Source organism: Kogia breviceps, chromosome 4, assembly GCF_026419965.1.
Source record: "Kogia breviceps isolate mKogBre1 chromosome 4, mKogBre1 haplotype 1, whole genome shotgun sequence".
NCBI classification, from domain to species: domain Eukaryota; kingdom Metazoa; phylum Chordata; class Mammalia; order Artiodactyla; family Physeteridae; genus Kogia; species Kogia breviceps.
In genome coordinates, this window is record NC_081313.1 from 28,013,154 (window position 1) to 28,242,212 (window position 229,059).

The 229,059-nt window shown below is 43.1% G+C and overlaps 3 protein-coding genes across 10 annotated transcripts; 2 read left to right on the forward strand and 1 right to left on the reverse strand.

Moving 5' to 3' along the window:
- Positions 1-4,994: 4,994 nt before the first annotated feature.
- Positions 4,995-156,994, forward strand: RAI14 (retinoic acid induced 14). Of its 8 annotated transcripts, none has more exons than XM_059063226.2 (18): positions 4,995-5,164; positions 36,630-36,712; positions 100,954-101,084; positions 121,936-122,024; positions 131,469-131,533; positions 135,273-135,330; positions 136,041-136,111; positions 137,910-138,016; positions 138,676-138,854; positions 139,102-139,130; positions 140,351-140,437; positions 141,347-141,433; positions 143,798-143,855; positions 146,967-147,085; positions 147,750-149,285; positions 150,932-151,081; positions 154,024-154,089; positions 154,892-156,994. In XM_059063226.2, the coding sequence occupies exons 2-18, from the start codon at positions 36,677-36,679 to the stop codon at positions 154,967-154,969; spliced, it is 2,946 nt and encodes a 981-aa protein (XP_058919209.1). In that variant the 5' UTR covers positions 4,995-5,164; positions 36,630-36,676; the 3' UTR covers positions 154,970-156,994. The 8 variants fall into 8 exon arrangements, with proteins under 8 accessions (XP_058919209.1, XP_058919210.1, XP_058919212.1 ...); XM_059063227.2 differs by having other exon boundaries at positions 143,801-143,855; positions 154,892-156,993; XM_059063229.2 differs by lacking the exon at positions 140,351-140,437 and having other exon boundaries at positions 143,801-143,855; positions 154,892-156,740.
- Positions 156,995-159,417: 2,423 nt separating this feature from the next.
- On the reverse strand, positions 159,418-159,789 carry LOC131756263 (large ribosomal subunit protein eL37). The gene has a single exon (XM_059063237.2). It carries the CDS (start codon positions 159,763-159,765, stop codon positions 159,472-159,474), a length of 294 nt encoding a protein of 97 aa, XP_058919220.1. The 5' UTR covers positions 159,766-159,789; the 3' UTR covers positions 159,418-159,471.
- A 6,805-nt stretch (positions 159,790-166,594) lies between these two features.
- On the forward strand, positions 166,595-199,834 carry TTC23L (tetratricopeptide repeat domain 23 like). Its single transcript, XM_067030866.1, is given in 9 exon segments — positions 166,595-166,662; positions 170,542-170,723; positions 175,416-175,541; positions 183,271-183,427; positions 184,800-184,854; positions 184,856-184,926; positions 196,315-196,492; positions 198,438-198,546; positions 199,614-199,834. Coding segments are annotated over 9 exon segments (1,008 nt in total). The 3' UTR covers positions 199,676-199,834.
- Positions 199,835-229,059: the final 29,225 nt, after the last annotated feature.

The following is a 229,059-nucleotide window of genomic DNA, read 5'->3' on the forward strand; positions in this document are numbered from 1 at the left end:
GTGGCACATGGATGGCTCTTTGGATTATCTTAAAATGCTCTTCCAAGAAAGGAGAGGCCAAGAAGATTGAGCTTTTGGTATTTGTTCCAAGGTGATGACAGCTGGGTTCTCATCTCCTCTTATCCAGTCCTCTGCCAGAACCGGGAGAAGTAGCGAGATCAATATGAGAGTCGTTTATAAACAGAGGTGGCCTGAAAGCAATATGACACGGCAGTTAAGAAGACCTGTCTGGAGTCGGGCATCCCAAACCTCGACTCTTGGCTCCATTCTTTCTGGTTCTAGGATTTGGACAAGTTACTGGATCTATTTAAAGCTCAGTTTCTGCACTATAAAAACAGGATAATACTCTGTCCAAGTTGCTGTGAGAATTAAGGAAAACGGCATCTACTAAATCCTCTGTCCATATTTAGCTCTTGAGCAGACAGTGGTGTACAGCGGTTAAGAGTGAAGGCTCGAGAGCTGGACTGCCCTGGTTTGAATTCCAACACTACTACTTCCCAGCTGTGTGACTTTGGGCAAATTACTTAATCTCTCTGTGCCCCAGTTCCCTCATATGCCCAAGAGGATGATAATGGTACTTATAGGTTTGACGTAAGGATTAATTTGACCTAACATTAGGTGGGCCTGACATCTCAGTTTGCTCAGGACAGTTCCAGTTTATGCCTTTTGTCCGGTATCCTGGCTGGTTCAGCATTTGCCTCCCCTACTTCACTCTCAGAAGTGTCACAGATTGTATAATTAAGTATATGACCACCGTAGTTAATGTATATATCACTTAGAAGAGTGCCTGGTACACAGTAGATGCTAAATGTGTGTTAGCTGCTAATATTAGCCCTCATAGCAGTGCTATCCAGTAGAAATACAACGTAAGCCAGATAGGAATTTTAAAATGTTCTACTTAGCTACATTTTAAAAAGCAAAAAGAAATAACTGAAATTAGTGTCTATAATATATTTAACCTAATACATCCAAAATATCAGCATTTCAACATGTAATCAATATAAAAATTATTAGTGAGATATTTTTCTTTTTTAGTCTTTGAAATTTGGTGTGTATTTTGCATTTATTGCACATCTCAGTTTGGACTAGTGACATTTCACATGCTCAGTAGCCTAGTAGAGTAGTGACATTTCAGGTGTTCACATGTGGCTAGTGGCTGCCATACTGGACAGCACAGTTCTGCAGACTTTCCATTCCTCATTGGAGATGATGGGCCAGACAGTCTTAAGACCTTCTCAGGTCTGTAGTGTCAAGGTTCAGATGCTTAGCTTCTCTGCTATACTCCTACAATCGGGGCTCTGATGCAGGGCTGCGGAATGTATTTTTACCAAACATCTTAGCCTCCCCTCCCCATCAGGTGCCCAAGGTCACTGAGAAGGAAAGGGTAGTAACCTACCCTTGGAGAAATTTCTGCTGGCTTCCTGGCAAGTGGAGAAGCCATGGGCTAATCAGTATTTGCACACTACTTTATTACTATGGTCTTACTAAATTATGAAAAGCAATGCCAGACGTATTAATTTCTCCCATGTCACAGTTTCCTCCTATTTGGAAACATCGTCAAGAAAACACAAAAGGTGGCTTTGCTATGAATATTTGGCCTCTTCCCCACAGATGATCTCTCTCCAAACTTCTGATTGTGTTTTTGTTCCATTCTCTGGACTGGGTCCAATATCACCACATTCCTCTAAATTATGCTGCCTCTAACTAGACCCAGAAATGCAGTCAGTTCCTGACCAAACACCAAAGAGAGGAGGGGTACTTTTGGACTCTGGTACTTTTTGGCTATCTCTATCGCCTCCTTCAGGGACAGTTTCTTTTTATCCCAACAAGTCTTAGCTTTGGTTTCTCAAAGTTAAGTTTTTAATCTGGGGAGAACTGATATTGGTGAGAGATGGAGCAAGAAAGAAGGAATGTAATATTATTTAATTTCAAAAATAAAAAAAAATTGAGCCCTACCAATCGATGAATTTCATTTGTGGATCCTGCTAAGTACTGGATAGCAACACTAGCAACTGCTAGAACAGACCCTTTGCCATAACATGTGGGGACAACGTTGCTTGTGAAGGCTCTTCAAACTAAGAGAATGGTCTTAGGATGTTAGAGGCCATGTAATTCAACATTCTCTTTTACTGATTGGGAAAGTGGGCCTGGTGAGATTCAAACACTTGATGCAGTTCCAATGGCAAGTTGGTCAAACACAGGGGTCGGGAAACCTGGTCCCCTGGCTCTTATTACTCCTAGTATTGCAAATCACACCACAGTTGCTTTGATTTGGGGGTACTTCTCCTATTGAAATTCAACATGCTGTTCATCCCCCAAAGTTTCTACCAACTTTATGCAGTTTATATGGTCATTTTATCCTCGTTTCCATCTCTCAAACCCTTTCACGTGGGTCAGCTCTGCATCCAAGGGTGGTGTTCAATGTATCCTGAACCCAATTAGCACCACTCTACTAGTCTACTGAGCCTGTGAAATGTCACTAGTCCAAATTGAGATGTGCAATAAGTGCAAAATACACACCAAATTTCAAACACTAAAGGCCTGGGCAATAAAACCACTTGGTGGTCAAGTGTGGGTGTTCAATCCCATACTTGACCACCAATCTCCCTGCAGGTGGCAGAATGTCAGCTGTGGTCTGAAGCAGGTGGTTTGAGTTTCAACGGAGGGCGGGAGCTGGTAAAGGGTCTTGGCACAAAGATTAACTGTGAGTCCTTCCCTCCACCACAATCTCTCACCCAGACTAATGTAGATGGTGGGCTTATAAATTAAGGAGAATAGTGACGGGGTGGTGGTGGTGGTGGGATGAATTGGGAGATTGGGATTGACATGTATACACTAATATGTATAAAATGGGTAACTAATAAGAACCTGCTGTATAAAAAAAATAAATAAAATGCTAAAATTAAAAAAATAAACAAATTAATTAATTAATTAAGGAGACTAAGTACATAAGCTACCTATGGGAGCCACGGGGCTGACAGGGGCCTACCGGCCCCCAAGCAGGTAGCTGGGACAGGGCCTGGCCATGTAGAAGAGAAAAAAAAAAAAAAGAAGAAGGACAGGGGTCCTATGAATAAAAGGCTGATGACCCTGCCTTACACAGTTTTGTTTGATATTTTAACTCCTTCAGCTACAGAATACACACATGTTAACTTTCCAAAGCAGCACAGTACACCCTGTACCCCGTTGCAATGCCCACCTTGCCAGCTGCCACCACTTGAATGAGACTGACCTGCTGAAAGGAGAACAGAAAACTCACACGTGGCAGTATTGTTCCTGATAAATACCCTACGCTACACCATTCATATGAACTGCAATGGAAAACTGTATTGTGGAAATTGCCAGCACTAAACCAAAAAGAAGTTTACCAGTTCACGTGTCTTTTAGAAGGTGATTTGAGAGGGATAAAAGACAGGAAGAGGGGTGTACATCTTGCTTTAAACCTGCTCTTCACCCCTTCTCTAAGGCATCTCTGACCTCTGATTTAGGAAGGGAAGACCATGCAACTAGTTACACAGCGTTTGCTCTCTGTTTGATAAGTCACCTGTTAAAGCTAAGACAGGCTGTTCCCTTGACTTGGCCGTGGGTGGGGGAGACAGGGGTACAGACGAAGTCTGACCTGGGGGTAGTGGAGATCTGACCAAGACATTATAAACTGAACTCAGGTTAATTTCAGTTTTGTTGGAATTAAAAGAAAATTCAATAGATTGAGTCGATCTCACCAAAAAAAGGACGCATACCACTCGTTTATTCTAGAAAACTTCCTGCCCTGTGCAAAGGACGTAGAGTTAACAGGGCGAACACAGGGGCTTTGGTGAATAAAGACTTTTCTTTTTTTAACATCTTGATTGGAGTATAGTTGCTTTACAATGGTGTGTTAGTTTCTGCTTTATAACAAAGTGAATCATCTGTACATATACATATATCCCCATATCTCCTCCCTCTTGCATCTCCCTCCCACCCTCCCTATCCCACCCCTCTAGGTGGACACAAAGCACCGAGCTGATCTCCCTGTGCTATGCGGCTACTTCCCACTAGCTATCTATTTTACATTTGGTAGTGTATATATGTCCATGTCACTCTCTCACTTCGTCCCAGCTTACCCTTCCCCCTCCCCGTGTCCTCAAGTCCATTCTCTAAGTCTACGTCTTTATTCCTGTCCTGCCCCTAGGTTCATCAGAAGACTTTTTAAGTCACAGCTGGTTAACATGATCAAAATGAGTGGCAAAGCCGTCCCAAATTTAATGGGAGGCGGAGAGCTTTGAAATCCTTGGACCTACAGAAGGAGCCCATCACGATTCAAACGCCGGGCTCCGCGGGCTGGGGAAGGGAGAGGAGCTGTCGGCGCCTCCTTTGCATCCCCGATCCTGCAGGGAGGGCGTTCCCCATGGTGCCTCAGTTCAGAAAGTAGGTTTCTCCTTCCTAACTCTCCGAGCAATACTGAACGCTGGTAGTTTTCTCCTGCCACCTGATGAGCGTTACCGAACATATTCCAACCAACTGGTTCAGTCCAGAAACTACGAGCATGTTCTAGTTTACTTTCTGTTCAGTAATTTTGGAAAATATGACCGATTTGATTCTGGTGAGAAAGCGCTTGGATCAGCGACTTTAAAACACCCCACGACCGCAAACGACTTTGGACGTTAACCAGAAATGCATTACTATTCAGGATCTCATCCGTCCTAAGCCCTGGGGTCAGAGCACCGGTGGTTTCCATTAAACTTCAGGTGATGATGATGAAAGATCCACAGGGGAGAATCCCACGATCCGTGGAAAACTAAAAGCAAGCCGCGGGCGCCCAGGGCGCGCGGGCCGGGAGTACCTCCCGCAGGTCCGGATCACCTGACTCGCGGAATTTGGGGCCGCGCGGGGTGGAAGGGGAGGGGAATGGTTAGCACCTCCCTTCCCGCTCCCGCGGGATCCGGGTCGGCGGGGGCCGGCGCCGGGAGGCCACGTGGTGGTGCTGCCCCCGCCCCGCCCCGCCGGCCCAGCCCGGGAGCCGCGGCGCCCACTGACCCCCGCAGCGGGGGAGGAGGAGGGACCGAGGCGCAGGAAGCTGAGCAGGAAGCGAGCCCGGCGGCCGCCTTTTCCTGGGGAAGCGGCGGGCGGGGTGGCGCAGCCAGCGGGGCCCGGGAGCCGCCGCCGCCGCCGCCGCCTCGATGGGGTGAGTGCGCGGCGCCGAGAGTCGGGAGGCTCCCCGGAGCGGGCGCGCGGGCTCCGGTCCCCGCCTTTGTGTCTGCGGTTCGGACGAGGGAGGCGGCCGGGAGGCGCGGACTGCGCGCCGGCGGAGTGGCTCGGCGGGGAGGCTGCGAGCGTCCCGCCACCAGTCCCTTGTCCCCGCCGGCCGCCCGCTGTCTGCAGAGGGCAGACTGAGAAACACAGAAAGAGGAGGAATGGTGGGCGTCAGAGCAGAAAGGGAGGACGAGCCAAGTTCGGAGCGGGGTTTTCTCCTACCGGCCCCCGCGGCTCGCAGGCCGGCTGGGGCAGGGGTGGGTGCGCAGGGAGCGCGGGTGGGAATGAATGACCAGTCCCCGGCAGGGCGTTCCGGGTGCCCCGAGTCTGCTCCCTGTCCCACCTGCGTGGCCCGCCTGCGCCTGGCTCCCCCCGATCCCCGCTTCAGGGCTCGACCCGCCTCCGCGCTGAACTTGGAGGAGCCGGGGAGGAAGGCGCGAGCGGGAGACTCGGGGGGCTCGGCGGCCGAGGGTCCGCTATTGTTCTTTTTCTGACTCCGGGAGCCCTCCGCCGGCCCAAGGGTGCTGGCAGGGCCACTCCGGGCCTGCGACTGACCCCGCACCCCGTCCTTCCTGTCCTTTTCCCTCGACCGCAGCTCCGAGGAGGGCCGGGAGGAGAGATGCTGGAGTTCGGGCAGCTGGGGCTTTGGGAGGAGGGAGGATGTGGAGCCGCGCGCGCGAGGGGCGCCCGCCCGCCATCGACCCCAACCTCTGACTAGGAGGGTGGGTACCCTCCCTAACCCACCCTCGCTTCGCTGCTGGCTCGGGCAGGTTTTTGGGCCCGCGGTTTAGTTTCTGCAGTTTGCAGAGTACATCTGCTAACCCCGGGCTCACTCTCTCGTTTGCGTTTGGACCTCGTCCCCCGCTTTTGTGGAGGGGGGTGGGCCTCAGAGCCGGGAGAGACAGCAGACGCGGCCGACGGAGCCCAGGGGAAAGTGGAGGCGCTGCAAGTGATCTCCCAGCCCCTAGGCGCGGTAGCCAGGCTTGGGCTTCTCCAAGGAGCCCAGCTCAGCGCAACTTTGTTTCCAGTGATTGGGGCAAATCTGCGGACTCAAGGCCGCTCACCTGAACCAGCGGCTTCCCTTGGCCACAGGCTCCCAGGTGACTTAGATGTGTTTCTCTTTTCCTTCCGCGGGAGGAGACTACCGAGCGCCCTGCCAGTTCTCTGGAGAATGTCATCTCGAGACCGTCAGGGCCTGGCAGAGTGAGGAATTGGTTTTACTGATCAGTGAGACTTAAAAGAAGCTCATCTTAGCGAGGAGAGTCTCGCCTCCTTGAGGTCTGAGCAAAGTTGGAAAAGAGAGTGTATCACAAGGAGGCTGGATTTTGATTGCTCTGTCCCCAGCCTGCAGAGTCGTTGTGTACAGGTGTGGCTGGGAATATTATTACTGATGGATGTAATCAGATCATCCTTTCTTAATGATGCTTACTTAACCAGTGTCATATTTTTTCCCTTCTGCTTGTAAGATAACAGATTTTATGTGAGGAAATTTATCCAGTTCTTGTAATTTTTAACCAGCGCTTGCAGAACTTGGATTGGGAGAGGTGCTCCCATTCTGGGCTGTCTCCATTCATTGAAATGCTTCAGTAATGAATGTATTGTATCATTTACACTCCTTAGATGTGTTTTTATGGCTTTTTGGGGGGGAGGGAGGGAGGGAGGGTTATAACCTTGTTGAAAAATCTTATTACTATTATCTGTGAAATTGAAATAAAGTAATGGGTGCTGGGCCCTGGAGATTCAATGGGGACGTGATGTAGTACCCCTGTCTGCTAGTCGTGTATCTGACAATGAACCTCTGTCTCCAGGCTGCCACTTCCATAGCATCTTTGAGGCAGGCACACCTAGTACCACTCACCTTTTAAAGGTGAAGAACCTGAGCTTTGCAAGTTAGGGGAACTCGGCCTTGGAGTCACTGGAATGTGATGAAGGAGCTTTGTCTGTCTCTCTGTTCCTTCCTTCTAGCCTTCCTTTTTTTCCAAATAAAAGTATGAAAAATTTCAAACGTACCTAAAGAGAACATAGTAAGCCTTCCATTTTTCCACGACTTATGTTTGAGTTGCTAATCTTTCCATATTTGCTTCATACCGCCCCTTAAAAATAAACTGTAACTGAAATATTTTATCCATCCTTCTTCCTCTGTCTCCGTCCTCAGGTAACCACTAATGTGAAGTCAGTCTACAGAGTGCCCAAAGGTGTTTGGTACTTCGGTATTACATATCTGCAAACTGTATCCGCGAGCTTGTGTGTTTAACATTTTACTTAAATGGCATAATTCTATATACACATGGCTTGCATTTTAAAATTTGTCATTATGTGTTTGAGGTACATGTAGATCTTATTTACTTTAGCTGCTACAGAGAATTCTAGTGTATGAATAAATGATAGCATATTCTTTTCCGCACCAAGAGAAAATTTGAGTTTCCAGTTTTTCACTGTTACACTTTTTCTGCAGAGGACAGTTGATCTTCCCCACTTTTTTACTGTAACAGTGCTGCAGTCAACATCTGAGACATGTCTCCTTGAGTAGTCTCTTTGTTACACACCTATACATTCGATTGCTGGGTAGTGAGATCTAGGTAATGATGCATTTATTATTTCTTCCTCAGCAATATGTAGGGTGTATGTAGGGTCTCTCTTGGTTATTTGCTGAATGAAAAATGAAATTGATCAATTTTTAGCTCTAAGAGTGTGAGTTGGCTGGATTCTTTAGTTTTTTCAATTAAAAAAAAAAATAAGAGTGCCTCTTAATTATAAAGTTGGAGCATGAGACAAAAGTGTGGTGTTGAGTTTGGGATACTTGTGCTGAAGCCTTTTCTTGGCCAGTGACTGGTGGTGTAACCCTGGATTACCCACTCTACCTTCTCTTCCTCATTTCTTCAGACTTGGAAAGATTAAGGGGCTTGAGTATGCATTTACAAAGGCACATTCCTGCTCTAAGTGTGTATGAAAATATGGCTGTATTCATGACATTTGGCCCCGAATTTGTAACCTCTTAATCTGGAAGCAGTTTCAAGGCATTTAAACCCATTGGTTTCCTCATTATTCCTTCAAATTGCCAGGCACACTGCGGTCTCAGAGCCATTGCATTTACCGTTCACACTCTCTGGACTGCTCTTCCCCTAGACGTCTCCAGGGCTGTGCCCCTGAACCCCTCAGCTCTTCACTTAGACATCACCTTCTCAGCCCATCTTCCCTGGTCGCCGCCTTCCAGCATGTCCTGCTGCTCTTTTCTCCTTTATGTGTTTATTTATTCAGCCATTTATTTATTTTATTATTACTTTTAACCGGGGCTCGAACTCGGGCCCCCAACGGTGAAAGCACCAGTTCCTAACCACTGGACACAGAGAATTCCGTTTTCTCCTTTCTTTTCTTCCATGGCACTTAATTGCCTTCAAACTTGCCAGAAGTTTGTATTAGTTTGGTTCATATTAGTAGTATGTCCATCCTTACTAGAATATGTGCTCCAGGAAGACAGGGGTTTTGTCTCTTTTTGTTTACTGTTGAATCCCTAGTGTCTAGAACATTGTTGATGTTACTGTAAGTACTCACATGTTTGTTGAATGAAATAATTTCATGCTTTTTTGTTGTGACTTTTCTACTTAGAATTTCTCTTAGCACCTATTGGATATCCAAATGGTGCTGGCTGTTCTCCCAGCTGTAACTGAGTGCCCCAGATGTCATATTTACAGGTTCCATCAGGATAAAAACACAGGTTCTTATACAGAAAGCACTTTGTTTAAATCTGTGTGATCTCTCCCACAAAGCACTTGTGTCGTCATATTTTTCTGCAACATTTACCTAAACCTGAATTCGGAAGAAAACGTAAGTAACACGCTGCTCAGGAGCGCACCCACCTTTCCTTTGCTTGGTACCTTAGCTTTCCCACAGTTTAAATGTGGACGTTGTATAACCAAGTGATGTTCACTCTCCATCCCGTACAGGATCCAAACAGACTAGAAATGGTCTCGAGTAACATCCACCACACTGAATTTCTAAGAATAGAAAGTGCATTTCTTAGAATTGTTGCAGAAGGTTTACTCATCATTGCTCTGATTTTGTGCATTCATCCTGAGGTGGTGGTTTCTTTTTTTCGGTGGTTGGGAGGAATGGTGACCTTCATCTGAAGATCCAGGAGAAACCGGTATATATAGTAGTGTACCCAGAAATACTTAAAAAACTGTCACATCATAAAATCCTTAACTCATGGTACTGAAGACATTCACTGTTAGTGCCATGCATTATTTTGCTAAAAGCCAACTGGATTTCCTGTATGTAGGAGAAATGATGAATACAGGAGTTGACATAACAAAGCTAAATAAATCAGAGGCCTCTTGGGTATGTTTTAAGTAGGTGGTAGGGAAAAGGATTCTAGATTTTTTTTCCCCATTATTTATTTATATAGGTATACGATACTGATGGTATCCTTTTAAAAAAAATCATTAAGATGCTGCATGATTTAGAGATTATTTCTTTTTGTTTTATTGCTACCCACGAGCTGAAAAGTGTTGGTTTAATGAAAGAGAAATGTTGTTAATCAAACCTCAGTTTCCCATCTCTAGCCTAGACTGCTCTAGCCTTTGATATCAGACTCACTGGTTATTAGTCAATTTAGTCAATACTTTAATAAGTAAATGTAACTGTACAGACTTAGCCATGTGTTTTAAAACAAAGCATTTTTCTCTTTGAAGTGTGCCTCATTCTTCAATCTTATATTGTGTCCAGTAGAGTATCTGTCACATAAGGCCGAGGAGTAGAGGTAGTTAGCAAAATGCTAAGGTTGAAGTTCAGAAGATGTAGTTCTCCTTTCTCGGGCAAGTCACATCACCTCTATAAGCCTTGGTTCTCTTACCTATAGTTAAGAAACCCCTTTCTGCCCTATCTACCCTTTGGAGCAGTTACTGTGTCTGAACTGCTTCACCAGCTGGTTTTGTGTGATGGGTCTTACCTCATTTAACCTGACCTGGGATCTAGTCCAGTTCTTTCTGTAGTAAATGGAATTCACTGGAAATAGTGTCTTGCCTTATAAATTCCACAACCATTGGTCACCCCTGGGTAAGGGGCAACCTTTGGGAGTTCATGACTTATCCATCCCTCCTTCTAAATGAACGGAATCCAGTTGTGAGAAAAGTTCGTTGTAGTCCAAGAAGTTTATTCTACAGTAGAAGAAAATATATACCTTTTTCCTTTATTTTTTTCTTAAATTGACATTTGGTGAACACCAAAGTTTATCATCAAGTAACCAAACATAAGCAATGCATCCTCTACTATATCAATTTCCCTCAAAATCAATGACTACCTTTTAAACCTCGACTCAACTTTTCTTATCCCTGTTAAGTATTGCAGTTGGTAAGAGCAGTATCAGTCTTTTTTGTTTTTCCTTTGCTTACTAGATGAATTCAGTTTGCTTAATCCAGAATGTTTTCTTTTTAAAGAGCTACATGACTCTAGAATTAACAGCCCAGCAGCATCTCTCTCTCTTCACTTTCACTACGTCTGTCCAGTTCCCTTTGCTGGCTGAAGTGACAGAAACCCAGCCAGGAAAAAAAGCTCTGGCAGAGCTCACTGGTGGGGAGTAAAGGGCTGAGCGGCTTCCTTTGCTCTGGGGCAGCACTGAGTCGAGTGTTTTCCTCCAAGAGGAGTTCAGTTTGCAGACTGAGGCAGGCCATCTAGCAGTGATTCTTAAATCTTTTTGAGTCAAAGGTGGACACCTTTGCAAATTGGATGCACGTGTTGGACCACTTTTCCTAGGGGGAAATTCACTTATATGAAATGATGCTGTACCTTTGTAATCTTTGGCAGTTTCAAGAGGTTCATGGAAGTCCCTGTGCGAAGCCCAGTTATGAACCTCTTTGGAATCCCCAGGTTAAGCCAAGATCTATTGAATATACCTAGAAAATCTTGTTGCCTTTGTCGGGCTTACCTTTAACAAACACCTCATAAGGATCAGGAGTACAATGACAGGGGGTCTGTTTTCTATCATGTGCCACTGTTCCCCAGACCTGATAACCTATCATACACGAGTGAAAAGTAATAATTGTGGGTTTTATACCCTCAGTAGGAAAACCAGTCTCTAGTTGCTTTACTAACCAGTCTACATACCACTGACCATTTTTAGGAACTATTGCTATTGGATGCAGTAAGATGCTATTTAGAAGTAATAAAAAGTGAACCTGTCGTATGACTATTTCGCAGAGATGCGATGGATTCTAAGGCTGGGTCTTGAGTTCCTCACCCCAGAGACAACGTTTCTTGGTCTAGCATTGGACCTGTACCGTTTTCTGCTTTCCAGATGGCAGCAGTTTCCTCCCTTTGCTGTTGCAGGAGGGAACTGAGATGTCCCTGGGTCCAGCCCATGACACTTCTAAGCTCACGGGGGTCGATCTCTGACTGCTCAGCCAGGTGGGGGTAATATCCTGGCTGTCTGTCTGTTCTGTGCTCATCTAGGTCTCCTAGCCTATGGGGCTGCCTCCAAAGGGACTCGAGGAGGACAGGGCCACGTTTCCTAGTTGGGGAGCTGGCCCTCAGCTGGAAGCCTGCTCTTCCAGAGGAACTCCCCCTTCTGTGGGAGGCAGCAGGTGCTGGGAGAAGGTACTGCCACACTCAGGAGCTTGATCTGTCCCTCCCATCTTAGGCGACATTCTCCATCTCTTCAGCCAATAATTGGGCCAAGAGGGATGCGGGCCTACCTGTAACAGGGTGAATGATGCAGGTTCTTTCAACGAGTTGGTTTAATTGAATTGAGCGCCATCTTTGCTCCAGTCACTTTGCTCCTAGGCTGGCAGCTTCCGGAGGTGCGGGCCGTCTTACGCAGTGTCCGATGCCCTTTGAGCAGCACGTGTTGGTAGAGTCGTCGGGCAGTATAGATAGAAGATCCAGGGATGAGCAGCAATGCCTGCCTTCATGGAGCTTCAAGTTTTCAAGAGGTTAACACATTTTCAATCCATTGGACCACAAGGCTCCAGTGGTTGGAATGGGATGGTGGCGGGAACTCATTTGACAGCAGAGACTGAGGTCTAGGGAAGAGAAATGACCCCTTGGAAAGTGGCACAGTCAGTAAGAGGCACAGCTAGATGTGAACCTTAGTTCTGGCTGCTCTTGGCACAAGCCTTCTAGATGTTGTCCATTTCTGTTTCTCTCGGATGTAGACAGTGACCTTGGGAGCCCCACACGGAGCTAATTATAATTGTTACCAGTGAAGAAGACTGGTGTAGACTTGGACAAGCTAGTGGGGAGTCCTGGGTAGGGCAGATGACCTTGAGCAGTGACGTGAAGGTTGGAAAAGGAACTGGAACCCAGGCCCCTAGCATCCTGCTGGGCGAGAACCACATAAACAAATCTATGTGTCAAGCTTTGTCAGTGAGTTAACAGGTTTTGTGCTGAGCCTCCTAGTTTGATGAGAATGCTCACATAACTTGACCATCACCTCCCACGAGAGTTGACCTGCTGGTGACTGATCGCTTTTCAAAAGTGAAAGGGAGTGCTAACTTTCAGTGGATGTTTTGACCCGTAGTCATTTCACTGGTGGGAGAAGCAGCCTGTTCACAGTCGCCTCCTCCCAGCTACCCCAGAGGACGTGGGAACTGGTGAGCCACAAGGTTCATGGACTTGTGGGTTGCTTTTTCTTTCTTCCTTGCCAAAGGCAGCCAGAAGGAAAACACAGTTGACCCCTGACCGGGGAGGGGGGTTAGGGGGATTCCCGCTCCCACCAAGTTGAAAATCCATGTATCACTTCTGACTCCCCCAGAACTTAACTTCTAATAGCCTACTGTTGACCAGAAGCCTTACTGATAAGGTAAACAGTCGATTAGCACGTATTTTGTACGTTATGTATATTATGTATTATAGTCTTACAATAAAGTAAGCTAGAAAAAAGAAATGTTAAGGAAATAGTGTAAGGAAAATACACTTACAATACTGTACTGTATGTATTGATACTGTAAGTTTACGTTGTCTGTTTATATGATGAATTGTCTGTCAGTATCTACAACGGTATTGTCTTATGATACAAAACCCTGTAGATGTTATACGTGTTACTAACACTAGACATCAAAAATGAAAAGATGTGGACTTCCCTGGTGGCACAGTGGTTGAGAATCCGCCTGCCAATGCAGGGGACACGGGTTCGTGCCCCGGTCCGGGAAGATCCCATATGCCGTGGAGCGGCTGGGCCCGTGAGCCATGGCCATGGAGCCTGTGCTCCGCAACGGGAGAGGCCGCAACAGTGAGAGGCCCACATACCGCAAAAAAAAAAAAAAAAAAAAAGATGTGAAAAAATTCATATTTATAGGAAGAAGCAGCAATGTGATTGCTTTATGGTAGCCTAGTATAGTCGATACGATTGCTTCATGGTAGTGTAGCCTATATGCTAATGAATGAATCTTGATAAAATTTTATGACATATGGTATTACAGTCATGTTAATAATACAGTATTGGAAACATCGTTCCATTTTTTAAAAAACCACTTACCTGTGATGATAGGCTGATATGCAGTTTCTCCAGTTATGAGAGACAGAGGCATACTCTACAGTAATATCATTCTTTGACAGCAAAGTTACAAAACAGTAAGAAAACTAACACATTTATTTTATATTAAATATCACTCACGTTATGCCTATGTAAGGATGGACTGGTATCTACACATTTTATGCATTCGTGATGTACCATTTAAAATTTTTTTTATATTTCTAGGCTACACGGTTCATTGGTGGGTTTTTTCAAACTGTTGCAAATCTCCCAAAATTTTTCCAATCTATTTATTGAAAAAATTTCACATATGAGCGGACTTGCACAGTTCAGACCTGTGTTGTTCAAGGGCCACAGACATATGTAGGGCCCTGAGGTCCCGCATTGAACCATGTTAGGAAGGCCTCGCCTAGGGCTGGGTGGGGAGTAGTCTACCATTCTCTCTCAAGCTGAATCTTATTTCAGGCCCAATCCACATTCCTCATGGATGCAAGCTGCTTCGAATACTCTCAGAACCTTCTTGAATCTTTGTTTAAAAAAAAAATCCTTAATTTTCTTTGGGGCTGTATCATTGTTCTCTTTTGAGAAAATGTTTCACATTTCTTTCCTATGAGCTGTTTATAAATTGGGAAAAACTTGAAAATATAGGCATGGAAACCAACCAATATCTGTATAACATCCAGGATTTCCTAGGAGGTTTTTTTTTTTTTTTAAAAGAAAAAACTCATTTCTGCCACTAACCTTCTGTATACATCCAGTCAGCAATCTTGATCAACTCCTCAGTAATTAGATTCTTTCTGTGCTATAGAACTTTACTCCATGTTGGTGTGCTGTTTGTTGACTTTTTCTATTGTTTTTCCTCTGGAGTCTCAAAGCTAGAACAAGATTTCTTCAGAATGACTCCTGTCCCAGCCTGTCTCCTGGCCAATCTGTTGACGGCTGCTACTGTTTGTGCCTTGTTTGGCAACAAGCTTGCTTTCTTCTCCTTTAAAACAATCCCTGATTATTTTAAGTGCATACTGCTTGGAACAAAGCACATTTGATTCTCATTACATTGCAAGTGGGTGTTTATATCCACCGTGGCAAAAGAAACAGAAAGAGTAGCTCACCCTATCCTGGTGATATCTGAGGTGGCAGCCTGCCGGCTGTGGGCGCTTCTATGTGTGGCTTCCAGAACAAATGTCACCTGCCCCCCGCCCCATTACTGGCTCGCTGGTGATTGTTCTAAGATACACTTTTATTATGACATTGGTGCTTTTAATTGTCGTAAAGCATTGTAGTATTTCATTGTTTTATGGTTTGGAGAGAGGTGTTATACAGGACATTAGAATAATTTATTAAGGAGCAGAAATGTCCTAATGATGGGGAAGCATCTAAATATCTCGAAGTTCTGCTCTTCCGTATTGTTGCTAAACTATGGAAACCTCTGCCATATTCTGTAGTTTGCCAGCTCAGCTGAGTATAAAAGTAGCCCCTTCACTTGTCTGTAATTATCTACATTTTCTGTGACCGACTCGGTATCTTTAGCAAAGCTATATGGAAAAGGATTTTTCTGACTGGTGAAAAATTCATTAGATAAATTCATTAGATTCATTCATTATATGCATGCTCCACATGTTAAAAGGACAAAGAAATAAAAATGCCACCTTTCCCTGGAATGTTGTGAAGACAGACAGCCAGAAGGAATGCCTTTTTTCATATTGGTCCATTCAGACTTCCTAGGGGGAGCTCTGTATGTGTTCCACCTTTAAAGGCAACTAAATTTTTTTGAAGTTGTAAAACGGTTGGTTTGTTGGCCAGACTTTTTTTTTTTTTTTTTTTTTAATTACTAGTGTTGTCTAATACGCAGCCCAGTGTTGTATTTTGGGCTTGGGAGCTGAATCTGAATCCAGCCTTCTCCATTTTTAAATTGTGCCACTTTGGCTAAGTAAACTTTCTTGGCTGCAATTTCCTAATCTTGAAATTGAGAATAAAAACAATAGCATCTAAGTTCAAAGTGGTGTGAGCATTAAATGAGATAATACTCACTTTATAATCAAATAGTAAAAAAATAAAATAAAATTTTGCAAAATAAAATTTTGCAAAGTAATCATTTAAATAAACGATAGCTATTGTGGCTGTTATTACTATTGCTAATGTTAACATGTTCCTTATCATCCTACCTCTGAAGAACTGCTGATAGATTGGCCAATATGATTGTACCTGCCATTATAATTTATAGCTATAAAGACGGCTTGCCCCCGTATGTCACTGAAACACATCTGCTGGGCATCTTCTGTGTAGTTCAGAACTATGTTACCCTGTGTTACCATTCTTCCATATAAGTCCTTCTTTATATCCTTGGGTAACGTGGACAATGTAAAGACACATTTCCTTTAATCGTGACCAGTCCTCTTCCCAACTGTATTAACAAATTCCTCAGTCTCACCAGACAACTTGCCTTGTTTCAGTCATCATCTAGGCACAGAGCAGTCACATTGTGGTTAAGATGAAGATGGTGATACTTAGAATGAAGGAGAAGTTAAATTCCCTGTTGAGTCCTTTGGAAAATTGTCCAACTGTTGATAGAGAAAAAGATACGTTTTCTGAACCATATATAACAGAGTAATAGTTTGCATAGAAGTCTGTCAGTTTTGAAATAAAATTGTTGATTAATCATTCCTTCATGTGGCAGAGTGAATCTTTTAAACTAACTTTCAACAGTTATCAGCTTGCAGGATTTACTAGATCTAAGTTTTATGATTTGGTAGTAAGTGAATATTAAACATGATAACATGTACCTTTTTTCTTAATTTTGTGCCTGCCTTGTAAGTAATAAGAAAATGCTGTTATTGTTGATTGGATGCTGTCATCAGTCTTTGAAAGGAAGATCTAAATCATCACTGTCTAATAGAATATAAGCAAGCCACAAATACAAGCCACCGTAAGTCATGTAAAAGTTTCTAGGGCTTCCCTGGTGGTGCAGTGGTTAAGAATCCACCTGCCAATGCAGGGGACAGGGGTTTGAGCCCTGGTCAGGGAAGATCCCACATGCCACAGAGCAACTAAGCCTGTGCGCCACAACTACTGAGCCTGTGCTCTGGAGCCCTTGAGCCACAACTTTTGAGCCCACGTGCCACGACTTCTGGAGCCTTGCGCCTAGAGCCCGTGTTCTGCAACAAGAGAAGCCACCGCAATGAGAAGCCGGCGCACTGCAACGGAGAGTAGCCCCTGCTCACCGCGACTAGAGAAAGCCTGTGCGCAGCAATGAAGACCCAGCACAGCCAAAAATAAATAAATAAAATAAATAAATTTCTATAAAAAAGAAATTTCTGGTAGGCACAAAAAAGGAAAGTGAAGCAAATGAAATTAGTCGTAATAATTTATTTTATCTAGGCTATCCAAAATACTATCAACATATATTCAGTCAACCTATTAATGATATAGTTGATATTCTTTTTTTGTAGTAAGTCTTTGAAATCCGTTGTGTATTTTCCATTTACAGTGCATGTTAGCTTGCAGTAGCCACGTTCTAAATGCTCAGTGGCCACGTGTGATTAATGACTACGGTATTAGACAGCACTGGTCTAAGTAATATGTCATTTTGTAGGTCCCGTAACCCCAGTAACCACCTGACACCTAGAATGCCCTCAATAGATGCATGCTTGATTTAGCTTCCCTGCATGTCTACCCAGTTATCTGGAATTTTGCCCTTAGCTTTCAGTGTTTCCTTAGAGAAGTACGGTAGCTCAAAAGCTGCATCACAAACTGATTACACGTAGAATAATGGATATTTGTGTTCTTGGTTTACAAGTCTGTCACTCTCTGCCTTCATGCAAATGCATTCATCTACATGGACCTTTCCTTCTTTCTTGTAGGCAGGGATTGTGTTTGGGCCACATTTCTGCATCCCCTACGTACTTGGCCCAGAGTTGGTATTCAGTGCATATGAGTAAATAAAACAGTATAGGTTTCTTATTTTTCCTCTTAAATTACAAGTTCTTGAGTAGGCATGATATTTTTACTCTGTAGACCCTCAGGATCAGGTGCAAGCTGTGTGAGTCTGTGGATATGCGTGGCGCTCAGGGTGGAGGGGAGTGTGTTTTAAATCTTTTTTGCAGTGGATAGAAGCATTCCCCATCCTTTACGTTAATGCTGTTTTCTTCTTATCCCTAAACACAGCAAAGCGTTGAACATTGAAAGGTACAAGGTCCAGGGTGTCAAATTCAGTCAACAGGAGTTCACGTTCGCTGGGCAGACGGTTCTAGGCACCCCACAGAGCACAGGCATGGAGCAGTCTGGAGCTTCTAATGGAAGGGATCTGGAAGGCTTTTCCATTTGCGCTGCCAGGCCAGTAGTGTGGCAAATCCAGGTTGGCATAGCCCTTGGGGAGTGATGCCGTGGAGACTGAGCCACTGCGTTGGGCTTCTCTTCCAGGTGTCTTGTTTGGAATAAATTAAGGTGGGTGAGAGGGATGGTCAAGGATTAACTGCTCCAAGAATTATCCTTGGGCCCCTAGGTCTCCTGGTCCAGCTGAACCCCAGCGTTGCAACCCCTACTCCAGGGCAGCTTCCCCGCTGTCTGCCCCTCTCTCCTTGTCCCCAGCTGTCCTGAAGTTTCCTTCTTCATCGTTAGGGACAGCACTGGGTCCCTCCAGGACCCAGCTGTTTGGATGGCTTTTTATTTCGTGAGGGTTTTTAAAAGTCGAACGCTATTCATTTCCAGTTACTCATGATTGTTTTCCTTGTTGGCTGGTTCCTGTCGGAGAGCCAAAGAGCTATTCATATTTTCAGGATGGAAGTAGCCCAGAAGGTGGGGCTTGCTGGCCAGGTCTTCTGTGGTGAAGAAAGAACGGAGTGCTTGGAGGTGGAGGTGGTGAGGCGTTGCTGCCAGATCAAGGAGCACCCAACAGCCAAACAAATGAGTGATCAATATGCCCTCCCTAACCTGTGGGTTCCGAGGGGACCTCATAGGTCCCCCCATCGTATTCAGCCCAGTTAAACTCTGGAGCGTGTGTATTTCAGTTCTGTAGGTTCACGAAGTGAATTGAGCTACTGATTTCAGAAATGAGCTGAACAGACAGAAATGCAAGCTGCAGCAGTGCTGCTGAGGTTCTAGGCCCCTCTTTTATGGTGGCATCTGAGGTGACAGCCTGAGCAAGATAGACTAGGTGAGAAGGCACCAAAGGATTTGTCAATACTCTTAGATTGCAAGTGACGGAAACTCAACTTGAACTAGCTTAGGAAAGAAGGGGGAGTGCCTTGGCTCGTGTGATGCCAAATCCTGTGCTAAAAGGGTGTAAGGCCCTCTGGGATCCCTGGAATCAGGGGCCTTCCTGGTTCTGTCCCTCAGACCAGCTGTCTGTGCTGGGTTAGGATTGAGTCTTGGGCAGCCGCCAGGCTCACATTTTTTTTCCAGTTCCTCTGCCAGAGAGGAAGGTCTTGTCTTCCCTTTTTCTTTCCCCTTCCACTCCCTTCTCTTTTTTTTCCCTTCCTCTTCTACTTCCCCCTCCTCTTTCCCCCTCCTCTTCCTGCCCCACCCCCAGAAATCCCTGGGAGGGTGTCTGAATAGCCTTGCTAAGGACACATTCCCATCTCTAGGGAACAGCTACAGTCATATAACCTGGTTGGAGTGGTGATGGGGAGGCAGGGGTAGGAGGACAGTTTTCTAGAAGAGGAGTGCAGTTATCAGAAGAAGACGGGCACTGAGGATCACAGGTCAGACAGCGTGCACGGTAACACGTTATGGTAGAGAAAATGCGGAGACCTGCCTTCAAGTGAGCAGAGACCCCATCCCTGTTGGACTGGAGATGAGACTGTATGATTTATGAATACATGATGTTCGAATGACGTCCAAACATGGTAGCTGGGGCAGCAGAAAAATCGCTGTGCTCTCCACCTACTCCCTCACTCCTGCTCTTAGGGTATCAGAATTCACAGGATCCATGTTATTAACTTATTTATCCCTTATTCTCAAAAGTATGTGAGGCACTGGATGACTGGGGAGGGATTCATCAGAGCCACCGTGATCATCGTAAATGACATTTCCTACATTCTAGAGTGTGGAGAGTCCAAGTTATTCCATTTTTAAACCGAGTCAAAGAACTGATGCCATCACGGTAAGCCAACATTTGGGAATCAAATAGAACCATCCAGGGAGCTACCCTTTCACTCTAAAGATGTTTCTCATATCTAACAACTTTGCATATGGACCTCCTTTTGTATTTCTTCTTTTTAAAAACAGCTTCATTGAGGTATGATTTACATTCCACAAAATTCACCATTTTTAGTATACAGTACTTTTCAATTTTTAGTAAATTTATAGAGTTGTGGAATCATCACCACCATTGAGGTTTTTTTTTCACACACATGCACTGTATTTTATTTTTACAAGAGATAAATAAACTGACACCAGGCATTGTAAACGGATGACCACAACAAAAGCAACAATGATTGCAATTACCAAACACGGAACACACTCACACTATGTCATAATATTGACATTCAGTCCAGTAATCCTCCACTGTAACAGCTCCTTTACTTTGCAGTGAAAATTGATTTGTATATTTTTTGCCTTTGAGTCCTTGTGGGATTTATTTTTTATTATTCAAACAGAAAGTCACAAAAATTATAATCATCCTCATCAATTCACTCAGTCCCATGTAATTAATTTTTTTTCCATCTTGATCTTTTGTTAGCACTTTTATGAATTCATCAGTTTCCCTTTAGAGTTCAGAAAATGCTTATTCATTCAGTTCAGCAGTATTGTCAGTTACCAGAAACCTGTACTTGTCTGAGTCTTTTTCATGAATTCCTTGAAGATGAAACTCTTTTATAAGAACATTTTTGCAAAAGCATCAGAGTACACCCAGAACTCTCTGTAAATGACAAAAGACTTAAAAATGACCATGGTTAAAGATTTGATGAAAGTGCATAATAATGCAATTGATAAGGAAATTTAGTTATTTCTGAGACATACATTTTAAAGTAATGACTAGAATTATGACTTATAACATTATACCAGAACATATAAGATTTTTAGAGATTTCATGTAATATCTGAAACATTTATATTAACATATATCCATACAAATAACCCAAAGAAAGTTTAGTATTAGTTTTTTGTTTGTTTTTTTATACTGCAGGTTCTTATTAGTCATCAATTTTATACACATCAGTGTATACGTGTCAATCCCAATCGCCCAATTCAGCACACCACCATCCCCACCCACTGCGGTTTTACCCCTTGGTGTCCGTACGTTTGTTCTCTACGTCTGTGTCTCAACTTCTGCCCTGCAAACCGGTTCATCTGTACCATTTTTCTAGGTTCCACATACATGCGTTAATATATGATATTTGTTTTTCTCTTTCTGACTTACTTCACTCTGTATGACAGTCTCTAGATCCATCCACGTCTCAACAAATGACTCAATTTCGTTCCTTTTTATGGCTGAGTAATAGTCCATTGTATATATGTACCGCATCTTCTTTATCCATTTGTCTGTCGATGGGCATTTAGGTTGCTTCCACGACCTGGCTATTGTAAATAGTGCTGCAATGAACATTGGGGTGCATGTGTCATTTTGAATTATGGTTTTCTCTGGGTATGTGCCCAGTAGTGGGATTGCTGTATCATGGTAATTCTATTTTTAGGTTTTTTTTTCCCCTGAACATTTGTTACTTTTTAATTAATTAATTAATTAATTAATTTTTGGCTGTGTTGGGTCTTAGTTTCGGTGCAAGGGCTTTCTCTAGTTGTGGCAAGTGGGGGGCCACTCTTCATTGCGGTGTGCGGACCTCTCACTGTCACGGCCTCTCGTTGCGGAGCACAGGCTCCAGATGCGCAGGCTCAGTAGTTGTGGCTCGTGAGCCTAGTTGCTCCGCGGCATGTGGGATCTTCCCAGACCAGGGCTCAAACCCGTGTCCCCTGCATTAGCAGGCAGATTCTCAACCACTGCGTCACCAGGGAAGCCCTATTTTTAGTTTTTTAAGGAACCTCCATACTGTTCTCCATAGTGGCTGTATCAATTACATTCCCACCAACAGTGCAAGAGGGTTCCCTATTCTCCACACCCTCTCCAGCATTTGTTGTTTGTAGATTTTCTGATGATGCCCATTCTGACTGGTGTGAGGTGATACCTCATTGTAGTTTTGATTTGCATTTCTCTAATCATTAGTGATGTTGAGCAGCTTTTCATGTGCTTATTGGCCATCTGTATGTCTTCTTTGGAGAAATGTCTATTTAGGTCTTCTGCCCATTTTTGGATTGGGTTGTTTGTTTCTTTACTATTGAGCTGCATGAGCTGTTTATATATTTTGGAGATTAATCCTTTGTCCGTTGATTCGTTTGCAAATACTTTCTCCCATTGTGAGGGTTGTCTTTTCATCTTGTTTATGGTTTCCTTTTCTGTGCAAAAGCTTTTAAGTTTCATTAGGTCCCATTTATTTATATTATTTTATTTTACTTTTTGGTTTTTTGATTTTTTGTGTGGTATGCGGGCCTCTCACTACCGTGACCTCTCCCGTTGCGGAGCATAGGCTCTGGATGCACAGGCTCAGCGGCCATGGCTCACGGGCCCAGCCACTCCGTGGCACGCGGGATCCTCCCGGACCGGGGCACGAACCCACGTCCCCCGCACCGGCAGGTGGACTCTCAACCACTGCGCCACCAGGGAAGCCCCCGTTTGTTTATTTTTGTTTTTATTTCCATTATTCTAGGAGGTGAATCAAAAAAGATCTTGCTGTGATTTATGTCAAAGAGTGTTCTTATGTTTTCCTCTAAGAGTTTTATGGTGACCGGTCTTACATTTAGGTCTCGAATCCATTTTGAGTTTATTTTTGTGTATGGTGTTAGGGAGTGTTCTAATTGCATTCTTTTACGTGTAGCTGTCTAGTTTTCCCAGCACCACTTATTGAAGAGACTATCTTTTCTGCATTGTATATTCTTGTCTCCTTTGTCATAGATTAGTTGACCATAGGTGCGTGGGTTTATCTCTGGGCTTTCTATCTTGTTCCATGGATCTATGTTTCTGTGCCAGTACCATATTGTCTTCATTACTCTAGCTTTGTAGTATAGTCTAAAGTCAGGGGGTCTGATTCCTCCAGCTCCTTTTTTTTCCGCTCAAGCCTGCTTTGGCTATTCGGGGTCTTTTGTGTCTCCATACAAATTTTAAGATGGTTTGTTCTAGTTCTGTAAAAAAAATACCATTGGTAATTTGATAGGGATTGCATTGAATCTGTAGATTGCTTGGGGTAGTATAGTCATTTTCACAATATTGATTCTTCCAATCCAAGAACATGGTGTATCTCTCCATTTGTTGGTATCATCTTTAATTTCTTTCATCAGTGTCTTATAGTTTTCTGCATAGAGGTCTTTTGTCTCTCTAGGTAGGTTTATTCCTAGGTATTTTATTCTTTTTGTTGCAGTGGTAAATGGGAGTGTTTCCATAATTTCTCTTGCAGATTTTTCATCATTAGTGTATAGGAATGCAAGAGATTTCTGTGCATTAATTTTGTATCCTGCAACTTTACCAAGTTCATTGATTAGCTCTAGTAGTTTTCTGGTGGCATTTTTAGGATTCTCTATGTATAGTATCATGTCATCTGCAAACAGTTACAGTTTCACTTCTTCTTTTCCAATTTGTATTCCTTTTATTTCTTTTTCTTCTCTGATTGCCGTGGCTAGGACTTCCAAAACTATGTTGAATAATAGTGGTGAGAGTGGACATCCTTGTCTCATTCTTTTTTTTTTTTTTTTTTTTTTTTTTTGTGGTACGCGGGCCTCTCACTGTTGTGGCCTCTCCCATTGCGGAGCGCAGGCTCCCAGCGGCCATGGCTCACAGGCCCAGCCGCTCCGCAGCATGTGGGATCTTCCTGGACCAGGGCACGAACCCGCATCCCCTGCGTCGGCAGGCGGATTCTCAACCACTGCGCCACCAGGGAAGCCCCTTGTCTCATTCTTGATCTGAGAGGAAATGCTTTCAGTTTTTCACCATTGAGAATGATGTTTGCTGTGGGTTTGTCGTATATGGCCTTTATTATGTTGAGGCAGGTTCCCTCTATGCCCACTTTCTGGAGAGTTTTTTATCATAAATTGCTGTTGAATTTTGTCAAAAGCTTTTTCAGCATATATTGAGATGATCATATGGTTTTTATTCTTCAATTTGTTAATATTAATTAATTATTTAATTAAATTATTTAATTTGTTAACAAATTATTTAATTTGTTAACATTGATTTATTTTCATATATTGAAGAATCCTTGCATCCCTGGGATAAATCCCACTTGATCGTGGTGTATGATCCTTTTAATATGTTGTTGGATTCTGTTTGCTAGTATTTTGTTGAGGAATTTTGCATCTATATTCATCAGTGATATTGCTCTGTAATTTTCTTTTTTTGTAGTATCTTTGTCTGGTTTTGGTATCAGGGTGATGGTGGCCACATAGAATGAATTTGGGAGTGTTCCTTCCGCAATTTTTTGGAAGAGTTTGAGACGGATGGATGTTAGCTCTTCTCTAAATGTTTGATAGAATTCACCTGTGAAGCCATCTGGCCCTGGACTTTTGTTTGTTGGAAGATTTTTAATCACAGTTTCAATTTCATTACTTGGGATTGGTCTGTTCACATTTTCTGTTTCTTCCTGGTTCAGTCTTGGAAGGTTATACCTTTCTAAGAATTTGTCCATTTCTTCCAGGTTGTGCATTTTATTGAATTTTGTTTATCTTCTCAAAGAACCAGCTTTTAGTTTTATTGATCTTTGCTATTGTTTACTTTGTTTCTATTTCACTTATTTCTTCTCTGATCTGTATGATTTCTTTCTTTCTGCTAACTTTGGGTTTTGTTTGCTCTTTTTTCTCTAGTTCTTTAGGTGTAAGGTTAGATTGTTTACTTGAGATTTTTCTTGTTTCTTGAGGTAAGCTTGTATAGCTATAAACTTTCCTCTTAGAACTACTTTTGCTGCATCCCGTAGGTTTTGGATCGTCGTGTTTTCATCGTCATTTGTCTCTAGGTATTTTTTGATTTCCTCTTTGATTTCTTCAGTGATCTCTTGATTATTTAGTAACGTATTGTTTAACCTCCATGTGCTTGTGTTTTTTATGTTTTTTTCCCTGTAATTAATTTCTAGTCTCATAGTGTTGTGGTCAGAAAAGATGCTTGATATGATTTCAATTTTCTTGAATTTACTGAGGCTTGATTTGTGACCCAAGATGTGATCTATCCTGGAGAATGTTCCATGCACACTTGAGAAGAAAGTGTAATCTGCTGTTTTTGGATGGAATGTCCTATGAATATCAGTTAAATCTATCTGGTCTGTTGTGTCATTTGAAGCTTCTGTTTCCTTATTTATTTTCATTTTGGATGATCTGTCCATTGGTGTAAGTGAGGTGTTAAAGCCCCCCACTATTACTGTGTTACTGTAGATTTCCTCCTTTGTAGCTGTTAGCAGTTGCCTTACGTATTGAGGTGCTCCTATTTTGGGTGCATATATTTTTACAATTGTTATATCTTCTTCTTGGATTGATCCCTTGATCATTATGTAGTGTCCTTCCTTGTCTCTTGTAACATTCTTTATTTTAAAGTCTATTTTATCTGATATGAGTATTGCTACCCCAGCTTTCTTTTGATTTCCATTTGCATGGAATATCTTTTTCCATCCCCTCACTTTCAGTCTGTATGTGTCCCTAGGTCTGAAGTGGGTCTCTTGTAGACAGCATATATATGGGTCTTGTGTTTGTATCAATTCAGCAAGCCTGTGTCTTTTGGTTGGAGCATTTAATCCATTTACGTTTAAGGTAATTATCAATATGTGTGTTCCTATGACCATTTTCTTAGTTGTTTTGGGTTTGTTTTGTAGGTCCTTTTCTTCTCTTGTGTTTCCCACTTAGAGAAGTTCCTTTAGCATTTGTTGTAGAGCTGGTTTGGTGGTGCTGAATTCTCTTAGCTTTTGCTTGTCTGTAAAGCTTTTGATTTCTCCATCGAATCTGAATGAGATCCTTGCCGGGTAGAGTAATCTTGGTTGTAGGTTCTTACCTTTCATCACTTTAAGTATATCTTGCTACTCCCTTCTGGCTTGTAGAGTTTCTGTTGAGAAATCATCTGTTAACCTTATGGGAGTTCCCTTGTATGTTATTAGTCGTTTTTCCCTTGCTGCTTTCAATAATTTTTCTTTGTCTTTAATTTTTGTCAATTTTGATTACTATGTGTCTCGGCGTGTTTTTCCTTGGGTTTATCTTGTATTGGACTTGCTGCGCTTCCTTGACTGTGTGGCTATTTCCTTTCCCATGTTAGGGAAGTTTTCGACTATAATCTCTTCAAATATTTTCTCTGGTCCTTTCTCTCTGTCTTCTCCTTCTGGGACCCCTATAATGCAAATGTTGGTGCATTTAATGTTGTCCCAGGGGTCTCTTAGGCTGTCCTCATTTCTTTTCATTCTTTTTTCTTTAGTCTGTTCTGCAGCAGTTAATTCCACCATTCTCTCTTCCAGGTCACTTATCTGTTCTTCTGCCTCAGTTATTCTGCTATTGATTCCTTCTAGTGTAGTTTTCATTTCAGTTATTGTATTGTTCATCTCTGTTTGTTTGTTCTTTAATTCTTCTAGGTCTTTGTTAAACATTTCTTGCATCTTCTTGATCTTTGTCTCCATTCTTTTTCCGAGGTCCTGAGTAGTGTTCAGTATCATTATTTTGAATTCTTTTTCTGGAAGGTTGCCTATCTCCACTTCATTTAGTTGTTTTTCTGGGGTTTTATCTTGTTTCTTCATCTGGTATATAGCCCTCTGCCTTTTCATCTTGTCTCTCTTTCTGTGAATGTGGTTTTTGTTCCACAGGCTGCAGGATTGTAGTTCTTCTTGCTTCTGCTGTCTGCCCTCTGGTGAATGAGGCTATCTAAGAGGCTTGATGGGAGGGACTGGTGGTGGGTAGAGCTGACTGTTGCTCTGGTGGGCAGAGCTCAGTAAAACTTTAATCCACTTGACTGTTGATGGGTGGGGCTGGGTTCCCTCCCTGTTGGTTGTTTGGCCTGAGGCAACCCAACACTGGAGCCTACCTGGGCTCTTTGGTGGGGCTAATGGCAGACTCTGGGAGGGCTCACACCAAGGAGTACTTCCTAGAACTTCTGCTGCCAGTGTCCTTGTCCCCAGGGTGAAACAGAGCCACCCCCCGCCTCTGCAGGAGACCCTCCAACACTAGCAGGTAGGTCTGGTTGAGTCTTCTATGGGGTCACTGCCCCTCCCCCTGGGTCCTGATGCACACTCTACTTTGTGTGTGCCCTCTAAGAGTGGAGTCTCTGTTTCCCCCAGTCCTGTCGAAGTCCTGCAATCAATTCCCACTAGGCTTCAAAGTCTGATTCTCTAGGAATTCCTTCTCCCATTGCTGGACCCTCAGGTTGGGAACTCTGATGTGGGGCTCAGAACCTTCACTCCAGTGGGTGGACTTCTGTGGTATAAGTGTTTGCCAGTCTGTGAGTCACCCACCCACCAGTTATGGGATTTGATTTTACTGTGATTGCGCCCCTCCTACCATCTCACTGGCTTCTCCTTTGTCTTTGGATTTGGGGTATCTATTTTGGTGAGTTCCAGTGTCTTCCTGTCATTGATTGTCCAGCAGCTAGTTGTGATTCTGGTGTTATTGCAAGAGGGAGTGAGAGCATGTCCTTCTACTCCGCCATCTTGGTTCCTCCTCTCCCACCATTGAGGTTTTTTTTTAATTTTTTTATTTTATTTTTTTATTTTTTATTAAAAAAAAAATTTTTTTTTTATCACCATTGAGTTTTAAAACACCTCTCTCACCCCCAAAAAGAGCCCTCAGGCTCATTTGCAGTCCCTCCTTATTACCATTCCCAGCCCTAGACAACTGCTAATCTACTTCCTGTCTGTAAATTTGCCAGTTCCGGACATATCATACAGATGGAATCTTACACTATGTGGCCTCTGTATCTGACCTTCACTTAGCACAATGGTTTTGCACCGCATGTATCAACACTTTGTTCCTTTTTGGTGCTGGATAGTACTGCATTCCACTGTGTGGAAATGCCACATTTTGTGTACCTAATTGATGGATATTTCAGTTGTCTCCACTTTTTCACAATTATGAATACTGCTGCTCTACATTCATGTACACATCTCTGTGTGAATGTGTGTTTTCATTTCCCTTGGCAAGATACATAGGAGTGTAATTGCCAGGTTGCATGGTAAATTTATATTTAACTTAAGAATCTGCCAAACTGCTTGCTACAGTAACTGTTTGCTTTCCACATTTTGTATTTTAACTAGTAACATTTGTGGGATGGCTCTGTCTTTTTTTTTAAATATAAATTTATTTATTAATTTTTGGCTGTGTTGGGTCTGCGTTGCTGCGTGCGGCTTTCTCTAGTTGCAGTGAGCAGGGGCTACCGTTCGTTGTGGTGCGCGGGCTTCTCGTTGCGGAGCACAGGCTCTAGGCACGTGGGGCTTCACCAGGGAAGTCCCATGCCCTGTCTTTTTAAACTTGATTGGTTCTTTTGGATCTTAAGATGGGGGAAAGCCAAGGAATGGACTTGAGATGAAGAAGGTAAGGTGCTTATTAGCACATATGCTTGCTGTTTCAGGTTGATTACTAGGTGTGTGCAGGGCAGCTTTCTTGCTTGAGAGATGGACAGGTGGTGTGTTTCGACAGAGCTGTTGACACCAGCATTAAAGATTTGGAAACGTATGCTAGGAACGGCATTTTTAGAGATCACTCTAAAAAATAACCTCAGGGACTTTCCTGGTGGCACAGTGGTTAAGAATCTGTCTGCCAGTGCAGGGGACACGGGTTCGAGGTTTGGTTCTGAAAGATCCCACATACTGTGGAGCAACTAAGCCCGTGGGCCACAACTACTGAAACTGCGCTCTAGAATCCGTGCTCCGTAACAAGAGAAGCCACTGCACCGAAGAGTAGCCCCTGCTCGCCTCAGCTAGAGAAAGCCCGTGTGCAGCAACGAAGACCCAGTGCAGCCAAAAAACAAATAAATGAATTTAAAAAAAATAACTCTAACATGAGGGATAATCACATGGAATTTCTTAGTCCTAGAGTGATTTTTATATTCCAGAGGTAGCTTGTTTTGATTAAGCCCATGCTTTTTAAATTGGATGGATTTAGGGCTCAAGGTAACCTTCGGGCTTTCCTTTGGTAGGCTTATGAGAGCATGTGAGCAGCCGATTTGACGGCACAGATAGTAGTGTTACCAGAGCCCCGGCCAATTTCGTACCAGTGCTGATGGCTCTGACTGATTCATGGACCAAGAGCGGTCCTGGTTGATGGCAGGTTTTATTTTTAAAGAAGAATGATGTATTTGTTTCTCAAAAGAAATGTCATCCCCGGATAAAGGCAAGTTGTGAATATAGGGAGGGGGATTAATGTTCTTAAGAGTTTTACTTCATGATTATTATGATACAATATCTGAATGGCATTTACAGTGTTAAAAGAACATGATCAGTTTTTGGAGGGAGGAAGTAAGATATTGGAATATTTTAGAAAAGATTCATTGCCAAAATGAAACAATTGCTTATGTCTTTTTTCACCCTTACCTTTCCCCCTTCCTTATCATCTGGGCAATCTTTTAACCCACCTGCACCTTAGCGAATTCATAGAAGAGATGACATGTGAAAGCATGTAGCCCATAATTAATGCTTAGTAAAGTTTGCATGTGTGTTGACTCATTCATTCATTTATTTATATGTATCTTTGCTGAATAAATAAGATACCTAAGATGTGATCATAAAGCAGCTTTGTTTGTGTCCCACTGACACTTTAAAATTTACTCAGTGAAATGAGTCTATCTCTTGCTTCTCGATGAAATCTATAACTTTTCTGATTAGATTTAAAAAAAATTCTACAGTCAGTTTCAATTGCTAAATACCCTTAGTTTAGAACTTGGAATGCCCGATTTCAAATAAAAATTAAAATTTCAAATTTGATTTAAAAGAAAATATCTTTCCTTTTCTCTCTTTCCCTGCTTTCTCCTGCTCTTCTACTGCCTGCATCTAATGGTCATATTTTGTTCCCACCACGCGCCCCCCGCCCCAGGGTTGCAATGGTAAACCGGGGGTTGGAGTGGGGAGATGTGAAGTAAGAGGGATAAGAAAGTTCTTACTTGATGGTACATAGCGAGATAGTGCTGTGCTCTCTGAACCTGATAGATGTTTTGAGCTGACTCTCGCTCTTGGGATCTTTTGCGGGGAATTATGGTTTGGATTGGGTCCTCCTGAAATTCATATGTTGAAGCCCTAACTCCTAGTACTGCGAAATGTGACTGTATTTGGAGATAGGGTCTTTAAAGATGTGATTAAGGCAAATAGGGGTATATGGGTGTGACTGGTGTCCTCATAAGAAGACATTAGGACACAGACACACAGAGGGAAGACCATGTGAAAACAATAGGAGAAGAAAACCATCTACAATGAGGGAGCGAGTCTTCAGAATAAAATAAAAATCAGCCTTGCTTTTACCCTGATTTTGGATTTCTGGCCTCCAGAACTGTGAGGATATAGATTTCTGTTGCGTAAGCCACCAGATCGTCATACTTTGTTATGGCAGCCCTAGCAAACCAGTAGAGGAGGGCTTTGGAGATTGCTCTCCCCTTCCTTGTTCCACCCCTGGACCATCACTGGGGACCCCTCTGATTCCCTCGATGCAGGTGATGTACTCACCTCTGCTTTGTTGCTTCTCTGTCTGGGAATCGGCTTCTCCCTGCTCTCTTCACCCTCTAATCTACTCTGTTAGACAGGATCCACGACAGCTTACTACCGTCTCTCATGAATTGTCTACATCTGGTCTACCAGGAGGCGTACATCTGTGCTCAGATAAACTCCAGCGTTCACGCTGATCACAGCCCAGCAGCCGCCACTCCGTTTTTTCCCATCCTCACAGCTTAGGCCAGTTTCTCTCCCACCTTTTAGATTTTCCAGGCAAGGATCAGACCCCTGTCCAGTCTCTTCAAGGGTTCCTGTAGGCCTTTCTCATGAGGTTGAGTAGGTGTGATGGGAATCATTGCATAGTTCTCTCTGAAGAAAGATCCTGCCCCATTCCCCACGAACTCTGATCCTTTTAAACCCCAGACGTGAATGAAGGTTGAGAGTCCTGTTAGCAGTTTTCAGCTAAATCCTTTGAAAATATATGTCCTGGACTGGCTGCTTCCTTTGGAATGAAACGTCTGTTCTATCTTTGTGCTTCCAATTTGACACTCAGTGCTTGGGTCACTCGTCCTTTCTCTCAGCTTCAGGGAACTTCTGCTGAGTATGGACCACGCAGAGAGTCCTGCTGAGGTTAGTGGTGAAGACTTGGGCGTGGCCAGGATGGACTTTTTCCTTGTTGAGAAGCTCCCTGACTGGAAGTGGTAGAATCTCATGCGGTAATAATAATAATAATAGACCAGGCATGTAGATTTGGGGGAGTCCTTGGCCTGCTTTGTATCAGCCTGATAAAATCTCTATCCTAAGCGCTTGCCCCCAGGATTCTAGTGGATGGTCCTTGCTCTCTGTTGACTCTTACATTCCATTACTGAAATGGTCAGCTCCCTTGGCTGAGCTCAGCATGTGGTTAGGGAGATGCTGCAGGAGGACCACAGCCAGGAGAGAGGAGAGGCGGGCAGGAGGGGAAAAAATGGGTAACCTGGTAAGATTCATAGGCCAAATGAGTTGGTGGTTTTGGTTGGTTGGTTTGTTTTTAACTTCCTAATGTTTTCACATGTAGATGTGAAAACCGATCACAGAGTTTACTCAAACCCCAGTACAGCTAACCCAGTCCATCTGGGACCAAAGAGAGCCTTGCTGAGGTCAAAGGCAAAGTCTAAAGGCTACCCAGGCACCTGACCCGTATCTTTGTCCTACACATTCCTTCAGGAAACACTTACCGATTTTATGCCAATGGCTAGCACCTGAGTAATAAGCAAAATGAAAACTGAAAATCCTCCATTCCAATGTAAACAGCTTGAGATGTACATTTTCAGATTTGCCAAAAATTGGTATTGGGACTCTTGAACCCCTCGCTCACATCCAAGGTCTAAAAGGGTCAGGGTGGGTGGAGATTGGGGGAGGATCTTTGGAGAGAACTTTGCAATGATTCCCACCATACCTACACAGCCTTCTGAGAGAAGCTTCTAGGACTGCTGGCAGAGCTTGGACAGGTGTCTGACCCTTGCCTGGGAAACCTCAGATGGGTGCGCCCGATCTTGCGGGAAAGGCCTGGCAAGGTGCCCTTTTCTCATCAGCTTACCCAAATCCTGTGTTTCCTTTATAGCCACATAGACCCTCCCCCTATGGTGAAGACGTCTCTGCTGCTGTGAAAAGTCTCTCCAGATAAAGATGTCCCTGACGAGAGAGCCTGTCATGCCATCCAAACTGCTCCTTGGGTAGTTACCTTTTATAGTGTTTGTCTTGCTAGATTGAGAGCAGTGAGTGTTCATAGCTTTTGGCTCAAATTCCATGTTTGTGGGAGAGAGATGATTGTCTGAGAAAATAGGTACTTGAGGGAGAATAGGTAGTAGATGCTGGCAAGGAGAGAAGTCTTTTAATTTTAGTTTCTTGCATTGGTTCCGTGTCCTCTTCAGTGCTTTGGATTTTAAGTCTGATGTTCTTTTCACTTGGAAGAAAAAATCCTGAAGCCTGTCCGGGGTACACGTTAGTGTCCTGGTGTCACTGACGATTCCGTGGAGTGATCTCCACAATTCCACGACTGACGGATTAGTTAGAGTGAGGACGCTGTTACTCACCCTGCTCCTGTAATGCTGTGGTGATTCACGGGGAATTGTTTTAAACCACTGCCCTTGAATCCTGGGGTATGGCATCTTGGATGCTAATACATTCCTGTGAGTCAGAAAAATGTACATGCGTGTGTACCACTGCCATCTGCCTTTGCGAGTTCGTATCGTTTCTTAGTGGCCGTGGGTAACCTGCTAGTTTCTCTCCTAGATTTTAGTGTAGAGGGCTCCCCTCTCACCCCACACAATATTTTGAAAGGTTCAGTCAATGCTCGAAAATGTTGGTCTATTATATCTACTTATACAATATCTCTAGATTATCTTTAATGAAGGTGTCAATTAGAGGTATGGTACCACTGAGTCTAGAACAGTGGTTCCCAATCTAATTGAGCATCCAAATCACCTCTGATTACAGAATCCAAATACCTGGCTGGAGCTCCAAGAGGACCCTTATGTGCTGACATAATTGCCAGCATTGTCTTATGAAATAATCTTTGCGTCATATGTTGGGGTGGAAGCGGGGGCGGGTGGGAGAAGGAGTGGTTGGAAGATAGAAGACAGGAGCGTTTTTTTCTAACCGTTTCAGCTGGGGGTGGCTTATGGTAGAGAAATGGCTAAATAAAGAGACTCTAGGAGCAACCACATGTTAGCACTAAGGGCACTGCTTGTTTGCCTTTGTTCCTTCGAAGTTCATTTTCAGTCAGTCCAGACGTTTCTAACCTGGAATTTTTTTAACTCTAAGGATTGGAGAGGTAATGGAGATTATTAAACTTAAAAAAAAAAAAAAAAAAAAACAGCTTTGTTCAGTCGCATCCTCCTCAACTTGCCCATTTGAATTATACAATTGAATGGCTTTTGGTACATTCACATGTCGTACAGCTATCATGGCAGTAAATGAGGAACATTTTCATCACCCCAAAAGGAAACTCTGTATCTATTATAAGTCATTTTTAATGCTCAAAGAAGTCTAACTTACTGTTCATACTGTAACCCTATAGGCTAATATCAAGCTTCTTTGATTCAGGCTAGAATTATATCAGACAAGGTAGCTCATGTTAAGCTTTGATTGAGAGTTACATTATCTTTAAAGGGAAAATGGATTAGCAAACCCCGTTTGTTGGATCTAGTGTTTCAGGTGAGAGGGCAGCACGTTTGTGCATCCCTGCCCTACTCCATCCTCAGCGATGGAGTGACATCGCATGATGACGGGTGGCGAAGCTGTGTTTCAGTGACTCATTCTGGGTTTGTGCAGGGAGGAAACTGACTAACATTTCTGCTCAGTGGGTAGACATGCTTGAAAGGGGAGAATGTGATTCAAACACCCTTTCCCATATATGTGAAACATTTCATCCTCTTTTTGAACCATTCAGATGAGACTCCCGTGCAATTAATTTGGCTTCACCGCAGCTCTTTTGATCTAAGCATCTTCATTAAGTGACTTTTCCAAGGACTGCTATTAGCGTAGCCTGGCTAAATTGATAGATGTCACTTTATCCAGTCTGGCCTTTGGAAGTTTGAATTTGGGAATTAGAGCTGTAAGATTCCAGCTGACCAAAGGAAGGCAAATCACTGATTGACTCGTGGGTCCTCTTGGGGAAGAGGAGGAGGTATTGAGGCGGAGGGAGCCAGCATCATTTCAGGGGCAGGTGACTTCCCCCTCGTCCTAGTCCTGGCTTCCAGGGGTTAGGTTCTTTTACCAGTACTGGGAAAGCTGTGATCTGTTACTAACTTGAATTACCCCCAGCTACAGTTCTTGTTTCTGAAGTTACTATTCTGTGGGTTTCCAGAACTTCTTTACCCTTGACCCCTATCTCTGTCATCCTGGAGTTATACTCTTGGACCACCCAGCTCTCACACACCCAGAGCCTTGATTCCAGGAAAACATTCACTTCACAGCTAATACCTCCCCCTGGGAATTTTTGGAATTACTTGCTTTATGTACTTAATCCTCTTAATTGTTTGTTTGCATACTTCTCACTGCCATGCTGGGGGTGGGTTGGGGGGCGGTGGACACAAACACCCAAAAAAACTAGCACCACAGCCAAAAAACACCCCCCCACCCCAACTTCGCCTAAGACATTGTGTTATTGCGTGAAGGAATGCTTTGGGTGGTTCCACCTTGGTGGGCTACACAGTTTGTGGATTATCTAAGCCTGGGTTTCTCTTTGCTTCTTTTCCTGCTGCATGGATTTGGCCTCTTTTCTTGGTTATTAGCACTTCACCCAGAGGGTGGAAGGAATTGAACTGAAAGGGCGATTTCCATTTTCTAGCTACATTTGATGTAGAACCATGAGCCAGTGACGGGTTGGGAACATCTGATTATCATTATTTCTACTTGGATTCATCAAAGGTGGTTTGCTTTGACGTGAAGAAGGGCTGTTTTATAAACCAGCACAACTTTGATAAGGATAGTTCCTGTTTCATGTACCTTATTTCTAGGTTCTCAAACTTGTATGCCAAGTAAATATTCAACCAAGGAGGTTCCTGAGCCCTGCTCCTGAGATTCAATTTCCATTGACTTTTGCATTTAGCAAACTGTCCCCAGGTCCTTCTGATTCAGATTAAGGAGGGGGCCAACTTCCAGAAACACCGTCTCAGAGTTTGTACTTTGCTGTTCAGGTCCCAGCCCAGCCTTCTCTGTGGTTAAATACGTGGCAATTAACAAGGTGTAATTACAGTGTGTGTGGTTTCCAAGGCAACACACATTCTGTCACCCCTGCTGAGGCTGGGAGGATTGAAAGGGACCACAGGGAGGCCACCTAATGGTGTGCTCTCCAGATTAATGTCATCTGAGGTGCTTTATGATGACCATTTGCCCAAGGGCCCTGCTTAAGGGCAGCAGCAATAATGAAAGTAAACAAATTAGAAGCCAGGGAGCTGCTGGACCACTTCTGGAGGTGGCGGTGAAGGTCTGAGGTGGGATGTGTCGAGCCTTTCAGTTGCTAGTATTTCCCCTGCTCTATTTCCTCAAATCGGTTTAGTCCAGAATGATAAGGATGGCGGAGAAAGGCTTTTGAAAAATGATGGTCGACTGTGGTCAACATCCGACCACCCTTCTTTAGTCCTCAAATGGACGGGACTGTTGATGTCCTCTGTTCTCACTTTGTCAACTGAGGCTTGAAGTTACATTTCTGGAGCACTTACTAGGTGATGGGAACTTGCACATAGATTTTTCTGGCCTTTTTGACCTAAACGGGAGGGTTCCACACTGTACCTTTTCCAGGTTTAAAGATGGAAAAGATCAAGTTCATACCATATTCTAGCACAGGAGTTTACTTTTGGGTTTTAGTTGCAAAGCTGTAGGGCAGTGGAAAAGGCATTCAACCATCAGTCTGACTTTGGGGTCTGGTTTTGACTTTTATCATACAGAGGTTTTGGGAATGCAGACAGGTTTCTTCACTTCTCTCAGGAGGCTCTGCCTCGACCTCTGGAAAATGAGGGGCTTAGACTAGATCAATAGTCTTACCTTTTGAAGGGTGACAACCCCCTTGCAGAATCTGATGAAAACAGGAACTTTCTTCTCTTAAAAAAAGTACATCTATACTGTCATTCCAAAAATTACCTTCACTTTCTGAAGGGACCACAGACCCCCCTCCTAAATGAGGTGGTTTCTTAAAACTTTTCCAGCTCTGGCTCTGAATCACTGGGTCCCACGAGGACCTGGGGGGAGTCTTTCACTGTTTTGAGTGGCTTCCTGAGGAATGAGGTATTCATCGAGGGAGGTTTTGTTGTTCCTTGCATTTTTCATTCATTGCCCTGTGCACCTCGGAGGGGGAAGGAAAGAAGCCACACTGAGAAAAATAAATAGGGAATGAATGGTATCTGGAACGTGAGCTGTTTTCCTTATCAGGCTTCACTACGGTGGCCCTTCCAGAGGAGGTTGAGGGTATAACTATAATGTGAAGGGTGTGGAGAGGAGTGAGTTAGGCACACGGATACTGTATTTTGTGCAGTGACAGGTTAGCAGTTAGTTAAGCTTTTTCTACTTTGAATGGGAAGCTGGGATAAAATGTAAAGTTTCGGTTAACTTGAAAATGGCAGAAGCTTCCAGGTAGTATCACGAATGGGAATAACGTATGTTCTTTACCACTTCCCAGCCCTTAACCCTGACCGCCTTCCTGACTCAACCCCAGTCGCCCACCCATGGCCCGAAGCCCTAATCCATTCAGGAGGGAGTGTCTGTAGTGTTTGTTTGGGAACCTAGATGCTTAATTTCTTCTTTGCTTCCTCTGGTTAGGTGCTGAAAGTCTCCTCTAGAGCTCTGGAAGGCTGAATGGACTAAACATGAAGAGCTTGAAAGCCAAGTTCAGGAAGAGTGACGTAAGTAGTCTGGCTGCTCCCCCCATGTTCCTGGGGCTGCAGCAACACCCTCACTCGGACCTTGATAAGGTACTGGGTTAATCAACTGCAGAAGCCAGAAGCGCTCTGGGGCCCAGCTCAGGGGGGCTTTTTGTGAACGGCGTGTTCTAGGTTCCTTGCTCTTTGTGTGTATAGCTTCCGAAAATGACTTTTTTTTTTTTTTTTTTACTTGACTTTTTTTTTTTTTTTTTTTTTTACTTCTGGCATCTGTGCCTTGGAGAGAAAGGAACAGTCAAATTAAATATCTTTTTCCCCCCCTTGATTCTCCATAAAGTGCCAGAGTATTCCTTTTAAAATTCTAATGAGACTACTGCTCAAACCCTCCCCCTTCCACCTGCCGCCTCTGCATCTCACTTGGAATAAAAGCTAAAGTCCTCCAGACAGCCTACCAGTCCTTATACCGGCTGAAATTAAACATCTTAACGAAAAGAATCAGTCAAATGCCTCAGCCCCCCGGATCTGATTCAGAATGTCATTCTTAGAGGAAGCCAGTCTCACGAAAGTGGTTAGGAATTACGTGTTAGCAAGGTTTGTCTTGGCGTTTAGAAAACTTTTAAATTCTGTTACACTCTTGTGATGAAACAGCAGTATCTATTGCTGCCTGCACCTTTATTCCCCCAGCATTCCTGGGGTTCTTTCTCATTTGTTATTCATCATAAAGGGCTGGATTGGAGGAACCAGTTATGATGTCAGAATTGCGAGACAAAGTCTCCCAGAGGAGAAAACGGAGAAAGACAACACAGCAGCGGGATTATACGTGATGCTCTTGTAACAAAAGGTCACCTCATAAACGCTGCTGAGGTTCCAGTCTTGTACTAGCTGCGCTCCGGATGCTTGGAGCACAATGGTTGAATGGGAGAAATTCATGGCAGGGTGTGAGATGGAAGCTCAGATGTGTCACCCTCCTCCTGGGTTTGCTTGGCTGTCATTTTACATTAGGTAGTTCAAGGTGAACCTGGATTTTATTTCTGTGCCATGAATTGTATGACAGCTTGGTACAGCCTCATTTTTTGCAATAAGTGGAGGCCGTGTCTTTTATGGCTAACATCACGCACACCCACACACACCTCCTTTTGGCTGAAGCTTATCTCCTGAGGCTGCATCATGACATGTAACTTACTGCCCTGATAAGGCCCAGACCAGATGAGATACTTGTGGGATGACTGCAGAATCATGTCGTGCTGAAAGGAAGTTAGAGCTAGAAAGGTTTTTTTAGGAAAAAGTGGGCCTCACCTTCTCATTCTTCGGGTAAGTTAACTACAACTCAGAGAATGTGAAGAGACTTGGCTGAAGTCGTCCACCCAGCCTTTGGCCAGAGTGAGAGCCTTGGTCATCTGACTTCCTTAACCCCTTGCCCCTGCTACGCCCCGGAGAAACCCCCTTCAACCTCCTCATTTGCTGGCCCAGTGATGCTACAACCTGCAGACCTCATTGGACTTACAGTTAAGAAGGGACAGGCAATTAAATGGAAAACGTTGCCCAGTCGAGCAGATACGGGTTTGTAAATTGTGTGACCAGGTTAACAAATACCTTTTCCATTCCAAGGGAATTTGGGCAGCTTCCATTTGCACAAGTTGAGATTGTTTTACCAAAATTTAATCAGTCTAGAATTCCATGATATATGAACAGGGGCAGGGGGAAATGATAAGAGCGTCCACTTTGGGTTTAAAAATTAAAAACTGGTGGCCTTAGAGAGGGTGTTGCTGGAATCTAGTTTTTTAAATAAAAACTGAAATATTTCCATGATTTAGGGAAAAAAGTCACAGTAATAACACTATTTAAAGTGTCTGGGATTTGGCCGCAGAAAGGCTGTGGTTTTGGCAGTTAGTACAAAGGGAAAAAAAGTTAGAGGAACACGCTTGGGAGGGGGGAGAGCGAAAGAAATTGGTATTATGGGGCCAGACAGTATCAGATGGCACCCCAATTTCTTCTCAGAGTGCCATCACTGTGCTGTGAGATGGAGGGAATAAAAGCAAAAAAGAAAACCGTTTCAAACCCCAGCTTGAAGAGCTAACCCTTATGAAGTATTTACTATATGGCAGGCACTGTGCCAGGCTCATTACGTGAACTTCATTTAATCTTGCCACAGACGTGATGTGGTAGGTATTATTGTCAGGCTTATTTTCCAGATGAAGAAACTGAGACCCAGGGAGCTCCAGTCCCTTGCCTGGGCCTGGGTTCTTCTAGCTCAAAGTTGTATAGCCAAGTTTTTTGCCAAAGTAGCCTGATTCCAGAGCCCAGGTTTCCTGAAAGAGGAAATTTGGATGGAGGTTTGATTTTATGAAACAGAGCAGTCCAGGCAGTAGCTTGGAAAAGTGACTTTGGACCTAGGTCTGTGGCCTTGGGCAAGTCTCTCCCCTTCCCTGAACCCCCAGGTTTCTCACCTGAAAAGCAGAGAAAATAGTATTAGCCTCACGAAGTTGCTGTGAAAGTTAAATATGCTGATGCCTGTAAGTGACACATCTTAGGCCTGGCACTCAAGAGATGCTTGGTAAATCTTTCTTCCCTTTTTTTTTTTGTGGTACGCGGTCCTCTCACTGTTGTGGCCTCTCCCGTTGCGGAGCACAGGCTCCGGACGCGCAGGCCCAGCGGCCATGGCTCACGGGCCCAGCCGTTCCACGGCATGTGGGATCTTCCCGGACCGGGGCACGAACCCGTGTCCCCTGCATCGGCAGGCGGACTCTCAACCCCTGTGCCGCCAGGGAAGCCCCTTCCTCTTTCTTAATCAGAAACCCACGATATAGTTCGGAGGACTTCAGCGCTGTGGTTGGCAGGCAGGTTCAGACTCACTACAAGCTTTCCTTGGGAGGGTCCCTGCCTCCTGCTTGGGTATCATGAGGGGTCTTCAGAGTTCAAGCCTGGGCAGTGAGGGCCTCCTCTCTCTTACAACACGTATTTCTCCGTTTAAGCAGTAGATTTGAGATGAGAACGATACCAGAGTGATTGTAACACGAAAGAAACAACTAGAGTTCTCTCAATTATGTTATTCTACGTGACCGTTGGGAATTCTTATTTGTGTCTAAAATTTAAAATAGTCAAATAGGGCAGACTGCACAGTAATATTTTTGTTGGTGCCAACTTTATTTCATGTGTGAAATATTTTACTGACTTCGAGTATTTTTAAAATTGAAAATTATTTTTAAATTGCTAATTTAATTGCTAATTAAAAGTAAACAATGAGTCAATAGTATAACTATGGTTTTAAAAACAGAAATCCATGATGAAAAAATAGGCTGAAAAATGTATGTGGTCTGGAGGGCAGAATAATCTGCTAACACTTGCTGCCTCTGAGGAGGGATTCAGAGCTAGGAGTGGGTGCGGGAGGGCATTTTGCTTTTCACTGGGTGCCTTGGGGGTTGCTTTTTTGGGTATATGCGTATGCACCCACATGTGCCACTTATGACAAGAAAAACAAGTTTGAAACTGTTTATATTCAGTTCAATGAGCCAAACTATAATCTTCTCTACTTGAAGTGAGTGGTCTCTCTCAAAGAACAACCCTAAACCCTCAGCCATCAAATTTTCCTGCTTGTCTTTGTGTGAGGCTGAAAGGAGAATGGGAAAGAAAGGGCCCTTTGTGTTTCTGGGGGGTAGGAAGAAGAGGGACAGCAGATCATGTTCGAGCTCTCATAAAGAGAAGGCAGGTGACCCGCGGGCATGATCGTGTTTCAGCCAGCCTGTGTCTGGGAGGTCTGCAGCCAGATGAGTTTGTGGCCGTTGAGAGCAAATCCCAGGAGTGAGGAAGGACAAGTGTGGCCCAAAGGAGCCCCCGGTGGATGGCCTGAAGGTCATTGTGCACCAAGACCATCGTGCGGGTAGAGATTTCCTCCGAGTGTCCTTTCTGGAACACTTGACTCAAGACAGCTAAGTCAAGGGTGGGTTTATGTGTGTGACCTTGAGGAATGAGCCTGATTCCCTGGGCTGTGCTTAGATCCTGTCTCCTTGCTTTAAACCCTAAACATGATTGTGAGCCTGCAGATAATCCGCAGAGGCCAAAGAAATCCTGATGTGGATGACATTTTCCAGTTCCCATTTCTAACTTGATTTTGGGCATCCTTGAACTTGGGTTAGATACTGGAAAGGATACAGGAGAAACGTGAGGGATGGTTCTTGTCTTGAAGAAGCTCATAAGCCGAGGTGGGAGGAGAAAAACTACACACAGGAAATAACTAAGGCAAAATACAGATCATGTATAATATAGATATTAAAAGGATCTCCAGGATGATATAACCACTTGTTGAATTGTGAGACCTGGATGATAAATGCTATCGATTTTCAGAGAGGGGTAAATCACTGGAAATGGGAAAATTGGGGGGAGCTTTATGGAGGTGAAGCTTCTTCCAGGCCTCAGGGTTGCATAGGATTTGGAACGATGGTTAGGAGAGGAGGAGAGGAAAGGGTGATGCAGGGGAGCCGGCCGTGAAGCGCAGTGGGTGGACTCAGTTTCCAAAAATTGCCCTTGATACGCCGAACAGTGAAGCTTCAAGAGCCCAGGAAAGTGCCCATGGCATGGCTCTGAGTCTTTTACTAAGAACGCTATAAATTTTTCATTCTAGTTTTAAAAATGGATGTACTTGACTTTTTACGCTTATAAAGTAAGCACAGAGTACTAAATCATCATTATTTATTTCTTTTATGACTAGTTTGAAAGTAGCTTCTTTACCTCTTTAAATATTTGCAGCAACTAGTACGTGGTTCCACATGGAAAAATGAGCTGTCATCATGAGAAACGAGGCCAAGAAGGTTGGGATTTCCCTTTGCTAATAAAATGCTCAGGCTTCTGGAATTTCTTTGTAAATGCCAATTTTTAGTGCCTTGAGTGAAATGGGTGGAGGCTGAGGGATGGGAAAAAGGGTTGAAAGATCTTCGTAACAAATCTAGAGAACTGCCTCTCAAACATGATCGAGGCCTTCAGAGTTTACTTTATGGGTGTGTGTTTCATTTTATGAAAGATTTGTTCCCAATTCTGTTTTCCATTATAATAGGGAAGCAGCGGACGTTCCATTTAGGGAAACAAACCAAAAAAAAAAGGCAGCCAGTTGCAAATGGCTGGCTCCATGAGAGATTAAATTGATGGTATTTCTTTCTGTAGCAGCTACTAACGATTGCAGCTTTCAGCCAAAGAATGCACATACCCTGTGAATCTTGAGGAACCAGACACATCCTGCTCAGACAGGAGCTTGAATTTGTTGCCTGTTGAGAGAATAGCTCTCGTGGAGGTCAATAATCAACATCTCTGCCAAGGTATTTTTTCAAGGAGTTTGTCGTCATTCATAATAAGTTTTTACAGATCCCCAAGACTCCCTCCCCCACCATACATGCAAAAAAAAAAGAGTATTTAAAATCTGAGCCTCTTGACGGAGGAGCCTTGGCCAGATCTATTGTAAAGCTGAGCCTCTTTGTTTTCATCGACATAATTTAAAAATACATCAGAGGTGACCTTTTGGGATGGAGGTCTGAGACTCTTGGAAACTTCTGCAGAGAATTTGGTCAGGTTCGTGTCATGCTACATGGTTTCTCCAGGTCTTGTCAGCCCGTCTTAAGTGGGGAATCTGCTTGCTCTGCCTGATTTCACCTTGTGTAAGTTTCCTAGCGCTGCCTTAAACACGAATTGAGTGGCTTAAACAGCCGTAGTGTATTGTTTCACAGTTCTGGGAACTAGAAGTTTGAGATCAAGGTGTTGGCAGGGCTGCTTCCTCGTGAGGGCTGTGAAGGTGAAGGTGATCCGTGCCTGTCCCAGCTTTGTCTGGTGGTTTGCCGGCAGTCATTGGCTTGGAGATGCGTCACCCCGATCTCTGCCTTCATCTTCACATGGGGATCTCTGTGTGTGTGTCTATCTCTCTTCAAATTTCTCCTTTTTTGTTAATAAGGGCACCAATCATATTGGATTAGGGCCCACCCCGATGACGTCAGTTTGATTTGATTATCTTTGTAAAGACCTGCATGTCCAGATCAGGCCATATTCCGAGGTACTTAAGACTCCAACTTATCCATTTTGCAGGGTGTGTGTCAGGATGGGGCACACCGTTCAACCCAAAACATACCTCTCCATCCTTTTCTATCTAGAGCAGTTTCTCAGGAGCCCTGGTACTCCCCCACTGAGCTTGCGTGCTCGTAAATGTTAGCTCCACAGTTTCTTCATCTTTGGACTGTTTTCAGTGTCTAATAGGGTGAGGCTAGAGTATCACATTTTTTTAGTGGGTGTCAGTGCCTAATACATAATATTAATCACAAGAGTAAACATGTATTGATCGCTGACCTACTGCAACAGAAATTAGGAGAAAAGTCCTCATTGACTGAATGCTCACTGTGTGCCAGGCACTGCAGCAAACCCTTTACGTGTAATGCCTACAAAATTGTATCCAGTAGAGACCATTACTATACTAGCAATTTACAGAGGGAGAAATTAAGGTTGAGGGAAGTTAAGTAACTTGGACAGAGTCACACATTCGATAAATGGCAGTGAGATCTGAACCCCGGTTTATCATGATGCCAGAGCTTGTACTGGCAACAGCTATACACGCTTGTTAGCACAGGGCACTCCCTTTCCTAAGTTCCAAAGCTGCAAACTGCAGGAAGTGAATTCTGCTCTATTGCCCTAAGCAATAAAGACCCATAGAATGACCTTATATTATATCAGTGCTCTGCACAGTGGCAAAGCTCCCTAACACTGGTGTCGTTACCCTGGGCAGGGGAGGATCTGGGAAAATCTTGGGTTGCTTCCTGAGAGGCAAATGCACTTCAGACTGAACTTTTAAAGCAAGAGAGGACAGATGCTGCTACTTTCTGCTCTTCTACTGCAGTTAAGAAAACTTAACTCTAATTCTAAATGGAGCCCTATTACTGGCTAACTGGACCACAGCCTCATTCTATTGTGTTGGCCAAAAAGTTCATTTGGGCTTTTCCGTAAGATGTTATGGAAAAAAACACGAACAAACTTTTTGGCCAACCCAAATAGTTACCCCAGACCATAATTGCAGGAATTCTTGGTTAAACCTGATACCATTCCAGCTGCAGCTGGAGACCAATATGAAACTCAGAACCTGGCCCCTAAACGGGGGGGGGAAATCTGATCGTCTACATAAGCAGTGAATCATCTAGGTTATTACCTATTATCTCTTTATTCTGAATTAATTATGTAATCATTTCGAACTATTGCTGACCTCGATGTTTTTTGCTTGATAACTTGTATGTAACTTTTCCTTTGGAATGAAATAGGAATTGCTTCTGAATTCATTCCGTGGAGATTTTCAGTTGTGTTTCTATCAGATCTTTGCTGTAAGAGGTGGTTATTTTCATTTCTATGGCAGCAGGGGTTAGCATGAGTCGAAGGCCCAGTACCTATAAAGATGACATTATTGGGACATCCCCCAGTGGTCCAGCGGTTAAGAATCTGCCTTCCAATGCAAGGGACTCGGGTTCCTTCCCTGGTCAGGAAACTAAGATCCCACGTGCTGCAACTAAGACCCGACTGCAGCCAAAAACAAATTAAAAAGTAAAAATAAATCTTAAAAAAAAGATGACATTAGTGATGAGCCTTGACTTTCCTTTTGAGTCCCCACCTCCTTTTAAACGAGGAAAGTCAGTGTTCTGATTGACTTGGTTATCCAATTATTAGGTGTTATCATGTGAAAATGTTTTCACTTTTTGAAAAGCACTGTCTGAAGGATCTCATTTTTGGGTTTCTCAGGAGGCTGAATGATACAGTCTCTCCCTCCCTCCTTCCTCCTGGGGTGTCCATGGGCTGACTGACCAGGAGGTGTAGAGATTTATAATGTGGGAAAAGAACAAAAAGTCGGAGGAACCACATGTTCTCCTGGGATGGGTTTATTTTGAAATGTATTTCTCAACGCTGAGCATGTTTCCTTGGTAATTTTTCAAACTTGGGCTACAGTTTTGGAGGGCCTTTTTTCCCCCATGGGAGTCGGTGTCCATTCTTTGCAGGGTTGTGTCATAACTGAGAAGCTGCAGGGTCCTTCAGTGAGACCCCAGAGAACGTATTTATTATGATACGGGGTGAGCTGTGGTAACCAAATACCCTGAAATCGAATAAGATAGAACTGTTTCCTTAAGTAAAGGTTTCAAGCACTCCAGAGCCAGCAGGGCAGATCTGCTCCGTGGGCTCATCCAGGGGCCCAGGTTCTTTCACGATGCCCTTCTGCTACCCTCCAGAGCTGCACTGCATTGCAGTAGCCAGTTGCCACGCGTGGCTCTTGAGCATTTGAAATGTGGCTAGTCCAAACTGAGATGTTCCCTAAGTGGGAAATACATACCCGTTTCAAGCACTTAGTACCAAATAAAGAATGTAAAATACCTCATTAATAATTTTTTATAATTACACATGGAAGTGCTAATGTTCTGGACATGATGGACCAAATAAATTTAAAATTCACTCCACCCGTTCCTTCTTATTTGATGTGGCTACTAGAAACTTTTAAATGACTTAGGTCTTGAATTGTAATTCTGCTTTCAAGTCTTACGGAATCAGAAACAGGGAGAATGAACCCCAAGCATCTTCCTTTTTTAAAGGTTGTAACCAGGGCTTCCCTGGTGGCGCAGTGGTTGAGAATCCGCCTGCCGATGCAGGAGACACGGGTTCGTGCCCCGGTCCGGGAAGATCCCACGTGCCGCGGAGCAACTAAGCCCGTGAGCCATGGCCGGTAGGCCTGCGCGTCCGGAGCCTGTGCTCCGCAACGGGAGAGGCCACAACAGTGAGAGGCCCGCATACCGCAAAAAATAAAAAAAAAAAAAATTAAAAATAAAGGTTGTAACCCTGAAGGTGCACAAATCATTGTTCCCTTGCGTGGAACTGACTGGAGCTTAGTCACATGCCCCTACCTAGCTGTAAGGGAAGCAGGAAGACACTTTCTCTAGATGGCAGCCACGAAACCAGCTAAACCTCAAGGGGCAGGAGGAATGGGTCCTGGAGGAGATTAACTCAATGTTATGGGTTGAATTGCTACCCATTCCCCAAAAGATATATTGAAGTCCTAGCCCCTACGACCTCAGCATGTGATGGTATTTGGTAGTTGAGTCTTTATAGAGGTAATCAAGTTAGAATGAGGTCATTACGGTGAGCCCTAATCCAGTATGACTGGTGTCCTCATGAAAAGTGGAAACTTGGACGCAGACCTACGCAGAGGAAAGGCTCTGTGAAGAGACACAGGGAGAAGAACACCACGGGAAGATGAAGACAGAGACCCGGGTGACGCACCTATAAGCCGAGGAAACACCAAAGACTGTCTTCAAACCACCAGAAGAGAGGAGAGAGGTGTGTGTGGGGGGGGCAGATTCACCCTCACAGCCCTCCGAAGGAACCAACCCCGCTAACACATTGATCTTGAGCATCTAGCTGCCAGAACTGTGAAACAATACATTTCTGTTGTTTTAAGCCAGTTAGTGGTACCTTTAGGGTGGCAGCCCCGGGAAACAAATACACGTGGCCACAGGCAGTTTCCACAGTGAGTCTCAGCTGAAAGAGTCAGGTGATCAAGGTGTGCCAGATGTTCTACGTTTTGATTAGTTTCACCCCAGAAGTGAACACTGGTTGCCATTTGCCCCATTTCCCATTGTTCTGATGGTGTCCTGCCGTTCCCGTGAAGTTCAATGCCTTTTCCGTGTTTGAAATGGAAACTGCTCTTGAGTGTTGCCAGCTGGTGAGATTAGGTTATCAATCAGGCTTTTCCTTTTAGTCCAGTAATATGTTGGGTTTGATAAGAAGTGTAATTAACAGGGTCTGTGTTAAGTATACCGTGTACGGTCATCAATTGGGGATTGCTTACATACATGGGAACGGTGGCGACCTGATCCCACACCTTCACAGAAAAGTTTGGGAGTGATGTCAGCCCACCATTATACATTATAAACTTAGTTTTAGGTTACGCTAAAGTGCATACGTTCATTCGGTCAGCATGCGATCTATGAAACCGTGAACTGTGAGGATTCTTAATTCTATCAATTTCAGTTGAACATATATACCAGTTTGACTTACTTTCAAACCGGGACTTAGAATTCTGAGCAAAACATTAGATTTGTTGCAAAAGAACTTGAAATAGTGGCATTTCCATTTCCCAGATGTAGCTTTATTACTATAACCTGACATAATATTAATTTTTTTAACCCACATTCCCCTCTTTATTCATACTCAGTGTACTGGTTTTTTTTTTTTCTTAATTTATTTTATTTGTTTATTTATTTTTGGCTGCACTGGGTCTTCGTTGCCGCACACGGGTTTTCTCTAGTTGCTGCGAGCAGGGGCTACTCTTCGTTGCGGTGCACGGGCTTCTCATTGCGGTGCGTGGGCTTCGCATTGCGGTGGCTTCCCTTGTTGCGGAGCACGGGCTCTAAGCGCGCGGACTTCAGTAGTTGTAGCACGTGGGCTCGGTAGTTGTGCCTCGCGGGCTCTCGAGCGTAGGCTCGGTAGTTGTGGCACACGGGCTTAGTTGCTCTGCGGCATGTGGGAATCTTCCCGGACCAGGGCTTGAACCCATATCCCCTGCATTGGCAGGCGGATTCTTAACCACTGCACCCCCATACTCAGTTTACTGTTGATTCGTTTCTACCACTGTTGCTTGCAAAACCCTGTCCTTCTCTTTGTGTGCTTGCACTGTTGGATATTCGAACCCAAATGCAGGACACTGTGTTTATCCCAGTTAAATTTTATTTTCTTAGTTAAATTTGTTCAATAAATCTGTTGCTCTGATTCTTGCGTTAAATTCTGACTCATCATAATCTCATTGAGTCATCCACAAACTTAGTAGGGGCATGCCTATTTAATCTAAGTCACTAATGAATGTAATATACAGCTCTGTCTTCAGATACAGATATAAAACCAGACTCCAAAGAATGAATTAAGGCATTGCCCATTTGGAAGGATGTCAGTGGTTATTTCATATATATATATATATACACACACACACGTATATATGGCATTGTCATATAATATATATATCATATACAGGCATACCTCATTTTATTGTGCTTTGCAGATATTGCTTTTTTTTTTTTTTTTTTTTGTGGTACACAGGCCTCTCACTGTTGTGGCTTCTCCCATTGCGGAGCACAGGCTCCGGACGCGCAGGCTCAGTGGCCATGGCTCACGGGCCCAGCCGATCCGCGGCACGCGGGATCTTCCCGGACCAGGGCACGAACCTGCGTCCCCTGCATCGGCAGGCGGAGTCTCAACCACTGCGCCACCAGGGAAGCCCCATGATATTGCAGTTTTAAAAAATTGAAGGTTTGTGGTAACGCCGTGTCGAGCAAGTCTTTTGGCACCATTTTTCCAACAGCATTTGCTCACTTTGTTGTGTCTCTGTGTCACATTTTGGCATTTCTCACAATATTTCAAACTTTTTCATTATTGTTATATTTGTTGTCATGATTTGTGAACAGTGATCTTTTATGATACTATTGTAATTTTTTTTGTTTTATAATTTTTCATTGTTATATACATTGTTTTTTTAGACATAATGTTATATACTTAATAGACTACAGTATAGTGTAAACATGACTTTTATATGTACTGGGAAAGCAAAAAGTTCTTGACTTCGCTTTATTGCAGTATTTGCTTTATTTGCAGGTCTGGAACTGACCCCATAATATCTCTGACATATGCCTGTACGTGATAATTATTGACATCCTTCCAAATGGGCGATGCCTTAATCCACATTCTTTGGGGTCTGGTTACAGCTGACCCGTTATACTATTTCTCAGCCCTGTTTCTCCCAGTTTTATCTATTACTGACTATGCAATACTGGACAAGTTACATAATCTCTCATCTTTGGCTTTCTCATCTGTAAACCAGGGTGATGCCGGCACCTTCCAGCATCATCGTGAGGATTAGGATAAAATCTGGCACACGGTACATTCTTGATAAGTGGTGACTAATGATACCCATTACCCCGATGCCTTGCCTGGTGCCTCACATTAGTAGGTCTTTAGTAGTGTGTGGTGAATGAATGGCCTCTAAGTTTACTGTCTAGTTGAGATACTGTGCTTGACATGCATGAAACAGGTACAGCAGCACAAGGCTTGTGTCATTCAAAACAAAATCAGGGGTCCAGGCGATAAATACTATAGGAGTTTCGGAAGGGCTTCACTGAAAAGGTGAATTTGAGGCTGGGCCTTCTTGACTCGTAGGTTAAGACTAACAGAGGAAACCAGTACTGGTGAGGGAACGTCCAGAGTCAGGTGGGGGTGAGGAGAGACCAACAGAAGAGGGAGATAGATGCACAGAGTAATCAAGTTAGGTGGGAGGGATGGACTTCTGCACAGCATCGGAAGCTGGGGGTGGGTGGTGTGGGTAAAACAGAAGAATGAGGTTTGAAGATGATTGAGCCTGTGGCGCTAGGACGATTCGGGGGTTTTGAGAGACTAACCGGAGGAAAGGGCCAGGACTAGGGCCCAGGCTCAGGTGGTGGCCTCCGGGGGAGGGAAAGAATGAGGTGCCTTGAGTGGGTGTGGGGTGAAGAGCAGGGAGGAAATCGAGATTCCTGTTGCTCCACAAAGGCCACACCCTGCCCTGGGCGCCCTGGGCGCGCCAGCCAAGCGAGAGAGCTTTTCATCTCCTGAGAAATCTGGCGTGGGCTGTTATCACACTCGCCTTTTAACTAAGCATCTTGGTGGGAAGAGACATTAGGAAACTTCAAGAGGTTAAAAAAAAGAGTGAGAATCTTCTTGATTAAAAAAGAACGTTTGGAGAATATTAACATTCAGATGCGCTTCTCTGCCAGGCATGATTCTGAACACCAAATTGTAATCTGTTTACTCTCTCTGTTAGAGGAGTACCCTTCTTATCCCCATCTTACAGATGAGAAAACTGTGACGTAGTAACTGGCTGTGTTAGTTTGCTCACAAAGTGGTCTAAGTGGAGTGGTTTAAACAGCAGAAATTTATCCTTTCATATCCTGGAGTATGGGAGTCCGAGATCAACGTGTCAGCACGTTGGAGGGCTGGGAGGGAGAATCTGTTCCCTGCCCCACCTCCTCGCTTCTGGTGGTTTGCTGGCAGTCTTTGGCGTTTTCTTGTTTTATACGTGCATCTCCCAGATTTCTGCCTTCATCTTCACACGCGTTCTCTGTGTGTGGGTCTCTGTTCAAATTTCCCCTTTTCATAAGGACAGCGGTATTGTTGGATTAGGGGCCCACCTTTCTTCGGAATGACTTCATCTTAGCTAGTCACATGTGCCGCCACCCTATTTCTAAATAAGGTACTGGGGGTTAGGACTTGAACGTATGAATTATGGGAGGACACAATTCAACATAACACTTGTCCAAATCACAGAGGCAAAGCAGGAACCTGGACTTGTGCCTGGGGACTCTGGCCCCTGAAGCCACGCCTCCCCCAGTCTGTGATGGCTGCTGTGCACGGGTGTTTGCTGTCAGAGATGCAAAATATGATTCCAGCCAGCCAAGTAAAGGCCTGGAATTGGATTTCAGATTCTTCTTTCCATTGTCCAGTGGCAACTGACTGATGATAATTCTGGATAAACTATGACCAGAACATGTTTCGGTGAAGCCCACTAGCCAGATTCACACTGATCTGGTCTGAAAGCCTTTGGTGCCAGAGATAAAGAGGCGGGTGGAGAATATGGAAAGCAAAGCAGTTAGACCTGTTTTCTGGAAGGATCGGGCAGTGGAAAGGAGGACCTAAAATGCGCATTGGGACCTGAGACTTAAGGAATGTTTGTACAGTTTTCTGTTTTTAAAATAACAAAGGGCAGCACTTAGACTGGCCTGGCTGTGTTTGTGACTGTTTGGGACGCAATTGTCCCCTGACTGGTGGATGTGGCTGGCGCTGGGACAGGTCTTAGGGCATCAGCCGTGCCTCGTGAATAGCTGAAAGATGGGTTGTTAGGTAAGTTCTGGTGTGTGTTCGGTAAGTAAGTCTTGAAGTCCAGGGACTCTGGTACTGTAGACTCCTGCCTTTTCCAGTGCATTTGGAAAGCCACCTCTGCCCTTCCCCCCGCAGTGAACTGATGCATTTGGGTGACAGGAGGCAGCTGGGTCAAGGTAGGCAGGATGAGATCGTTTTCCTTGCTCTGTCTGCAGCATCCAGCCCAGCTTCCTGCTCCAGGGAGTGTGATGAATGAATGAATGAATGAATGAGAGCAGCAGGGCAACACTGACAGTTCAGTGTCACCCCCTCATTCCTCCAGCCCTCCTTTGCTCAATATTTACTACTCTCCCCATGTCATGGGTGGAAACAAAGGGGCCGAGGGGTTTTCTGGGTGGGTTTCCTTTAGAGTGGTCTGAATGTCCTCTTGGCCACCTCTGGTTGTGTTATGTGACATTAACAAGCGTCATCAGAGGGCCTGGCTTGTAATGTACAACCTACCTGGGTTTTGTGTCCAGGCTGTGAAATTATTTGGTGTCTGTAGCTCATTAGCTGAAGTGGTTAGAGAACCACATCAGCAAGACCAGTCATGAACTTGGACCTGGTGTAGGCTAATTAACTTGTGTCCTATGGGCAAAAATTATCTAAATTTAGACCCAGCTCACTGACTGTGTCTCTTTGGTCATGAGAGAGCCTGACTGTTATTGATTAAGAACACAGCCACTCGATACCAGAAACAAAACAGTGCTTAGGTCCAGGTTATGATGGGGCAGATGTGCCAACCTCATTTAAAGGAAACCCATAATATCATTATTGTTCAATTTTTTAATACATTTCTGAGTCATTTAGCCACAGTTTGTCAGAAAGAGTCTGGACAACTTGCTCCTCGCTGGAGAGGACTTCTCTAGAATAGTCAAGTAAGCCCTCAAGACAGACACAGGTCTCAGTTCATGGCTCCAGGTATAATGGTGGTGAACGCTACTTATCTTCAAGGCTCTGATATTTTCAAGCCCATTGTGAGCCCTGTTCACACATTTCATTTCTCTACCATAAACCTGTTTTCATGAATAATCTATTGGGTTAGCCACTGTTATAATTTTTGGCCTACTTAAGGGAAGCTATGTGAAGAAAAGAATCTAAAACATGGAGTTTTTTTGGTCGTATTATTTACATTAATAAAACATGGAGAGTCACCCATATTTTGGAGGAGTAGGCAAATAAATTATGTTACATCCACAGAGAGGAATGTTCTAGAATTCTTAAAAATACTCAGCTTAAAAAATTATGTAGCAACTGGGAAAGTGCATTTAATAAATTAAGTGGAGAGAGATTCAAGTTACAAAATTATATTACATTATAATTACAACAAACAAGACAAATGCATATGGTACATATCAACACTTAGAGTAATACTTAGGAAATAAGGATGGGCAAAAATATTTAGCCTTAAGAATATTCACCATGGTGATACTCTTAAACTAGAAAACACTTAAGCATTATAGTAGTAAAAAAAAAAAAAAAAATTGGCCGAGTATAATTTGGGGTACATATTACAAAGCTATTAAACATGTTGCAGAAATCTATTAATGAATGCTGTTTTGTATATTATTATTGAGAGATAAAAGCAAGTTCTTAAACATATTTGTGATGGTTAAAAATTTTTAATGTTTTTCTATTCCTAGAAAATATCTGGAAGATATGAACAGGGTAAGAGGCCTCCAAGGACAGATCCAAGTTTTGTGGAGCCTGAGGTTTTATACAAAAATATATGGGAGTCCTCCTTTTAAAAAATACCCAAAGATTTTACTTTACAAATTTTACAAAGGCAACAAACAAACAAAAATATTCGTACATGCTCTGGGAGCATATTGCCAGGCCTTGCGAGGGACCCATACAAGTGAGGGGTCCCTGAGATTTAAGCTTCAGTAGCTTCTGGATAAAGCAGCTCTGGGGCCTCGGTCTGCATTTTGGTATCTTCTGCTCTGAAAGTAGGAGGCTACAACTTCTTGCTACAACTTCAGTGTGGCATGCAGCACATCTCAGATTCCAGCAGTTGTCTTCTAGGCCCTCTGCTGATATGATCCTGAGCCTAGTAAATTACCCTACAGAACAAGGTTCTTAAAATTTGTGGTGGTTCTTTTCTTTATCTTATTTAAGTGCATTTGTCTTTCTTATAGTTCAGTCAGTCTTTTAAGTGCACTGCCTGTACCATCAGCATCAGCATTCCTGGGGAACTTGTTAGGGATGCAAATTTTGGGGCTGCCTTACTAGAAATTCTGGGAGTGGAGACCAGCCAAGCCCCCGACCCCAGGCAATTCTGGTGCAAACTCAAGTTTGAGGTCCAATCAGGTTCTGTAGCTGTCAGCCCTCACTGTGCATGACCACCCCCCGGAAAGCTTTGCAACTGCTGATTACTAGGACTCACCCCCAGAGATTCTTTTGTCCTGTGAGAGAGAACGTTGCATCACCACTGAAAGTGAAGGATTGATAGTTTATGGCACTTGGAACAAAAATGGAGAGCACACTTCATCAGCATGCTTTGTCTTTCTTAAAATCTACAAGGGAATCAGTATCCAGAATTACTTGACTGGCTGGGCAGTGTTTTGTACACAGAATCCATAAAGTTATCTCCTAAGAGTTAATTTCATTCATTAGTTAAGCCCAGTTTCTGTGCGCTTCACTTACTAGCTCTAGCCTCTCTGAGCCTCTGATTCCTATTCGGTAAAAGGGGAATATGAGAAAAGTGCCTCCCTCCTAGGATATCGTGAAGATTAAATAAGATTAAAAATCTCAAGATATTCAGATCCCTTTTCCAAATACTTTCTAATTCTGTTCCCAGTAATAAACTCATCAAATCAATTTTTTAAAAATTTCTTCCATTTCTAAAAAAAAAAAAAAAAAAAAAAAAATTTCTTACATTTCTGTACTCCATAAGCTGAATTTCATGATGGTTTTGGATAATGAAGGAATTATTTTTTTCTCCCTATGGACTGACATTTGCTTATCGCCCAGCTTTTATATTCCATGGGAAGTTGGAAAGAGAAATGATTCCTGTGAGGGTGGAACAGGGATGTTTGTATGAGACCTGTGTTGTCCCCTCCTGTAGCCCCTTGAAACATGGCTAGGGTGACTAAGAAATGGAATTTAAAATTTCATTTTTAATTTAAATTTAAAAATGGGTACTCATTTGAGATGTTGGAAACTTTTCAGTTTGGAACAACTTAAGTTTGTGAATTTACCTGTTCAAGGGTAAATTTCATGAAATCTAAATACACATCAAGTATTTCTGATAAAAAAGTAGCATCGGAATTGAGATGTACTGTAAATGTACACGATTTTGAAGACTTAGTATAAAAAAAAGAATGCACAATATCCTGTTAATAGTTTTCATGTTGATTTCATGCTGAAATGATAATATTCTGGTTATATTGGGTTATATGAAACATTATTCATTTCATCTATTTCTTTTTACTTTTTTAAAAATTTGTTTGGTTGTTTTTTGTTTTGTTTTGTTTTGGCTGCACCGTGTGGCACGTAGGATACTAGTTCCCCGACCAGGGATCGAACCTGTGTCTCCTGCATCGGAAGCGCAGAGTCTTAACCACTGGACCGCCAGGGAAGTCCCACTTTTTACGTTTTTAAATGTGGCTCTCAGAAAATATAAAATGTGGCTTGCATTATATTTCTCTTGGACAGCACTGTGTTAGACACTAACAAGAAACGACAGAATTGAAAAAGCAAGCCACACACCTGTAAGACAAGTAAAATGATAAAACTGGTCACCCAAGTCATTTCTTTACATTCGCACAGTCAGCTCTGAGTCTTCACGCTTGGGAAGCAGCACCCCGCTCACTTAAATTTGCCTTTGTGGGACCGATTTACAGCCCCTCTCCTTTCTTCTTCTGATGTATGCCGACGACCTCTGTGTTTGAAAAAGTCATAGCCTACCATTTGCCCTCCAAACTTAAGAGGAATTTGAGCTGTAACTGCTGGTTTGGCCACACTAATTTCAATATGGAGCATCTCAATGAAATTCATTTTTTAAATACTGTGATTTTTGGCCTTTGTGTGTTTTTTCTGTTATCATACGAATGTAATTGTTCGGCCCTAACGTTTTGCTCTGTCCATGCAAGGGAGTTACCATTCTTGGAATTCAGATTTATAACCACTTCCTTATTTTTGTAATGCCTCCTAATATACTTTTTAAAAAGGACTTGACCTTCATATAATTCATATTTTTCCTTGAAACGCTAAATCACCCACTTCAGCAGCCTTGGCTTTATGACCCATGGAATGTGTGTATCTTCCTGTATTAAAAGCCGCTCATTAAACTGAGCACAAGATTTCTTATAAAGTAAATGTAAATATAATGCCTCTTAAGGATTATTTTCTGCCTTTATATGGCTTTTGTCCTATTTAGAGGTCCCTTTTACTCAAAATATCTCTGGCTGAGTAATGGATTTGAGTCTGATCTCAGACACTTATGTTGACACTTGAGCCATGGAGTTTTGAACTCGTGGAAGAAATTTTTATTTCAGAACGACATTGCATTGGTGTTTTGCTTGTATCGTCATGCCATAGCACTAGGTACTGCAGGCTTTTTCATCCTGATCTGTGTGGTGTACTCTTTGTTGGCGTCTCAGCTTGAAACCCTGGGTTATCTGTGCCATCTTCTGGGCACAGAAGTAATGCTTGTGCCCCCTCTGGATATGCCACACATGGTTCTTTGACCTTGAGGTTTTGTACTGCGAATTGCCTGTCATGAGAAATATCCTCTTTCCACTCCAGAAAAGCTTTTTATCTTCTTAACAAGAGGCAGTAACTCAATCAAGACCTCCAGCTCTCACCACCACCGCCATCAATTATAGCATATTAAGAGACGATAAATATGCAAAACATGAGGCCAGAGAAGCAAAAAGGTTGTTGGCTCAGCGTTTTACTGTTTCTTCTGAATGGCGTCAAGACTTGGCAGACAATTTGGTGGACAGAGCTGCGGGCTACATTTACTGATCTTAGCTCTGCCAATTCCATGTGTGAGACTCCTGCAAATCAGTTCACCTCTCTGGCTTCCCACATGGGTAAAAATAAGATGCTCTCAAAAGTCTCATTAAGCTTTAAAGTTCTGTATTTCCTGTTAAAGGCTCTTTCCAACCCCCTCTGCTCTCCCATTCATCTCTGCATCCACTGGTAATTGCTTCTGTAAGAGAGTCGGAGAGCAGTACATTTATTTGTACTGGAGTTGTGCAAAGTCCCACGGGCATCTGGAGAAAAAGAATACACATCTTAATTGAAGTGTGTTCAAGTCTCCCCCAGTACCGTGTCAGAATGTATGCTCTTCTTCCTCTTGCCCGTGGCTTTTCTTGTAATCTCTACTAATTAAGAACAGAGGGGAAAGAATGTGATCCTATTGTATATAGTGATTATAATGACCTTCTTTTGAAATATGCAGGTCTTTTTTCATGTTTCCTTAAGCACAAAGCAGAGTCTTAGACAGGAAATCTGTCTCTGACCTTGTCTCCAAGGGAAAACCCAAAGCTTTGAAAAATGGCAAAAGAAGAAAGAGATTGAGATAGGAAGAGAGAGAGAAAGGAAGGAAAGGGCTCTTTATGTCTTAGATGTCTACTGTATTTATGAATTTGTGTTGTTTCTGAAGTAGAGTAAGGAAAGGTTATCTTGTCCAGAAAAAGCTCAGCTCCTCCTAAATTTTATCTACATGTAATTGAAGATATAATTTAATATGCTCTTTGGAACCATATTGGAAGTAATAAAGCAACTAAGTAGAAAGAAATTGAACAGTTCTTAAGAAGTCTGTAGAGTTCTGATCAATCGAATAAACATGTCAGCTGCTAAACAGTTGTCAACGAGTTACCTTGCCCTTTTCACCAAAACGAAAGAGAAAAAACTTAAATATATTCAGGACATATTTCATAAGTGCTGGGTAGCTTTGGATTTAGATATTTGGCTATTTTGCCAACTTGCAGTAGTGAAAGTATCAGTAGCTTGAAAAAGAATTAAGGTAAAATTTTTACTTTCTGTTAAAACTATGGAGGGTGGGATTGAATATAAAAGACTCTTATGTGCCACAGATAAAACTGGATGCCTGAGAGCCTGCCTGGAGCCATTTAACCTATCACACCGTGATGGAACAATTATTCATATGGAAATTGATCTCTAAAGTCAGCTTTCAGAGTCTGGCTACTGAGTATGCATTTCCCACAGGACAGGTTTTCCTAATTATGTCTGAATTTTGGATGCCCACCCTGACCCCAGCCACTGATGGAAAGAAAGCATCACTCCTGTAATATTGGGGCGTTGTTCTTAACTCCCTCTGTACATTAAAATTACCTGGGAGGTTAAAAACACCCAAGCCCCAAACTATTTCTGCTTCTCACCCCCTGCCCCTGAACCGACTGAATCAAAACTTCTGGAGAGGAGCCTGGGCTGGGTGAATGTCCTGAGCAGAAAGTGTTCAAAACCACTGATCCAGGATAGCAAGTGGTCATGTAGCAAGGAAGTAGTATGGTAGATATTCCTCATCTGAGAGGTATCACAGTGAATCCCCTCCATCTTCACCCACTACCTACCCTCCCCCCCCCCCAACCATGATAAGAAGTAGAAAAACCTGGGTTTTTTCCCGGAGAATGCAAATGCAATTGAAAGCCTACATTTAGATGCAATTTCAGTTATTTTCAAGTGGACTTTTGCAGGGGTTTTTTGTTCTGCTTTCAGACTGAGTTGTGCTGGCAGATAGCCTCAGTCTTACATCAGGGACATTGAATTTGACCTGGGTGAAGAAATACATTCTCACTAACCAATTCCATTTGTTTGCTAGGGCTGCCATAGCAAAGCTCCATAATCGGAGGGACTTAGAACAACAAAAATTTATTGTCTCACGGTGCTGGAGGCTAGAAGTCTGAAAGGAAGGTTATGGTCCCTCTGAAACTTGTCTTCTATGTTTCTTCCTGGTTTCTGGTAGTTTGCAGGCAATCTTTTGCATTCTTTGGTTTGTAGATGCATCATTTCCATTCCTCTGCTTTCCCTCCAGGTGTCTGTCTCTGTCCACATTTCCCTTTTTGTAAGTCCATTGGATTAGGGCTAGCTCTGTTGACCTCAGTTTAACTTAATTACCTCTGGAAAGACGCTATTTACAAATATCACATTCTGTTGTACCAGTAGTTAAGACTTCAATAGGACTTTTTTTTTTTTGGAGAACAAAATTCAAACTGTAACACCAAAACATGAAAAAGAATCTTCCTTTAACATGTTTATTTCATTCTTTTATTCATTCTAAAGGTATAATTCTTCACTTATAAAGAAACATCAGACTAAATGTAGGTTGGAATCATTTTCCTCTGTGGAAAGGTCATGGCAGATAGAAGCAGTTTCTGGTGTAATTTAGGCTCCTCCACCTCAGCAGATTTTTCTCACTATTAACGTGGGTTAGATGGCAAATGAAATCAGAATCCCCCATCAGTCCCAGGGTTCATTCATGACAGCAAGTTTGTCCTTGGGTCCCGCTTGGTTCCAGAACTGCTGGGATGGTAGAATACATACATGGTCCTTAGTACATTTGTTTGGAGGAAATAAATGTTGCAATGGACAGGGAAACAGGAGTACAGATCAGAAGTAGTTAACTTCTAAATGTTAGAAGTAAGTGAGAGTGCACTCCACCTTTGATGTGTAGCTTTACTTTAATCCTCAAAGAGAAATCCATCCAGTCATAGGCTAAAGACCTTCAGCCAACTTCAGGCAACCTTGCTGGAGCTTCCTGATGCACCCCAGGGCACCCCGGAGCCTGGGAGGCTTTGTCGCTTGTCGAACTTAGTCCCAGTTGGTAAAGTATGATTGAAAAAATTAGAGAACCATCATGCTAAAGCTTTCTGTAAGGAAATGGGCTGGTTTTGTATGATCATGTCCAGAAACTAAATTCAGCCAAGTAAATTTGAAGATCTAATTGGCTTTTTTAGGTGATTCATGAATGGGGTAGCATCCCATCCAGTAACCAGAAGGATGCTCTGAGGGGTTGTACAAAATGGAAGGTTTTTATAGGAAGAAGGGGCAGGGGGCTATTAACCAAGGAAAGAAAGGATCATTTTCTTAGGCCAGGACATCAGCTTCTTAGGGAGGGAAAAGGGAAGGGCAGAGGTCTTTATCATTGCAGATTGCCACCCCTTCTTCCTCTGGGGGTGGGGGGGTGGTGAGAGAGGGCCCAGGTGGCACAGATGACCTCGTTGGTGCTGATCAGAAAATTCCAGACTGGTTGATTAAGATTACATTTCTGGTGAAAGTCGAAACTGCTGTTAGGTTAGTATTAAATCTAGGTTTGGTATTATGGGCTTTGGCACAGGTGACACCATTTTTAGGCCTGTGGTTTTTCTCTTTAGCAATCGTATTTGTTCATGTGATAGAGCTGGTTGGTTAAGGCACTTGGTTGCCCAATTCATAATTACTTTGGTATAATTCCATAACGGTGAGGACCCCTCGGGTTCTTCCTGTTAGGTTGGCTCTTTGATGGAAGTTGTGTCAGTAGGAGAAAGAATGTCCATGTCTCTCAGCTGCTCAAGGATGGACTGACTGCCTCTGGAGCCCCAAGGCTCAGGAATTTGCGGAGACTTCCAAGTTGGGTGGAAGATTAGATTTCAGTGGTTCCCAAACTTGCTTGATAAGAATCACGTAGAGTGCTTGTTGAAAACAGGGATCCCTAGGTCCTCTCCCTGGAGATTCTGGTTCAGTAGATCTGGGTGGAGCCTATCTACCCCTCCACCACCACCCCACACACATGACTCTTATCAATGAACTTGAGCAACACCGGACTAAATGGCTTCTGACCAGCATCCTAAGATAGTAAGATTCTAACATCATATTCCTTCTTGACAGAGATTGCTAGTGGACTACCCAATATCCATTTTCCTGTTCTTTCTTAGTAATAGAACTTCATTTTTAAAATTTGGGATTCAGTGTACTCAGCCCAAATACCACATTTCCCAGCCTTCTTTGTGCTGGTTTTGGCTGTGTGGCCAATGAGGGTTTGACATGGGGGTCTGGGGAAAGTCTACATAGGGATCTGACCACTCTGCTGAAAGCTACATGTTTTTTGCCTATTCCATCATCATCTTTTATTTTTCTGCCTGGGATCAGGACTTGATGGCTAGCATTCCAGCTGCCATGTTGGGCCCTGCGGTGACCTTAAAGATGGAAGCCTTGTATTAAGTTGGTGGAACAGAAAGAGGGAACCCCAGTCTCAACCGTCTGTGGGGCTCTCTTGTCAGCTCTGGACTGACTCTTCTCAGACTCTGTTTATATGTAGAGACTTCTATCTTGTTTAAGCCACCGTTAGTTTGGGTTTCCTTTCATATACAGTTGAACCTAATCCTTATTCATGTATCTCTAAATTTGGAACTTTGAGTTTCCTGTAAGCTAAAATCACATTACTGACGAAGTCACCTAATTTCTGTGTGTCTTTGAGATAGATTTCCTGAAACTAAAACCTGCCTTCCCCCCACCCCAAGAGTAAAGGAAACAATTTGGAGTTTATATCTAAGGACCCACTCAGTTCCAAGAGGTGGGAACAAGTCCCTTTATGGGAGAAATAAGTTGTCACATTGTATCCTTAGTGACTCAGAGTCCTAAAGAAAAGGAGTTTTCAGTTGATAGATGCATGAAGGGAGGAATGTGATTGAAAAGTCTAGGGGGTTGGAGGAAAGGAAGACAGAGTTTCCCTTCTTTATAATTTCCTACTATATAAGTCTGTCTGTTGAGGGAGTTCAGTCATAATAATGTGTTGAAAGTGCCTTGTAAACTGTAAAATGTCTCACGTATGTTACTTACTGAGCACTTTATATACAGAATGTTGTTTCAGATACTTTAGGACAGTTTCCCCAAGTGGCACTGCTGAGTTTTAACAGGCGTTATAAGCAAGAAAAGTTTCCTGTGTCAAATAAGTTTGGAGAATGTCCCGTTCAGCAAAATAAATAGGTTTCTTTATTGCACGACTGCTTGGTGCCTTTAAGCTGTTAATGTACATTGTAAATGTCTAAGAAAGGGGAAGGTTGTATGTGGGGTGGGGGGAGTATGCCACATGGTAATCTTTTTTACTTCACAACCCTTGGGGGTGCAGCTTGAGGAACAGAACAGCCTTGGAGAAATGCAGCTTTGTAGGGGAGAGCACATAATATGTCAGAACACACATTTGGTACCTGCCAGAGGCAAGGTCCAGGATCCATACATAAATTGGAAGACATGGTTCTTGCCTTTGGGGAACCTGCACTTGTCACTGGGGGGACAAGACATTTACATGTAGAAGAAGAGTGTTCAGAACAGAATCTAAGTGCTGCATGAGTGATGTAAAAAACTTTAAAAGTTCAGAGGAAGGTACAATCTTTGTGAGGTGGATTTTAAGGTGAATATAAGTATTTCAGAGACCTTCCGTGAGTGCTCCAGAGGATGCTGAGGTGCTCTATTTGAATTTTATTTTCTTTTTGAGTAGTGAGTTTTAGTTCTATTAAAACTGTTAAAATTCTTCAGGTAGATTTCTAAGTTTTAACTATAAAGGCTCCATTACCAGATTTCTCTATCATTTTTTTTTTCTTTTCTTTTTTTTGGTTGCGGCATGTGGGATCTTTAGTTGCAGCGTGAGAACTCTTAGTTGCAGCATGGGGGATCTATCTACTTCCCTAACCAGGGATAGAACCCAGGCCCCCTGCATTGGGAGCGCCAGGGAAGTCCCTCTACCATTTTTAAAGCATCCATTAATAAATCATTTTAATCCTCTAATTGATGGTTTCTGTTCCTCAACCTGTGTTCTTTAGACTAGCTTTAAAAGTCACATTAAACACAATTGAGGTTTGCAAAATAATTTCAGATTTTTAGAGAGGCAACCGTGTGAATGTGGCATTGGGTTAATTGGGATGGGAAAGTGGAGGGAACCAAAAATAAGTATATGTACTTCCTAGTGGACATTCCAGCCGAGAAGCCAGAAAAATGATTTTCTGTCTGATTTTCAGGGCTGAGTGGTTTCACTCCTTCCTGGACTCAAGGTCATACGATTGTGATCCATGTTGCCATAAGTAAGAAACATTAGCCTCTAGTTATTGGACAGGAAAGGAAGCAAGAACACCCAGCTTAAAAAAATCTAATAATATATAATAATAATTAACCCTCTTTTGTTGAGTACAAGAGCCAGTAGTGTTTAATATGCAATTAGCAATACTATGTCCAAATACCTTCCTGGCATTGTCAGAAATTCTCAGCCTTAGGATTTTGTTTTTCATTTACTATTTCTGTCCACCTCTCGGATAGGGGGCATGGATGGTGTTTGCTGATTCTATTAAGATTAGAACTGCAGTAAAACAACCTTGAAAACAACACACATGTAATGAAAGTCAACTCCAGCCATCAAAGAAAAGGTGGGCCAGAGAAGGGGACCTTAGGCCATGAAAATTCTTCTGGCGTCTCCCTACAAGAATGTTGTTGTGTTGGGGATCAGGGATATTTGGGTTAAAAAAAAGTCCTCTTTTATCTTTGGTTAAAAAAGTACCCCGGCCGGGCTTCCCTAGTGGCGCAGTGGTTGAGAGTCCGCCCGCCGATGCAGGGGACGCGGGTTCGTGCCCCGGTCCGGGAAGATTCCACGTGCCGCGGAGCGGCTGGGCCCGTGAGCCATGGCCGCTGAGCCTGCGCGTCCGGAGCCTGTGCTCCGCAACGGGAGAGGCCACCACAGTGAGAGAGGCCCGCGTACCGCAAAAAAAAAAAAAAAAAAAAAGTACCCCGGGATTGTAATAGGTGCTTATATATAGTGTTTCTACTTTTGCAGTGAAGGTGGTATTATCCCCATTTTACAGAAGAAGCTGAGACTCAAAAATTAAAACTTTTCCCTGAGGCCACACAGCTAGGAGGCGGCAGAGCTGGAGTTTGACTCCAGGCCTGTCTAACGCAAATGCCCTCATCTCTGTGTCACATCAGCAAAGCGTGGTAGTCGTATCTTCATAACAGGTCCACAGACTGACTGCCTCTCATTGTCCTGACTTAACAGAATTGGTCGCAAGGGATCCTTTTCGTCACTCTGTGCTCAGAGTCCTTTGGGTGGCTTCCCATCCCACTCAGTGAAAGCAGAGTCCTTTCCGGGTCTATAAGCCTCCCCTGCGTTTATTCTGCTCCAGGCTTGCTTGTAAGTTTCTGAGCCCACCCAGCCTTTCAGGTGCTGTTCCCACTCTGGAAGGCTTCTCCCCAGGCATCTGCAGGGATCCCTTCCTCCAGATCTATCTGCTCAAATGTCACCTAGAGATATAGTCCCTGACCCCTCCCCCCTCAAATCACACTCTCCTGTCGCTTCCTATCCTCACTTCCACTTTTTAAACATTTATCACCCTTGACATGATACCTGCATCTTTTTTTTTTTTTTTTTTTTTTTTTTTTTTTTTTTTTTTTTTTTTTTTTTGTGGTACGCGGGCCTCTCACTGCTGTGGCCTCTCCCATTGCGGAGCACAGGCTCCGGACGCGCAGGCTCAGCGACCATGGCTCATGGGCCCAGCAGCTCCGCGGCATGTGGGATCTTCCCGGACCGGGGCACGAACCCGTGTCCCGTGCATCGGCAGGCGGACTCTCAACCACTGCGCCACCAGGGAAGCCCGATACCTGCATCTTTGTGTGGGACCTGTTTCTTCCCCGAGAGCAGCAGCAGCCCTTTGAGGACATAGGCTTCTGCTAGTTCACTGCTGGATCCCCAGCCTGGCACATAAGAGGTGCTCAGTCAATCTCTGCTGAATGAATGAATAAGTGGATGAATGAATCACAGTTACCTCAGTTATAAATTAAGAATGTTATCGTCCATCTTCCCATTAAAAAAAAAAAAGAAAAAAGGATTTCCTGCAGAAATTTATGTCTTTGTAGGCAATATTCGGGTAATTGCGGTACAGTACAAGAAAAACAACCGTATTTCCTGTCCTCTAGGAATTTGTAATCTGTAAAGAACTCTGCCCTTGGAAATGCCGGATAGTACACATCTGGAGTTGTCTGTGACAAGCGGTGAGGCAAATGGACAAATATTCTGTATTTATAGGAAAGGCATAGGTTTTAAAGGATAAGTATGGGTGGATTCACAGGGCCCACATCTTTTGAGATAATGGGAGTTTGGATGTGATAATCCAGGTGAAGCAGAAGCTCCTGGCTGTGGCCAGTTCCCCTGGACGCGCTGCACCTGCTAGATCAGTGATCCTACCACCATTCAGAAAATAAAGTGAAAGAAACGTCCACAGCTTTTGTCATGTGGCTAGCTAATTATGAATTTGGGGTTAATTTCTCAACCATGTGGCTAGCTAATTATGAATTGGAGGTTAATTTCTTAACATATCTTCTCTCCCACTTCTACCCTTCCACTTCCTCCGCTTGCTTTCTAGGTTCTTTTAAAAGGAAAGGGAGAGAGCCTGGGTAGACCAGATACCTATCTGGGAGACTGTCTTTCCTTGCTGCCTTCTGCTAAGGTTGGGAGATTGATGCGGTTCTAGGAGAGGATGGAGGACCCTTCAGGCTAAAGCTTCTTCTCCGTGGTTGGGAGATATGTTCTCTGACTGTTGGTGACCAGTATGTGAGTCTTAAAAGTGTGTGTGTGTGTGTGAGATGGATCCTAGTTGTGCACTTAAGATGAAAGACATACATTTCTTTCATTTATGAATTAAGCAGTGGTTAATTGGTAGTTTATTTTAAGACTGTTTAGTTTGAAGAGTTACCACCAAAAAAAGTCCTTAAATTTGAATTTCACATACCTAAAGTTAATGGTAATAAGAAAGTGTTTTCAAAAATCTTGAGTCTTATTTTCTTTTATTCCCATTTAATCAGAGCTGAACAGCTCCCAAGCAGAAATCACGGGTTTTGGTATATAGGCACAGTCTTTAAAAAAAAAAAAATCAAAGTGCGGTTTTAATAAAATGTGGTTTTATGAATTGGAATTTCTTTGTTGTTTTGGCACCAACCAACTTCATTAGATACTGTAATTCCCTTCCTTTACCTCCCCCTTTTGGGGAAGAAAGAAATCCTTGTGGAATGCAGTGATTTAAGAGCTTAGGGCAGGGGAGAGTAGCCTGGGGGTGGTCACATGGTAGGACTTGCCTCCCAAAGCCACGCCTTCTTGCGGGTATGAATGCTGATGACTGCAGCTAAAGAAAAGAGTCCTGGGAAGAGAGAGTGCAACCCACCCACCCCATGCATCTCCATTTTTCGAAGGCTGGAGGTGGCCCTGTGTGCCTTACTCAGCATTCTGTGTGAATGTGGTGGCAAAGAACTCTGGTGAAGTTGCCTTTCTTTTCTGAAAGAAGCCTTTCTATGGCACATTAAGTACCAGCATTCTTGCCTCTTCAGCACAGATCTGAATGGAGCGGGCTCCCGTTTCTCAAGGAGGCAGTGAACTTGCCCTACATTCCTGATCGGTAATAAAGTTGTTTCCCCATCTATTACCACCACTCCCTTCTCATCCCAAGGGAAGCAGATGCCTGCTTAGGAGGATACCCTGAAGGACAGAGGCAAGGCGAGGCGAAGACCCAGACAGGTCCGTTCTTCTCTGCCCGCCATCCCTGTCACGTGACTGTGTATGGAAAGTGGGAAGGCACATACGTCATCATTAGCTAAAGACAGAATACTGGCCAGCGCTCAGTGGGAGAACGGTTAGCAAATTAAAAAAAAAAAATTATTTATTTATTTTTGGCTGTGTTGGGTCTTCGTTGCTGCGCGCGGGCTTTCTCTAGCTGTGGGCAACAGGGGCTACTCTTTTTTTTTTTTTTTTTTTTTTTTTGCGGTACACCGGCCTCTCACTGTTGTGGCCTCTCCCGCTGCGGAGCGCAGGCTCAGCGGCCACGGCTCACGGGCCCAGCCGCTCCGCCGCACGTGGGATTTTCCCGGACCGGGGCACGAACCCGCGTCCCCTGCATCGGCAGGCGGGCTCTCAACCACTGCGCCACCAGGGAAGCCCTAGCAGGGGCTACTCCTTGATGCGGTGCGCGGGCTTCTCGTTGCGGTGGCTTCTCTTGTTGCAGAGCACAGGCTGTAGGCACGCGGGCTTCAGTAGTTGTGGCTTATGGGCTCAGTAGTTGTGGCTCACAGGCTCTAGAGCTCAGGCTCCGTAGCTGTGGCGCATGGGCTTCGTTGCTCCGTGGCATGTGGGCTCTTCCCGGACCAGGGCTCGAACCCTTATCCCCTGCATTGGCAGGTGGGTTCTTAACCACTGTGCCACCAGGGAAGCTGCACGATTAGCAAATTAATGAATTGTGGCTGGGGGGACCCTCTCCTCTCAGTGCCCACTATTTAAGAACGATCCCTTGGCAACCACCTTCATTAAATCAACACAGATGGAATGTTGGTCATCACAACTCTTGAGTTTTTCCGTGGTAACACAGTTGTCCAGCTTACCAGGCATGAACGTGAGTTCTGTGCAGAGGTGTATGGTTCATGGTTCCCAATGTTTTTAAGTGTGAAAACCTTGTCCTAATATATGTGTAAGAAGTTTACAGACCTTTAACTTCTAGTAGCTATTCTGTTATCATCTGTTAGTTGAGAAGATACGTAATCAGTACCAAAATCATAAAACCAAGATCAGTAATCTGTGAACTGAATTTGGATTGTAGTTATTATGGAATTTACTATATTTGAAAAGTGCGTGTTTGTGTGTTGGGGGTGAGGGGGTGTGTGACATACCGTGACGGTGCTCATGGATTAACGGAACTTTCTCATTGCCACTAAATTGAGGCTTCTTCCCCTGCTGCCCCCCCAACCCCCCGTCCCCACTCAGGGTCAAGGCTTCCAGGTTGGGCTCCACTGGGAGAGCAAAAATATTGTGAGTTTTAGAGTCAGGCAACTCTACCACTGCCTGTATGATCCTGGATAAGGTACTATATGTTTCTGTCCCCCAGCTTCCTCATCTTTAAATGGAGATCACACTTAAACCTCATGGGGATTTTGGAGCAGTTGAAGTTTTCTTGTACTTGACATGGTACCTGGCACAGGGAAGGTAGCACTAAATGCTCGTGTTTCTGCTTCCTGCCTACACTTTCCTTACCTACAAGAAGACCCAAAGCCAGACATGGATAAAATCATATTAATCAATGAATTCTTTCTGCCTCTGGGTATTCATGTACATTCCAGTTACTAGGGCTGTTTAACAAATGACTACTAAATTTAGTGGCGTAAAACAAACATTTATTATACTCACAATTCTCTGGACAGGGTACACTGGGGCAGCTCGTCCCTGATCCATAATGTGGGAATTAGCAGGGGAGATTCAAGGGCGGGGGGTAGGAATCACCTAGTGGCTCATTCACTCATCGTCTGATGGCTGATGTAGGCTTACACTGAAGACCTTCACTGAGACTTTTCAGCCAGGACATTTCTGTCTCCTCCATGTGGCTTGGGCTTCCTCACAGTATGGTAGCTGGATTCCAGGAGAAGCATCTTGAGAGACAGCCAGACAGAAGCCACATCACTCTCTATGACCCAGCCCTGGAAGTTACATGGTGTCACCTCTGCTGCATTCCATCAGTTGAAACCATCACGAAGTCTTGCCCAGATTCAAGGGGAGGAGAAATAGACTCTACCTATTGATGCAGCTGGCAAGGTTCTGGAAGAGTGTATGGGACCAGAAATCTTGCAGTGCCATTTTTGGAAAATAGAATTTGCCACAGTATATGAGCAGTTTATAAGCTTATAGGCAGAGGAGCTCCCAGAAGATTCTAGCACTGGCGTTCCTTGGGTTACTGCATTAGCACACCAGCAGGTGCAGTTACCAAAAGCCGAGACCTGAACATAAGAGCCTGGACTTTGAACTCTGTCCCAGGACAGGTATCACCTTCCAGCTTTGAACCCGAGCCTGGGTTTTCATGTAAAAGCCACTGAAATGGCTGGTTGTCAACGGCGTGTTGGTAACTGAACTCAAAGGTGTAAGACACACTCAGGAAGCCAGGGACTGACCCTTATCCTAGTGCCATAACCTTATTTTATTTCCAGCCAAGAGCTGAGTTACCTGTACCCTACCTCGTCTCCACTGATAACAGTACATCAACATTTTTTTCCTGAGATTTATTTTAAACTCATTTAGATTTTTCTAGAAAAGTTGTAGTGTTTGGAACCTCTGGAGGGGGAGAGTTGACTTCTACTTTGGGATAAGAGTTCTTTCGAGTATTATCACTCTCATTTTTCCTAGTAAATAATCATGTATCTATCACTTTCTCTCCCAGCATGTTTGCAAGAGAGATATCTTTAAAGCTAAACAAACCGAACTCCCAGGAGTACAAGGCCAAAAAAGAAATTTTGTAGAGAAAGTGTGAACACAGAATTTATATAAATCACATAGTTTGATTATGTACAAACCAGAAAGCTTAAGGGAGGGATGGTGGGGTGAAAAAAAAAATTGTAGTTGTTTATCATTTTTGTGGAGTAGCGTTAGTCTGTAAAATGTTCAATTGTTTCCAGTCTCTGCAAGTCACTTCAGTGACTCCGTCTCAGATTTTTTTAAAGTTTGTCAAATAAAAATAATAGTTCTGTCGACTGAAGAAAATTACGCAACCTAAAATTGAGAATTATGTTTTACTTGGCAGACATCTGAGGACTTCAAGCCCAGGAGACAGGAGTCTCAGCTAGCTCTGAGGGACTGCTCCGAAGAGGTCAGGGAGGAACCAGGATATACAGGGGTTTTTGCAACAAAGACCAGGCAGTCGGGACATCAAAAGATGACTGTTCATTAAAGAGATCCAGATATCTGAAGTTAAGGAATTTAGCGCTTTCTATATATGGGAAGATGCAAGCGTCTGGGCTCACTGAAATCATGCCTTTGATGTGCACCTTAGCTATCTCTGGCCAGGATCTTTTTCTTTCCCATCCTGAGTGCCCTCAGGGCTCACCATCTGCTGGCTGTAGTGGCTTGATGGCTGGGACATCCTTTGTTTACTGATACGGCAGGCAACATTTTTGATTCACAGTTCCATGAGGTCTCACTGGGCTGTTTGGGGTACATGAGGAATAACAGAGGTGAAAATGCTTTGCAAATGTATACGTGCTATTCCTATGAGAAGCTCTGGCATTTTTCGTTATTAGTCAGAGGTGGGACCTGACATGGAGCTGCTGAGAGAGGAGGGACAAAGCCCCACCTTTCCACACTGTTCCCTTCCCATTTCTTGTCTTTTCCCTCTTTATTCCTCCCATGCCCTTTCTTACCTGTTTTCTTCTTTGTCTGCCTACTGCCATTTTTTTCTTCCTCTGTCTTCTCAAAGGCCTTGGGTCTCCACTGCTGCCTGCTGATGTTGTTAGATTAAGCACCGAACAACTTAGGGTCAAAACTGTATCTTTAATATCATGCCTACCACGTCATTCCTGGTCCCAGGCTTAAGAGGGTTTGGTAACTGATTTTCTAATTACTGTCTAGCCTGTGGGGAGACTCACTAGCCAGGCCCAAATAACTAAGTCCTTGCTGTTTTCGACACCTGAGCAAGATGTAATAGATCATCCATGTGACAAATCAGTGCCTAAAATTCAGCGTGTCTGCCTTGATGCCTTGGATTTGGGGCTCTTCTTTAAAATCATCTCTGTATTTTTTCTGCCAACCAGTGTTGAAATATATTTGCATGTTTTTTCAATTGGGCACTTCTGACTGATCTAGAGGAAGGCTATCCCTAAATTGCTCTCCCCCAAAAGTGAGTTTTATGTATGCCGTGTAGCCTAATATTAAATCGGATGTTTTTCAGATAGACCCTCTGTTATGGGCTGAATTGTTGAAGCCCTAGCCCCCAGAACTTCAAAATGTGACTGTATGTGGAGATACGGCCTTGAAAGAGGTGACTAAGTTAAAATGAGGCCTTTAAAAAGGTGGGCCCTAACCGCCTCTGACTGTTGTCAAAAATTTGGACCCATGAGGAGACACCAGGGATGCTGGCATACAGAGGAAAGACCACGTGAGGGCAGTGCACGAAGGCGGCCACCTGCCAGCCTACGAGAGAGGCTTCAGAAGAAACCAAACCTGCTGGCACCTTGACCTCTGGCTTCCCAGCCTCCAGAATTGTGAGAAAATACATTTCTGTTGCGTTAGCCACCTAGCCTATGGCATTTTGTTACGGCAGTGCCAGCAAGCTAACAGGCTCTCTAACTTTAGTGAAAAATTTGTAAAGCCAAGTTTGAATAACGTGGGAACCACCAGATAAATAGAAACTTAATTTCACTTTTATAGCTGTAGAGTGATGGTGATGGTGTGTACTAGGGTTCTCCAGAGAACCAGAATTGATAGGATCTCTCTTTCTCTGAGTGTAAATGTGTGTATATATGTCTGCGTGTATATAGATCTGTCCGTCTATCTAGAAATTCTAAGGAATGGGCTTACATAGTTGTGAGGGCTGGCAAGCCTGAAATCTGCAGGTCAGGCTGGAGACCCAGTGAAGAGCCGATGCTGCAGTGCGAAGTCTGAAGCCAGTCAGAAGGCAGAATTCCTTTTGGGTGGGGGATCTCAGTCTTTTTAATTTTATTGAAGTATAGTTGATTTACAATGTTTTATTAATTTCTTCTGTACAGCAAAGTGACTCAGTTATACATATATGTATATTCTTTTTTTTTTTTTTTTTTTTTTTTGCGGTACGCGGGCCTCTCACTGTTGCTGCCTCTCCCGTTGCGGAGCACAGGCTCCGGACGCGCAGGCTCAGTGGCCATGGCTCACGGGCCCAGCCACTCTGTGGCATGTGGGATCCTCCCGGACCGGGGCATGAACCCGCGTCCCCTGCATCGGCAGGCGGACTCTCAACCACTGCGCCACCAGGGAAGCCCATATATGTATATACTTTTTCATATTCTTTTCCATTATGGTTTGTCACAGGATGTTGAATATAGTTCCCTGTGCTATACAGTAGGACCTTGTTATTTTTCCATCCTTTATATAATAGTTTGCCTCTGCTAACCCCAAACTCCCAATCCTTCCGTCCCCTACCCCACCTCTCCCTTGGCAACCACAAGTCTGTTCTCTATGTCTGTGAGCCTGTTTTTGTTTCGTAGATATGTTGATGTGTATTGTATTTTAGATTCCACGTGTGATATCATACGGTATTTGTCCTTCTCTTTCTGACTTACTTTGCTTAGTATGATAATCTCTAGGTCCGTCCATGTCACTACAAATGGCATTATTTCATTCTTTTTGATGGCCGAGTAATATTCCATTGTATATAAGTCTTTTATGGTCTTCAACTGTTTGGATGAGGCTCCCTTACATTACGTAGGATAATCGACTTTACTCAGTCTACTGATTTAAATGTTAATCACATCTAAAAAAAAATACCTTCACAGCAACATCTAGACCGGTGTTTGACCAAACAACTGGGCACCAGAGCCTAGCAAGTTGACACATGAAGTTACCCATCACATGGCGGTAGTGCAAAAGTGATACCCTGGGCTCACTGTATAAGAAAAGTGGGACTTCAGAAGCTAATTTAATAAAAGCTAACTTTCAAATGGTATTATTATTAATGATGTGCTTTTGCTGCATTTGATCCTTTCAACCAAACTGTTTTTCCCCTTCCAGTTTTATTGAGATATAATTGACATATAGCAGTGTGTAAGTGTAAGGTGTACAGCATGATGATTTGACTAACATACATCATGAAATGATTACCACAGTAAGTTTAGTGAGCATCCATCATCCGACCTCTTGATTTAATACACGTTCAGTCATAATGTACTCATTCCCCTAAACTTCTGTTGATGATTACAAGCATTAAGTGTGATATCAACTGTGGGCTGGTTTTTACACAATGCTTCAGCATTTCAACACTCTTGCTACACTTGTTTTATAAATCACTTAGTCTACGCTTTTTTTTTTTTTTTTTTTCCGCCTCAGTGTCTTAAGCAGAGTATAGAAAACTGGTGAGATGCGTAGCTTAATTTTCCTTGGGACTTTGCATCATAATCCGACTTTGCTACCGTGGGAATTCCTGCTTTTAAAAAAAAAAAAATCTAAGCTGTAGTTGAGGTAATAACTTGAGTTTTACTTTTCTTCTGTTACTCCTACTGGCCATTCGATTGAGGCTTAGAAAAGTAGCTGTCTATTAATTGAAGCTGCTTTTCTGAGAGGACAGGCTCTGGTAGAAAGGAGAGAGATGGGGTCTCCTAGGTAACCAAACTTGTGCAGCATAAATGCCCTCCTTTTAAAAGGGCCTGGGTCTATTTAAAATGTGTTGGTAACTGTTAAAGAAGAAACCATTAACCCTACCTCACCCCCCAACTTCATTGTGATTTAAATTAATCCCTGCTTTTCATTCTTGCAAGGAACTAATTAACACCCTAATTAGTTAGAGTGCTTTAAAACCAGGTGACAGGGCTCCCCTTTCTCTCGAAGGCATTGGAATTTTTCTCTGGGAGCAAGTGGAAATAAATCTATGGGTAGCTTACCAAGGGATTCAAATAATTTAGAAATATATCACTATTATAAAAACTCCATTCTCTTTCTGTGTCTGTGACATAGGGGTCATGGAGATAAATTCTGGGGTTTATACAACCTAAATAGCTTTCTGAGTATATGACCTGAATGTACTTAACAACGCAGATTACTTAGATAAACCAGAAGAAAATAGTTTTGAGTATTCATTATATCTTTGAAGGAAGGGAGGCATTCTGAGCATAGAAGCAGTAGAAGGAGTCACAAAGTACACTTAAATTAGAAAGCTTGGGCTTCCCTGGTGGCGCAGTGGTTGAGAGTCCGCCTGCCGATGCAGGGGACACGGGTTCGTGCCCCGGTCCGGGAAGATTCCACATGCCGCGGAGCGGCTGGGCCCGTGAGCCATGGCCGCTGAGCCTGTGCGTCCGGAGCCTGTGCTCCGCAACGGGAGGGGCCACAACAGTGAGAGGCCCGCGTACCGAAAAATAAAATAAAATAAAAAATAAATTAGAAAGCTTAAGTTCACTGGGTAGTAGATGGACATGAGGGCAGACTGCCTCACTCCAGCTTCCATTAGTAGGTGAATAATGGACTGAGAAAATATTTGTAATAAAAAATGGTCATCAGTCTTTATTATTGTCAACCCATCAATTTAATTCTAAACAAGCAGAGGACACCAGAAGGTAATTCACAGCCAGTAACTGAACACAGTAGAAATGTTCTCACTCACCAATACTCCAGTGCTGCAAATTAAAATCAAATGCCAAAAATATCTCATAATACAATGGAGGAAATGTGAATACTGATCAGATATTTGATATTAAAGAATTATAAAAAATCTTAGGTTTTATAGTGGTTTTTAAAAAATCACTGTCTTTTAGAGATATATACTAAAATATTGAGAGATGAAATTATGTGATGTCTGGGATTTGCTTCAAGTTAGTCTAGGTTTGGAAGAGAAGTGAGTGAGGGTGTGGATAAAATAGAATAAGGGAGAGGGAAGCCAGTGAGTTGTTAAAGCTGGGTGACAGGTACATGGGGATTCTTTATATTCTTTTCTATCCCTTTGTTTGAATTAAAAAATAAAATTTAAAGTTGTTTATAATGTTAAAAAAAAACACCCAAAGACTCCACAAAAAGAGGAAGCCAGACATTTTGTGCCTTCCGACGGAAGTACACAGCACCTTCTATGAGATGTTTACTGTTTCCAAAACATTGAACTTGAATCTGATCAAGCCTTTATATCCTCCTACTGATTTACAGGAAATAAGGAGATAGAGGAACATGTTATAAATGCCATTATGAGATGCAGTCAGTACAAAACAGTTGACCTCATTTCTTCAAAAAGTAAATTAAAGAAAAAAAGAGGTGGGGAGGGAGGGGAACCTGCAGATGAAGAGACGGAAGAGATGGAGCTGCCATTTACAACGTAAGGACATTATTTGTATCCTGATCCAAACAAACCAAGAAAAATTTACCAGCCAGTTGGGAAAATTTGGATTTTGTCTGGATATTTGATGTATTAAGGTATTAGTATAATTTTTTTTTTAGGGCTCGAACCTGAATATTCAGCTTGGACGGGGGTTTGTGAGCACATTCTGGCTGCAGGAAGATGGGAGGAAATCAAGTGACGGGGATCTAATAAAACAGCCATTTAAAAGAGGTTTCCCCCATGTTTTTTTTTTTTTTGCCGTACGCGGGCCTCTCACTGCTGTGGCCTCTCCCGTTGCAGAGCACAGGCTCCGGACGCTCAGGCTCAGCGACCATGGCTCACGAGCCCAGCCGCTCCGTGGCACGTGGGATCTTCCCGGACCGGGGCTCGAACCCGTGTCCCCTGCATCGGCAGGCGGACTCTCAACCAGTGCGCCACCAGGGAAGCCCTGCCCCATGTTTTAAATGCCATTATCTTTCATCCTCTCCAGTAGCAGGTGCAGAGAGAAGAGTGACATGTCCCTGCCCATCAGAGTCAAGGCAGAAGGACCGTACTGAGAAGATGTTCATCTACTGTCTGGGCAGGTGGTCTAACGCACGCTGGGCCCCTCTTCCCCAGGTACACACTGCGGAAAGCAGAGCTGAAAGCACACACGAGCCAGGTAAAGTTGGGATGGCTACAGCTGCCCCTGGGAAAACTTGAGGAAGAAGTCTGAACACCTAGGAGCCTCGAAGGAAGGAATCTAGGAGGTTTCTGAAAGGGGAAAAAACCCCCGAAATTTACTGCCCTTATACCTCGACAAGTGTGTCAGAAGCAAATCACCCTAACATGCTAGAAACACCTTCCACTGATGAAAAGCACAGTGAAGACACTCTGCTTTTTCTCTTTGAAAGTGAGTTTCTCCAAGTGTGGCCCCTGCACTAGTCTGTCCACAGAAATACTGACTCAGGTTCTCCACTGGGTAGATCAGAAAATCTGCATGTTGGGACTTCCCTGGTGGCTCGGTGGTTAAGAATCTGCCTGCCAATGCAGGGGACACGGGTTCGAGCCCTGGTCCGGGAGGATCCCACATGCCGCAGAACAGCTAAGCCCGTGCGCCACAACTACTGAGCCTGCGCTCCAGAGCCCACGAGCCACAACTACTGAGCCAGCACACCACAACCTCTGAAGCCCATGCGCCTAGAGTCCGTGCTTCCCAACAGGAGAAGCCACTGCAATGAGAAGCCCGCACACTGCAACGAAGAGTAGCCCCCGCTCGCCGCAACTAGAGAAAGCCCGTGCACAGCAGCAAAGACCCAACGCAGCCAAAAATAAATAAATAAATTTATTTTAAAAACGCAAAATTTGTTTTCCATAAGGGACACCAGCAAAGTATGAGGGTACTAGGCATCATCACTGTAGAAAATGTTTAAAATTATTTAACAATGAGCAAAAACTGGTATTTTTTTAATGGAAATATTTAAACATATCCAAGAGTAAAGAAAATAATTTATACTCCTCTTCCATGACTATCAACTGGTGCCTGTCTCATTTCACTTTTCCTCCCATTTTAAATACTTTCTTCCCCAGATCATCTGAAGTAAATCCCAGACTGCATAGCATAGCTTCAATAAATTTTTCAGCATATGTCTCTAAATGATAAGAACTATTTTTTTTTAAGAACACAAGCACAATACCATATCACATCTAAAAAAAATTACACTAATGCCTTAATACATCAAATATCCAGACAAAATCCAAATTTTGGTGACTGTGCCACCAGGGAAGTCCCTATGGAAAGCAGTTTTATCTGAGATTTTTTTGAAAGCTGTATGCACAGATATGTTTCTGGCTGTGTTCTTTATGTCACTTTCCTGAAAATATAACCTAAATACTAAAGAACAAAGGAATGTTAAGTTAATTTTTTCAAAATAATTTAGGGAATTTTCTGTATCCTATAAAATCACGATGTATTGCCCTATAAATTTGCTTCTAATACATTAGTGTGAAAGAAAGCAGGGCAAAAAAGCAGGGCAAAAATCAGTTATGCTAGAAGGAGATGCTTAGGAAAATTAACTAAAATGAAATAAAGCTAAATGTTTGACCTTATTTTTAGCAGAGTATCAAATTATGGGCGTGGATGTTCCTCTTGTGTGTCTCTTTATAATTTTCTTTTATGTGGTTATATTTTGTTTTTAAAACCATAAGGTAAACAGATTAAAATGTGTAATGTTGTGAGCTGAGAAAATATACTCCCACACATATATTTAAACTACACTATTTATGTTCGCCTAAAACAAAGATACTGTATTTAAGAAAGTAATATTTGGGGGGTTTATTTTATATTTTAAGTGAATGGTAAATTATTTGGCAATTATATGCCCTAGAAAATGCTTCTATAAGATGTTTATTTATTTGCATGTTTGTACATTTACTTATTTATTTTAGAATGAGCAAGAGTGAGTAGCCTTGGTACTTTCGACCTGTGGGAGGTTTTTGCATTTTCTGACCTGGTACATGGAGGCTGTTGGCAAAGTTGTCTTACGCATTGCTTTTCCATTTTCTAGTTTCTTGGCGCCCAGCTACCTAAGTGCTTCCCTTTTGCAGGACCAAAAAGAAGAAAAGAAAAAAAAAAAGGGAAGTAGCAAGTGGCATCTTGTAAATAGTTTGGGGGGAAAACGAATTTAAGGAAATAACTAGTGAAGTTGTTGATAATCTGGCAACTTTTCTTTGTAAATGTTGTCATCTCGGCTCCTGTTTTGATAGAAGACAGTTGAAAGCATGGGATTGCACCGGCTGGGTGAAGTTTACATGGATTCAAAGCAGGGGAGTTGAGGATTAACCAGTGGCAGATGGCCTGACGTTCCCCAAGTCCAGACACAACCAGGGTGCATGTTGTATTAAAGCACTAAGATTGGGGGGCGGGGGGTGAAGCACTGCCTCATCCTCCTGCGACCTGTTTTCTGCCTGTAAAGAAAGGAGTGAGGCAAGGAGTGAATCACAGGCCCCGGAGTAGAAGTGGCCCCTGGAAATGACTTAGTAAGTAAAAGCAGAGGCTCGGGCCCAGCCTGGTGTGCTCAGGAGCCGCCAGCCCCCCAGGGGTTGCCCAAGAACCTGTGACCTGAAGGCACAGCCTGCTGGGGCTGCCCCACTGCAGGAAGGTGGCGTTTGGCCGTGTCGTGGGTTCTCGTCTGCTCCGCAGTGATGCTGAGCTACCGCCCATGGACCAGTGCCCAGGAGGGGCCTGACTCTCTTCAAGTACCCAAAAAAATCTGGCTCATGGATTTTTTTTTTTTTTTTTTTTTTTTGCGGTACGCGGGCCTCTCACTGTTGTGGCCTCTCCCGCTGCGGAGCACAGGCTCCGGACGCGCAGGCTCAGCGGCCATGGCTCACGGGCCCAGCCGCTCCGCGCACGTGGGATCTTCCCAGACCGGGGCATGAACCCGCGTCCCCTGCATCGGCAGGCGGACTCTCAAACACTGCGCCACCAGGGAAGCCCTGGCTCATGGATTGGATGGTATATACAGACACAGTCCTAGTACTAGATGTGTTGAATTACCAGTGCTAATTTTACCAAGACAGTTCTTTGTTTCTCCTACCTTATAAAAGTACTAGTGCTTACCATTAATTTTGCAAAATATATACCCTGCCTGCTGGGTAAAGTCATTCATATAGATTTTTTTGGTACTTAGAGGACCTTTTCCTCCTTATATCTAGAAACAGTGGTCATGAGGCTAGAACTGACCTGCAGGAGGCGAGCTGTTACTGGCCGCCTCCTGCAGCCTCTTGCCCTCCCCCACTTTGAGAGCCTGGAGTAACTTCTCTGTGTGACTTGCGCTTGGGTTTCTGAAACACAATCTGTTCATCTCAGTTTAGCTGTCTAAAGTGTGTTGCTAAAGTTTTTTTTTAAAAAAAAGATTGTTTTATTGCAGTTAATTTCCAGGATTCTTAGAAATTTATTAAGGAGGCAGGTGGAATAGGAGGAGAGCAAGGTTCTCTGAGGAATCCGAGGCCCAAGAAGGTTCAGAGAGTTTCCTAGAATCGCATATTTTCCCGGAATTTAACTTCCCACAGCACAGGGCTTTTCTGTGGGTCTCGTTCACAGCTCTGTCCAGTGCACTGGAGGTGCTCAGTAAGTATCTTCTGAATGAATGAATGAATGAATGGGCCAAGCCAGGAGCTGAGCCCAGGCTTCGGTCAGTACTGTAGTGCCCCTGTAGAACATGTGCGTTGTACCCTATTTGAGCTGTAATTGATCTATTGAAGAGACTCAAGTCCGTGAGGTGTAAAATCGAAAGGGTCTTTATTTCTCTTCGGTCCTTGCCTTCAGCCATGCCCATGCCATCTCCCTTTCCTGTGCCTTCACAGCGTGCAACCTCCATACACTTCCAGAGATGAGTCCAGTTTGAAAAATCAATTGCCAACCTGATTTAAATCTTCTCTCTTTCCGCCAGTGCGGCTTGCCCCTGTCTCGAAGCACTGGAAGTGAGGGAGACGTGAAGCACTCTGTCCTTTCACTCTGGCCCCTTGCTCTTTGGGGATCGAGCCCCCATCTCCTGCCTCCCCCTGCGTGGGGCAGGGACAGGGAAGAAGCATGGGGGTGGCGGGGAAGGTGAACGGCTCTCTGTGTAGCTAGGTACAGCTGCTGCCCTCTTCTCACCGGTCAAGGCTGTTTCTCGCCAACAGCTCGCCCAGAGCATGGCCCAGGTCTCAGCGCCCTGACTCAGTGGGCTCTGCCTCCAGCTGGCCCTCTTCTATCCCCTCTCACTACCCTCTTGCTGCTGGTGTCCTCTCAGCCCAGGACAGCCGTCTCAGTCAGGGTACCAGCAGGATGGCTTAAGTAAGGCTTCATAACGTGGTGCCCACTTAAGTCCCAGGAAACTCACAGGTCCTTGCTTCTCCAAGCTTGTGGGTGTGTCGGTTGCTTTCCCGGTGCTGCCTTCCTCCTCTTCTACCCCGCCCCCCCCTTCTCTTCATTACTCTTCTCTCTTCTGTTGCTCGGGACACGGCGAAATCAGCCAGTCCACTGCCTAAATAGATGGGCAACCAGTGCAAGGGATGTTTTTTTCTTCTTGGAGGCACCCCCAATCTCTGCAGGATTCTCTTGATACCCCACCAGTTGTTAGGGATGGAGAGTGAGCTGGGCAGCTGGGGTGCCTGGAAACGTGAGCACTGCCCTCCCCTCAAAGGACTCTTATTCCCCCCCCTCCCCTAGTTCTAATAGAGAGAGACTAGGAAGCTGCTATTAACAGGGCTGGCTCTGTTACCTTTTTATTAACTTCTGGAGGAAGTACACAACCCCAATTATTTTTTTAGAAGTTTGGTCATTCAGTGGTTTTTTTAATCCTCATCAGTGGGCTTTGTCTTTAATGCTGAGGCAGTAGAGAAGATCATATCAAGATCTTAGGTGTCAAATACATTTGGGTAAGAAGGAAGAGCACTTATGTTGAATGACACCATTAATGGTCTGAAGGGCTAAAAAAACCCGTAAACTTATGAACTGGGGCATTAACTGGCAGGCTGGGAAGATTCTAGCAGTACTTGTGCCTTATCTCATTTATTCTTGAAATCACACTACGCTATACAGACGTGAATGTTCAAAGATATTCAAGCCAGAGCTGTTTATAATCATGAGAACCTGGTAACAACCTAGATGTCATTATCATTTCGGCTGTAAAAACTTTTGCTGTAGCTCGTTATTGGTACGGGAAAATGTTTAGCATATATTACCTGGTGAGAAAAGCAGGTCATAGAACAAAATATTTGCTTTATGCATAGAAAAATATGGGCTGGTATAAAAATGTAACAGGTTTGTTATTCTTGAATGATAGGATTGAAAGTGATTCTATAAGTTTTATTCTTTTTAATTCTCTGTAGTTTTTGAACTTTTCTGCAGTGAATCTGTTTACATATATAAAAATGTTTTTTAAAGAGATTATTCTATTAGCTTAATGAAAAGCTAGAATAGGGCTTCCCTGGTGGCGCAGTGGTTGAGAGTCCGCCTGCCGATGCAGGGGACACGGGTTCGTGCCCCGGTCCGGGAAGATCCCACGTGCCGCGGAGCGGCTGGACCCGTGAGCCATGGCCGCTGAGCCTGTGCGTCCGGAGCCTGTGCTCCGCAAGGGGAGAGGCCACAATGTTGAGAGCCCCGCGTACCGCAAAAAAGAAAAGAAAAAAAAGCTAGACTTGTCTCAGCTCTTTTGTCTTTTACATGTCCTACATCCTTAATTACTGAAGAATTTATATATTTCTTATAATATCTGAACTTGGAGGCTTTTAGTCAGTTTTTCTCTTACTTGGTCTAATAACTATTGCGTCATTCCACAATCTGGCTTACATTTCAACAAATGAATGTCCTAAATATTATTTGGCATTTATAAAGGTACATGGTAATTTGGAACAATGCCTTTATTACAATATAAATCTTCCAAGTAACTTTAAAAATGATGTTGTGGCCTTCATTTTGAAGACCAGAAAATGTGAACACTCTGACTTGTAGAAAGAGCCTCCAAATGCTATTTGTCTTATATCTTGACTCTTCTGTAATTTATGCGAATCACTGAAGTGTTTCAGGGAAATTAATTCCACAGGGTTTACTTAAGTGCCTAGGGCTTAATAAATTAGAATGGAGTTTTAGCAGGCAGAGAAAGGTTGCGTCACGGGTCTGCATCTCTTCTGTCTGTATGAGTCGAGTATCAGCCTGTAAGCTCTGTGGGTTAGGAACCTGGCTATGGGTCTGATTTCTTGTGGAACCCCCGGGCCTGGCAAAATGCACGGTCCATGATACAGGAGATCATGATGACAGCAAACATTCACTCAGCTCTTGCTGTGTACAAACCACACCACTGTGTGGTCTTCATGCATTATCCTGTTTAGCCCCCAAAACAACTCTCTGAAGAAGGTGACTTTTAATCTTTTCTGAAGTGGGGGGGCAGGTGCAGAGCTCAAGTGTGTATACAGTGATATATGAGAAAAATGCCAGTAGTTTAGATGCCAAGCTGGCCTCAAATTCTGCAGTTACAGACACACCTTGGAAAACCTTTTGATTAAGTTAAAATTCAGGTTAAATTAGACCGTTTTCATAAAAGTCTGTGTACAAAGTGGGTTTGCATAAATTGAGATAACAGAAGGTACAAAAATTCTTTAGTGTTATGAGAAGACGTCATAAGAATGGTCTTTTTAACTGGCCACATTTTACTTTATTATCTAGAAATCTGTAGACTCCCCCTCTATGTTCTGAGTACTGTAATTGGTATAGTTAGGATACTAAACAGAGCAATTCAGAGGTAAGATAATGCAGTGCAGGATATGTTGGGGGTAAAAGTGGTGGCATTTAAGCTGGTCTTGAAGGATTTTTGACAAGTTAAGGAAAGTAGTACTACCAGCATAAAATTTGGGAGGCACATCTTGAGAATGGTTTGGTTTTTTAAAAACAGTCTGGGGGGCTTCCCTGCTGGCGCAGTGGTTGAGAATCCGCCTGCCGATGCAGGGGGACACGGGTTCGTGCCCCGGTCCGGGAGGATCCCACGTGCCGCAGAGCGGCTGGGCCCGTGAGCCATGGCCGCTGAGCCTGCGCGTCCGGAGCCTGTGCTCCGCAACGGGAGAGGCCACAACAGTGAGAGGCCTGCGTACCACAAAAAAAAAATAAAAATAAAAACAGTCTGGGGAATCGTGCAGTTATGTGAATGTATACCTGTCATTCATTCCAAGAAGATCACCATCTCCCAGCAGGATGCTCTTTATGGAAGGACAGTGCATTCATTGGAGGAAAATATGCTGTCTTGAACTTTGAAATGTCACGTGGCAATCAACATTGCATTCTCGTTTTCCAGGTTCCAAGATTATCTACATCGTCATCGTTTTATAGCCATATTAACCCTTTTCTTCCTTTTGCTACACAAGATTTATGTCAACCAAATTTCCTAGATTTGGGGGTTCTTGTTTTGATTCATTCCTTGGTCAAGGGGACCATGGCTTTGAAAACTGTTAGCGAGCAGTTAGGTAAGGGCGTACTCATGCTCTGGGTGTCTGAGAATGAGTTTCTGTTTCCCGCACCCTCTGAAGGACAGTTTTGTCAGATAAAATTACCACAGGATGCTCGGTTCCTCTCAGAACTCTGTTGGTGGTGGGCCACTGCCTCCTGGTGTTTCGTGTTTTGGAGAAATCTGAGCCAGCCTGATCTGGGGAGCCTTTGAAAATAACCTGTTTTCTACCTGGATACCAGTAGCATTTTTTTCTTTATCCTTCCAATTAAAAAAAATGTCAACAGAATGTGTCTCAAGATACTGGTGTTTTTCCCCCTGCTCCCCTCTCACTAATCCTAGCCACAACTTGGAGAGTCATTTCATTTTATAGGCAAGCTTTTCTTTAGCTCAGGGTACTTTTCTTTTATTAATTCTTTTATTTCTTAACTTTGCTTAGATTTCTACATCATGTATTGCCTGGATCCTTTTTTCCTTTCCTTTGTATTGTCTTTTTTCTTTTCCTTTGAGTTAAACTTGTCTCTTATTTTATTTTATTTTTTATTTTTTATTTATTATTTTTTTTTGTGGTACGCGGGCCTCTCACTGTTGTGGCCCCTCCCGTTGCGGAGCACAGGCTCCGGACGCGCAGGCTCAGCGGCCACGGCTCACGGGCCCAGCCGCTCCGCGGCACGTGGGATCTTCCCGGACCGGGGCACGAACCCGTGTCCCCTGCATCGGCAGGCGGATTCTCAACCACTGCGCCACCAGGGAAGCCCCTTGTCTCTTATTTTAGCTCCAACTTTCCTAGATTCCTCAGCCTGCTGTTCACTGTTTCCAACACATTTTAAATATCGATGTATGTAGTCGTCATGGATGTATGTAGTCGTCTTTGATTCCAGATTGTTCTATGGAGCAGTTTCTTAGACATATTTTTCTCCTGAATCTAGTTGAAAAAGCACATATTAGAAAACCTCTCTGGTTTCTTAAAGAGTAATTCTGTTTCACAGGAACAAATGTGCTCTGATTCCTCGAAGAAATTCGCCTCTTTTGGTGTTGCTGGAACTGTTCGTAGGACCTGTGTTGTGCTGGCAGCTAATATTTATAGAAGGACGGCTATGCTCATCCAGAATTGAGGGAAGAGATGGGTTCTATCAGATACGATAAGATTCCCACTCAACTATTTCAATCCAAAAAAACAAGTAGAAGGAGGTCTATGGTTGTCATTCTGTTCTTGGCCATTTCAGAAGCTTAGCAGCCTGAGGAGTGTGTGCATCTGAGGTGATCGTACAAGAAACTCTTGTCTGTGTTAGAGTTCATTGTCAGGGGCAGCCTAGAATTCACTGGGGCAGCGGCCCTTTCTGGGCTAGCCACACATGCCTGCACTGTTGGCCTCCCCTGTTTTTCAGCGTCCTGTTGTCATGTGGTGGCACTTTGTGGTAACACGGAGGGGTCCCCCTCCCCATCTCCCTTTATCCCTCTGAATTAGACATCACGAATGGAGTTTGTTGGAGTCTCTTCCTGGCATCTTCCTGACAGGCAAGAGGGCAGCTGTCATCACTGGTCCAATTGGCCGTTCTTCAAACTTGTCCCATCTGACCCAAAACTATAAGAAGTTCCCTGAAGTTTCTGGCTTGTGGCTGTCGTCTTTCCATGGTTTCCTGTGCAGATACAAGTTTTCTCTGAATTTTATATTCTGCAGCTCATTTTAATGGGACACTGATAAATTGGTCAAGATATTTAAGACACTGTTGAATCTTCCCGAGGTCCCAACCACTTTAGGAGCTTAGCTGAGAGTTGCAGCTGGAGCTTCGGGACTTGTAGACAGTCTCATATGTGCTGTAGCATTAGTCAATCTGGGACTGGCCATGGGAGTGTATCGTGAATGTGGACATCAGCCAATAATCCTAGAGGACGAGAACCACTGTTCAAAATGACAAAGGACATTCCCTTAGGGGTGTGAATAATAACCATATTAGCACACTCATACTGAAAGCTCACAGTGTGCCAGACCATGTCCTAAATGTCTTGTAAATATTTGATTCATTTAATTCTCACAATTACTCTATGGTCGAAGCGACTCTTACTATCTCTTGTTTCACAGCTGAGGCACACAGGAGTTAAGGAGCTTGCCCATGGTCACGGGGCTGGAACTGGGCTGTGACCCCAGGCAGTCTGGCTTCCGGGTCCATGCTTTAAAGCACTATATTATACTGCGTTTCAGTAAGTGCCCGTGAGAGTGAGGATCTGATAGAGAGAAGAGTTTGGATTTGTTAGAATAGATAGAAGGGAGTCCGTTGATGGCCAGGAGTCTAGGGAGGTGTCAAGATGAAAATGTCAAGATAATAACTTTTAAATAGTTGCAGTGAAGAGGAAAGACTATCGTAGGAGAATTGTGAGGGCTGGCTACTTCCTCAGTGATTTTAGTAGCAACGCTATCTTTTAAAACGCCCAGTGCTTTGCTGGAGTCTTTCACTCAGGCCAACATTCATTCACTTGATGAACATGTATTCATCACTGGCCACGTGTCAGCCCTGGTGCGAGGTGCCTGAGATACAGTTGTAAAAGCCAGAGCCCCTGCCCTTGAACTTCACAGTCTGTGGGACACCACTAGATGTACACCCAGCAACTTTCAGTAGAAATGGACCGTGAGTGACAATAAGTTGTGTGTAACGTGCCCTGGAAAATGGAGTTTCAGAATGTCAAAAGCATCTGCGTTGTCTATTTTTATTTCATTGTTTTATCAACAGACGCATTCATTTCCAGTGTGAATGTCCAAACTGCAGATTCCTGACATCTATATTAGATGAAGGTCAAAACCCATAGCCCAAGACCACACATCAGAGTTCCAACATTGCTCGACTAGAATTTTCCCTCTTTTGGTGCCTTTTGTCTGTGTTTTTTTGGCACTCGGCATCTAGCTGAATCACAAAACTCGAAGACAAGACATTTTTCTGGGAATCCCTTCTGGACTCTAAAAGGATAATGAATGAGGCTTTACATATGGGAACTTTGATGAGTTTTCCAAAGTTCTTTGTATCTGTCAGTGTCCTTGGTTTTGGCTTGTCTGTTGCACTTATTAGGAAACGTGCAGTTACGGGCTTCAGTCTTCTTGGGCTCTCCTCGGGGGCCCTTTGTCTTGGGGGACCAGGGAGACAGTGGTGCAGGAGGGCCATCTGTACACATGCTCATGGGAAGCCTCAGAAAGATCAGACTGATGATAAACGTCATGGCCCCTCGTCTTGTGCTCTTAAAAACCGCTGCCCTCTGCCTTCAGACGTCAGGCAGAAATAATTTCTTGGAACAAGATTTTTCCCCTGTGGGTGGATATTGGAGTTTATTTTGGGTTGGCTATTATCGGAGTGTAGAAAAGCTATAACACATATGCCCTTTCTTGAGAACTACAGGAATTTTGTTGTAAATAAATCAGTGGTATCTCTTGCCTAAAATACATTAAAATATCCAGACTATTTAAAATTAACCTCTGATAACATTAGACAGTGCTCTTATGTGTGTGTGTAGTGTTTTGATTATTTAAGTCACCTTCTGGTTCTTGAGGCTTTCCAAGCCCAGTTGCAGCATAGATAGAAATTTGGAGTGGTAGTGATGAGGTGGAGCCCTGGAATGTTTCCTCCAAACTGGAGAAGGTTTATTTTAATGTATTGATTAATTTAAAAATATCCAGATATCTACAGGGGCAGGGGGACTGTGGAAGAATATGAAATTTTCTGCCATCAAGTACAATCTGTTTGGGGAGTCAAGTATTTTTAAATGTGCTGTTATCTTCCATTTTACAAATAAGGAAACTGAGGCATAGGGAGTTAAATGACTTCTCCAGGGCCCACAGCTAGTAAGGGGGTAGAGCCAGGGTTTGGATCCAGGAGCCCAGAATCCAAGCTCTTAGCCCTGCGCTCTATCTTCTCTCTGTGAGACATGAAATGGGAAAACCGTATACTTCAAAGGCTAGTGTAAAACTTTGTTAAAATAGAAGGCAGGGAGCAGCTTTATGCCTCCTTGGCAGAGTGAGATGGCAAGATAAAAATGAGAGAGCAAAAATTACTTGAGTAATTTTCACATAGAAGCGGAAAGAATCAGTTGGATTCTGGAGCCCAAGAGCTTGGCTCAAGTGGACCGTTTGTCTGGGGCCATGGCGGGGACCAGACGGAGAGGTGGGTAGAGCGGAACTGAAGGTTTGAAACTGGATTAAGAGAAGCCTTCCATTGTATGTGTGTGTGGAGGGGCGCTAAAGAGTATTGGGTCTCTTGGTGACCATCGACGGCCATGGGTGATTCTGTACACGAAAGTGAACCAGAGCAGGAGACAAGAACATTTAACCCCCCGGGAAGTTGGCATGGAAAGAAGGAGGGCCGGGGTGGAGGGTGCGGGACTGGAGGTAGAAAGGCCAGTTGAGAGGCTATTGAAACGTCCCAGGTAAACAATGATCCGTGTCAGAACCTCTTCCCTGGTTCTCCAAGTATCTGTACCTGTCGGTGTGCCCAAAGAGGAGGGCCCCATCTGCAGTGTCTAGCTTGATGCCCGACAAAAGCAGATGTTTGTGGAACTGAACTGGATTGGTGAAAGGCATTGGCTGTAGGATGGAAAACAGGTCAATGCAAGGGAAACCAGAGAAGCAGTTGTCAACAGTTGTTGGTGAGTAATTGGCTGGGGAGGTGGAGGGAGAGAAGAGCCAGGGTCTTTGGCTTGACTGACAATATGATTCTAGTACCAATTACAGTAGGTGGGGTTTTCCACACACCTTCAAGCAATTCACTGACATCAGCTGGGTGTCCTACTCTTCAACCCCATTCTGACACTGTCTACCTGGAGACAACATCAGATTCCACAGGTTAGGGGCTCAGTCCCACAAGACTGCCCCCCACTTTAGATGCCAATTGCAAGTCCAGGTCTTCACCTGTACCTTTGACTGTCTGGCTATAAATCAGAGGTTCCCAGAATCGCCTCTTTGGGTTTGATGAATTTACTAGAGCGGCTCATTGAACTCGAAGAAACATTCCATCTACTAGATCTCTGGTTTATTTATGGAAGGAGATGACTCAGAATCAGCCAGATGGAAGAGATGCACCGGGCGAGGTATGGGGAACAGGCATGGAGCTCCCTTGCCCTCTCTGCACCTCCAGGTACTCACTAACCCGGAAGCTCTCTAAACCCTGTCCTTTGGGTTTTTCTGGAGGTTTCCTTACCTAGGCATGACTGATGAAATCATTTGCCATTGGCAGCTGATTAAACTTCAGCCCCTCTCCCCTTCCCTGAGGCTAGGGGCGCAGAACTGAAAGTTCCAACCCTCTAATCGCATGGTTGTTTCTCCTGGCAACCAGCCCCCATCCTTAGTTGTGGTCCAAAAGTCACCTCATTAATATAACAAAGACACTTTTTTTTTTTTTTTGCTTTCACCACTTAGAAAATTCCAAGGGTTTTAGGAGCTCTCTGCTGGAAATGGGGACAGAGATCAGATATATATATATATATTTTTTTTTTTTTTAATAAATCACAATATCTCAGATGAACTTCCCACTAACCAAGGCATGGACATCAGGACAAGGGACCCGTCAGAAGGAGGGTGCAGTGAGTTTGGTTAAGGTCCTTTTCTCTCTGTGGGGCATCTCGATTGCCTTTTGGGACTTATTCCATCTTTATGTGCAGAAAGGTAGGGAATGTTGAGATTCACTCTCTTGTCTAGTTCAGCATTTTAACAGAGACTAATGTGGTTAATAATATCAGGCTAACGTGTCATCTTCATTGTTGCCCAGGGAAGAATAGTTCTGGCTCACAATAGAATCACGTAGAGTATTTTTAAAAGTTAACACTCATATTTTTTCCAGGAGACTTAGGTGACTCTATTATGTAGCCACTTAACCATGTTCTTTGAAAGACATTGGGTATAAACAGGTACATTATTTTTTTTTTCTCCTTTTTTTTTTTTTTTGTGGTACACGGGCCTCTCACTGCTGTGGCCTCTCCCGTTGCGGAGCACAGGCTCCGGACGCGCAGGCCCAGCGGCCGTGGCTCACGGGCCCAGCCGCTCCGCCACATGTGGGATCTTCCCGGACCGGGGCACGAACCCGTGTCCCCTGCATCGGCAGGCGGACTCTCAACCACTGCGCCACCAGGGAAGCCCTATTATTTTTTTAATCATAAAAAATATTTCCCTCTAAAAATTTTGAAAAACTTAGATTAGTCGATTTTTTAAAATTTGGCCGTTCCAGCAGCCTTGAGATAGACGCTAGGTACAGCCACCTTACTGCAGGTTCCCCATTTCTGTGTCTGCACCCTGCTGGCTGTGAACAAACAGGAACTGAATCAGTGTCATCTGTGGGTCCCCCAGGAGGTTTCTGTTGACCTGCAGTCAGTGGGGATGGAGTCCTGTGTGGGCCATTTTGTGCTGGTTAAGCAACCCTCTTTCCATGGGTCACTGTCTTAGATTCCTAGGGCTTCCACAAACTGGATGGCTTACAACAACAGAGATTTATTCTCTTACAGTCCAGGAGGCCAGAAGTCCACAATCAAGGTCCAGGCAGGATTGGTTCCTTCTGGGGGTCCTGATGGAGAAGATGCTCCATGCCTCTCTCCTACCTTCTGCTGACTGCTGGTATTCCTTGGCTTCTAGACACATCGCTTTAATCTCTGCCACCATCTTCACACGGCCTTCTTCCCCGTGTCTCTGTCCTCACTTCTTATAAGGAGACCAATCATTGGATTTGGGGCCCATTTTTATCTCAAAATCCCATTTTCAATTAAGGTCACATTCTGAGGTTCTAGGTGGATGTGAATGGGGGGCATTATTCGACTCACTGTAGTCACTTGTGACTTGCACATGGTTAGGGGACACTAAGTAGCGGGAGCTGCCTTGGTCTCCTACCCTAAACTTGGGGTTCTCAAACGTTCTTAGTCCCCAGACAGGAAAACGAGTCATTGGCAATGGAGGTATCCTGGTCCTGGGTCGACACCTACCCCATTGAAGATCCCAGCTTTCACCTGCTGAACTGACTGGTTCCAGCAGGCAGGATACGGGGTGGGGTACCAGTGCAGGGAGTGGAGAGGGGGAGCAGGAAGTACAGGGCGAAGAACTCTCCTAGAATTTGTAACTTCAAGAACTGTCTCCGCTGCTCATAGATTTCTTTAGCTATCATTTTGTCCCTCGGTCATCATTTAACATCTATAAAGCGCATGATGCCTGGGCACGATCAGGGCAAGGGACCACCCTGATCCTCTTCTCTGACCATTTAGGCGCTTAAAGTGCCCTCAAGCATTTGGCTTAAGACCTTATGGGTGAAAGCATTTCGTCTGGATACTTCATGGGAAATCTATATTGTGCCCTTTGGGTAAAAGCCAAGCTCAGGGGTTGTGGCTGCCTATTATGTTCAAACGCATGCCAGAGTACTTGGCATGTGGCGTGTGCTTGGGTTATAGCCAGACGTGTCCACAGGTGTCCTGTCTGTGTGCAAGGAAAGCCTTGCTCCGGCCTTAAGATATTCATTGTTACACATGTATCTCCCTTCAAGTAATGAATATTCTTTGAGTAAATCAAGTCGCATTTACATATGATTCATGAGTAAATATATATAAGAGCTTACTATTCAAAGAGACCTTACTGTGAATATGCTTATAAATAACCATACTTTAAATGCTTTTGTATAACCATAAAGTTCATGTATCATGTTGCGTTTGCTTTAGTGGCGTTCCTGCTTTTAAAAAGGATTTAGAGCTTAGCGTTTCCAATCTTAGTACCACCAGACTGAGGTCTGCCCCTCTGCCTCACAGGCCCCACCATGCCATCATCTGTGTTCTACCTGGTCTTCCCCAGTGCAGTGAACATATGTGAGGGGCAGGGCTGTGCAGTGGAAAAGGTACAAAGGTCTGGGGTTTGAATCCTGATCCTCCTACTTTCTGACCTGGTAACTTTGGCCGAGATACTTATATTTTCTGATCTTCAGTTTCCTCATCAGTAAAATGAGGATAATAATAGGTATCTCACTGGATGGTGTATTAATTTCCTAGAGCTGCCATAAGAAATACCATAAACCAAGTGGCTTAAAACAACAGAAGTCTATTCTCTCACAGATCTGGAGGCTATAGAAGCCCCAAATCAAGGCGTTGACAGGGCCATATTCGCGCCAAAGGCTCTAAGGAAGAATCTTTCCTTACCTCTTCTAGCTTCTGGTGGTTGCCAGCATTCCTTGGTTAATGGCAGCATAACTCCAGTCTCTGCTTCTGTCATCACGTGGCCTTCTTTCTGTTTCCTCTATGTCTTCATCTCTCTCTCTCTCTCTCCTTGCAGGGACACCAGTCATTGGGCTTGGAGCCTACCCTAATCCAGAATGACCTGCTCTTTACTTGATTACATGTGCAAAAACCCTCTTTCAAAATAAGGTCACATTCTGGGGTTTGTGGGGGGGGGGGCATGAATTTTGTAGTGATACTATTCAAGCCAGTACAGGTGCTTAGAGGGAAATGAAGTCAATTCTTGAGGGCACCCGGAAGGGACTGGTACATAGTAGAAACTCAAGTAAGTCACAGGAAGCCATTTCTATATTAAGGCTTTTGTGCCGTTTGCTCTGCGGCCTCATCACTCTTTTCTCTGTTGACAATCACTCTTTTTGGTTATGCTGGGCCACCCTCACCTCACTTTCTTCATCATCTTTTGGGGGCTCTTTTTCTAGGAATTTAGCCGCCAGCTCCTACTTTTCCTTTCTGCTATCATCACGGGAATTCTAACATTCATCTAAATGACCCATCTGACAACCTGCCTCTGGTCTGTAGGACTATGTCCAGACCTTACCTTTCTCTGCCCTGATCCCATAGTCGTTTCAAATACCTGTTCCCTGGTACCTCCTGTCCTCTTGACCCTGGAATCTCTGCTTTATCCGTCTTCCCAGTCTCCAGGCATGGATCAAGCTACCCACCTCTTGCTCCCGTCCTACCTAATGCTTCTGGTGAAAAATCACACACCACCACTAAGTGGTTTCTTTATGGAGTTATAATTCCTGCTCTCAGCTGGACCTTCAGGGCTGCTTGAAAACCCCTTTACTCATTCCAAGTGGGTTTCCTTTCTCATTTCCCCCAGGAGCTATTGGGAACATTAGCTACTGGGAACATTTCTCAAGCTCCTTAGCCCACCCCTGACCCTGCCTACGTTCCCTCCTGTGTCCCCTAGAAAACAGAAGCTATAAAACACAAACGGACGTCCTCTCTACCACAGGGTCTCTGCTCACCCTCCTCATCCTCCTTTCTGTCTCGGAGCCATAACATGAGTTAATTGGTCTCTCACTCGCAGAGATCAGCCTTCTGCCTGGGCTGAATCCTCACTTCCGACCCCCCACTCCTTATACTTTGCACTCCTCCTTTCTGCACTGACCCCCTTGCTTGCCTCAGTCTATAAATACGCCTAAATCGTGCTCATCCTGAAAAGTGTCTTCATTGTCTTTAAAGTGACCTGCTTTACCTTTCTTCTCTTGAGAGAACCAAGAGTAGCGTTTCATGCTTCTTAAACTCTCCGTGCCTGTTTTCTCATCTGTCAAATGAACTCATGATGGTACCTGCTTCATAGGGTTAGTGTTAATATTAAATTGTATTTATATTCTTATGTTGTTACATTTTTGTAACATTAATGTAATTACAATTATGTAATATTAAGTGGGAACTGTAGTACAGTTCCTAGAACTATGCGATTTTAGCTGTTTTTCGTTGTAATAGCATCCTCTCTGGACTTCAGTAGCACTCAGTTCTCAACACTGGCTGAGCACTGACAGATGATGATGTAAGTAATTATTGGGTGTGTTTCTGTCCTCAGAAGTACATGAACTTCTTCACTGTCCACGTTACTTCATATCCATCTTTTTATCCCTAGGACATTCCATGGTACTGTGTGTGTGCGTGTGTGTGTGTGTGTGTATGTATATGTATATACATACATACCCCCCTGTTTGATGTATGTATATAAAATAAACAAGTACTTGAGCCCAACTGAATTGGATGGAACCATTTTTCTCCCTGAAGGGTAAAGTTGGTTTGACCTATTCCCAGATATATCTCTGTTCCCTTGAGACTGTTTTTGCCTGATGTGACATGGTTTTAAGTATAGAATAATGTTTTAAACTGGTTATCATAGTCAAAGGAAGGAATTCGATAGGATGGTGGAGCCTTTACATGCATTTGTGAACTGAGACAAAGGCATCGATGGAGAAGATGAATCAGTACTGGCTCCCAAGGTAGAAGGAAGGAGAACAGAGCTGTTGAAGGAACAGCTCTGAATTGAGCCCCTACCATCTGGCAGGCAGTGGGCCAGGGGCCAAGGCTTTATGATGAACAAGATAGAAGCTGGCCATTGGCCGTGCCCTGGAAATCCCAGTCCGGGTGAGAGGTTGACGGGCCGGTACTTTAGGAATACTGTGTAAATTACAGCTGTGCCAAACGCCGTGGAAGAGAAGCACGGGAGAGCCTAGCCGGGGAAGTGACCGGCCCAGGCGACTAGCAGTGAGTAGGGCGGTGTGTGAAGTGGGTCTGGCAGAGGGGCTGTTTCTGGATGGAGGTGTTGATAATTATGTGTTAGATCCATGATGCAGCATTCAGCATTTATGTGGAATCACATAACACAGTCTGTTGAAGGGATGCTGACAGATTCCACGGTGATTCCCAGAGACACTGGAACCTGCCTGTGTGAATAATCTGACATAAAAATGTGGGGAGAGGGAAACTCATTTTAGAGGAACTTATGTTTTGGTCTGAAGGAACTGACATTATGTGAAGCTGCTGGGCTTGTTAAAGACAGGAGAATGGTCAGATTTGTAAGTCCTGGTCTGTTGGTAATTTCCTGGGTGTTCTGGTTCTGTTGGTAATTTCCTGGGTGTTCCATGGATGCCAAAGAGGACAGTCTTGGAAGGCCTCACTTGGATCAGCTCACTATTTACACTCTTTTCTAAATACATCTTGCATTTTTCAATTGTTGTGTCTTCTTTCTGTTAGCCTAAATATTACTCATTGCAAGATCTAGTTCATCATCCAGTCAAAAAGCCTTCCCTTCCTGCGCAGCTGAAAGGTCGTCCCTCCCTTTAATTGGACCGATTCCCCATTTCACGCCTTTTAGCGCTCTGAGTCTTGTTTTGTATCGTTGGCGTGTTTCTCATATTGCTGCGTTTTGTCTCAACTATATAGAAGATTCAGTAAAGACTATGCCAGTCATGTAAAAGGCACTGAGTTTGAATGAACGGAAGAACAAATGCATGAATGTTAACATCTATAGAATTTCAAATGTTACTTTGTACCTAGTAGGTAGATATCTAATAAGCACTGGCTGGTGCAGTCAACAGGGGAAAGTATCATCTGGCCCCAAGCTTGCCAGTTTCTTGTCCTCTGTCTTAAAATAGGAGGGGTGTGCTCTTTTTTTTTTTTTTTTTTTTTTTCCTGGATGGTATGAATCTGAAACCTTCCCAGTGGTGAAAACACTGTCTACTTTGTCTAATGTTCATTTTAGCCGAACTGATTATTTTGGCACAACAGTCTACTCTCCGTAAACTCGAGAGAGAAAGGCAGCCTTTCCAAAGATAATCTCTCAAGTAGACTCCTCCGGATAGCTGCTCAAGCTCCATCCAACAGGAGCTACGTGAATTTTTGATCCTTAGGGACTTTAGCATTTTTCCTAAAGGAAGTCAAAGAAATTTCTTTCTCTTCCTGGATCGCTCTGTGCCTCTGGATTATCTTGGTTGGGTGGGTGTATTCCAAAACTCACACCTGCCCACTAGGCAGATGTCTGTGACCACTGAGTTTCCACTGGTTTTTCAGTTCCCAGTGATTGAACCAAGAGAAAAGAAGCTGATGCCACGTCTGGCCAAGGGCAGATGTTGCCAGTTGCCAAAGCCCCTGCGTTCGTCACGTTGTTGACAGGGTCTCTGCAACCCTCGCAGGAGGCAGACAAGTCTTTCAAAAGGGCCAGACTGCAAGGAAAAGCTCTTAGGTAAGAGTGTCATTTGGAAATGATTTGACGAATAGGACACTTACCGACCAGTCATTGAAAATCCCATTTGTGATATATTAGCAGGAATGTTTGGAGCCCACATGGAAGGTAAGGTCTGCCTTTCCCACATGCTGCCCTTCACAGCTGACACATTACACGTGTCTCCAGAGCGTAACGTATGGCTTCCTGAACTTGCAAGTGGGGCCCAGTGTGCTCTGTTGAAACAGTGTCTGTTTAAAGAGTCTTCTCCTGGAGAAGTGAGCCATAGTCACTAAAATCGTTAATTTCATGTCTGTGAGTGTTGTCTCTAGAGCCCTTTAAAATGTGATTCTTGGGCTTCCCTGGTGGCGCAGTGGTTGAGAATCCACCTGCCGATGCAGGAGACACGGGTTCGTGCCCCGGTCCGGGAAGATCCCACATGCCGCGGAGCAACTAAGCCCGTGAGCCATGGCCGCTAGGCCTGCGCGTCCGGAGCCTGTGCTCCGCAACGGGAGAGGCCACAGCAGTGAGAGGCCCGCGTACCGCAAAAAAAAAAAAAAAAAAAAAAAAAAAAAATGTGATTCTTAAGAAGCATCGTAGAAAATTTGCAAATTTAAGGCGTTATCTGCCTCTGAAAGGGTAGTGGACCATTCGTCCTAATTTGTACCTTTTGGAAGATTCAGAGCATAAACCAAAAAGGGAACGGTGCAGATCATCTAATTCAAGCCTAATCATAATCACCATTTTTTGGGTGCCTAATATGTGGCAGTCCCTTTATGTACATTGCATTTAATTCCCAGGGTAATGTGCAAGTAGGTAGGATTTCTCCCATTTTACAGATGAGGAAATAGAGACTTAAATGTGGATGACCCACTCCAGGCCACCTAAATGCGAGGTGGTGGTGCTGGAATTTCAACTCAGAAGCACTTAAAATCTGAAGCCTCTTTCTTTCTCTCTGCCAGGAATTCTTCATTTAGGCTTACAGATGGGCCTAGGGGTAGTTTATGCTGGGAGAACCCTCTTTGAATAATCCTTTTTTTGGCCGAGCTGCGAGGCTTGCGGGATCGTGGTTTCCCAACCAGGGATCGAACCCGGGCCCCCTGCAGTAGAAGCGCCCAGCTCTGACCACTGGACCATCAGGGAATTCCCCGGAGAACCCTCTTTTGTATGCAGACGTCTGTGTGTTTGTGCATTCTTCTGAGAAAAGTCCATACATTAATCAGATTCTCCAGGGGATTTGTGAGGCCTCCTAAGAGCCACATTCTGGCAGCAGGCGGCCTTTATTTTAGAGATGAGGAGACAGCAAGTGAGAATGCAGGTTGTCCAAAGGCACTTGGTCTGGTGATGATGTGACCAGAAAATGATCCACAAGACTTCTTTCTAAATTCTGTGTGTGTGTGTGTGTGTGTGTGTGTGTGTGAAATAAATCACGTATACAGAAGAGTGCACAAAACAAGAATGTAGACTTTAACAAGTGAACATCTGTAGAGGCACTAATAAGGTCAGGAGATTGAGCTGGACTCTAGGATGCGCCCAGGTGTCCCTTCCTGATCAGATGCCACACACACCCACCCCAACCAATATCCTGACTTTTATGGTAACCTTGTTTTTTTCTTTATGGTTTTATCATCTATATATGCCTCCCTAAACAATATGGATCCATTTTCTCTGTTTTCCTCTTTATATACGTGCAGTCGTACTGTTGTGTTCTTTTGCGTCTTGCTACTTCCGCCAATATTGTTTTAAATATTCATCCGTGTTCTTGCATGAAGTTGTGGGGTGTTCATTTTCACTGCTGTGTGATATTCCATTGTTTGATTATATTGTAATTTATCCATGTTCTGTTATTGGATGTGTGATTATTTGTCATTTTTGCCTATTATGAACAATGCTTTCATTGACGTTTCATACATGTCTTATACATAGGTTGCACATGCAACTCCAAGAGAAAGCCTAATATTTATTAAGCTTTCGTAGGAAACAAAATACTTAGTTCCGTAAGGAAAAAGTGAAGAAGATTTCTCTTCTCCCATCCCTGCCCTTAATAACACCTTGTGGAGGAAGAAAATTCTTTCCAGTAAATTCTCTGCTTAGCCTTAGCATGGGTTCCCATTGTCGCCAAACTTGCAATCCAGATGGGAGCAGTCGTTGAACCTGGGTCAGTCCAGGGCCCTCTGCCTACCCTACTGCCCAGATCGCTGGGACCAGAATCTCCAGGATGGGACCTGGGAGTCTGTGTATTTAACCAGCTCACATGCGGTTCCCCTGACTGGGGGACACTGGGTTCACCCTGATGGACTGATGAGGCGTGGATCCTTGGTTGGGAAGAGATTTGGAGAAAGTGTACCTGTGATTAAAATCTCGGAAAAGTGGCCTTAGAAGAGTTAATGGAGTAGAAAAGTTGAGGGAGCTGGATTTGTTTAGCTTGTTTAAAACGAAAATCTGAAACATGATTAAATAGTTGTTTGCAAAAGGATGAAAGAGTTTCAGAAATGAAGAAAGAAATATTTGCCAACTCAGAGGTTGAAGCTGATCAAGAGGAAGAAACTCCTACTAAAATCAGACACTGAGCATTTAGTAGGTACCACGGGGCTAAGAAATAAAGGTTGTTGTAAGTGCCTTGAGGGAGCTGGAGACCAGGAGACAAAACTAGCCCGCCCCCCCCCCCCCCCACCCCGCTGAGCTGGCGCGCACAAAAGCCGGGACGCGATATTTCATCAAATCTAGGCTGTGGGCTTCGGTGGAGGTGAGTGGGCGGGCCCTCGGAGACTGACATCAGTGAAAAGCCCAGAGAGGTCACCTGGAAAGGCTTAAAGAGCCTGTAGGGTCCACTGGGCTTTAGAAGGCAGCCTTTCCAGAGGAGGATGGGATGACTGCATTCTGAAGCAGTGGCGTCCGTCGTTTTTTATTGTGACTCCCCAGTAAGAAATATATTTTTATATCACCACCCACTACACCCTTAGAAGTTTCATAGAATGTTTAACCTTATTAAATATTACGCATCTGATGTTTAAATTCTTTTTTCTATTTTATTATTTTTTAAAATGTTGGATTAATCCACTAAGAGGTTAAAAGCACTGTTCTAAGGGGACCAGGAGCCCAGTGTGGAGGCAGAGCTGAGCCTGCCCTGTGGAGGAAGTGCCAGTAGGTGGAGGGGTTTCATTGATGTGATGGTGGTCTCCGGAAGCCTTCCTTGATTCCCGAGTATGAGTGAATTACTTTGGAACGTTATGGCACAATTTCACACTTCATCTATCCTGTGATCTGTTCCTGACACTGTTACCCGAAAACCGGATCCACCTCTTGGTGGATGACGAGCCAATAGACACAGCCAAGCCGAAGATCAGGAAAAGGAAGGATTGATTACTTGCAGCCAGTAAGGAGAACCCCGGCGATCTCTCCCAAAGCAGCATCTCCCGGGAACAGCAAAGTGGGGGAAGTTGTATGCTAAGGATACGTGCATATTCGTGAGGGGGCTTGAGCGGAGGAGAATTCAGCATGGAACTGGGGCACAGGTCAACTAGTCCAAGCTTTACTTGATTGAAGTCTGGAGGGTCAACATGGTTATTCCATCCTCCTCCTGGGTGGGGGCCTTAGTTCCTGCAGAACTCAAAGATATATTATTATGTCTATCCCTTGAGGAAGAACTAGGACTCTGCTTTATCACTGCACTATTGTTTGACTGCCTTTTCTCTGTTTCCGAATTCCTTTGTTCCCTTGGGATCATTAATTACTGAGACCTGTTCAAGGGCAAGCGTTACGGCCAGGCTTAGATCACAGAATGGCTTAGGCCAGAGTGGCTTCTCTCATGTCAGGAAAGCCATTCCTGGTTCTCTTTCTCTGGGAACCCCCTAACCTGTCTGCTTTACAGTCCCGGATGCGGGCGGGGGTGGAGGGTTCCGTCATACCAACACCCAGGTCTTCAACTTCCCTGACAAAGTGGGTGTCCAGCGGTGCTGTTCGGTTCTGACCCTAATGCCCTGGGTTAGCATCTGACCCCACAGGTTAAGGTCTCAGTCCCACAAGAGTGCTCCCACTTCAGATGCCAGTTTCGGGTCCTGGGCCAACCGTGCTTCTCACTGACCAGCTATAAAGTCCAAGGGTCCCACAACCCCCCTCCTCAGGTTTTTGTTTGTTTAAAATATTTAATTTATTTCTTTCGTTGCACCTGGTCTTAGTTGTGGCAGGCAGGCAGGCTCGCTGGCTCCTCAGTTGAGGCATGCAGACTCTTAGTTGCAGCATGTGGGATCTAGTTCCCGGACCAGGGATCGAACCTGCGGCCCCCTGCATGGGGAGCGTGGAGTCTTAGCCGTTGCGCCACCAGGGAAGTCCCGCCCTCCTCAGGTTTGATGATTTGCTTGAACGGCTCACAGAACTCAGGAGGGCACTTCCCTTACTATTATCAGTTTATTATAAAGGATACCATTCAGGAGCAGCCAAATGGAAGAAAAGCATAGGGCAAAGTATGGGGTGTGTGTGTGTGTGTGCATGCGTGTGGGAGCTCAAGGCTTCCGTGCCCTGTCCTGCAGATCCACCTTCCCTGCACCTTTGTAACGGAGACGGGCCCTTCCCGCCACCGACCCCTCTCCCAGTATCCTCTGCTGTAGCTCCTCTCTGAAGTACTCAGATAATGGGATCTCCTACACATTGCTTGGGCTTTTCAGATGCTAAGAAACCACCACCAAAGGGAAGAACTACTGGATGATCTTGAGCACATAGCCCCCAGACCTTCTGGTGCCTAAGTCGCCCATCATCCAATCAGAGAATTGTGGCCGAGCTGATCACATACCCTGGGATGCCCCTGGCCTTTAAAAATGCTTTGCTGAAACTCTTCAGGGCGTCCAGAGTTTTGGGGGGCACAAGCCACCCTTTCTTCTTGCATGGCCCTGCAATAAACCTTTCTCTGCTCCAAACTCCTGACATTTTGGTTTGTTTGGCCTCACTGTGCATTGGGCACACGAACTTGTGTCCGGTAACAGATCCACGTGTAACTAATTTTAGGGACCCCCTGCAATCAGATTTTTCTCTGCCCAAGAGTTGAGTGCGTTAGCGGCACTGAGAAGGAAAATCCTTTCATGTGGCCTTTCTTTGCTTAGGTACTTTCAATCACGTCCTCTGAGATTTCATATCCTTTTGATCTGCCCAATCCAGTTTTAATTTGGTCAGTTTAAATTAGGGAAGGATTTTAAAAGACAACACTAAAAATAATGCAGCGTTCGGGATAATGTAGGTAGGAATAACTGGTCCGAAATGTGCTTCAGTAAACTTTTTTTGTTTTGTTGTGTCTAGTAAAATGCACTGGGGGCGAAACAAGCAGATCTGTTTCTTGGTGTTTGCTACGTGTTTTGTTGTCAAGTAAAGCTTGCTATTCCACTAACAAATGCTTGTGCCTTGGGCAGTATATTTGTTCCCTTCCCCTTCAATAGGAAGCCTGATTTGTAATTGAAGAGAAAACCTAATGTCTTCTTTGTGAGTAAATTGATTGTTAGGAGAATTGGGGATGATTTGGCCCAGACACATTCTTTCTTTGTTAAACAGTATTTAGAGAGCCTTCACGTGAAGCTGTGCTGTTCTATAGGATAGCCCCTAGCTACTGGCAGTTGAAGTTTAAAATTAAAATTAAAAATTCAGTTCCTCAGTCGCATTGGCCACATTTCCGGTGCTCAATAGCCACATGTAGCTAATTTGAGACTGGCGTTTGGGGCCAGGTAATTCTTGGTTGGGGGGAGGGAGCCATCCCATGCATTGTAGGGTGTTTAACAGCACCCCAGGCTCGACCTACTGGATGCCAGGAGCATTCTCTAGTCATGACAGTCACAACTGTCTTTTGAGATTACTAAACGTCCCTTGGGGGGCAAAGTCACCCCTGGTTGAGAATCACTGGCCGGGTGGCTACAGTTCTGGACAGTGCAGATATAGAACATTTCCATGATCACAGACAGTACTGTTCTAGAATAATTCCTAGCACTGTTTGGTGTGGGACATTTTATAGATTTAAACCTTTTCAGCTTTAGAGGAATCACAGTGGTCATCCAGTTCAAAGCTTTGGGAAACTGAGGCAGAGAGGTTTATTTCCAGGTGACTTAAGATCCCTAGCACGTACGTGTCCATCTAGAGTTCTGGACTTCACGCAGCCTAGAGGACAGACTTGTGATGTTCATTCAAACCTACCTCATGCTTGCTGTGTGCTTGCACTCAGTGATGGCAAGGAGGGGGACTTCCTCCTTCATGAGGGAAGGAGGGAGTCCGGAGAAATGGAAGACACCCTGCCTCGAGACTCTCAGAGAAGCAAATTCCTGACTTGAACCCTGGGGTATACCTGTTGTACTCCTCCACGGCCTGTGGCTTTCTCTAAAGCCCTGCCTCTAGGCTAGGGTTGGAGGGGTGCTGGGGACATCTGGTGGCCTCACCCTTGCTCTATGAGAGGGCACAGGCCTGTCGGGTTTCCCAGTTCTGTGCGTACAGAGAGATGTGAACACACTTCTGGCCCACGGAAGACTGTGGTCCTTTAAAAGAGTCCCTCCTGTTAGCAAATTTCCAGAGTCTCCTTGCGTCTTCCTGGAAGTGGTCCGTGGCAAAGCCTTTAATATGAATTACTTGGAGATCCTTATTTTCGGGGTCACAGGGGAGCAGCCGAAAGCGTTGGGGAGGGAAGAAGATTCTCTTTCAGGGTGGTGGGGTCCACAGATGGAGAGGCCAGGAAAGTAGGCTTAGCAAGGGCTGGGGTGGGGATGTGTCTGGAGGGCAGGCTGGGCCTGCAAAGTTTCCCAGGGGCTTTGATGTGTCCCAGGATCTCCTCCCCCTCGATGAACCCCCCTCATGCTTCACATACCTCCTGTTAAACTCTTCTTCCATCCCCGACTTTATTCTCTCCTCTGCTCTAAAATATTCAGCGGCTCACTGCTGCCTTTTCACGTTGGACAATTCTTAGTACTCAAGGCTCTTTTTGCTCTTATATTATCTTCTCTCCCTTGTACGAGTAGAAAGTAGTTTTTGTGCAGCTGAAAGCTTTACTGTTACTGCGGTTGGCAGAATTATTCTCTTGGGGCTGAGGGTCCATGGTGGCGGACACTTTGCTCAGAGCCATTTGATGTGTCCTAATTAGTTCGGGAGGAAGTTTTCTCTCTGGTGAGTCGGAAGCCTAGACGACTACTTAACATCAGCGTACAACTCGAACTTCCAAGTCCAGTAAACAGGCCAGAAGGAGCAGTAACAAAAGCAGATGGAGAATCGCACGTGTAAATCCTCAGGTGACCTTGGGCTGGTGGCTGGTTGGCCCTGTAACTTCGGGAGCCCAGTGAGCTGCTCACCAGGTCCAAGGTCAGTGTTCTGTGGCGCCAGCTGGAAATAAGCTAATGTGTAAACTGGCCTCTTGGTCTTTTTTAAGTTGCTTCATCTTCCCCATTTCAGTTGAAAGAAGTTGCTTTTCTTTCGGAGTTTGGCGACTGGCCGCCCTTTCATCGCTTTGTGGATGTTTTCTTTGGGGAAACTGGTCTTTTGGGGTGTCTCCATGGTGAAGGGAGAGGTATTCTAAAGGTCGTGCGTTTGGGGGCAGGTTCTGGTTTGCGCGATGGGAGGCTTGGGGAGCCGGGAGGACCGAGGTCCCGCCGGCTGCACGGCGGTGGCCACTATCGCTTACCGGCTCTGCGTGTCCCCTTTGCTCCGCAGACCAACGAGTGGAGCAAGAATGATGAGAGGCTGCTGCAGGCCGTGGAGCACGGAGACGCAGAGAAGGTGGCCTCGCTGCTGGGCAAGAAGGGGGCCAGCGCCACCAAACACGACAGCGAGGGCAAGACCGCGTAAGCTAAAGAGATCTCGGCCCCTGACGGCCGCCTCTGGGCTCTCAACCTGTTCTCTGGAATTCCCGGGGTCCCTGGGGGAACCTTGCCAGTGCATCTGTGGGCACTTTGTGAAATTACTGCGCCCTGCCGCACCCCGCATTTTACGATGTATAAGAGGATATTTTAATCCAGTTCCCTTCTCTTCAAGCTCCAAATTACATATTGGGGCTTTGCCTTGAATGGCTACATCGGCTCCCTGGTATGACCGGGGATTTTGCCAGAGAAGACAGCACCAGGCTTGCAGCCCGTTAACTGATAGGTGGGAAGAGTTCTGCCCCAGATTAGAAACAGCGTAAAAGAGAAAGTAATTTTTTCATCACCCTCACCTCTTATTATTTATAGTATGATTTCTTATAAAACCCCTTCCTTCACAGAGACCTGTCATTTTGTATGAATTTTGCTCTGTGATTTGCCGTATGTGGTACTTTTGTCCACCATAATTAAAACTATATATTTAAGTATTTTTGTGTGTGTGTGTGTGTGTGTGTGTGTGTGTGTGCGTGTGTGTTTGTTTGTACCCATCCTTACTCTGGTCATATTGTAGAGAGATCTTTAGACTTCTAATCTGGACTCTATCACTTAGGAGTTGTGTAGTCCTTGAGTTTCAATTTCTTCACTGTACGGTGGAGATGACAGTATTCAACCGCTGGGGCAGTTATAAGAATAAAACAAGATACTGACTTTGGTTGGGTGCCCCCAGAAGCAGGCTGTGAGGTGAGGATCTGAGTGTAAGTCGTTTTTATAGCCCGTGATCCCAGGAAGTGCACAGTAAGGGAATGAAGCCTCTATAGCATGTTATTGACACGATACTGCTCTGGGCAACTGGGACTCGTTCCCACTAAGGACCTCTGGGAATCTGTTTAGATGTAGAGCAGGGTGTGACCCACTGTCTTTGTAAGTCAAGTTTTATGAGAATGCAGCCACACCCATTCATTCAGCCGTTGTCCCTGGCTGCTTCTGCACCACAAGGGCAGGTTTGAGTGGTAAGACAAGGTCTGTATGGCCCACAAAGCCTGACATATTAACTAGTTTGCTTACCCCAGGCTTAAAGGATGCTTCAGAGTTATCCCACCTGAGGGGTAAGGACACTGGGGTATCTATTCCTGATCTCCTGTCCCTCCCAAGGTTGAGTGCCTCTCCTAGGGGCCAGAATGCTCGTGGCCAGAACACTTCCAAGACGTTGAGGAAGGAACACCTACAGCCACAGACACCGTATGTAAAGAGCTGCACGGTGCCCAGCCCACTGTAGACACTTGATAAAGCCAGCTCCCTTCCTTTCTTGTCCCCGATGAGTGGTTCTCAATCCTGGCAGCTCCTGCGTTAGACTCTCCTGGGGTGCTTTTAAAACGTGTTGATGCCATGCCCACCCCAGATGTTCTGAGTCATTTGGTCTAGGGAGAGGCCCAGGAATCAATTTTTTTTTTTTTAAGTATCCCATGTAGGTTCAACCAGAGTGAACCCTTCTCTGGAAACTAAACTAGATTGACTCTGGATTGAAGGCTAAGTATCAAGCATGACTGGCAAATTGTCAGGAGAAAACTGTCACGTTTTAGCACACTTTGCCAGTTAACCCTCTTCCTAGCACCCAGTGGATCCCCTAGTGTAGACACCGACCCTGTTGTTTTGGGAGCCGCAAGAGAGCTTAAGGGGCTGAGCTTTGTGTAGAGACCAGGCTAGTTGGTACACAAAGAGGAGAGGGACGTGTTCTCACGCAGGTCGGAGTCTGGTCCTCTAGGAGCTGGGCGTGTCCTCCGTGCCAGTCACCCCAGGTTGAGCTCCACCTCACAGCCTCAGTTTGACTTCCTCCTTGGCCTGTCTCAGGTGTGGGGACAGGGCCATATCCCCGTGAGCTCTGATCCGTTAGGATGCCCGGTAGTAGGTAGGCATCAGTTGCCTACTCGGCCTTATGTAACTTTTAGTTCTTGTCTGTCTTGCACTCTAGATTGTAATTTCCTTGCTGGAAGGGACTGTGACCTTGTAGTTCACTGCTATAATTATATCATCTAGCCAGCAGCTTGGTTTGTAGTAGATAGTCAATAAATATTTGTTGGATGAGTCAGTTAACCTTTTCCTGTGATGCCACATTTGGAGTCCGTGCTCTCTGAGCTACAGTGGCAGAGGCCACACTCCTAAGCCTGTCCTGAGGCTTTTGGCTGTAGGCATGGTGCTTTTGCATTACTCTTTGTACCACTCTGCAGCTTCCCTGGCTCCTCGTCCTCCTCCCAGTCTGGCTCTGCGGGTGCTGGCACAAGGTGAGCTTTGTAGCCATCTGAGAGAAAGGGGAGGGAACTGTTCATGATAGTTCTGTCCAAGACAGTACTCACTAAAAACAGATAAAAAATTTAGATTAGTAGTTTCGCCACAATTGTGATCACCTTGGTCAATTTGTATCTTTTGTTCATAAGACATTTATTATGTATAGAATAGATGGCCAGACTGTTATTTTCTATTCTCTCTCTTTTAAAATTGTAAAATATACACGTCATGAAATTTACCATTTGAACCATTTTAAAGTATACAGTTCAGTGACGCTAAGTACCTTCGTAATGTTGTACAACCATCATCATCTAGTTCCAGAAGTTTTTCATCACCCCAGAAGGAAACCCATATCCATTAAACAGTGACAGTCCTCAGCTTCCCCTCCCGCTCTCCCTGGCGACCACTAATCCGCTTTCAGTCTTCATGAATTTGCCTATTCTGGATATTTCACATAAACGGAATCATACTATACATACGGGGCCCTTTGTCTCTGGCTTCTTTCACTTAGCATAATGTTTTCAAGTTTCATCCTTATTGTAGCATGAATCGGTAGTTTATTCTATTTTTTTCAACTGTAGAAGTGCACACAGCAGTTATAAAAAAATCACCACCTCCATTTGGAAGAGGATAAAGCTAAGGCCCGCGTGATACATCTCTCCCTGAATTTAACCCTAGAACCAGTTCTAACATGTCTACCTTTGCACTTACAAGCCACCATCTTTCCCTTCAGTGACACTTAGGTAGAGGAACTCTATGGCAAAGGAAGAGAGGAGGTAATTAATTTTTCTGTGCAAGATTTTCCATAAGTCATCATCTGCTAACATTTAACTTTTCTACTTGGGCTATTCCTTTTGATGATTCAAGTTATTAACTGGGCTTCCCTGGTGGCGCAGTGGTTGAGAATCCGCCTGCCGATGCAGGGGACACGGGTTCGTGCCCTGGTCCGGGAAGATCCCACATGCCGCGGAGCAACTAAGCCCGTGAGCCATGGCCGCTGGGCCTGCGCGTCCGGAGCCTGTGCTCTGCAACGGGAGAGGCCACAGCAGTGAGAGGCCCGCGAACCGCAAAAAAAAAAAAAAAAAAAAAAAAAAAGTTATTAACTGATAAATACGGGAATTTAATTTTCAAAGGCACCGTGGAATTAAATCTGTCTGGCTTCGTATTTTCATTCACATCTAACGGCCCTAGTATTGAGAAGGAGGGGTGTGCTGCGGCGTTGGAAACTCTCTCTCCCGTCGCTTTTGTACCTCGTCATGCTTCGCGGCCAAGCGTTCTGTCGTGAACTCCAAGCGGTGTTGTTCCCTTGGCTTCAGCCTTCTCACCTTGGAAGTCTGCACTTCTGGATTTGGGTTAGTCCAATCTGTGCGCTCCTGCCCGAGTGTACACATGTCTCCCTCAAGCTGCGGAGACTTTGCGGTTCTTGCTCCTGTTCTTTCCCATGGGCATTTGGTTTGGCAGCAGGTGAACCGGGAACCTCCTAGGAGCAGCTCTGAATTCATGGCGGGCCAGTGCAGTGTGTCCCTCCTGCCAGAGGTCTTGGCTTCACCATCCCCGCGGAGCTCGCAGGGCCAGCATTCGTCGGTGGACGTGTATGGAATGTATTGCATTTGTCTCCGAAGGGTAAGACTAAATCACACACCTAAAGTGAGGTCCTTGGCAGGACTAGGCCTCATTCTCTGCCTGCTCATTGGGGTTTACCCTTTGATTTATATACACCTCCACATCAAAATTAATTTGGAGGCCTATTTTCTAGCTAGCTTTTGTGATAACCCCTTTTGTCACCTTGCTCAGTGACGCACCATGTTTTCCTATTGCCTGACAGGCCTAGAGACCTGATTTTGGCTTTCAAGGTCCTCCCAGGGGCCCTGTCCTTCCTTAGCTAACTGTTTTCTCACACATTCCTTCTGCTGGAGGTGGTGCTGTCTGCTCCTTGCCCTCCCCTCCTATAAGACCATCAAGGTGTTTGTCCACCGTTCTCTGGTCCAGAATGCCTTCCTCCCTTTTTTTTTTTTCATTCTTCTTTTTGGTACTAGGCGGGCCTCTCACTGCTGTGGCCTCCCCCATTGCGGAGCGCAGGCTCCGGACAAGCAGGCTCAGCGGCCACGGCTCACGGGCCTAGCCGCTCCGCGGCATGTGGGATCTTCCCGGACTGGGGCACGAACCCGCGTCCCCTGCATCGGCAGGCGGACTCCCAACCACTCTACCACCAGGGAAGCCCTGATTCTTCTTTTTGAAATACTAGAATCTTGCTTTAGAACTTGATGTTGTTACAACAATAGAAAAGTCTCTACAGCTTAAATAAGATCTGTGGTTGTGGTGTTTTTTGTGTTTTTTTTTTGCGGTACGCGGGCCTCCCACTGCGCTGTGGCCTCTCCCGTCGCGGAGCGCAGGCTCCGGACGCGCAGGCTCAGCGGCCATGGCCCAGCTGCTCTGCGGCATGTGGGATCTTCCCGGACCGGGGCACGAACCCGCGTCCCCTGCATTGGCAGGCGGACTCTCAACCACTGCACCACCAGGGAAGCCCAAGATCTGTGTTTTCTGAACGACTTGAATCCCTTACAACAGGGGTCCCCAACCGAGGACCCCCGGGCTGAGGACCAGTAGCGCTCCGTGGGCCTGTTAGGAACCGGGCGCACGGCAGGAGGTGAGCGGCGGGCCAGCCAGCGAAGCTTCACCTGCCGCTCCCCGTGGCTCGCGTGACCGCCTGACCATCCCCACACCCTGTCCTGTGGAAAAATTGTCTTCCACGAGACCGGTCCCTGCTGCCAAAAAGGTTGGGGACTGCTTCCTTACAACACAGAAGCTCCCTGAGGACAGGGATCGTATGCTTTTAGTGGTTGTGTTGGTCTCTCCCACTGTTCCAGGCATAGCAGAGGCATTGGGCTGGTGTTTGTGGATGTGAACTTTTCAGCGTGGTTCTAATGGAGAAAACACTCTCTTCCTACTGGTACTGTCTCATGGGTAAAGTTATTAGGGGTGAGTTAACTTGGGGGGTTCAAGAGGCAGAAAGCTATCCTGGTGAACGTCACAACTTGACACTTGTCTCTCCCAGCTTCCAGTGAACTTTCAGTAGAGAAATACTCAGCCTTCACTACCTAGAGAACCAGGCGACCCAGAAAGTCCCAAGAATGAGGCAGCCATCTCGGCAGACATTCTCCAGAAGCCTCCATAACCCAAGGTCAATAACCAGATGGGTGGTTTGGTAATTCTTCAGACTTTTCAGTTCTTGCTGGAATATTTCCTTCAGGGAGAGATAAGAAACCTTGTCTGAAAATGTTCTCCCTCTAAAACTGATCAAAGAGGGGTTAAAAAAAAAAAAGCGAAAGCAGTTGAATGACTGAAATTCACTCTGTAAAGAGTAGAAGCAGGGTGGTGTCTGGGGTCAGAAGAGAACAAAATAGAGCAGGGCAGAGAGCCAGGGCTGCAGGCTGTGTTTGTGGAGTCAGGCTTGGCTTCCTGCGACCCCTCCATTCTCTTTCCACCGTGGAGGTGAGGAAGGGGGAGGATGCCATTGCCCTAAAACCTCTCACCATAGAGCAGTCTAATTGTTTCAAGATGGTTTCCCCTTCGTTTGGATGTGCATTTCATTAAAGTTATGTGTGTTTGTTTTAGGAACAACCAGACTAAATAAAATCACTGCTGGGACTGTAGTATTTGAAGAAATACCACCCAGCCATGTGTGTATAGAGATAAATAAATATATATATATAGATGTATGTTGTCTGTATCCATAGCCCGCGTTTCAGAAACCTGATCTTTTTGGCTTTGCAAACAAGAACTTGTGCTAGTATTTTTAGATGACGCTGTGGAACTTACACGTAAAATAGGGGAGGTCGTCCTTGAATTCTGCAAGTCAGGACAAGAAGGGGCTTCTCTGTCAGGTGGCTTGTTGTACTTTTGACTCTTCCTGTTTCCTCAGAATAGGTATGGATACAGGGTCTTCTCAGTTCAGTCTTGGAAATCAAGTCATACCACCTGGTCGCCTTCCTCCAGTTCTTCCCACACAGCTGCCAAATTCATTACCTAAAACTGCTGTATATTTTATGTCACTGCAGCCTCCTTCCCGGCAAAACCACCCCGTGTCTTGTCTAAATCTTGTTAATGTTTGGCAGAGAGATGAACTGAACGCTATAATTTCTATATAGCATATCTGCTCTGCTTTTGGTCAAGTAGATTTTCAAAGGCAACATAACGTCTGTTCCTGTCTTGCAAATGTGCCCAGATGTTTGCTTCTAGTTGGGAGGTACTAAACTTCCAAACTCTGTTGTCTGAAATGCTCCAAACTCTATCGTAAGCACGTACAAAAGAAGGAGAAAATATGGTCCTTGCCTACAAGATGCATGGCATCTGGCCGAGAAGACCAGATGAATGGATGTACTGGAGAATAATTAAGTGCTGAATCATAAAATACTAACTTGTAAGGGGTTCCAGGCGGGAAGAGGTGGTGAGGCGCTTGAGTAGCGAAGGAATGCTTCCTGCCTGAGGTATGAGGTGTGATGCAAGGTGGGCCTGAGAGAATGGATTGGGGGGGGGTGTGGGTGGAGACAGAGGAAGTGGAGGACAGTGTGGGTGCTGGTAACAGCGTGATGGAGGCCATCCCAAGTTGAAAAGGAAAAACAACACCGTGCTCACTGTTTCCTTCCCTTCCTCCAGAGTTATAGCAGTTCAAGGTCAGGGACCCACTTGACACGAGATCAGTGGTTCTCAACTCCCATTAGAAGCACCTGGACAGCTTTGAAAAGTGCTGTGCTGGGTGTCACCCTCTAAGATACCTATGTAATTGGTGTGGGGTGCAGCCTGGGCGTGGGGTTGTTTAAAGCACCCAGGTTACTTGAATGGTCAGTCCAAACTGAGAACCACAGCGCTGGACACTCCGCGGTGAGACCCCAGGCTTCTTAGCCCAAGGCTTCTCAACAGGTTTTCCCTATGATAGGTTACAGGTAGACTGAGGAAGGCCCATGGAGCCCAGGTGGAATGTTTTCTAGCATACACACACATACATATATGTATATGTAATGATTGTGCACAGAATAACATGAAAATGAAAGGTAAATTTTGGCATAAAGTAAATTATGTTAAACTAATTCACAAGGGTTTTAAAGGGAAATGGTGTTGTAGGTTAAAGCTGAACAGATCGTGTTGCAAAATTGTGCTTTGCAAGGAAGACTTGTAACCAGGGAGGTGGTGCAAATTGATAATAGATTTGGGGATTAAGAACTGCACTGATTAAAATATTGGAGGGATCACAGGATTTTTCATTTTAAAACTGTTTGCAAAGCAGGATTAAGTGTATTGAGAAGGAAGGATTTTAAACACTCAGTTGGCTCATTGTTGCCCGGGGTTGCAGCAATCTGGCTTTTCCGTGCCCTCCGCCGGCCCGGACCTGCCCCCGCATGCGGAGGTCAGGAGAGCCTGGGAAACCCCAGTTGGCTGTGTTAGAGGGCGGAGCAGGGGCGGGTGGCCCGCAGCACAGACAGGCAGTGACCTCCACTCAGCCTAACCCCGCCACCTGGGGCGGGAGGTTCTCACGCTTGCAGCCACCAGACAGTTCAAGGGTGGAGGCGCGTGAAATCACTCGACACACGTGCCTGTCCTTTAGAAATACTCCTGCTTCCCTGAAATTCACGCCTTCCAAAACGCCGCTGCCGCCCCGCCATGCTGCTGAGTCATTCGAGGTCCAGTTTGCCGACTCTTTCATGAAACCATTTCTAAATTCTAAAGGGGGTGAGCTCGATCTCAACCACTGCCTCTCTTAAAACACCTAGGATTTGATGGGTCTCGGTTACCTATGTACTTGTCTTATCCCTGTTATTAGACTGTCGGGGTTAGAGCCCAATCTTATCCAATTAATAAGAAAGGAATTGTTATTAATCGTGTTAATATTGAGTTCCCAACACTGGGCTAGGGGCTTTCATATGTGTCATTCATTCAACAGATGATTCTTTCATCCCTTTTAAAGACCATGTCAGTTTCCCTCAGGTATTTCTTATCTGATGCTCTCAATTACCCTGGAGTTATTTGTGAAGAGGAAAGTGTGGGTCAGAAAGGTTTGGAAATTGGTACACATCACCCATTCTGGGTGGTAGAGTCTGGGGGTCTATCATGAGCACAAGAGACAAATCATTTGCCCTAAAGAGATTTCATACTGCCCAAGTGCTGTTTTCCTACTGCATTTGTGAAACCAAACAGTCCCGAAGACAAAGAGCTAACTCTCAGCTTAAGTGTCATGGGGTTTCTTAGCTCTTGAGTATGTGACCTTTCACCTCAGCCTCTCCTCCTCCTGTCCCCAGGAGATCTCTGTCCCCAGAAGCACGGCTGATTCCATTAGCACATCGTGGGCACTTAAAGGACAGTAATCCTATTTTTACAGCCTTTATTTCTTTTATGCTAGTCACCATTTATTATATCTATCTGAAACGTTTAGCAGGAGAAGGCCACCAGTGTTCCCATTTCTCAAACTGTCTGCCACCTCAGTTCCTAATAGAGGCAGTGATCAGAGTCCCTACTGCAGCTGCCTTTGAAATAGCTGAAAGCCTGGCAGCCCTATTACTTCTCTGCCAGAGGCGATTTCTCTTAGGCCCATAGGGTTGATCCCTCCTAGTAGAGGAGAATTCGTTTTTCAACGCGTTTTTGACTGTAAGCTATTAGACAGTGATGCCCTCCTTACCCTCGGATTATAATCTGAAATGGGAATCCAGGTCTCTTAGGATTAAGGTTTGTCCCGCTGAAATACTCGGTGTGTGCTAAGCCTCTTTTGAGCTCAGTGACCTCATTAGAATTTAGATGGTGCAGCAAGTAAGTGCCAGGAAACAGTTGGTAGGCTGGGTTGGAATCATAGACTTTAGAGCTGAAAAAGGCTTCACAGTGGTCATGTGGACCAGGTGAATCAACTGAGGCCAGTGAATGTGAGCGACTTTATCGTTCCATACTTGGGGATGGCAGAACTGAGACCAAAACCAAAGAATACTGACTTTTAGTTCATGTTTCTGCCTCCTATGCCAGTGGTCCTAAAAAGGGGACATGTATGAGAATCATCTAGGGGGCTTGTTAAAACACAGATTGCTGGGCCCCTCCCCTGTGTCTGGGCAGGAATCCCAGAACCTGCATTTCTAACAAGCTCCCAGGGATACTGATTCTGCTGGCACAAGGGCCACACTTGGAAAAGCACCATATGACATTATGTTGGGAGGCAAAATAAAGCTTGTAATAACAACATAAAGGACACAGCCTCTCCCTTAAGAACTTATAGTCCAACCTGAAGAGAACATGGTCATGCCAGTTTGTGGGTGTGCCTTGGTTTAAGGAGATGCAAGATAGAAACTTCAGATGGAGAAGGCAAATTCAAAACTGAAGACTCGCATTCTCCCCCCACCCACCCCAAATCACTTCTCTGTGCCGGGAAAATTGCGATAGGCAAGACAAAACTCTCTGCCCTCATGGAACGCATGGAAGGTGTAGTCTAACGGGGCACTCCGACAATAACCACATGCCTCTTTAATGTAATATCGGGTGCGTTGAAGAAAAAGCAGCAGCCAGGGGCCACTTTGAATAAACCTGGGCGAGAAAGGCGTCTCTGAGCAGACACCTTGATTTGAGCAGATTCCTGAATTAGAATGAGGTGCCAAGGCTGCTCTTTTCTATAACTGCTGTCCTGGTAGAGGGAACAGCAAGGCGAATGCTCTGGGGTGGGAGGGTACTTGATGTGCCCTCGGCGAACTGGGAAAGAGCTAGAAGGTGAGATCACAGTGGGAGCCAGGACCTCCTCATGTAGAGCCTGGTGGGCCACACGAAGGATTTTGGATTAAATCCTAATTCCAGATACTTAATTTCTCTGATTCACTTTTATATGATTTAATATCATTCCCCCCCCCCCAGAAAGATGTCTTACAAAAGCAATGCAACTAAAGTATAAGCGATTATAGGTATTTGGGAAATGCGGGAGCTCTCAAGGGATTATGAAAAGTTGGTTATTACCATGAAGTATTTCTGAGTCTCACCAACCATGGTGATCCCTCTTGTAAGTAAAGGGCTTTAAAAGGAAAGAAGGGGGCTTCCCTGGTGGTGCAGTGGTTGAGAGTCCGCCTGCTGATACGGGGGACGTGGGTTCGTGCCCCGGTCCGGGAAGATCCCACATGCCGCAGAGCGGCTGGGCCCGTGAGCCGTGGCCGCTGAGCCTGCGCGTCCGGAGCCTGTGCTCCATCACAGGAGAGGCCACAACAGTGAGAGGCCCGTGTACCGCAAAATAAATAAATAAATAAATAAAATAAAAGGAAAGAAGGAAGATGTGGGTTTTGCAGGGAGGAACTGCTCTTAGAGTCAGGGCAGTGAACTCAAGTCCTGATCTTTTGCACATTTCCTAACCTCTCTTCATCTGTGTGTCTTCATCTGTGAAGTGAGGATGTTGGGCCAGTTTATCCTTCCGGAACCTTCTAACACGCTGGGATTCTGAGTGTGTCTCGTGCTGGTAGGGTTTGGTGTATGGGCGTTTCTTTGTGGCTTGATTGACTTGGAGAGTGAAAAGTTGGTTGCCGAGGCAGTGGACGGGACTGGAGAGTTGCTGGCGGTGGCCAGCCTGTTGCCTTTCCGACCTCACTCGGCTGGCCAGCTCTTTTGGTATCGGGATCTGGGGTGCTCGTAAAGGGTGCAAGAAAGAGTTTGGTTTGAGTGAAATCTTCTGTGAATGAATATGCCTAAAAAATCCAAGTCTTCTGAAAGTAGCCTTGTGAGTTTGTGTTTCCTCTAAGTATGTGCTTCAGCTGGCAATGAGAAACCAGAAGAACTGTGTTTGTTGTTACTCTGAAAGATGGAAGGAACTTTCCCAGCTATCAGTCACGCGCTTTTAAATAGTAATAGTTCAAATCCCCTTCGGGTTAAGGGCCTTGAGAAATATCCCGGCCTTGTCCCGAGGCATTGAAGGCTTGTACAACTTGCTGAGCGGTTTTGTAGGAAACGAAACCTCTGTCGCAGGCTCTGTTTGCTGCAGCGCTTGGATTATACTTCTTTCCATTTGAGACCACTGGTGACCTTAATCAGCCCCAGTGAGAAGCCTGTGTTTGCTTTTTGGCCAAATACTTAGGTTTTTTTTTTAGTTTAAACTTTGTTTCTTAAAGAGCGGTACAGCTAGTAAGCTATATTATGTGGTGTTTCACAATTTGCAGAGTGATCTAACACATGGTGCAGTTTCTCAGCATGGTGTTGAAGGGCCAACTCTGCAGGCAGAATGCTGAAGTCAGATCCAGGCTCCCCTACTTACTGGTTCTGGGACTTCGGGCAAGCTTACTGGACTCCGCTGTGTCTCAGTTTCCAACTCTGTAAAATGGGGATGATGATCGTTACCCCTCCCAAGGCTGGTTGGGGGATGTAACGAGTTAAAACGTAACCAGTGCCTCGTATTTCAACAGATAAGCTGCTACTATTATTGATGCTCATGTTTTTTAGTTGCCCAAACATGGCTTAGAGGTGAGGGAACTGAAGTTAGGTACCTCAGCCATGATGACACGGCAACAACGCAGCAAACCCAGCCGTGGTATCCTGGCCTCCTCACTGTGTTTCTGCTGGGTCTTCCTCCGCACCTTCAGGATGCCTTCCAGCTGCTGTCCTGGGGCTCTCAAGGTCATCTTGGTCTTCTCTTGGGAGTGGGAGGGAGGGAGGAGGAAGAAGAGGTGGGTGGTTGATGGGGGAGAGATTGGGAGCCGCAAAACTCTGAAACACAGAAACCTTGGGAACTTTCCAAGTGACCAAAACAGAGAGATTCCAAATATCAATAAGCAGCTAGTGGGATCAAAGGCTCATGATGTAAATCTTCAGGCCATTCTGCCTTTTAGGTAGCCCTCTGTGAAAGGGCCCAGCTGACTTTTATAAGCAAAGCTAAACATTGCCTAGTATAATGAAACTTGAAACAGCAGTGATTCCTTTTTTGTGGGACATATCCCCAAGATTGCTTTCAAGGCTTAAGGGGATTATGTTTTCACAGAAGCGGTTTGAAACAATAGGTACCTTGGTAAAAAGGATGGTGCGAGGTTCTTAACTCTCCTCCATTTAGAGCAGCGCTTTGCAGACAGTAATGTGCACGGGAATCAGCTGGGAAACTTGTAAAGCACAGCTTTGGGGTCAGTGATGAGGGGTGGGGTCTGAGGGCCTCCATTTCTAACAGCTTCTGGTCTGTGGTTCACTCTGTGAGTATCCAAGACTTTTAGGCTATGGAAGTGCTCTCACTTCGGCTGCACTAGAATCTGGACAGCCCTGCTGTATCCCTGGGAGTGTCCTTGTCACTGGGCCTGGAGTTAGAGGGGTGGAAAAAGGTTTTTATACCCCTCCCTCCTCCACTGAATTCTGAGACCTGTGCAAATGAAGAGGTAAACAAGCCAGTAGAACCTCTCATAAAATATATTGCTATTGACTCTTGAATGACCTTTCTTGTCTTTAAGAGGAAAGGCCACACTTTTTAATTAGGTATAAAAGCCTACAGAGACAAAGCCAAAGGATGCTCTGAATTTGTTTTGCATTCACTCTTCTATTCCTCTAAGGGGAAATTTCAGCTGATAATTAGCTGAAATAACTACCTCAAAGCGTTCATTAAGAAAGACTTAAATGTTTCTTCTGTGGAAAATTTAGGTGTAATTAAAATTCTCATCGCTTAAAATTTGCCAGACAGTAACAAGCCCTGGCTAGGATGTGGACAGATTGGAGCCCTCATGTCTTTGATGGGGATGTAAAATGGTGTAGCAGCTTTAGAAAACAGTCTTAACATTTCCTTAAAGACCTCAACATGGTTACCATATGGTTCGGCAATTCCACTCCTAGGTCTATACCCACTAGAATTGAAACCAGGTGTCCATGCAAACACTTGTACACAAATGTTTTAGCAGCATTATTTGCAGTAACCAAAAAGTAGAAACAACCCAAGTGTCCATAACCAATGAATGGATAAACAAAATGTGATATGTCCACCCAATGGAAGGAATAACGTACTGGTACGTGCTACAACGTGGATGAACCTTGAAAACAGGCCAAATGAAAGAAGCCAAGCACAAAAGACCACATATTGTATGATTCGATCTTGATGACATGTCCAGAATAGGCAAATCCATAGATACAGAAAGTAGATTAATGATGGCCAAGGGTAGGCATGGGAATGGAGAGTGAATACTAATGGGTATAAGGATTTTTTTTAAGCTGATGAAAATGTTCTGGAATTAGATAGTGATGTTGAGTTGCACAACTTTGTGAATATACTAAAAACAACTGAATTGTGCATTTTAAAATGGTGAATTTACGTACCATAAAATATATCTCAATAAAAAGATTGAGGGCTTCCCTGGTAGCGCAGTGGTTGAGAGTCCGCCTGCCGATGCACGGGACACAGGTTCATGCCCCGGTCCGGGAAGATCCCACGTGCCGCGGAGCGGCTGGTCCCATGAGCCATGGCCGCGGAGCCTGCGCGTCTGGAGCCTGTGCTCCGCAACGGGAGAGGCCACAACAGTGAGAGGCCCGTGTCCCGCAAAAAAGAAAAAAAGATTGAGACCTGCTCATGATGTTTTTTTCAGTCTTTGCTTAATTTGTCTTAATAGAATTATATCACAGCATCATGAGTTTGTATTAAATGGGTTTATCACAGAGTTTCTCAACCTGGGCACTATTGACATTTTGATATGTTGATATTATTGACATTTTAGAGTAGTCAGATAATTGTTTATTGTGGGGCCTGTACATTGTAGGATGTTTAGCAGCATCTCTGGTCTTTACACATTAGACACCAGGAGAATCTGCCCACCCCCAACCCTGTGAATAATCAACAGTGTCTCGGGATGTTACCAAATGTCCCCTGGGTGGGGCAGAAATCACCCCCAGTTGAGAACCACTGGTTTATCTTTAGTCTTCCTACTAAAAGCTTAGATCCATGAGGGCTTTTTTAAAATTCACCATGTGTTTCTCAGTGCTTAGAATAGTGTCTGGCACGTAAATACTCTAGTAAGTATATGAGTGAATTAATATATTTAGCTATAGCAATTTATAAAAATATATAACTATCGAAATATCAAAATTATCCCATGATTGAGTTAGGTCTAATGCCCTAGAATTAACATTGTCAAGAACAGTGTCTGTTTGGGGGCGAGGGGGGCCTGTTATTCAGCCGACTACTTTGCCTGCCCCCCTCACCCGCATCTGCAAACTGTCTTTATCTAGAGGTGTATTGTTTTACCAGCTGTCCCGGGCACGGGCCGTTAAATGAGTGGTCTGCTGACCTGGGGCGCCATCTGCTCCCTAAGCCTCAGGTAACCCCACAGATGCCCATCTGCAGTCCAGACCAGCACCCACCAGTCACGGGGACCGCCGCCCTGAGGGCACCGCCGCCCTGAGGGCACCGCCGCCCTGAGGGCACCGCATTTATCGGCCACTGCAGAGGAAAGGAAACCTACTCTCTGTCATTTACAAACCCAGGTTCTGTCAGTGACTAATCAATCATGTTTTCCCACCCAACTGAACTCAACTTTCCACTTGAGTATCTTATTAAAAGTTGGCTCTGCTTCTTGTTCACATTCAGAGGCTAAATGCTAATGACTTGTTGCTGCCAAACCCTGCTTTGGGGATTATCACTTCTATGGAAGGCGCCAGAATGTTAGCTCAAGTGTGAGCATTAGACAAGGCTGGTCTCAGATGGCTTATTTTTGGGTCATCTGTGACTGTCTACAACTCTTTCTTGCTTTCCTCTTCCTCCTTTCTTCCTTTCTTCAGCCATGATGATTCTGACCTCATTTCTGCTAACCTGTCTTTTCTGAACACTGAGACAAATCCTTTTAGTAAGCAACATGTCTCAAACTCTGTGCCTTGTCTTGTGTTGATGAGGCTCTGATAATTGCTGGTCTTTTCTTGGATGTTTACTACATGCTTCACGTTTTGCTAGTGCTTTTACATGTACCTCATTGATTCCTCACAGCGCATTTTACAGGTGTGATGATGGTACTGTTAGCACATCTTTGTAAAGAGCCATTTTATTTTAGAAATACGTATTGAAATATTTATGAGTGAAATGATATGACATGAGGTTTGCTTCAAAATAATAATGCTAAGGGTGTAGATGAGACAAGGTTGTCTCGCATTCAAGTTAGACTTGGTATTGGATACAAAGGATTTCATTGCGTTATTATTTCTCCTTTGTAAAGTGCGTATCTTTTAAGTATATGTGTAGAAAAGTTCAGAGACGAAAAGATATAAATGAGATTTGCCTCAAAATAATCCATGTGTGGCAGGGGAGGAGGTAGAGTGGGTGAGTTTATAGATAAAGTAAGATCTGTGACTTGGAGTTGTTGTTGGTTTTCTTTTTTGTTTTTTGGGTTTTTTTTTTTTGTTTTAGCTTAAAAAAGGTATTGTTTAATTATTATCCTCTACTCATAAATAGGTCTTTTGCCTTGGCCAATATTCTAATAAACTTCTTTATGATGTTGTTACGCATGGCCTGAATTAAATAAAAATTTCATAGGAATAAAGCAACTAATAAGTAAAAATATCTAGTTGTCACTTTTTAAATACATTTTAAAAAAACTGGATGTTTGTACCTTTTGACTGCCTTCATCTAGTTCCCCTTCCCCCAATCCCCTCACCTCTGGTAAGAGATCATATAAATAAAAGAGATCATATAAATATGATCTCTTTTTCTATGAGTTGGTTGGTTGGGTTTTTTTTTTGGCGGTACACGGGCTTCTCACTGCTGTGGCCTCTCTCGTTGCAGAGCGCAGGCTCAGCGGCCATGGCTCAGGGGCCCAGCCGCTCTGCAACATGGGGGATCTTCCCGGACCTGGGCACGAACCCACGTCCCCTGCATCGGCAGGCGGACTCTCAACCACTGCGCCACCAGGGAAGCCCGGTTTGTTTGTTTTTGAAGTATAGTTGACCTACAACACTGTTAGTTCCTGTTACACAACATAGTGATTTGATATTTCTGTACATTCCAAAATGATCACAATGGTAAGTCTAGTTACCATCTGTCACCATACAAAGATATTACATAGTTATTGACTATATTCCCCACGGTGTACACTTCATACCCCTGAGTCATTTATTTTGCCACTGGAAGTTCGTACCTCTTAATCTCCCTCACTTATTTCTTTCCTCCCTCCACCCCCCTCCCCTCTGGTAGCCACTTGTACCTATAACTGTTTCTGTTTTGTTATGTTTGTTCATTTGTTTTTTAGATTCCACATATAAGTGAAATCATACAGTATTTGTCTCTGCCTGACTTATTTCACTTAGTGTAATACCCTCTAGGTTCGTCCATGTTGAGGCAAATGGCAAGATTTCATTCTTTTTTATGGCTGAGTAATAGTCCATAATATATATACGTACCACATCTTTATCCATTCATCTAGTGATGGATAGTTATGATGCTTTCATATCTTGGCTATTGTATATAATGCTGCAGTGAACACTGGGGTACATATAGTGTTTTCATTTTCTTCTGATAAATACCCAGGAGTGGAATTGCTAGGTCATATGGTAGTTCTATTTTTAATTTTCTAAGGAATTCTCCATACTGTTTTCCATAGTCTGCACCAATTAATATTCCCACCAAAGGTGTGCTAAGGTTCCTTTCCTTTACATCCTTGCCAGCACTTGTTAACTTGTTATCTTTTTGATAATAACCGTTCTGACAGGTGTGAAGTGGTATCTCATTGTGGTTTTGATTTCCATTTCCCTGATGAGTGATGTTGAACATCTTTTCATGTGCATGTTGACCATCTGTATATCTTTGGAAAAATGTCTATTCAGATCCTCTGCCCATTTTTTGAGTGGTTGTTTTTTTTTTTTTTGATGTTGAGTTGTATGAGTTCTTTGGATATTAACCCCTCATCAGATATACTGTTTGAAAATATCTTCCATTCAGTAGATGGCTTTTTGTTTTGCTGATAGTTCTCTTTGCTGTGCAAAAGTTTTTTAGTTTGATTAGATCCCATGTGTTTATTTTTGCTTTTGTTTCCCTTGCCTGAAGAGACTGTAGCCAAAAAAAACATTGTTAAGATTGACATCAAAGAGCATACTGCCTGTTTTCTTCTGGAAGTTTTATAGTTTCAGGTCTTACATGTAATTTAAGTCTTTTATCCATAGTGAGTTGATTTTTGTATATGGTGTGAGAAAGTAGCCTAAATTGATTGTCTTGTGTGTAACTGTCCAGTTTTCCCAACACCATTTGTTGAAGAGACTGTCTTTTCCCCGTTGTATATTCTTGCCTCCTTTGTCATAGATTAATTGCCCATATAAGTGTGGGCATCTATGGCTGTCACCAGTGTCTGTGTCCCCAGGGTGAGCTCCAGCTCTCTCCTGCCTCTCCAGGATCAGCAGCTGGGTCTGACCCAAGCTCCTTTCAAATTACTACTTCTGCCCTGGGTTCCAGAGCATGTGAAATTTTGTGTGAGCCTTTTAAGAGTGGAGTCTCTATTTCCCACAGCCCTCTGGCTCTCCCGAAAGTAAGCCCAGCTGACCTTCAAAGCCAAGCATTCTAGGGGCTCATCTTCCTGGTGCAGGGCCACTGGGCCAGGAAACCCAGTGTAGGGCTTGGACCCCTCACTCCTTGGGGAGAAACTTTGCAATTGTAATTATCCTCCTCTTTGTGGGTTACCCACCCAGGGTTTGGGTCTTGACTATAGCACATCTCCGCCCCTCCTACCTGTCTCGTCGTGGTTCCTTCTTTATATCTTTGGTTGTAGAAGATCTTTTCTACTCGACTTCTGATCTTTCATTAATAGTTGCTCTGTAAATAGCTGTAATTTTGGTGTGCCCGTGGAGGGGAGGGTCTTTCTACTCTGACATCTTCTCTAATCAAAACATTTTTTAAGGCTGAATTTGCCCTTATAAATATTTAATCTGATAATGTGCACAGAAACCTAATAGTTCTTCCTGTGGATGATCACACACAAAATACATAACGCTGGTATCATTCAAGGTCCCAGTAGGAAACAGGTAGCACTCACACAGGATAATTGATGAGTGGTTAAGAAAGGAACTGTTTATACACATGTGGTCAGATTAAACCAGCAAGGCTGGAAAAGCAGCCCTGGCTAGTAACAGTGGGAAATATTTCACCACCACCACTACCCACACCTGAAGAGGCAAGGAGAGAAATCAGTTACCAAGACCCAGACAGAGCTGCAGCTGTAGCTTTGGAAGAGCTGGTCCACAGAGCCGTGAACTCCACAGAGGAAGTAGAGGAAGGCAGCCAAGTCATTCATAGAACAGCATGTCGTGTTCATCAGAGCACATTTATCGACATGCAGTAGTGGCCTACAGTAATGCTTCGTTGTCACATGTGTCTGCAATTTCAATCCCCTATTATTATAGCGTGCAATCCAGAGGTAATCCAGGAAGCCTCGGCGCAGAAAAAATATAAATATTACAGGGGGAAGAGGGTTAGTAGCTCAAAGGGGCACATTGAAGAGCTTCTGGGTTGCTAGCAGGAGATACGAGGAGGGATTTGGGGTCTCTGGCCAAGTTCTGTTTCTTCAGTATCAAAGTAAAAGGGGCACGTTCCATTTGTGAAGTTTTAGCAGGCTATACAATTACGGTACGTGTGGCTTTCTTTATATATGTTAAACTTCAATCAGAACTTCTGAATCTCTACATACTTTTACGTTTTGTGTGTGTGTGCGCACGTACGCATGCGTGTGAGTGTGTTAATTACTAATCCCGATACTTTGATCTTTAGCAAAAGATATGGCTGTCCAGATCATTTTGATTGGGTTCTCCCCGGTCATAGGAGATAGCAGAATGAATAGCTTAGAAGCAAACACATAAATATTAAGAAAAGAAGATAAATATTAATTAAATATTAGAGCTTAATAATGCAGGGCATTTAGATTCATAGCCTTGAAAGCAGAGTTCAATAATTGAGCCTCTTAATGGTGATATCATGTCAAGAGCAATTTAATTATGTAACATATGCTGTTACTAAAACTGGGGAGATTTTAGAAACCTTCCACTATGATTGAACAGTTCACTGCTTAAAGATGAACTTCACTTACTGTCAAGTTAAGTTACCCCAACGATGCTGAAAACAGAGGTATTATTGTAGTGCCTTGTAGGGAGGTTCTTCGGGTTAAGCCGTATTTAATCAGGAATTCCATTTAAACAAGTCACCACGTTCCCAAGTCATTCCAGATGATCAGAGTTTCACCGTAATGTGTAATCACCTACAGAGTGGATTTTGACTGTAAAGAAACATTACACATAAACTGCTGCACAAATGCAGAAATAGTTGGTGTGACCAGAGCCAGGTAAGCTTTAATTTATCATTTTAAAGAATGTTAGAGCCAGAGGGACCATCAGATATCATCTGAGTCAATCCCCACATTTTACTGTGGAGGAAATTTAGGCTCAGAGAGGTTAAACTGACTTCCCAAAGATACATAGCTGATGTATGGCTGATTTGCAACCGGGACTGACCTATCCCCAATTGCTGACCTGCCCACCTTTACTCAGCCTGGCTCTCCAGAGCAGAGGTGCTGGGTCAGGCTGACTTGGGTTTGAATCGGTTTAGCTCTTGGATTTGCTAGTTGAGTGTGACCCTGGGCCCCAGTGACAGGTCCTGTCCTATGAAAAAATATTGCCTGGGTATTAATTCAGAGGTACAGACACCAAGGTGCTGCATGGCAAGTATCTTGAGAAGTTAAGTCCCTAAGATAGAACTGAGGGAGGAGGAAAGCTGGGAGGCTCCTTAACCTCCTTCTATAGGAAGGAGGCTGTGAAGAGGGAAGACCTCTGCAGTGGAGACCTTCCTGGGGTTTTTGCCTTCTCAGCCTCTGGGCCTGAATGCCCAGTGGAACTGTGCTTTCCTTCTGCCTGCAGAAGTGCACTTTACTCCGGGATCTGCGCGGATGATGGGTGCATTTGTGGGCTTTCTTTAATGCTGTTTGCACCTGACTGAGTGTAGACACCTGCCATCCAATGGAGACGGTGTTAGGACTCACCTCAAAAGGCTTTTATGAGAATGAAAAGAGATAATGTATTAAAATGAGTAGTTGACACACATTAGCCACTTAAAAGTTGTGTACAACTGTTGTTATTCAGCTAGAACACAACAATGGATTTGACCTTGATGCTGTTCAAGAACCTTGACCATTGTTTGACTTAGACAAATTTCCCTTCATAGAGTGTATTACTTAAAAATAATGGCTTTGGTGAAAACACTAGACAGCAGAAAAAAGTTGATAAGTTACTTATAATTTAGGAATCCGATCTAGTTGGGACTCTGGCCATTCTTTCCTAAAGGGACAAGGAATGTAGTTGTGTCTTACTTTTATTCAAGCTTTGTCTTTATGTTGGAAGACCTAAGATCTATCTCCTAATCCGTTACTTAATAAAAAGTGTCAATGAGCAAATTATCAGACTTCTTTGAGCCTCCGTTTCCTCCTCTTTAAAATCAGGTTGATAAATAATACCTACTCACAAGCTGGTTGTGGAGCTTAAGTGAGAGAAAGTGTACACAAAGAGGCAAAAACATGGTCAGAGATGAACTCTGAAGAGTGGAAATCTTCAGGAGATTATGTTACCTCTTTTCCAGTTTTCATCTTGCTGCTACAAAAGGACACGTGGAATGCCTCAGGGTCATGGTTACACATGGCGTGGATGTGACAGCCCAAGACACTGCCGGTATGTAGTCTTTTTCTCTTAAGTCAACAGGCCAGCAGGAAAGTAGGTATCACAAAGGTGATACATATTCATTGTGGAAAATTTACAATCTATACAGATAAGCCAAAAGAAGAACATAGAGTCTACTCCATTGACCAGGATCTGACATGGTTTCGTTATTCATGCCTTTACAGGTGTCTTCATCTTATATGTGGTTAGTCAACTAGAGACTGTATGCTTTTTATCCTCCATTTAAAAATTTTATTTTCTAAGATTACTTGTATGGACCAAGCACCTTTCCCTTTTTTTTTTTTTTTTTTTTTTTTTTTTTTTTTTTGCGGTATGCGGGCCTCTCACTGTTGTGGCCTCTCCCGTTGCGGGGCACAGGCTCCGGACGCACAGGCCTAGCGGCCATGGCTCACGGGCTTAGTTGCTCCGCGGCATGTGGGATCTTCCCGGACCAGGGCACGAACCCGTGTCTCCTGCATCGGCAGGCGGATTCTCAACCACTGCGCCACCAGGGAAGCCCCTAATTTTTGTTTTTATGAATCATGGTATGAAGTGCTGAATGGAGTGGATTGTGTAGGCGCTCATTTTGTCAACTAGCTGAGTAGAGCTCTGTGGACAGAAGCCAGGATCCTAATGTGGACCAGCTGCCCATGGTCTGCACCCCTTACTGTGGTTTAGTGTATCTGAATCACCTGGGAACTGGAGGGGAGGAAGGGAGGGAGAGAAGGGGGGACAGGAGAGGAAAGAAAAGAATAAACAGTGCCCGCATGTGCACGACCCCACACACACATATTTACCCGAGCTCTACCTTCTGAAATTCAAATTCCATTGCCCGAACGTTTCCAGCCAATTGGTATTTTTTGTAAAGCTCCCAGGTGATTCTAATGTGAAGCCAGTGTTGTTAAATGATGATCAAGGCAAATAGAAGAGGAAGTGTAGTCTTGTCTTTTATGAACGTTGTTTTACAGGAAGGAGCCCCTGGGGTCTCCAGCCTGGGATTCTGCCCCTGTTGGCCACACCAAAACATCAAAGCAGCTACTGATGGCTTTTCATTTCTATATTGTACTTGAAAATCTGTCTTCTAATAGGCTTTTGGTGGTTTTTACTGGAATATAAAATCAGTCTATTCCATAGTCTTTATTTAGGCTTTTCATTCATCTGTAATGGATTACTTTCCCTTCCCCAAAACACTGACACGCCAGACTAGTCATCTTGGGGGCAGATTAGTCATTCAGGTATTGTGAAAATATAATTATTTCAAAATATGGCTGGAAAACTTGTGTTTTGGAATTGTTTTCATAAAGGCTGTGGCATTAAAAAGACATAATCTCAGTGTTGGGGAACCTTTATTCTTTGAGAATAGATTCGTTTTTTTTAGGACAGGCCAAGAGCCACTTGAAGTCAAGTCAGGTCAATGAAGTGTCAACCTGGTAAAACCATTTTTGGTCAAAAATAGTGAGTGATTGAAGTAACCAAATGATTTTCCTGAGCAGTGTCACAGAAAGCTCCAGAAAAGTATTTTGAGAAATGGCAACACCAATAGAAGAAAGAATGGTTTCCCTAAGTGACCACCTTGAAGGAAACACTAATTTATGTTGCTAATTGAAATCATCTTTAGTCCCAAGACCCAGTTATTTTGTTTTTAAAGTTTATTGTTACTACCTTTAAAATTGTGCCACATACACTTAGAGCAGTATGAGAGGCTACAGTCCCCTTGATGAAACATATGTCCTCTTAAGTAGACAGGGTTTCTTCTCTAAGAAAATCATAATCTAGAAGAATTTTCTTAGAGTGAATGTATTTGAGCTGTAATACAGTTTTGTTTAACTGCATTTGATGTTAAAAAATAGATTAGACAGGAATCTGGTTATTTCCATCATAACCAAACATCTCTCCCCCATATTCTTATTAAAGGGAAAAAATGTTTCTTTAATACATGCTCATTGTAGAAAATTTGGGAAATACAGAAAACTACCAAGAAGATAACGAGTGCTTCTACTCCAAGAAGAAAAAAATTTTACTGTTTAGCTATATTTCCTACCAGATTTTCCTGGCACATTTTTACATAGTTGAGATCACATTATATAATAAACTCTAAATCCTGCCTTTAAAAAAATAAGATTACCATGATCATTTTCTGCACTAAAAGCTTTTAAGAAGCGTAGTGTTTGTGGCCATCTAACACCACGTGGGTAGAGTTTGTATTTACTACCAGAGCCCTCACTCAGTTTCTGAGAGCCTGGGGGATCGGGCAGTGAGAGCCCTGGACACCCCAGCACAGTTCCCTCTCTCTTGCCAGCTGAGATGACAGTGCCCTCCAAGAAGCTGGAGGGGAGGACTTCCCTGGCGGTCCAGTGGTTAAGACTGCGCTTCCAGTGCAGGGAGCATGGGTTCCTCCGCTGGTCGGGGAACTCAGATCCCACGTGCTGCAAGGCGTGGCCAAAAAAAAAAAAAGAAGCTGGAGGGGACACTGCAGACCCATCCTGGATGCTTCTCTGGGCTGGTCAGTGGGAACTGCCACAGCCCGTTTCTTTCAACTCTGATAGAAACTGGTAGAATCCACAGCACTTTGTAGCCCCAGAACATCATCCAAACATCCCCTGAGTTGGAAATGTCTCAGAGCTGCCGGTCACTTCCCCCTTGCCTGACGTTTTTAACAATGAGGTCAGCACTCTGGTCCTTGGGCTTACTGTTTTACTTTAGTCTGAGTGAGGCACTGACTTCTTGTGATTTCTTGAAAACATGCGAAGAGAACACAGGAACAAAAGAAGGAAAAGCGGCATGGATAAAAGTGCATAGAGAGTCTGTTGTGTTATGTAGAACAACACTTCTCAAACTTTTTTCTGTTACAATGAACCAGATAAATGTGATGGCCTTTACTGCTCACATCCTTCCTGTCGGCTATATCACCCAGTCCCATCTCTCCCTCTCAAGAATACGTATCAGAATCCAAGGCAAGGACAAGGACATTAGTCACTGTGCTTTAGTGGTCGTCATTTGCCCAAAACGTTTGACGAATGAATGAATGAAGTGGCTCCGCTCTCCTAGGTGCTGTCTTTTCAGTAAACCTACCTGAAGTATTGCCGTATTATTATTAAGATATAGTCGTCTTCAATCCCAAGAGCCACTGAGAACTCGTATGAAAATCTGTTACCATAAATCCAACTGCCCTATAGAGTTTCTGAAAAAAACCTGCTTTCAAAATATATCATTACACTGACCTTTTTAATTCCTTTTATCCACAAGTTCTACAAGATGATTTTAAACTGGTGATTGGATTTAAGTTCAGAAACAAAGGGTTTTTAGCATCTATTTCTTTATCAACTGTCCTTCCACATAAAATGCTTCGAAGTCCGACCAGAGACTTTTTTTTAAAAAAATTATTTTTATTTTATTTTTATTTTTAGCTGCATTGGGTCTTCGTTCCTGTGCGCGGGCTTTCTCTAGTTGTGGAGAGCGGGGGCTACTCTTCGTTGCAGTGCGCAGGCTTCTCATTGCGGTGGCTTCTCCCGTTGCGGAGCACGGGCTCTAGAGCGCGGGCTCAGTAGTTGTGGCGCACGGGCTCAGCTGCTCCGCGGCATGTGGGATCCTCCCAGACCAGGGCTCGAACCCGTGTCCCCTGAACTGGCAGGTGGATTCTCAACCACTGTTAGGCCAGGGAAGCCCCTGACCAGAGACTTTTCATAAGCGCTTTACAAACAATCTTAGGAGCAGAACACTGTCAGAAGATAAGGCCTTGGGTATAGTACAGTACATCTCAATAATCATTTTAGATGGCCTTTGAGGCTTAGGTGAGATGATACGTGTGGGTATCGAAGCGCCCAGCACACAGTGAGTGCTCACTGCCTTTGGCTTCTATTTTATGATGATATTTGCCACTTCATCCACATCACCTTTATTCTCTTTCACACATTAGGCTTTTGCAGAGGTTTCACATCTTAAAAAAAAAACAAAAAACTGTGATCATCACCAAGCCAGATACTCTCATAGTACAAATCAGAAAAAGAAACTCTGAAACTGGCAGAAGCTTATGACTCATGTTTTTGGTTTGGGGGCGTTCCCCCCATTCCTTATTGCCTGTTTGCCAAACAACGCCGTAGGCGTATATATAGCAATCAGCTGGGAAAGTCCACACCTAAACTCCTAGCGCTGACTCTGAACGGGGCCTGTGTAATTGTCCAGCACCTCTCGTTGCTTTGTTTGCTCTTGTTCTTCACTGATGTAGGAAGTGGCATTTCTGTCTGTTTCTTTAGAAACCACTTCTCCCAGATTTCTGGGCTTTTTTTTTTTTTTTTTTTCTTTTTTATGGCTGCAGTTAGCACCTGGGAGGATGAGATTGGATTAAACAGAGCATTTACAGAAGATTGAAGAAGACCAAAGAATCTTCTGTTTCTTATCAGTGCTCACCTAAAGCATGAGCTTTCAGACTCCCTTTATTAGCAAGCGTATGCATTTGACACGGTGAGATCCAGTGGCTTAAACAAGATAGACATTTCTGTCTCTCAGTTGAAAGTCCCAAATTGGTATGGCAGCTTGGCTCCTCACCCAGGGACCCAGACACCTGTTGCTCTACCATCCAGGGTGTTGCCTTGGTCCTGATGGCCCAGGATGCCTCCCCCTGAGTCTGCATCACAGTCACAGTGGGCAGGAGGGCAAGCCCAGCCCACAGAGTGATCTGTGGCCACACCTGGCTTTAAGGGAAGCTGGGAATTCTGGGCAGCAAATTATCCAATTAAAAATGTAGAAGGTTTTGGGCTTCCCTGGTGGCGCAGTGGTTGAGAGTCCGCCTGCCGATGCAGGGGACGCGGGTTCGTGCCCCGGTCCGGGAAGATCCCGCGTGCCGCGGAGCGGCTGGGCCCGTGAGCCATGGCTGCTGAGCCTGTGCTTCCGGAGCCTGTGCTCCGCAACGGGAGAGGCCACAGCAGTGAGAGGCCCGCGTACCGCAAAAAAAAAAAAAAAAAAAAAAAAAAATGTAGAAGGTTTTGCTGTAGAAGGAGGTGGAAATAGATTGAAGGATGATGTGCAGTTTCTGTCACACTCCCATATCTTAAATTTTCCCTGATTCCTTTGCACACAAGACTTCTTTTCTCATAGAAGAAGAGAGGCTTAGGAAAGTGAGAACTGAAGTATGGAGATACCATAATGCACAGAGGTCTCAGGAGTGGGGCACTTGAGAACCCTTACTCTTTTCTAGGGTTTCAGGTGCTGGAGCTTTTGTTTGGATTTCTGGGTGGCCCTCCATTCCATTTGCCCCTAATCCCACTCACATATGACACTGTGTGAAGACACAGACAGTATTATTCATCTTAAAATTCAGGCACTTGAGAGAGTGGGTCACTTAAAATGTTAATTGCAAAGTATAGCCCACTAAGTGTATTTCATATTTTCATTTGGATAAAAGGCAAACCAAAAAACGATTGTGTGATTTATAGTCTTTTATTTGTTGTTCACGCATGTGTATGGGATGTCAAGAGGGCCAACGATATACAGTGCTCAGCATAACCTGGCCATGAAAATATTTCAGATGATATACCCACACACAAAAAAAATCTTTTGATTCTATATAAAACAATATGCAAATCTGCTTTGTGGAGATTAAGGGATAATTCAAAACTCTATTTAATAGTAAGAATGGTTATTAGAAATCTCTATATATGTATGTGTGTTTGTATAAAACTGAATCACTTTGCTGTACACCAGAAACTAACACAACATTGCAAATCAACTATACTTCAATTAAAAAAACAAATTTTAAAAAAATTATTTTGTATTGAAATATAGTTGATTTACAGTGTTGTGGGGTTTTCTTTTTTTAACTTTTATATTAGGGTATAGTTGATTAACCATGTTGTGTTAGTTTCAGGTGTACAGCAAAGTGATTCAGTTATACTATACATGTATCTATTCTTTTTAATAAATAAAATTTAAAAAAGGAAATACATCTTTTATACCCTGATCTCGCCCCCGGAACTATAACTAGGTGAATAGACTTATGCTTCAATGATTAAAAACTTCATGTAAAGATAAGCATTTCTAAGAACAGTGTTGTTTAAATATATTTGAAGTTGTAAATAAGAAGCAAATTAATTTATACTTTTATTGTTTATAGACAGCATTCTGAAACTCTGGTTCTTAAATAGATATTTTAAACCTTATCTAGTCGAGTATCATTTAATTCTCTTTCTTTTTCTAAATGTCTCCATATTATAATCTGGAACGATAATTTCTCAAACTTCAGCCTTTTGGTGCTTGTTCGTCATGTCTTTGTGTCTTATGACCTCATCGGTTTAAAAATTTGTCACCTACACTTGAAGACTGTTCTCAGCCCCATCAGTAGTTCCTCCACTCTACGAGTGAGTTCTTCTCTGTTTCAGCAGTGATCTTAAATCACTGAATAAATGGTTGTTGTCTGAGGTAGGTTGGAGGATGGTGTTCATGGCTACAATGGCTAGGTCATCCATCTTAGACTCTTTCAATAACAGGATTCTTAAACCACCTGGAATAGCCCACGACTCTTGACTTATAAATAGCCCTGTCTGTTCGCTTACAGAGTTCTGCTGAGATGCACTTGATTTAGGGTTGCCCTGTTATTTTCCTATAGGGAAGTTGCTTCCTGATATTCCAGACAGATCCACAGCTGAGTGGGAGCCAGACTTATGCACTGGCTCGTTGCAGTGAGGTTCTGTCACTAATATAATATATTCTCTCCAGAAAATTTTGCATTTGGAAAGAGAATTTTGTTTTAATGGTAGCAGTGAGAGACATCTCACTCCAGTGTAATGTTGTCCAGGGAATGATGCATCATTTGAATTTTGAGACTTTTAAGTGAAAAATGCTTTTGTGCTCCTGGTTAGGAAAACACCTCACAGGGCCAAGGAATAAGAAAATTTTGTTTCTCTAGAAACACAGCGCTTACTTCCAGGTATGACTAGAACACTTGGAGTGAAAAATAAAAGCCTGTTATTTATTTTATGATGAATTGTTTAAATCTCCCTACCTTCTTGTCTTTGCAGAACTGTGCCTTTTTCCAGTGGGTGCTATTTATGTAGAAGAGCTTTCGTCCACAGCGTAGACAATAGTTGAGGCATTGCACACACGACATAAACAGTCTTCTACTTACAATCAGGATGGGTTCCCGAAGTTCATCTGTAAGGCATTTGTTTAAAACACAGAATGTGCTTGTCCTTAGAAACACTGGTGTAAATGATGGTGGAGGGGCTTCCCTGGTGGCGCAGTGGTTGAGAGGCCTCCTGTAGATTCAGGGGATGCGGGTTCGTGCCCCGGTCCGGGAAGATCCCACATGCCGCGGAGCGGCTGGGCCCGTGAGCCATGGCCGCTGAGCCTGCGCGTCTGGAGCCTGTGCTCCGCAACGGGAGAGGCCACAGCAGTGAGAGGTCCGCGTACCGCAAAAAAAGATAAAAAAAGGTTGAGGGCCAGGCTAACCCACCAAAACCTATTTAACGCATAATGTAACTGAACTCACTACTATGTGTTTACATCCTGAAAGGAGGGGGGTCTCCTGCGGTAAAAGGAGGAAGGGGAAGAGAAGATCTTTGTCTTCCTGCTTCCAAGGGTCTCAGTCCCTCATCTCCTGACCTTCCTCATCCTCATCCATTTGGGAGGAGGTCAAAGGATTCCTTGCCTCAGTGTTCTACCCCCACCAATTAACTCCCCTCACACATACCCAGAAAATCTCTGTGCAGCTACTCAGAAAAGAAGGAATCTGATCTTTTGACCTCACACATGCTTTTGTGCAGCTCACTGTGGTCCTAAAACCCTCTAATTTTAAATATGGTATTTCCTAGCCATGTGATAACCTAATAATTAGTGGATTTCTGGTCAGTGTTATTATAAAGACTAATTCAGAAAGGAGAAATGGTATTTGGAGGCTGGACCACCATATAAAAGAAGCTGTTCCTCTAAGCCAGGGGTTCTCAACCGGGGGTGATTCCAACCCATCCAGGGGATATTTGGAGATGTCTGGGGACATTTCTGATTGTCCCAACTGGACGTCCAGTGGGTAGAGGCCAGAGATGCTACTCACCATCCTATAGTACATAGGACCACCTTCCACAGCTTCAAATGTCAAGAGCAGTAAGGCTGAGAAACATGCTTTAAGCCTGTTGCAAAGTGTGGGTTGCTTACAGGTGTTACATTGGGGGTATCTCGGTCAAACGGTTTACAAATGCAGGATTTAGGAGTTTCCTAGGTGTATTGGGTTGGCTGGCAGTGGTAACTTTGGTTCCCTCCCTCCAAATACCCCTCTGCAGACATGTGTAGTGGACATACCCTCTAATTCAAATTAATAGATGTGTATCGAGAGCCTATTATGTGCCAGCAGTGCTGCAGGCTCTTGGGATATAAAGTTTATATTCTAGTGGGGAAAGAAGAGCAGTTAAACATCGGAGAGAGAGAGAGAGAGAGAGAGAGAGAGTGTGTGTGTGTGTGTGTGTGTGTGTGTGTATGTGTGTAGGGAGAGAGAGGAGTGGGGTGGAAAGGGAGAGTTGAAGATGCTGGGTGCTATGAAGGATAAAAGAATGAAGCAGGAAGTAGGGATAAAAGGAGTGGGGAAGGAACTGGAATTTTAAGTGGTGAGGTCAGGAAAGGTCTCATCCGGAAGACCGTGTTTCGGTGGCATCCAAGGGAGGTAAGAGGGCAAGCCGGGTGGTTATCTTAGAGGAGGAGGGTCCAGGCCAAGCAAAGAGTAATTTGCCAGAGCCCTGGGGTGGGAACCTACTGGTCTAGTAGGGCTGCCTCTTAGCCCCTCTTCCATAGAAACTCTATAGGCCCATTCGGTGGTAGCAGGGAGGGGCCTGGGTATAGCCTTAAAATTTCCTAAAGCAGCCTGTCCACAGAAAGGTCAGAGAGTCTCACGTTGTAATGTTCTGTGAAGGGAGTGCGAAGAGATGCTACTTTGCTAGCGTGTTGTTTTTATAACCCTTTTCCTTCTTCCATGTAAGAACTTGGGACATCTGAATTCCAGGTAATTTCCATACAGAACTGGAGCACTTTTAGGGGAGGGAGAAACGAGAGGCGGAAGTGGGGTTTCGTTGGGTGTTTGGTGTGCTCCCTGCTGGCTGCCTTTGCTGGGTTCCGAGGCCAGTGGCAGTCGTGGCCTGGTGTGACTGTTATGGACGTGGGGTGTCTGGCACCCGTGCTGACAGCTGAAAGCAGAACTTCCAAGGTGCATACCAGGAGTCCAACGCAAGCTTCTAGCCCAGAGCTTGATTGTACCCCAAGGGGACAGCAGCTGGCATGGACTCTGAACGTTATCCAGGGGACAGGCTGCTCTGTGTTCTCCCCACTTCTGTCACACTGAACTTTGCAGAGAAGAAGTTGAGGCCTCATTCTCAAGAGTAACAATTCCGTCTTTGTTGGAGAACAATTTATTTCCTCATAGTTGTCTTCATTACAGAGATAAAAGATTTTAAAAAAATATTTTCTTAATCCATTTAGGACACAGTGCTTTGCACCTTGCAGCCAAGAACAGCCACCATGAATGCATCAAGAAGCTCCTTCAGGTAAAGTGGAACAACAGAAAATTATAAATGTGTCATTTTTAAAATTTGAAAGTAACCTTGCGTGTGAAAGAGCAAACACATACACACATACTCCTTCAAATATGATCCCAGAAGCTGGGTTTCCTAAGAAGCTTCATTACAGCCAAGGAGAAGATTATTTCCATAGCAGTTGCGCTGGTAGAGAAGAGGATCCTAATAAAAATTTGGAGTGTCTTCCTGGGATCCAGCCCTTTTCTCCGCTTTATTCAGCTTTTTTTGGTATTGGAAGAACTTGTACCCTTTACATAGCTTGAAAAAAATTTTTCATGCTGTTGGAGATCCTTATGATACAGGGTCTCCAGTATCCTAGTATTTATTCTCTCTCAATCATTAGTAGAATGCAGCTTTTCTTGATAAACAAAATTTCAACCACTGTTTCCTTGTATGTAACTTGATGAGCCTTTGCTTCTTAGTCTTTGTTCAGGTTCTTGGTTTTATTCTTCTTTATAATTTTAGGTCAACTCCCTGGTGTGATAAGCTTGCCAGGAAGTTTATAATGATTGCTTAGGGGGTGACTTCCCTATATCTTTCAGGATGAATATTTGGAAAGATATTGAAATCCCAATAGCAGTTTGTTACAGTAACTTCCAGCCGTTGCCAGTCAAAATGCAAGCTGGCTGTTGTCAGGAACAGCACAGAGCTGTTAATCAAATATGTGTTTGGAGTAATGTCTGTTGTCTTGGCCTTCCTGAGCATTGTTGTTTGGGACCCAGCATCTTGCTTTAATTGGGCTTTGCGATTCTAATGCAGCAATATGGGCGCATTCTTCAACTTGTCCTGGTCTCTTGATCACACAGCTTCTTGTCTTGCATTACCTGATGCAAGCTACCACCAGTGCCAGCGACGCTTAACCTTAACAGGTCTTTGAAATGAAATTCAAGAAACATAGATCAGCATCTGTGATGTGATGATGATGGTGATTTTTATTCTGAGGCTCCTCTCTAAAGACAGTTACAAGAGAACTTTTCTTCCCCGCCTCCACACCCATGGTCCTAACCTTAAATTTTTGTTTAACTTATTTGTATTTTAAATCTCCATTCCCATCCTGGCTTGGCTATCCAGACTTTGCATCTGGCTCTGATTTGAAGGAAGAATGAACTTGACAAGCTGGAAATCCTCATGGGCAAGGACCAGATATTCTAGCCTCTAATGTAATTTTATATCGGGTTATGCAAATGGATTGGTTTTTCCCTGGAATCTTTGAAGCCTTTAAACAGTTCCTTGTGCTGTTCTAAAATTAGGCCAAAACATGGTAAGCTGTAACGTGATCTCTATTCTTCTTACCACTGAAGGGTAGACAAACATTTCCACCATTGCCTGCTCTCTGCAAATTGTCTGAATTCTGTTCCTCTTTCTGGATAGTTGTTCAAAGTGGAGCCTTTGACGGCCTCCTAATGGGCTGCTTACCTTGGGTCCTGCACCCCTCTGGTAACCGCTTCACTCCTCATCTGGGTGACCCACGCCCTCCGTGATGGGGCCGCTGCCATCTCGTGCCACCCCTCACCCTGCGCCCTCTCTCTCCGGCCTTTTGCTCTTACTATCTGTCTGCTGGAGAGAGACTTCCCTTCTCCAGTGGCTACCATTTCAAAGTTGCACCTCCTTAAGGCAATGGGCACAAAGAGAGCCTTGGGGGAGTCTTCAAATGAACTCTCCCCCACTCTCTCTTGTAGCAAGTGGTCTCTGGGCACCATGCACTCTGTCAAGCAGTGAGTATTTACTCACAGAGCAGCCCCTATCCTGCTGGAGCTTGCCATCTGGTACACGAAGACAGAAATACACATGACTGACTGCTCACCACTGAGAAGAAAACTAACAGAGTATTGTGAGAGGGGAGTGAGGGGGGATGCAGGAAGGCCCCGGGGAGGAGGTGATACTTAAGCTGAGAACTCAGCTGGTGCAGAGAGCCAAGGGGAGAGCATTCCAAGCAGACAGAACAGCAAGTACAAAAGGCCTGAGGTAGGAAAGTCACTAACTAGCCGGGGAGGAAAGAAAGCCAGTGGGTGGGCTGGGGGCAAAGCGAATGAGCAGAAAGAAAGAAGGGCCCAGGGGACTTCCCTGGGGGTCCAGTGGTTGAGACTCTGCGCTTCCACTGCAGGGGGTGTGGGTAATCTCTGGTCAGGGATTCCGCGTGCTGTGCAGGGAGGCCACCAAAAAAAAGAAGAAAAGAAGGGCCCAGGCTGCAGCCTTGTGTGTCACGACGGTCAGACAGTGGTTCCTCAAAGTACAGTGTGGAACTATGGAGGACTTTGAAGTAAAGAGCAACACTGACAGTTTAGAAGTTCACTCTCTTTGTATAGAGAATTGACTAAAGAACTGAGGACAGCCAGGTGGCCGTCAAGGCTCTCCAGGTGAGCAGGGGTTGGCTCAGACCAGGTGGTCACAATGGAGAAAGAGAGGAGAGTAGATCGGGGTGTGTTTTGGGGACAGAACTGACAGGACGTGGTGGTAGGTTAGACGTGGCAGGAGGAAGAGGAGAAGAAATCGAGGATGACTCAGGGGTTTCTGGCTCAGCGACTAGACCCATGATAGCGCTGTTAACAGAGACAGGGACGGCTCGGGAGGATCAGGCTGCGTGTCGGGGAGGAGAAACCAGAAGTGTTGGCTGTGCTGCGTTTCAGACATCAGGCAGAAATGTGAAATAGGCTGTGGGTTGTCAAGCCGGGGGCTCAGAGATGCCATCTGCTGTGTATAGATATGAACACTGGCTGTAGCCCAGCCTGTCTGGCTTTGAATCCTGGCTCTGCCACTTACTGTGACCCGAGCAGATTACTAACTTCTTTGTACCTCAGTTTCCTCATCTGTAAATGGGGGTAATAACAGTATCTAACTAGGATTGTCAAGAGCCTTGTAAAACAATTCTTTGAACAGTACCCGGCACATACTAATAGCCAATACGTACATAGTAGTGTTGTCACCGTTAAGATATACACTCGGGAGGCATTAGCTTCTAGATGGGATTTCGAGCCATGGGTGTGGATGAGATTACCGAGGGAGAGAGCTGCTTAGAGAAAGAACACCCTGGAGCCCCACAGTTTTATGTTTGGCTAAAGGGGCAGGCGTGGCCAGAGCAGTGGGGGGGAAACCGAGAGATCCGATGGGCCAGGCAGGGCTCTAGGGGCTGAGAGGAGAGGGCGTTTGGAGAAGAGGGAGTGGATTACCGGGGAGAGGTTGGTAAGAGGAGGGCAAGCATGTTTGCCGTCGTTGGAAACACGAAGGTGGCTGGCCGCTTGGGTCAGGACCATCCCTTGTGGAGTCTTGAGGGCAGACGCCCGACCGCAGTGAGTCCAGGAATAAATGGGAGACAAGGAAACATGGCTTGTGTGGGACAGTTCTTAACAGGAAGTTGGTTTTGTGACGGCGGATAGAGAATTAGGGCAGGAAACGGGGGGAAAGGTGGGGATCAAGATGAGAAATCCTAGAGCATGTTCGTTTGCTGGTGGAGATGATCTGTTGGCGACAGAGTTGATGGAAGAGAGAGGGGACGGCCAGAGCAGCCAAGAGGTGATGGTTCACCTGTGTCATTATTACTTGGAAATGAGTCTCCCTCCCCATGAGACCCTGGGGCCCTGGAGCACAACATTTGGGACTTATTCATGTTTAGTATTCTTTTCTTAGGAAGTTGCATCATACCTTGCAGGGAAAGGATGGACCGAATAGAACTGAATTATACTATACGTATTTATTGATTTTTGTCTTACAGTCTAAATGCCCAGCCGAAAGTATCGACAGCTCTGGGAAAACAGCTTTACATTATGCAGGTAATTTTCATTCTCTTATTTGTCTTCTTCTGCCATGAGAAACAGTAAGTGTTCGTTTTCCTTATTTAAGCCATTAACCTTGCCATTGTTATTCCTGATGTCGTTTTCTGTCATCATTCCCATTTTCCTCAGTTTGCAAATTGTGTAGGGTTTTACGGAGGAATACAAGCTAGAATTCGTCAGTCGCCCGCCAAACAACTAGTAAAGATTGTCCTGGTTTTTATATTTTAATTAACGTGAGGTTCTTGTTTAAGAGATATTCATGAGCATTTGTAGATTTCAGGTAATGTGTGATACAGATTATTTTTACTTGGGGATCAAAAGGAACATCTATCAGTTTTATTTATCAACATTTGGTATTACTATGTGTCACACAGTTTCAAGTGAGGAAACATTGGTACTGAAGTCCAGGATGATGAGATTTGCAAATTTCTTTTAGTGCTCCTTGTGGAAAAGCTAAGTCCCACGAAAAGCTAAACCAAAGGTTTGCCTAAAGGCAAAAACTGGCAAGCACTGCCTTTAGGTTTGGATGAAGCTGAAATTAAACAGTAATTTAAAACACCACCTACTTATCGATTCTGACATCATTTCTCTTCAACATATGCAAACTGGGTGGAAGGTGAACTTTTCCTTCATAGAAGTGTTTGATGCCCCTGGCCGTGAGAGTAGCTTTGTGATTGGCTGTGGTTTCTGTGTCTTCCTTCTCTCAGCTGCACAGGGCTGCCTTCAAGCTGTGCAGGTTCTTTGCGAGCACAAAAGCCCCGTAAACCTCAAGGATTTGGTAAGTACCAGGTGCACTAGAGGTACAGATGGACACTGGTTTCTAGAGCATCATGGGCTGCTTCTGGGAGTCACGAAGGCTTTAGAGACCCAAGCATTTGGTAAAAGTCTGTTGCTTTCCGACCTAGATCCTCTTGTGCAAAACAGATTTAGGTATTATCCCCGTTGGTCCTTAAACCGTTAATAAAACGTTTTGCAGCACGCACTTCCTGTGTTTGTTTCTAAGCTAAGGATAGACACGTGGCTTACCATCAACCTAAATACTAATAAGGCTTAATTTCTTGATTTTTTTTTTTTTTTTTTTTTTTTTTTTTTTTGTGGTACGCGGGCCTCTCACTGCTGTGGCCTCTCCCGTTGCGGAGCACAGGCTCCGGATGCGCAGGCTCAGCGGCCATGGCTCACGGGCCCAGCCGCTCCGCGGCATGTGGCATCTTCCCGGACCGGGGCACGAACCCGTGTCCCGTGCATCGGCCGGCGGACTCTCAACCACTGCGCCACCAGGGAAGCCCTCTTGGTTTTTATAAATAAAAAATAAGTCTAAATAGAAGTTCTATTATTTTCTTTTTGCACCCCATATATTACCTTTGGTACTAGGGTTTTCCAGTTTTAAAGACCACTTGTAGCCGATTTTGACCTTGCTGGGCTATTTTGAGAATCAACTGACATGCCTATTGCTCCTGATTATAGGGTTAAATTTCCTGCTGTAGCATGGGACTTGACATGTGTAAGTTATACCTGATGGGGACATTGCGAAGTGAGCATTTAGAATCTGTAAATAAATTCACGCTCCCTGAATCTCGGTACTTTATAACCAGAAAGTATTATAACTTCACAGAGATAATTTTCTAGAAATTCTGAAGTTTGACTTTGAGTGGATACTTAATCCTTAAACAGCAATTGTATTTTTAAATATCCCCATGTTAAAATAATTGGATATATTGTAACTTTTTTTTTTCCTTTGCCTATTTGAATACGTCTACCTTAAAATTACTGTCCACCCCATTTGTGGGGTATGTTCAAGGCAAAGAGCAGAATAAAAGCCTGTCTTTATGGTTTACATAATTTGAGTCAGACCCCACTTCAAACTAAGATTATGGAAATTGTCACCTATAAATTCTTCTAGTATTTTTTTTCGTTCGTTTCGTACTGTAATGTTGAGATTATTAATCCATTTTACATAGTTTGTATGAGTTGGGATCTAATTCATTTTTCTGAAGGAATTGCCAATTGTTATAACATATTAAACAAATCATTCTTTCCATCAGTCCCTTTATCTAGTCATGTGTCAGTAATGAACAAATAACTCTTAACATATGTTTCGATACCTAGTAAGATTATGAAAGGGTATGCTTTCTGAGAAGACAGTGGTGGCATGGCAGGATACTAGGATATGTGTAGTTCACTTAGAAGAAACTGCTTAGAGAGCAGTGGGGCCTACTGATGCCATACGGAAACAACCCTTCATTTCTCCAGAACCATGGAGAACCATTTCTCAATAAACATGGTATATACTTGCCTCAAGCCTTTACCTACTTTGCGTTCCACTCTCTCTCACATCATAGTCGAGGCAACAAGCAGCCCGAGAGAAGAACTCCTGAGGAAAAGCCCGCAGTCAGTGGGATTCCATAACAAGGGTAGTGTTACGGTGTGACGTTGGCCTATTAGGGGGCAGACTACTTCGGTGGGCCAAATGTAAGACCAGCAGAACAAGTCAGGAATAAATGTAGGAGGAATAAGGACCTTTGCAGTTCCGGCATTTGGCATCTAACTTAAAATCTTAATCTGAATTTGTCTCCTAGGATGGGAATATAGCACTGCTTCTTGCAGTACAAAATGGCCACAGTGAGGTCTGTCGCTTTCTCCTGGATCATGGAGCAGATGTAAATTCCAGAGACAAAAATGGAAGGTACCACAGAATTAGAAAGCATGTTATTTCAGTGATATCCACATTCTGAGAAGCTTTCAAAATATCAAAGCTGTATTTTGGATTATTTGTTTTAAAGCAGTTTTAATTTCTTTCTTTTACTGATCTCTGCCTTTTTGGATAATTAAGAATCTGTTTTGACTTAAAAAAATTTTTCCCCAGACCTCTGGGAACATCATTGCTGACTGTGTCTGTGATGAGATTATTAAATGCTAAAATGTATGCATTTTAGCATTTAATAGGCTAAAGGCCGTTTCCTTTGCCTTTTCCTGCAAAATAAAAGTAAATATATTGGTTGTTTTTTAAAAACAGTCTTAATAATGTTATAGGTTCTTTAAAAAACTTGATTTGAAAATAAGGCAAGATTTGTGCCAATTGTATTAAATTCCATCCTATTTAGAAGGTTATATCTATGTTATTTGACCTAATATTTAATGTTCTGATTTAATCTGAAGTTTTATAAAACAGCAACCCAATTTTATTTTGATAGCATTCCATTTTGAATTTCCTAGAAAATTAAGTATAGTACAGGTTTAACTGCACTTAGTCTTTTTTCCTCTGTTTTTAAGACAAATGAAATGATTTCTCAGCAAAAAGTTTTCACATTTTGTGTACTAATTTTTTGTCTCCTCATTCTTTAGAACTGCTCTCATGCTGGCTTGTGAGATTGGCAGCTCTAACCTTGTGGAAGCCTTAATTAAAAAGGGTGCAGACCTAAACCTTGTAGATTCTCTTGGACACAATGCCTTACATTATTCCAAACTCTCAGAAAATGCAGGAATTCAAAGCCTTCTATTATCAAAAATCTCTCAGGATGCTGGTATGTGAAAGAAAATAGCCAGTGTTGTTTTAAATTTATCCACTCCATTTTCCCCAAAGGTTAAAGGAATTTGTGCAATATATTTTATTATTCTTTTAAATATATTTCTGGAGAAAAATTGTTGAATATTGTGTATGTTGTGTGTACGGGGGTGTGTGTGTGTTTATATACCCCACCACCCAAAGTGGATATGAGTCATTATGGATCTTATAGTTTGTTTTTTTTTTCCCTCACTTTTCTTCTATAGATTTAAAGACACCAACAAAACCAAAGCAGGTATTTATCTTTGGGGATGGAGATTCTTTTTCATCATTGCCTGGGGGAGTTTGAACATGTTCTAATTAAACCACTCTGTGGACCATTAGGAAAGTGATAAAGACTATGCTGAAACTACTGAAGGAGTAAAATATCTTTGGAATAAATTATTCATTGTAAGGTGGTAAATATTTTCTTAATGATTTATCCTATTTCCAAAGCATGTAACTTTAAACTTGCTACTTATATATTCATCTTTTTCTGAAATATACTAATATTTCCTACTGGTGTGAAAAGGTTTGATGTGATTTTAACTCTGAGAACAACAGTATTTTAACTACTTGTAATATTACAGGAATTATAGAACTCTGTCCATAGCTGTGTTAGTTAATGAAAGTAAGAGATTTAGCATTTTCTTTTATTTTAATTAGAGCTTTTCTAAAATGTCATTCATTTTACACAGATAGCAATTGAGAAGTTTACCCTGTTACTTTGGAGTTTTTCCTAAAAACATAGTCACTGCTGTTTATTAATGAGAGATATATTTGGCTATTTTATTTATTTATACATCAAGGTTGTTGAAAAAATTATCATAATCAGCAAATACTTGATACTGAATTTATTTTGTACCAGTTGTGTTATATTTATCCATAACCTTCAGAGATGACGTTCTCCCTTTTTTCCCATATTTATGGTCATTTCTTGGTATCTGCAGGGAATAACAAAATCTGCAGAAGCTCAAGTCCCTTATATAAAATAGTGTGATACAGTTGGCTCTCTGTATCTGCAATTCTGGGATATGCAGATGGTTGAATCTGGGTGTGAAACCTGTGGATATGGAGGGTCAACTGTATATTCTTTAAGAAAAGGACTGCAAGTAATGAAAAGGTCGGGGAAATACCACTGCTTTGCATTAAGATGGAAGCTAGACTATGAATGTATTCTGGGTTCGAAGTTGTGGTAAACAACCCCTTATTCTCTACTTTCCCAGTTCTCCATACCAACTTAATCTGGTTTTGTCTTGTGTTTTTTATTTTCTTGCTTTAAAGCATGGGCTGCTAGAAGAAAACTTGGAGCATGCGTATTACTCATTTTTATGTTGGTAGCAGATTTCAGATCTTGATAAAGTAAGAAATGCATGAACTGTTGAGGTTTTTCTCATTTGTTTGATGAAGCTATTTACTCAGACTTTACTAACCTAACTAACCCACCTCCATTCTTTGGACTGTGACAACTTCCAGCATGATCAAGTCTCTAAAATAAGCTCAGAGAGAAGTGGAACTCCAAAAAAACGCAAAGCTCCACCACCTCCTATCAGTCCTACCCAGGTAAAAATAAAAGAAAAACAACAATGAACAAACATATAACAACAAAGCCATAATTTTGTCATTTTGTGTTTAGGCCAGAAAGAACTGTTTTTAAATTGACCCTTAAATGCACATTTGAAATTTTCTGTAGTGGTTTTAAATTACAAATAGTGGTATGAAGAATTTTGATTGTTAGTATGGAAATAATGTTGATTCTTATTTCAAAACTGAAGAATTGAACAGTATCTTTTTTAAAAACCTCAAAATTCTTAAAATCTATGACAGGAACTTTTCCCTCAAGATACTGAGCTCAGTCTATTTTCAGAGCTCGTATTAACAGCTCTAGTAAAGTGGGGGAGAATGTGTAGCTGGTGAGGCGTTGGTTGAAAATGAATTTTAGTTGGTTTGTTAAACGTTGTTAAAATACATTTGCCTTTCCTATTACACTTAAGGTTGACTAAGATTAAAAAACAGCTTTCATTTCTGAGCTTATAGTGATGACTGAATAGAGGAGGAAGCTTGAATATCTATGAAATGGTAAATAAAAACAGGCCAGGGTTTGTTATTAAAAGAATCATAGGCCATAAAAAGAATAATCCATATCAAATATTTGAGCAGAATATCTCATCCAGTAAGTAATGTTAAATACGTTAGCATATTCATTAATAATATTCTCAATCTGCAATAGAAGTTTTATAAATTTTTAACGTTAATTCTAGTGAAGTTCCGTAGTTAATTCTACTGGGCAAACTTTCAAAAAGTATTTGAGGCAGCTGAATTACACTGAAAATATGTTACCCTTAGATTAATTGAAACTAAGGATAATTATTGTTAGATTTATTTGCATTGGTTAAATAGGCTAATTCTTTGGCACTGTAGAAGACTTTGAAAAAGGACTCTTTATTGATGGTTTTCATTTTGTTTTTTTAGTTGAGTGATGTATCTTCCCCAAGATCAATAACTTCAACACCACTTTCAGGAAAGGAATCAGTATTTTTTGCTGAACCACCCTTCAAGGTATTTCCTTTCTGTGTCCAACTTATTGAATTTTAAGATACATAATAGATTTGATTTAAGTTATACAACAATATATTGCTCAGTCATTGGTTCAACCTTTTCATCATAAAGCACCCTTTGATTATTTTTCCTAGCATGGGCTCCATACAAAAAGAGTAGCATGAATCAATTATATTTGTTAGCTAATATTTAATTTTCTTCATTAAAAAAGGACAAAGATAAGACTTTAAGATCACCAGTCATCTTACCAAATTGAGTTGCTATAATACTAATCAAAAAGAAAGAAATGGTTTATTCTCTGATGTCTTACTAAGAAGTAATTGTATATTTTTAATTAAACTTTTTACTGACTATGAAAGTAATATGTATTTATTTTAGAATTTTAGAAAATCCATTAGGTCTTATTCCACCTGATTCTCTAGACTGGAAAGTATTTTAAGGAATGGGATGGTATTTCAATTTAACATCTGTTTACCTAACAATCACTAGGAAATTGTACTTGGAAAGAAAGTAAAATTTATAATTGTTAAAATGAAATCTCAATGGCATAATTGTTTATTCTTTTCTCACTTCTAAGAATTACTAAAAATGAATTTTCTTTTAACTTGGATGCACATTGATGTGGAAAAGATTCTATCAGCCTATCATTTCCCTTGCTTTAACTAGATTTTATTAAAATACAAGGCAAGGAAAGGAAGTTATGCTCTTATAATTACCACCCTAGTATCTTCTAATATGATTATGGCTCAAAGGAGGCAATGCGTTCCAAAGAATAATATCACAAATTATGTTTTTCAGAAATAGAGTGTAAAAAGACTTTTATTTCTTTAAAAAAAATCACAAAAAGATAAAGAGGACACAATTTAGAATAGCTAAAGTTTAAAAAGATTAAAAATACAAATTGTTGGTGATGATGTGGAAGAGTTAGAAGTCTCATACTCTGTGGGTAGGATGTAAAATGATACAACTACTTTGGAAAACCATTTGACAGTTTCTTGAAAAGTTCAACATACCTAACATATGATCTAGCCATTCACTCATAGATGTTAACCCAAGAGAAATTAAAATATATGTCTCAAAAAATCATATACACTAATGTTTATAGCATCTTTATTCAAATATCCCCAACCTAGAAACGATCCATATGTCCTCCAACAAATGAATGGATAAAGATAATGAGATACATACATATAATGAAATATTACTCAGCCATAAAAGAGGATGAAGTGCTGGCCAAGCAGCATGATGGATGCATCTGAAAACCGTCATGCTGAATGAAAGAAGCCAGGCTCAAAGAAATTCATCCCCTATGACATTCCATTTATAGGAATTCTAGAAAATGCAAAAAGGAGAGTAGTGGTTGCCTGGGAATGGCAGGGATTGGCTGTGATGAGGCATGAGGAAACTTTTAGAGGTAATGGGAATATTCTGGATCTTGATTATAGTGGTGGTTCCTTGGGTGTGTATCTGTCAAAACTCCTCAAATTGTAAGCTTCCAATGGATGTAGTTTACCTTAATACAGTTGAAAAATAAAAATAAGCATTTATTTTTTAAGTGAAAATACAGCTTTTTTTATGAGAAGCACTTGCCAAAAATGAGCCACTTCATTTTTAGCAATTGAGCCTTTACAAAAGTCCCTTTGCTGAACAATTCTCTCTCTTATCATGGTCTGCGGCTCATCTAGATAAAACATGGCAATTTCTGGCACATGACTGTATTGTTTTGGAATGAGAATCTGGCTTTGAAGGTAAAGAATTTTTGCAATATATGAATGGACAGAGATATTCAGGGATGCAGGTTTAGAGGAAATCTTTAAAGGATTGTCAGTCCACAGCCATAAGAATTTTTAATTCCCTTATAAAATTACCTTTATTTTCTGTGACAGGTCTCATTTACTACCATTTCCCTTAAAAATAATTAATAATAATATATTAATAGTTAATTTATGAAATGATAAAGCTGAAAAGTGCTTCTAATGTATTTTAATGTATTACCCAGATAAGTAAAACTTCTTTTGACTCTGTTATGAAAGTAGTTTTCACCATCTCAAGCTTTAGCACATAGCCCACTAAATTAGCTATTATGTAATTTTATTATAATCTTCAAAGATATTTGTAATATACTTACTGAAATTTCTGAAAAATATTTTGAGAATATACCTTCTGGAACCTCTAAGTAAAAATTGCACCTCAGGAGATAACTGTCACGTTTATTGTATTTTAAAATATCTTCTTTCCTGGAGATTTTCTGTTTTTCTAGTAGGATAGCACCAACTTGTATAAACTCAAGGAGGAAAATTTGCTTGATTCTTTTGTAGAGTGTTCCATTCAGGAATATTCTTTTAAGTCATTTTTGTGTTCCAGCAGGCTGAGATCAGTTCTATACGGGAAAACAAAGACAGACTAAGTGACAGTACTACGGGTAAGATGAAGGGGCATTTCTGTTCCCTTGACCGATCTCTATTTCCTGATCCTCTAAGAGAGCAAAGGCCAAGCAGGGGTACCCTGTCTGGGGAAGTTGGAGAACCCAGGGTGCCACCCTAAGACTGCCCACAGTGCGCAGCCTGGCATTCTCGACTTCAGGGGGCCTTCACCTAGATTAAGGAGTCCCTGAGCTTGGGTGTGAAGTATGTCTCTGTTTTCATCTGTTCCTAATTTAGCATTAGCACTTCCTTCAGTTATGAATATAGGTAATAAGCCCCAGTGGTATTAGCAGATCAGTGATTCTGACACCAAGAAAATTCACAGATAATATCATATCCCCTCACTGTTCTTACCGGTACCTTGATAGATCATTTACAGTATCTCTGCTAGAAATTATGGCAGTTATTAGACCTGCTTCCAGATCTTGTTATTTGGTGTGTTACAAAGAAGGTCGCCAATTACTGTAACCTGTACATTCTATTTTTTTTAACATCTTTATTGGAGTATAATTGCTTTACAATGGTGTGTTAGTTTCTGCTTTATAACAAAGTGAATCATCTGTACATATACATATATCCCCATATCTCCTCCCTCTTGCGTCTCCCTCCCACCCTCCCTATCCCACCCCTCTAGGTGGTCACAAAGCATCAGCTGATCTCCCTGTGCTATGTGCTACTTCCCACTAGCTATCTGTTTTACATTTGATAGTGTATATATGTCCATGCCACTCTCTCTCTTCGTCCCAGATTATTTTATGCATTTTAAAACATTGTTTTGAGATGAGGTCCATAGGCTGTAAGCGGCCAGCTAGCGGCCCTCCTTACAAACTGAGCAGCAGGTTATTTCTTGAAGGGAGAGCCAAGTGAGCTCCTCCACGGCTGCCACAATCTAACTTTTCTACTTTTGATTTTTAAAAGACACATATAGGGCTTCCCTGGTGGCGCAGTGGTTGGGAGTCCGCCTGCCGATGCAGGGGATACGGGTTCGTGCCCTGGTCCGGGAAGATCCCACATGCCGCGGCCCGTGAGCCACAGCCACTGGGCCTGCGCGTCTGGAGCCTGTGCTCCGCAGCGGGAGAGGCCACAACAGCGAGAGGCCCGCGTACCACAAAAATAAAAATAAAAATTTTTTTTAAAAAAAATAAATAAATAAAAGACACATACAAAGAGTGTTAATGAAATCATACACTATCATATTGTCTTCACCAAGACATGGTTTAATTCATTGTATCGAGTCCATCCTGTCGCTTTATCCTCTAAGAATTAGGACGGTATATGCAGAATCAATTTGAAATGTAGAGTAGATTACTTCAAAGGCCCCTTTTTGCTCCAGCATTCAGTTTCTTAGTCTGTTATGTATTTCATATGTGTTTGGAGCCCTTAACTTACAGAATTTAGAAATATTAAGAAATATTCCTGGCAGAGAACAATGTTAATATAACTGAACAGTTGTTACATTGTATACTTTCAAAGCCATCCATCATGGCTTAGAAGTAATTTTTGTTGCTTAGAATTACCTTCATGCTCCCAATCCCCTGGTTCATTCCAAGCTGGCCAGACTCTTTGTCAAGAACACGCATAAAGCTGTGGTTTAGGCACCAGACATGATTAGTAAGCATTTCTATGAAGAAATGTCATTTTTGTATCCTTCCAAATTAAGATTAAAGTTTTCATCCTTGCATTAAATAGCTTGAGAAAATTTTTAAATAACAGTAGAAATTTGGGTCAGTGCTTTTCAGAGTGTGGTCTCTAAACTGTTTCCAGTCTAAAATAACTAAGGAGTTTAGAGCAGAAAGTCATCCAGCCAAGCACACTGTTTCGTCCACCTGACAATTTTTTTTTTCCATAGGAAGACTTTCTGGACGAAGGAAGCAGTACATTGAGTGACATTCTGGAGGACGTTTCTTGTCTTGCCTCAATGAGAACTTTGAGTAGCATAGCTTTAAATGTTACTTCAGCATGATAATCAGCAGAATCTCAAATAGTTCTGGTTTACCAACAGTGTTTACTGTGGGATTCAGAGAAGCCTGTTTCATGCTGGGGTGGTCAGAGAATGCTTTAAGGAAGAGGCAGAGTTTGCCATGAGTCTTGAAGGATGCTAAGAGTTATCTAGCCAAAGAGATGCTACAAGGGCAGTCATATAGATGAAGAATTAAAGAAGCAGCCTTGTGTTGAGAATATAGAGGATGTGATAGAAGCGTTGAATCTGATGAAAATGGGATACTAGAGAAAAACATCAGGAGTTATAAACCTGAAAAAAAGATTGGAGCCAGATCCTAGAGGCCTTAATCCAGATGAAGGAATTTGGAGGTTATTTTTAGAGGGAGAGCAATTAAAGCACTTGAACCAAAGGAATGACCCTATCAAACTATGTTTTAGGAAGATTAGTCTGACAGTGATGTTGGTACAGGCTACCTTTTCACTGGAGGAGAGAGAGAGATTTGTTAGGAAGCCATTTTGTAGAGTAACCAAGTATGGTGATGAAGTTTGAACTAGAGTGATGGATGTCGGAATAAGAAGTGAACCAGGGCTTCCCTGGTGGCACAGTGGTTGAGAGTCCGCCTGCTGATGCAGGAGACACGGGTTCGTGCCCCGGTCCGGGAAGATCCCACATGCCGCGGAGCGGCTGGGCCCGTGAGCCATGGCCACTGAGCCTGCGCATCCGGAGCCTGTGCTCCGCAACGGGAAAGGCAACAACAGTGAGAGGCCCACGTACCGCGAAAAAAAAAAAAAAAAAAAAAGAAGTGAACCAGATTCCAGAGATCTTTCTAGAAGGATTCACAGAATAGGATGTATTAGGCATGGGAGGAACAAAAAACAACCAAGGTGTGGCACTTGTTAAGTGAACGGAAAATGTGTGACCAAATCCATCAGTTTTCAGATGTGCTTATTTGTATCCAGGTACCTAGTATATGTGCTAGGGAAACACCAGTAAGGAAACCCCAGTACCTGAGAATTGCTATTCATCTATCCAGCTGCAGGGGGCTTTCATTCATAATCTGGACTAAGAAGAAGAACTGGATTGAGTAGAGAGTGAGTTTGTAAGAGGTCAGAGAAATAACAGTTTAATTTTTTAAATATTATTTAAAATTGCCTGTCTCTTTTCCAAGGTGCTGATAGCTTATTGGATATAAGTTCTGAAGCTGACCAACAAGATCTTCTTGTCCTACTGCAAGCAAAAGTTGCTTCTCTTACCTTACACAATAAGGAATTACAAGATAAATTACAGGTGGGTAAATAGATTGCTAACACAGTCTGTTCTGTAGGGTCAAGCTATTGGGTTTTTCAGGGTTAGTCAGGTGATATTTTGTTTTAGACATCGACATTAGTTTCTTCTTTTAAAAATATAATTAGCCTTAAGCATTTTATAGTTTCAAATTATTTATTTCTTGAGAGAGTTTATTCATTAACTATTTTTGTAAACTGGTAAATTATATATAATTATATACATAGTATGATATATATGACAATATATATACATATATGTACACACACATATATATGATTAGTCAGTTATTCACTTAGTAATGTTGATCATTTAGCAGATTTAAGAACTTGATAAGAAGTAGCTGTACTAAGCCCATTGTCCCTCTTGGCAACTACAATAATATGAGAAACAAAGGAAAAATTTGAGTCAGAGGCTCTTCAGCCAAAACAAATCTCACATTTTTAAAGTGGCCCACATGATCTATCCTAAGAGAGCACAGAATAAGCTTAGAATCATTAGTCCGACTCTCGCGTCCCAGACCGTATTTTTTCATGGGGCAAGAGGACGCATACAGAACAATCCAGCTACTCTCCCAAATGTAAGGTTTGGAATCGCTCTCTCATTGCAGTTGCTTGCTCATCTAACCACACCTTTGATGCCATTTCATTCTTGCCTTTTTCTCCAGGCCAAAACACCCAGGGAGGCAGAAGCAGACCTGAGCTTTGACTTTTACCATTCTGCTGAAACTGACTTGGCCCCGCCCCTGGGCAAACCTAGTGAAACCCCTCCCCCAGACTCCAAACCATCTCCATCTGTCTTCACACATTCCTTGAGTAAATCCGCTATCGACAGCGATGTCAGAATCCAGCAACTACAGGAGATTTTACACGACTTGCAGAAGAAATTGGAGAGCTCTGAAGCAGAGAGGAAAGAGCTGCAGGCCGAGCTCCAGGCCAGAAGGACAGAGCCGGTGTGCTTAAACAATTCGGAGATTTCAGAGAACGGCTCCGACCTCAGCCAGAAACTTAAGGAAACGCAGAGCAAGTACGAGGAAGCTATGAAAGAAGTCCTGAGTGTGCAGAAGCAGATGAAACTAGGCCTGGTCGCACCGGAAGGCATGGATAGTGACTCAGGCCTCCGTGAGCTGAGGATCACCGAGGAGGAAATAGACGCACTAAAGCGGGACCTCCAGAACGCACTGGGAGAAAGTGAACGAAATAAAGAGAGAGTGAGAGAGTTGGAGGGAAAGCTTGTAGAGAGGGAGAAAGGGGTGGTTATGAAGCCAACCGGGGAAGAGTACGAGGAAATGAAAAGCTCATATTGCTCGGTGATTGAGAATATGAACAAGGAGAAGGCATTTTTGTTTGAGAAATACCAAGAGGCCCAAGAAGAAATCATGAAATTAAAAGATACACTGAAAAATCAGATGACCCAGGAGGCGGGTGATGAAGCTGGGGACATGAAAGAGGCCATGAACAGGATGATAGATGAACTCAACAAGCAGGTGAGTGAGCTGTCCCAGCTATACAAAGAGGCCCAGGCCGAGCTGGAGGATTACAGGAAGAGGAAATCTCTAGAAGACGTCACAGCTGAATATATCCATAAAGCAGAGCACGAGAAGCTGATGCAAGTGACCAACATATCCAGAGCGAAGGCTGAAGAGGCACTGTCTGAAATGAAGTCGCAGTATTCCAAAGTGCTGAATGAGCTGAGCCAGCTCAAACAGTTGGTAGATGTACAGAAAGGGAACTCTGTCTCCATGACGGAGCATCTGCAGGCGATAACCACGCTGCAGACCACTGCCAAAGAGATGGAGGAAAAAATAGGCAGTCTTAAAGACCACCTTGCGAGCAAGGAAGGGGAGGTGGCAAAGCTGGAGAAGCAACTCCTAGAGGAGAAGGCGGCCGTGACCGACGCCATGGTGCCCAGGTCTGCCTACGAGAAGCTCCAGTCGTCTCTGGAAAGCGAAGTGAGTGTGTTGGCCTCAAAATTAAAGGATTCCATGAAAGAGAAAGAGAAGGCCCATTCAGAGGTTGCCCAGATTAGAAGTGAGGTCTCACAAATGAAAAGGGAAAGGGAAAACATTCAGACTCTCTTGAAATCCAAAGAGCAGGAAGTAAGTGAACTTCTGCAAAAATGCCAGCACGCTCAGGAAGAGCTTGCAGAAATGAAGAGAGATTCTGAAAGCTCTTCAAAACTGGAAGAGGATAAAGACAAGAAGGTTGGTGAGACTGTATTGCTGTTGAATTTCGAGCTAGTATACGCTAGGACTTTCAACCTTCGTTTACTGTGGTTAACATTTTTACCATTTGTAAGCACTAACCTGTTGTGAATGGTCAGAGGCTCCACACGTGACTCCCTGTGTCCCCAAAGCCACATTAAGAATAGTAGGGTGGACATTTATTTAAAAAAAAAACAAAACAAAACAACTCATCTTCTACTGCTTCCCTCATACCAAAGCATTTTCACATGTGTGGTACATGTTTTCCCTTTAAAAATTATTTTACAGAAGCCCTGCCAAGTGTCAGGGATCAGAAGTGAACCCACCAACTGAGAAGCATTTGTGACCCATCTTGAACTTCTACTCTGTTGGAATCTGGACAGATTCCTCTGTCATATGAAAACCCAATTACTCCCAGACTTGATATGGCTTCCCTAAACCCCATGAGCTTTCCTCTGAGTCAGTATAAAAACCCTCCCTGGGCCCCATTTTCAAAGGTGTACAGGATAATAAGGCAGGAAATGCGAGGGGCAGGCGATTTGAGATGCTCTGCGCGGGGAGGAAGGAGGAAAGTAAAGGGAAAAGTGGATGATGCTTCCGTGCCTGGATCTGCTCTGCATTCCCGGTCTCCTGGGTCAGATGTTCTGAATGGCATTCATTAGAGCATTTTTTTTTTTTTTTTTTTTCGGTACGCGGGCCTCTCACCGCCGTGGCCTCTCCCGTTGCGGAGCACAGGCTCCGGACGCGCAGGCTCAGCGGCCATGGCTCACGGGCCCAGCCGCTCCGCGGCATGTGGGATCCTCCCAGACCGGGGCACGAACCCGTGTCCCCTGCATCGGCAGGCGGACTCTCAACCACTGCGCCACCAGGGAAGCCCCATTAGAGCATTTTTAATCTTTTATTCCTTCATTATAATGAGTGTTTCAAAAAGAGCTCCTGAAGCCAAGAGACCGGTGGAGGTGGGCGATTGTCTTCACTACGAGGCAAGATGCCTGAGATACCAGGGTTTCTAAAACTTATTCCTGATTGCCCACGTCAGCAATATGGAGCAAGACCTAGCTGTCTCCAAATAAGGACTACCTGAAATCCTGTTTCTGATTTATTTTTTCAACTGTCCCCCTTTTAAGGGTGAACGAAGGAAATCCATGTCACAGCTTTTGTTACCTTCAGGCCCCGAAACACAGTCTGTCATTCAGGGGCTCTTGTCTGCATGGAATGGCTTTAGAGGGCTTTGTTTGGTTTGCCTGATTTTATCTGTTTTTATGTTTCATTTTATGGCTTTTCTTTCTTTTTTTTTTTTTTTTTTTTTTTTGCGGTACGCGGGCCTCTCACTGCTGTGGCCTCTCCCGTTGCGGAGCACAGGCTCCGGACGCGCAGGCGCAGCGGCCATGGCTCACGGGCCCAGCCGCTCCGCGGCACGTGGGATCCTGCCGGACCGGGGCACGAACCCGCGTCCCCTGCATCGGCAGGCGGACTCTCAACCACTGCGCCACCAGGGAAGCCCTGGCTTTTCTTTTAAAAAAATAACAAAGGGATTGCTGCAGTCCCAGAGGCCAGGAGAGGCTATGTTCCAGGTTGAGAAATAGGTGGAGATTTGCTTCTGTGTCACGTTCTTGCCTACTGATAGAGCTTTCCTTTCTCGCCAGATAAACGAGATGTCGAAGGAAGTCGCCAAGTTGAAGGAGGCCCTGAACAGCCTCTCGCAGCTCTCCTACTCCACGAGCTCATCCAAGAGGCAGAGCCAGCAGCTGGAGGCGCTGCAGCAGCAGGTCAAACAGCTGCAGCACCAGCTGGCTGTGAGTGGGCGTGTCTCTGCGGCCTCGCTGGGGGTGTGGGGAGACAGACGGCACGGGGGGCGGGGAAGGGAGCGGGGAACCAGCGGGCACATGCCCAGCCTGAAGGCGTGCTGCGCTTCAGTGGGCAGCTGACTGCGGACTTCTTTGATGAAGGCCAGAGAGGCAGAGGATGGATTTCTCTGGCGTTGCCTGCAATGCAAAGGGTAACATGTGTCGGTGGGAAGGAAGGGAGGGGCCCACAAGGCAGTGGGAGGAGGCTTCTTGTTTGCCCTTCCACTCGCTGTTTACCCTTTCTCCATTTTTCTGCCATGATCGTCACTGTCTGTGGCAGCGGCGAGAGCTATTTCTCATTCGGGGCCAGGCTCTCTGGTAGTTGTATGTCTGCATGTCTGAAGCTGCTTCTTGGCCTCTTAACTGATTTCACCCAGGAAAGCCCTTTCATGTCTGTATTCGTTTCCGATGGCTATTGTAATAGGGCAACACAAACTTGGTTTAAAACAACACAAACTTACTACTACAGTTCTCGAGGTCCATACATCCGAAGAAAACGGTTTCACAAAAGTCAAGTCATGGTGTCAGCAGGGCTGGTTCCTTCTCAAGGCTCTAGGGGAGAATCCATTTCCTTACCTTTTCCAGCTTCTAGAGTTTGCCTGAATTCTTTGGCTCGTGGCCCCTTTCTCCATCCCCAACGCATATCCCTCCAGCCTCTGATTCCATCCTCCCGTCTCCTTCCACCTTTGACCTTTCTGCCTCCCTCTCATAGGACCCTGGTGGTTACGTTTTAGATCCACCCAGATAATCAGGATAATCTTACTTTCTATCTCAAGATCCTTAATCTGCAAGTCCCTTTTGCCTTATAGGTCACACTCCCAGGTTCTACAGATTAAGACGTGGGCATCTTTGGAGGGCTATTAGTCAGTCTATCACAATGTCTGTAAAGTTTTAGCCATTGAGGGTATGTTACGTTCTCCACGTGAAGGTTAGTCTATCCTGGATGTTCTCTAGCTTCTATTTACAAACAGGACCTGGATTTTGTGATTTTTTCAGTACAGACTCAATACTGGTGAATTCAGGTTTCTACAGTCCTTACTCCAGCTGGCCACAAAGTACAAACCCAGCTTTTTTTGTGTTGCCAGCTCTACTAGAGCAGTGGAGGAGTAGTCAGGGAAGGAGAAGTTGCTCTTGACTGTGTTTTGCAGGTCATTTTTCTGATCAAGTGATTATCACAGACTTGTAGATAAAGTACTAACGATTTATACAGTCATTCTTACAGTTATTCAATATGCGTTTAATGAGCTTTTATGTATCAGTAATATACAAGGTGCTGATGAATGAATAAGACACAGTCCCTGCCTTCATGGAACGTATACTCAATATGATGGCTTACCGTATACTCAGTGTAGTAAGCGTCCATTGATAGGTGCCCAGCGTGCTGTGGGCATAGAGAGGCAGTGTGCTCACCCAATCTGGGTGAGTCTCTGAAGGCTTCCTGCAGGAGGCGACGCTCGTGCTGAATCTCAAAGAGATGCGTAGGAGGCAGCAGGGACTGGGATGTGGCATTTAGATGGCCTGTGGTAGCCGTGGCAACCACAGTTCCAGTGGAGGGGTGGAGTGTGGATGGCCGAGGCTGGCTGCTGGAGAAGTGACCGAGGAGCTAGGCGTCCGCCGGGGCCGAAGAGTCACAGCAGGAGGCAGGGGAAGCCTAAAGCAGGTTTGCTGCAAAGATGGGAGATGGTGGTGAGGGAGTGGGGTGCTTTCAACTGAGATCTCAGAGGTAATGACTGAGGCAGGGCTCTGACCATAAGAGCGGGTGGCTGGAAGGAGGGACAGGTCGTGAAGCTGAGGTCAAGGGACTGAGAGGCCAGGGTGGTGGGTGGCTCATCCACGTGGATACTCAAGTCAACCAAGTGATGACAGAAGCAGGACCGGAAAGGAAGACAGTGATCAGAGGACAAAGCTATAAATGATGGCGTGGAGGCAACCAAGAGGTGGGAGGAGACAGCACAGAGGGAGCTACCAAGCGTACCTTCTACTGGCAGGAACTTCAAAGACTGAGGTTTCAAAGGGTTTCCTTGAATAGGAAGGACGCCTCCTATCCGACACTGTTGGGGAGGAGGTGAGACTGGCTACTCATAGACTTCAGTAGATTTTTAAAGTGATCCATATATGATAGTCTCAATTTCCATCATGACGTAGGCAGAAAGGCCTCTTCTTAGAAGAGTTAAGAGCTGAGTTGAGATCCTTGAAATATAGTCACTGGGAGGAACTGGAATTACAGCTCAACAAGGAGAAAGAAAATCATTAACAGCTGTGCTGAGGGACCATTTGAGGTTGGTGCCGTCACCCTGTTGCCCTCCTTGGTGTGCTGAGAGCTAAATCATTGAATTTCCCAGGGATTATACACCACTGGCTATATAGAAGGTGATCGATAACTCTCTTTAAAAGGATAATTTTTTAAATTAATAAATATTTGGTCATTGTATACGATAGAAAAGTTGGAAGATACAGAAAACTCTGGAAAAGCTACTATAAATGGAAACTGCCTATAATCCAACCACTCAGAGACAATAACTTTTTGCATTTGACAAAGTAAATAGTTCCTTGTACTGTTGACTTTGTGCGAATATATCTGTATCCTTTGCCTGAGTATGTATATATATTTTTAAACAAATTCAGGATTATCACATCTACTTTTTACATGAATTTTCTTCTCGGGTTGACACACCAAGATATGAAACAGGTAGTTTTTTTCCCTAAGAATATTGACAAGCATTCCGAACTACACAATCCTCTGAGTGCACAGCAATTTTAAAAGCTTCCTATGCGAGTTGGTGGAAGGAATCACTAGGGTAGCGTTTGGCCACAGCTTTCTCCTAGATGTTTGTTTTTTTTTTAAAAAGATCTCCTAAGCTCTTGAACAATGTCAAATTGTCTCTTTCTAGGAGTGCAAGAAACAACACCAGGAAGTGATATCAGTTTACAGAACGCACCTTCTGTACGCTGTGCAGGTATGGTGTCTGGGGATCCTAAAGAGATACCACAGCAGGTCTTGCCCAAATGCCCATCCTGAAACTAGTAGAGCAGATGAGAATTTGAGAAGACAGCTTTTCATTGGAAAGCTTTTTAAAACACCTTCTGCTTTGCTTTGCATTTTGTGTTGGGAGCCCCATACCGTTAACCAGGAGCAGCCTCCTTTGTTGAGAGCTGAAGGAGGGTGTGGGTCTAGATGTTATTTTCCGGGTTTGATGATATTCTCAGAGCTATCCGTACCATCTCACTACTGCCACTGTTGGTGCTTTGGCTGGCTGGGCTCAGATTTGCTACTGAGATGCCAGAGACCCTTTGCTGAGGACGCTGGTAGGAGACCCAGCCTCCTCATCCTCCAGAGGAAAAACAGCAGGGTTGTGTCTTTGACTCAGTTCCTCCTAGAAATGTGGGATGGGTAGGGCTAACATTCCCTTGAAGATCGGGGTCGGGGCGCGGGGGGTGCAGTGAGAAGCCAAGGGCTTATCCCAGGCAGCCATCTCACTCCCCAGGTGACGCAGTGCCAGGATTTAGGTTCTGAGTGTTGTTTTGGTTTGGTTCGGTTTACACCTTTTTGATGTTATTTTTCTAACAAGCGTTTTAGTTTTTCAGCGTTCAGCCTCCCCTCTACCTCTGTTGTTTTCTTCATTTTGACGTTCCTGTGGGGCAACAGCCTCTTCCCTTTATTCACCTCCTTCCTCGCTCCCCCATGGTCCTGTGTGATGTGTGTCCAAGCCATGATCTCCTAGGTTATTCTAATGAGTGTCTTTTGTTGGAATTTCCTAGGGCCAGATGGATGAAGATGTCCAAAAAGTACTGAAGCAGATCCTCACCATGTGTAAGAACCAGTCCCAGAAGAAGTAAAGTGGATTCCTTGGCAGGACACGGGCTTCTTGTCCACCTGATGTTAGATCCGGAGTTGCTGGCAACCACTGCCATTGTTCTCATTCGTGGTTATCACTGTGACCCTTGTAATAGAGATTCTTCCCTTTCCAGAGGCTTCTTTCTGAGGATGGGTCCCAGGAGAAGACTGTCCTCCTCAGAACTGCTTAGAAACTTCGAAGCAGCAGCAGTGAAAGATGTGGTCATCCCTTCTGATTCCAGAGCTGGGATTGTCCACGTTGGTGGCAGGCATCCTGCTTGGTACCTGCCCAGCCGAGGGACTTCATCACTGAGTGACACATGGATGCTCCACGCAGCCGTGTTCCTGCTCTCAGCCTGTGCCATTCGGCACAGCGGTGTGCTTTTTTGCCTTTGGTTTCCTATCCCCCAAAAACATGACTTAATTTCTAACCAAATTAGTATGGCACTAGTTATGAGCTGCACGCTTTAGACCCTTTATCGTGATATCTTGTGGATTTTAAAATGCTAATTCCATCTTTTTTTTCCCCATCTGCCTTATATTTCTCACCACCCTGCTTATCAATCTTATAGTTTGATGAGCACTGTTAACTTAAATATGAAGTTTTAAAACAAAAGCAAATTGTCCTTAGAAGTTCTTTTTAAGTAAATCGCTGACATATTGCAAATTTTCTATGCAAACTTGCCTCCTGCTGTTTGTCATTCACGAAGCTCAGGAAATCCAAACATTCATGTTCAACAAGGGATAGTAAATTGCGTGTTTACAGCCAAAAGAAATGCCTCATAGTTTTTAACCTCAATTTTTTTAAAGTGTTTTTTTTCCTCTACAATATTTTTATTGGCTCTTAAAGATGTTTTCATATCTAAATCCCTAAGTGAAATTTACACTAGACTATATCAGCAAAATATTTTTTAGGTAATCATGTTTGAGACTTTAACAAGAATATAACTTTTTCCTCCAGGTTTTCAGCTATAGCAGGAGGTGGTTTTGTATTCCAAACTCAAAATGAGCTGCCACCAACACCCCTAGACTTCCTGCCATCGTGTTCTCAGAACTGTAGCACGTCTCTGAATATAGTAAATCCTCTTGTACCCATTGAATATTTTTGAATGCCCCAACTCTACCAGCACCTGTAAATTATCTCTGGAAGGGCTGTTAGTACCAACGAGTTTTTCAACTTTGAAGCAAAAAATCCTGGTAAACATTATGGTGCCTAGCTGAGGTCTTGGGAGAAAACATTCCTGTTCACTTTACTTTCAGGTTAACTTGCTTGCAGCTTCCCTTATAGCCTTGATCTTATTGAGAGATGTAAACTGAATACGGAAATCTCTAAAGTATAGAACGGAAAGCATTGTCCAGCTCCGACAGGGCCGCCTGGGCTCAGAGGCCACTTGGTAGCACTGTGTTGGATGAGGACCAATGACAGCGAAGCAACACTGGCTTTCGAGCCTGGTGTTACCTTTCTTAAGTTGTTTATAGTTTGGCAATTTCGAACACGCTCCAAAGAAAACTGTGAAAGGACTTTCTGTCACAGCACTTAAGAAAACACAAAACCATGCCCCTCCCAGCTCCACACAGAAATGCTGCAGAGTGTAAAACTTGAGACATTTTGTAGGACGCCTGACAAAGTGTAGCCTTTTATCTCGTTTCAGGATGCGTATTTATTACAAGTACTCTGGTTAAATATTGAAAAGTTACATGCTGTAGTTTAGCATTTTGCCTTTGTAATTTACAGAAAGTATTGCAGGAAATAAACTTTTGTTTCATCTTGCATCTCTGTTGTTGATTTGGGGCACCTTCGTAAGCATGCCTGTACAGCTTCTGAAGTTCAGCTAACTAGCATTTCGGGGCAAAGGTTTTTATACCCTGTGTTGTGCGGCACCAGTGGCCGTTGTCCACAGTCTCTCACACAGTGTGTCCTATCATTTCGTCCCCTAGCTCCTGGGGTCACCTTGAACTCTACCCCAAGCAACACCCACTTTTGGGCACTTGCATCCCAGTTCTTTCATTAAAAATTGCCTCAGTTGATCTGTGGTCTTTTTTTTTTTTTTTTTTTTTTTTAACTATTGAAAAGCTTCCATTAGATTTTTTTTCTTTGCTTTTTTGAAAAAGTAATACACACACATGGTTTTTCTTACATTATCCTATCACAGTACAAGGTTAATTCATTCGTGAAAAAAAACTCCTGTAGGGTGAATTCTTCCAGGTTGAAAGCATAATTAAAACACCAGATGACAATGAAATGGGTACGATTATTTAAGTAGCTAACATGGTTCTTCATAACAGCATAATGAGGCCCATCTCCCTTCATTAAGGCCATTTGCTTTGCTAACAACACGATTCTACTGCCTCTCTTTCAGCTCCTGTTGCCAAGGCATACCGTACATACTCAACTGAACCCTTCCTCACGCCCCACCTCTGGGAAGAAAAAGGACAAAAAATATCAATGAAAATAATGCAAATAGTGTCTGAGGTTATTACAATTTTAAATTATTTATTTATTTTTGGCTGCATTGGGTCTTCATTGCTGCACGTGGGCTTTCTCTGGTTGTGGCGAGCGGGGGCTACTCTTCATTGTGGTGCGTGGGCTTCTCATTGTGGTGGCTTCTCGTTGCGGAGCGTGGGCTCTAGGTGCGCGGGCTTCAGTAGTTGTGGCTTGCAGGCTCTGTAGTTGTGGCTCGCAGGCTCTGTAGTTGTGGCTCGCGGGATCTAGAGCACAGGCTCAGTAGTTGTGGTGCACGGGCTTAGTTGCTCCATGGCATATGGGATCTTCCTGGACCAGGGCTCGAACCCATGTTCACTGCATTGGCAGGCAGATTCTTAACCACTGTGCCACCAGGGAAGCCCTGTTACTATTTTAAATTATCGAGTGTGCACCCTGAAAGGAGAACTTACCTCAAGAGAGGCCAATCATTCAACTCAGAAGATGATTTCTTTTTTTTTTTTTTTTCTTGCCACTCCTCCCAACATGCGGGATCTTAATACCCATACCAGGGATCGAACCTGCACCCCGTGCAGTGGAAGTGTGGAGTCTTAACTACTGGGCCACCAGGGAAGTCCCAGAAGATGATTTCTTGGTGACAGTCAAATGAGCACTTAACCTAGATAAATCCAAACCAGACTTCTTAAATGGAAAGAACTGTCTCATATGCCAAAGGCAGGGTCTGTAAAGAAACTGTCATCCTGCAGCAGTGGTTATATATCATGGGGTATAATTGTAGGATAAATGAGATAAACTGAAAATAAATCTCTCCTCCTGATTCTTAGTTTACCACCCCAGAAGCAACAGCTATTAAGTTTCTTGAATGACCTAAGATATTCTATGTCTATATGTACATGTAGGCATGTATTTTATTTTCCCCTTTAAATATAGAAACTTCTGGACCATACCTTTTCCACTTAAAATATCCTGGAGATTGTTCTTTGTCAGCACACACATCCTTTTTAACTTCTGCATACTGTTTCATAGTATGCGCTTTTTTTTTTTTTTTTAAACTAACTCCTCATTGATGGGCATTTAATCTGCTTTCAGTATTTTACAGCCCTAAAAATGATGTGATGACTATGCTATGTATGCATATGTGTGAGGACCATTTGGATAATTTTCAAATTGCCCATTTTCACACTAGCTTCCATCATGTGATATAGGAATGCAGAGGAAAAAAGTAGAATAGCATATGGGTCATCACAGTGAGTGAGCAAGAATAGCCTTTTTCTTCACATTGGTTACATAAGCGTCATCAACTTGTTTTTCTTACATAAACTTTCAGACTGACTCCAAAGCCTTTAATAATTAAACTCACCAATCTTAAGATAAACACATGATATGCCATGTGGGGAAAATGCTCCCAGAACATGTTGATGCACAACCTTTTGCCGTGTGGCAGAACTGTGGAATGCTGGGTGCTGACAGCAGTAGAAACACCATCCAGCAAAGATGGGGGTGATGCAAGGTTTAAAAGGCAGACTGCAAGGCAAAGAGTGAGCTGGAAAAAGTAACAGATGGAGGCATTCACAGGAGCAATTTCTGTTCACCTGTTCAGGGCAGAGAACTGTCCAGCATTCGGGGAGCGTGTGGCATATTTGTGAAACAATCAAAGGACAAAAGCTCAACTATGACGGTCGCCATAATTGGGCCATAGGAGCTGGTTGAGGGAGCAATCAAAGTGGGTTCCGGGAGATGGAAAGGCTCCCTTGAGGAGTAAATCCCCAAGAGATGGAGGTGAGTAGAAGAGAAGGAAAGAGACATTTCTGTACATTCAGTATAAACCAAGCCCTAAAAATGGGAAGAAACAGTATTTCAAGAACGGCAACTGGATGTACCAGATTATTAGTGGAGGATGTGGAGGGGGGAGGGGGGAGCAGGACACAGCCAAATAATGTAAGCTTTGAACAAAGGAGGGGGGTAGTAAGAGTTACCTATCTGTCACCTTCAGATTTTTTTTTTTTTTTTTTTTTTTTTTCGAAACCAGAACATTTATTGCATGACTAATAATTGAAATCCTTAAGATGAACTCGATGCTGCAACAGCTGCCCTCTTGGGTTTAGGTGTTGTTCCTTCACGGAATCCATGCCTGAATCTGCGGTATACAATTTTTAGGTGCCTCATTCGACCAGTCCCGGTGGTATTTCGTCTTTTAGCTTTAGCACTCCAGTTATACTTCCTCTTCCGCTTGGCAGGGTAGCCACATTTACCACAGGTCGACTTCTGAAGGTGGTAGGCCTTAGAGCCACAGCGGCGGCACAACGTGTGCGTCTTATTCCGACGCTTTCCAAACGAGGACGTTCCCTTCGTCATCCCACTTCTGCCGCCTAGACCAAAGAGCCCTTCAGATGTTTTTAAACCTATACGTTTATCTTTTCTCAAAAAAAACCTTGAGGAAACGTTATTGAGATCAATATTTCAGTTGCAAAATCACAGTAAAAATGGAGAGTTTGTTGTTCCAGTTTTGAGTTTTTCAAATTTTAGGAAAAATTTTAAACACAATTTGAAAAGATTTTACACTGAACACTCATGTGTTCATCACCTAGAGTCAAGCATTAACATTTTACTAGACTTGCTCTTTGTATGCATGTCTATCCACTTATCTATCCCAATTTCCATCCATTAGTTTTTGAGACATTTAAAAATAAGTACAGAACATCCACACAGGCTACCCTGAAAATTTCAGGATACACATCATTAACTAGGTTTTAGTATTTGTTTGAAATTATGTCTAGGTAAAATTTACATAACAATGAAATGCGTAAATATTAAGTGTACCATTTGATAAGTTTTGACACGTAACTATGTCTAGGCAGCAAACCCTATCAACGTATAGAACGTTACCATCAGCCCAGAACATCCTCTCATCCTCCTTCCTTAAAATTAGCAAAGCCCGAAGGTATACGGGACAAAATCCAGGAGAAACAAGGCACACGCTTCCAGGTGCCCTCTTCCAGTGGAGTTACATGGATATAGCTAATTGTCCCAGCAGTGATGTGTGACAACACTTTGGAAGTCTGGCCAGTCAGATCAGCCCACTCAAGCCTTGGTATCCAGGACTTTATTGGGGATCTATCATGAAGGCTGAAGTACCTGCATAACAGTTTCAGCTGTTCAGATTCCAGACCTCCCAGAGCAAAGACATGCATTCATCATACATCACATTTTAAGAATGAACTATTTAATCGGATTTGTACCACTTGGCCCAAAATGTCAAGCATACAAAAATGTTCTTCTCAGACAGAATATTCTAATGGATCAGAATTCATTTCCCAGGAGCCAGTCTGAGTCCATTCCTGAAGACAGGCATTTGTAATGAATATGCAGGTTTTGAGCAACCCAGACATGTAAATGAATCCTTTAAACCTATACATTGAAATCAAGTTAAACACTCTGGTAGGCAGAATCACACTCCCCCAAAGAGGCTCATGTCCTAATTCCGTGGAATTTAGATAGTTTATGTTATATGGCAAAAGGAGAATAAAGTTCGTAGATAGAATTAAAGTTGTTATTCAGCTGACCTTAAAACAAGGAGATTACCCTGGGTTACCCTGGTAAGGCCTGATGTAATCAAAAGGGTCTTTTAAAGCAGGAGAAGGAGTCAGAGATTTAAAGATGCTACACTGCTGGCTCTGAAGATGGAAGAAGAGCCATGAACCAAGGAAGGCAGGTGGTTTCTAGAAGCTGGAAAAGGCAAGAAAACAATTCTCCCCGAGAGCCTCTAGAAAGAACCGGTCTTGCTGACACCTGATCTCTAGGCCAGTGATGGTCATTGCAGACTTCTGACCTCCAGAACGAGGAGATAATACATTCTTATTGTTTTAAGCTGCTAAGTTTGTGATGACTTGTTACAGCAGCAATAGGAAACCAATATACACAGAGAGGCCAGAATCTCTACTAATGGAGAGTTCCTGAAGATTACTCAGTTTATTAAGTGTTATTGAACACTAGTAATAAGCCAGGTACTGTGCTGAACACTAAAGGCTCAGTGGTGGATATAAAGCTCCTGCTCACAAGAACCTCACATCTGGTCAAACAGGGCCTGCCACCTAGCAGATATTCAGTATTCACTGGATGGGTGGGTAGGTGGGGATTTAGATGGATGGATTGCCCATAAGGCCCTGCATGACCTCCTCTTCTGCTGACCCACTCTCCTGTCTCTCTCTTCATTCCTAATTGAAACCTTTTCTGTTCTTGAACCCATTAAATTTGCTCCTGCCTCAGGACTTTTGCACTTGCTATTAACATCTTACAATGCTCTTCTGCACATTTGTGTCATTTGCTCCCTTATTCCCTTGTGGTCTCTGCTCAGTGCTACCTTGTCAGAGAAGCCCTTCTTAACTTCACTGTCTAAGCCAGTATACCCCTCCCCACATCCACATCACTTTTTAGATCCCCTGCCTGACTTTATTTTTCTCCTTATAATTTGTTCCTTCCATGTCAGGTGGTTCATCCCTTTCCCAAAGCTGGACCCCTTAGCAAGGGCCTGAGACTGGCTGGAAGAAGAGGCTTTTTCCTAATTCACACAAAGTTGCTGCCTACTCCCTAAGCCACCTGCCTTTTTCTAACTTGCAGAGATGTCATATTGTTTACTAGCAGCCCTGGTAGAACAGAAGCTCTAGGAGAATGAAATCTTTGTTGCTTTGTTCGCTCTTGCTTTCCCTAATGCTTAGAAAGAACAGTGTCAGGCACATAGCAGGTATTCAATAGGTGTTTTTCCTTGGATGATGGACAGATGCATGGAAAAAGTCACAAGTAAATGGAGTGCCAATTGACTTGGGGGTGTCACTCAGGCTGTGGATGGGATACCGTGGGAGCTCAGAAAGAAGGTATCTAACCCTGCCTTGAGAGGCTGGAAAATGTGTTTTAAGAAATTACACAGTCCAGGGGCTTCCCTGGTGGTGCAGTGGTTAAGAATCCCCCTGCCAATGCAGGGGACACGGGTTCAAGCCCTGGTCTGGGAAGATCCCGCATGCCATGGAGCAACGAAGCCCGTGTGCCACAACCACTGAGCCTGCGCTCTAGAGTCGGCGAGCCACAACTACTGAAGCCTGAGTGCCTAGAGCCCGGGCTCTGCAACAAGAGAAGCCACCGCGATGAGAAGCCCGCACACCACAAGGAAGAGTAGCCCTTGCTCGCCACAACTAGAGAAAACCCACGCGTAGCAACGAAGACCCAAAGTAGCCAAAAAAAAAAAAAAAAAATCACACAGTCCAAGAGAAAGTTTATTTGGATTTCCTTGTTCTTGGGTTTCACAGTCCTTGCATTTGGAATCATTTGGAGCTAATCACATTTGATTGGGGGTTGGAAGAGTCTAGAAGTACCCTATATACATGGTTCCTCTGTGTGATTTCTGCAACAGCGAAGCTTACGGTAGGTAATCAGGATCAAAGGAGGGTGTGTGAACCCGCTGTAAAAGCACTATCCCCAGATTACTAGCATTCCATTCCAGAGTTAGTGAACAGAACTAAAGCACACTTAACATTGAGACAGGAGGGAAAGGAGCAGGGTACAAATGCTAGATAATGTAGAAAGGGGGCAGCTGCTGGGACGTGATAAAGACCGGCTGGAACCAGCTGAAAACAAGGTGGCTTTGAGAACAGTCCAGTCATTGACCTTTAGCTCATTATACCTTCATTGTAATCTTAAAAATCACTCTCCGTTATGCCATGACGGTTCCGAGGTAGACCATAAAAGGCCAAATAGTGGACAGTGATCCAATTCCTGGGAAATCCCCACCCTACCCCAAAATAGCGAGAATATCCCTCCCACTCATTAGCCTATCAAATTACTTAATCCATAAAAACCTAGGACCCCAGGCCCCAGAACCGGCTCTCACTTTCCAGGATGACCCCATGCCCTGGGGCTGCTCTCACTTTCTAAAGCAGTCTGCATTCTGCCTATTGAATGTGTATCTCTCTATATACATACCCATTGCTTTCCCTTTACTCTGGCTTACTCTTGAATTCTTTCCTGCATGAAGCCAAGAACCCTCCCTTGGCGATCAGTCCTAAGGACACCTGCAGGTCCCAGGATGTGACATTTCCCCCCCTGCAACTCTATAACTAACTTTACATTTGCAGCCAGGGTTAAGATGTAAGGAAAGAAAAAGAGTCACTGTGGTTTAGAACTCTAAAAGTCTTTAAAGTTCTTCTCATTTGATTTCTAATTTTACAGATGAGCTAATTAAATGGAGGCGGAGCCAGAGTGTTGGCTTTAGGGAATGAGAACTCAGTGACTGTTCTGCTACCACACGTCCCCCTCACAAGGATCAGCAGAGCAAGTGTTCAGGAAAGAAGTTCTATTTAATATACACAGAAACAACTTCATAGGCATTTCCTAGAATGACAGAACATTAAAACTTTCCATTTCATTGAAGACCAACTTGTAACAAGGATAAGGGAAATAAGTGTTAGAGAACAGGAAACCAGTTCTGCCCTTTTATCCCCATACATGTTAAATATTCATATTAAATACTCAATATTATGTTCATAGAATCATAAATATCTGTGGTTTATCCTCACAGAATCCTGGAACTGGAAGGGGTTTTAGAAAGCAAGTGGTACAAATACTCTCAATGTACTGGCAAGAAAATTCAGTCCCCTAGGCTGTGACTTGCCCCAGGGCACACAGTCCAAAGCAGAACCCTGACATCCTGAAGCCCCGCTCAATGCTCTCTCATCATCCTTTCATGCTGAGGGTTCTTTTAGAAAACAGAGAATAAAAGGAGTGGGGTCTTTCTAAAATTTTGGCTCAGGAGCTTGAGGGTACAGATTTAAACTTTAATAGGCCATCCAGGTTTTAGTTAAGACATATTAAAGCGAACTCACTTAAATAGCTCCTCCAACCTAACTTCAGAAAGGCTATCTTGGCAGTCTTGGATCAACAGCAATTAAAATTCAGCCTCAGAACTGGAAAGAACAAACACTGAATGTAAACACCACCTGTCAAGTTCTTGGTAAATATTTTCCTTCTTTTTCTACTGAGCCTGCTCTTGTCTGAAAAGGAGAGGGACATACCAGTTCCAACTGGACTTGTCACAGCCCCTAATTCATTGTGGGGTTCATGGGAACACCCTGAAGCTCGAGGCTGCTTGAGCCAGTGATGTTCATTTGGTTATTAACCACAACTGCCCCTGTACCTGTCAGATCTGAGTTACTGTTACCATTGTGGGTATTAAAGGCCACTGAAGATGAGTAGGATAAGGATACATGGCGCATAACTTAGGGCTATGTGGTGTTTGCCAAGTGTGCCCTCTATCCTCGAAAATATTCTCTGAACTGCTAATCATTAGCAGAACTAGTGGTCCATATCTTAAGCTACTCACTTCCTGCACTCCGCTCCGTTACTCATGCGTAGCTCTAATCTTACCGGGAGAGGCAACACAGACGATGCCAGCACCGTCAATAGTTCTATCTGAGCCTTTCCTCGCGGGCCCGGAGGACCCGAACACCTGGGCAACTGTGAGGGTGCAAGGCGCGCGGAGGGGCGCGCGGAGGGGCACCCGGGGGGCGAAGGGTGTCGCCGAATACAGCCCGGTACGTCGTCGCAGCTTTAAACTGGTAAGCTCGTGGAGCCGGGCGCCCCTTTCCATCCTTCGATGGGATTTACCTCCTCTTCCGACGTCGTTATCTCCGAGAGGTAAAGTCCCTTTAAGAAAAACAGTAGTGGACCGTTCAGCCGCAGCAGAGGGAAGTGTGTGGACGAAGCTAAGGTCGCCCGAGTCTCGCCCGCGGGGACCGTTAAGGCAAGGGTGCGGTGGCAGCTATGGTTTGCCGGGGTAGCCTGGGATTCCGCTGGGCCGGAAGTGCCCCTCGTCGCCATGGCTACAGGCGCGGGCGCCGCCCGCAACGTTCAGTTTCCATGGTAACTCCATTGTCTCAGTAGCCAGAACTCCGGCGGCGGGCGGGAAAGGTAGAGCTAGGTGAGCGTCTCTCGTCCGCAAGGCAACCCAGCAGCGCCTTGAACGAGGTCCGAAGAGGCCAGTACACTGAAGCCGCCGGCGGAAGCCGAGCTGCCAGGCTGAGGGAGCCGGGAAGCCTGGTTCTGGGCCGTGGCTCCTCTGCCCTCCGCCAGGTACGCCGCGTCACGCTTGCCTCTCGGCCGCCCTCGCCCGCTTTTCGTGCTAGAGCGTCTGCGGCCGGGGCACCGCCCACAGGAAAGAAGCCGGGGGAAACTCGGACGTTGCTCGGAATGTGGTGTTAAGGTTTACAAAGTTAAGGCGAGACAACTGCAGAAAATAACCGATTTGCACTTGAGAGAGGGGGGGCGATAGTGGTGTTACAATTCAGGGCCATGTGAAACCGCACAGGAACAGAATTTAGGAGGTTGAGACGTCAGAACCCCTCGCCCTGGCCACAGTTTTGAAAGTAGAGATGAGAAAGACAAATTAGTGATTCTTCCCTTCTGGTTTTTGGATTGTGAACGTTGTGGAGTCTGAGTCAGAGAGCTACTCAGGGCTCAGGTGGGAATGAGTGACATTCTGCAGGGTGAAATGAGGAGGGACTTGGTGGGTACCAATGTTCAATAAATGACTGCATTCGAGTTCGATTTGATTTAATCGACAGGGATAGCCTTGCGGGTTCAATTTAGCAAATAATTACAAGTCAGATTTTTTGCCGTGAGTTTCAGTCATTTCCCCCAACAGCTAATGACAGCAACCAAAATAGACGCATGTGTTTTAGCTCCTTAACTAGGATCACCTATTAAGTAGTGAGATGGCCCAAGGGACACGGAGTAGAACTAACCAACAAATACACTGTTAGTAGTGAGAGCTGGTTACCTGCAGAAACAGTATTTGACTTGAGTAGATCATAGTTTTGTTGATTCAGGAGCTGTTAATGTGTTGGCTTAAGGGGTAATAAAGGTAAGGGATTTTGGAGGTAATGTGAAGTAAAAATTAGAGGAAGGAAATGTAATTCAGGGATTTAATTTGGCAGATGTCTTTAATTTCTGCTTTCCACGGTCTCCATACATGAGTGTGTGTGTGTATGTATAGTCTATTTATGGATTTAGGATGGGTTATATATATTTGGGCAGTTTCATTTTAATGCTTATAGCATCCAACAAAGGGAAAACAGAACAGACTTCTAGGCGTTTTCTTTCAAAGGTGACCTTACATGTGATTCTTGGTAGGAAGAAGATGTGAGCCAGCCCGATCCGCATCCCGACTGCCAGCAATGACACCGACTGGGATTTCTGCTTCTGTCTGTAAGTATCACACTCACTCAGTGGCCTGAAACATTGGGACCTCCACTTAAGGCAAACCTTGGTGAACTTTGCATGCATATTATATAGTAGAGAAGATTGAGCTTCTGTGTTGTATGCTAATAATGGTTCTGCTTTAATGTCCATTTGTACTTGTGCAACCTATGCAAGATGGAAAACAAATGTTTTTTCCTAACTTAAGGGAAATTTCAATTTTTTTTATAAAGATAGGTTACTTATAGCAAGATTGGTAAAGTCATGGAGAATTAAAAATAGAAAAATTAATGAGAAATTGAAATCGTTTCATGAAATAAAGAGACAATAAGTAAATTAAAAATTTCACATCATAACAGCTAATACTTATTGAGCAAATACTACGTGCCAGGCACTGTTCTAAGTACTTATGCATATTAACACAACTAATTCCCCCAAAACCCTGTGAGGGAGGTACTATAATTACCCCATTTTTTAGATAAGGAATATGAATTAAAGAGAGGTTAGGCAATTTGCTCGAAGTCACACAGCTAGTAAATGCTATTCAGACTGGGCAGTCTGACTCCAGAGTCCATTCTTTAACCACTTCTCTATACCAGGGTTTCTCAACCTCGACACTGTTGACATTTTGGATCAGATCATTCTTTGTTGTGAGGGCTGTCCTGTGCATTGTAGCATCCCTGGTCTCTATATGAGATGTCAGTAGCACTGTCCCAGTTGTGACAAGCCAAGATATCTCCAGACATTGCCATATGTCCCCTGGGAGCAGTATCACCCTTGGTTGAGAACCATTGCTCTATACCAATGCTATCAAGTAGAAAAATAACACAAGCCACAAATGTAATATTAAATTTTTAAGTAGCCATATTAAAAAATAAAAAGAAACAGGTAAATTTAATTTTAACACCATATTTATCTCAATATATCTAAAATATTATATAACGTAATTCATGAAATATTTTTTCTTCGATTAAGTCTTTGAAATTCGGTGTGTGTTTTACACCTGCAGCAGATCTCAGTTCAGACCAGACACATTTCATGTGCTTAATAGCCACATGAGACTAGTAGTTAACGTATTAGTGTAATTCTATACCATCTCATAAAATATCTTAAGGTTAAGGGTTACACAAATATAAAATTGAAGTTAAAAATGTAGAGTTTACAGTAGAGTATGTTGGAAATAATCAGATAATTCATATTTAATTTTACTAGTCAGAATTCACATTTATGATGGCAACATGTAGAATAAGTTAGAAACCTAGCAGACCTTTCATTTAACTGGCCTAACTTTTTTATTCTGACTATCCTTCCAGATATCTAACTGGTCAGTGTTCTCCAGGCATGTTTATTACCTTTCATAGCAAAATGTTCAAAGCTAGTTCAGGGCTTGGCAGTCTCAAGTCATTTGTCAAAACCTCAATGTTTCTACTTCCTTTGAGGCTCTGCTGTTGAAGCTTGCTCCCTTTCTCAGCTTTTCTCAATTTCATTCAAGGCTGAAATTTAAATATTTAAGGCTTATAATTGTTTTTTAAAAAAATATTTATTTAAATTTATTTGTTTATTTATTTATTTTTGGCTGCATTGGGTCTTCGTTGCAGCGCATGGGCTTTCTCTAGTTGCGGCGAGCGGGGGCTACTCTTCGTTGCAGTGGCTTCTCTTGTTGTGGAGCACGGGCTCTAGGTGCGTGGGCTTCAGTAATTGTGGCACATGGGCTCAGTAATTGTGGCTCGTGGGCTCTAGAGCGCAGGCTCAGTAGTTGTGGCTCACGGACTTAGTTGCTCTGCTGCATGTGGGATCTTCCCTGACCAGGGCTCAAACCCTTATCCCCTGCATTGGCAGGCAGACTCTTAACCACTGCGCCACCAGGGAAGCCCCTGGGGCTTATAATTTTTAATATCCAAAATTAGTAATCTCTGTGGTAACCCCAATAGATTGAACTTCTGCTTTAGGTGAGTGAAATATGCAGCCTATGCAAAGCCTTCTATTGAGGGACTAAGCTTTCTTTCTGTGAGTCTTCTTGAGTTATGATCTCTTGTCACAGATTTCCTCCACCTTCAGTCTTTTTCAGGTATCCTAAAGACCTTACACTTTCTTTTTCCATTCATTTGTTCATTATTTAACCAGCCATTATTTGTTTTTACTGTGAGCCAGGTATCAGGGTTTCTTAGAAACAAATGAGACTCAGCCCCAGCCCTGGTGGAGTTAACTGGCTAGGAAACAAAGAAGACTCAGAAACAGAAACAGATTTTGAAAATGAGACTGTTGCGTGATTCGCACTATAGTAGAAGTTGGAGAAGACTTTTGCAAGCCTTGTAGAGGGTGTTTCTACTGCTACTCCAGTGCTAGACTTCCAGCAGAGGTGACATTCGAGTTGGAGGAGGAGTACGGAATTCACTAGGCAGAGAACAGGCAAGTTTAGCACCTGTCTCCTGATCACGGTGCTGCGCCAGCCTTCCCTGGCTTTTCCATTGAATTTGCATGTCTTCTGAAAGCACAATTCTGTTTGTGGGCAGAAGACAGTCCTGCTGGGCCCTGGGCTTGGGCCTGAAGAAATGTTGCTGTCCTGTCCACGTAACCTGGTTTGCCCACATGCCTAAAAAAATATAGGTTATTTAGAACAGGACTCTGGATGGATATTAGGATGTCATTTATTCGAACCTGGTGTAAAAGGTTATGCTTGACATTTATTTTCCTTCTAAATTTTCCTCTTTTTGTTTTTCTTACAATGAACATTCATTACTTATCTAATCAGTGGAAAGGGAAGATAAATTTTATTTTTAAAACTATACAGTGGTTGAACTTTTAAAAGCTATCGTGAATACAAAGGTGATTCCTTTGGGGGAACTTATGAATAATTAAAATTTCTGTTGTTGCTCTTAATATCTTAGAATTCTATTTCTTCTGGATCACTTTATGATGTCTCTGGTAGAGTTAGGATATGGTTATCTTTTTTATTATATAAGATTAACTCTTTGGACTTTTATCTTTATCATACCAATTACCCATTCATAATTATGTTCAGCATCATAGTCCGAGATCTGCATGGGGTGTGTATGTGTGTGTGGTGTGTGTGTGTGTGTGTGTGTGTGTGTGTGTGTGTGTGTGTGTAAGGGGGTGCTGGGGAAGAGGGAGATTTTCAACCCACTCAGCTCTTTCTAAAACACGATTTTTGTTTTTTTGTTTTGTTTTTTCTAACATAATTGAGAAGGTCATTTCTCTTCTGAATCTGCACTTGACCCAGTGTGGGTTCTCTCGCCTCTCCTTGGTGGGACCGCATCCTCTTTAGTTACTATTTATGTTGAAGCTTTTAAGAAATATGAAAGAGGACATGTGAAGTTCTGACCTCAAAATGTTAGTTCCCTTTACCTTATTTCATTATGTCCATTTTCCCCCCTGGTTTGGGTCAGAATTTTAGAACATCAAGGATCTTGGAGATCTTCCAATTCAGCATCGTCAAGTCATGGAGCTCATAAAATAAGAATAGCTAATGTTAAAAGAGCACTTACTAAATAGCAAGCTATGCTAAGTGATTTATGAGTATTATCTGATTTAATCCCATAACCTCATCAGGTGGGTATTCATATTGACTTCATTTTACAGTGAAGCAAATCAATAACTTACTTAGGGTCATATGGTTGGTAAGCAGCAGGGCTGCGACTCTGCCGTAGGTGGGAGGTTCACTAAATCTGTTTGTTTGGAACCACTACATTGCCGTTCTAATTCTTGGCTTTGCAGGTGACGTGGGTTCACAACCTAGCTTTATTCTACAGGTTTATTTTAGGGGTCATATCCCTAGCCCCCAGTTGGGAGGGCTCTGTCCTTCAGTGCTGCCTTGTTTGAGATATGCAGGGTTAAACCTGACTCCGTGTCCCTCTCTGGTACCTACAGGTCACAGCAAACCAAGATCCCAGGGCATCAGCGAACAGATGAGTTGTATCCCACTAGTGGGTCTGGAGAGAGCAAACAAGTTGCTAAAGCCAAGGAGGAGAAGGCCATAGACCGTATGTCTCTTCCCTAAGAGAAACTGGCCCAATCCCAGAAGAAAGTAGCTCAGCTGATTAAGGGGAAAATGATAATAAACAAAAAACTCACTGGGTTTTCCATTTAAAAACACGTCCGTGACTAGAGAAATTCTTCCTTAATTGCAGATCGAAGGACATGACGTAGAGGCAGGTGTTATATCTCTTTATAAGTGGAAGAAAAGAAAGCAGAGCGTAGTTGGTAGCCAGCCTGTCTTCAGGCTCCACAAGTGGGTCACTGTGCACGCCTCCTTGGAGTGTCTGTGCTCCTAGCTTTAAACTAAAAATTAATGTTTGGTTCTTCCGGTTGCTGTTTGATTACGTTAACTAAAAAAATCATCTTTTGATTTCTCCTGAAAGGTTTCAGAATAATATCTTTTGGGGGGCTTCCCTGGTGGCGCAGTGGTTGAGAGTCCGCCTGCCGATGCAGGGGACACGGGTTCGTGCCCCGGTCCTGGAGGATCCCACATGCTGCGGAGCGGCTGGGCCAGTGAGCCATGGCCGCTGGGCCTGCGCGTCCGGAGCCTGTGCTCTGCAATGGTAGAGGCCGCAACAGTGAGAGGCCCGCGTACCGGATTAAAAAAAAAAAAAAAAAATCTTTTGGGTAACAAGAAGGCCAGGATAGTGAGGCAGGAGGCTGAGAACAAGGGTAGCCAGGCAGAGTCTAGGCTCAGGCCTGGCAAGGATCTGGTAAGATGCCTGTGGTTACAGTGGAATCATAAGCAAAGCAAAGGACCGGAAGTAGGCGGTAGCAGCAGGGGTCAGAGAGTGTAGGTATCCATTTTCAAGAGCAGAGCAAGGACTTGGGAACTAGGACCTCAGAGCAAGCGTTTAGCAAGAGCGTTCAAAATGCGGGAACCCGAGAAGGCGTGTCAGTGGCCCTCACGATTAACACACAGGCACCGCCTGCTCCCAGAGCATTACTTATCAACAAAGGAGTCCATGTGCTGACTTCCTGACTTCCTGGCCATTCCTGGCTAAAGGAAAAAATGATCTTAACATACATGTGTAAAAAGAAAACTCTGCAGATGGCTTAGGAAAGGCTGAGAGGCACTTCAGAGGGACATGATAGAAGCTGATACTTCCCTAGATGGATGTATTTATAATATAAAGTTATCTCTGTAAATTACCCAGAAACTTGCAAAGGACCATCATCCTGACCTGGATCCAATAGTATTTCATGAACCCAGGCTAGAATGATCACTTCTAGAAAGACAAGTACCAACTACCATCGAATGCAGGTGTGGGCTTTTAAGACTTGACAGCTCCTTGGGACTTCCCTGGTGGCGCAGTGGTTGAGACTCTGTGCTCCCAATGCAGGGGGTCCGGGTTTGATCCCTGGTCTGGAAACTAGATCCCACACGCGTGCTGCAACTAAGAGTTCACAAGCCACAACTAAGGAGCCCGCCTTCCGCAACTAAGACCCAGCACAGCCAAATAAATAAAAAAATAAATATTAAAAAAAAAAAAAAGACTTGACAGCTCCTTGACCAGTTTGGATAATGACAAAGATTTAGATTTAGGAGTTATATCTAGCCCAGCTCAGTGCTCACAGCCCTGAAGGACAGGAATATTGGTGGCAGGGGACACAGCACTGGATTGACCTCTAGAGCCCATACTGGTTGTCTCGGTTTCCCCAGGGCAGGAAGTGTGGGGATGAATGAATACAGAATGTCCAGAACCAGGACAGAACTCAAGGCTTCGGACTCTCATTCCGGTGATTTTTCATGATGTTATGCTTCTCCCTCAGAGTAGAGCTTAGTATTTACTGTGCGGTCAGCCCGTGCAGAACTCTCAAAAATTCTGACTGGGGCTTCCCTGGTGGCGCAGTGGTTGAGAATCCGCCTGCCGATGCAGGGGACACGGGTTCGTGCCCCGGTCCGGGAAGATCCCACATGCCGCGGAGCGGCTGGGCCCGTGAGCCATGGCCGCTGAGCCTGCGCGTCCGGAGCCTGTGCTCCGCAATGGGAGAGGCCACAGCAGTGAGAGGCCCGCAAAAAAAAAAAAAAAAAAAAATTCTGACTGAATGGATGTTTTTAAAACACAAGGAGAAACGTCCCTCTAACACTGTTTGCGTCTGTGTGTTTGAGCTGGGAGGGGTGAAGCGTCAGGTGAGGAAGGAGGTGGGGTCGGGGGGTCACGGGGATCAGAAGGGAGCGGTCCTCGGACCACTCGTCTGTGTGTTACTCTGCACATGGTTACATTCAGATAACACGTAACAGATTTGGATCACTTTGATGTTGACTCACTCTCCCTACAGTAACTCCACGAGGTAGATGGTATAGATTTCCAAATAGAAAAGGAAGCTGGGACTCCGGGTGATCTTGCCCCAGACATCACAATCAGTAAACATTAGAACACGAGGGTTGAGACTCCAGGCTTTTGAGTCCTTGAAGTGCCGTTTTCACCTCACCAGGGAATAAATGCCTGACTTTGTCAGTTCGTGCAGCCAGTTGATGACCGTGTTTGTAAAGTTACTGACATCTGTGACCTGCAGGTGCAATTCTCTGATCTCTTAGAGAGCTCTGCCTTTCAGTTCTTCAGAGCCAGGGGCTCTCTCCCCGCCTCATCCGTATCTTTGCCAATCGAGAGATGATTTATTCAGCAAATACTGAATGAGCGCCTCCTCTCTGCATGGAGCGTACAGCAGTGAACATGAGAAATAAACTGTTCTCTTATTTATTTATTAAATTTATTATATTTATTTATTTATTTTTGGCTGTGTTGGGTCTTCATTGCTGTGGCGAGCGGGGGCTACTCTTTGTTGCGGTGCGCAGGCTTCTCATTGCAGTGGCTTCTCTTGTTGTGGAGCACGGGCTCTAGGCACATGGGCTCCAGTACTTGTGGCACGCAGGCTCAGTAGCTGTGGCTCACGGGCCAAGTCGCCCCGCGGCATGTGGGATCTTCCCGGACCAGGGCTCGAACCCGTGTCCCCTGCATTGGCGGGCAGATTCTTAACCATTGCGCCACCAGGGAAGCCCCAGGAATAAACTGTTCGTGAGGGACTTATTTTCTATTTGGGGAGACAGGTCGTAGACAAACAAAATAATAGTTACTGCAATATCAGAGAGAGGTAAATGCCATGAAGAAAAAAATCAAATAGGTGATGGGATAGTAAGTGATAGGCTGAGAGTCTGTTTTAGATAAGGTGGCCAAGGAAGGCCTCTCTGAGGTGAACGCTATGAAAATGACAGAAGAGGGTAACGATGTGTGAGAGTGTCCCAAGCTGGGGGAACAACAGGTGTACAAGCCCCAAGTTAGAAATTAGTTTGCTATGTTCAGGAACATCAGATTTGTTTAAAAATCCGGATACGTTTATTATAATAATAATAATAAGAAGAAGAATGATAAATAACTAGCTATTTGGTCACCATTGGAGGATGCTAGTGAATGAACTCATTATTTGGAAAGCTGGTAAATAAAGAGAATGATTAAATCATGTATCCTGTCCTTCTGATATGAACTGTAACTAAGAAGGAGATGAGAGGAGATTTCTTTTTATAAAGTTATTCCACCTAACATATGGAGAGGGAATGATATTAGGATATCAGCGTTTCATAATCTTTTATAGATTAATTTATGTCATTGTGCTTTTATCAGAAAGAGACAACCCAAGGTTAGGTGTCTTCTGATGGTAGAACATATGAAGTAGTTTTGCTTAAAAAAAAAAAAAGCTAGGGCTTCCCTGGTGGCGCAGCGGTTGAGAATCCGCCTGCCGATGCAGGAGACACGGGTTCGTGCCCTGGTCCGGGAAGATCCCACATGCCGCGGAGCAACTAAGCCCGTGAGCCATGTTCGCTGAGCCTGCGCGTCCGGAGCCTGTGCTCCGCAACGGGAGAGGCCACAACAGTGAGAGGCCCGCATACCGAAAAAAAAAAAAAAAAAAAGCTAAAGGTAACCAAACTTCTAAATCAACCACCACTATAAAGGCAGAATGGAGACTGGAAGGACATGTTGAGTGACACCATAAAGATTCAACCGAATTTCCATTTTTGGGAAACACTATAAACCAAATAACTCAGTTTCTTCAATAAATAATTTGCAATGAAAAGAATTAGAAATGGAGGTGGAACCCATTGATGAAAAGAGACTCAGGAGACTGATCTCAGTGTATGGACAATTAAACTGTAAAAGAAATATTAGATTTATGAGGTAATTATTAGGTTTAAGAGACTAGGTATTTGATAGTAAGGAATCATTACTAATATTTTGGTGAGATAATGATTTTGTGGTTATATTTCTAAGTCTGTATCTTTTGGAGATACTTATGAAATATGAAATGATTTAATACCTTTGATTTGCTTCAAAATCATAGAGGGAGAGGGTGGATGCATGAGGAGCACAGATATGAAAGCAGGTTGACTGTGAGTGATGAAGCTGACTCATTTTCCATGCTGTTTTTGTAAGCTTTTCACAATAAGAGGGTAAAAGAAGTCACTCTGGCTATGATGTAGAAAGTAGACTATGGTGGACAAGAGTGGAGGCAATTAGGAGGGGCTGTGGTCACCCAGGTCAAAAGTGAGGGTGGCTTGGACTAGGTACACATGGCAGAAATGAGAAGTGCGTAGCTTTAGAACTTAGGAATAGGGTGGAGCCAAGAGGGCTTGATGGATTGGCTGTGGGATGGGAAGGGGGGAGGAGAGAAAAAGTTGATAGTGGATGCAGTCCTGCAATCCAGTGATAAGATACAGGCTGGAGATTGTCCTCCTTTCCCAAAAGTGTAATGACGTGTTTGCTCTCTGCAGAATACCCAAGCAGATAAGGAGCTGATTGGCTGTGTCATCCTTTCTCGGATTATTTTTGGGCAAGAACCCCGGAAACGTGCACAGGCTTTGGCCACCCTGGCGTATGGCTACCTGACACCGAGAGGTACTCGATTTCCTCGGCTGGATCTGGGCGGCCAGCCACACTGAGCCCACACAGAACCACAGCCGGGGTGGGGTTGCCCAGGGGAGGGTCCATCCTGTCCCCAGCTCACACCTTGTCAAGAAGACGGGAAGTCCATGGATGAGGCGGGCAGTGTGACAGGGGTCGTAGGGGTGAAGGTGATAATGAGGGAAGGAAGGCAGAGGACAGAAGCCTGGAGGACAAGAGCGTTAGGGTGGGGCAGCGGAAGCGGAGCCAGCAAGGACGTAGAATCAGGAGGGGCCAAGTCATGGAAGCCAAGGGCGGAGAAGGGGTTTCAAAAGGAAGTGCAGTGTGGCTTCAGCAGGGTCACATGGCGGAGAAAGGTCAAATGAGGTGAAGGCTGAAGACAGACCCATGGATTTGTCAGTTGGCAAGTCATTGACACTTGGTTTGGCACCAACAAGTATACTCCTTGGGCCCTGGGAGAGCCCAGATTCAGGGAGACAACTTAGGTAACTATTTGTGAAATTCTGACTTGAGGTGATGGCAGCTTGAACCTGAGAGGAAAGTACCAGAAGCATTTGAGGGGGATGTTTGTCTGAACCGAGGGCAGGCAGACACGGCCTCCCTTTCTTCAGAGAGATCTCTATGGCAGGTCTGTGGAAGGAGGTTGGCCTTCGTCTTCTGAAATCAACCCTTTCTGTGAATAGCCACAGTAGACTTTGAGTTTTGCTTTTCCAGTTGGATTCCAAGCTAACTCAAGACAGGTAAACAGGTTATATTATAAAAGATGGTGGGAGCACCACCCTCTTTTCACTAATTCACAGTTCTTCCTGCCGCATGAATGGAGAACCACATTTGAGGAGTAGGTTGGAAGGGAAAAACTTTTCCTGTAAAGGAAGGTCTTTTTGTGTGTTTGTTTTTTCTAGGTGGGGAAAAAACAACTTCCTGATTAGCTGAAGTGCTCACATAATATAACAGAACTCAGTCTTGAGCCCAGACTTTCTGAGGCCTAGCCTAGACTTTTTCTAGAATAGGTTTTGATTATGACCATACCTTGAGAATAGCCTAGGGTCTCTTATTTCAGGTATAGGCCTTACCCAGTTTCTTCACTTTAACTTTTTTTGAAGTCTGTGTTTCTTCAAATAAAACAACGAAAGCTTTGAAAAATCACAGACCTTCAAGAGGGATGAAGTGCTTGCTGAATTCCACTTATTTTGTTGTCATTAATCCTGCAACTGCTGTAAAATGGGCAGAATTTATGAGCTAGGCTCCCATGTAGGCGGGACGTATGCATCTATGTGTGCTCACGCCTCGCTGCACATGTGCCTGCTTTATGGCCAGCAGACCTGCCTGCCTCATTTCCCTGGGAGCCTTTTCCAGCACTGGGGGAAGGGCGTCAAGCCAGAAGGCCGATTTCTCTTGATACGTGGTCTTCCAGTAAGTATTTAATGAGACACTTGTATATGTGAAATTCCTTGAAGAGGGCTCTGGGAACTATAAGGGACAGAAGGCACAGTCGTTGCCTTCAGAGAACTTACAACCTCGTGTGGAAGGTGAGCTGCCACGGACAACTACGATAGAAGGCACCAGAAGACCACGCGACTGGTTTAAATACAGGGCTTTGGGGGCGCTGGGAGAAATCATTTCTGACTGAAGGTAGTAAGTGATAGATTCAGGAAGAGGTGCCATTCAAGAAGGCCCTTTAAAAATGAGTAGGGTTGGGTAGGCAGAGGAAGGGGTGGGCATTTCTGATGAAGAACAAGGCCTGGCAGACGCACGGAGGTGGGAAAGTGCAGCGTGTGTTTAGAAAGTAACCAGCAGCGCTGGCTGGATACGGTGAGGACCACCCCGATGAACCTGGAAGGGAGGGCACTTTGGGCAGGCTGAGGAATCAGTCATTTATTTGCTAGACAAGGGGGACTATTAGAGATTTTCCAGCAGGGGGATGAATAAATCAAAGTGTGCTTTTGGAAAGGTCAGTCTGGCAGTGATAGCCAGAATGGAAGCTATCTCATCTAGCTGTTTACGTCTAGGTGTAAAACCAGGCTGGTGACAGGGGGCACGAGTGAGAAGGTAAGGATTTAAGAGTCTACGAAGGACAGATGCCTTTACCTTTTAAGCCAGAAATCCCACTTTTGGGACTCTTTCCTGAATACACACTTAAAAGGATGGTATTGTTCTTTGCAGCATTGTTTATGATAGTAGAAGATTGGAAACAACCAAGTATACTCACCTCTGAAGGACTAATACACACTACGTGGTATCGACAGCCTTAGAAAGTGCGTGAGGAAGCTTATCTACCACTAGGGAAAGATCTCCTGGATCCATCTTCAGGCAACAGAGAGCGCACAATGCAGGACCGTGTTCGTAACATATCTCTTTTCAGCTAAGAAGGAGGGGAGAGAAATGAGAATATGTGCTTATATTCACATCAAGAAACACTGAAGGAAACACAGGAAAGAAACAAAAGTTACCAGAGGCTGTCTGTGAAAGGGGATAGAATTCGAAGTGAGACCTCTCAACATTTACCTTTTCATATAATTTTAACTTTTGAACCATGGGAATGTATTACCTATTCAAAAATGATAGTTAAAAAAAGGCTGTGAAGGAAGAATTGGCAGGACATGGCATTGGATTTGGGGTTGAGGAAAAGTGAGGCCCCAAGATGACCATGAAGTTTCAGGTCCCTCAAGGTGCCGTCATCAGAGGTAAACCAGTCAGGAAAGGAAGCGAAGTGGGAGAGGAATGGTGGGTCTGGTTTTTGATATGTTGATTTTGAATTTACAACAGAGAAATCCACAAGTATATTTTTACTAGGTACTGGAAAGTTGGGACCAGAACTTGGGAGGAGAGAAGGGGAATCATAAGCATGGAAGAATATTTGAGACCAGAACTAGGGAGGGGAAATGGAAAATTATAAGCATGAAGGCCAAGGTTGAAGTTATAGGAGTTGATAAAACTTCTGAGAGGAGAGAGAAGAAAAGGAAGAAATGGTAAGACAGACCCTTGGAGAATGGACTTGTTAATGGAAGGGAACGGAGGACCCTGGTAGAGTGAGCAAAGAGTCAATTAGAGAAGGTTTATCAAGGAGAACGGAGTTAGAGCAGTGCCTTGGGAGCCAAGAGGAGAAGCCAAGCAGCTAAGGTGTCTGATGCTGCCATGAGATGGGGATACACGAAACTGCGACTGCACTTACTCAGTAAGAGGCCCTTGGGGACCTCACGAGAACCATTTCTGCAGAAGCCAGATCCCAGGGATGAGGGGAAGGCATGGGCCGGTAGCCTAGGCTATGTATGCTATGTCCTGCATAGTGAAAGGGATGAGGGGAAATCGGAGGGTAGCTAGGGAAGGCAGAAAAGTCATTTGAAGCTAATTTTATAAGAGGAGGAGACCTGGGAACATTTTAGGCAGTGATGAGGGAGCCAGATAGAGAGTTGGAAGGTTTTAAAAAATGGAGCAATCGATGCAGCGGGGTTCAGGAGTCAATAACAGAAAAACGTGAGGCCTTTGTGAAGCAGAGTGTGTAAAAGGCTGATGGTTGGTGAAACAGGGTAAGGGACACTAGAAGTGGAACTCTGTCACCAGCTGACCTGGCAAGAACCCTCTAGGGCTTTAGTGGTTGAGAAAAGGGCAGGTGGAGGTGGCTGGTCACCTTGTGACCACTGTTTCCATGTGTTCAGGAAGGAGAAGACAGTAACATGGGCAAGCAGTTTCCTGATGTTTTGCCCATTATTAATGAAGCAATGAATTAATTTGTTAGCCTGGTATTACTGGGAACCTTCCAGGTATCTGGGTCTCTGAGTGTTGCAAAAATCTCGAAAAAAGAAGCATAAGTCATGAACCCTAGCTTCTCTGTCTAATTTGTAAAAAAGCTGGTACAGGAACAACAGGGAATGATAAAAAGCAGTTGATCTGACCTGCAGGAAGCCTGGTACCTATCTGAAGTGAGTGTGCATTTGAGAAGGCGGCCTTTTATAGAGATTCTGTAAGCAGCTTTATGAAGAATGTCCAGAGTACATAAGGACAAGCAATAAATTGCTTAAGTGGACTGGACCCTGGTAGCAATGATGATGATAACGGCTAATGTTTATTTAAAGTCATTTTATTCCTGTGTGCCAGCCACTATTTAATCCTTTTTCATAAATTAATTAAATTAATCCTTATAACAAGCATACAGGTGGGAGGTATTTTCATTGCCATCTTATAGGTGAATAAACTGAAGTACAGATAGATTAAGTAACTCATTCAAGTAGTAAGTGGCTGAGCCAGCTTCTGTACCTGGAAGCCTGGTCCTAAGACCCTGCTGTCTTAATCACTGTACCATGAGAACTTCTTAAATATAGATGATGGTCAAAGGTGACAGCAGCAGCCTCCAAAGACTGAGTAGCTCCGAGAAGATTCTCTGTAGCCTGAGTCAGAGTAACAGAAGTCAGTGGTGGAATCTTACCCCAAACTAAAGCAAAATGATCGATACATTTGGTGGACAATCTCTGGACCACTTTTCCAGTTCATTAATATGCCCTTGTGATTTCTGAATCTGAGGCTCCAGAAGCAGGTCTTGCTGCCACCCTGATTTTTACTTCTGTAGTTGCTGCAGGGAGAAGGCCGGTGTCCCTGGCTGGGGAGGGCAAGTAAAGGAAAATGACGTGGTCTTGGAACAGACATCGGATTCAGGGAAGTGGAACTTGGAGTTAGGGAGCAAGGTCACCGATCTGTGAGCATCCTCTAGAGAGAGAGGAAATGAGTCTTACACAGACACATATATGCAGAGTATTATTTTTACATAAAAGAGGGTGTTCTTGCAATTAGTATAAAGCAAATTCATTTCAAAATATTAGATTCTGACTCATCATACTTTGTCATCCTGAATTTTCTCATGTAGGAAATGCTATAAAAATATTATCACAGATTTTTTTTTTTTAATGAAAAAGGAGCTTTTTCATACTTGAAAACTTTAGAAAACATTTGTCTAGAGCAGTGGTCTCTAAACTCTTGAGAATTAGCTCTCTTTTCACAAAAAATGTTTTGAGCACTGTCCATAAATAGTATTTATTATAAACTATGCACAATAGTATTAAATATTCTGTAATATTATATTCATAAAAATAGAAAACAAAAAGGATTGTTTTTAAAAGCAGAGAAATTTTTATTTTTTTCCCCGCACCCTTATGGCATCTTGCATACCCATAGGGGTACACACACCCCACTTTGGAGACCAGAGTGGATTCTGGGAAGAGTAAAGGAGTCATTTTTTTTCTTTAGGGCTGACTTTAAAGTTGAGTGAGCTGTTTTAAATCAAGATCCTAGTTCAGTTTACTTAAGTACCATTGATTACCAGCTCAGCTGTTTCATCAGAAGGACCAATGCAGGGCATAGTGAAGGGGAGACAGGGAACTATATAATTAATTAGCTGCTGAGTTTAGAGGAAAAGAGTTCCTCTCGGGGCTTTCACAGCCAGTACTGGGCCCCTAGGGCTGGGGTGTGGAGCTGAGGGGGCAGCCTTGCAAAGCCTCAGAACAACTTTAGGATTTGTTTTCTGTTTAGAAGCCCAGAAGCAATGTTGTGCTGATTTGGGGGTGGTTTTCAATAGCTCATCCAGTTTCACTTTTCTCCTTCCTATAGACCCAGGGAAGCATCTCAATGTGGTTCCTGCACTCTTTATTGACACACTCCCAAGGGCCCAGATGGTTGTGGAAAGTAACCCATTTGATAAAAAGACTCTCGGTTTCCTACTTTGGTGTTCTGGTCTGATTCCTTGGCAGAAGTTTCTGTTGCTGCTGCCTTCTCAAGACCTATGAAGACTCCCTATTACCTAGCAGATCAAGTCCAGCTTCCTCAACTTGGCACCCAAGACTCCATTTTCTCCATCCAATTCATATGTTATGTGTCTTTCAACTTAAACCTCCCTTCAGGCAGACTGGTCTTCTTACAGCCTTCCCTAATACTTCAGCCCCCCCCCAACCCCACCCCACCAGTGCACGTGTGCACGAGTGTGCTTCCATGCACGCACACGCGCACACACACACACACACACACACACACACACACGCTTATTCTGTCTTTATGGCTTCAGGCTGTTTACTCCAAGTGGAAACCCGTTCTCGTTCTTCTCCATCAGTCAAACCCTACCTACTCTTCAGAAAGGAGATGAGTCCCACTTCCTGTATAAAGACTTTGCTAGCTCACTGTTTCTCCAAGTGTGGTCCTCAGACAGCCTACATCAGTATCACCTAAGATAGTTGTTATAAATCTGAATCCTTGGTTCTCGCCTTAGAACTTGTGAACCGTAACTGCGGGAGGCCCGGGAATCTGCATTTTAACAGGGTGCTTATGATGCTCCATGCAATTTGAGGACCACTGTCACCTGGTAACTTGAGATACAGCCCTCTCTTTCCCCACAGAGTCCAGTTTTCTTTTCAGTTGAGACCTACAGAACAGGCATCTCCGAGTGTTCTACAAAGACTTCTCGGCTTCTGGGTCAGTTTTAGGGCTCCTCCAGAGAAACTGTGTGCCCATTGCTGCAATTCACTAAGGACCTGCACATCTGGAACAGATGAGAGCTGCAGGCATCAAATGCAAGTCCTTTCAAATTACCTCTGTTGCCACTGACTGCACCCATACTGTGAAAGCGGGCTCCAAGGGCCAAAGGGAGAGCAAACTGAGGGCTGAGGTGTGAGAGAAGCGTCAGAGGCACAGTGGGCCTCCCCACAGTGGCAGGGGTGAGTATGTTTCTCGAACCCGGGGGCTGCTGAGAGGAGAGCTGAAGCAGCCACGGCAGTCCCTGGTAGGGTGGAGGAGAAGCCCTATGTGTTCTCTGCTGCCTTCTCTCTTTTCTCCAGTCTCCCTTTGCCATAAGGGATCACTAGACATGAGCTAGGCTAGAAGATGAGGAAATAGTTCTGTAAACTGAATACTCCCAAGTCTCCCTCTGTCAACTAGACTAATAGTTCAAGTAAGTGCCAGGAATACCAGCCTTTAGTTAAAAAATGAGGGGAAACATGCCCCATGTTCTGTCTAGCAGAGGTTTAGTATCCCCTTTGTCGTCTTTGTCTAGAGAGGGGCCTCAGTGCATTTAGAAACTAGGTCTTTTGTGTGTGTGTGTGCGTGTGTGTGCGTGACCAGTTAGATCACCAGCTTCATCTTGGATTGAAAAAAATCCCCAGATGGAAGTAATTGTATTCATAAGCCCTTTGACTTTATAGAATGCCTTTTCCAGGAAGCTCGAATGAAGCATAGCACTCTGTGGCATAACCTAGTTCATTCCTGGACTATCTCCATGTGTTTGGTAAAAGGGCAGCTTCTATTCTTTTGTTATCATTTTACATTGGAGGATGGAGAAGCTTTGTGGATTGAAAAGGTCACATGGCATTAGCAGTGGATTGGGAATGGGATACTCAGCTTCCACTCCCGACTCCATCAGTGATTTCCATACTGAGTCCATAGACGAATGCCAGGATGGCTGCATAAGAAGCATTTGTGGAGTTAATTCAAAATATAGAGTCCTGGACACTATTCCTCTAGAGATTCCAACCCGATATGTCTGGGGTGAGGGGAAGGATGGGGGGAGCCAGGAACCTATATTCTTTACAAGCATTCCAGATAATTCTAATGCACTGACAATTTGGGGAACCAATACTAAAGACCAAATTACAACCACACTGCCCTCCTTCACCCTCCCAGGAATGTCTTTGACTGAAAAACCTTTTTAATGTTTCTCATCTTGCCATCTACCCTCACGCTTCCCCAGGCCTCCCAGCTCAGGCCAAGAAACATTCTGAGTCTGCCAAGAACACACTGCTGACCTGGAAGGGAAACATGACCTCAGACAAGGAGAAAAAGGAAATCCTGGAAACTCTGGTCATGCTCTACTACACTCTGGGGGTGGCCTGGCTCCTACATAACCGATATCCTTCCCTTCCCAGCAGGGTCTGGAGATCAGGGCCAGGGGCCACGCATGCCTCATGGGTCGTCTCACACAGGGTGAGAGGTGAAACCAAGGCCTCATAGCTCCACTCTGACATCCAGGTCTTCCACAAGCCTCTGCTGTCCATCTAGAAAGTATGACTGTTCCTCCTGTGTCTATTCATATGAGCTCTGAGTTAAGCCGTGGGAGGGTTCTCACTGGGGACACAGCCCCTGGCCAGCTGAAAGTTTTTGGAGCCCGTCCTCCTCCTCATACAGCACTCAGGACAATGTTAGCAGTGAGGACGCAGGTGATAGCGGTGGTGGCCATGTAGGAAGATGGAAAATGAATGGCAATGTAAAGTGCTGTCTGTCAGAGTAGGCTGCACATTGTTATTCCCTGGTGGAGCTTTCAGAATTATTGCTATTTGGGTCCCACCCCAGAGAGTTTGATTTAGTGAGTCTGGGGTGCATCTGTTCACTGAGATTTTTAAAAGCCCCAGGTGATTGTAACATACAGCCAAAAACCTCTGATTTAATGTACACATGATCATTTGAGTTTTTCTGAAACCCCGTTGAGAACACTGCCCATGAAACCAGAGGCCACGCAAAATAGACAAAAGAAATAGTTCTCCATATATCCAGAGGGGAACCGTTATATATGCCTCTCCTCAGAAAGCTTGTGATTTTGACAGCTCCTTTTGGTACCATCTCCACTTGAAAACTGTTCAGGGTCTTTCATGATCATGAATAATCATAAGCCCTCTGTGAGCCCACGTGTCCCCAGTCTCCCCTCTCTACACATCCCCCTCTCTCCTTTTTCGGTCCTGATGCTCAACTTGCAAAATCTGATATGTTTCCTCCCTCTCTTATAGCCCTTAGTAGAGGGCTATTGAAAATGTGGGATAGAAGGATATTTGGGAATTAAGGGGATTTTCTTTCCTGCTATTTGCCTCTCGCCAAAAACCTGCTTTGCTTGGACTTTCTAAATGACCCAGCAAGTCCCTGTCAGCAGAATTAGTTCCTCTCTTTTACCATTCACAGAAACGCACTTGGGAAAAATGAATAATTGTTGTCACACAGTAGATGCCTCTAAGGAAATCCAGTGTAGTTTACGGTTTCCGTTCACTCCAAACGCACATCACCCGTCCTAGCCCTGGATTGCAGCAATACCACAGGACACCCCGGGCCCTGTTCCTTTTCTGAAGAATTCTCCCTTCTTGACAACATATATAGATGGAAAATAGAGAACATAGGGAAGGGTGCATTTTCAAACACTGCTTCGTTTTCCCAAGGGCCCCTTTTGTTTGCTTACCAACTGCTGCCCCTGGTCATTGGGGTGGTTTGTGTACCTGGCATTCTTGACTGTTTCACTGGCAGAGAGGCTTATTTCAACCTGCAGGAGTCAGAGAGAAACATGAAGGAGCTGAAAAAAATCATATAAGGGAGGTGCTTCTGGATTACAGGTCTCAGAGAAAGACCTAACAATTGCTTTGGGCAGGTAAGATCTGGGCTTAGACAAGCCTGGACTTTTATGGCTAAGGCCTGGAATTACATGATTGTCTTGTACTCTCTATATAAAGGGAGAAAATATTCAGAGCCAAAGACCCAGAGACTCAAATGATAGTAAAAGAGGCTCATATTTGCCAAACGCATATACCATGGTCTAAGCTTTGTGTGCTCTGTCCCATTTAATCCTCACAGCCACCACTGAGGTAGTTGGTGCAATAATTATGTCATTAGAGAGAGGGCAAAGAAACTGAGCTGAGGTTGAACGAACTGTCCAAGGTGAAGCTTTTTAAAAATATATTTATATATTTATTTTTGGCTGCATTGGGTCTTCATTGCTGCGTGCGGGCTTTCTCTAGTTGCAGCGAGTGGGGGCTACACTTCATTGTGGACCATGGGCTCTAGGTGCGCGGGCTTCAGTAGTTGTAGCACATGGGCTCAGTAGTTGTGGTTCGTGGGCTCTAGAGCGCAGGCTCAGTAGTTGTGGCGCATGGGCTTAGTTACTCTGCGGCATGTGGGATCTTCCCGGGCCAAGGATCGAACCCGTGTCTCCTGCATTGGCAGGCAGATTCTTAACCACTGTGCCACCAGGGAAGCCCCAAGGTGATAAGCTTTAAGTGTTGGATCTGAACTTGATCTGAACTTACAGACTGTTAGCCCTTCCTTGTGCTGCCTCTCATACTTACTGTAAAATTACATTTTTTTTTCTGAATTGCCACCTACTTTTGTCATCAAGTATGACAATTTAAAAGATGAGGAAGGAACAGTTAATGAAGACAATTTATTGGAGGTCCATGAGTTATGCATAGCACGTGCATTTTAAGGGAAAGTTGTATTCCATATGGAAACAAAGTTCATGGAATTTGTTCAAGCCAGAATGAGACTTAACTGTTTCACAGTTGAGTTAGGGATCCTCAGAGAATCAGAATATTTAGATACAAGAGTGAGCCCATCAGATTATCAGAAGAAAAAAAGAATAATAAAAGGTTTACTATGCCCTAGAGTTTTCAAATATCTTCACATACTTAAAAGAAATCTGTTTCCAAAACTCTAAGCACTTGGCATGATAGGGTAGGTGATGGAATGGTAAGGAAATGACATGAGTCACGCCTGCCTCCTCTAAAAAGCCATGAATCTAGAAGTCAAATGGGAAATGGCAGGGAGATGTCTGAACGTCCAGAGTTAAATATTGAATTAAGTCCACAGGCCCATAATTTAGAGTCTAGTGAATGTCTACTGCTGTCACACGGGGCAGTGACTAAGGTTTTTGTGCTTATGTGAAAGATAGCCTTGTTCCTCTTTCAGAATAAACTTGAATGCATATTTCATTCATCCATTCCACTGTTGACCTGTTTTGTACATGCACTGTTCTAAGTGTTGGAATGTTTACTAAAGTATAACTACCTCCTAGACACTGTTCTAAGTGCTTTACATAATTTATTTCACTCAGTCTTATACCGCAAGCCTATGAGGTAGGTATTTTTCTTTTTAATTTACAGATAAGAAAATTAAGCCATGGAAAAATTAAGTAGCTCAGGGTGACAGAACTAATAATTAGGAGAGCCAGCACTGGGTCGTCTGAATCCCTAGCTTACCTTCTATGACACACTGAGTTATGTCTGATACCCACCAAATATCTAGTAAGGGCAAATCCTTTTTCCCAATTGAAGGGTGGGGAAAATGAGACCAGATTGTTCTGGCAGGTCAGACAACTTGGCTGATTATCTCCCTACAAGCTCTTGATGAAAGGCATTATCATTCTATAACTTCTGCTCTTATGGTCAAGGGACATAGTGGTCTGATAGATCCAAAAAAAATATGTGTGTGTGTGAAGAATTATCAGATAACATGCCTTATATATTCTTTTGACTGAAAATTCTAATCTTCAGAGGAGGGAGAAATCTTCCAGCTTAAAATAAATTGTAACTATTGCAGAGTGCCTTATATAAAATAATTTTATACACACACTTATATTTTTAATTCAACTTGGGAATACAAAGATGGGGGCATGGGGTGAGGGAGAAGAAATATGGATTGTGTATCTACTATATGTTAGACAATTTTACATATTATTTTTAATCTAATCTTCATAACAACCTTGTAATTTAGGTATTCTTAACCTTCTTTTATTTGGAAGGAAATAAAGACTCCTGGAGTTTGCCCATAAAGCTAATAACGGTGAGAAGCAGCTTTGAACTACTCATGTTCTTCTCTTTGTGTCTTGCTAACTCTAGAAAGATAAACCTTAATGAATGCTATTTTATTATCATTAAAAAATTATATTCCCCATTTTGTTTTGGAAATTTGAAAAAACAGACAAATATGAAGAAAATAAAAGTCAGTTGTAATGTCACCACCCAGACATAACATCTATGAACATTTCAGTTATCTCTCTTTCTATATATATATATTTAAATATAAATATTTGTGTATATACACACATATATAAACACACACACATATATACGTCAGGATTATATATATATATTTAACATCTTTATTGGAGTATAATTTCCTTACAATGGTGTTAGTTTCTGCTTGATAACAAAGTGAATCAGCTATACCTATACATATATCCCCATATCACCTCCCTCTTGCATCTCCCTCCCACCCTCCCTATCCTGCTCCTCTACGTGGTCACAAAGCACCGAGCTGATCTCCCTGTGCCATGTGGCTGCTTCCTACCAGCTATCCATTTTTACATTTGATAGTATATATATGTCCATGCCACTCTCTCACTTCGTCCTGGCTTAACCTTCCCCCTCCCCGTATTCTCAAGTCCATTCTCTATGTCTGCCTCTTTATTCCTGTCCCGCCCCTAGGTCCTCCAGAACAATTTTGTTTGTTTGTTTTAGATTCCATATGTATGTGTTAGCATACAGTATTTGTTTTTCCCTTTCTGACTTACTTCACTCTGTATGACAGACTCTAGGTCCATCCACCTCACTACAAATAACTCAATTTCATTTCTTTTTATGGCTGAGTAATATTCCATTGTATATATGTGCCACATCTTCTTTATCCCATCATCCAATGATGGACACTTAGGATGCTTCCATGTCCTGGCTATTGTAAATAGAGCTGCAATGAACACTGTGGTACATGACTCTCTTTTTTTTGAAATTTTGAATTTTATTTTATTTTTTTTGTACAGCAGGCTCTTATTAGTTATCCATTGTATACGTATTAGTGTATATATATGTCAATCCCAATCTCCCAATTCATCACACCACCACCACCACCCTACCACTTTCCCCCTTGGTGTCCATACGTTTGCTGTCTACATCTGTGTCTCAATTTCTGCCCTGCAAACCGGTTCATCTATACCATTGTTCTAGGTTCCACATATATGCGTTAATATACGATATTTGTTTTTCTCTTTCTGGCTAACTTCACTCTGTATGACAGTCTCTAGATCCATCCACGTTTCTATAAATGACCCAATTTCGTTCCTTTTTATGGCTGAGTAATATTCCATTGTATATATGTACCACACCTTCTTTATCCATTTGTCTGTTGATGGGCATTTAGGTTGCTTCCATGTCCTGGCTATTGTAAATAGTGCTGCAATGAACATTGGGGTGCATGTGTCTTTTTGAATTATGGTTTTCTCTGGGTATATGCCCAGTAGTGGGGTTGCTGGGTCATATGGTAATTCTATTTTTAGTTTCTTAAGGAACCTCCATACTGTTCTCCATAGTGGCTGTATCAATTTGTATTCCCACCAACAGTGCAAGAGGGTTCCCTTTTCTCCACACCCACTCCAGCATTTGTTGTTTGTAGATTTTCTGATGATGCCCATTCTGACCGGTGTGAGGTGATACCTCATTGTAAATTTGATTTGCATTTCTCTAATACTTATTGATGTCGAGCAGCTTTTCATGTGCTTCTTGGCCATCTGTATGTCTTCTTTGGAGAAGTGTCTATTTAGCTCTTCTGCCTATTTTTGGATTGGGTTGTTTGTTTTTTTTTAATATTGAGCTGCATGAACTGTTTATATATTTTGGATATTAATCCTCTGTCCATTGATACACTTGCAAATATTTTCTCCCATTCTGAGGCTTGTCTTTTCGTCTTGTTTGTAGTTTGCTTTGCTTTGCAAAAGCTTCGAAGTTTCATTAGGTCCCATTTGTTTATTTTGGTTTTTACTTCCATTACTCTAGGAGGTGGATCAAAAAAGATCTTGCTGTGATTTATGTCAAAGAGTGTTTTTCCTATGTTTTCCTCTAAGAGTTTTATAGTGACCGGTTTTACATTTAGGTCTCTAATCCATTTTGAGTTTATTTTTGTGTATGGTGTTAGGGAGTGTTCTAATTTCATTCTTTTACATGTAGCTGTCCAGTTTTTCCAGCACCACTTAATGAAGAGACTGTCTTTTCTCCATTGTATATCCTTGCCTCCTTTGTCATACATTAGTTGACCATAGGTGCGTGTGTTTATCTCTGGGCTTTCTATACTGTTCCATTGATCTATATTTCTGTTTTTGTGCCAGTACCATATTGTCTTGATTACTGTAACTTTGTAGTATAGTCTGAAGTCAGGGAGCCTGATTCCTCCAGCTCCATTTTTCTTTCTCACGATTGCTTTGGCTATTTTTTTTTTTTTTTTTTTTTTTTTTTTTTTTTTTTTTTTTTTTTTTTTGCGGTATGCGGGCCTCTCACTGTTGTGGCCTCTCCCGTTGCGGAGCACAGGCTCCGGACGCACAGGCTCAGCGGCCATGGCTCACGGGCTTAGTTGCTCCGCGGCATGTGGGATCTTCCCGGACCAGGGCACGAACCCGTGTCTCCTGCATCGGCAGGCGGATTCTCAACCACTGCGCCACCAGGGAAGCCCTGCTTTGGCTATTTGAGGTCTTTGGTGTTTCCATACAAATTGTGAATTTTTTTGTTCTATTCTGTGAAAAATGCCATTGACAGTTTGATAGGGATTGCATTGAATCTGGAGATTGCTTTGGGTAGTATAGACAGTTTCACAATGTTGATTCTTCCAATCCAAGAACATGGTATATCTCTCCATCTGTTTGTATCATCTTTAATTTCTTTCATCAGTGTCTAATAGTTTTCTGCATACAGGTCTTCTGTCTCTCTAGGTAGCTTTATTCCTAGGTATTTTATTCTTTTTGTTGCAACAGTAAATGGGAGTGTCTCCTTAATTTCTCTTTCAGATATCTCATCATTAGTATATAGGAATGAGAGATATTTCTGTGCATTAATTTTGTATCCTGCTACTTTACCAAATTCATTGATTAGCTCTAGTAGTTTTCTGGTAGCATCTTTAGGATTCTCTATGTATGGTATCATGTCATCTGAAAACATTGACACCTTTACTTCTTCTTTTCCAATTTGGATTCCTTTTATTTATCTTCTCTGATTGCTGTGGCTAAAACTTCCAAAACTATGTTGAATAATAGTGGTGTGAATGGACAGCCTTGTCTTGTTCCTGATCTTATAGGAAGTGGTTTCAGTTTTTCCACATAGAGAATGATGTTGGCTGTGAGTTTCTTATATATGGCTTTTATTATGTTGAGGTACATTCCCTCTATGCCTACTTTCTGGCGTGTTTTTATCATAAATGGGTGTTGAATTTTGTCGAAAGCTTTTTCTGCATCTAATGAGATGATCATATGATTTTTCTCCTTCAGTTTATTGATATGGTTTATCACATTGATTGATATATATATTGAAGAATCCTTGCATTCCTGGGATAAACCCCACTTGATCATGTTGTATGATCCTTTTAATGCACTGTTGGATTCAGTTTGCTAGTATTTTGTTGAGGATTTTTGCATCTATGTTCGTCAGTGATATTGGCCTATAATTTTCTTTCTTTGTGACATCGTTGTCTGGTTTTGGTATCAGGGTGATGGTGGCCTTGTAGAATGAGTTTGGGAGTGTTCCTCCCTCTGCTGTATTTTGGAAGAGTTTGCGAAGGATAGGTGTTAGCTTTTCTCTAAATGTTTGATAGAATTCTCCTGTGAAGCCATCTGGTCCTGGGCTTTTGTTTGTTGGAAGATTTTTTTTTTTTTTTTTTTTTTGCGGTATGCGGGCCTCTCACTGTTGTGGCCTCTCCCGTTGCGGAGCACAGGCTCCGGACGCGCAGGCCTAGCGGCCATGGCTCACGGGCTTAGTTGCTCCGCGGCATGTGGGATCTTCCCGGACCAGGGCACGAACCCGTGTCTCCTGCATCGGCAGGCGGATTCTCAACCACTGCGCCACCAGGGAAGCCCTGTTGGAAGATTTTTAATCACATTCTCAATTTCAGTGTTTGTGATTGGTCTGTTTATATTTTCTATTTCTTCCTGGTTCAGTCTTGGAAGGTTGTGCTTTTCTAAGAATTTCTCCATTTCTTCCAGGTTGTCCATTTAACTGGCATATAGTTGCTTGTAGTAATCTCTCATGATCCTTTGTATTTCTTCAGTGTCCATTGTTACTTCTCCTTTTTCATTTCTAATTCTATTGACTTGAGTCTTCTCCCTTTTTTCTTGATGAGTCTGGCTAATGGTTTTTCAATATTGTTTATCTTCTCAAAGAACCAACCTTTAGTTTTACTGATCTTTGCTATTGTTTCTTTCCTTCATTTCTTTTTCATTTATTTCTGATCTGATCTTTATGATTTCTTTCCTTCTGCTAACGTTGGGTTTTTTTTCCTCTTTCTTTCTATAACTGCCTTTAAGTGTAAGGTTAGGTTGTTCATTTGAGATGTTTCTTGTTTCTTGAGGTAGGATTGTATTGCTATAAACTTCCCTCTTGGAACTGCTTTTGCTGCATCCCGTAGGTTTTGGGTCGTCGTGTTTTCTTTGTCATTTGTTTCTAGTTATTTTTTGATCTCCCCTTTGGTTTCTTCAGTGATCTCTTGGTTATTAAGTAGTGTATTGTTTAGCCTCCATGTGTTTGTATTTTTTACAGATTTTTTCCTGTAATTGATATCTAGTCTCATAGCATTGTGGTCGGAAAAGATACTTGATATGATTTCAGTTTTCTTAAAGTTACCGAGGCTTGATTTGTGACCCAAGATGTGATCTATCCTGGAGAATGTTCAATGAGCATTTGAGAAGAAATTGTATTCTGTTGTTTTTGGATGGAATGTCCTATAAATATGAATTAAGTCCATCTTGTTTAATGTATCATTTAAAGCTTGTGATTCCTTATTTATTTTCACTTGGATCATCTGTCCATTGGTGAATGTGGGGTGTTAAAGTCTACTATGATTGTGTTGCTGTCGATTTCCCGTTTTATGGCTGTTAGCATTTGCCTTATGTATTGAGGTGCTCCTATGTTGGGTGCATAAATATTCACAATTGTTATATCTTCTTCTTGGATTGATCCCTTGATAATTATGTAGTGTCCTTCTTTGTCTCTTGTAATAGTCTTTTTTTTTAAGTGTATTTTGTCTGATATGAGAATTGCTACTCCAGCTTTCTTTTGATTTCCGTTTGCATGGAATATCTTTTTCCATCCCCTCACTTTCAGTCTGTATGTGTTCCCAGGTTTGAAGTAGGTCTCTTGTAGACAGCATATATATATGGGTCTTGTTTTTGTATCCATTCAGCTAGTCTGTGTATTTTGGTGGGAGCATTTAATCCATTTACATTTAAGGTAATTATTGATATGTATGTTCCTATTACCATTTTCTTAATTGTTTTTGGTTTGTTCTTTGTTTTTGTAGGTCTTTTCCTTCTGTTGTGTTTCCCGCCTAGGGAAGTTCCTTTAGCATTTATTGTAAAGCTGGTTTGGTGGTGCTGAATTCTCTTAGCTTTTGCTTGTCTGCAAACGTTTTAATTTCACCATCAAATCTGAATGAGATCCTTGCTGGGTACAGTAATCTTGGTTGTAGGTTTTTTCCTTTCATCACTGTAAATATGTCTTGCTACTCCCTTCTGGCTTGCAGAGTTTCTTCTGCAAGATCAGCTGTTAACCTTATGGGGATTCCCTTGTATGTTATTTGTTGTTTTTCTCTTGCTGCTTTTATTTTTTCTTTGTGTTTAATTTTTGATGCTTTGATTAATATGTGTCTTGGAGTGCTTCTCCTTGGATTTATCCTGCATGGGACTCTTGTGCTTCCTGGACTTGACTGACTGTTTCCTTTCCCATATTAGGGAAGTTTTCAACTATCATCTCTTCAAATATTTTCTCAGTCTCTTTGTTGTTCTCTTCTTCCTCTGGGACCCCTATAATTTGAATATTGGTGTGTTTAATGTCCCAGAGGTCTCTAAGACTGTCCTCAATTATTTTCATTCTTTTTTCTTTATTCTGCTCTGCAGTAGTTATTTCCAGTATTTTATCTTCCAGGTCACTTATCATTCTTCTGCCTCAGTTATTCTTCTATTGATTCCTTCTAGAGAATTTTAAATTTCATTTATTGTGTTGTTCATCATTGTTTGTTTGCTGTTTAGTTCTTCTAGGTACTTGTTAAATGTTTCTTGTATTTTTTCCATTCTGTTTTCAAGATTTTGCATCATCTTTAGTATCATTACTCTGAATTCTTTTTCAGGTAGACTGCCTATTTCCTATTCATTTGTTTGGTCTGTTGGGTTTTTCCCTTGCTCCTTCATCTGCTGTGTGTTTCTGTGTCTTCTCATTTTGCTCAACTTACTGTGTTTGGTGTCTCCTTTCCGCAGGCTGCAGGTTCATAGTTCCTGTTGTTTTGGTGTCTGCCCCCAGTGGCTAAGGTTGGTTCAGTGGGTTGTGTAGGCTTCCTGGTGGAGGGGACTGGTGCCTGTGTTCTGGTGGATGAGGCTGGATCTTGTCTTTCAGGTGGGCAGGACCACGTCTGGTGGTGTGTGTTGGGTTGTCTGTGACCTTATTATGATTTTAAGCAGCCTCTCTCTAATGAGTGGGGTTGTGTTCCTCTCCTGTTAGTTGTTTGGCATATGGTGTCTAGCACTGTAGCTTGCTGGTTGTTGAGTGGAGGTGGGTCTTAGCGTTGAGATGGAGATCTCTGGGAGAGCTTTTGCCATTTGATATTATATGGAGCCAGGTGGTCTTTGGTGGACCAATGTCCTGAATGTGGCTCTCCCACCTCAGAGGCACAGGCCTGTCACCCGGCCGGTGCACCAAGACCCTGTCAGCCACAGAGCTCAGAGGAAAAAGGAGAAAAAAAGAAAAACATAAAATAAAAAGAAAGAAAGTTATTAAAATAAAAAATTTTTAAAAATTAAAAGTAAAAAACCCTAAAAAGTAATAAAAAGAAAGAAAGAAAGAAAGAGAGCAACCAAACCAAATCCACCAATGATAACAAGCACTAAAACTTATACTAAAAAAACCCCCCCCAAAACGGACAGACAGAACCCTAGGACAAATGGTAAAAGCAAAGCTATCCAGACAAAAATCACACAAAGAAGCATATACATACACACTCACAAAAAGAGAAAAAGGAAAAAAGAAATATCTACATATAAAAAAAAAGGCAGAGAGCAACCAAATCAATAAACAAATCTACCAATGATAATAAACTCTAAATAGTAAACGAAGATAAACATAAAACCAGGAATCCAGTCAGTTGCATACAGTGAATCCTACGTCTACAGTTGCTCCCAAAGTCCACTGTGTCAATTTTGGGATGATTCGTTGTCTATTCAGATATTCCACAGATGCAGGGTACATCAAGTTGATTGTGGAGATTTAATCTGCTGCTCCTGAGGCTGCTGGGAGGGATTTCCCTTTCTCTACTTTGTTCGCACAGCTCCCAGGGTTCAGCTTTGGATTTTGACCTGCCTCTGCATGTAGGTCGCCTGAGGGCATCTGTTTCCTCCCAGACAGAACGGGATTAAAGGAGCAGCTGATTAGGGGCCTCTGGCTCACTCAGGCCAGGGTGGGAGAGGGAGGGGTACGGAATGCGGGGCGAGCCTGCAGCGGCAGAGGCCACTGTGAGGCAGAGGCCAGTGTGATGTTGCACCAGCCTGAGGCGCGCTGTGTGTTCTCCTGGGAAAGTTGTCCCTGGATCCCAGGCTCCTGGCAGTGGTGGGCTGCACAGGCTCCTGGGAGGGGCTGTGTGGAGAGTGACCTGTGCTCGCACACAGGCTTCTTGGTGGCGGCAGCAGCAGCCATAGCATTTCATGCCCGTCTCTGGGGTCCACGCTGATAGCTGCAGCTCACGCCCTTCTCTGGAACTCCTTTAAGTGGTGCTCTGAATCCCCTCTCCTCACGCACCCTGAAACAATGGTCTCTTGCCTCTTAGGCAGGTCCAGACCTTTTCCTGGACTCCCCCCCCCCCCCCCCCCGCTGGCTAGCCGTGGTGCACTAGTCCCTTAAAGCTGTGTTCACACCGCCAACCCCAGTCCTCTCCCTGGGATCCGACCGAAGCCCGAGCCTCAGCTCCCAGCCCCCGCCCGCCCCAGCGGGTGAGCAGACTAGCCTCTCGGGCTGGTGAGTGCTGGTCGGCACCGATCTTCTGTGCGGGAATCTCTCCGCTTTGCCCTCCGCACCCGTCATGGCTGCGCTCTCCTCCGTGGCTCCGAAGCTTCCCCCTTCCGCCACCTGCAGTCTCCACCCGCAAAAGAGCTTCCTAGTGTGTGGAAACCTTTCCTCCTTTACGGCTCCCTCCCACTGGTGCAGGTCCCGTCCCTATTCTTTTGTTTCCGTTTATTCTTTTTTCTTTTGTCCTACCCAGGTACGTGGGGAGTTTCTTGCCTTTTGGGAGGTTTGAGGTCTTCTGTCAGCGTTCGGTGGGTGTTCTGTAGGAGTTGTTCCACGTGTAGATGTATTTCTGATGTATTTGTGGGGAGGAAGGTGATCTCCACATCTTACTCCTCCACCATCTTGAAGGTCTTATCAGGATTATATTTTAACTATAGTTTTACAACTGTATTTTGAACTTAGCACATTAAAAATTTTTCTCTATATTAGTCTAAAAAGAAAACATGATTAATGTCTGAAGTATTTTATTGTATGATGTGCCATAATTTATTTAACCATCCCCTTTTGGTGGGGGGATATTTACATTGTTTTCTCTATCCTCTCTAATTTTTAACTGAGGAGGAATAAACTAAACTAAATCAAACAAAGGAAAACCTCTGCTTTGGCCTAAAAGAGAAGGAGCCAGAGGTAATAAAATTTTATTTTGATTTTAGGAACTCTTTGTTTATGGGTAAATTATCCCATGTTATGAACTCCTGGAAGCCATTTTTTCCATTTGCTTTTTTATAAAATTAGACTATAGCATGCTATATTAATGGGTTTGATGAATGGTAGTCAGTGGAATCTGGTGGGTAAAATGCTGGTTAGTAGGAGTTTGTTTACAACAAGGCTAGGTTTTGAGCCAGCCACTCAGATGATTGGCCTATGAAGGCCAAATCGTTTAGTTCTTAGAATCGGTTCCTTTTGCATCTGCGCACAGCAAGTGGCCTCTCTGTGACTGTGCATTCCTGTCTCTTTTCTTATAGAGCCTCCTTGGCCAACCGCAGGTTACACCTAGCTCTGGCATACTTTGAAAAGGCAGTTGACAATGTTATTGCTGCTAAGGGTGATAGAACATCAGATCTGGTTGGTCTTTACGAGGGAATTGCACAGATCGAGCAGCTGAGGAGGAACCATGACCGGGCCATCCAGTACTTGCAGCAGGTAGGAGGGTTGGCTGAATCCCCGGCCAGGTGGGCTTGTTTGGCCCCAGGCCCAGTTCCCAGGGCCAGGGACGCTTGGGCTTCTCAGAACAGGGGATGGGATTAATTTTCCTCCAGATCCACACAAGAGACCTTCCTCAACTTTAAATGACCTGGACAGAGAACAATGACTCACAGTGGGCCTGTCTGCTGTGTGACCTGATTTAAGACAACATTTCCCCTACCAGGCCTCCCTCACCTCTGTCTGTACGGAGGAGTGGGAGCTGAGAAAGTCTACTCCAGGGAAAAAAGCCACAGAGGCAACTGAACTTAAGTCTTTAACAAAGGCAAAGGACTTTTTAAACGAAAATTTATGATAGTTTGGTGCAATGCCGTCATTTGTCCTTTAAACTAGTCTAGCTGGTTGTATCTCAGAATTTATGGTTAAACCACCATAAGTGTGTTTTGCTTGTAGGTAAGTAATTTAACAAATGCACAGGGGAAAACAAAACTAAACATACAAAGGAATGTACTTGAAACTTCCCTTGAAACTGCTAGTTAAATTCACCTTTTCTCTCCTCAAATGAGAACCATGCTCATGGCCTCAGTTCTGTCTCATAACCAAAAGCAGATCACAGCACTGGATTTCCTGTATCACAGAAAAGGTGTAATGCCATCCAGCAGTGTATGTGAAAACAGTCTGCTACTGAAGAAAAGGCATTGCAGACAATCCAAAAATCCAAGGTTATTAAACTTCAGACAAAGGAGAGATGTTAGGGAATGCTGCCCTGAAAGCAGGGAGTCCACTGCTTACAGAGAAAGCCAATCTGGTGTGTCCAAGACTCTCTTAAAGCAGTGGTCAGATCAGAATGGATAAAACAATAAATAATCAGTGTTTCCTAATGACAACAATAATAATAGTTCAAATTTATGGAATGCTTTTACCATGTGTACTTGAGGATATATTAATTCATTTAATCCATGAAATAAGCATATGAAGTAAGTGCCTTTTTTTTTTTTTTTTAACTTAAGGATGAGGAAACTGTAGCCCAACGGACTATAGCTAATTCAGTTGAAGTTGTGTAGCTAACAAGTGGGGGGGTAGGGATTTGAACTCAGAAAATTTGACTCCATAGCCAGTACTTATAACAACTCTGCACTGTGTCTTAGCTCTAAAGTGTTGTCTGATAATCTCTGGAGTTCCTTGAAACACCTCACGGTATTTGGCCTGTGACAAATGAAGTACAGGTGGCTCTTTTCTTGCTGGTGGGTGTGGACTGGATGTTTTCTGGCTTCTTTCTCTTTCCAAATTGTTACTCCTTCCATTTTAGTTCAGATAATAATAATACTAAAATCTATACTTCTCTAGTGCTTACTACATTCCAGGTGATATTCTAAACACTTTACATGTATTCATTTAATCTTTACAACTGTTTGTGATAAATACTATTTTTGTCACCCCTGTTTTATAGTCAGAGAAATGAGTGACTTGCCTTATGTTACAGTAAACGGCTGAGCTAAGATGGGAACCCAGGAAGTATGACTCTAGGATTCATGCTTCACTAGACTTTTTTTTGATACTGAACCTTTGAGAGGCTGAGCTAAAGTTATGATTTTATTTTTGCTATGAAATGTAATAGAAGTAATCATAGCTAACATTTACTGAGAACTTACCACGTGAAGGGTACTGTGTCCAGTGTTTTGTGTGCACCATCTCATTTAATCTTTCCCAAACCCTAATCAATGGAAACTAAATATTCCTTCTACATATGAAGGTAAAATTACTTGCTCAAGACTCACAGCTAGGAAGTAGCAGAGCTGGGACTCAAACTCATCTCTCACGTAACTCTATGATTATATACGTATCAGCTTTCAGTCAAGTAACAATTCTATGAGGGCTACTATAAAATCCACAGTGAAACACTGTCATTTGGGTACTTACCTTGTCATGATTTTCTCTATTCCAGGCCCATTCTATCTGTGTTTCTTTGTTCACTGAAATCAGCCCCCAAGCTGCAGAGGCGAGCACGTTACTAGCCAAGGCTTATGCCATGTCTGGGGAGGCCCAACACAGGGGTAAGTAGAAGAGGTGGTTTTGCAGATATTAACATTTCCCGGTCACAGGAGGGAAGCACATTGGCAAATGAAATGGTCTATCTATCAATATGGACAGATTATAAGTAGCTATTCATGTCTGTGATGGAAAGATAAGACTGGATACCATTTCGTAGGAAATCCTTTATGCATGAATTTAGGCACAATCATATCTCCCCAAATTAGTTGGAACATCAAAACCAGTAAGATCAACTGATTTCCATTTCCTTTATTCCCTTAGAGTCTCCGCAAAACTCGCCTACATAAAAAATAGAAATCCTGCACGCTGTGAATGTGACCCGAGATGTATCAGTTAGTGAGGAGATCCAGTAATAAAAGAGAAAAACATTGGCTCCTCTCCTCACCTTCCTCCGCTCTCAACCTCCTTGACTCTTCCTCTGGCTTATAAGAGAGAATGTTTGTAGCAGCTAAAATTTTCTTGATTTATGTTCAAAAGTGAGGTACTGGGGGTTCTAGAGGAAAGCCAAGTCATGAACTCATCCAACAGTAGTCCTTCCTTAGGCAGTCATCCTTTTCAAAGTGGGTAGCTTTGGGAGAGACACAAAGGAACTGGTAAGGGAGGACACTGTCCCATGCTCACCTGGCTTGATCCACTTAATGGACACTTAATGGACACTTAATGGACATTCAGTGGTTTATCAGGAGGAGTTTGGGATTTGTAAAGAATATAACTTAAATATTTTTTAAATGTTGATTTTCTCTGCTTATAAAAGTAATCCATTTTGGTGGACATTATTTTCCAGTCATATATGAGAAAAAGAGAGAGAGAGGAAAAGTGTGTGTGTGTGTGTGTGTGTGTGTGTGAGAGAGAGAGAGAGAGAGAGAGAGAGACAGAGAGAGAGAGAGGGAGGGAGGGAGGGAGGGAGGATATTATAGGAAAAGTTTTGTGTCCTACTTTTTTCCACTCTTGTATTCCCCCATGTTATTAAATAAACTTTTTTTTAGTTTTCAGAAGTTATTTGGATATTTTGAATATTGTTTTCTTTAGCATGAATGTTAATTGAAGCTTCTTATTCTGTGTTTTCTAGCTAATCATCTCGCTCATTTAAAAAATGTCCTTGTGGGGCTTCCCTGGTGGCGGAGTGATTGAGAGTCCGCCTGCCGATGCAGGGGACACGGGTTCATGCCCCGGTCCGGGAAGATCCCACATGCCGCGGAGCGGCTGGGCCCGTGAGCCATGGCCGCTGAGCCTGCGCGTCCGGAGCCTGTGCTCCGCAACGGGAGAGGCCACAACAGTGAGAGGCCCGCGTACCGCAAAAAAAAAAATAAATAAATAAATTAAATTAAATTAAATTTAAAAAGTCCTTGTGTATACTCACAGTATTTGTGCTCCATCTATATATTTGATTTTTAAAAAATTGGTGGGAATGTAAATTGATACAATCACTATGGAGAACAGTATGGAGGTTCCTAAAATAACTAAAAATAGAACTACCATATGACCCAGCAATCCCACTACTGGGCATATACCCTGAGAAAACCATAATTCGAAAAGATACATGTACCACAGTGTTCACTGCCGCACTATTTACAATAGCCAAGACATGGAACCAACTTAAATGTCCATTGACAGATGAATGGATAAAGAAGATGTGGCATATATGCAGTGGAATATTAGCCATAAAAATAAATGAAATTGAGTTATTTGTAGTGAGGTGGATGGACCTAGAATCTGTCATACAGAGTGAAGTAAGTCAAAGAGAAAAACAAATACCGTATGCTAACACATATATATGGAATCTAAAAAAATTCCATGAATGAATTTTTGGATTCATTCTGATGAACCTAGTGGCAGGGCAGGAATAAACACGTAGACATAGAGAGTGGACTGAAGGACACGGCGGGGAGGGGGAAGCTGGAGCGAAGTGAGAATAGCATCGACACATACACAACTACCAAACGTAAAATAGATAGCTAGTGGGAAGCAGCCGCATAGCACAGGGAGATCAGCTCGGTGCTTTGTGACCACCTAGAGGGCTGGGATAGGGAGGGCTGGGATAGGGAGGGTGGGAGGGAGGCTCGGGGGGAGGGGACATGGGGATGTATGTGTGCACGTGGCTGATTCACTTTGTTGTATGACAGAGACTAACACAGTATTGCGAGGCTATTACACTCCAATAAAGAGCTATTACAAAAAATAAAAACAATTAGTTATGGTTATTAAGAAATTTAATCTATTTGTGAATATGTAAAATTTGTTTTTTATGAGAAAAAGTTTATGATTATAGAGTTAGGAGATTCCAAGGCCACCTTATTCTTTTCTTGGATACTAACTTTTAACTTGAAGGAAAATCTGGATCACCTCCTAGCATCCACTAAATTCCAGATGGATTAATATTTTTTACATCAAAACTAAAAAATTAGCCAGAAGAAAGTACAGTACTGGAATAAAATGTACTGAAGTTATAAATTGGAGGAAAAAATTCTCTGAGCACACAGAGATATACCAGAAAAGAAGAGATTGATAGGTTTAATTATAAAAAGACCTAAGATTTGTGCCTCTCATGAAATACATAAATAAAATATGTAAATAAAAATACAGAAATAAAATACATAAATAAAATAAAAAATAAACTCAACCAAGATGAACAGATAACCCAAATAGACCCTAATTATTTACCAAAAAAAAAAAAAAAAAGGATTTGTAGTTAACTTTCTGAGAAGGAACTCTCCAAGCCCAGATGATTTCACTGGGTAATTCTACTTAACATTTAAAGAAATAACACCCATCCTACATAATCTTTTCATAAAATTGAGGAAGAGGGATTACTTCCCAACTCCTCTTATGAGGCCAGCATCACCCTGATAACAAAATCAGGCAAAGACACTGGAAGAAAAAACAAAACCAAAACAAAAAAACCAACTATAGACCAATACCTTTTATGCACATAGATGTAAAAAATCCTCAACAAAATATATAGTAATATATAAAAAAAGAATAATACACCATGATCAAGTGAGGTTTTTTCCTTGAGAATGTCAGGCTGGTTCAGTATTCAAACCTGAATCTTGCCCATTGATGCAGAAAAAGCATGTGACAAAATTTAACATCCTTTCATGATGGAAGGGGAACTTCCTCAATCTGATAAAAGGCCTGTACAAAAAACCTACAGCTAACATCATGTTTACCAGTAAGACTGAATGCTTTCCTCCCAAGATTAAGAACAAGGGGAAGATGTTCACTCACTACTCTTACTCAACATAGTACTGGAAGTCTTAGCCAGTGTAATAGGCAAGAAAAAGACATACAGCTTAGAAGAAATAAAATGGTCTCTATTTGTAGATAACATGACTGGCCAAGGAATCTAGAATTCCAAGGAATCTACAAATCTAGATCTAGTAAGTGAGTTTAAGCTTCGCAAGGTCATAGGGTACAAGATCAACACACAAAAACCAGTCATATTTCTATATTAGCAAGGTACAACTGGAAACCAAAAATTTTAGAGATATCGTTTACAATAGTCCCCTCCTCCCAAGTGAGACACTTAGGTATAAATCTAACAAAATATATACAGGATCTATGTCCTGAAAACTACAAAATCCTGATCAAAGAGGTCAGAGATGACCTAAATAAATGGAGACACACTATGTTCTTGGATTGGAAGATTCAATATAGTAAAGAGGTCAGTTCTTCCCAAATCAGCCTATGGATTTAATGCAATTATGATCAAAATCCCAGCAGCAGTTTTTATAAATATAGACAAGCCGACTCTAAAATTTATATGGAAAAGCAAAGAAACCAAGAAGCTAAAGCAATTCTTAAAAATAGTATACAGTTGGAGAGAATCACACCACTTGATTTTAAGACTTCCTCTAAAGCGACAGTTAGCAAGAGTGGTATTGGTGAAGAGATAGACAGAAATCAGAATCATTGGAACACAAGGAGAGTCTAGAAAGACTTAATTAATTAATGGCCAATTAATTTTTGACAAAGGTGCAAAAGCAATTCAATGTGTAAATGATAGTCTTTTCAGCAGATAGTATTGGAAAAATTGGTATCCACATGCCAAAAAAAACCCAAAACACTTTCATTGTACATAAACATTAACTCAAAATGAATCATTGTCCTAAATGTAAGAGCTAAAATTTACATTTACTTTACAATAATCAAGAAATAATACAAAAGAGCAAAAATGCCAATATTCTTCTATCGAATTGTCAACATTTTAAAAAGGGTAACATTTGTGATTGATGAGTACAATTTAATTACAAACTACCTGAAGGGCAATTTGGCAGGATGTCACACATCTTACAACTATATATATTTTAAAACTGTAATGAGATCAAGCTTTCACCCATCCTATGTGAAAATTTTTAAAATTTGAAAATATCTAGCTTTTGCCAGGCAGTGGGTAAAGAGGTCTGCTCATTCATAGCTGGTGGGAGTGATAGTGTAAATTGATATGAAATTGGGGGACCAATATATCTAGTAAAATTGAAAAGGAAACATGTATAAGGATGTTCACTGTGGCAGTATTTATAATTGTGAAAAATTAGAAACAACCTTAACAATAAATGAAAGGAAAATTTGGTACATTAACTAGATAAAATTTTGTAGTGTTTAAAAGGGCTAGATTTGGGGGAGTTCCCTGGTGGCCTAGTGGTTAGGATTCCAGACTTTACTGCCATGGCCCGGGTTCAATCCCTGGTCAGGGAACTGAGATCTCGCAAGCCGCGCAGCGTGGCTAAAATAAAATAAAATAAATAAAAGGACCAGATTTTAAATAAAGAGAAGGTTAATTTTAAAAAACAGCATTAAGGAAAAAATAACTTGCATTTTTAGGACACAGAAAATACTGCTGTTTATACTTATATATATGTAAACATGAAAAATGAACTGCAAAGTAAGTAGAACTGCATCAAAATGTACATCAAAATGTAAACAGAGGCAGAGATTTCTGGCTGTGGCTTTGTAAAGAGGTCTGTATACACTCTCAACATACACAGCAAATGCACACACACACACATACACAAACTAAATAAAACGATCAAAAACACCCATTTCAGGGCACTGGAAATAGATAAGCAGCAAACAGATTGCAAATCATTCTCAAAAAACTGTTAGAGCTTTAGATAAAGAGAGAGTCTTTCTGGCATCTTGCCTGGGGCTGCTCCTATCCATCCACTGCCCCAGCTTAGTCCTTGAGAATAGCAATTTTATCAGCATGGAGCTAGCCAAGAGAACCAGCAGCTTTGCTGGCAGAGGAGGCTGCTGACTCAGTTTAGAGCAAGGGGCAAAACCCTACAGATTTATCAGATAATAGTGGTCAACTTAGCAGGAAATGAATTGGGGATCACCTGATATTTGTTAGCCTTAAGTTGCTGTACTGGTTGGTTTCAGTCACAGGCCAGTCATAAATTTTAACCGGAGGAACCTTGAAATGAGAGAGCCATAGGAAGGCTAGATGAGCTTTCCAACATCTCTGGCCAACTGGGAAACCACATACACACGCAGGGGACATTGGAGAGTCCAGCAGAAAGTAACAAGCAAAGGAGACTTGAAATGTGGCAGAGCTTTAAATGTACCCCCCAGTCTACATACAGATCACTCAACAGAGGATGAAAGACATAGAGTCTGGAGGCATTTGAGTGCCACCTCTTCCCAAGTCAGTGGGTCAACACGAAGCTATGCAGACACAGGGGTCACCCCCAGGAATCCAGACTAAAAATTAAAATAAGCATTAAAACCTGAGCAAAGACTTTCAGTTTCTGGTCCAGTATGTAGGAGCTTGGAAATGGTCTCCATCCTAACCACAAGAAAAAAGCTGAACAAACTGAAAAATCAGTAACTCTTCTTAGATCTGTCAGAGAAGTGAGGTCACAGGGCAAACTGATGCCTCTGAAATTGGAGACAACGGGGGAATACAGATAATCACAGTTTACCAGAACAGATACCCATCTTCACAGGAACCAGTACTGGGGTAGGAAAATCTGAACTGTAGTTGATGAATTTATGGAAGCTCAATGTGGGCAAGTCAGAGTTAAAACTTCTAAGGGTACGCAGTGACAGGGGAGCCCCTACACTTTTGTGTTTTACCTTCAGGAACTTGACCAGGTTTTCAAAGTGAATACTGGAGAAAAAATCTCCCCTTGCTTGCAGCAGGGAGAGGGGGAAAGTCACCATTTAAAAATATACCAGAACATTATGCTTAACAAGTCCTATCCTCAGGAGAAACTCTTTTTTTTTTTTTTTTTTTTTTTGTGGTACGCGGGCCTCTCACTGTTGTGGCCTCTCCCGTTGCGGAGCACAGGCTCCGGACGCGCAGGTTCAGCGGCCATGGCTCACGGGCCTAGCCGCTCCGCGGCACGTGGGATCTTCCCGGACCGGGGCACGAACCTGCGTCCCCTGCATCGGCAGGCGGACTCTCAACCACTGCGCCACCAGGGAAGCCCAGGAGAAACTCTTTTTACCAGACCCTAACTTTTTTTTTCAGAGCCTAACCAGCCTGAGAAAATGGAAATATCCAGCTCCAGCCTCCTCCATCCTGTCCCACCTGAGGAAGAGGGGGACTGAAGAGCACTTGTGGAGTTCACAGTGCAGAGGTGTAGGCCCACCAAAAGACTGAGACCTAATCATAGGATTATACAACATTTCCCTTCCCCCAGCACCTTACTACCACATTACTAAAGACCTGTTTAGAGCAGTTCCTTTTACCCAATACATCGTGCCCAGCTACCAAGAAAAAACTACAGGGCATACTAAAAGGCAAAGACCACAATTTGAAGAGACAGGGCAAGCATCAGAACCATACTCAGATATGGCAGGGATGCTAGAATTATCAGACTGGGAATTTAAAACAACTATGTGATATCCAAGGGCAGGAGATGGATTTCCCAGCTCAAGAGAACAGAGAGAATTCACCCTTCCTCTGCCTTTTTGGGGGTTGTTATTGTTCTGTCTAGGCCCTCAATAGATTGGGTGATGTCAACCCATATTGATGAGGGGGGATCTTCTTTACTCAGTCTACTGATTCAGATGCTAATCTCTCCTGGAGACACCCTCACAGACACACTCAGAAATAATGTTTCACCAGCTAGTTGGGCATCTGTTAGCCCAGTCAGGTCGACACAAAAGTAACCATCACAAATACCCTCCTTGTCAACTTGATACCTATATGCATCTCCTTAAACATAATCTCCAAATAAAGACAATAACAAGGGGCTTCCCTGGTGGCGCAGTGGTTGAGAATCCGCCTGCCGATGCAGGGGACACGGGTTCGTGCCCCGGTCTGGGAAGATCCCACGTGCCGCGGAGCGGCTGGGCCCGTGAGCCATGGCCGCTGAGCCTGCGCGTCCAGAGCCTGTGCTCCGCAACGGGAGAGGCCACAACAGTGAGAGGCCCGCGTATCAAAAAAAAAAAAAAAAAAAAAAAGACAATAACAAGGTCATAATTCTACCTGAGATGATACAACTATCCTGGGTACAATTGAAAACGCATGAATCCCTTCCCCCAAAAGAGGAGCTAAAGACCTTCAAGGATGTTTACTCATCTTCTGGTATCCCATAACCTGAAAGCTATGCTGTAAAACTAATGATCCTTAAATGCTGATATAAAGTTAATACATCTTATGTAACATAAAATAAAATAGCAAAGAAAACAAAGACATTTGCTTAATATATATATATACACACACAAATTTATAAAATAAGGAAGAAATGCTCATTACAATTATAGTCCTCATTTCTGTAACTGGTTATGTGGTCATAGCTGGTATTTATAACTACCCTTTTCTGCTACCCATTCTATATTCCTTTTGTTTTATTAGCACCTCAGCTGGTAATGTGCCGCCAGCCGCGGCGGGTCCTCAAAGTGCAGCAACAATCGACGAGAGGGGGTAGGGAACTGAACGCACCAAGGTATGGGATCAGAAGGGCACAAGCAACTGATGATTGCAAGGCAAGTTTAATAACAAAGCATAGCCATATAGATACCCCTAAAGCAGGGAATTTGCTTAGTCACCATCTTATCGGCATCAGCTGGTTAATTGGCTTCTTGGCTTAGTCACGCCTTATCGGCATCAGCTGGTTGATTGGCTTCTAGGCTTAGTCACGCCTTATCGGCATCAGCTGGTTGATTGGCTTCTCGGCTTCTCCCTCAAAGGCACCAATTTCCCCTCCAGGGTTGCTTTTCCTAGCTTTAGGGAACAACCAGGGACTCCCAGTAACTGAGCAGGTTCCTGGAGCGATTTGGCCAAAGGCCATCTCCTTTTTTACGTTCATACCATAAAGTCCAGGATGCATACCAAGGAGAGTACAATCGGGCCCTGAGGCTTATGAGGGTCTTAATGGCGCCTTCCTCAGAGGGCAATGCTCGCCACACTTCCCCCTCTTTTATTTTTTAAAGCTTGATAATGCAATTTCAACCCATACACCTCCTGACGAAGAGCAGCGAGACGGCCAACAATAAAGCGTAATAAACAAGGTAAGGCAATTAACATCAACAATACACATGACCCCACGGTAATCAATCCTGTGAGTCCATTTTGAAACCAATGCATTAGGTTTAACCATTGAAGCTGATCCAAGAGTCCTTGAATTAATTGTTGGGGCCCGTCTTCTTGTAGATGAGCTTCTTGAATTGCTTGTATTTCCGCATTAAGTTTTTGTATGTCCAAACTAATGTGTCCATCAGTCCATACACTTAAAAAGTGCATTTTTACTTTGTTCCAATCCCAGTCAGTTTCATTTTAAGCGTGTTGAGTCACACAAATCCAAGTATATTTAGCATGGCAAATCAAAGGCATTTTCAATTTTAAAGCGATAATTTGGTCTCCTAAACCTATGAGAGCATTTTTAAACTCATCAACCTCAGTTTTTAGTTGAGTATCAATATGACTTTGTAATGCTAATGCAATACTGGTATTTTTAGACAATTGATTAACATAATGTGCTTGTTGTACAGTTTTACTTAATGCTAAACCGGCGGTAGCGGCTGTGGCTGTTAAAGCGGCTAAGGCAAATATGATTCCAATGAATCGTTTAGGTCTTTTTAAAGCTTCAGATAATTCTAGCCAAGCTTGCATGCTAGTACTATGATACCATGGTTCAGAAATATTTACAGGCAGCATTACACAGGAAGGTTGTTTTAACATCATAACAGAAAAAGTTCCTTTCATAGGCAGAATGCAAGTACTAAAAATACAATTCTGACAAGTTATATTATATCCTAAGGAACCAGAAGTAAACTCAATCTGTAAATCTCCTATTAGCAAGGCATATGAGGGTGTAACACAAGTAATAACCGGTTGATAAGAATAAGACAATGCAAACTTCCCCAAATCCCAATGCTTATAAAAAACCAAACTATTATTAGTAACAGAAACTGAAGAAATTAAAATGGTACCATTATTATAATTTAAGGTGCACCAGATTTGAGAATTCAAAATCAGATTGGGGAAAATCAGAAGGAAAAAAGGAGGGAAACTTCAAACTTGTAACAGCTTTAACTACCTTTAAACTATGGCCGGCCAGTAAAGTCCCTTGTCCTCCTACATATACTTCAACACAAAAATAGTATCTTTGACTTTGCAGCTTCTATTAGAGCTCCACTTTCAGCTTTATGATTAGACCCATCTTTGTTGCTGTAATTACCAGTCTCATTTTTTCCATTTTTGTTATTGTTGCCCTGTGAAATCATTCTTTCTAGAACAGCAAGAAGATGTAAAGCTTTCTCAGCTTGGTAGGTTAATATATACAGGTCTACGAGCAAAAAATACACTGCTTGGGCAAATTTTTCTTCAAAAGGTTCTATGAACTGATAAAGTTTTTCACCAATGGATATGGCTTCTGTATACTGTCGGACATGATACAGGATGACTGCTTGATTGTAATACAACATACTGTTTTCAACATCATCTAATCCATCCATTTCTTCAACAGCTGAGTGCACCTGATTCTTCAACTGGTTAAGTGTCTGTCTTAAACTATCTGTTGTTGTCTGGTTACTTTTGAAAAACTCAGCTACTGCCGTATTCAAAATTATTTTATAATCGTCTTTGTTTATATTTTGTAGGCAGGCAAGATGTTGCAGACAGACATCATAATTTCCAGCTGTAAAAGCCTGGAAAGCACTGGTGGACAACTCCTTCTCTTGATCAGTGATCTCAGGTCGGTTCTTGGATACTTTTTGTCCCATATTTTTTTACTTCTGACTATTGCCCCGAGTTACTATCAACTTTACTATGTGGCCACACTTTCACTCATAACTCCGGGGATTCACCTACCGAGATTCAGATGTCCCTCTTGTCAAGTCCCTGCTCGGGCGCCACTTGCCGCCAGCCGCGGCGGGTCCTCAAAGCGCAGCAACAATCGACGAGAGGGGGTAGGGAACTGAACGCACCAAGGTATGGGATCAGAAGGGCACAAGCAACTGATGGTTGCAAGGCAAGTTTAATAACAAAGCATAGCCATCTATATACCCCTAAAGCAGGGAATTTGCTTAGTCACGCCTTATCGGCGTCAGCTGGTTGATTGGCTTCTCGGCTTCTCCCTCAAAGGCACCAATTTCCCCTCCAGGGTTGCTTTTCCTAGCTTTAGGGAACAACCAGGGACTCCCAGTAACTGAGCAGGTTCCTGGAGCGATTTGGCCAAAGGCCATCTCCTTTTTTACGTTCATACCATAAAGTCCAGGATGCATACCAAGGAGAGTACAATCGGGCCCTGAGGCTTATGAGGGTCTTAATGGCGCCTTCCTCAGAGGGCAATGCTCGCCACAGTAATGGTTCTTTACCTGGTGGGGTGGTCCAAACCTTCATTCCTGAACTAATCTGGCCTGGATTGGGATGTTGTAGTTTTCCATTGACCTTAATCACAGGACATAGTAATACTAAGAGAAGCCCTAAGGGATCTCCGGTATCCCAAACATACTCTTCCTTACCTCCATTGTGGAATACTACTCCAATTTTCTTCTTAGCGGTCAGGATCAGTCACCCCAGTCAGCACAGTAACTCCTTTCCTTGTCTGTTGACTCAAAGGCACGAGGAACCCCAAATGGCCAGGTGGCAGTCTTAACTTCCAGTTCAATGGAATCATTGTTGTATCTCCTGGTGGAAGCACTCCTCCCTCTGGAACTAAGACCTCTAGGCCAGCAGAGCATAAAGTTATGGGAACAGGAAGAAAAATTTTGCTAGTGGGTCACTAGGGGTAATAGTGAATGGTACTACTCGTAGTACCACCCCTTGATCCCTAGACCTGTGAATCCTGGCTACTGGAGAAACAGTACCATGTACTGGATGCTGATTCAGAGAATATACAGCCTTCTGGAGAAGCTTGACCCAGGCTTGCAAAGTATTGCCACCTAGCTGACACTGTAACTGACTCTTCAAAAGGCATTCCGCTGTTCCACTAAGACAGCTACTTTAGGATGGTGGGTAACCATCCTCAAGTGGTGAACTCCATGAGCCTGGGCCCACTGCCACACTTCCTTTGCTGTGAAGTGAGCTGCTTGCTCTGAAGCAGTATTGTGTGGAATACCATGATGGTGAGTAAGGTATCCTGTAAGTCCACAGATGGTAGTTTTGGCAGAAGCATTGCATGCAGGAAATACAAATCTGCATCCAGAGTAGATATCTGTTCCAGTAAGGACAAAACATTGCCCCTTCCATGATGGAAGTAGTCCAATGTAACCAGCCTGCTACTAGGTAGATAGCTGATCACCTGAGGAATGGTGCCATACTGGGAGCTCAGTGTTGGTCTCTGTGCTGGCAGATTGGACACTCAACAGTGGCCATAACCAGGCTGGCCTTGGTGAGTGGGAGTCCAAGTTGTTGAGCCCACTCCTGGTACCAAAATCTGTGTTAGAGTTCTCCAGAGAAACATAACCAACAGTATATATAGATAGAGATATAAAAGAGGAGCTTTATTATAGAAATTGGCTCATACATGGTTATGGAGAATGAGAAGTACCACAGTCTGCCATCTGCAAGCTGAAGAACCACGAATGCTGTGGTATAATTTAGTCTGAGTCTCAAGACCTGAGAACCAGGGGAGCTGATGGTGTAAATCTCAGTCTGAGGCCAAAGGCCTGAGAAATGGGGGACGTGGGCTCCACTGACGTAAGTCTTGGCGCCCAAAGGCCCAAAGGGCAGGAGTAGATGGATTTCTCAGCTCAAGAAAAGAAAGAGACAAATCTCTCTTCCTTTGCCCTTTTTTGATTCTATTCAGACCCTTAATGGATTGGATAATTCCTGCCTATGTTAGTAAGGGTAGATCTTCTTTACTCAGTATACTAATTTAAATGCTAATATCTTCCAGAAATACCTTCACAGACACACCATAAATTATTCTTTACCAGCCTATCTGGGATCCCTTAGCGCAGTCAGGTTGACACACAAAATTAACCATTGTAAGTACATATTTGGGAGCAGGGTTATATTGGAAATCTCTGTATTTTCCACTCAATTTTGCTGTGAATGTAAAACTGCTCTAAAAAGTCTATTAATAAAAAAAAAAAAAGACAAACAAGAAACAAACACACACAAAAGTAACACCAGAGCAAAGACATTAGCCTCCAAGCTCCATGGGGGAGACAGATTCTGTAGTTTAAAAACAAAACAAAACAAAACAAAATCCCATAAAGATATATCAGAATCTGTGATTGCTCCTATATATTATCTAAAATGTACAGTTGTCAGCAAAAAGGAGGCAATACAAGGAGGCGGGAACGTGTGACTCAGAAAAATTGACTCTAGGGAATTCCCTGGTGGCAGTCCAGTGGTTAGGACCCTTGCTTTCACTGCTGAGGGCCTGGGTTCAATCTCTGGTCAGGGAACTAAGATCCCGCAAGCCGAGCAGCACAGCCAAAAAAATAAAGAAATAAAAAGAAAAGAAAAGAAAAAGAAAAAGAGGTTGACTGTAAGTGGGCTGGATGTTGGATTTAGCAAAGGCTTCAAAGCAGCTGTCATAAATATGCTCAAAGAATTAAAGGAAACTGTTCAAAGAATTGAAAGAAAATATTATGAAAATTACTTAGTAAACAGAAAATCTCAATAGAGAAATATAAGCTACTCTTAAAAATCAGCTAAAATGGAAATTATAGAATTTTAAAATATAGTAACTGAATGAAAAATGTGTTAATGATCACATCAGATTTGAGATGGCAGAAAAGATAAGAGATAGCTCAAAAGTAGGTCACTAGGGCTTCCCTGGTGGCGCAGTGGTTGAGAGTCCGTCTGCCGATGCAGGGGACACGGGTTCGTGCCCCATTCTGGGAAGATCCCACATGCCGCGGAGTGGCTGGGCCCGTGAGCCATGGCCGCTGAGCCTGTGCTCTGCAACGGGAGAGGCCACAGCAGTGAGAGGCCCGCGTATCGCAAAAAAAAAAAGTAGGTCACTAGAGATGATCCAATCCAAAGAACAGAGATAGGAGATATTGAAGAGAAATGAACAGAGCATAAGAGATCTGTGGGACAATAGCAGATGTACCAACACTCACATAATGAGAGCTGCATAAGGAGAGGAGAAAGAATGAGGCAGAAAAGCATCTAAAGAAATAATGGCCCCAGAGTTCCCAAATTTGATAAAAATGTTATCCACAGATTCAGAAGTCTCAGTGCCAAGTAAGGTAAGCACAAAGAAAACCATAATTAGACACAAAGTCAAATTGCTGAATGACAAAGAGAAAATCTTAAAAGCAGCAGTGGAAAAACAACTCTGTACAGGGGAACAACAATAGGATTAATGGTTGATTTTTCATCAGATAAATGAAGGCTAGAAGGCAGTGGAATAATATGTTCAAAATACTGCAATAGAATTCAACCAAGAATTGTACATCCAGCAGAACTATCCTTCAAAAATGAAGGTCAGATAAAGATATTTCCTGATTAACAAAAACAGGATTTGTTGGTAGCAGTCTTGCCCTGAAAGGAATACTAAAGGAAGCCATTAGGCTGAAAGAAAATGACAGCAGATGGTAACTCAAATCCACAGAAAGGAATGGAATTGGAACTGATAAGTATGTGGATAAACATAGACTGTATACACATATACAAATATTCACCAACTTGTGAATGTGTAAAAAAATGTGATATATCCATATGATAGAAAACTACTCATCAATAAAAAGGAGTAAAGTACTAATTCATGCAACAACATGGATGAACCTCAAAAACAGTATGCTACATGAAAGAATCCAGCCTGAAAAGACTATATATTGTGTGATCACATCATGTATCATGATTATATAGCTATATAAATTTACTAAAACCTTATCAGACTGTATAATTACAATGGGTGAATGTGTGGTATACAAATTATACCTTAATACAGTGGTTAAAAAAAAATGTTAGTGCCTGTTCCTGAGTGATGTGTATGGAGATAATGTTCATTTTCTTTTTGCTTCTCTGCATTTTCTAGATTAATTACATAAACATCTATTATGTTTGGAATAAAAAACAATATTAGAAGTAAATTTTTAAACAATAACAACTGTATATTTAAAGTTCTTTGAAAATCAGAACTCACCCTCTCTCTCCACACACACATACACTGAACAGGAACCCCAGTAAGCAGTAATCTCCATCAGATTTTAATTTAGCTAAAAGCATAGTCTTGCGTTGCACTTGGGAGTTTAATATGATGGTTATTTTAGGTCTCAGGATAAGACTGTTCAGACATAAGCTTTCTTTTCCTACAGAAAATCCACGCATTTCATCAAGAGAATAAAATCAGAACATCATCTGATATTCCATCAAGTTATATCTCAGACTTTTTGAGGTTTTTATGAGTGCTGGAAAGAAGACAGGCATGGGCTTTAAGCATGCAATTGTCTAATTAATTTAGCTAAAGCTGAAATTAGACACTTGTAAAGGCTAGCATATTGCCTTAACTAATTGTTTCCCTTTTTTGCAGATGCTGTTGAGATATATTTTATAAAAAGCATCACTGCATATCAAACAACATTGGGCCCAGAAGATTATGAAACACTGATGACTATTGAAGAATTTTGCAAATGGCTTGTTCAAAATGGGGAAAAACAGGTAAATGTTATCAACTCATAAATGTAATTGCTAGATTGTTTATTAGATTGGGACAGCCTTTTTCATCTCATAATTCAGAAACTGGAGCTCAGAGAAGGCTCAGGTAAAGCCAGCAATAAAAATAGGGCTGGTGCCACTTGCAATATTAGTAAAGAAAAAAAAGTATTTTTCTTGTATCTTGAAACATGAGGTCCTTCAAATCCTGGACACATATAATCTCTGGTCCTGTAAATTTAATATTTTAAGTCAAAATTGGCTTTTATCTTTGGATATAGCTGATAGTTTCTTTTTCTCTTGATATATTATTTCCTTCTCAGTTTCCGGTCTTGAATTCTTTATTAATCAAACTTTTGTTTTCACATTAAAAAAACAGTTAGAGAAAATGCTTTTGATTGCTGACCTTTTACTTAGAAATCCCATGAGTCTAAACTGTTACTCAAAAACTCAAAAACTTTATGTACTGAGTTCAGCATGAAGGTAGTGAAGACCTTTATTCGTCATGAGATCCCATGTGACTTTGACCTGACCAAGCCAACTTTATTCTTCCTCAGGCATGTGAGAAACAGGTGTGGATCTGACATGGTCTTGTTGGCCATGTGACAACCAGTTTAAGAGTAAGTTTCTAGACACTTAAGTGAGAATTTTTTTTCAAGGAATGAAGAAAAAGCTTTTTTTTATTCCACATTTGAACATTTTTGTAAATGATGACATTTTCTTTAGTTCTATTTTAATTGCCACTTGTAGAGGCAAAAAACCTTGTGGTAGTTTGTGACATTTTTTTTTTTTACAGTGGCTGCAGTATTTTCTGTTGGTTCCAAAGATTAATGTAAAGCCGCAGATTGACCTAATATTTTAATTTAGTTTCCAAGTAAGTACTTGGCCAGAATCTCATAGCTTATCCTTGTTATGTTCTGATACAGTGAACATCTTGACTTTGTGATAAGACACCAATACCAATGCCTGACAGCTGTCTGCTTCTAACCAAGTGTACCAAGCTTCTAGACAGAGGTGCAAAAGTGTGGTGAGTGCCAGGTGGCTCTGAATCTAAACCATAAGCAGGACTGTGGACAGGTCACCTTTACTACTAGAAAACAAACTCCATGAGGACAAGGGTTTTGTCTGTTTTGTTCACTGCAGTGTCCCTAGGGCCTGAAACAGTAACTGGCACATAGTAGGTGCTCAGTAACTATTGAGTTACTTTGCTGAATTTTATAACACATTTCTTGTGGGATAATTCCATTTTAAAAGGAGCTTTTTCTTCCAACCTCAAGCCTGAGATGAGATTCTCAGCCTGTTCTAGAGGACCATAACAGAAACTCAGATGATTTGGGAATTGTGTTCCCATGAAATGTAACATTTTTTTTTCAAACAGAGGTTTAATCTGCCACTGATAAAAAATAAACAGGATCCATTGGCCAGAACTGCCATCTTCCAGTAATTCCTTAAAACGGTGAACACAAAGAGAAAGAGGAGAGGCATCCACTATATGTTCTCTAGGCCTTTTAGAAAACATGGAGTTATTTCTTTGGCCACATCCTTGGGGATCTACAGGAAAGATGATCTTGTATACAGTAAGGGAATGGGCATTGTTCAAAAAGGAATGCCCAGAAGTGTTACCATGGCAAAATTGGAAGGGTCTACAGTGTTACCCAGCTTGCTGTTGGCATTGTTATAAACAAACAAGGGTAATCCTCTTGCCAAGAGGATTAATGTACATATTGAGCATATTAAGCACTCTAAGGGCCCGGATAAATTCCTGAAATGCATGAAAGAAATGCATGAAAGATCAGAAAAAGAAGGAAGCCAAAGAGAAAGTTACATGTGTTCAACTGAAGAGCCAGCCTGCTCGACCCAGAGAAGCACACTTTGTGAGAACCAGGAGCCTGAGCTACTGGAATCAATCTCAATGAATAGCTAGACTAAATAAGAACAACAGAGAGAAGACTCAAATAAAATCAGAAATGAAAGAAGAAACATTGCAACTGATGCCACAGAAATTAAAAGGATTATAAGAGACTACTATGAACAATTACATTCCAACAACTTGGATAACCTAGAAGAAATGGGTAAATTCCTAGAAACATACAACCTGCTAAGACTGAACCATGAAGAAATAGAAAATCTGAATAGAACTTTAACTAGTAAGGAGGTCAAATGTGCCAACAAGAAAAGCCCAAGATCAAATGGCTTCACTGGTGAATTCTATGAAACATTTAAAGAAAAATTTACTCCAGTCCTCCTCAAACTCTTCCCAAAAAATTGAAGAGGAAGGAGTGCTTCCAAACTCATTTCATGAGGCCAGCATTACCTCGATACCAAAGCTAGGAAAAGACTACAAGAAAAGAAAACTATAGAACAATATCCTTGATGAATATAGATGCAAAAATTTCAACAAAATACTAGCAAACTGAATTCACCAGCATATTATAATGACCACACACCATGACCAAGTGGAATTTATCCCTAGGATGCAAGAATGGTTCAACACATGAAATACAATCAATGTGATACACTACATTATCAGAATGAAGGATAAAAATCACATGATCATTGCAAGAATACAGAAAAAAATGTTTGACAAAATTCAACATCTTTTTATGATAAAAACATTCCACAAACTAGTAATAACAAAGGTCATATATGAAAAGCTCACAGGTAACATCATACTCAGTGATGAAAAATTGAAAGCATTTTTTTCTAAGATCAATAACAGGACAAGGATGCCTACTCTTGCCCACTTTTATTCAATATAGTCCTGGGGGCTTCCCTGGTGGCGCAGGGGTTGAGAATCCGCTTGCTGATGCAGGGGACATGGGTTCATGCCCTGGTCTGGGACGATCCCACATGAAGTGGCTGGGCCCGTGAGCCATGGCCACTGAGCCTGTGTGTCTGGAGCCTGTGCTCCACAATGGGAGAGGCCACAACAGTGAGGGGCCCACGTACCACACACACACACACACACACACACACACACACACACACACACACACACAAATATATATATATATATATATATATATATATATATATATATATATATATATATATAGTCCTGGAAGTACTAGCCAGAGCAATTAGGCCAGCAAAAGAGATAAAAGTCATCCGAATTGGAAAGAAAGAAGTGAATTATTTCTATTTGTGGATTATATGATCTTATATTCTTATATGTAGAAAAACCCTAAAGATTTCACACACACATACACGAACTGTTAGAACTAATAAATTGCAGGATATAAAAAAATTTCAGGATACAAAATCAACATACAAAAATCTGCGTTTCTATACACCAACAATGAACAATCTGAAAAAGAAATTAAGAAAACACTCCCATCTACAAAAGTATCAAAAAGAATAAAATACTTAGGAATAAACCTAACCAAGGAGGTGAAAGACTTGTACACTGAAAAAATAGGAAAATCTACTTATATGCATGTCTTCCTATTCTGAAAAATGCAAAGATAATATAGAGCCTTGAGACTCCTAAATTATTGGCAGTGTTTCCTGGAAAGCAACAACTGACATCCTTTTTATGTTTGTTCTGACATGCCACATATGAGGATGTTGATGACATGTTCAACCCAGTTCCAAAGAAATGTTCTATTTATAAATGTCAACATAGTTAACACAAGCAGAGGGTGATGTGCCATTCTTGAGGGTGCCAGCAATAACTATACCTCTTCACTCCCTCTACAGAAAGCACACTGGGAAATCCAATGAGTACAAGCAATGTTGTTCTATAAATAACTTCCAATGTATACTTAATTTTTCTCTAAATCATATGCTGTATAGTAAGTAGTTAAGAGTGAGAGTTGAGCTGAAACACAACTGGCCTGGACTTAAAACAAAAAAAAGCCAATATTATGAATGGGCAGAACTGCTACAGATTAAAGAAGACTAAAGGATTGTGAAAACTAAATGCAATATGTGATTCTTCATTGGATATTAGATTTTTTAATTTATAAAGAACATTATTGGACAATTGGGAAATTTGAATACAGAGCATATATTAATATTATATCAATGTAAAAAATTTTGAGAGTGATAATGTTATTGTAGTTATGTAGGAAAATGTTCTTGTTCTAAGAAGATACATGCTTAAGTATTTAGGGGTAAAGTATCTTAAGTACAACTTATTTTCAACAAAAATATATATGTGTATGTATTTATATATGTATATAAAAATGTTATCTATTACATATACATATAATTTTTTAAAGAGAAAGCAAATGTGGTAAAATGATAGCCAATTGGTGACTCTAGGTTAAAATATTATGTGTATTCATTCTACTATTCTTTCAGTTTTTCTGAAGGTTTGACAAGCTCATGGAATATAACCAGTATGCTCCTTCAGAATTACCAGGTGAATTAAAATTATGTACATATTTTTTTTTATCCCCTAGGAGGCTTACGGACTGCTAAAGATTTTATTGAAGTCTCAGGTCATCAGCTATGGTCACTGTAGTAAAAAAGTGGCTGAAACTTTTTATAACATGGGCAGGATCTGCTTTGCCAAAGGAGAGCTCAGAAAGGCAATTCAGCTGCTAAGGAAGGTGAATACTGGCTGGTTTTTTACATTTGCTCCCAGGCCTGTAAGCAAAACGTGAGGGGAGGTGTGTGTGTGTGTGTTTTCCCTTCCCTCTCTCTCTCTTTCCTTTTTTTTCTTCCTTCTCTTTTTCTTTCTTTCTTTTTTTTTTTTTCTTAAAGTAAAGTGTTGTCTTTTGAAAATTCTTCACATTCTTAGATGTGCTAAGGGAGAATATGACTACAGAAACTTTTGTTGTGTCTCTGCCTGGACCAGAGTTTTAGAAGAGTAATACCCTAATCCTGGAAACTTGGTATGGCAGTAGCAGAATCTTGTGAAGGCACCAAAGGTTGTGTTGGAATAAGGAACACCTTGTCTAGCCATCATTACCTGAGCACTGATTCCCCTTCCAGGGAGCTCAGACAACCCCAGAAGTTCATTGCCTAGTAGTAGGATGTGGCAAGAGGTGTGACTAACAGTTGTTCAGCCAGTCAGTATACTAACAGCCCAAGCTAAAGACTAGGTAAGATCGGTAGTGATGTCTCTACATAAAACCCAAATTAGTTCAATGTCAGAGAAAAAGTTGGTAAAGATCAACTGATATTCAAGAGGGCAGAGTCAGAAGCAATCCACACATGGGAATTCCCTGGTGGTCCAGTGGTTAGGACTTTGCAACTTCACTCCAGGGGCCTCAGGTTCAGTCCCTGGTTAGGGAACTATGATCCTGCAAGCTGTGCAGTGTGGCCAAAAAAAAAAAAAAAAGCAATACACACACACACATATATTGGCAGGTGTGGAGATATTTTATATCATTTCAGATTAACTTAATGTAATAAGTATGAAAATAGTAAATAACAGAAGAAAGGGGACTTCATTTTGAAGATTCAGAGAAAAAGAAAACCTTACGAAAATAAGCTATAAGGATCAGAATATCTTCTTCAAGGGAAGCATAAACACATGGATGGCAGCTATGTAATGGGATTATAAACCTGTAAGGAGAGAAAACTTTAAAATGAAAGGATGACAATTTGAGGCCAAAAGATGAGATGAGATTAAAATGCTAAGGCTGAATTAAGAAGGAATTTCAGGGAAACAGGGAATTCCCTTGTGGTCCAATGGTTAGGACTCCATGCTTTCACTGTTGGGGCCTGGGTTTGATCCCTGGCCCCAACAGTGAGAACTAAGGTTCTCACAAGCCATGCAGCATGGCCAATAAGAAAAAGGAAAGAAAGAAAGAAAAAAAAGAAGGAATTTATTTCAGGGAAACAAGAAATAAAAAAAAATTCAAATCCACATTGAAAATAGGGAAGAGCATCTTAACATGCTGTAATGCTGTTGAACAATATTTCCTCAATCTAGAATTGCAAGAGTCAGTAAAAAACAAAACAAAGGGGCTTCCCTGGTGGTGCAGTGGTTGAGAGTCCGCCTGCCAATCCAGGGGACACGGGTTCATGACCTGGTCTGGGAAGATCCCACATGCCATGGAGTGGCTGGGCCCGTGAGCCATGGCCGCTGAGCCTGTTAGTGCGGAGCCTGTGCTTCCGCAGCGGGAGAGGCCACAACAGTGAGAGGCCCGCATACCACAAAAAAAAAAAAAAAAAAAAAAAGAAAAGAAAAGAAATAGAAAACAGGCTCCTGCGTCCCACCTCAGACCATCAAATCCGATGTTCTTAGTGTCCAGATAACACTAAGTGTCCAGAATCTGCATTTTTAATACTTCTAGAACTGTAATATCCTGTCAGTTTTAAGAATCAGTGATTTATATGACAAATTTGGAAAGCTTGCCTATAATGCAGAGGACAAGGAAGAATGTATATAATGAGAAAGTAGCTGATGTGGAGGACAAAGTAGAGATTCAGCCAAAGAATTCTATGTATTTCTGAAGAGGAACTGTAACACTTGGAATAGAAACAGTAATCAAAGAAATCATTGGAGATAACTTTCCTGAAATGAAAAAAGACCCCAGCATATACATTGTAAGGGCTTACCATGTTCCATACAAAGTCAATGAAAGAGAGGCCCATCTAGATTTTACCAGCAATGAATGTTTGATGGCATGTCTACATCCTCCATCTGGAGTAGGGATTCAACATGAATCTTTGTTTGGATGCCGGACATTGTGTAATTTACCTTGTTGGGTGTTGGATATTTTTGTACTTCTGTAAGTATTCTTGAACGTTGTTCTGGAAATCAGTTAAATTTGTTGTGGAATTCAGCCAAATTACATTTTGGTCCTTTTAGGTCCTGCTTTCAAGATTTGTTAGATGGGACTAGGGCTGCATTTAGTCAAGGGCTAATTAACCCCCATTACTGAAGCAAAAGCCTCAGTACCTCTGAGTAGCCCACCCAATGCTCCATGACAATGAGGCTTTCCAGTTTGGCTGATGTGAAGAGGCCACTATACCTGGCCCTGTATAAACACAGGGCACTGTTCCCTCCAGTACCTTCAGATGATTCTTTTCTCAAGCCTTGGGCAGTTTTTACACCTCTGTGTTAATTAGTACTCTGCTGAATACAGTTGTCCCTCCGTATCCGTGGGAGATTGGTTCTAGGACTTCCCACCTGCCCCCCTCACCAACACCAAAGTCTGCAGATGCTCACGTCCCTAGTATAAAATGTAGTATGGTCGGCCCTCTGTATCTGCAGGTTCCCAGACTGAGGGCCAACCGTACTTGAAGGGGACACACTGCAGATACAGATATTCTTATTCTCTTTCTATGCAGCTATCTCTCCTCTGTTACTCTGCCCTGAGAGTCTCAGCGCCATATCCTCAATTCAGGGCATCTGCTGAGCTCCACTTCGCTGCATCACAGCCTGGAGATGGTCTCAAAGCAGTAATCTGGGGCAATCATACCGTGATTATTTAACTTGCTTTCCCTCTCTCAGGGAACACTGTCCTTTGTTGCCTAATGTTCATTGTCTTGAAGATCGTTCCAAATATATTTAGTCTACTTTTTCTTTTCTGGTTGTTTCACGTGGGAGGGCAAATCTGGTGCCTATAATTCCATCTTGATTGGATAGAGAGGTCAGCAATAAAATTTCCAATGGAAAACTGCCTAAGAGTAAAGTTATGTAGCATGAGAATGCAGTGAAAGTTTGGGACACGTACACTGATTTCATTTATATCTACCTGTTTGGTTACAGCTATTTGGAAAATCCTGGTGGAAACCACTGTGGGTTTTAGGTAGGCATACTGTCCATTTTCAGGCCTGTTACTTTGGTTTTCCACAGCGACATGTGGTAGTGGAAGCTTCAGTGAAGTGGAATGATACAGGTACAGCACTAGAGGGACAGAGCCTTCGATTCAGACTCCTTCCTCCTTGGAAGGGAACCAGGAGGAAGAGTAGTACAGGCATCTGAAATATGAACCTGTGACATCTCAGTTCCCCTGGTGCTCTCCTGCGTTGGGTTTCTAATGAAGGTGCTTGTTATTTGATTCTCTTTAAACTGTTATGCTTCTCAGCTCGCCTACAGTGTCTGATGATTCAAATCCTCATATATGGAAATGAGCACTGTAAAAGCAGAGACACAAAAAACCTCCTTACCCGAATGCAGAGGTCAGTTCTGACCCTGATCATCAGCCAGGTCTTCAGTGTGGATATACGGATAGCATGGCCTCGCCCAGATATATCCATTTAGGGGTGATTCACCTGTTATTCTTGTTAGTAAGGCAAAATGTCAACCTGTACTATGGATCTGGCCAAATCCTAAACTGGAGGTATCTAGTCAATTTCTAGTGGTCTCTCAGAACCCGATGTTACAGGGGTCTGCTGCAATATTATTTAGTATTTATGTCTCTTTCAATGCTGAGCATTATAACCAAGTCCTACAAGACTGTTTCAGCTAACAGCTTGTGAGAGATACAAATTGAGTTTATAACAAAGCAAGTGAAGGAATTCCCTGGCGGTCCCAGGACCGCCAGGGAATTAGTGGTTAGGACTCCATGCTTTCACTGGTGGGAGCCTGGGTTCCATCCCTGGTGGGGGAACTAAGATCCCACAAGCTGGTGGCATGGCCAGAAAAAAATGTAAGTGAATACATTAAACTTATTTTTTCTTGCTAAACATAACAAAATCTAAGTCCCCAAACATAAGGCAACTTTTGGGGGGAAACAGTTGTCTCCAAAGTTAAAAATAAAAGAGCCTCTTCAGATTCTTAAAAAATGTTTAGAATTTCAGCCAAGGAAGAGTGTTTTGTGTAGACCTGCCCCCTTCTTGACCCCTGGCATATCACTGCTGTTTGTTCATCTCAGAATGATATTGATCCTGAACTGTTCTCTTTTGTTAAGTGTATACTAAATCCCTAAAACTGAGCTAGATCCTATTCATAAAGTATTTAATTTTTACAAATACCCTACATGATGGCTCTCGTTTGACAGAAGGGGGCCTGATGTTCTAGAAAAGAACATGCCAAAATTCACTTAAGTCTTGGAGGTTTGGACCCAAGCAAGTGTGACTCTAAAGGCCATGTGCTTTCCCCTTAGAGCCCTCTAACAAAGAGGGGTGTCATTATGGGGTGAGAGTTAGGACTCTGATTGCATTTCACTGGAGGTGGCTCACAGTTAGTACTTTCTCACTACGCTGGCCAGGTGGGGGACAGGAGGAGCATAGAGAAAACATCAGCCCATCCTGTCCCCATCCACCTCAGTCACAGCCACACCTAAAGGAGGCCCAACAGCAGACTGTCTCCTGTTTGATCTTACCCAGGAGAGAATGTTCTCTAGCCTCTCTCAGTGATGCCCACAGTAGGAGGGTATATGGGGAACTTTGCCCTCTGCCTGCTCGTGTATATGAAAGTATGTTTTCTTAGTCGGTAACCATAACAGTATTAATAATAACTGTAAGGTAGAACTTCTTCCAATCCCCTGATATTGTAACATACATATATTATTTCTGATTCATAAATGACCCTATTCGGTAGGTATTTTTTTTTTTTTTTTTTTTTTTTTTTTTTTGCGATACGCGGGCCTCTCACTGTTGTGGCCTCTCCCATTGCGGAGCACAGGCTCCAGACGCGCAGGCTCAGCGGCCATGGCTCACGGGCCCAGCCGCTCTGCGGCATGTGGGATCTTCCCAGACCAGGGCACGAACCCGCGTCCCCTGCATCAGCAGGCGGACTCTCAACCACTGCGCCACCAGGGAAGCCCTCGGTAGGTATTTTTATCTTACATGTTCAGGTGATGAAACTGAGACTCAGAAAGTTTGAATATCTTGTTTAAAATCATCTAGCCGGTAAGTGTGGTAAGATTTGAACCCAGGTCTGTCATAGTTCAAAAATACACTGCCTTTCACTACATAATAGGGATTCTGACTTTTGAGGAATTTGAGACTGCATATGGGGACACCTGATCAGCAGGCAAGTCCCCAGAACCTCGTTTTACATATGGGGGAACTGAGGATAGATATGTTCAAGTTGAATTACCCAGGAGGAGGCAGAGCTGGGATGTGAACCCAGGTCTCTCTAACTCCAGAATGTGCTCTCCGTGGGCAATGTAGTACTCTCTGAAGGCAGGCTGTCTGGATTTTAAATCCGGCTCTCTGACCTAGGTGAACTTACTTAACCTCTCTCAGCACCTTTATTCATCAGTGAAATAACAGTACCTTCCTCAAAGAGTGGATTTTCTGAGAAATAATAAGATCACATATAATACAGCACTTAGATCAGGACCTGACAGGTCTTAAGTACTCAATGAATGTTGGCATAAGAATAAAAATAAGAAGAATTTATCTTTCTGAGATGCTGGAGATAATAGGTCAGAATGTTTCGATAAGAAGTTTCTATGTCTCACGCTATTATTATTTTATATTAAGAGTGATGGGTAAAGAGTATATATTACTGGAGTCAGCCCTGTCATCTTAAACCTGCCTCTGCCACTTAATAAGTATATGACCTTGGAAAAATCACTTAACCTCAGCCTCGGTTTCTCCATCACGAAAATGCAAATAATAGCATATGACATAGAGTTGTGAGTTTTCAATAAAATAACAATATATAACATGCATAGACCAGTGCCTGGCAGAATATGTACTCAATGAATGTTAGCAAAACACATTTCCTTCCCTCTTCTTCTGCAGTACATGCCTTTTGCTTCTAGGGTAATAGGTCAGAATATTTGAAATCCTAATTGTGATTGATCGTTGGGCAGTATTACAATATGTTTGTATGTTTGAGAATTAGATTAAGAATTTGAATCTTTGAACATATCTAAAGTATATTTTGTACACTGAAGGTAATAAAAATGAAACTAAAAGTACAAAACATGTAACTTCAGACAAGAAATGCATGTGTCCTCAAAACTGGAACAAAAGTTCTACTCAGCTTGTATTTAAAAAGAGAAACTTCAGAATAGCTCGAATGAATCCATTTCCTCAGTAGCTTGAGGTTGCTTTTCCCTCGAGGTTTTTTTTTTTTTTTAACTGTTCCTGGTTCCTCGTCCATGATTTGAAAAGAATGATAGGAGGAGGAAAAATTAGGAAGCATTGGTATAACCCAATTCAGGCCCCAGGTAGTATGAGTTTCTTTTGGTTCTCGGAGGCTAATTCTTCTCTCTGTAAATGACATTGAGACCTAGACCTACCAAGAAAGTACATGTAAGGGGAAAAGAAGAGTCTTTTGAAGGACTCTGTTGTAGCAGAAGTCCAGTCAGTAAGATGTGAGTCCTGAAACAAGCTCATATCTCATTCCTCAAGAATTGCTGAGCAAAGCCATAGGCGTGGCTGCCAAAGCCCAGATGTCAAACACCACCACCACCACCACCAAATAAAAAAACCCACAAAAAACCCAGTACAGGAATTGTTCTCTTGGCTTGAGCATCTTGCTGGAATAATCAGTCCCAGATGTCCTGGAACTCTGCTAGTTTCCTGATATGCTCTTGTGCTTTCTACCCCACCTCCTCTGGAAACCCAGTGACAACATTCACCGAACTTTCATTGCCAAGAGCCCAAATTCTTGGCTTTTGAAGCCTCTGCAAAGAAGTGAAAGCAGAACTGGCCCCATGAAATAGGAGTTGGTTTCCAAGGTTAAATGTTAGTTGCAAGGGCCTCAAATAAGATTTCAGTGTAAAGAAAAGGCACAGAAAATCTCAGATTTGGAAGTAAACTTGGAGATTGTTTAGTCTGACTTTTACCTAAATCACAAGTGGACTTACAGTTTTAATCATTTACATATCAAGCTCCCTGTAAGCTCTAGAAATACTAAGATGTTTAAGATATAGTCCTTTCAAGAAAACAGACACGCATGACCAGATTACAAGTTAGTCTGTAGTAAAGCTTTAATAGAAAATATAAACAGAGGACAAGTAATAAATTGTAGGGCTGGAAATGTAGGGGGAGACAGTGTGTACACAGCAGGCAGGTGGCTGGGTCTTCAAAGAAAAGTAAAACATCAACAGGTAGAAAGCCAGAGGAGGGCATTTCAAGTAGCACAAACAACAGCATAGTGGCCTGGAGAGACTTGATATTTCTGAGGAGAAGCAAGTGGCCTTGAGCTGTTGTAGCTGGAGGTACCTGAGTAGGAATGTGCTGGAGATGAGTTTGGAAAGATAAATCGGGGTCAGATTGTGGAACGTTTTATGTGCCATGCTGATGAGTTTAGAATTTATTCAGTAGACAGAAGGTAACTATCACAGGGTTTTGAGCACGATGTGCCATGGTCAGTTACTGGCTTTGAAACATAACTGTCAGCCATGGGAAGGGCAGATGGCACCGTAGAAGTAGGGCGACCACTTAGGAGGCAGATGCAGTAGTGCAAAGGGAGAGATATTGAGAGCCTTAATTATCTAAAAGCATAGTAGAAGGCACATGGAAGATGGACTGAGAACAATTTGGAGTCTCAAATTGGCAAGACCTTAGAGCTGATTAGATGTGAGGTGTAATGGAGGCAGGGGCCCATTCAAAGGTGGCTTTGAAGTTTCTAGCTTGAGCAACTGAGTGAATGGCAGCGTGATTAAGTGAGAGCATATTGGCAAGAGGAGGTCATCTTGGAGGATGGCTAGGAGGTCTGAGGAAGATAAAACATTTTGGATGTGTTAAATTTGAGGTACTCACAATACATCCACTTGGCAATGTCTAATAGGCTGTATGGACCAGAAACTCGAGATATATTAGAAGTTAAGGAAATGGATAAGAAATCCATGGAATATGTGTATGTTAAACAAGAAAACTTAGGTAAGAACTTTGGAGAACATTTACACTTATTTTGGAGAGAACATGTGTTTTTGAATCAACATAGAGAGGGCTCAAGTGTGAGCTTTTCCACTTACAGTGAGACTGTATGTTCCTTTCTTCATCTAATGAAATACAAACAATAAGACTCTATTGTAAAGGCTTTATTTAATGTATGGCACATACGAAGCGTCTGTGAAATGTTAATTATTGTAATTATTATTACTGTATTATCTAGGGGTCATTCAGAAGGAGGACTGGGAAGGAGACCGAAGAGGAGTCTTTAGAGAATTGGAAGAGTCAGGAAAAAATAGAAAGGAACTCATAGGAGGAGAAAGTTTCAGAGAAGGGAATGGTCATTATCAATGTCACAAAAGACATGAAGGGGCAGTTCAAAGAGGGAATGCAAACGTCCAATAAACACAAAACAGGATTTCCAATCTCATACAGAAATTTACAAATTCAAAAAATGAAATACCACTTTCAACCTACTGTATTTGTGTTAATGAAAAATACAGGTCATATAAACTCAGCTCTGTCAAAGGTATGGGGAGATCAGCCCTCTCAGTACTCTAGTATGGAACTGTTGGTTGATGTCTATATCCACAGGTAACCAGCTAGAGTTTTATATCTCTCTCTATACATATATATGTATATGTATAGCTATGTATCTTCCTTGTAGATCTGTCTATTGTAGGAAAACTGGTACATGTTAATGGTCCATATAATATGGTCATTCAAAAGCATGAAATAGAGCTTTGAAGAGTCACGGAAAAGTATCCCAAATATATTATTAGAGGTAAAAACAAACACACAAATAGATATTAGTATTATATATAGTATAACCCATAAATATATGTAACTATATAATTAAGGAGGGTAACAGTAATCTCTGGGGTATGGAATTATGGGGGACTTTCAACTTGTGTTGAAATAATGTGTATTATTTGACTTTTTTTAAACAACAAATATGTATTATACCTCTGATAATAAAAGAGAGTAAAATTTTAGAGTATCACATACATGTCAAATATTGAGACAATAGAATGTAGTGTTAAGAGAGTGGACTAGAGCCAGATGCCTGAGTTATAATCAGTTTATTTATTAGCTGGGTGAGCTTGTCACAAGTCACTTTATTTCTCAGTTTTCTCACCTATAAAATGGGGATAATAATACCTACTTCATAAATGAGTTAATGTAGGTGAAACTCCTCAGAAAGATGCCTGACACATCGTATGTGCTAATTAGAGGGGGTGATGATAATGATGACTGATAAGAAGCCACACAGGCAAACAGAAAATCATCACTGACATTAGAGTGAGCCGTACTGGTAGAACAGATGTTTAAGATTACTGTTTGTCCAGTACTTGTTTAAACACCTCCTCAAATCAGGAACTCGCTCATTACCTGTCCAGGTGGCCCCTTCCATTACGGGACAGTTCTGTTGGAATACAGTGGTCAAGGTCATGGACTTTAGAATCAGACAGACCTGTGGGTGAATCCAGGCTCCTCTACTTTCTGGGTGCAGTAGGGCAAGTTATCCTAAGCCTCAGTTTTCTCTCATGAGGATTAGAATAGCATCTATAGTATGGAAAGATAATAAAGAGTAAATGAGATTACTCACATAAAGCACTTAGCATGGTATCTGGTATATGGTAAGTGCTCTATAAATATTAGCTATATTTGCAACTGTAGCCAGTCACCCAAACTTACTGGAAGTATGAAGGCGTGGAGCATTAGCTTCATCTTTGTCCTTGTCCGACACCTCTAGGACAGCTGCATGCTGAAAACTTATTTTGGTATAACTTTTGATAGGTCTTAAGCTGTAGGAGACAATAGAAGGAGCAAGGAAAACCATCCTTTTCTCTTTGTCGGAGGGGGAAGAGGGAAAGTGCCTCAATGCCCATTAACCTATTAGTGATCTACTGTCTTCTCAGTCACGTGAACAAAAATAGCCTTTTCTGGGCTGAGGGGCTGGGGAGAGAAAGCCAAAGAAAAGTAGGGTGGAAAAGGAGGATTTGGGGTGATTATTTCCAGAGAGAATTGCAGTTAAGTAGGAGAACAGGTGATACACTCAGTAAATTTTGTGTCAGCCAAACCAGTCTTGGGCAAGACCTTGGTGATGAAATTTATGACCCATAAGCTAGATTGTTTCCAGGCTGCTGCATTCATATTCTTTCCTATCACTAGTAAATATTCTAGCACTACTTCTACAAAATTAAAAGAGAAAATATTTGCCAAACCTTGGCGTATGAGTGGGTGAGGAGCAAAATCTGCTCTAATATCCAGGTGCCAAGGGGCAGTGGCTTTTCCAAATCGGGATTCTAGGAATGGCTGGCAACACTGGGGCAGATAAGAGAAGTGAACATTTAGGAGCATTTAGCTCCCTCCCCCCCAGCCCCCCCCGCCCATCCAGGGTCTCACTGAAGGGGAACAGAGGCTGCTAAGCCACAAAGAGCCAGCTCAGGGTACCTGGGTCTTTAGCAGAGCACTGGGGGAACTCTACAATCAACAGCCACGCTGCCATGCCCACAAAAACAGATTGATAGGAGGTATAGTGTGGAATAGGGCATGGAGAACAAGTATATTTTACCTCCTGGGCCCCACTCTGGTAGTGGTTTCCTGGAGTGATGCTTGAAGTTCCAGAGCAAAAGGCTGGGTTTGGTGGAGCTTGGTTTATTATTGTCTACCATGGGGCATGAGTGGGGGAAGAGCTAAACTGCTGCCACAAATTTGCTATTCATGCCCAGTGAAAGAGCAGTATACCTTGAGTCACGCATGGCACCTGTGTGTGAGTCCCAACCTTGCTATGAAA

What these genes read in the sequence shown, in the direction of transcription:
- LOC131756263 (XM_059063237.2), bottom strand. Translation starts at nt 159,765, where the DNA reads ATGACGAAGGGAACGTCCTCGTTTGGAAAGCGTCGGAATAAGACGCAC.
- RAI14 (XM_059063226.2), top strand. Translation starts at nt 36,677, where the DNA reads ATGAAGAGCTTGAAAGCCAAGTTCAGGAAGAGTGAC. An exon ending in CCAAGTTCAGGAAGAGTGAC is followed by an intron (nt 36,713 to 100,953) that starts GTAAGTAGTCTG and finishes TTTGCTCCGCAG; the next exon opens with ACCAACGAGTGGAGCAAGAA. An exon ending in ACTAAGTGACAGTACTACGG is followed by an intron (nt 143,856 to 146,966) that starts GTAAGATGAAGG and finishes CTCTTTTCCAAG; the next exon opens with GTGCTGATAGCTTATTGGAT.